This window comes from Pezoporus wallicus, unplaced genomic scaffold, assembly GCF_028554395.1.
Source record: "Pezoporus wallicus isolate ANWC-B61680 ecotype Strahan unplaced genomic scaffold, APGP_CSIRO_Pwel_v1 contig_11047, whole genome shotgun sequence".
Classification (NCBI taxonomy): Eukaryota; Metazoa; Chordata; class Aves; order Psittaciformes; family Psittacidae; genus Pezoporus; species Pezoporus wallicus.
Genome location: NW_026639456.1, coordinates 186,493 through 474,850, shown reverse-complemented (window position 1 = coordinate 474,850; position 288,358 = coordinate 186,493). Strand labels below are relative to the sequence as shown.

Genomic DNA, 288,358 nt, shown 5'->3' with positions numbered 1-288,358 from the left:
TTGTAAAGCAAGCTGTAATGCTTTTTTTTAATCTTGCCATATTTGATAGAGCTTAAGAGTGTTACTGGTTATTCAAGACTAAAATGAATAAACATGCTGTGCAGAATGTTGGAAGTGATATGGATACTTTCCTCAAAATGTGATTAACTTTCTGTGTTGAAACTGAATCATAATCTTATTTTCTTCATATACAATAGCGGAAAGTGACAAATCTGATAAGACAGAAACTCCTTCTGCTAAAAGGAAGGTGAGTTTAGTGATGATGTTTGTTTCATTTTTAACTTCTTCAGGTGAAATTGTTGCATTTCTAGCTCCTGATGCTTGTAAGAATTTTACAGGCTTAGGTATGAGGGTTGTTTATATCCAAATATATGGGGATATATCATGTTAATGCAGATAATATCTTAAGGAAATCTCATTTTCGAGTGAAAGTGGTTTTCCAGTTATTAAAAATATTTTTGGTTATGGTCTAATGCTTAAATTTATTATTGAATTTTCCAGGAACTTTCTTAAATAGTCTGACGATATTTAGAAGATTTATGCATAGACGATCATTCATAAGATTAGGGTCTTCACTCATGGGAATCTAAGAACTCAAAATCACAGAAAATTGAGGAGAACGGAAACAAAGTTTTCTGTCAGATTTTTCCGTGTGGTTGAATTTCTTTGAGTCACAGGAACATGAGATAGAGGCTGATAAAGTCAAGGTGATTGTGCAGCCTGTGATGACTTCAGGTATTGATGAAAATGTGGTTCCCAGACGAGTGCTGAAGGTCTTCATTCCTGTTACCCTGGCTGTTAGCCATAAGGCAGACACAGTATCAGATGGGCATCTCTTATAGCTGAACATTTTCGATTTTCTCATTAGAATCTCCTCTTTGTACAAACAGGGCTGTATTGTACTGTGTGAGAAGACTAGCTCTATAAAGCTTTAATTTCCACTTGTCAGTGTCTAGCTCTTACAGCATCATCTGTGAAATAACAAGACTATCACAATGTGATTCTTGTGACATATGAACCATGTTTTAAAAATAAGCACAACACACATGCACCCAACAGCTTCAAATTCATGTTCTTCAACAGTGTAGCACCATTTCAGAGGAGACCGATTTCAGCATCTCAAAAACCACAAGTAATCAGAATGCTAAGGATACTCAAAATCCAGGAAAGAACAAGGTTCAAAGACAAAGGAACATAACCACGTCTGCTGCCAAAAAGACACAAGTAAGTGTCGGCCAGTTGCAGCTGGTGATTCTGCCTTTATCTTTGAATTTGGACACTCAATGCAAGTGTCTCTTCTTGTGTGTTCTAGTGATTAATTTGATTTAATAAAGGTTTTCTAAAGAGTGCTGTTTCCTGTTGCTGCCAATATTCTCTTGTGCAGGAACGTTACAATTACACTGTGTTTTATTCAGCCTTCTCCATCTTTTCAGAAAATAAAACATACAGGCTATGGGAAAAGAAGAAGGAAAAAAGTAAACAAGTCTTTATATGGGGAGAGAGAGATGGCTTCTAAGAAACCTCTTCTCAGCCCTATCCCTGAAATTCCAGAGCTTTTCTCTGCCTCATCTTCAAACTCAACAAAGGCAATTGCATTTTTTTCAGGTAATATGGTTTTGAGTTTTGTTTTGCTTTACTCCTCCTGGTGCTTCTAATTTTTTATTTCAACAGTTACATAGAAAAACTTTTGAGTGTTGAGTTCTGTGCATAGGCAAAAGGCCCAGGATACATTTTTTACTTTTAATTGCTTTTGTAATAGGAGAGTCCAGAGGATCTAACAGATTGCTAATCTCCAACTGGGTAAATTTAACTCCTATTGGACTCCAGTGGAAAGTTGACTTTGCCTTGATGCTGGTATTTTCAGTCTTTAAAAGCAATAAGTTGGGCATGAATAGTGAAGTGTTTCTACAGTGCTTTTGTGGGATGGTTGTTTAGAAGATTACTTGTATAAATAAAATACTATAAGACTTTTGTTGTAATATTTAACAAAAGGCTTTGTCCATTCACCATTAGAGTCAAGTAACCACATGCTTATTCCAATCCAGAGGATGTACTTTTAGAGAATACCAAATCTGGAAATTCTGACAAGGATGTTCAACAGAAGCTGGTGGCTGAAGAAATAGGAGGGAAAAACACCTGTGCGGTTCATACATCCTCAGGCTCTGAGGACCTGGATGCAGGAGAAGCCAGCAGCCTCAGTGACACAGTGTTCCAGGTGCCGAAGGGTGATCTGGAGCCTGTGTCTGGCAATGAACAGGAGGTAACTGATAAGCTTAGGAATACTGCTAGAAAATCAGAATTGTGCTTGATGTTGTTGGATAAAACAAATAATGTTTTGGGGAATTAAAAACCTGAGTGATTCGGTATTGGAACAGGCTGCCTGGAGAGGCTGTGGAACCCCCAGCCTTTGAAGGAGGTATTCAGAACTTTAACAATGCTTCACTCAGCAGAAGTTTAGTTGCACATTTCAACCTTCAAGATTCAGTGTGTCGGTTGGGGTGTTTTGTGAATGATGAGACTTAGCAGGAAAACAGTTGCATGTGTTTAGTTGTCAGCTCTTTGGAACCAGGTTTTTGTGGGTTACAGTTGCCTATATTTACAAAAACAATTTCTTTCCCCAGTTTTCAAACGTTGTGCCAGATGCAAAGTGTGCTTTTGATACATCTGACCATCTTCAACAAGGTGAAGAGACTGCCTATGTAAAAAAGGCAAAAGAAAGTGGTTTCTTGATAGAAAATTGGAAATTACAAGAAAATCTCCTCAATGAAGCAGAGCAGCTGACAGGGCTGGAGCTTCTGCACCAACAGGACATGACTGGACATGCAGATGCCCAAAGAACTCAGTGTCCACAAAAGGATTCTGCAAGAAGTGGTCCACCAAGAGGAAGAAGAAGAAGCAGCAGCGCCTTGCGTTTTCTTCCCATTGGAAACTGTCTTCCATTTTGTTCTTGCAATGTGGAAGAAATCTTCACTGCTCCTCATCTAGAAAATAAGAGTGCTAACAGTGGTGGAAAGAGAGTGAGGCGCAGCATGAGACTACATAAAGGTGCAGAAATTGAAGGACTTGCATGGATTCAAGTACCCAGTGAGATCCAGAAGAACCCTCCCCTGGTAGCTTCTGCTTGCAAAACCAGGAGAAGGACGATAAGCACATCCACCTTTACAGAATCTGAGAACCTTCACCATAAAGGACAAAATCTTCTCCAGTTTTCAGCACCAGGGAAGAACAATGACTCTGTTAATCTTGCTGATGGGCCTTCCAAAAGATGGAGGAGGAAGAGCATGTGTGAACTCACAGCTCAAGAAACAAGAACTTACTCTCCAACCAGGAGAAGGAGCAGAAGACATTCTGTATACAGGAAGGACAGAAGTAACCAGAATCATTATGATGAAATAGAAATACCTCTTGAAAATAACTCTAACATTTAGTGAGGTTTCATCTGATTGTCTAAAGTGAAGGTCAGTATTAGACTCATGTTCTCTCTCTTAAATGCTGTTTTCTTCTCTCTCCCACTTATGTTTCCTTACTTACTATTTCTTTCTTAATTTTTCTGAACAACTTAGAAGTGATTTTCCTTGTCTTGATGCCTGCAATGCTTGAAGATCATAACTGTGTGGAAGACCTAGTTTGGCTGAGAGCATTGCTCTGGTAGACAGTCATGGCACATAATCGGGAGGATAAACTTCTATCATGAACTGAATTTGATGTCACCTCTTTCCTACAGTCTCCATCCTTGCTTACATGTTCTCAGACTTTGTGCTCTCTACAGGTCAATAGCAATGAAGCACTGCTAATATTAGAAGAAAACTCAAGTAGGACAATATACAGAATTTAAATAACATTGATGTGCATTTGCACACTTGTTATTGTAGTCTGGGATTTTCTTGCTAAATCTTTACACTTGTGGTACCTGCAAAGCAGGCTGGGATTTTAGCCCTTGGAATCTGGTTGTGATGATTCAACTGGATGCGTTTAGCACACCACCTTGCTCCATTTGCTCCATTCAAACGCACAGTAAGTGTAGGAAGCTGCTAAACTGGACATGTGTCAGCAAATGTGTGACTCTCAATAAAGAGGAATGAACTTGATAGTTCAAAAAGACAGTCTGTGGTGACAAGTTAGTTTCTAGACAGAGCTCTTTCTTTTGAAAGAACAGGATTCAAGCTGAAGCCTTTGTTATATTTTTGAAGTTGAAGTAGATAAAATGTCACTTTGTCTTTAGTAGTTATACTGGTGTAAATTGTGCCCGTCCAGCTAGAATTGCTTGAAGTGTCGATGTTTCCCATGTGCTTGAGCATTCCTTATAAATTGCTTTTGAAATCTGCATGAATTTTTTTCCAGATTTCAAAATTATCCTAAAAAGACCCCTTGAGATGCTCTGCAAATAAGAAAGAAATCACTTCTGGCTTGAAGGAGAGGAGTAGAAGGCGGGGAAGCTGTTACCATCTTCTGAAAAGACTTTGCTTTACCTTCTGGGCATGAGCAAGAGGCCCTATAAGTAAGGCTGAGGTTTGTGTTAGAATTAATGAATTCTGTTTCTGCTGTGAAGGTTGGACATTAGGAAAAAAAAAATCTTTGCTGTATTTAAAACTAATTTAAAAAATAAATTGGTTAAGGAGAGTGAAACATTCATCATACGGTAAAGCTGTGCTCCATCTCTGGCCATGTCCAAGCTTTGGTGTGTTACTGAACCGTGCGTATCCTCCAGAAGTTGACCTGTTGTCTTGCTGTTTTCATTTTTCTAGTCTGAACAGTGTAATAAAAAGTGATGACTGTAGGTGGTCTCCTTACACATTTGCTGTTGCTTTCATTTGTCATCCTGTTGTGTTTCAGCCGTAGTGAAATACCTGTGCCAGCTTGAAGGAAATAGCTTTCCATTGCAAATGATCTCTGCTGTGACCTTGGTTTTAACATTCTTGATATGGAATAAAATACTTTATGTGCTTGGCTGCTTTTACAATGGTTAAAAGCAAACGGAGCAGTTTAATTTTTTTATGCGTGTTTTACTTTTCTCTGCAGCCATCATCAGTTTGTCCCAACACAAGAACTCCTAAAGGCAACTTGAAAGAAACTTCACTACTTAAATGCTGTTTATCTTATGCCGCTTTAGAAATGTTACTGAAGTTGCTGCAGAATCATTTTGGTTGGAAAAGACTTGTAAGATCAAACCTGTTAACTGGCGCTGCCAAGTTACGACTAAACGTGTCCCTCAGTGTCACATCTAAACATCTAAACCCCCAAACCCAGTTTTCTTGATGTTTTATTTTGGGGTTTTCTCTTGTGTCTCAGTGACTGGTTTAGACTGGGAGACAGAAGAGTGGTAGTTCCTTGGGTTGAACCGGTTGCAGTGCAGTCTGTTGCTTTACCAGGAGAGGGCAGTCTGACATGAGCTTTTATGGTTTAATATAACATACACATAACATACTAGCTAAGGTTCAACTTTTAAAGCTCCTGGAGATAAAAGCTAATAATAGCTGCTCCTTGAAATGAAACCTAATAATAGCTGCTACTTCTAACATTTAAAAAATCAAGCCAACAACTGTGCTGCACATTGAAATGAGTTTGGAAAAGTGAAACTGCTGTACTGTATTCAGGTATGACTTTCCATACAGAAATCATGCTGGGTTCTTAAACGTGGTAGAGCACTGCAGCTGTGTGTGATGCTTGAGGGCTTAACCTGAAGTGCTGCCTGGAACATGCTTTTCCTGATATTGCTGTCCTATGCATCAGTTGCTGCAGCCCTAGAAGAGAATTCTCTCTTGAGGTTTCTTGAGTGGGAAGGCTAAGTGCACTGCAGATGTGAAGTCAAGTCAGAAAGAGAAGAGCAAGGATAAGGAGAAGAAAACAAAGCTTGGCTTTTCTTCCTGGCAGAACTTGCCAGGTTGGAAAGGGCTGTTAGGAACTAAATGTAGATGCTTGATGGCAGTTTGCATGGCTTGCATGAGGATGAAGCTGGATCCTACAGAGAAATAAAGAGGTTGCAGTGAATGGGACTTAACCTGGAGAGAACTTGAGAGGAGAGGAGTCTTGAGTTATGCAGAAGATTGTTGTAAGGGGGAGGTAATAATCTGTTCTCCATATCTGTACTGAATGGGACAAGAAATAATGTGTTTAAATTAGAAGAAAAAATGTCTCTGTTAAACATTAAGAAAAAGTTCCAGCAGCAGAGATGGTTGATCATGGGAATACATTGCCTTGGGAAGTTGTGGAATCTCCATCACTGGAGGCTTTTAAGAACAGATTAAACAAATATCTGTCAGGAATGACATATGATCCTTCCTAGGGGTAGGGATAGGGCCTGGATGGCCTCTTGAGGTCTCTTCTGGCTGTGTTTTCTGATTGCTGGAGATTAGGGTTGCAAGAGGTGATTTGGGACTTGCCTAATAGCTAAGACCTGAGGTAGAATCTATCATGGAATAGGGACCTGGAGGACTGCTAACACTGGGGGCTGTTTAGCATGGGAAGGAACTGGGGCACTTGGGAGAGAGCTCTTCATGCAAGGCTAGCAAAATGCTCTTAGTATGTGAAACATTCAGATCTCGAGTGACTCACTGCTCTTCCTCAGAAGAGTATAGACTGCTGAAGTGGTGTAACCTACAACTTGGTGTCTTTGCTGTTATACAGGAAGTGTAGCAGCAGATTAAACAAAGCTGTTCCACTTACAGGTTTGCTTTTCTACAAGTGAGTTAACATTAACCTTTGAGCGACCAGCAACTTCACTATCCCCATTCAGTCAACAGAAGAGCTTTCTGAAGACACCTCTTGGCTGCATTGCCATATTGGGGTGTAGGAATTAAATTCAAGGTATATTGTGTGCCAGTGCAGACATGTGTTGAGATATTCCAAGTTTGGAGTCCTGCTTTTCAGCTGTCGATGTGGTTTCCACTGCTAGTCTTTGCCGCCTTTGACTTGGGTCACTGTTTTGCCTTTGTGCAGTATTGAGCTCCATGTCAGTCTGTGTGTTACAGTGGCATCTAAAAACCTGTGGTGTTGGCCAGTCTCACCTCTCTCCCTGCTCTTCTAAAGGGAGTATTTTTCCTCTCTTTAGAAGGTTGTTACAAAGCTTACTTTGTGTTTAAAAGTACTTAACTAATGTTGAGTGCTGTATTGTATAGGCTTTAAATGGCTTCAAGTAGGATAATAGCACTAAGTGTATATTGCCCAATAATTGCATTTACCAGATTGCTGTGTAATTATCATGCTCTAACTGACAGAAAGGACAAGTGTAGCTCCTAGAAAGACTGATTATTTTGCTGCTCTGTAATTATGATGTTGTTAATAGGGAAGAGTAATTACACATCACTTGTGCTATCCTGTGAAGTGCAGGCTTCATACATTCTCAGCTGAGTTCTGAGTGTAAAGAGTATTTCACAGCTGGCATGGTCTTTGCTTAAATTTGCTTAATGTAAGTGAGGTGGAGATACAAAGAACAACAATACACACACCTGAATTCTTCAGGAAATTTTAAAAGGAAAGTGTTAGTGTGTTCCAGGAATTGTCTTATGCCAGTACTTTGTCATAATGAAGATTCACAGAAGTGGAGAGGATATGACCAAGTTTTCTCACATGGGAGTTAATGGAAGTAGTTTCCCCAACCTGACATTCATGGTAAGTGGGGGAAAGAAAATAACAAGAATTGTATGTTTTTTTCTGCTTTTTTTCTTAAACGTCAGTTGTATCTAAAGCTTTACCCGGTCTTCAGCTTATTGTTTTCTTCTTCCTTCTAATTGGGCCATAGAAGGGCATACTGAACCACCTAGGTGTAGCATATAAAATTCACTATTATATGTTCATTTATTCTAGCTGCTGTTTAGAAATGCACTAAAAAAATTGTGTTTTACTTTTCCACTTCTCACTCTGAATCTTTTAGCACTCTGATACTTCACTTAAACCTGAAAGGATCTTAGTGATGAACTGATTTGTGCCCAAGGAAGCAAACAGAAAAGCATTGTTATATCCATGTACAGGGAAATGGAGAGAGGAAGGAAAAAACACCACTGAAGTATGTCGAGTGTAGCTTAAGCACACAGAGCAGGAGTGGGCAGTGAAAGAATCCTGTTTTCAAGATGCTAACAGGTAGGTGAGCAATGGAAATCAGTCTAAACCAGTAAAGCGTACTTGGGTATTCCTTCAAACTGCACGTTTTTAAGAGGAGGAGGTAAACAGTGCAAATCAAAATGCTTTCACTTGAAACAAGGTAAGGTCTAATTTCACTGTGTCCCAGGAGGAAAGATGAAGTTGTGCCTGTGACTTACAGACAAGAAGGCTAATGTATTAGTTTTGTAATTAAGTCCTGTAAATTGTGCATAACAGAGCAATGAACTACTTTAGCCAGGCTTTGGAGAGGGAAGAAGAAAAACCTGTGCGCGCTGGGAATGAGGGCATGGAACATATTCCCTAACTCAAACCTGAAAAACCTGGTGTTAGTCTTGGGTTATTTCCAGTGACCCCTTGACTCCCATCTTCCTGCCCCCTGCACAGATTTGGAACTGGTCAGCCAGTTCTGTTTTTGGAAGGGAGAGGAGACAGATATAATGAATGGCTTTTATTGTGCAATATTTCAAAACCTTTTTGACTGCATTCGGATGGGATGGAAAATGTTCTACCCTGCACTGCAGCCAAAATAAATAAAACATATTCCCTAAACCTGGATGTGTGTTTCACTCAAACTGGCAGTAGTTAGAGCTCTACTCTGAAACAAGAATTCAGTTTGACAATTTTTAGGCCTTGTTCAGCTGAATGTAACAGCCAAAGAAAATACTTGGAAAAAATTAAATAATACACATATTTACAGCTTGCAGGTGGCATTAATTTTTTTGTGGCTCATAGTATTTAGTTTTAAGAATCCCTCTTAGTTGGGCTAGATTGGAGAGTTCAAAAAATATATATTGTCTCTTTTTTAAATTAGTTTTTTCTTTAATGAGAATAATCTCTCTGAAGGAAAATACATTTTATGGAGCTCCCTGATGGGTGATAAATAGTTGTGATTCAAGGCTTTAAAAGTTTAGGGTCTACCAAGAAACTGAAAAATGTACAAACACAAGACCCAGCAAACCAGCAGTAAAACCTCCTGACAGGAGCATGCTATGCACTGGCTTCCAGCTCCACTAAAGCTTAGTTTAAATACCCTGTTATGGCGCAGGCTTACTGCTGGTTTTAGCATTGCCAAGCAGTTGAGTGAAGTCCTTGCACTGTGTTACTGGGATACTTCACGTTGTGAAACATGTTTTATAGCCCGAAGAGCCATATTAATAATAACAATTTTTAATTTAGGCTGTGAAGGAGTAAAGCTAAATGATCAGAAGAGCCACCATGCCCAGACAGCCTTCACCCTGCAACCAAAGCTGTTATTTCTCACAATCCTAACTTGCAAGCAAAAATCCCTTTGAACAAATAATATGCAAAACTCTTAATGATTTTAAGTACATAAATGAGCCTCATTTTTTACATCATTGTGATCAAATCATTAAAGATTACAAACAGGGTCTCAAAGTCCAAAGAGAAGTTGCAGGAGTGGATAGACATCATTCCTTCAAAACCCTAATGATGTAGTGAATAAACAAGGTAGGAATCAGAAAACTGGGCTTTTTGTCCCCTCTATGATCTGGGTTGGGTTTTGTTCTGTTCTTGAATTAAATTACTCAGTTTCCTTGCTCTTTGTCTTCTATTTATTTGCCAGCATTTGTAACATCAGGGTGAAAAATACGGATCTAATATCACCATCCATTAAATCAACTGAGTTATACTGAAGACACTTTTGAAGCCCTGTTTCACTCTGTCATAAATAACCTGCCTGTGTCACACAAATGTTTGGACAAACAAATGCACTTAGCTCCATGTTCAGAAGGTCAGTAATGCTGAGTTCTGGTAGTAAATAATATTCACTAATGCAAATCTATTAGGGTTGTAAGGGAATTCACATTTGAACTGTGACTTGGATATGTTGAGTATCCTCGTGTGTGCTGTTGAGGAAAAAGTAATCGTGTGGGTACAAATACGAATGATGAATAAAAAGCTCATTTTGTTCTCCCCTCAAGAAAAAAAAAATCTTAAGTACCCGTGGTGTGTTTTGCCAGGAAAGCTCTGTAAGGTTTATATAAGAAGTAGGTAATGTACATGTGGCTTATCTTAATTCCAAGCATTACATAATATAAGCTATGGAATATAAGCCCAAATGTTCACTTTATAATTCTCTTTTGCATCTCCTGCTGCTTGCTTCTCACAGGAGAAGAGGTCTTGTACCTCGTGGAGTTTCCCAGTGCAGAAGCACTGTGTTCCACTGCCTCGGCTTTGGAGTGTTCTGCCCTCTGCTCTGCCTCGCTTACCTTGCTTCTCTCATCCCAATGCTTCCTCCTCTTGCTCAATACCCCAGTGTCCAGCTCTTGCCAGTCACAGAAATGAAAGCTGCCTCACAGAGTGAGGATCCAAAGAGGGAAGCAGAGCAGTTGGTAGCACAGAGAATGGCTGCATATGCAAGATACTGCCAGCTAAGCAAATGAGAGCATTGCTGCCAGGAGCTTTCTCTAATGTTTGGCATAGTGCCTCTTAATAGAGCCACAAAGAGCCCCAGTCACAGCCAGATCTGTGGCGTTAAGTGCCTTGGAATTGCACCTTTGTATAAGAGTTAAAGCAAATGATAAGGCTTTAGGCAGAATTAAATATGTGGTTTCACACTGACACACAGAATAGCCAATGTCTTAAATTGGTCTTCTTTTATTAGCAAAGAAAATCTCTGCTTCTGAACATTTCTTTTTTCTCATTCCACTAAGGATCAGCAAGGGCTTGGGGCTTGGGGTGGTAGTTGAGGAAAAGCCTTAAACCAAATCCTGAACCTTTCTTTTTCCATATTTTTAGCCTGCCTTTCTTCTGCTTTCAGTATTGAATGCAGCACAACTACTATGACCGTGCCAAAAGCTGTTTAAACAATATTAAGATGTTTTCTTCAAACTTCTCCCTAGGAAGATGCTCTTTTTCAAGAGGAATGTTTTCCCTGGAGCATTACATCATGAATTGGTTCAGTTCTTGGAGTAAGAAATTGGACCAAATGGTGGAGAAGGTCTCCAGGGGAAACATACTTAGGCTGTTAAGTATTCCCACCAGAAAGCTTAGAAACCGCTTACATATTACCATTCTGTCCACATTTAGCCTTTCACCTTACTGCAGCTGAACAGAGGGGAGGGGGGACTTCGACTTTTTTTAAGGAAATTTGAACCTCCTTTGTTTTTGTCATTACATTTCTCCCCACTCTTGTTGTATCTTGTGAACTGAGCTCTAGGAGTGGAATGTCTCATTTTTGACAGTAAAGATGAATTTGTTTTCTATGCAAACTGCTAATGAAATCTTAATTATGAAAGCTTCCTTGGAAACTCTGAATTTAGGGGATTTTTGAGGATTAAAAGGAGAAAAAACTCGGGAAGACCAGAGGATGGAGGGATTTGGGTGGATCAATGGGACAGCAGCCATATGAACAATGTCTGAGCTCTAACAGTATTGTGTTTCCTCTTGTGTGTGGACTGGTTCCCAATCAATGAAGGAGGCACTTGATAAGTTTTCTTATATCAAATGAAAATCTCGGAACAAGGAGAAGTATACTCCTTAAATTTAGTAGTGCAGATCGACAGATTGAGTTTTTTCCTTGCTCTGGTAAAAGCTGATGAGCTTGCAGTTTCACAAAGGTCCACAGTTTGTTTTGCAGGCAGACAGTTAAGGAGCTAAAAGCAAGTTGGATTTGGAAAGTTTTGAACTGTTCATCTTTAATTCACACAATTACCTTACAGGATATAAAATAAAACCAATAAAACCTAGAAGAATAACAATAAAACAATAAAACCTAGAAGAATAACTTCCTGGGCAGACATGCCCCAGGCGGGACACTTGGTGGTTCATGAGTGGCTTGAATTGGACCATGGAGCTGAATTAGAAAGGAGCCTCCTGTGCTACTTCTGAGTCATGTTCCCATTGTTTTTTTGGGCAAACCACATTCTACTGCCCCAGATTTGTTTGATGGGCAAAGAGAGACTTTTTGTATCTCAAATCTTTTGTTTGGCACCTTCAATCGCTCCTTAACAAAACAAAACCAAGCAAAAGCTTAACTGAGTTTGGTTTTCTAACTCAAAGGCTATGGTACTCTGTAACCATAAAAGAAGGTCGAGCCCTACACATGCTTCCTCTATTCCTATTTGATATCTAATCTTTCTAAGAAGTGTTTTGTCCCAGGCAGACTGTTCTTAACAAGAAGGATCATGAAGCTGGTCCAGTTGCTGAGGGACTGGCACTGAAACTGGTGACTGGAAATTGGCACAGGGTTTTAAAAGACTTTTGCCAAAACCCATTAAAATTATGTAATCATATTAAACACACACTAAATACACTGTGCATATTGCTGCTACATTCAGGTTATGAAATCATTTAATAACAAAGTATGTAGTAGATATATAAGATAGTAAGAAAAGAGGACTGTTCTGAAGCATACTGAAATCAGAGGAAATCCTGTTGGCTGCAGTGGGTTCTAGATGGGAACATCCAAGTGGTACTGTATTATTTCAGTAGGGGAAAAGTGTGATTGTAAGTTCAGCACTTGGACCTGTTGTCCAGAACCAGGATGCAACCACCTCTTCAGATGTTTCATTTCTGCCACAGAACAAATGTAGCAAACTCAGTAATAGTGCAGACTTCTGACACTGGCAATTCCCAGAGCGTCTGAAGCTTCTAAGGCAGCAGACGGGCTGCTTGATCTGCAATACTTCTGCTCTCTCCAGAGTGACTGACAACTCGTGTTAGTGTTCTTCTCTGGAAACAAAGCTCAGCATAACAGCGATGAGCCTGGACCAGAACTTCTACTGGAGTTCCCTGTATACTCCATGGAAAACAGTAGTCCTGTAAAGGTTTCTACTTGGAAATTACTTGGGGGTGGAGAACTGGTGTTCTTAGGAGTTTGAGAGATTATCACCAGCAGTGAAGTTTCGATTCTACTGATGCTTCCATTTGAATTCACAAACTCACTCCAATTCAATTCTTTTGCAGCAGGCCCTTTTTTTGTCTTCACATCTCCCACATTCTGTGGCTCAGAATATACTTCTACTTAAAACCTCTTACACATCTCTAGTAGAATGGCCACTTCATCTTCCTGCTGCTGCTAACAAAATGTAGAAAGATAGATTTACTTTTGCTTCCCTCCTCAGCCAGTTTTTCACTGCAGAACAAACTTCGAGAACCTGATTGCGCCAGATGATTTAGCTCTATGGCCAAATAGGCCCTGCTTGATTAAGATGGATTGTAGCTGTATTTGAAGCAATAGTAATTAAGACTCCCATGGCAAGCAAGGAAAAATAACAAATTAATCTAATAGGAGCTTATGGGGAACTCTTAAATTGAAAAGAAATCCAAAATTCCGGAACACTGGTAAAATCAGTTTATTAAAGCTCATAGAATTATTACAATCCTTTATTTTTCTTTTTTGTATTTGTGTTGAAATTTGTAGCTTTTAATTTTAAAAATACTTAAAATTGGAGCAGAAACTGAAAGCCTGATTTTTTTTTGGCACAGAATAGACACTTTCAGTTAACTCCCAAGATCTCTTTAAAATGAGATGTACTACGTTAAGAGTCTATTTCTAATAGTTTTTTTACACAATACATGCAGCTGGTAATGCCTTTCTATCACAAGAATCTATCTAGATTGCATCATCTTTAGTAGTAAATAACTTCTTAAAATACACTGAAAATAAAGACTGTGAGGTCTAATAAGCAGTATGAGGTCTCTTGGTCCTGAGCTTGTGTTGCTCATGATGCTCCAGAGCTCTCTCGATATCGCACAAGTCTTTTCATAGTTTGGTGCCTCACTTTCTACGTGTGTTCAAATGAAATGAGCACCTCTTGAAGGCAGTGGAACGTACATTTACAGTGTGCAAAAGCCTTGACATGATCACTGAACTATTAGTGCTTTTAACTATTTCTATACCAATTCTAGCTCGTTGTGCAGAGGTGAAGCATTTAATGTCTGGTGGTCAACTGCACTAATGATCCTGCTCTTCAGGTGCAGCTGACAGAAAAAAACCAAATGATTTAAGGGTGATACTACTTTGAGAAGAGAGGTGGCTTGTTCAGCTTTTTAAAGTCCTTCAGATAATGTCTTTTATATCTATGATTGATTTATTTGATATTTATGCAGTTGGCAGTGGGATTTGAAATATAACATAAGCACTTCCTGAGATGTCAGTACTCCGATGTTAGTGGTCTGAACAAGGATGTAATTCATATCTGCAGGTGCTTACTCTGGTATCAAACACTTCAATAACATCATGCTTGTGGAATCCGGCACTCCCCAGTGTCCCATTTGTATCCTGATATGCCCACGTCTTTCCTATGTGTGTTTTTCTTTCTTAAGGAGCTCTCATTTCCTTCAATAGGATATGTTTTATTTCATCCTTTTTCCTGCATTTACTCATATTAATGTCACCGCATGCACTGGTAATAGCTCGGCTTGGAAATAACCCGTATATCCCTGAAAACACTGGGCCTGAAATTCAATGCCTGGGATACTTTATTAAGAAAGAATGGATGTTTAAGTGTAGGGAGGTAATCATTCCTTTTTTGGACTCTGTTCTAGCGCGTTCAGAGGTGCATCAAGCACGCTCAGCCGCAGCCTGATGCCCTCTGCATTGTTCTGGTAGGCAGTGGTTGAGAGACCGGGCTGGTAAGTTTTCTGGGTCTTTTCTGCAGAGGGGCCATACAGTTTGAAAGTGGATGTTGCCAGATAGACGATAAAGAGACTGTAGATACCTGCAGGCTTCTCTTAAAAGAATGCCTCCAGAATGAAAAGAAGTCAGCTCATAGAATCATAGAATGGTTTGGGTTGGAAAGGACCTTAAGGTCACCAGTACCAGCCTCCTGCCGTGGGCAGGAACACCTCACACTAGACTGTTTCTCCCAAGGCTCTGTCCAGCCTGGCCTTGACCACTGCCAGGGATGGAGCCAGATGATAGTCTCTTGCAACTCCTTTCCTTTGTGCCTTCTTCCCATTTCACTCCATCTATGAAAAACGTGAGGTTAGTTTCCAACCTCTTTAAGTGATGGTGATCTCTTCATTTGCTTGCAAAGTACATTTGCGTGTTTTGTGGGGTCTGACTATAAGGTGTTGTGAGAAGTGCTAGTTAGCACTTCTCTGGAATGGCATTGTCCCTCTTCCAGTTGCTTTGGAGACACAAGTCTTAATAAGCCTCCTCTGGACAAGGCAAAAGGATCTGACATGGAAGGACTTGAGGCTTACAAAGGTTATAGAGTTGATTACCAAACACAACAGTATCAGGAGGAATCCCATTTCAGAAGCTCCAAAATGCCACAGCAAGTTCTTAGTTAGGAGGCCCCTTTGGAGCAGCTCTTTGATTAAATATACTGGAGTGTTCAGTGCATGAAATCTTTTTATTTCCTGTCATTATCTTGGTACAATCACAAGTGCCTTTTTTATTATTTTGATGGATGTGCTCATCAGCTGTAGCTTTTCCCATCCCTGGGGGAATTTGCCTGCCCTGAAAAGCTGAACTACACAATATCTAGTAGAAACTAAATTCTTTTCCCAGCTGGTAAGTAGTGCAGCACCGGTGTCTCTACTTAACGGTGCTCTACTTGGGGAAATGTGACAAGCCATAATCTGTTTGAACAACTCACTTGGGTAAGTTAGTGCTTCATTGTAAACCCTCGTAGGTGACTCAGCTGGGAGATTGCAATGAACAGGAATGCTACAGATTAAAGGGTCTTGCTTGCAACTCCAGCTACCCCTTTACAAGGCATAGGATCTGTATGAATACATCTTACTATAAAGCCAGCCTAGGTTTCATGTTTGTTTGCAGCAAGAAGTGATTTTTGGTACTAAACTTCAGCTGGTGGAGTAAGCCCACATTTGCAGTGGAAGCAGACCCAATCTTTTGTGTTGCCACAACATCTATATTGCAGTGGCAGGTAGATTTTCTTTTTTCCTGAGACATCTTTGCATTAGGCTGCATAGAAACTGGGTTGATTTAGAGAGAGAAACCTTGCTGTGTTAGGCTGACTTTGCCTGAGATTGGATGTTTTGTTCTTATGTTGTGGTTTTGATACACATTAAAGTACAAGGTGTGAATAAATGTGGGAGAAAATAAGCCCTGTAACCTCTGTTAGGATTTTGTGACTGTCATTCAATGAGCCATGTGGTGACAGAGTCAATGCAGATAAACCAGCTCTGGCTCCTACTACTTGGAATAAAGAGGACTGCTTCAGTTTGAGCTGTACAGGAGCTATGACCCAAAAGGGAATTTATATATATATAATGAAAGACAATGGTCCAATTATGCTGAAGCATATTACGGGTTGGTATGATGAGAATGCCCTTATAAGATCTGAGAAGTACAATCTAGTGTGGCTTATAAGATACTTAAAACCCCACAGATGGGGTTGGGAGAGGCATACAGTATTCATGTTCTTTCACTCTCACAGTTTATAAATAGCAAAAATGCAATTTCCTGCTTTCATTCAGGGCAGCTGCAAGTCACACTGGCCTGTGGCAAATGGCCAGTTTGACTCAGGATTAAGCCCAAGTGCCACATGCATCTTACCTGCTTCAGCCAAAGCTGTACTTGAGCAATGCTCTCTGTCTTTCTCAAATTTCCCCCTTCTTCCCATCATCACACAACTTCGGTTTTCATTTTAAACATGTTCTTCTATGATCCAGCCTAGAAAATAGGTAATTCTCTGCTACCAGCAGGTGGGGATGGGGAATACAGGGCATTAACTCTAATGGGGGAAGAAACAAAACAAAGAGGAATAAATTTCATTTCCTCTCTTCAGCAGGTGGAACAAGTCTGCCTGCCTGAGTGAAGTGTATGCTCCTGTCTTCCCCTCCACACAGCCTCTTCTTAATCGTTAGGGTTATTTCTCCTTTTAGCTGGCAGGACTTAAGTGCATCTCTCCAGAGAAGTAAGCAAATGTGATTGGTTTTGCTGTTTTGTCTTTATAGTGTTTCAAATATCCTAGAGCTTCTAATTCTGGGAGAGGGCAAGTTTTCCCTTCACAATTACTCACTGAATGTGCTGAAGGGAAGCAAAGAAATAAACAAGTCTAGAAATCAAACTGCCATGGTTGCCAAGGGTGTGCACTTCCTCAGTGATGTGCTGCAGGAAAGCCACACCTCAAAACACTGAATCTCTGCAGACAAGAGCTTCTTAAAGGTTTAGCAGTTCTATGCATAGAGAAAAAGAACGTTGGGGCATGCTGGCCTGTCCCTTTCAGGGAGATTGAACACAGAGAAACGTGTAGACATGCATAGAAAACAGTAATGTAATGATTAAATTACTGTGATAAATCCAAAATATCATAAGATTAATGTTTTTTGTTCTCCCTTTCACAAAAAATAAGGTGGTTCTAACTCCAGCTATGCTAAAATTCAGAAAACAAACTACTTCTCTTTTTTTTCCTTTCTTGTTGAATGTTGTGGCTATCCAGCCTTATGGCTGCCTTTCACAGCAGAAAAGGAATAGGCAAGCCAGAGGGAACAAGAGAGGGCAGGGGTGTGGTGACCTAATGGGTCACCTGTGGAGCAGCCTGGGCTCAGGTGCTTTTAGTTACCCTGATTGCAGCCTCCTCCTCAGTACCAGCTCAGTGGTGCTGGGCTTTGCAGGGAGCAGGTAAGTTCTTTGAGGGGTTTTTCCCCTCAAATTTCTTTTTATATTTACTTTTTCCCCATTTTTGTGATGTAATGAATGTAGTTTTGGAACTGTGACTTCAGAACTACCTTAGAGTAAATCCTGCTTTGTGTTTGGGGAACGGGACAGGGTGTTGCTTTGTGTTTGAAGAAAGCTATGTTTTGGGGTGATAATAGTTCTGCTCAGTGGGTGCTGAAAGCTCTCTATATGAGGGGGGCTCTTTGGCTTTTCATGGAATCTGTTCCTTGAAGTGATTCTCCTGAATAAATAATGCCTGAAATGAAACAACACCCCAGCCCTAATAGCAAGATTGCCCTTATCCTGCTTTGAGTCTCATTTGGCTTCACTTTGCTGCCTAGGCTTATTTCCTTCCTGGAAGGTTCTAGAGCAGCTATGAAGCTTTGCTGGCTATGTAGTGGAAAGGAAAAATTGTGGTCCAAAATGCTCTCAGATGCTGTCTGCAGACATGATAAGATGTTTCTCAAGTAGTACCTTAAGTAGTCTCTGGTGGCTTTGCTCATTGTACTCCTTGTTTAACTCCCCTTGGGTTCACAGCCTTGAGGTCCTCCCTAGATTTCAATCCAAGGTCTCATTTCACTCTGCTTGCAATTAGGACAATGGGGTATTGGGGTGTTTGGTCAGCAAAGGTCTAAGCTAAATGTGACATTGGGCTTTGAATGAATTTCAAACAGTAATTTGAGCTTTGAAGGCCTTAGAGGGCATGTTTTTGCTTCTGTGGTGTGTGTAAAACAGCAAAAGGAGAGGGCTGGGCTTTGATTTTACTATGAAAACTTGGAGAATTGGGTAAGGTTGCTTTCTTTGGATGCTGCTGGGTTTGAGTAAGCTGAACTGGGGCAACCATCTTGTCTGTCCATCCCCTCATCCCCATTTTGTGCTGCACATCACCAGCTGTAAGGGGTTTGTTAATGCAGATTGGAGGCACCTGAGTGGTGTTTTCAGGGGGAGGGCAGCGAGCAGAGACACACCTTATGGAGAACAGCTTCCACAAAAGAAGGGCCATAATTAAGCAATTGGATGTATCTGGGAAGTGGAAGGTTAAGCATTAAGCAGATCCAAAGTTACACAATTGTTACCTCTCAATACAGCCTATAAATGGTGGGTAGCATGCTCTAAAAGCTGTGGAGCTGTGTTGGCGTTTGCTCTGCCCGGGCTAATTCACCCTTCTGCCTAGTAGGTAGATTAGGCTAAGCAGAGTGGCTTGCTAGTGGGACTAAACCACTTCCTGCAACAGCAAGAACTAGAACTAGTTCAAGTGTCTCTGGGCAGTTGTTGCCTTGCGCCCTGTGGATGTGACTGCCATGACGGTGCACGTTACTTCCCCTTTCTGTTCAGCTATTTTCCCTTTCACCCTTCACATGTTTCGTTCCCGGTCTCATAATGATTTAAACACGTGCTTAACGTTATGCACTGTGCGTAACCCTTGATTTAAACACGTGCTTAACGTTATGCACTGTGCGTAACCCTATTGATGTGCATAAATCTTGTGAGAATAGGGTTTACACGTGTGCTGCAGTGAATTTAGTCAGAGTATAAACTCGAGCACATGGGTACACTTTCACAGGATCAGGGCCTCGGGTGCAGGGCAGGATGGTCTTTTACTGTGTGCCTGGACAATGCGATTTATCATAGCAGGGAGCAAAACACATCCATAAATGAGTGCAAGGTGTCTGCCAGCACAAATCCAGTTGCCTTAAAATTGCAAAGGTGGAAGTAATCTTTGAGGATGGGGAGGGGTGGAGGGGAATGAAAAGTTATTAAAAGCAGAAGAGATCTCAGGGAACCCAACTTCGTTTCATTCTGATGAAGAAGCTTTGAATACAATAGGGAAAAAGCATTGGGAGTAATTATCCAAAATGGGTGGCATAAATCCGAGCAGAAAGTAATACATCAGTTTTAAAGCTACTCATTTCAAACTGTGAGTTAGATTTATTTGACCTGCATTTGGGAGCAAATATTAATGAAAGGGCGAAGGCAGCTTATGGCTCTTTCAGTTCTTTCATTTCCCACTAGATGTCTCCGGTGTAAAAACTAATTATGAATGTTCTTGATTTAATTTGGAAAAAAAAATTGGATGAAGCTTTTTTTTTTCTTATTTCTTTTCAAGTATTGTGCTGTTGTGCAGCTTAACCCTTGATCTTTCTGCAGTAACTACTTCAGCCTCAAGTATGACAAGAGGCTGCTTAGAAACGATGCAGTTAATGGAATACTCTTTAATAAAGAGTTGTTCAAGTATTATGAGAATCAAATCTTTATTCCTAACCAATTCTTTGGCTCCCATCTTTAACATGTAACTTAGCTCCCAGCTCTGATGACACATGTTCCATAGCCTATGAAACTTCCCTGGTTTTTCACTTAGCACAGTATTGTGCTCTGTTTGAACTTGGACCTCCTTTACGAGGAAAACTTCTGGGTGAATCTCCAAAAGTGGTTTCGTTTGTCTCGCTTCCTGTTTGCTAAAATTGATGGGACTCTAAATAGATACAAGGATGCACTTATGTGGATTACACTGCAGAGTTGGGGCTTAATCCTAGAAAAAAGCAGGATATCTGTTGCGTGCTGATGAGAAGCCATTAGAAATGCTTCTAACGCACAAAGAAGTTGTGCACAGATGCACAAAGTGGGGTAGTGCTTTAGGTAGCAGTGGTTTGGGATTGACCTGCTCATATTTCATTTAAAACAAGTTTGGTTGATTTGTCTTTCTTTATTCTTTTTAAAAGCCTGGAGCTTGCTGCTGTCTGCATGATGGTTTCACCCTGCTGCTGTCTGATGAATATCCAGCTACAGAGGACTGGGCAGTTTATGCGTGGAACAAGCCAAAAACCCATCTCTACACTTGGCCTTTTTGAGGTAAGGACCAAAATCAAAATGTCAGGCTTGGAATAAAGCATAGTTAGTTCCACTCCTGCAGATCTGCAGTTAGTTGTGTATTTGCTTTACCATTGTGCATCTGTTTTCCTAGTCCAAGTTGACAGGTTGTCAAAATCTGCGATCAGGTGTGAAATTTGTCCATTGACTTTCGCCTGTACTAATGGTTTAGATTTCTAGGAAAGGTTTTCAATGAGTGTTTTGGAAATTCACTGTTGAAACATTTCTGTTAGCTCTGATGGTGCTTTTAGTGCTGGAGTTTCATTGTCTTCGTGGCCATTATTATCTTCAGCAGCAGAAAAATTAGGTCAGTACAAGACACTTGTGGAAAACATCCTGGTTTGTATCTTCCCTGCACCATTTCGGTGTGCAGGGTATGAGCTGCTTTGATGGTGACAGCTTTGAGCAAGACCACCACAACCAACAGTTTGTTAGTGTCAGAACCAGGCTGCAGACCAGGTACTACCATGGCCCTTGCGCAGCCCAAGCAGATTGGTGACAACTCCTCAAGTGGAATTTAGGGATGTACAAATTCAACAGCTGGTTTATTGTCCTTTCCAGTCCCCTCTTACACTCGGCTGTGCTCTCCCAAGATAGACATGCCATTAAACCCAGTGTAATCACTGGCACAGCAGGTGTATTGAGAAACAGACATTGAGCAGTGTTTTAAATAAAAGGCCTGAGTAATAATAATAATAATATTAAAAAGCAAACAAAAATCCCCACTGCCAGTCACCACAAGAAAAGGTATCCACTGGGAAATGAATAATTGCCCTCTGTGGACTGCACAGCATATGCTGGCTGCATCCTGCTGCCATTTGCATTTCAAACTGTTGAAGTTAAATTATAGCATTATAAAGAAACCCACTTCAAAACCTAAAGCTTAAAGGTACAAAGGCAACAACGATCCAACCTGAAATGTCTTTATAGCTATTACATAGATGTAAGACTTGTGATGGATGGCAGAAAACAAGCGCACAAAGAGTTCTTTTACAACTCTTTTTCCCACTTAATGACAATGAAGCGTAAACAAACATTGCCAAAGAGTTGCTGACATTATTCTGATCGCTTTATTTCACTCTGCTGCTCATATTACTGGGTGCTGGGGTGCAGTTTGTTGAGAGTGAATGTTCTCTGGTCAGTTCTGTGTTCAACATCTCAAATATCACTTCCCAGAGTGGTCAGGGAAAAGCTGCTTTTCCTGTCTAATTTCATACTCCTAAACCGAATCTCTCTGAATTTAAGCTCTATGGTATTTGTGAGCAGTTGACTTTGAATATACTGGACAAAAGATTTCAAACTTGGTATGCGTTTTTCTACTTGTGTTTGCTTGGGTTTTAAAATCTGGCTGCTTTAATGGGAATGAGGTTCCTGAAAAGTCTCTCCCTTTCATGGTTTCACTGCTGGTTAGTTATGCAAATAGGTAATGAGAAAAGGTGATTCCTTCCAATCCACCTCCAGCTTCACTCCCAAAATCAAAGGCTTCATAATTCAGTGAAGCACCTCGGCCTGTAGTAACATTCACGTGGTGTTAAGACCAATCTGATGTATCCTGCCTCTTGGCAGTGCTTAGCTTGAACTCGCATGAGCAGTGCTGGCGATAAAGCCTGTCTGAAGCACAGGCTGAGGAAGCCTGTATCTGCTTGTGAAAGGCGTAATCTCAGCTGTGTGAAGTGTGGGGAGCACAGGTTACACCATGCAAGTATGTTGGAAGCAATGGTAGCTGTGATTTCTGGGACACTCCTGTACTTTGTTAAATGTATAAATGTGTGCTTAGCAGCTTTGTTTTCAAGTGCTGTGGGGTGGTACTGATGAAATAGCACGCAGCCTGAAACACCACCAGCAGGGACCTGCCCTTCTTTTGCTTGCTTTCTTAAACTTGCACTTTCTTTCTTGCACTTTTCTTTCTTATACTAATCTTACTGGATTATATCTCAAATTGAACCCTGTTCTTCAGTCTGGCCTTTCAGAAGTAGTTGCAGGTCTCAACACTTGCACAGTGTGCTGCTGTGTGTGCATCTCACAGAATCCCTAAGCTTGACAGGAGTCTGTGGGCACTATTATAATTAGATAATAGAATAATTTCATATGCAATTGAAAGTGCTGCAGGGAAAGAAGAGGGATGTTTGGGAAAGTGGATTGTAATTACTTGAGCTGGAATTTGGCCAGGATACAGAGGTTAGTCTTGTGAAAAGTACCGAGGGACCTTCAGTGAACACAACTAGTTAGGATCTCAGTTAGACTCCTGATTTAAAAGGTGCAGCCCTCACAGCCTGGTGCCCCCATGGTGTACTCAGGCAGGACTGAACAGAGCTACCAGAAAAAGCCACAAGCAATTTTCCCTGACAAAGGTAAAAAGGAAATGGAGGTGACTGGGAATGACTTTTATTCTGCCCTAAATTGTCCTTGACATTTTCTCCAACACTTCCCACATGAAACAAACAATTGGATTCAACATGAAATTCTGTGTGTGTGGGGAAGCACCTCCCTGCTGAAGGGAGCTGGGATTTCAAGGCTAGTGGCTAATGTGATTGTATGGTCATGTAAAAGACCTCAAAAAATGGGAATTTGGCACCATTTTCAGTGGAAGATAAGCACAAACCCCGTGTCACCTACTAGAAAATCCCAGCATAAAGTTTGAGCCTTAATCAGACCGAGCAGTCCAGTAATGGTTCAGTTTTCAGTCCTGGAGAAGATGCTGGTGTCATTAAGGAAGACTCTGACTTCTCTCTGAAAAGGACCCTTCTTATTTTCATCTTTACTGCTCGTCAGAAAGATATATACTCTCCAAATAATAGCAGTTTCCTTGTGCTGGAGTTATAGTGGCTTTGTGATACAATAAACAGCACCCTGTCATAAGTCTTGTGTAAAAAATGGCCTGACATTTCTTTAAGAGTAAAGAGAAACACTACAGCAGCGATGACCTCTGCGCAAGGTCACAGATGTTTTGCATGGTGGTTCCATACTTCTACGCTAGGATATATTGCTTACTTTTCACAAAGAGTTTTCCTGAGGAATTACAGTACGTTCCAAAACGTCGGCTGAGCTCCACTCAGCCTTTCAGGGCTCATTTTTTAACTGATACTAACCAGAGTAAATATGGCAGGGTGGTGGGTCACTAACTTTTTGTTCCCCTTCCTTTCACTTGGTTTGTACTTTAAAATGAACTAGTCTGAAATGCCTAAATGTCCAAATTGGATGGAATTCTACAGAATAAAATGGAGCAGGTCTTGAGGAGGTTTGTGATTCAGCACGAGTTTGGAGAGCTGCCGAAGTGTTTGGAGATTTATCAGGACATCTGTGGCAATTGAACTGAAGATCTTGCCACAGTAGTTTACTCATTACATTTCTTATACTTCCCAGCATGTGTGAAGTCAGCTGGTGGAACTTTCTGCCACCAGCCACTGCTGAAGGGCTCGGTGGTGTGTGCAAACCCTGGGGAGAAGGTTTGAGGTTTATATCTTTATTTTTTAATGCCAGGTTGGATGGGGCTTGGAGCAAGCTGCTCTAGGGGAAGATATCCCTGCCTATGGCGGGGGATTGGAACTGGGTGAGCTCTAAGGTCCCTTTGACCCAAACCAGTCTGGGATTCTATGATCCCACGGTGGTATCAATAGAGCTGCCTGGTTTGAGAGGACTATGCCATTTGCTGCTGATAGATCCAGTTGTGCATTTGACCCCTGTGTATATATGTATTGAATGCATCATCAACGAGGAACTCGCTAGGGTCACCAAAAACCGTTTCCCTTAGGACGTTTCACATTAGTGGTCCATTCCCTTGGGATGCTGTGCAGCTGGGTTCCTACTCCTGCGTCAGCTCAGACTGAGGGTAACAGAACTTCCTGAGCTCGGGGGTAATAATGAAAACCTTGCTGATGTATCAGCTGAAAATGTTCCTGGGCACTTCAATCACATGGACAGAAGCATGCCAGGAAGCCAGTCCATCCTGGCAAAGTAGGGATTCAGCCTAATGAATGTAAGTTGAAATAGCTGTGATAATTTGCTTTTCAAACTGTCTAATCTTAGATATTAGGGTAACCCAGAATCAGTTCTGGTGTATCTTCATATGGTAAGCAGGAGCGAGCTGGCTGCTCTGTGAATATTGTGAGCTCTCTGCAGTAACACCAAGAAGTAGATCTGAGGCCAGGAGCCATTTTCAGCAGGTAGAGCCTAGGCTGCCACACAGGCAGTACCAGCTGAAAGACAAATAAGTACGGGTGAAGATTTTGATCTTATCCAGGTTACCACAGCAAGTTCATCTGAGCCATTAGCCCAGGTTTCTCCATAGAACACATTCAGCCATAGCACAGCAAGGCTATTTTCTGTCTCCAGTTCTGCAGATGGCTTCTTTAGGGTAGTTCACTTCTTCATAATGAGTCTGCATTTTAAGAGGAAAAGTGTTGGTTTGTACATACAGTAAGAAGTTCATACCCCAAACAGTTTAGCACCTCAAGAAATGTAATGAAGGGAACAGGAAGCACAAGGGATGTTGCATGATCCTAGGAAAAAAGAAATAAAGCCCAGAAAAGAACACAGTTCCATAGACTTCTGCTCTGGTGTTTCATCTGTGGGACCAGGCTTTTTCAGATGGTTTCAGCTAGTTGAAAGGCCAGGTAGCAACGGAAGGTGAATAAAACCCCAATTCTGCTGAGTAGCATGTTCTTTGGTGAATGCTGTCATTGAACCTGGTGGTATATCTGCAGAGTAAGGGCACTAAGGCAAGCAAGGATGTTCCTGTGTAAGCCATTTTGAGGCTTGATTCTGGTTCAGCAAGGAGCAATCTCTGTTCTCCGAGTCTGCCCCACTGTATGCTCAGAACTGTTTCTGATGTGCTTTGCAATCAAATAACGTAGAAGTTTTAGTTACCACGTGGGACGAGTAAAACACATAACCCAAAACTAATTTGTCACAATTTAATGGTGTGATGCCCTTCCTAGTAGGGTAGAAAATGATCATCTCCATTGCCTGGGGGCACGATATCATGCAGAAACACTTTCCCTGCTCCTTAAGTACTGTCCATTGGACATTAATTCACTTAACTGACATTCTGTTTAAAGGACAAACAGTGTTAAAACATCAATGCCCTTGTTTCTCAGAGATCTGTGGGTGTTTGGTGTTTGGCTGATAGATAGTGGTGGTGATCTGGTCATTTCAAATGAAAATTTAACTGTGTGCTCCGAGTATGGCAGTGGAGGGTAGTGATGCCCTTAGGAATTGCTTTCCCAGTTTTTCTGCCATAAATGCTTTAGAAGTACCAAATAAACCGTATAAATAAGCTCTGGTTAGTACTGTTAGGTAAGATTTAGTTCTGAGCTTTTCTGTTCTGAGTATGTTTGTGTGGGACAGATAGTCCCAGCCAGTAAAGGTCACACAGTATATTATATTTAGTATATTATTTTATCTATATGGTGATGTTCCAGAACCATGTTACAGAATCATAGACTGCTGGAATGGTTTGGGTTGGAAGGGACCTTAAAGCTCATCCTGCCCCATGGGCAGGGACAACTTCCACTAGAGCAGCTTGCTCCAAGCCCCTGTGTCCAACCTGGCCCTGAATGCTGCCAGGGATGGGACATGTGTTACCCTTCCTGGTTTTGATAAGGAGATTTCTGCTGAGAACTGTGCTCTGTATTTGACTTAAACATGGGCAATCTTCTTGTTCTCCCTTGCATGCACTTGAAAACGTATCCAAGTGCACTTGAAACCACCCAAGTGATTGGAAGTGACCTGGGGCTTTGGGGTGGTCCCTTCTTTGCCTAAATATAAATGAGTCTCTCTGCTGGATTTGTATCAGCGCCTGACTTGTGGCATCTTCCATATCTTCCTCATTCCTTAGTTTTCTGATGTGCATATTATCATTGATATTATCGTCTTGACATTGTGTTGGCACCAAAGTTTAGACCTTTACAGAAGATAGCATGTTGATAATAGTCCATTTTAGTAGGGCTTTGCACTTAGGAAGTTCAAAGGGTTTAATAAATGAAGGTCAAGGTATCGGCTGCAGTTTCTTCTATGGGGAAACTGAGGCAGGGAGACATTTTCTGGATTATGTGGCAAGTGATGTAAATGGATGAGCTGGTTTTGTTGGCAGACTGCTGAGCTGCTCTGATCGTGTGATCTAAACCAATAGTGCATAAATCTTGAAGGGTAGGATGAGGAATAACAACTCCTCCAGGCAGAGTTCCTGCTTCCCCCTCTCGCTGTTTGCTCTTGTGAACTGGTGACTTGAGAAGGACTACCAGGCATGAAAACCTCCTACTTTACACAATTAGTCAACATAGTCCCCTGGCTTGGCATTGCATAAATTACACTGAACACCTCTGTCCCTGGGTAAACTGTAACTGGAGAAGAAGAGCCAGGAGGTAGCTGGAATCACAACTGTTAATGACAAAAGAAAACTTCTAGCTGGCTTTCCAATGTCTGTTAATGCGGTGCCATTTAAAAGGTTCCAGTTAGGGCTTTCACCCCTTGACCACTGCTTGATCCATGAAATTGCAAAGCAAACCCTTCGTTAGCCGTTTGGTGCAGCAGTTTCATCTGCTTTCCCGTTCTTCTTCAGCCCTCCCCTTCCTCCTCTCAGCCAGTCTTTCCAGCTAGGTAAAGGAACTCTGGATTTGATCCTGGCTGTTCTTTCACTGGGGTTTTCAAACAGCAAAAAAGTCCCTTTATCTTAAAAGCAAACAAAAAGAGGCTGATAACAGAGTGGAAAAGGAGTTCAGAGGTAATCCAAAAGGAAAGATACTGGATTTTCTTGAGAAGGGGATCTGGACCCTTCCTTACTGCTCTGATTTTGGCATGTATTGTTTTATCCACAAGATGGCAACAGACAGCTACCTACAGAGCCCGCCCTTATCACAACTGGCAGCCTCTAGCTGAGGTTTCTCCGCTTTATCTTGGTTACTTTATTTAAAGGTATAGCATACAGTGACCTTTGCTGCCTTGAACTCTATGGAGAAATGTCTGAGACATGTACAATGTGCTTCCTTTGTTTAAATAGACACTGTCAAGGTGTTGTTCACTCTGTCATTCAAACCCCCCAGGGAAGCTCGGCACTAGAACAAATTTTCTTATAGGTATTTTATCCCCTTTGCACGTGTAGGATGGTTTGGAAAGGACTGTCATTTCAGGTGGGAAGGGAAAGGATGCGCTTCCAGCTCGGCAATTTCAGAGATGACCTTGGGGGATGTCTCTTTGCTCGCCTATCTCTTTGTTCAGCCTCAATTTCCCACCTATAAAATAACTCGTTTTTGTGGAAAATCCATAGGAAACCTGGACCATCATGTTGCTGTATGAGTGAGATGAGCACATGCTGGGGGTTGGTTGGGTGGTTGGTTGATTGCTTGAGTTTTTAGAAAGTATGTGTGAAGGGAATTTGAAAGCACGGCTTGTTGAAAGATGCTGTGGAGTGGCAGAATACCATAGTGTATATTTGGGAATCAAAAGCAAGAACAATGTGAGCAATACCTTTCCTGCAACTCCCCTGGAAGGAACATCTCTGCTGAGGCACGTATCTCTTCCAAGCTGTTCTGTCACAAGAGCCAACAGGGTATTCCCAGTTTTGGCCTCAGGTGGACTTGAGCAGTGTCCGCTAGAGAGCAAAAGCTGTCTGTGTGATACATCTTCTGTGTAGGCCTGAGGCCATTATCTCTTATCCCCTCATCTACAGAAGTGCAGGCTAGAAATGGAAAATTCTCCTGATTTCTGCAATTATTTGCAACTGAGATCCTCTTGTGATTGTTCCTTATTTAGATTGAGCTGTTTGCTATCACTTTAAAAACAATAGGCTCTTAGGTGGGGAGGGGGGTTGTATAGCCTTCAATAATTAGACTCGAAAGTGCCAAGGGACATGACAAATGAATCTTCACTGAAAGATGGGCTGAATATTTAAACTGAATGCACACAGCTGGTGATCTTGTTCTTCACCATGTGGCCAAAACCTGCTCACCTTATTCAGAAAAGTCCTACTGACTGGAACACAAGCAAGCTGTAGAGGGTTTGGCGCCCAGTGTGGCATTAAGGGTATATCTATTTACATAGGAATTGTCCTGTTATCAGAATGGCGCTTACTTGATTGGCCAGTTTGGAGGACTGTAGCAGTCAGTTTTTATGAGGTGCTTAAGTCATTGAGTAGCAATAGTTATACTCTAACCAGACCATAAGCTAAGATTTTCAACTTCCATTATAGGTACTGAATCTGAGACCCTTGAGGAAGACTTAATATCCAAATCAAAGAAAGCAGGCAGCCTTAAAATCGGGCAAATCTGTCAGGCAACTGCTGTCTGAATGAGGCACTGAGAATCTTTAGCCACAGTGTGCAGAGGTTGCTGTGCTGATGTAGGAGATACTTTGGTAGGTCTCAGCCAGACCCAAGGGGGTGGCATGTTTGGTTCAGTGTTAACTCTTGCTGGAGCTCTGGGAGTGGAAGGACATGGTTTCGTTGGCTTTTCTGGTTTAGATAGAATGCTTTCAGGAGCAGAGTTCTGTTCACTAGGTGGGTAAGAGAAACCACCTCCTCTATGCCTAGAGAAGAACTCTGTGCCTGCAGGGCTCTTAACAGATGGTTTCCACCCTTACAGTTCTGCTGTGCACACAGTGTTTGTTCACCCAGTCAACTGACTGGAGGTTCATGATGATTATGTGCTCTGAAACTGTACAGTTACATTAACTTTATGAGCTTAACGGGGACATAACTATACATGTCCTTGTGTTGGAGTTCTAGCAACGTGTGTTAGGTATGAGATCAAGGTTTAATAGTATCTTGTTTTCTAATGTTTACCTCCCAGTTAGATGAGCTAGTGATCATTGTCGAATAACAACCTAGCTGCCATGTAATTACACAGGTTTTCATTGTGATGCTATTCACTATTAACTATTATACCTCAATGTGTTCTCTGAAATCAATAAGATTTCTATCTTGTTTGAAGCCATTTAGATTCCTGTACTATGTAAGCATTGACAGTGTGCTCCTGAGCAAATAGGAAATTTACTTGTCAAAGTTTGAGGGTTGCTTTTTGTTTGGTTGCTCTTTAAGAACAGATTTTGGTTCTCGGGTGGTTCTTGCTGCTTTCTTCAGTGCATGTCTGTGATCTGCCCTCTGTAAGTAGCACAGGGGTAATGCTCCAAGAGAGGAGCCACTATTTCATGGTTGATAAATGCACTGATAGTACCAGTGCAATACAAATGATGCAATATTTGACTCCATCATGGAAGTGTTTTATTTCACTATTATGATGAAACTGCCCGGAGTTAAATCCCATTTCAGACAGTGGACTATACAGAAAAGGTTGTTGGTTTGTTTTCTGTAAAGTATCTTTAATATCTAGTGAGCTGACTATGAGGCATAAGAATTTGTGAAAGAAAAATGTGAATATCATAAAAAATACATCAATATTTGGCTAAGCTTTAGTTATGTTTTGTTTCTTTTGCTCCAAATGCATATAATTCCATTGAAAAAAGGAAAAGAAAACAGAACAGTTCCTCAGCAGGGCCTGATTTTTCCTTCCTATTAATATGAGAAGAAATTCTTGGTATTTTTGCAGCTTTTGGCTTTTGAGTCAAAAATGCTTTGATTTAACTTTCTGGTTGCATTCTGTTCTGTTGCCCTCTGCTTCAATTGCCATTGCACTGCTGCTGAGAGTAAGTCAGGGTGAATGAGCACAGCCACATGCTCTGCTTTAGTGCACTTCCAGGTGGTGTTGGTGTTTAAAACAACTGTTGGAGAGGCAGTTGCAGAACTGCAAACAGGGCTTGGCAGAGGGGCTGTGTTCAGATTACTCTTAAATAATGAAAGAGTACAAAGCAAGTGAGCAAAGGTATCGGAAGCAAAGCCCTTCAGTGTAGCGCTTGGTGTGAATGTGAGAGCCTTCCCTTGGACCCCTGCACTGCCACACATATGGTCTCGCGCTTAATAATGTGACATGCTGCACACTGAGAAACTGTTTTGTTGAAAATATGAGGAAAGCAGCATCTTTGCTTTTTGTGGAAAATTAGTGCTGGGCTACGGAGATGATTTGCTTTTCTTGGAAAGGTTTTGCATACAAACTTCTTCTGTTTAATGTGGCGAATACAAATGTAACCTGGTCACTTGATTAAAGCTCTCATTTGCTTTATGTTTTCCATGTGAGAACCACCTTCTCTGGGGCACAGATTGGCTGCTTCTGGTTACTGACTAGTAGTTGTCCTTTATATTCACCACTAGGCTTTGTATCACCACTTGGCATCAGCAAGCTTGCTAATGGCAATGCCTTTTCCTAGGAAAAGAAAAAGAATGACCTAATCAAAACTAAGAAATATGCACTTGAATTCTATGGTCTTTTCTTACGTTTAACATCATGGTTTTTTTCCTTTGTGCCTCATCTTGAACAACTAGGTTTTTTGTCTTTTCCCTCCCCCTGTAAGAGTTCCCTGGGATTTTCAGGTGAAGTGATATAAGTTTATCTCTGATGATCTCAGATCTGAATGTTCCTTTTGAGGAGGAGGAAGAAGAAATGGCCATCTGGCCTGAATACCTATTGCACTGTAAACATGTTTGTACTCTGACTTTAACAATGTGAGGCTCATGGAAATGTGTGTTAGAACCTGGATTTTGCAGCTGGAGTTGGGGGGGGCGGGGGGGGGGGGGAGTTGTTTGGAATCATGGGAAAGGTCTGGATTGAATATTTGGTCTTGGTCTTTAACTGGTAGAGGTTAAGGATGGTGTTTTATGGTTCAGTAGTTCGGGGAGTGCTTTAGTTGCTCAGTAATGCAGCAGTGCAGTGTTCTGACAGCATTTTCATTTGAATATCTTCTGATGCCAAAACGTGGCCATGACTTGAGGCCTGAAACAGTGTTTTGGGGTTTTGAGCAGGAGCAAAACTTACAGGGGATAAGGTGTCTTCACCTCTGCAGAGCACCTTAAGATATGGCAAGTAAACTCTGCAAATTGGGTCCAGATTTATCACCCACATGCTGTATTGTCTACATGCACAGAAGGGGATTTGTTAGCATTATCATTTACCTAGGTAGCGCTGAGAAGTGTGATATTGTGGAACATATGGGCTGCAATATCATGGCAGAGTAGCCTGTGTGAAGGATGCAGCAGCTCAGAAAATACTCTCGGTTTTGTCAGTTTAAACGCATGCTGTTTAAAACGAATTGAAGCAAAACATTTGGATTACTATGGCTTGAAAAAAATGCTTTACAATGCCTGTCTTCCTACCTCTTGTTCCAGTTCAGTGACTACAATTAACAAAAAAAAACCCGAGACAAACCCAGCAAAGTTTGTTACTCTAAAATAGAAAATAACACCTTAGCCACGTGAAGTCAGTGAGTCTTCATTGCCTGACATGACTGAACTCCAAAGAAGAAATGGTCTGGTTCTGAAAGATGATGAGCCCTTTCTCTACTGTCAGTGACACTTAAGTGAGTGCAAGAGTATCTTGCAGCTAAGGGTAAATGTGCTTTGCATGTCCTGTGGTATTCATAGAATCATAGAACAGTTAGGGTTGGAAAGGGCCTTTAAGATCATCTAATTCCAGTGTCCCCGCCATGGGCACAGACACTTCACACAAGACCATGATCATGTGTAGGTCCTGATTCAAAACCCAGTGATCTAGAGGATATTCCACCTGTGTCACTTAGGGTTATTAAGAAATGCTCTGATTTTAGCAGGAGATGTATTTTCAGCTATTTAAGAGGCTGATCCTATCAGTGAAATCGGGGGGCAGCACACAGTTCCAGTCCTATTCTATCACTTGTTCTCCGTGCGTTAGCAAAGCCACGATGCCGCTGAACCCAACTCCAGCTTTTGTCACTTCTTTGGAGGATTTGTCTTCACATGCCTTTTGCATTATTGCAACCGACAAGTCTAAGACACTGTCTAATGTTAATTCTGCTCATTGCTGCCAATTATAATCAGAGCTAGTCAAAATAAACAAATTAAACAAATAAACATGTCAAAACATCTCAGCCCCAGAGAAAATACGCCAAGTCTGAACTCTCAGTGCTGCAGCAGCACCGATGTGCTGCGTGTTGTAAAACGTTCCATCACATTTTTCACCTTTTGTCGAGGAAAGGAAAGAAAAGGTGGGTCAGTTTAGAATTACAGTTTAGTTCTACCCTGCTAAAGAGCCTGCAACTGAAACCAAATGAAACCCAAATGTGCCTTCAGCTCCTTCACCCAACCTAATGATCATCTGCTGTATGTTTTAAATGCTTTCTTAGGGCTTGGGGTTTTTTCCTCCCTGAGTGATTCTTTGCTGTCAGAGTGCCAAGATGCTAAATCATTGTAGGATTTGGACAAGATGCAGGTGAAAATATACCAAATGCGGATATACACTTCAATATAAAACATGCTGCTGCTGTGACATAACACCATCCAAAATGGTAAAATACTGTGCAATTTAACTTCGAAAGTACCCCAGGTTTAAAAGAGACCTACATAAAACATGTCTTTGCTACACGGAGGGGACGTTGCAGCCTGGATTTGCTAAAAATCAGTGGTAATGGGAGGAGGGGGCAAAACTTTTTTAGTGGTATGTTAACCTTAAAAATATGTTGTGAGGTTCAAGGGAAAAGCTGTCGCTTTAGACAGGTGGTTCTTGTAAAGAGGTGATCTTTTAAAGTGCACTCTTATGACAGCAAAACCAGCGTCTCGGCAGAGATAAAGCTACAGTGCAGGTGACTGCTGGGACTCTTCTCTTGTCCATCAGAGCTTTCAAATCTGCTCTCAAAGTTTGCGTTTGGAAGGGGACTTGCTTTTTTAATATAAGCCACATGCACCAAATACCTGTTTCAAGTAGTTGGTGAGTTAGAAATAGATCCTTGAAATGCAACGCATAGGCACTGTGCCCTTGCCTTTACAAATCTGAGCCTATCCCTTGTTGTGTGTGTAATTAGAAGACTCGCTCCATGTGGGTAACCAGTAGCGAGGCTGTGCCTGAATTTCTTGGGAAGAAACAATTGTCTGTTGTAGGTTGCTGTGACCCATCCCTAGCAAGTTGGACAGGGCTTGGAGCAAGCTGCTTTAGTGGAAGGTGTCCCTGCCCGTGGCAGGGGGTGGAACTGCATGAGCTTTAAGGTCCCTTCCAGCCCAAACCAGGCTGTGATTCTGTGATTCCACTGAGATCGTTTATGCCAAGTTCTCGAAGGCTGTGGAGGCATGGGATGGAGAGAGGGACGGCCTTAAGGTAAAATGAAGGGGAATGCCTCAGCAAATGACTGCAGGGATTGACTGAGCTGTGTAACAAATACTTACTCAGCCTGAAATAACATTGGGAAGACACAGCAGTATTTTGCTCAGCCCTGGAGGAAAATCCAAGGCAACTTCCTCGAGGTGTGTTGGATTTTGCAAGGCAGTTTGAAGAGAGTGTGAATTCCCCACAAAAATATACAGGACTCTTAACTGCCGAGGTTCTTCCTTCTCTCCTTCCCTTCCTTTTCTTCTCCCCACAATGTTTTTAATGTACACAGGGTCTGGGGAGAAAAGGAACACTGTGCCTTTGAAATGTTGTTTGCTGAAGACAGTATATAGAATCTTGGTTATTAACAGCCTCTCACAAGACAGTTATTTTTGGAGTGGCCTCTGAGGAGGCAACCTCTTGGAATCGAACTCATTTATTCTGCGTTTCACTGTCCTGCCATTTCCTGCAGAGAGAGGGGAAAAGTGAAACCACATGTTTTGAGGAGCGAGCGTAGGAAACCCCACTGAAGACAAATGACTGCTCCTCTCCCCTGGCAATTAGTCCGGCCGGGCTGTTTGCCAGCCCAGGTGTTCCCGACTGGGTATAAATTTGCCAAAGAACAATGAAAATAGCAGCTGATTGTGCTGACAGATTCTTCTGGTAATTTCCTGTTGTTTGGCATCTTCAGGTTACTTTCCCACAATTACGGATCCTGATGAAGTCCTGGGCCTTCAAATCCACTTTTTAACTGCAAACAAAGTAATTACGTGTGTGTGTGCACGTGTGTAGCCCTGTCCTCCTCTCTAGCCCCCAGCCTTTCCCCCTCGTTCCCAGATGGTTTAATTTAATTCGTTTTGCAAAATACATATTTTAATGAGTCTGAATTTAAAAAAAATATTTGCACCTGCATCATATAGAATTTCTTGGCAGTCCCACCATGGCTTTTGCCAGGATTCATGCTTATTCTATCACTTAAACCTACCTCTTGGAAGGCTTTCCTCTTGTGCCTTCCATTATCTTCTACATCAGGGCTGCTCAAGAAACACTCGCTAATGGAACAGAGCCTTGAGCTGGCCACAGGAGGGGGGGAGAGTGATTTGACAGCTTGAGATGCTGACAACAAGGTTGTGTTAAAAGTGAGGGGTGTCTTCAGATACCAGGGATTGATTCTGGAGCTGGGGGAGAAACGGCTCTCCCTGAAGAGTTACAAGTTTTATCGTCTAGAAGGAGAGAGGGAGAGAACAGAGGGAAGGCAGACTTTACAGTCAGCCTAAAGCTTCGTGCAATCCAGTCTGTCAGGAAGTTATAAATACTCGTTTGGGTTTCTTGAGCAACTCAAATTCTCTTTTTTTTGAGTTGGAACAGAGCTGGATGGGCACCAGGGGACATTGGCCCCAGGTCCATTGTCTCGTTCCTTCTCAGTGTGCATTCCAGAGAGATGGAGAACAGAGCACATGGGAGGGGGGTGTTGCTGCACTGTGTGTAAAAGGGAGCGGGAGAATTCTGTCCAGGCTTTCCTCTGTGCATTTCCTGCTTGTTTCGTATTCCTAGAAGATCAGTTTGAAAAGTAACCCTGAGTTTGGAAATACTTTGCAAACCATCACTGATTTGTTTCCAGGGTTTGAATGTGCATTCCAGAGAACTCGGACTTCTGTGACTTAATAGGAATAAATGTCCTGCTTTGTCTAGAGAATTTTCTACCTTTTTGTTGTCCGTGGAGGGAGGAAATGTCAACTTATTTGTGGGGCAGGTGAATTAGAGCTTAGGCTGATGAAAACCACCCTGAGGTTTAACCTTTCCTCACAAAAGTGCAGTTTGGGCTAATTAAACATTCTGGCCAACGATCTGCCTTGCCTTCAAAACCCAAACCAAACCCCAGCCAGAAATCTCGGGTAGATGCTCTCAGCCTGGCTCCTCTGGAGGAGGGGAAGGACACCTATTTCAGTGGGTTGAGGACCTTTGCTCTCAGCTGCTCTCTGCTGGCTGCTCACAAATAGGATGGGAATTGTTGGGGTGCTAAGGCTGTGTCCTCTATCCCAAAGCATCCCCTTCTTTGAGGCCACTGTTTTGATCCACTTATGGAAACAACTCGCAAAATATCTTCTACCTCATGGGACCGACTTAGCCCTTGAGGTTCCTTTTAACCTCCTCAGCAGAGATCTCTATCCCTTCCAGGTCGTCTCTGGTTCAGATCCTGCTGACAGCCTTTGCAGGGCCTATCTCAGTTCCCTCAGTGATAATGGCTGTTACCAATGAGGGTCCCATGTGTATTTCACCAAGCAGGTTAGGAAAAGGAGGGAAATTGTGTTGTGAAACTCCCCCCTCGCCCTCTGGTTTTCATCAAAACATTCTTTTCGGTGGAAATCTTCTCCCAGCTGGAGTGTCGCCTTCTGTTCAAATCCCTAAAATTAGACTGAGAATCTTCTCTCGCTTAAACAAATCCATGCTGTCTGCTTTACAGTAATTATCCTTCTGTAGCAGCGGCAAAGACACGCAGGTCTGCAGCGTTCTTGGAAGATGAAAAGCCCCGAGTGGCTCGTCTTGGTCCTCACGCACATCGGGAAAGAGGTAGAACACATGGGACATGCAGGAGGGGTTGAAATGCTTCTCCCCGTAAGCAGAAATATGCTACCCGTGCTGTGAATCCACCTTCCAGTGACTATTTCAGGTTTGTGACTCTGGGGAGCCACCAGCTATCTACCCAGTCTGCAGGATTCAAAGCCTACTGAAGGCAATTAGAACCCTGTTGCTAATTATCAGTGAGATCTAGTGTCTGGTGTTACCAAGTCCTCCTGTCTATAGGTCCCATCTCGGTGCGTGTCCCCTTCCATGTGTCCCATCCCCCTGTTAAGGAATTCTGGTGACTCCATTGGCTTCTTGTCTCTGGGAAAGCTGATCCCAGTTAGTGGTCTCCCTGCATGCTTGTGTGAGATCAGGCAATAAATACTGCATGAATGTGACATGTCTCTAGTAGGACCTCGCTGTCTCCTCATCGATTTACAGTGAGTGAGCAACACAGCATCGTGCAGCCTTCATAAATCAGGGCTTGTGTTCTCATTTCATACTGTTAACGGTGTGTCAGGGGCTCACTCCTGTTGGGCTGAGCACTGCTGGTGGTGTGATCTGCCTTATGGTGCTCTGCACTGTGTCAGGTGCAATAGGTCCATGCTGCTGCTGGGGCAGCTGTGCTGCTCGCACTGTCATTGGGGGGGCTTTTGAATTGTCTGCTGTTTCACACAGTTTTGTGGGGTTTTCTTATTTCTTTTCTGGCTCATCATTAGTGAGTCAGATGGGTCTGAAATGGGATTGCTTCCATTCTAATGAAATAGTGGATAGAGGAGGTCCATTTCTGCTCCATATCTCTCATTGATCCATTCTTCCTCTCCTCATTTTATCTGCCTCTCTTTCCCCCTTTCCTCTCTGTTGGGAGCCTTGTTTTTCCAGGGCAAGGACATCCTCTCCCAGCACTTGTTCAGCTCCTGATGTGGTGTGACCATCATTTCATGATATTTATGATATTCCCAAGACTTTAAACACTTGGATTCTGCCTCAGCTGGTGGAGAGAAACGGAATGTGGATCTGTCAGGATGTACCTCTGCTTCTTTTACAAGCTTCCTGCATGACTTAAGGCAGGTCATTGTGCAGCTCTGCCTCCCTTTCCCTGTCTATGACATAGAGACAGTACCACTGTCCTACACACTGCTTTAAGATCTACAGAAGGAGATGTTTGCCAGAGTTGAGTGTTGTTTCATTTAAATTAAAACATCAGTGTTTAGAACCTGGTCCTAGTCTGCCTCGTGGTTCAGTTCTTTGCTGTTCACTTTAACCTTCACGAATTACACTGGAGGAAGGCCCTGGCTCATAAATCTGCCCCCAGACAAAGTGAACGAGAGAGGAAAGAAAACTGTTCCAGCAGGTGGTTGGCAGGACTTGAACCATAGACTCGAGCACCGGCACAGACCTCTGCAGGTCGGGTGCTGAAGGTGTCGCTTTGCTAACTGCCCGAGGAAGTGAGCTCTTAAAGTGCGTTTCCACCAACCGCTGCAGCTGAGGAGGTGACATGTTCTTTACAAGGATTTTACTTGCACCAAATGGGATTTTTAGTCTCGTTATAATCACTGAAAATGCTGCTTTCGGAATGTCCCACGCTGCCCAAGGAATTTGATCACCCAGGTCCTCATAAAATGAATGCAAGTGGAAGTCTAAACCCTGGTGGTTGCAGTAAAAATGAGTATTGGTGTTTTGTTCTTTTTAGATAACAACCCTGCTGAACTGCGAGACAGGGCTAAAGGAGCAAAGGGGGGCCCTTTGTCCAAAACCCCTTGCTGTTTGCTGACTTTCCTGGTTTTAAACCATGCTTACCATGTAGCTCTGAGCACAGAGGACTTTCTCACCAAACAGCAGGCTGCGTCACTAAAGAGCCAGCTCCTCTTCAGCAAAAGTATCTTAAAATAGCCTTCATATTAAAAAAAACCTAACCCTTTTTATTAGACTTTGTCTGAATGCAGCATTCTGGCAGGTAGTTATTCTGTTTCCAGACAGAAAAAGAGAGAATGCACAGTGTCTGTTAGATCGAAGCAGGACAATACAGCAGATTCTAAAGCATAGGTCCTGTCTATGAGTATGAAAAAAAGATGGGATGATGCCTACTCTTTCTTTTCCATGTACTATTATCTTTGGATCAAGCAAAGAATGTTGGAATACCTAAAAGCATTATCCTGGCAAAAGCAGGGTTGGCATAGGCAGGGGAAGGAAGATCAGTGAGGCACTGTGTAATGCCAGAGGTAAAATGATACTCCATAGGTTTATCATTCCATCTGGCTGTTGAAGGTTGTGGAAATGTGTCTGGCCATTTTGCATCACTACATTAGGCTCTCCCAGCCATTGGCCTCACTTAAATATCTGCCTTCCCTTGAATTACTGTCTTTGCACTCAGAACACATTGATGATATTTGAGTTTTGTTGCTGAGCTTTCTCACTGTGGATTTTGTGGGTGGGAAAAGTGGGGATGGAAGAACTAACTGGGAAGTTATTGTTACTGAAGTTACAGTCAGAAATGCTGACTGTGATAAAATGCAAAAGCTCAAATGGTGTCCACTGCCACCTTTTTGTAGGCATTTGCAAATGGGCTGCTGGACTCCTTGTAGTCTAATCCGCATCAGTGGACGTGCCAGGCTTATGTTACAGTCTCCTTTACAAGAGGATGTGGTTGTATGTTATTGATGTACTTTCCTTGTACTTCTCTCCACGTGAGTGAATTTATACGATTTGGCTTAATTAAACATGAATCTTTCCTGTTAGAAAATTCTTACCACTACAGCTACACAGGTGCCATTTCTTTACATGTGCACTCCTAGAGGATCCAGCAAAGGACTCGTACCAGAAGAATAGATTCCATGGGGAGATTTATATTAATTATTAAGAGGTATTGTTGGCTTATGCTAGGATAGCTCTTCCAGGCTACTAATGATGAGGTTTGTAAAATTGATAGGAATGTTGTAAAGATGTGTAAGTAGTGCTGATTTTGGTGGTGGAAATTGGTGGCATTTGGGTCCTGAAGTGACCTCACTTTTGAAGCACCGTTTTTCAGCCCAAATGAACTTCTTAAGAAGAAAAGGAGCCTTGTAAAGGAAATGGAATTATTTGGTAGAAGGTGATCTCTCAGGAACAGGATGTGTGCCTCACGTGAGAAGATGCCGTGTGCTGGATGTGAGCGGCTCGGGGGTGCAGACCACGCTGTGAGGTGACTTTCAGTTGCAAACAGGTCAGGTACTAAAGACTTCAGTAAAGGAAGACTTCAATGCCAAAATGCCTGGCAAACCTCAGGTTGTACTGGATTTGGTGCTAGCATTCTGTCGCTGTAAGAACAGAATCTTTCCCTTCCTGTTTGTTAATGTTCTTCCACTACCTTTCAACCTTAGGCTTATGACCTCTGAACATAAGCTCAAAAATGAATGATTTTAGTTTTCTTTTAGCCAGTGCCTGCATTTCTTCAAGTCAGTTATCATGCGTTGCATGACAAATGAGCTTCTAGAGCACTGAAACTTCTAAGAATATTATTGTTCTTTTTACTGTGTTCTGCCTGAAAAACAACTTGCTGCCTCTTAGGCTTGGACAGAATCCTCATGTAGGATTCAGTCCTTCAGCTGAAGTGATACCTTGAACTGTGCAATAGCTTTTAGGTGTGTTCTCCAGGTCCTGCCATTTGCCACCTCTGGTGCATGTGTTTAGCTCCTGATTAAGAAAGGGAATTTTCCTGTAAACCTGTATGGAAATAAAATGCTTAGGTTTGGTTTGTTCTTCTTGCACTGCTTTCCTCAGGTATAGCCACAGTCAGCATTCCATGCCATACTGAGCTGAAGAGACAGAAGGTAAACCCTACTGGAGCCCAAACTGCAGTGCTCTACAAGGGCTACATCATGTACCATGTCAGTCCATCTCTGGGAAGAGTATCTGTTGAGCCGGTGCTGGCAATGGGTGGGAGCCTTGGAAGTGTTACTTTACTTCAGGAAAGCATGAAATATGTGGTCGTTGAAGAACTTGGGAACCCTTTCATGTGTGTGGATGCTGGACCTGTCATCCTGCTGAAACCCTATGCTAGTGAGCAGTATTCAATGCTCTCACTTGTCCCTGCACTTCCACTTGGCTGCAGTGCTCCCACTGCTCTATGGGCTCTGCCGTGCTGCTGTGTGCTGTTCAACAGCTGCTGCTTGTCACCCAAGTGGCAGCTGGGCTGCACTTGAGCACAGTGGTTCCCTTGTGCCCTGGTTCTGAAACACTGTGACTCCATCAGGGATAAAAAAGATGGATGTTATTTTAATGGAAAATCTGGGAGCTGGCGGTGAATCTGTTCCAGGCAGTCCAGTTTGACGTATCTTAAAGGGAATCGGCTATCAGTAGGCAGGTGTTCTTCGGTGCATTTCAGTCTGGGTCCCTGAAAAATCATTATTCATGACTGGAAATCTTGTACCTGCGTTTTAAATTTTCCTTTTTCCTCCCTCCACCCCTCAGTGTTTGAAGCTGAGCAGCCCAATGGTGGGAATTACCAGTCTCTTGGAGACACAGAGGATTTTCAAATGGTTTTCATGTTTTTTGGAACAGTTTAAATTTGGCTGATGGCTTTTAGTAGGAATTCCTGGATTTTTTTCCTCCCCCCCCCCCTTCTCTTTGCAGTTATGAAAACCAGGTTTGCTGCCTTGGGGGAAGGGAGCGGGATGAGGGAAGCAAGGCTGGGAAGCAGAAGATGAATTTATTCTGACTTTATCTTTATTTCATTCTCCCAAGTTAAATTCTGCCCTCTTTCACTGAGGCCAGCTGGTTTTAATCATTTTGAGAGAACACTATTTATTAAGTGTCTGTTTCAGGCAGTGTCAAATCCTTCAGCTCCTTCTCTATTCTCCATTGTAAGCAAGAACATCAGTAGCCCAGGTGGGCTTTGAATAGCTTCAGAAAGTAGGTAGGTGAGAATCTATTTATTACTTACTGTAGATCTCAGTAGACAGAGACTCCAATTAAGGCAGGAGCTGACATACTTAGCCAAGGCTTTCCAAGCAGAGGATGCAAAATGAGTGAATAAAAAATGAAATAAACCACCCCAAACTTCTGCATTTTCTCACCCAGTCTGGAACCATAATTCCTCGGTGCTTTTGCTTTCATTCCTTCTTTTCTGCGCATATGAATGCAGAAAGCAGTGAGGGAGCTTGTTTTGTTGAGCTTCACCAAAGCCCAGGTGATACTAAGAAATGCAGAAGTCCACGATCCTGTGGATAACTTTCACATTCATTTGCTATAGGACTTTATCCCCCTTTGTCCTTGTGCCTGAATTAAATTAATTTATACCACTGAAACTGCTGCGATTGACACCATTGTAACTCCAGATCAAAATCAGATTTCCAGTATCTCAATTTTGGAATCTTGGATAACACTTTGTATTGTTATGTGCTAAATATCTGAGTTCAAATGCACAAAAAAAGCTTCAAATGGTGAAAGAGAGATCATTTATTGTAGTAACGAATGTGCAGGTTGTAAATAGCATGGGGGGAGTAAAAAGAGCAACAGAATTTACTGCAGCTCTGGTAACTCCTGCTGTCAGTCTGAAGTACTCGAATTCAGTAATAGGATTATCAGCCTGAGGTAGTTACTACAACCTCATTTAAACAACTTGATTAGCAGAAGGACTGGTTAAATATAGGAGAATTTTTTTTCCTGCTCTTTTCTATTGAAACTTTGATTTTTCTATAGCACTTCAACCTCTATTAAATTGCTTTGCAAACAAAGTGGGGAAAAAAGCAGAGGAAAAAGTCCACCCGTCATCACAATTTCCAACTCTGGATGCTTTCCAGCAAACTGTTCTTGAATAAAAACAGTGTTCTGTCTTCAGGGTAACATTGGCTCTGATGCAGAGAAATCACTGCATTCAGTTGCACTGCAGATAGCTGTAACTGTAAGGGATGGGGGACACAGAGCAGAGAATCATCAGAACCATTAGCATTGGTGTAGTGACTCAGTTGGAATTTGTGGTAGTTAAAGCACAAAATGCAGCCACTGGTACTTGAGGACATGAACTCTAAATGTACTTTTTGATTCCCTTTTCCCAGGCCTACATTTTGGTTTCTGCATATGTTGTTCAAACATAATTCTCTCTTTTGAATAGATGTGCTTGGCTCAGGACTTGAAATGCTTAAAATTCAGCTCCAAATTTTGTGCCATTAGCACTCGGCTTCAGTGTGTGAAAAAAAAATACATAAAAATAGGGAAAGCTGTAGGAAGAGCAGCATCAAATAAAGGAACAATTGTCAAAAAACCTCACAGAAAGACTATTTCAAGGAAAACCTGCTGGGTTTTTTTGAAGGCATTTAAGTAACTTTTGGTACTTCAAATTGGTGTTGACAATCCTGGAGATAACTGTCTTTAAAAACCCAAGAGTGTCAATGTTTTGATGGTATGGAGCTTAACTGAATTGAAGCCATTGGAGCTACAACCGCTGGATTGCTTTCCAGAATCAGGTGTAATCTGATTTTCAGGCATTTAAAGTACTTGTAACTGCCATCATCTTCTGTAAGAGTTAAAAAGGAGCCCAACAGCTGGACCTGGAAAGTCTTCCACTGACAGGTCCCCAGCTGGTGTCTCTGTGAGCATCATCTACAAGCTGAGAAACTCCTGCAGCCCCTCTTTGAGTGCTTGCTGGTTTTAGACAACCTACCCCTGTTTGTTAAGGGAGAGCTGGTGTGGTCCAGCAACACAATACATAAATTATTGATCACTCCAGCACGTTAAGAGGACTTCATTGTTCACACTCATCTCTTCCACTTGACATTTCTGCAACCTTGTGTCATTCTGTAGCATATCCTCTTCATATTAATGGCAATTTATCATTAATCCATTTGAATAATACTTTATTTTTTTTTCCAATGGAAAGAGACAGAAAACATCTGCATATTGAGTAATATTAGCTACAGTTTGTGTCTCAAGTGAGACTAACTGACAACCCTCATTTATTATGACTGTGTAGGCTTAATTGGGTTGACGTAGGATTTGGACTTTGTGAAAGGAGAAGCAGTTTGAAGAGCTTCTCAGGAAAAACCCACCACTTTTAGAGAAGGAAAGAGGAGGGAGAAGAGTGGGAGAGGAGGGAATAAAGAATAAATACGTGAAATAATGATGCTGTGATATTCTGTTAGGGCTCAAACGTTTAGGAGGTGTTTTAATAATGATGCTTAAATGAGAGATTAGTTATTAAGCCATATGGTTGGTATTACAGCTCTCATCTTTTGTTTCCTGCTTATGCTGTCAAGCATTAATGTGATTGTTTTGATTCTTAATGTCTTAATGCATCATTCCTCCCGATGCATTAGGCTAATAACTTTGGTCCTCTTAAGGGCAATGCCACCATTCATTACTCTCCCTGTTTCAGCTGACCAGAAAAGTCAAAATGAGGGACTTGGAAAATACCTGCATGTTCAAACATTTATATAGCCAGCATGTGGAGATCGCTGACAAACCTGAGGTGCATTAAAGCTGCTGACTTCCCCCTGTGCTGGTGACATGTGTGCAATGCCTAAGTCAGCTTCCCCAAGGCAGTTAATGATCTCTGTTACAAGTGAATGTGATGGGGAGTTTGTTGTCTTAACTCTGGACCAGGCTTCAGGTAGTTCTTTGTAGGTCTTTAGGAAAACAATGTGTTAAATGCATTGTAGTTTATCACTGTTTGGGCAAGTGACTGCATCTGTTTATGTGCAGTGCATGGTTTTATATTAAAGGATGTCTTTTATACACTGATACAAGTCACCTTTTGGGTGAAGTATAGTAGTAACAACCCAAGAGTACAAGATGATTCTAGTCTGCTTTTCCAGTGCTGGCATTGTTGAGAACTTTGGAGTTAAGGTGCTTGATTAAGCTCGTTTTTATAGAGCATTTACAAAGCTTTGCTTTTAAGCATTTTCCCAGATGAGAGCTGGTGTTTCCAGTGCAATGGTCATCCCTGAGGCTGGTTATGGTCCATAGGGGTTACCCTTCACAGCATCACAATTTCAGTGTAGGCAAGCAGAGTAAACTGGGGGCTTTGGTGGAGCTGACTTCTTGAGGAAGAGTTTAGTTTTTCATATGATCTTATGAATTAGAATAGCAGTGAAACCAGTGGCTTTAATTTGCAGGGTCTGCTGTGAAGGCTTGACCTTGCAATGATAAAGTTTTGGTAAATGATAAAAGTGATTAAATAATGTGGTTTGAATGCCTGTAGGTATGTATATAGAGACAGAACATATAGACAAAACAGGTACACACAACATATTTTGGCTATTTGTGTATGCATTTCATTATCTGCCTTTACCTCTTGACAGCTCAAATGCTTTGTCCTCCTTGCCTGATGCCCAGAGCATGATTTGCTTGAGCATGAATCAGAAACTGTTCCTAGCAGCTGGGATTATAAAAATCCAATGCATTTTCTATGGGGGCATTTTGACTGTCATATTTTTCTAATGGGGTTATTCACATTCTCCCTTTCTGAACCCTTTCCTGCAATTTCAGATGGTGAGAGCTTCATGTGACATGAGCATTGGCTCAGCCTATGTTCTGTTGTGGAAATGATGCAGGGAATTGTATGTGAAATCTGTAAATCACTTAGGAATCCAGTGGGATGAAAATCAATGTGAGATTATTGTCATTCTGTGGTCACCCCAATTTATACAGTAGAAATAGCAAATGCAGCAAGGTGGAAGGAGGATGAAAGGTGTGACGAGCTGTTCACAACATTAAAATGACCAGCATCCGCTAGGGAGTCTGTTATATATTCAGCATGTCACTGAAACACTTGTGTGATGGGATTGCATTTGAGAAAGTGTCAATATGAAAGACAAGGAAATGATTTAAGTACAGGATATACCCAGTAGTATTGTCACACAGACTGAAATGTAAATGCACAGCAGTTCATATGAGAGGAAGAGCCAGGTTAGAAGCTTTAGGGAGGTACAGCAAGTATATGGGAGATATGTTTTGCCAGGGAGCTTACTGAGGTGATTGGTAGTTGGGGTTTTGGGGCTGGAGGAGGTATGGAGGGTTTTTTGCTTTTCTTTTTAATCCCTACTGAACATTTCTAGTGTTTCCATAGACAAATGGGGTGTGTTAGGTGCAGGAATGCAACAGACTGACAGAAACTTTAAGGAACTGAAACTGAAGTATTTAACCTGTTGAACAGAAGATGAACCTGAGGCAGATGATACAACATGTTGTTGGGCCCAGCAATTGTATGTGCTCAGTACAAAGGAAAGTGGATCCCTGTGTTTTGTTGTATCAGTGTTGATGTTTCCTGTTGCTTGGCAGAACAATATCCTCCTGTACAGAGGCAGTGGAGGTGAAAATGCTCATAACATGCAGAGCTATAGAACTCAGTACAATCAGCACTGCCTCTCTCATCTACAGCCTGACATAAACACAGCATTCCTTCCCAGGGAAGGTTGTTTCTGTTGATCAAGTCCTAGGTGCAATTAACCAAAACCTGTAATGTATGTGTGTGTAATAATTGTTTCACCATAAGTGAAAAAGTCCTTTCTATTCTCATCCCTCCCCCTGCCAATGGAAATAATACTGCAAATTCTAATGCAGTATAGAATGTTGATTGATCCCTGTTACCTCCCAGGCAGAGAGAGGTAGAAAGGAAGGTGTCCATCTGACACAATTCACTTGAAATCTCTTCAAGTTGCTCAGTCTTGCACGAGGAAGAGGGGAAAATCAAAGTTGAGAGAGGAGAGGGTTAAGACAGTCCCAGAAGCATGAGCTGAAGTGAGAGTTTTCCAGTTGGGGATAAGGGCTTGATCTTCTCACCAGCCATCTTCACACAGTTCATCAGTTCTGCAGAGCGTGTCATTTCCCTAAAGCTCTGCACTCCTTTTCACCCACTAAATTGAATCTTGCACAGGTGTGGGCAGCATGGATGGGATTAAAGGCTTATTTCCCCTAAAATCTAGACCTGTCTGTTTAAATGAGTGCCCTCATCCTGTGAGTTCCTTGCTCTGTGTGAGTGTTTGAGATCCTTTGCTCAAGACAATAGCATTAAGTCATCTCCCACACTGACTCTACGTGGCTGAGACCCTGGAGAGAAATGCTTCAGACTCTAGTGGCTGCTGAATTAAACAATGAGAAATATATGCCAGCTCTTTCCATTTGCTTATTAATAGGTTCTGTGTCTCGTGCTCCAAGGGGATTGTCCTTTCTTTTGAATTGCTAGCGGGGAAGCATTCAAGCATTCAGTCACTGTAAATGGAGAAAAATGGAGAAGGAAAGAAGAATGTTTCAGGAAAGATTGGAGCATGTCTTCAGAAATGTAAGACCAGGGACCTGACTTGCAGAAATACCCATACTCTTGTTTCCAGTAACTTGGTTTTGGTACTTAAGGGGTCTTTGAAAATCAAACGCTGCCCATGTGTACAATCTGTAATCTCCTGATACCCCAGCACCTCAGCAGTTGCTCGAGCTAGAAGATGATTCCAAATCTGTGCATTTGTGGGACACTACACTGTGAAATCCCTGCAGTGCAGGGGTGCTTGCTTAGGTGAGCAAGTTCACTATGACATTGGATGAAGGCAGGACTGTGGAGCTCCCAGGTATTTTATCCTCTTCCTGAATTTTCAGTGATTTGTGAGTATGATTAATGCTCATCCTGGCTGATACCTGTGAATACGTGCATGAATTCTGAGCTCCTCTTTCACTTTTCAGTCAATCCTTTAGGTAGTTTTGAAAAGCTTAGCATTGTGGTGGTTGTTTCTCGCAAATCCCTGGTGGTTTAATAAACAATTGTATCTTGTTGTTAAGATCACTACAATTTCAGTGTTTAAAAGGCTTATTTCTGCCTATGTGAGACCTTTTCTAATAGAATACAGGATTCTACGTTTTTTAATTCTAATCCAATTCCAGGATAATTTCAATTGGAAAAGATGTCTGAAGGTCATCTCCAATCCCCCACTCAAAGCAGGGCCACTTTAAAGTTAGATCATGTTGTTCACAGCTTATAAATGGGGTTATAGCGAATGAAAATAAAGAAGGCGCAATCCTAAATAAAACACAGGGTGGTTTAAAAGTGTTATTTTCTATGGACAATGGAACACAGGCTGCCAGTCTGCACAGACACTTGAGCTCTGTGTTAATGTGGTCATTTCCGTAAGTTAAGTTGAAGTTCTTCACATGAGCATGGCCACTAGTCTCAATGGCTGTTCCAAGTTGGATAAATGGGGAAACTTCCAGGTGATGTTAGTTATAGGCGCTAAATAAACAGTGGTTTTAAATCTTGGATGGAGGATGGTGAGAGGTGAAGTGGCAAGTGCAGGGCTGGCACCACAGTTTTCCAGTGTGTTCTTGCATGATATTTTCTTGACAAAGTATATAGCAGTAATTTAATTTCCTCTGGTCTTGTGTAAATGACAGCAGGGTCACGCATGGAATTAAGCTCAGAATATTTGAAGAGAAGATTCTATGAATGGGTGATGTGATTTGCACTGGACCATCAGTGTGGCTTTACTGCACTCCCATGTGTCTGTGTACCTCTTGGTACCAGGCAACTATTCGCATCTACTTTTATTTGCTGTGTTGGGCATCTGTGGGCTAATTGAATACGAACTGGCTGAACCCTGCATATTGCTCTGGATATTCCACTGGCAAAACAGTGACATTTAACAAACCAAGAAATGCAATGAGTTAATTAAGGAAGAATTGTCTATGATTTCATCTTACCTTTTATTTCCACCCCCACCTCCTGCAAGTCTATGCAGTGGAGCTGCCTCTTGCCCCTTGTGCCAGAATGATGAATGGGGGGACCACAATGAGGTCAATTAGCTAGGGTCGGCTTGAAGCTGAAAGGTGGAGTGTGTTTCTTTATTGAACGCTGCGTTCACACTCCAAACCGTGACCTGGACTCCAGTGATTTATTACAGGGGCAGTGTTTTGATCACTTACCTTCAGTACCTTACCTTGGCTTCAGAAAGCAGGTTTTCACTGTCAATTAAAATCCAGGAGAAGAAATCCATTCAAAATCCAAAATGTGAACCCCAAGAAAAGGATGGGGAGCCTGGTGATGGTTTTCAGAACTGTCTTTATTGAGTAACAAAGAAACTGGGTTACATTCTGTCTCCGAGAGGGGGAAAACATTCATCCAGAGCTGAACTTTTACAGCCTTTTTCCTGGCTGATTTGAAACAGAGGAACCAAATCTGTCCTAACGAGTTTAGAAGTGGTACTGGGGGAAAAAACTCTGCACCTACTATCTCTATGGATGCGTGGTGGAAGAGGCAGGAAAACAACCTCCTGTTGGTTTTCTAAAGGTTAAAAATCTCATGTGTATATAGAAGGTCTTTATTAATGAATAGCGCTTAGCAGTTATGAGGCATCTTTCAACAGAGGATGCTGAACTGTGCTGCATGCACTAATGAAGCCTCTTGATGATGTAGTGGTAAAACAAATTGCTGCTTGTCCTTGGTCTAGACAGAAACCTGCTTTATAAAGATCATGGAAAGTCCTGTGTGCTAGTGTACAAAAACGTTTTGATAATACCTTCCACAATGGTTTTGGTTTGTTGCTGTGCTCCTCTCATCTCCTGCCCAAGCCTAATGATGGGGGATAGAAAATCCCTATTAGCTGATCGGATCCATCCCTCCCACTGATGCAGCATCACTCCCAGAAGATTATTTTTTCTGTGCATCAACCAGAGAGTTTTTAAATGACTCCTGCTACATACAGCTAGCTCTCAGGGGGTGGCTATTCCATCTAATCCTGCTGTCCATTTGCATGGCATGGCAGCTTTCTCACAATAGACTATCAGGGCTTTAAACTAGAAAAGGATGTGGGCATCTATTGCAGTGCATTAGTTTTATTTTATTGCCAATATCTGTGTTACCCTTATGGGGAAAGAATACCTTGAGTGAAAACAAAGAAGTTCTCATCAGTAGGTAGTGTCTTATGGTACCCAGGCATACATTTGATCTACATGTGTTCTGATACTCAGCATCCTTTCAGGCAGTTGTCGCACCTTGTCTGCTTTATGTTAGGACCAGGCTCACATGAGCCAGGCTGCGTAGCTGTGCAGTCTGTCTCATGGAGAGGGGGGTGCTTTACCCAAATCTCTTTGCTGTTTGAGAAATTATGGCAAGCATCTGATGTGCCACAGTGGGCAGGCTGGTCCAGAGGAAGATGACCTACTCACAGTGTACCTGGAGAGCTCTGGAACAGCAAAGTGTTGTTACACGAGGCTGGACTTGGTGTTCAGAGCTTTTAATGTATCAACAGAAACCTGGTGATGTTATTGACAAAGCAGTGTACGTGCACATGGTGCTGCACAGGGTATGAAAGCAGCATAGCAGTGCTTGCGTCTTCAAATGGCCCGGGCCTTGGTTCAGTAGGCCTGGGGATAGCTGCAATACTGGTTGTCAGATCAAGTCCTAAGTGTCATCAGGTTGTGCCCTGCAATTGAAGGTTTAACTTTATTTTAGCTTAAAGAGGTTTGCTTGCTTGTGAATCAGTTTGCTTCATGCAGCTGCTTCTGGCTTTTTGCAGATCTTAAATGACTCCTGGTCTTTGCTGTGTTGATCTTCACACCACCTCTGTAATGCAGTGGTGTGGCCATGAAGCAAAGCTTCCCATCATCTCGGCTAGCATCTTGGCCATTTGCTTCCCAGTCTCATTTCCTAAGCTATGAAGCGTTGGCTTTTGCTTGAGCTTTTTTCTGAGGTACCTATTGTTCAGTGTGCACAGAACCTCTCAAAAAGTCACAGAACAAAATAGACAAGATAACACTCACAGATTAAAGATGCTATTCAAGTGAATTTCCTCTAGGATTTATCAAGAAGAGTAGAATACCATTCTAGTTCATCTGAGATGTAACTCAGGAGTAAAATTCTACTAGCTATGGGCAAGTAACTTTCTTTTCAAGGCAGGTACAATAGCATTTTTTTCCCCCTGTATCTTCATGACATTTGTCAGTTGTTTCCTCCTCTGCACTTCTCTTAGCCTTTGGTTTCTTTGGCAGAATTTAAAATATGAGAGTTTCAAAAAAGAAAACAGACTTCAAACTTCACCTTTCCTTGTAGATTTTGGAGGCATTTCTATGGCACCCTGTTTTATTCCTGCAGACTGCTGTTGACCTGGTGCCTATTAATTTTTATAACTTTCTCCATGAGGTTTTGTAAGGGAGAGACACGTATATTTAGTCCCTGGCCTGGTAAATTTTTATGACAATTTTGCATGCTTGACTTAATTCCTATTTTTCAGGTCCCAGTTGTGTCTGTCCCTCACCTGGTTCTTTTAAGGCTTGATTCTTGTCTTTTGAGTCTGATCCTGTAACACACATAAGCACCTAACTAGTCCCACAGATGTTAACAGAGAGGATTTTTCCAAGGCAAGTTAGTCCCCAGATCTCACTGACTTCCAGTGGGAGCTGATTCCAAGCTGTTCTCTTTGCCTTCCATGTCAGTAGTACACTGCCATAATGACTAAAAGAGCTGTAAAACTGAGGATGAGAAAGAGATCTCTTAGTGCTAGTGGAAACCTTCTGGAGTACTGTATTAAGTCGTACAAGATGGATGTGAAATAGTGTAAGAGGTGCTAATGTTCCATTACTTTCTGTACAGACAAAAATAGGGTGAAAAGGTACTATTTTATCACCTGAAATCAGCCCTGCCTCACCGAGGTTACTGATGCTTAAACACAAGTTGCTCTTCTGGAATGGGGCCACCGTGCTCAGCATCTTTCAAGATCTCACTGTCAGTGGCAGTTTGATTGCCAAGGAGATGCAGCAGCTCATACATACCAAAACCTTTGCAGTGTGAGTATGTTTGAACTGGAGGGAAACCTTCCCATCTAGAGGTATTAGAATGGAATCACTGCTAAGCCAAGCACAGCCATGTATTTTAGCAGCATATTTATTTCTTCTTCTGTCTGTGAGACGTTGCCTTTGTCTTAAAGAACATGTGAAGAATGGGTTTTCATGAGCTGCAATTTGCTGCTTTATTAGGCAGAAACTTCTCATCTGGGGAGAATAAGTTGTGAAGGAAGCTAGTTATGCCGTAACTGGTATTTGGCTCTTCCCATTTTCAGACCAGTAGACCTGTGATCTGCAATGTCTAGTCCTCAATATGTAGTTAAGTAAAGTTAAGTATGCCTCAGCAATGCCTTAGAGCAATATGATTCAGTTTTTGTGTTGATAATATGCTGATTTTAGAACTTGGAGACATTGGATCGAATCACAAGTTGATTCAAAAGATAAAGAGTGGGCCACTTGTGTTAAAGTTACTATTTTTCCTCAGAGGTGACATGGAACAGCTATAAAAACTACATCTACTTTCTAGCAACCAAATGCCTTTGGCTGTACCAGTTTCCAGGCAGGATTGTCCTCCCACTGGGAGCTGGAAAACCAGTCTCTTGTAATTGTTCTGCAAAGGATACTCATTCCTGTAGTTTGCAAGCCAAAATGTCAGGTTATTAACTTTCTTCCTAACCCTTGCTTTCTATAGTAGCAGAGCTTGACAGAATGCTACTGCAATACCTGTATGCTCATGGGACATGCCCCTACATGTTTCCCTCATGTGAATATTTACTTGGAAATGGTACTGTAAATAGCAACAGTTCAAATGTCATTACTTGTTGGGATAGTGGGAATTAAACCAGCATCCTCCTGTTGGAAATAAACAAAAAGAAGCCCAAATAGTAACTAATACCCAAATGAATTTTCCATTTTGTCCTACAGAATTTCATTTAGGGTTGTATCCAAACCACTGAATTGCATAGGATAGCCTGTAAGCCCCCTGCTTGAAAAATCCCATGGAAATGATCTAATTCAAACCCTGAAGGTTTTAGAGGTGTATTTATATAGGTCCCTTTTGGGTTTCTCCCCAGTAATCACTATAAAACTTTCCCTAAAGGGCACATGAATATATGTAAACCTTGGTCGGAGCAGAAAAATAAAACCAGAGTTATGAACCAAATTTTCAGCAAATACAAACTGTTGTAATTCTCTTGAAAGCAAATACACCAGACACTGAGAAGATCTGCTCAGTTCAGGGGAAAAAAAGCTTTCTCCCTCTGGCACAGAGAAATGTTGCTTTTGCATTGCTGCAGATGCATTTTTGGGTTTATTCCTTGCTTTTTGAACAGGCTCAGGGTGCCAGTGAATGTGTCTTCTGCCTTTGTGTGGGCATAGAAGCACTTCTGAGAGCTTCCAGCAATCTCTGCACATAGCTCGTGGTCTTGTTTTAATATTTAATCACTAATTGGTGTGATGAGCAAGGGACAAACGAGGGAGCACTCTGACATCTGATCTCTTGAACCGATTACACGCACTTTGCACTACATGTTGTTTATCATGGTCAGGCTAATTTCCTTCCCTGAGCGCTGCTTTCATTCTGCACTCAAAGAAATCTCGATCTGGGGCTCGTGAAGAGGTACCTTCCACTTTTGGGAAAGGATTCCAGAGTGCATTGGGCTCCTGCTATTGACCAGACTTCCCAATAAAAGCAGGGCAAATTCTGTTGGGTGAATGGAATCAAATATTATTCTATGCCTTTGCTCTCTCTCTGTGTTAAGGCTTCATCTGTATTCACTCTCTGTCCTTTTATTCATTCCCTTTCTCCTCTATTATCTTTATTCTTCTATTTTTCAGCCAAAATTTGAAATTTCAAAGCTCCTTTCTATCTTAAAGGCAAAAAGAATTCCAGAACCAAATGGAAACTGCTAATTCTAACCTGAGAAGCAGCTTTTGTTTCTTTCATTACGACGCTGATGCTGATGATTATTATTATTTGGAAGAAGGTGGTGAAAAAGAGAGAATTTGTCATTACTGTATAATTTAAAATTGCACAGCCTACAGCCCACAAAACAGAGCATGTAATTACACACTTACTAGAGGTAACAGCAGTGCTGATAATTATTCTTTACACAGGAGAATCTCGCTGATATCCCAGAGTCGGAAAGTGGGAACTACAATATCTTTAATACCATCCTTAGAGACCCTCATAAGCAGAGGAGAAGTATGAGGAGGCACACAGGGTCCAGAGCAATATCTTCATCGCGCCAGAATGTCAGGGGCTTTAGTACAGCAGAAATCAATAGATTCAAGTACATTTTTTTTTAAGGTACAATATTTTTTTTATGATCCTACCTTGAGAAAGTGCAGCAAAGCCTCCAAAGAGGAGCAGCCGGGGCTGAAACAAGCCTTTTGAATGGAAGCCATGGTGGTTTAGGAGAATAGTGAGCAAAGATTTATTCATTTATTTATTTCTTTGGAAGGCACGTTCTGCTGCGAGGATGTGTTAACCATTGCTGGGCTGTAACCCTGAAACTCCTTTGGCATTCAATTGCCCATTATTTCTCTACCCTATTTTTTTTGTTGTTGTTTCTCTTGCTTCTCTCTACCTGTTCTCAGCCTTTTATTGTAGCCTTTCTGTCCCCTTGATTTGAATAATTAGTCACTCGGATTCCATCTCACCTTTGGCATTTCTCTTGGTGATGCTTAGTCTGAGCTAAAAAACAATCTGAGGGAGGATTTTCCCCATTCCTCTTTTTCTTTAGCAGTTCATTTAAATCAGAGTATGATTTATGCACCAAATATTGTTCCCTTTATTTATGCTAAGTGGTATTTTATTTTGCAGGTAATTAATTTGGGGTTTAAGGAATAAAATGCTATTTACTATGGAAGCAAACAGAGCAAAACTTCCGATTTTACCATTTTACTTTACCCAGTTGGCATTGAAGTGATGGGACTTCGCCAATGGCAATTATTTGCGGAGGGAGGGTCTACATTAATGTGTTCTTATAGAGGTGCACATGATAAGGTAGACAGAAAATCTGATGGCACCTAATTTTCATGTGCTGCTGAGTCCAATCAGGCTGATTCTCACTCTATGTGTAGGAGTGTCCTCTGGGTTGCTCTAACTTAAGCCATCAAGTTAGGTCCGGTGTGACTGCCCGCTGTGGATCAGGGAGTCCTGTCTTGCTTCTTGATGGGCTCAGTTCTGCCTCAGATCAAACCTCTGTGTTAGTGAGAATGTGGGTCATGGTCACAGGGAGTCACCGGGAACAATAATGTACATGGAGCAGTTGCGGAGGAGTCTTGGGACATAAAGTTAATTAAAAACCCCTGTTCTTACCATCCCTAATAACAAACTTAAGGTGGAGAAGAGAAGGCTGTGTGGACACCTCAGAGCAGCCTTTCAGTATCTGAAGGGGGGCTATAGGGATGCTGGGGAGGGACTCTTCATTAGGGACTGTAGTGACAGGACAAGGGGTAACGGGTTCAAACTTAAACAGGGGAAGTTTAGATTGGATCTAAGGAGGAAATTCTTTCCTGTTAGGGTGGTGAGGCACTGGAATGGGTTGCCCAGGGAGGTTGTGAATGCTCCATCCCTGGTGGTGTTCAAGGCCAGGTTGGACAAAGCCTTGGTTTAGTGTGAGGTGTCCCTGCCCATGGCAGGGGGTTGGAACTGGATGATCTTGCGGTCCTTTCCAGCCCTAACTATTCTGTGATTCTATAAAGATCTCAGAAGTTGGGTTGAAAAGGAAGTCAAAGTGTTTGCTCTCCACCTTTAGCACAGACTGGCAGCTCTTGTCACCTGATTGTGTGAGGGCAGGGCTGGGTTTGATAAAGAACTTTCTATTACCCTAGGTATTTCTCTCATAGTGCCTCTGTATGGAGGGGAGATGGAATTCAGGTGAAAACCCATGCATGTTCCTTTGCTTTCGGAGGAGGTAGTGGAAAGATCTCAATTGCAGGCAGGTATTTCCAGTCCTAGCTGTGGCTTGGGATGCTCTTGTGCCAGTGCTAAGTTACCCAACTGCTCAGCGTCTTGCTTTCTCCTGTGTGAAGGTCACTAATTTAGGCCATGTTCAGCATGAACGGCTTAGGTTTTGCCTTTAAGGCAAGAAAAATAGATAGGATGCAAAGTGTCTTGAACCAGATAGTTAATGAGTGATGTAACAACAGAGAAAGCCCAGCCTTGTAGCAATCAAAACAGAAATGACATTGATCTTTATTTGCTCCCAACCCTTGATGTGGCTAAAAACAAAGTAGGATAAATGGTCCTCTGGCAATTGTAGAAGAGCAACTAGTATCTTGCAAGTTTTTAGGACTCTTCTTGAGGTTTATTAATAGTGATGGACCTGAAATGAATCAGTCTTGCCATCTGGAGCAATATATATATATATTCTATGTATGAGTTAAAAACCCACTGGAGTCACTCAGAAATCATGTTTACTTGGTAGTTGCTTATATTCCTTCAGTTTCTGCTTTGCAGGATAGGTCATAGATGAACAGGTATTGAATAGGAGGGGTCTGGATTCAGCCTTTGCTCAAGATTCCCAGGGTGACCTTGAGTAAATCACGAAACCTCTTTGTGCCTCAGTTCTCCGTTTTCAGGCCTTAGTAATTTGCTCTGATTTGTAATGTAATGTTATCTCCTGGTGGCACAGGAGAAGGTTGACGTCCAGTTGTTTGATGGTGGGCACGTGCCTGTGAGTAGGTGATGCGCAGGCTATATTCAGTTGTAAGATGGGAAGCACCATTCTCATTACTACAGTGTGGAGCTACCTTTGCATCTCCTGGTGCTGGAGCAAGAGATAAAGGCCAAAAGAGTAAGTATTGTGCTGAGGGCAGGAGCTGTGACAGGTCTTTTGTCTTCCCTGACTTCTTTGCATTTCAGAGTCAGATAAGCAGTTCCACTTTTGGTCTGTCCCCTGATATTTATCCCCTCATCATCGTGGACTATGTGAAACCCCCCTGCAGTTGCATGGCTAAAGCTGATCCTTTTTTCTGAGACTTCCATTGAAGTCTGGTGCCAAAACTAAGGTGCTATTAACATATTAATGCCTGCATACATCAATTGTGATAGTGGATCTGATATCTCTCTTTGCTTTTTCAGCTGGATTATATCTTTGTGTTTTGTGATTCCCATGTTATATGCCTAATTATTATTATTTCACACTTCATAACATTTTGGTAACTAAAATGCTCTAGGGTTCAGAACTTGTCTATTACATTTTAGCCCAGAGGAAACTTTGCAGCCAGTTCCAACTTCTCTCCCCAAATATGAATTTATATTGGAAATTGTGATGGATCCTGCCTGGGATTGGTGCAGCTCTGATAGAATATTGTAAAACACTGACTTTGTTACACATTGAGCTGGGGTATTTTCTCCCCCTCCCTTCCTTTCTTTTGTGTAAATCTGTTTTCACCACAGGAGCACATGCTGTCTCTTCTGGCTACAACACTACTTACTAATTCATCGATTCATCTTTAATGAGGCCCCCTGCCAATGTTTAAATAGCATTCGGAACAAAGAAAAAGGCAACATTTCCAAACCAGCTGCTTCTCTCCAATCTGGACATAGCAGCCATTCGGAATCTCAAGTAAATTTGTTTCCTCCGTAAAGTTGGGAGTTTATAATTTAGGTGTAGCTTTCTAATGAATTGTTTGCAGGATGGAGGAAAAAGAGGGCGAGAGGGGAGTGAAATAAGAAAAGGGTTTCCCTCAGGCTATTATGCTACATGAAACCAACACGGTGTCTGTGGAGTGCACTAGCATTGCAGATGTAACAGTGGGAGAATTCTCCTTTGCAGCCAAAATCGTTTGTTGTACATTGGAAGTTGGTACAAGGACATGACAGAGAAAAGTTTCTCTGCCCCTCTTACAGACAGCTTCACTAGGTTGAGTAGCTTAACCCTTGTCGTATTTGAGTTGGCTTCAGACACTGCTCTTACCAGGAATGTGTGTTACTGGGGTCACTGCTGTTCATACACTGGTTTCTATTTTCTCTGAAGACTGGATGAAAAAGCTGTGCAATTGGTTCAGATCAGCATCCTGCTGTCGTGTTCACTTGTGTCACACTGAATTTTGCAATTTGGCTGAATTCATGTGCTAAGGCCTGTTGTTAGGGTTAACTTGGAATTCCTGGGTGATGTCCATGACTGAAGCACTTCTCTATGTTCAGGAGGATTACATTCAGTGTGTACTCCACAGAGTTACCTTTACATAGATTGAAAGGTGAACAACAGAAGATAGGAGAGGTTTATTATCATATCATCATGAGATTTACGGAGGGCGAGTGTCCCAGCCCTCACTAAGAGTCCCTTGCAGTTATCCCGATGCCAGTGCCTTGAGTTACTTATGTAATTGCCACCATGATACTGCCTTGCTCTACAGTGGCCCCTTTTTAAAGGCTTCTTATGGTTCCCATTTACTAAAGACTTGGGCTTGTGGTCTTTAAAGGAAAATCATCCTCTTAGCAGCTCAATAAAAGGTGTTTCATGCAGATGAAGCCCAAAAGCTGCAGCAGAAGTGAAGTTCTCACTCTGAACATCAAGAGTGCAAGAACCTTCCAAGTTCCCAATTACACAGAACAAAACATCTCTCCCCTTCTCACACAGAAAGGAAATACCTGTAACAAATAGGAACCAGTGTCTTGGTGCTCTCAGTCACCCCAAGCAGATGTCATCTACCAGCAGACAGAGGACCAGTAAAGGACTAAAGCACAAGGCACATACAGCTCTAAACAGACACCTTAAAACTCATCCAGTTCGAACCCCCTGCCATGGGCAGGGGCACCTTCCATAGAGCAGCTTGCTCCAAGCCCCTGTGTCCAACCTGGCCTTGAACACTGCCAGGGATGGGGCAGCCACAGCTTTTCTGGGCACCCTGTGCCAGCGCCTCAGCACCCTCACAGGGAAGAGCTTCTGCCTAAGAGCTCATTTCAACCTCCCCTCTGGCAGGTTAAAGCCATTTAAGCTGACAAGGGGTGTTCTGTTTGTCTGGCAATGAACTGAGGATCGGAGTTCAGGACTTCCATAGTCCTCTATTCTCTCTGAGAATGCTGTCCTGTAAGCATGGGGGGTAAAGCAGGGCTCAGAGCTGGCAGCTTTGCTTGTTGGTATTGATGGAGAGAAACCTGTGTCGGGTGGGTGAAGCTGATCGTTGTCTCTGTGACTTGATGTGCTCTGCAGTCTTTTCTATGGACTGCTCTCCCCTTTAATTTCTCCTCGGGTATAAGGGGACCTGCTTGGCTGTAAATCACTGTCCATGTGAATTACATTTCCTTGTCGGGCCTTGATTCAGTATGTGATACTGATCTTGCCCAACTTCTGGCTTGGCCGCCCAGGCTGTAGAGTGTCAAGTCTTCTGTTATACTCCAACCCCCAGTATTGCCCAAGGTGGTGGAAAGCATGAGCCATGTTAGTGCAAGCATTTAGAGTGAGCTGCATCCTTGTAACCAGACCTGCTGTGGTAGAGATTCCCCTTCTCTTTCACTGCAACACAACTGTCTGTCCTTGACCATGACAGATGCAAATAGGTGGGTGAACATTTTAATAGCCATGTGCCATCTAAATGGCAGGACCAGTGTTGGCAAAGAAACCCCAGGCAGAAGAGGGGAAATCCTTTGGAAAAAAAAGAATATTTTACAATGCCATTGATGTTGCACCCAATTTGGTTTCCAAAAGGTTGTTTCTACATTAAATAGCAGCACAAGTCCTCCAGCCTCAGCATGCACATGTGCACACAGACTTGCCTAGAAACAACAGCAAAACAAAATGAAGGCAGTTTGGAGGCATTTCCTGGGAAAAGGATTCATGAATCTGTTTCCATGGAAGCGACAGCACATCCCAAGTGGCAGTGAGAGCTGACAGAGCGCAGCTAGGAGAGTTAAAGTGCCATCCACTTCTTCTTAGCAGAGCAGGGGGGCAGAGGTGGGGGAAGTTGCTTCTACAGAGAATACAGAGAAATGTAAAAGGACAGCAGGACATATGGTTAAATGGAAAGTCTGGAGAGCTGGGTTGGTTCTCAGCTCTGCCACAAACTTCCTGTGTCCCTTTGGGCAATTCCCATCAGACATCCTCCAACTCCTGCTGAAATCAATAATTGATTTCATTGGGCACTAAATCAGAACCTGAAGCATTCTGGCTGGTGTTCAGACTGCCTCTGTTGGCACCCAAGCAGTCTGTGATGTTTCAAGTTCAAGTCCAGCTTAGTTTGCCTGTTGATCTTTTACTTTCTCCTTAGGAATCAAATGCTCTCCTCATTTTATAGGGTTTCTGAGCTGCTCAAGACCAGGGCTTTTAATAGACATCCGTTCAGATCTTTGTACAAAGCAATGCTTGGTAAACCCAGTACTAGCAACTCAACAGAACTGAAGACACTGCTGCACCAGGGAAGGCTTTCTTTGTCTTTGGATCAGATACTTAATTTGTCACGGGGTGTTTCTTTTGGTGAAACTCTCTGGCCTGTGCTATTCAGGACATTGGGCTAAATGACCCGATGGTACTTGTTGACCTTAAAACCCAAGAAATCATTCTACAGGCTCCTGGGGCCATGCAAGGACTTCTGCAGGTCCCCACTAATGACAGTGGCTTGCAGAAGGGCTGGCTCCAAGGGTTTCCTCATGTAATAAGGCTCAAACTCAGTTTGTTTGCAGTGCACATATTTGCTATTCAATGCATTCATTAATACAGCTGCTAAATTTCAGTCCTCTTTCAAAGAGCTTTAACTACTACTCCGTAGATACACTGGAGTGCAGGGCCATACACAGCAGGCAGGGTGAATAGCTGGAGTGCTCTGGGTTGCTGGTTGTTGGGTTTTGCTTTTTAAATGGTTTCTGGCAGTGCATTACACTGAGGTAAGTGCTTTGTTTCTCCCTCAAGTGGCACTCAGCTCCCCAGGGTTTCCTTGAGGAGCATGTCCACTCAGGTTTGTTTCTGTTGGGTATGTGCTATATACAAGCTTTTGGCTGTCTTTGCCAAAGGAAAAGACAGGTTACTGCTACTTAAAAGAAATATTTTTAATTGCATAGTATTGATTTTCTTTTTTTTTTTCTTGGTGGAGTGTATGGGCTGTTGTCGATGGATGTAGTGGAATATGGGGCTAGTTTACGTGGATAGATCAGCACTGAAATATCAGTACAATGAATGGGTTTTAAACCCATGCACTTAGTTTGGTGCAAGGCTGTATGTCAGCTACCCAGAATCTGGCTTTTCTTTTGATCCAGTGAAATCCATAGAAGTGAGTATTTTCTGTTGTACTTTCAGCATCAGTGTAACACCATAGCAATGTAACACAGCCATCAGCATCTGCAAGCTGATACAGGGGCTGTATTGGAGGCTGCTGAAGATTCCTCTGCTGTGCTCTGTGGCTTTGGAAGGCAGCAGGGCCAGGGGTGATGTTCCTAGATTTTTACATTGCTACTCCTTGCACAATGCAAGAAGCTGTAGAGCCCTCAGCATCCCTAGATACACCTCAAGGTAATTTTGCAAATGCTTGGGTATAAACAGGTTAACATAGAACTGTGGAGTATAACCTTCTCCTTTATCATTGCTCTTATGTGTGATGATAATAGGCAGTTCAGAGCTGGTAAAAGACGTATGCATGTTGATACAGGACCAGGGAGTTCTAAAATTGTTTTCACATTTATATGTAAAGCAATTACTGATATATAGATACTTTTTTCTCTGCCTCATAACCTGAGCAGCAGAGCAGACATACAGGAAGTCTTACTTTTTATTTCACTCTGGTAGACTTGTAAAGCATGCAGCTCTGGTGTACAGTGCAACAAGAGTCAAATGAAACTTGAAATGCTTTTTTATTGCATTACTTGTAGCCCCATAATGCAGCAGATACCTTTAGATGAGGGAAGGGGGGAAGTGAAAGAACAGCGTGTGCTGACAGCTGACTGCAGTTGTTTCATAAAGATGCATTTGTGGTGATCAGTGTGTCCTCCTAACACACGGATATTTCCTTCTACCTTGGTGGCTCTAATCTGTCACATTTAGGGCACTTGGGAATGCAGTTTAACTTTTGTCACCAGTTGTTACTTTGGAAGCTGCTGGGAAGGATGCTTCTCCAAGCCTGCATGTTCTTTCCTGAGATCTGATGAATTCCTTTGCAGAGTGTGTGTTCCTCACTGTGCTCATCCACAAAGGTGCAAAGTCTTGTGATCAGGGAGAAAACCTCAACAGATTTGTTTTCACATTCTGCATTTCAAAGAATTGATCGAATCAGACCCAGCAGCTCTGTGCTGGAAAAAGAGAGGTGATGTTGTAGTCTAACAGCTGAGCTTAGGTCAGGAGCATCGAGAGTCAAGTCCTCCTCATACCCCGCTTTTCCTCCCAGCCCTTGGAACACGTACTCTATACTGACAAGCAAAATCTGGACCTATTTGTGCTCAGCTTTGGCTTTAGCAAAATGCTACAGCAAAAGCCACTTGGTTTGCTCAAGGAAAGTGGCTAGTTTTCCACCCAGAGCTGGAAACCATGGGAGAGCCATGGAGTACATCTGTCACCAGTAGTTCATAATCCATTGCCTCATATCAGTCTGTGGCTCATACTCATACACAGGTTTTTGACACACAAATGTGGTCGTTTATAGCCTCCATAAAGGGAAAGAAGAGATGAAGGTGAGCAGGGATGTCTGGCTGCATCTCCCATCTATCTTGGGGCTTTATACCTGAGGTTCTACAGCCTGTCATGGTGATTGTGCCTAAAAAAATCCCAAACAAACAAAACCAAAAAGGGGGAATGGGAATCCTAGATGGCTCTGTGGAGTCTCTGGAGTATCTGCTTTTATTGCATCTGAACTCTATTTCTCTAAGGGTGGCTGCCAAAGACTTCAGGAAGGGATGGGACTTGCACTGAGGAGGGATTGCTCTTGTTTGACCATCATTTTTAAGGGCCAGGAAGACTTTATGAAGATTACGTCTTCTGAAAGATACTGGTTTGCCCTGGTATCCCTGAGATGTAGTCTCACACTCGGATCCATATCCTTTAGCATTCCTTCATTTGGGAGCAGCAGTTACTTTTAAGATTTTCAAGTCATAACCACTGCTATGCTGAAGACATAAAGCTGCTGGTGTGGGGTTTATTGCAGGGTCAAGGCCTAGGATGTTTGTTTTCTGCGGAAGCTGGGTGTGCTGTACCCTGAAGCACTCTGTTGCGTGGCATCCTAAATAAATAGATTTACATGTGCTGAAAGGCAACTAATCAAACAAATGAGATGGCAAAATACCTCTGAGTATTTCAGCTTCCAGGCACCTTCTGACAAATGGACAAGTTCCAGTTTGACTGTATATGCCTGTATTGCTCTAATACATATAAAGGCATGGTTACAAAAGTATGGAATCTGGGGTACCTTGCTGGGGAAGGAGAATGCAGAGAGAGGAAACAGCAGGGAAGTGTGAGGCTCTAGAAAGTGAGTCCACATTGTGAGGGTGATTGGTTTTAGAGATCTTCCTGAACAGGCAATTCTTAAAGCTAAAGGCTTTTAAAAGAAGTAGGGGAAAATGCTTATTGAAAAGGTTTGTTGTGGAAAAAACATTTACGCAGGTAAAAACATTTCAATTGGTGTGGTAGGAACAGGAAAAACCCATCTCTTGTCCTGTAGTGCTCATATATTATTCATGCTTGCTCTTTGGCTCTTTTCATGTCAAGATCTCAAAGCATTTTGTAAATAAAGATGTAAATTGTTATCCTTATTTTATAGAAGAATGGCTTAGACAGAGAAATGACTGCAGCATAGGAGCACCAGAGAGCTGAACTAAAGCCTGGGTCTCTGCTGTCTATCAGCTGGATTCTGTAGGCGCCAGTTTTGGTGAGGGTGGAATGCATGATGGGGTTAGTTAGCTCAGAGGAAAAAGCAAGGTGGAGTGGTTCCTGGAAGGGAAAGAAGAGGGAAACACAATACCAAACAGTGAGGGGATTTAGAAGAGATGGAGAAAGCAGATGTTGGGTAAGGAGCAGGTGAGGAGATTTTTCACTATGGGTGGAGTGGACTAAAATGATAGAAGCTGACAGCAATGGGAATCTAAGATGTGTGTGCTTGATTCTCAGTACTGTCATGTAACAGAACTTCCTGGAGCAACTTTGACGAGCAGCTCCAAAGCACCGTAGGCATTTAACCTGCAGCCCTTTAACATGCCAAGAGGCAGCAGCCCCTGACTCGTTTTTGTACTTTTGTAATTGCCAACAAACACCTAACGCAGGGAGAACTCGCACTTCAATGAGTCTGCTGTTAAAATCTGACCCCTCGTCCTTGTGCTCATGCACAAATCTGCCACACACCCCATGCACAAATGCTTGTAATGGTTCTGCTTTTCAGTACCCACAATCTGCCCATCCAGGTGACAACCGATCTGAAGTTTCTGAGACTCCAAATGTCACTCCGGGCCTGGAAGAATGTTTGATTTTGTTCCAGGCATAAAGGAACAAATCGCCTGTAATGGCAGCATCACCACAAATTCCCTCGCTTTTCCATGTCACTTTCAAGTGCCTCGTTGATATTTTTATGGATTTTTATTATACAGCTTGTTATGCAGCAACTACAACCATGCCAGGTTCTTGGGGATCAGCATGCGGGGGGGGCTGAGCTATAATAGGAACTTGTACACTCGTGGTTTTAATATCTTTTACTTCAAAGCAAGGAGTTGATGTGATCTTTCATCATCTCAGCTGTTGTTTACCAGCTTCCTACAGATGCTGTTTGAACTAACAAACCCCACATTTCCTGGTTGGAGTGAGTAATTCCCTCGGTAGTTGCAATCCCTTCACTTGGAGGCTTAGTAGTCGTGATTGAGTGATGCCACTAACAAGAAGGGTATAAACCTTTAACGTTTAAACGTTCCCTATCTCCTTTCAGTCAAATAATAACTGGCCAAATTAGCTTGGCTTAGCTTCCCAGCCCTGCTCCTTATTTACTGCTTCGAGGGAAAACGACCAACAAGTCCAGGGCTGTATTTGGAGTCAATTTACTCCCTGTATCAGAAACAGACAGACGTGTTCCTGATACAAGGGCTTCTCTTTGGCACTGATCTATGAACAGCGTTTTGTTTCCTCGCAGTCTTTTAAATCAGCTGAAATCTAGAAATTACAGGTGAGGAAAGAGCTGCGAGGTCATCTGTTCTGAGCAGATCAGAGCAAGTTCTTTAGCGCCTGTGATTACAGTGTGTGAGTATCTGTAATGGAGAAACTGGCAGCACTCACAGGCAGGTTTCCTCCCCCCCCACCTCCTCTTCTTTTTTCCCTCTTTTCCTTCTACAGAAGTTGATGAAACTTTCAGATATAGTGAAATAAATCCATTGGAATAAAAATGGGCTGAGGTGTTCGTGTGCCAGAGCGGCTCTTCAAACAGATGCTGACTTCCCTTTCAGTGAACGGGATTTTTTCCCTCTTACCTGAAAGCTTATTCCAATGTGTGCTAGTATGGATGTTTATGGTAACAATATATAGCTCCAAGCGTTAAACCTGTGTACCTCTCACACACGGTGTCCCTGTCCCAAGGAGCTGAAGGTCTGAACAAGGAAGCATTGGGAAGAAAAGTGGATTTGGGAAGTGACTTGCTCAAGGTTATTTAGCAAGTAGGTGGCAGCGATGGGAAGCAGAACATGATTCCACGGCTCACTTCTTGTTCTCTAATGCATGCCCTTTTGAAGGAGTTGTGTTGGTGAAGAACTGATCTTTGAAGCTGAGGTTTGTGGTAGACCCAGACTGGAAGCAGAGTGCATTGAACATTGCCTTCTTCTATAAAGGATCATCTTGCTGCAATGAGTTTCACAGTGCTAGAGAGTAGGTAGTGGTGGCCAGTAATTGTCCTTTTAGAATTAGACACTTATATATATGTACATGTACACATATCTGAATGTAGATATTATGAATCTCATGAAGATGTGAGTCAGAAGCTGTGTGATAGTCTATGGAATGTAACTGTGCTGAAGGGCCATAATTCCCTTTGGTTGTTCTGAGCATACCTTGGGCTTCTGCAGGCTCCCCTCCTCCTTTCCTGAGCATTTATGTGGAAAATTGGAGGCTCAGAAACCTCCCAGGCACAGGCAGCTGAAAATGCCCCTTTCTGGGTGCTAGCAGGTTACAATCAATACCTCATGTCCGTAGACTCTTGTCTCCAGTGCAATTTTGCTGCACATAAGTTTAATTGACCTAACTTCCCTGAGTTTTGAAGCCATGGGTGCACCGAGCAAAATAAACCTTCTGTAGGGCGCTTCCATGCTATTTCTATGTTGACTTTGTTTTTTTCCCTCGCCAAACAGCCACCTCTTGGAGCAAAAGGCAAAGCCCTCTCTCCTCTTAATATTTCCTTATAAAACAGCATTCTGAAATGAAAAGGAATTTTTCTAAGAAGCATATGTGAGAAAGTGATGGAGAATCTTCTTTCATACATGTCCAAGAATAATTTTTCCACTGTTCAGGATGCTTGGCTATTTAGTCTGCATCAGAGGCCTGGGACCTTTATCAATCAAAGAGCCGCTTTGTCATTAAATGGAATCTGTAAGTCGCACTGAGATTAAACTCCATGTAGAATCTGGGAAATAAGGGTCTGATTCTCAGTTACACCAAGGCTCCTTTGTGCACCTACAGTGGCATAAGGCCCCCAAGACTTTATTTTGTATCAGATCTTTCATAAAATCTATTCACCCAAAGTGCTTTAGGGTTAAAATTAATTCAGTTAATGAGTTAAATAACTGCCAAGGGAGAGAGAAATTAAGAGTCATGGGCAAAGGGGAAAAGAGATGCTTCCAGCTGAGTTTAGAAGAGAGTGTGAATGAGGTGAAGGGGAAAAGAGATGCTAAGAAGATGCACTGATGGGCAGGAGCTGCAGAGGAGAAAGCTCTTATGCCCTGGGGGTCAAATTATATGAAGGAAGGAGGAAGGGCCCTTTTTTCTACAGGAGAATTGCTCCAATGGAAGTTAAAGTGATTTAACATATCACAGAAGTAGCAATATAAGCTAAAGGTTCCCATTTACTGTACTGTTGCTATAAAGTCTGCACAGGCTGCACAAACACTCATCTTTTATTGTTTGTTTATAATGCAACAGAAATGACTCCTGGAGTGGATTCCTATTGCATCAGGCATTCTAGGAAAGAAAAGGCTGACTTTTGAGTCCCAGGATCATTTGGGCCAGACAGGACTGGAGCTGTTCCAGCCCCCGTACAGAGAGCAGCCTATCATTAAATTCTCCCCTGGTCTCATCAAAGCAGGAGCTGTTGTAGGGCTCTGTGGATAATCTGCCCCTGGCCCTCTATTGCAAGCAGTAAAGGGGGGGCTCTTTCCTGAACCCATGGATTACTTACCTACCACCCTCAGGGTTGAAGGCTCTCTCCAGGTATTCCTTCGTTTTCAGCTGCATCTGCAGATGGGGGTGAGGACCAGTGTGCTAGAAGATGCTTCCCTTTATCAGTAGCAAATGTACAGCTCAGGACTAAGAGAGGTTTTGTAGCAAAGCTAGAGCAAATGGTAACTGGTGGTTGTGTTCTGTCCATGTGTGGAAGATCCCAGGGTACTGCACTCTCAGAGCTTACCACTACTTTACTTAAGTGCAGATATGTATTTTCTTCTATTTATTTTATATATATTACATATATAAATATTCTAATATCAAATATTAACACTATTTAGGTGTTCCCCCCTTTAATCTTCTGACAGTGATTTCTGTAGATAAAACACTTCGTGTGAACTAAACCAAATCAACTCGCGCACGTGTAAATTTTCTATTCCTCTTAATTTTTAGAAAGAAAATTTCACAATCCCCACAGTAGCAATAATTTTATGTATAGTTCTTAGTAACCAGAACCAGAAGAACGAAGCTTAGTTGGGCACAGAGCTATGTGGACAGGTACCTAGAAGAAGTGGTAGTCATGCTGAGCACCACATCTTGACACTACTGGAGGCAGTGGAGTTCATGTGTCTCTCTTAGGATACTTGTCACTGAAACCTTGGAAGCAACTAGTGGGCAGTGTGGCACAGGAGTCGCTGTGGAACACAGTGGTACCACTGGCAATCCAGAGCTTGGAATGCACTTGTTAATCTTGTTTTCAGCAAGGTGGGTTAATTACCTTCTCCTGCATCTCCATTCCTCTGTGGCTTTAGCAAGGCCTTCATTAATATTTGTTGGACATCTCTGGATCTGACTCTGTCAGTGGTCTAGACAACAAGGAGTATTTGAACAGATGTTTTTCAAGCGAGCTATTCTTAATAGAATGTGGCTCTGAACCTAAAAGAAACTGTGCTAAACCAAGCTTTAACCAACTCGTAGCTCCTGCCATGCTTAGGCTGATGACGTTCCTTGCCCTTTAAGGAGCCTCTGAGGCTCACAAACAGAAGTTTTGCATTCAACAGTTTGGATACTAACAGCCTTGATTCGTTTCCCCAGGTTTATATCACTGCGCTCTCATGGTGCAGTTATAGTACAAGAAGGTGCCTTGGAAGCTTGGAGAATAGTAAATGCAGACCTGGCTTTGCTCAGCAGAACTTGTTCAGGGCTTTACAAGAAAGTTTCAGACAAACCCATCTGACAAAAGCTGGTTTAAAAAAACCCAACCCACAAAAGGCCAAAGCCCAAGTGCCTCATTTGAGGAATGTGAGAAAACACGTCCTGGAGATTCTCTTAACTGGGATATAGGCAGCCTTTGGGTGATGTAAGAGGGGATTTGCCCTCGCTTAATGTTCGCTCTGTGTAAAGTTTGCTGTTATGTCCCAGGTTATTGGGAGCTCTTTAAATCAAGGCAGTGAGAGAGGGAGCTGTGAGCTTTGTATCTACACAGCAGGGGGCCAAAAAATACCCCCTTTACACGTGGGTGGGTTCTGTGTAAAACACAAGGAGGATTCCCCTGAGACACGTCTCTTCCAAAGTCCCTCTTAGAAAGTTGGGGGAAGGATTCCCAGGACATTGTGTGCTGCAGGTTTTGCTTGAGAAGGTCCTGTAAAACAGCTCTGGGTAAGAGAGCCATCCACAAGGGGTTTCCTGCAGGCCCTAGAGCTTGAAAAGTCTCATATTTTCATAAGCCTTTTGTGAACCCAGAGGCAAGATTTGGATTTAATAGGCTGAGTTTGTGCCGGTTTGCCAGGTCTAAATCTAGAACTGGGTGCCTGTTCTGAGATAATTTTTCTAGGCTATATAAATTCAGTTTCTAGACTATATATATTCAGTGCACTCATCTTTCCCATATAGTCCTGTTTCTTCTCATGCATGCAAGTCTGGTCTCTGTGGCACAGGGATGAACACGCAAAGCTAAGGGTCTGCCTCTAGTCTGTTGGTTTTGGATTCTTGTGCATCCCTCTGTTTGATTTGGACATACCTGGAGTCATGGAGTGTAAGTCTCCATGAGTTTCTCTGCAAGCCTCATTTTCTTCTCATCTGTAAAACTGGAGAGATAATTTCTGCCTTACAGGCATGTAAATGTTAATAATTTAGTCCCCAGTTCAGCAAAGCACTTGAGCACATTCTGTTGGAGTAAATGGGATTTTAATCCTGTGATTACATTGTTTGGTGAGCTACAGCCACAAGAAAATACTTGGAGATCATTGGAATTAGAAGTGTTCAAGAACTCCAAGATGTCATTATCAGTATTTTGCAGTAAATAAACTGTGGTGATAGTTTTCCCCTACCTCCAGTGAGTAATAGATGGGGTTTGGGTCATCTTAAGCATATACAGCCTGAGGTGTTGGGCAATAATGGTCTGGCTGACTGGTTTTGGTTGGTTTGGTCGTTTTTAATGCAGTAACTCGGTGGCCTAATGCACTTTCCTGGATTTTGGAAATGCGATTTCAGTTCTTTTCTTAGATCTGTGTGTCTGCCAGAGAATGGATGTTAGTTTAGGTTAGAGTTCTTAAGCTGTCCTGTTACAGATTCTGTATGTTGCATAAATAATGCTATAACATAAATAATAGCTGTAAATGGCCAAGCACTGAGCTTGGAGAATTACACTGGTCAAGCTCTTTGTCTCAATGGCTGAAGTACTCTGTTCTGCAACTGTAATGTCCACAGCTGCCTTGTTTCTGGCAGCAGAGCTGTCAGATGCAGAGGAGGAGAGTTGTAGGGAAGAGCACACACAGAGGAAGAACACAAGAGATCCCCAGAAAAAGAAGGAGGAGGCTGCAAAGGAAACCGTGGTGCCTCGGCAGCTTGTTTCTATCACCTCCGAGAGCTGATTGCATGCGTATCACACACAGCACAGAGCTCACTTGTCTAGACAATCGTCTAATTGTCTCTCCTCAGTAAGTAGCAGCCCTGGTGACATTCCAGACCTTGACCTCTGCCCTGTCCAGCGCCAAAAAAGTGCCGTTAGGAATCATGTAACACTGGGTATTAAAGATTGTTGGAAAAGGCCATGGGGTCAGCCTACTGTGGAGTTTTAGCAACAATGCTGAATATAGCTGACTCAATCCTTCCTCCCTTCCTCTGGAGACCTGGGCTTATTGCAGCAGAGTGTTAGTATGATTCCTGTGCTTAAACTAAAAGATGAGGCTGTGCTATAGAACCACTTGGGGCTGTGCTGGGAAGGAAGAATGCATAAAGTCTGAGATTGGCGATGCATACTTATCCTTCTCTTTATAAGGAGCTTTCTTCGTTGGCCAAGAAATAGGCTTCTGAATATTCTAGTTGGACACTGTGGTTTGGGATGTCAGAGAATAAGTCTGCAAAGAGACTGCAAGCTGGAGCAACAGGGTTGTATGTATTGTACAACTATAAATAACAACAGTGGCTGTGGTTGAGGGGTTTAAGGGATGGGAATCTGAGTGCCAGTGCTGCTGAAAACCTGTACAAACCTGCTGAGGACGGGGAGAGGGAAAAGGTTCAAAAAGGTTGTGACTGCACTAGAAATGATTGGGCTTTCAGCAAATCTTCTGTGTTCAACTCCCTTCTCTTCAGAAGGGTCCCTGTGTGTAACCTGTCCCGTATGAGACTGTTGCTGCAAACCCCTGCCTTCTGCCCACCCTGCTCCACACAGCTGCCATTGCAAATGTGGTTTCTTGGCACCTTGGAAGATGAGGCACTGAGCTTATAAACTGAGGGTCCAGTTCGGGGAGATAATGAAGCATATTGATAGTTTCAACTAGTCCTCACATCAGAGATGTCCTGAAATACATTCTCAAGTTAGACTGACAATCTGTTGTTTAGTAACAGCTGTTCTTATTGCATGAGTTTGATTTTCCATGTAGCATTCGGGTTAAGCCTTGTAAAGAGTGAGAAATGCGTGAATTTGGGTTTTTAAACGAAGTTAAATGCATAGAAATTCTCTCCAACTGGTGAAAACGGGGGGAACTCTTAAAATCAGTGGAGCTATGCTGGTCTCCATCAGTTAAAGATCTGCCTTTCTATTCCCAGGCATGTTAAAGGTGTTACAGCGCAAATGACTGCAAAAACTCTTGCTGACAGTTTCAGGCTCCAAGGCAGATCACGTATCTGGTCCAGGGAGGGCACATCCATTGCTGCAGAAGGAAATAAGGGAGAGAATATTGTAAAGTGTTAACTGATATTTTTAGAAGCTTTATAATGACAGGTCACATTCCCAAGGACTATAAAGTGGCAAATCTAACAGCGATTATTCAAGCGGGGCAAAAAGATCCAGCAGCAATTACAGTTTAACACTGGGTGTGGGGAAATATCAGAAAGCATTTTATGGGGTTTGGGGAGTGAACAGCTTGAAGAGTGTAATTTGGTTAGAGATGGCCAACATGGGGTTTTGATGTGGGTTTTAACTAACTTAGGATTCTTGGAAGGTATTGCTGCCATGGGAGGTATGGATCTTGACTGGATGGCGTGCACTCGCGCTCTGGTTTTGAAGTGGCAAGTTGGGATGCAACTACAGAGCTCCTCTTCGTTTCATTGAACTGTGCTGCTGAACCTATCTGAAATGTGTTTAAATGAGGGGAATGATGAACTCTCTTAGGCAGGGGTTGAAAGCCAGATTTTGTGTGAAGAAGTGAAATGAAGTGTGTTTTTTCCTCCTAAAAACCTTAAAAACCATCACATGGGTGGGGGAAGAATGGAAATTGGGCAAGCTGGACTCCAGTGCCAAGCTCTGTCAGCTTGGGAAAGCTACTTCAAGGGAGGCTCTCTTAAATGAGCTTTTCTATGTGTCTAACTGCAATTCAGCTGCGTTCTCGAGGTCAGACATAGACCAGAGCAGTTCAGGTATAGCAGCGGGTCTTTGCCTGGGCACAGGAATCCTGTTTGCATGAATAAGTCTGAAAATAAAACGCTGATGTTCTTCGTGATGCCTTTTAGAATTGCAGGCTGCAGCTCAGGGCATGGCTCTCCTGGGTTTCCCCCTTGCCTTGGCCACTGAGCCTGTGAATCTGACCGCTTCCTTCTGCACTCCTCTTGCTTCTCAGACCTTCTCTGTAATCCACACAGGGCTGGGACAGCCTCCTGCCACATCACATCCAGCAGATAGCACGGGTATCCCTGGGCTCAAAGTGCCCCTTGATGTTACTGGATAAAAAAGGCTAATATTAATGATACTATATATAGCTTCAAACAAAGAAACAGAGATAGGATTATACCCCTGAACTACCAAAAAGCAGCTTAGGATCTGGTACAAGATTTGTCTTTTAAAAGAACATATTTCAGAAGAGATTTACTGATGATTTCCAGGGTAAGGCCAGGAGTCAAGGTACCAAACTGTGTCTTAGGCTAAATGATTAACTGGAATTTTGTTTCTTTTCCCAAAGTATCAAACATCATCCCTACTATTGATTTAGCACTTCTATATCCAGGCTTTTTTGAGCATGATGCTTCAAATGTACTTGCCTGATTTAGGATTTTAAGTTATGGAGGTGTTCTTGAGAACTTCTCTTTCCAGTATTGTCTTGTGTATGTATGGGAAATACATGTTTTAGCTTACTTTATCTGAAAGCAGAGGATGGAGGTAGAAGTGCCAGCCCCTTTAGAAGGGCTTGAGTTTGTCTAAGGCCAGCAAATGAAGCATATACAATTAATGCAGTCAAATATAAAAGGCTAAATATTGAGGGCAATGCACACAAGTGTGAGTACACTTTCCTAGGGAGGAAAGCATCTGCTGTTTGGGCAACTCGACACACAACAGAGTGCTGATTCCTTGGCTTTTCCTGGTGTTTGTAACCAAGGACAGTCTGGTCCAGACAAAATTGTTTCCCCTCAGGAAACAGAGGCCAGAGGCCTGCTGTAGTCAAATAGAAGTATTCAGAATGACTAAAGGGCCTGAAATGGTGAAGGTAATAAGAAAAGTGGAACTGAAATGCTCGAGGGTCTGGTCTCAGCTGGAGACAGCCACATGGTGCCCCCAAGGGCCAGGGTCTGAACCCCACTATCAGAAATGGCCTCTGGTCTTTTGCTCGCATCCCTCGTATCACACTAACACTTCAGTGCAAGAACAGCTTTCCACTGCTGCTGAATGGGTTATGGACACAGTAATACAGCCCCTGTGTCTACTAGCCAGTAATTAACATCCTATTAATACCTCTAACATGCAACTCTGCAATTCCAGATTTCCCATTGCAATGTAATGAACGTGTTCCCTGCAATGCCAGGGAGCATCCTGCCTATTGTGTGTGGTAAACAGCAGCTACGTGTCCTGGGGAAGGGTGGGCAATGAGAGCCTGTAGGACTTGTCCCACTTAACCAGGTTGGTCCAAGATCAAGGTCCTGAAATTTCAAGTGATGAAACATGAATCCTAATTCCTGAAAACAAAAGAGCTGGCAAAATGGAGGGAGAGCTGGAGGAGGCAGTGGGGGATCGATACAGCTGCCGTGGACCGATCGCTCCGGTGGGTCAAGTCAGTTAACCTCGTTTTTATCCTGTGATCTGTTCACAAGGAATAACAAGCAGTCATCTTCTCACCAGAATGCCTTGTGGTGCTTCAGTGCTAGGTGCCACGTTGGGTGTAGGACTATTAAAGAACAAATAGGGAAACTGAACTAAGCCTTGCCTCTATGTCTGTGCGTGCAAACTGCTGTTTGCTGATCCGCAGCTCATCAGCCTGCCCTTGGGTACCTCCAGTGAGAGATGTTCCTTGTGATTTAAAAGATCGAATTCTAATGTTTGAAATGTGTTTATGACCTTTAAAACATGTTAATGTTGCCTGGGTAGATTCTAGTGTAAGAGTTGTTGCTTGTGTATATTCTACTCGCCTTGAGGTGAGGTCTTTGCCTGGACATGATGTAGTCAATCCCTACCCCAATGGATTTAATACAAACAGTTAGAAGGGGACAAAAGGAAACTGAGGTACATGGGGCAGGGAACATTGTTAGCCTGTCACGTGCAACAGGTCTCTTGGCAGGGGTCAGCAAACAGCCTGGATCCTCCACTGACAGTGAGCTATCCACTGGATCAAAAATGTCATTCTTTGTTATGCAGAGATCCCTGTCTTGGAGGGAATAATTGGAATATTGCAACCAGAGTCCACAGATTCCACCTCCTAACTCAAAACGTGTCTTCAGCTCAGTGGGAAACTCTTTGGGGCCAGTGATTGCCTTCTGGGTTTTGTGATTATAAACACCTTAACACAATGGAGTCATAGTCCATGACTGGCTTCCCTGGGTGCCGCTTCAGTGCCAGTAACAACCACGCTCAATTGCCATGTCCTGCAAGGAAACGGTTGGGAAACACTGAGCAACCGTGTGCTTGTGTTATTGTAAACCCAGAAATGTTTACTCATTATATTTCAATAGGTTTGGATCATTGTGGATGAAAGTGAAACAAGATATAAGCCTGCAACGACATGCATAAATACATAATTAAGTATATTTCCTTTCCATATGGAGAGGATTAGCTTCCTTGCCTCAGCGGGGAGTTGCTTTATTTGGTGTCTGCTTCGGTGTCCCGTTCTTTCTGACAGCTTACAGAGGTACTGAAAGGGAATTTCACTGGCTGGCTAATGAATGCTGGAGTAAGGGCATGTGGAAAAGAATAAGTGATTACCTCAGAAAACAGAAGTTTAGGCACCTTAAGGGCTGTCCTATTATCCTGACTTCTCTTTTTGACCCTAAGTGGGCCCTATGGGATGATACTGCCCACCTGACCAAGCCTTATTGCTTAGTCATAAATCGAGACAGAGGGAGATGGGTCTAGTAAATGCTGAAGTGTCAGCAAGAGCTCCTGAACTCGGGTTTCATAACCTGAGAAATATTTTATCACCCTTGTGAGCCAAACCTCTGAAAAATCAATGGAACTTGAGAGTTGCCTGTATCGATCTGAAAGGCTGGGCTGTATTGAAATATTCATGGCAGAATGTGTGTGTCTGTGGATGTGTGGTTCAGGGACTACGATGTAGGCAGCTTTCAGGCAGTGAAACATCCCCATTGTTCATTTAAAGTAGATGAAGGCTATTAGGTGACTTGCACAACATGCACTTAAAAGGGAAGGAGTCTGTGTTACAGCGACGTTCTGCTGGTTCCAGAAATGCATGCTCATTACTATGATTTTCCTTAAATGACAAAGTGTTGGGAGGGAGAAGTCAAGGAGATCTGATAAAATTAGCACCACATCCTCTTGGGGATCCCTGGGCTTGCTTTGTTTGCAAAGCCAATTTGGACACTGCGTCTTTGATCTTCACTTTCAGTATTTGAGCAGGCATGTTTAGTATCACTCATTTCACAGGAGATTTGGGATTCAAGTTTCTTCAACAATCTCAAAAGCAGTACATTAGAAGAAGAATTGTCTGCCAGTCGTCTTAGAATCTCAATACCCTTGATACTAATTTGAGGTGATGCATTTCACCAGATGTGTCTACCTGAACGCTGCTTTAAGCCCAGGAGGTTTGTGCTACTGTAGAGTATTAAAGTTGGCTCTTCCCCCCCTTTTCCTCTCCTCCTTTCTTCTTCCAAGAGCAATTGAATGAAAAGCATCCATAATCTGCATGTAGGTGTGACACGTTACCAATAGCTGGAAGGAAGAGCGTGTGTCAGGCAGGATTTGTTCAAAGCCTGAATAGAACCATGAAGAAAACCACTGTCAATAAGGCTTCAAGAAACTGATGCTTATGTATAGGCTGATGGATGAATATATTTACCCAAGCTCCAATCTGCCTTCGTGCTTCCTCCCTGCAGTGACTTGGTCACTTCTAGGGTGCAGGTTCAAACCTCTGCTGATCCCATGGGTTCCACTGGGCTTCAGGCAAATCCCATGGGGTTGGACACCTCAAGGCATTCAGGAGTTTAGGTGTCATCGGTGTTCAGGGGGATTGCAGTGCATCAGAGCAGTTTCTGTGAAACCACAGCAAGAAACGGCACAGCCCTGCCCTGCCTTGCTGGGGGGATCCAACTGGGATGCTCAGTGGCTCTGGGCAGGGAAGTTCTTCAGTCGGCTCTGTGTTTATGGATGTACAGGGAAAGGCTGAGCAGAGAAATGGGAAATGGAGAACAGGCAAGACAACAATTATTCTTGAAGAAACACTATTGGCCATGTAGGCTGCTGGTGGGCTGGGAATGCTGTTCTGGGAACAGGCACCTCCATCATCTTTACAGCAAGACATGGAATGCAGGGTATGGGGTCCGGATCTCGACCAGAAGGGAAAATAAGGGCAATTAGAACTGATTTAATTCTTAACTCTCCATCATGTATAAATTCACCCATGGTTAAAAATAGCCCTATGAAATAAACCCAAGCACCCTCGAGAGGCATTACTTCAATCAGTGGCTCAAACTAAGCAGAAAACCAGGCTTTGTGTGTCTGAGGTTTGCTGGTATTGCTGAAGAGAAAGGAAGCACCTCATTCCCTCAGTCCCTGGCCCAGGGAATGGACTGTGAATGGTGCTGGTTTAGGATTGGTATTATCAGAAGCTCAGTTCTATCCATGCCACTGTTAGAGCTTCCCTGCAGTAAGTAAAATGAAAGGAGGAATAAACCCGTTCATGCCATGCTTGCTTTATTTCCATTCCTCAGTGGCAAAGTAAAAGGAAAGTTTAAGCAACTAACATCAAAGATTGGAGTTCTCTGAAGCTAAAAAGCCCATTAATCACGATTTTAGAGCGTCCTTTAATTACCCTGGAATAAAGTGACACGCACAGAGCAGGAGGGAAAACTTACTGCGAGTTGCTCACGCTTGTTTGTGCTTCTGAGCTCACCAGAAACCCTTGTTGATCCCTCTTGCTTCTGCTGCCCCATTCATTCTACCCCAGCTATGGTGTGCCGTTAGCTGTGCTGAGTGTGCACCGAGGCAGGGAGAACAGGCCTGGCTCCTGAAGGAAATCATGGCAATGGAAACCTCATCTTGTGCGAGGACGAGGTGGCTGTGGGACACGCAACTCATCTGGGGTCCAAGGCAGTGCTGGTGCTGAAGGCCTTTGATTAGCATGGTGTTTAGGCTACAGGGAGCATTCCGTGCTGCAACTTTGATGGGCACCATGGTGCTTCAGGACGTGGGTCAGTGTTGCGTCCTGGGAGAGGAGAGCCTTAAATCCCTCTATCAAAGTGGGAGAAGAACCAGTAGATGGGGCCCAAGGTTACTGGTAGGACCAGTGCAGCTCTTCCCATCTCCTTGCGTCTCCCTTCCACCCTGGAAAACGGCCTCTTGATACAAGAGAGAAACAAGAGACCCCAGAGTGGTTTTGGTTGACACTTTAAGGGATGGGGGCTGTCAAAACAAGACAGCTATAAGGAGCCACCCCTCTCCTCCTCTGACACCATGAGATGGGAGTTCAGGGTTCTGGTGCTCAGGAACACCTGGAAATACAAAGCAAAGCCAAAGGACAACAAAATCCTGGCCCTTCCCATAGTGTTTTAGAAACCTTTCCATGTCCTTCAAACCCTCTGCAAGTGTTTAACGCTGGAGGTTATCCATAAAGCAGGGAACACCGACTGCCTGTGCAGAGGGGGACTCCACAGCTGCCAGCCCTGTCCCTTTGAGCACTGCGAATGCCCCCTCCTCCTGCAGGAGGGGAATGTGTGGGGATGGCACAGTGCATCCCCTGCATGCCGCTGCTCTGGGCTGGAATGTTTTGGGATTGAATTCGCTGCCATTGCGAAGCTCAGCCAAGTGGGTAACGTTGTGAGTTGATCTGTTTTCAAACCCAGACAGTTGTTAATGAAACAGTTGCTGTTTTGTTGACAGAACATTAATTACTTGATCTTAGGACTTTGTAATTGCACAGGCCCCCTCTGTATACAGCACTAATTACATTAGCAATTATATGGCATTTTAAAGACAAAGAAATGACTACAGCAATTGCAGTGTCATAGGGACCCTGCTGGGAAACTTCAAACCGGTTCCTGCAGTGTCAGGGAAGTGCTGAGGAAGTCCTGACCCACCCAAACCAGCGGCACCAGGCTTGAGAAGAGCAGGGGAGCCCGAATTTCCCACTCAAAACTGATCTGAAGTGTTCCTAAAAGCCTCTTTGCCTTATGCATAGGGAGGCTCCTTGCTGCTGAGGCTGTAAGCCCCTCAAGTGAAACAAGCAGCACCCTCGCAGCAGGATGTACAGGACACACTTTGGTTACTGCTGCCATGGCTGTGCCCCATTCCCCCTCCCCGTGCTTTCTGCCTTCTGGCACAACTGGAGCGTGTTAACCTGAAACATGGCTGTAAGGTCTTTGGGTCAGGAAGTGTTCCCATCGCTTGTTTAGGTGTTGCCCTCCATGCTGGGTGCAGATTGTGAAGCCTCCACAGTGTGAGTAGAGTGATCTGTGCGTGCTTGGGTGCTGTGCTAGGAGGAATGTGAACATAAGAGACATCCAGTGCTTGTATTATTTTCTTTACCACTTATTTTGTAGCTGTGCTCCTGGTTTTCAGGCCGGAGGGAAAAGTAATTATGTGGCCAGGTCTACAGCTGGCATAAATTGGTGCACCTCAACTGAGTGGGGCTGACAATAGCTGAGGATCCGGCCCGTGTCTTGTCAGGTTCTGAGCTTGTAAACAGGGTGAGATGGTATTATTACCAACAGACAATCTCTGCCTGCGTGAGCTATTTATTCCCCCTCCCTTTTCACTGCTCCTCAAGTGCTGTTGCTATCAGCATTTCTGACCAGCTCTGCCCATTCACACTCACTAAAACCTTGTGTTGTGTGAGGTGGGTTTGAAGCTGTTGCTGATTTTAATGGTGGCAAGATCAGAGCTTTCACCTCCTCATCACAGACCTGGTTACTGACTTATATTCAGAGCTACGTGGCCACAGCCTGTGTCTGTGCTGGACTGAGTTTGAGAATACAGACAGGAATTGATGGAGATGAGTTTCCCCAAGTGCACTATAGGTCTGTATGCTGTAGACCTCACAGAGGACCAACAAGAAAATCGGAGAGCTCACCCATGTCCCCCTGGAGAAGGAGCTGGCAGTGGCCAGGTTTGTGTTCTGTCACTCCCATGTCTTTTCCTGTTATTGCTGTAAATTTGCCCTAATGCCAGGGAAGCAGGACAGCAGAGCATAGAATCCCAGCCTGGTTTGGGTTGGAAGGGACCTTAAAGCTCACCCAGTTCCAACCCCTGCCATGGGCAGGGACCCCTTCCACTGGAGCAGCTTGCTCCAAGCCCCTGTGTCCAACCTGGCCTTGAACACTGCCAGGGATGGGGCAGCCACAGCTCCTCTGGGCACCCTGTGCCAGCGCCTCAGCACCCTCACAGGGAAGAGCTTCTGCCTCAGAGCTCATCTCCTTTCCCCCTGCTCCTCACAGTGGCTCGTGGGACAGGGTTATGGCACCCTCTGCAGTGGGGGGGGAAGTGTTGTGTTTCCCATTCCCCTTCCCCACACTGTGTTTGCTCCGCAGGGTCTGCAGCCACCAGCAGCTAATCCAGTCCTGCGAGTGGAGTTAATGAGACATCACCACCGGAACCCCCCGGCGTGATTAAAGCTTCGGATCTTTGCACCTCAGCAGCTGCTGTTGTCACCAAGAGAAAGACTTCCACTGCTCTGGAAGTGCCTCGCTGCCCGGTGAGTGGCTGTTGTGTCACCAGTTACTGGAGTGAAATTCAAGTACTCACAAAACAGCCATCCAGGGGAGACCTGCGAAGGCAGAAAGCAGGCTGGGAGGGCCACCAGCTGTAGGATACTAACAGAAAAGGGAGGCTTCCCAACAGGACACTGCAGTTACCCACTATTGACTCCCTGCCACCCCTAAACTCTCACAGAGGTGTTGTCACTTCACTGATCAGGTGTAGGAAAGGCCCGGTCAGAAGAGACTGTTACTGACCTGTCCTTGTGCTGGCTCTACCCAGCTGGGGGGGAACGCTTCCACATGGAGGTTAGGTTAGAAGAACAGTCATGTAGTGCATGGAATCACAGAAACAACGGGGTTGGAAAAGACCTTTAAGGTCAAGTCCAACCCTTAAGACTGAAGTCCTGCCAAGTCCACCACTTAAACCATGTCACTAAAGCAACCCTTTTGTAAAGTGTTACTGCTGCACCACGACACAAAGATGATCAAGGATAAAGCCCCTGCAATGCTCTGAAAGGAAGAGAATTCCCCCCTTGTTTACAGTACAAAAATTTTATTTCTTGTCGGGATAATTTCAAGTTTCCAGCAGAACATTTTAATTTTACAAACAAGAGGCTTCCAGAAGTAGGACCATTAGAAACAGTAAACCAAAAAAGCTATCTTTACAAAAGCTCTGTGCATAGCAACTTCAGACCGTGGGTAACTGACAAAGCAAAACCCCAACAGAACGCCCAGCCAACCCCAAAACTATACAGGAGGGGGAAAATGAGGCCTTAATTTACAGAAGGGCAAAAATGGTCTTTCAAAACCATGCATATTGGAGGTGTGCAAAGGAAGAGGGAGAGTGAGATGTGATACCAAGATAAATGATGAAACAAAACATACTCTTCAAAGGTAAGATGTAATTTGTAGTTACCTATCGCAACACTTTCGTTTCTCTAGTGGCAAAAAGGAAAGTTGTTAGGAAATAGTGAACAGCAATAACTAAGAGAGGACGGATTTGCTTATTACACTTGAAGAAAACCCTTACACATTGTTTTTTTACATTACTTTTTGTTGGGTGCTTTGCCACTGCTAAAGTCCTTCTTCCATGGCCAAGGATTTCTGATTGGAGTTATTTACACACAGTTTTCCTTGTAAAGCTACCAGGAAGTTCTACACTCAGCTCAGGTGTGGTGATTTCCATGCATGAGCCAAATCCGTGTTCTAAATCATTGCTGTGTTGAATGGTTTTCATTTGGCTTGGGTCAAACCAAAGCTCTTTCCCACACTTACACAGGCAGACACAGTGGTTTCTCCTCCTGTACTCGACGTAGCTTTCTGGGGAGGTTTCCTCTTGTGTTTGGGTGCACGATTCCCCCACCTGAGCAACTGGATGGAGCCAAAAGAAGCAACTCCAGTGTGAAGGGGATGCTGAGTGGTTCAGAACTGTCCTTTTCCTGTTGGGTTTACCCTGGTTCTCCCCAAGGCACCAGTGCGCTTTGCTAAGGGCCTGTGCTCACCAAGCAGTGGGAAAAAAGAAGGTGGGAATTATCAGAATGGCTTTTTCCAGGAAATGTTCCATTTTTTTACATTTAAAACCTTCCTGTCTGAGATCCTGAAATGCAAATCTTGCTAAAAGCTGTGGGAGGACTGAAGGGAGCTCCTGCTGCCCCCCCGATGCTTTGGAGCTGTTTGGGGTTTTCTGGTAGGTCAGAATGGGAGGGAGGGAGCTGAGACATCAGAAATGAGCCTGGTCCATGAAGAGGCTGTTTGGAAATCTGGGACTCAGAGTGGTATTGACTGACGTTATTTCACTCCTAACTAATAATCCTCAACCTGGTTTTTTTACCTGTGTGTGTGCAGAACTCCAAACATGACTCTGGACATCCCACTCGGCCTGGCTGGGACATCAGCACCTAGGAATGCATGGAAACCTTTTCTTGGTGTTCTTTTATGTCTTGCTCTGAATGGCAATGCCCAGGTTAGCATGATGTGACCTTGCAGCCACAGTTAACGGTGAGTTACTTTATTTCACCTTCTCTGGAATGCAGATGCTTTCGGTAGCCTGACTGTAAGGCCCTGACACTATATTCATGCTTCTTAAAAACACATTATTCCTACCACATCTCTATTTGAAGTTGCTTCTAATTGGGTTTTTGCTGATAGGACAGATTGGGCCTTGAGTTCTAGAAGACAGAAACTCCCTCCACCTTTTAGAAAATAAATTCAGTAGCATTGAAGAGGCACTTAATGAAGCCCTGGCCAGGACCTCACAGTGGGGTCAGGATGACAAGGAGGGACCCAGTTCCACTGCCTCCCCAGTCTGTGCCAAGTTCCAGGTAAGAAGCACCCTGTACATCTTCACGTATGTTAAACACCTCTCTCCCATGAGCTGAACCTTCCCTCCATGGTGAAAATGGAGATGCTCTACTCAAGGGGCTGATGTTACACATTGGCACAACACACCCCTGCACCCAAGCCCTGTCCATGCCATGTGGGTGTGTGGGTCCCATCCCACCCCCCCAGCATCTTGTCACTTATCTCTGTGGCCAGATGTGAACCACAGGTCTAGAGAGGAGCTTCCCACTCTACTGCTACTTCAAGCAGGCTTCAGGCTCTCAGCCTTGTCCCTGCTCTTCACCATCCCAGGTCCATTACTCCCCACACATCAGGATCACCAGGAATACTATTTTACTTACCCATCGATAAAACTACCGGGCACATGGACAAGGACAGTTTCAGGGGCCGTATATGAAGGGTTTATTTATTAACATAAAGGTGTTACTATAGGAACAACTATTCATGCAGGTAGGAACTGGGTGTCTTTTGGTGGGGTGTAAATTGAGTGCCTGATTTTTTTTTCCTTTAAAAACATCTTTCCAACAATCAATGGTCTCTGGTTTGGTCAGGTAACAAGTGATGGGTATTCAGCAGCCTTGTTCTCGCCTTCCAATTTCAGAAGAGAAGGAGAACAAAACTGTTTCTTTTTACTCTAAAACGCATAAAAATTCTAAGCAATCGATTACTTCTATGAACTTCAATATATAAATGGAAAATACTTACCATTTGTAATGACTCGGGATAAAAGTGCATAAATTATTCCAATACATATTTATCCTTATAAATGCACCCTTAATATGGAGTATAACTGAACTTAAGGTGTTCTAACTACATGGAAGAACAGGAGGTTGCAGAACCCTCTCCCTCATACATTGAATCTATAAAACACACTCAGTACCTCATGACAAATCTGATCCATTCAGATCCCTCTGGGCCATTCCTTTGCCAGGAGGGTCTTTGAGACTTAGCAGTTAATCTTAGTACCTGAATCTTTGAATTGAAACCAAAACTGGAAGGGGGGAAGAAACAAGAAGGATGCAAATTCATACATGAACCAGCAACCTGGAGACCACAAGGGATGTAAAAGTTCCTGATGGTTTTGTTAATCAGAAGGAATTCTGTACATCCTTGCACATGGAGTCAGTAGGAGGGACCAGGGAGGAGCAATCGCAGCGGTAATAATATATCTCAAACTTATCACTACATTTTTGCATCATTTTTCTTCATTGTACAACTGGAGGAAAAAAAAAATCCAAAAAAGGGTTTAATTTCTACCTCTACATACAATAAGTTACAAGTTTATTTATTTAAATAATTGTAAAACATCTTACATTTTTTAAAGAGGTTAAACTATGAGCAAATACACACATACACCAAAGTTCCATCATTCACGGCGGTTTGTTCGTCCTAGAAATCCTTTCATGCTGGTACCCTGTTTTGTTGAATTGTTTTTTTTCTGCATAAACTAAATCGATATCTGAAAGGCTCCGTAGAAAATAGAAACTTCAACTTTTTTCCCCTACAAAGTAAAACAAATTGTATCCAAAATATCACGCTTGAATCATTTTTTGCCAATTTCTTTCTCCTTTTCATAGTTTACAAATCTCAGGAAGGTTTCACGGCTGTCAGGAAAGACTTTGCATTTCGGGTTCCATGCGGGCAACTGCTGCTCATCCCGGCTCGTGGCTGATGCTTCCTTCGCAATGGGTTAGGAGTCGACGTGGCTGTGTCACAAATATGAAACGGGTGAAAGATGCAACTTCTGTCTTGTCCAGTCCATAAAAAATGTTCCTTTTTTTTTCTCTCCTGGGCCTGGCTTTCCCCCAAAAAAGAGCTTGTAGTGCTATTATTTTCTTTTAGTGGTCCATCACAATAAGTAGTTTTGTGCTGTAAAAGAAACATGAAAACAAAAAAGAGGAAAAAAGGGAAGAGGGAGAGGAGCAAAACTGCCTCTTCCTTACATCGGGGGAACGACAAGGCCAGTCATGGCTGAAAGAGAAAAGTGACAAAGATGAAAGTCTGGCAAACTGGTAAGGAACAAAACGCATTCGAGCCCTTCAGTGGACGAATGGATAAATCAATTCAGCCCTCAGCAGGTCAGTTTCTGGAAATGCAAGCCCAGTTTTGGGTGCTCATCTCCTGAGGGATCCTTGGGGATGGACATTGCTCAGAACCACCCTCAGAACTTCAGACTTCCCACTCCAAACCCTTCCTCAGGACCCTGCTCGGTTTGGGTTTCACTTCCCACAAAGCCTGGGTGCAGAAGGGTTATGTTGGGAGGGAGGGAAGATGGGGAAGCAAGTGGGAATTGGCTCACATGCTGCTTATGGGGCCTCACCAGGGAATTGCAGGTCCCCATTCCTGGGACCACGACCAGAGCTGGGTTTGTTAATCCCCTTGCAGTGGAACTATCAGAGCAGCCTGTTTCTCGCTCTCTTCACCCCATGCCTGACCCACTGCAGTTCTTCCCTGGCACATTCCCAGAACACTGGGCTTATGGAAATTATTTATTAGTCACTCTCCCTGCCTCTTGTTGCAGCTGGATCCTTCATAACTGACACCAGCAGCATTGGAACCTGCCTGGAACTGGTGCTGTTCCCAGAGGTCCTGAGGGGTAAGTGAAGTTTGTATGTATTTATATAACAAATGAGTGAGTCATGTTTTCAAAGGGGCCTCGACGCAGTGCAAGGGCCTAATCCTGCACAGATTGATGTTCACTGAAATTTGTGGGATTATTCATGTGTTTAAAGCCCTGTCCTGTGGGAACTGATTTCACCCTTGTGTTTGCAGTGGTTAACAAGTGCTTGGGGCAAGCTCCTCTGCTACCACGACTCTTACTGGAGCTGTGTTTTTAAACACCCAGGCCACGGGCTGGGATTTAACACAATGGGAACAGAAATCTTTCCAGAGTTTGTAAGTGAGGAGGGCTGGAGTCCCGGCCAGTTCTGGCGGATCCCTGAAAGAGAAAGGGAAACCAAAGCACCTTCAGTCAAACACTGACTTCCGCTTGCTTAGGAATCTCCTGTTGATTTTCAGATGTATTTCCAAGCAGGTCACTTACCTAACCCTAACTACAGCAGGTAGAGATCTGAATGCCTGCCTTAGGGGGTGCATTAGAAGGAGAGAGCTTTTCTGCTAACACCAAGGAGCAAGCTCCTCCTCCCCAAACTAAACCATGACCCTAAGGGTAGTGTTTGGCCTCCGTCCTCTAGGAAAGAAAACTCGGCTTAAGTCTTGGATTGATGTCCTCGTCTGGATTCCACTGGGCTGGAAGCAGAGTAAGTGTCCCCCCACACGCAGGTATCCAGTGTGTATCTGTGTGAGCTCTGCCTCGGCTGTGTCGGGCAAAATCACCCAGGTGAGCTCAAGGATTGAACCCGTGTCTCTGGGGGACCCTGGCTGGTCCTCTGCCTACAGCAAACACAGGAGCAGCTCCAGAGGTGGTGGAACAGCCGGAGTCTGGCTGGCTGTGGGCAAACAGACTGTCCCTGGTACGGGGAACATGGATTAATCCCAGCCAGGCAGGGGCTGTTCCTGAGGGGAACATGCACTGGCACAAATGCTTTTTCTGCTACTCTGGTTAACAGCATGATTTTAATTTCTTTTACGCAAGGCAAACCTCTTCCAGCAGATCAGAGCAGAGATCAAGTCTGAGTTTGTGCCGTGTCGCTTCAAAAGTATCTGAGGAGCGCTCGTAGAGGCATCATTTTGGGAAGTTCCTTACAAGTAATGCAAGTCCATTTTTACTGTGTAACTGGAATATTCTGTTCTGCAGCAGTCCTGGCCTCAAGCTAGTGATAGCAACAGCAGCACTGCCTCTGCAAGCAGGAGAGTGTGTTACTACCCCTATAGGGGGTTCTGGTGATCCCTCTTGTGCCTCCCTTCCTCCTCCTGAGCAAACAGCAGGTCCCTACTTTCCACTCCTTGCTTCCCTCTCCTTATTTTAGCTCTCCCAGCCCCAAGTCTGTTTTCTCCCTGCAGGCTGTAAGTGCTCCGGAGCAGAGACACTGCTCAGAAGTTGTAGGGATGGAACCTGCCACTGGGCAAATTCAGGTAAAACTCTACCCTGATACACAAAGGACAAGCAAAGGGGTAATTGTTTCACTGCCATTTCATCCTAAGGTTGCAACTCCACCTCCTTCTGCAACAAAGAGCAAGGAGGGTGAGGAATATTGGCTGGAATTCTCACCTGGTTTTACCCAGCTCATCTTAGCGCCTTTGCTCTGTGGTTCTCTCTCTTTTTACATACCCTCATCTGCCCATTTCCACCCCACCTCCACTCCCCTTTGGGGCTGCACTGTCAAAAGCCTATTCCCAGCCTGTATCGCTTTTTATTGAATGTTTGTGAGGTTTGGATTAAGGTCTTACACTGCTAGCAAAGCTGTAATTATTTTTGCCTGTATTACTATATATTGAATCGATGTAACTTTTCAATAAAGGTGGTTCAATGCAGGACACTCCCTGATGAGTTGGGAATATAGAAACCACAGTCATTATCCCAGAGGGTCTTTTTTTTCTCTTGGAGGGAAATGGAAAAAGAATTAGAGATGAGCCTTATTGTATTAACCTTGACAGCTTGCAATTATCAACTGAAACACTTCATTAAAATTGTCACAGGGTTGGAGAATTTTTTTATAAATAAATAATCCAACGTGGATAGCACCCAGATGCTCTGGTGATGGGCACCTTTAATGGCTGTAATTAATAACCATCACAGGCCTGGTGTTTACAAGTAGCCCCTAAAACTGCTGCCTTGCTCTGTAGTGGAAAAGAACTCTCCAATTCAAAGAGCTGCTCGGTAAGCACTGGACACATGTACACACATACACGTGTGTGCACACGCTGATCTAGTTCTTCAGTGCTTTGTTGGGGCCTAAACACTGACCTGGTTTAAAACTCTGCTTTCTAGAGGAGGAAGATGGGTGCTGAGCATTTACAGTCACTGCCACATCAAAAGCACTGCCTTCTCATTTGGTTTTCCTCTGTTGGCACTAGGTTTGCAGCAAAGTCCAGTCTTGCAGTTCTACAGCTCTTTGGTGAACAACGGGCTCCAGTGGTGCTACTCTGAGCATCTTAACTGAATGTTCCTACCCTGCAACACCAGAAACATCTCCACGCCTGAGCTGGCTGTAGGTAAGGGGAGGGTTGCGCTTTGCAAGCCACCAAGCTGTTGGTCTGATAGAAGCTGCAGCCTCTGCCCACAGACTTCACCATCCTGCTGAATCCCAGCACCGTGACCACTAGAAAACGTGCAGACCTCCTGTCAATATTAAGACCATGCACCCATTTATTATCATCATTTATTATTAACTAAGGCAGGGGGTTGGAATTAGATGATCTTAAGGTCCTTTCCAACCCTAACGATTCTATGGTTCTATGAAAATGATAAAGGATTTCCAGAGGAAAACCCAGCTGGCCTCCATGGAGCAGACAACCAGCAGTGGGCTCTGCTGAAGGGCACCATCATCCTTTATACTGGAATGCAAGTGAACTGAATTCCAGCTCCTGTGCAGGATGGTTCCCACTGAGACACTAAAATGTAGCCAAAAGCTTTGGGTTTTTACTGAAGAATCTGTTTTTTTCCTCCAGGAAGTTAACACTTTTTTTGGAGCAATGCTTCTGTATCCGGATGGAAGATTGAAGACAGGCATTCACCCTCTCACCGTGTCCAACCACAAGCAGGTAAGCTATTTATGAACAGTGGGTTTGTCTCTCCTAGGTAACAAGCAGGTTAATCCATATTTTATGCAAGATGTTTTTAAACAATCTACATAAAACCACTGACAGATCAGAGGTGGAGAAGTCAACCTGGTCTCACCTGTGGAGTTGTGTGGATGGAGTTAGTGCCTCACCATGGTGCTAAACTGTAGGCACTAAAGGCTGCCTCAGCAACCACTGTGATTTAGTTCAAGCTAATTAGGAACACCCTTAAAATCAAAATACTTGTTTGCAGTGTCACACGTGCATTAGTTTAATTACCAAAGCACACAGGAATGTAAAGCCACTCTGCAATTAGCTGTTCCTCCAATTAGACTAGAAAGCAGCTAAGTATTGACCTCCAAGGTGTCAATAGTGAATCCAGCCCAATAGCCTCCTTTTTTGGGGGTACATCCAGCAGTCCTGAATATTTTCTTCCATTAAAAAAGGCAGATTTTTGTTTTTTTTTCTATTAAAAATGGAGCTCTTGTCTAGCCCAAACAGCTCTGTGACATATGAAGAGCTACTAAAATTAACATCCCATCAAATGGAAGATAAGTAATTAATAGTAACAGGAGATATTTTTGTTAAGTGTTAGCAAGAAGATTTAAATAGTTCTTAAGGGTTTTATTTTGGAGCCGGCTCTGCTACTTACATCTCTGCCAATAAACTGGGGAGGAAACGGTACTTGATCTTCCACTATACTGGATTTAATCAGATGGCAGATACATATTTCTTGTATCTATTGCCATCATGTACACAGCATTTGCTGCCTTTGGCATAATTAAATCACTGTCTTGGCTCTGGAATCTGATTCAGGCAGAAGCATTCTGCTTGCACATTCCTAGCGTGGAAGTGGCCCTGTTAGTTTTAGAATCTCTGGTAAGAGTTATTTTAAGAGTATATTTATTTGTTGAGTGAGTGGAGCAGCAGATATCAGGCTCTGCACTGGAACCACTCAGGAACCATTGTGTTGTGTGAGCAAGCCAGGTCCTGGGAATCCCACCCCTTCCAAACTTTTCAGAGCAACTCTTTCTCTCTTTACCTGTTTGCACAGCCTTTTAATGCAAGGAGAGTGGAACCCCCTGTGTTGTTGACACCCCTAATGGGGCCAGGACAAGGCACTCGTAATTAATTAGGGTCTTTAATATAAATACCTGGATCTCTTTAGGAAACAGTCCAGGTGTCTCCTTTGCTAAACCGTTTCTGAGAGTATCAGGCATCAATACCTTTGGATTGGCCAGGATCCTGACAGTTAATGGAACATCTGACCTTCTGGGGCTTGCCTGCTAGTCCTTGTAACTGAGCTTGCATTTTTACGTGGAGATGTGCTGAGCTGGCCAAAGGGAATCTGGGCACGCAGCAGTCCATGCTGTTCCAGCAGTTTCCAATTTGCTTGCTTTTCCCATCAGCTGCCTTCCTTCCATCTGAGATGAGTTGATTGGGCATTTGTGTACCTAGCATGCCGTGTTGCATCACGTCACATCCTATCCAGTGCCTTTTCTAAACTGCCTTGACATATGACATGAACAGAGCATGCAAGTGTTGTGATCAGGATCACCTGTGCTCAATTTGGAGAGCATATAGAAGTGAGTGGTGTCCAGTACGCATTGCTGCTTGTTCTCTACCTATAATGTCCTGTTACACTGTAGGAACGGATAGCAGATGGCAGGTGAGAGAGGTAAGCAGGAACACGTGGCACAGGGGGTTATCTGAGGGTATCCCACAGGTCTCAGCTGCGTTGTGCAGTCCAAAGCCAAGTAGATAGGCAGGTTTCATGCTTAGCCAATACTTTTGAGTTACAGGATATTCCCTAGCAGCTGTCCTACTGTCTCCAGCAGCTCTGAAGCATCACCAGGACCTTCCCCCCAAAATACGTTTTCAGAAGAAAAATTTCCATCAGTAAACTGCCTGGACTAACGGGAATGCCAGTCTGAGGATGAAGCCTGTACAGGTACAGCTACTTCTGTTTAGACCAGTTTTAACTCGGGCTTGAACACCTTGGTTAATGTATGTGGAAGTTAGATTCTAGGTTTTCACTGCTGCTTGTGAGTGGCATGCCCTGAGGTGTGGGTAGCAGTTCTATTGATTTCATTGAAACAGGATGTTGTAAGTAGGATGGAGACTCTATCACCAGGAAGCTTTTGCCTTCGAACAAAAGACATAGCTAAATTACGTTGCAAACATTACACTGGGGTGTAAAGAAATCCCCGTTGCAGAGATTTTGCCCTAAATTATGGAGGGTGGGGAAACGGAGGTAATATCAAATCACTTGCGCCTGGAATGCTTTGGGAGGGAGCCTGCATCTACTTACTGCTTGCTCTGCACTTTTGCTATTCCATCTTCATCAGTATTTACTGATGCTGAAATCTGAGATATAAGTAAATAAATTACATTACCAGCTCATCTATTCTTAGCTTACAGTACCGGGCAATGGCATAGCCGAGGGGATTAACAACCTCCCCTTGCTGCAGCCCAGTAAGTCCACTCAAGCAGCCTCTTTGGGACCCTCCTGTTGACTTTCTGGCCACATCTGTCTGTCAGCACTGTGGGAACGTTAATTTGGATATCAGGCTCTGTGTATCTGGATCCTTTCCAAAGCATGTGCTCCCCAGCTTGCATCAATTTAAATATTTCAGTTGGAAAGGAGAATTTGCATCTATGGCTGGAACCGTTCAATAGTTACAAAGAGCTGGCATGGCAAACGTGGGCAGACGGGATCTATTCTGCAAAGCAACTGCTACCTTTGCTGGAAGTCATCTGTTGTTGCTCGTGGCTGCAGTCTGACAGGTCCTGGTGTGCTGCGTGTGCTGAAAACTTACTTAAATAAGAGCGTATTATCGTATTTATGTATCAGGCTGTTGATGTACAGGAAGTATCCCACAAAGAAAGGGATACGGTTAATAACTTTGTATGGGTTTATCCATGCCCAAGTCTCTGCATCTGTGTATGCCTAAGCTATTCCAGTGAATGCTTATAACCTTAACTGATCCATTAGTCTTGAACCCCTCACAAGTGGAGTTTTTGTCAGCAGAGATGCACGGATGCGAGGACAGGATTTTGAGGTTTGAAGTTTGACATAAAAGCTCAAAGTTCTATTTTTAAAATCATTTATTGATTACTAACATAGATTGGAGGAGGTATGATGTAAACACTAAGCATTCTAATGCTTTACCTGTTCACAAAAGGATTAAAAAGGAGATAAACTCTTGCTAAGTGGACTCTGGAGCAGCCAGGACAGACGTGGTAAGTTAAGGAAAAAAAAGTATTAACTTAAAAGCCAGTGGGGTTTTTAATCTGTATTTCTGACTCCCTGAAACAGTAAGAGTGATTTTCTCACTGAACTGATTTGGGGTTGGCACTGCCTTAGGTAACCTCATAACAATGAGGCCTTCCCAGCATAGCAGTCAGGCAAGCCTAACATTAAAGCAGACTTAAATCTGTTCCAAACAGACTGTCCAACTGGCTTAAGCTGAACAAGCAAACTGTTGTCAAGCTGATCCCTGTCCTAGGTAAATGTTTCACTAAATCAGACCAGGCACTGATGATGACTCTTCAGGCACCAAAATAATTTACCAAAACTAAACCTATACCTGAACAGTTTAAATGAACAGCTACAACTGCTGGGCCAACAAAACTTCCTATATGTAGAGTGAACAAAGTTACTTCAAATCCTTCTTCTCACCTTCTTTAAACAGTGGAAAAGAAATCCCATTTCCCATCCCCATCTTTCACAAAGAGGAAGAAGATCTCAGAAGCAGCTCCCTGCCACTGGGGCAGGGGAAGAAGCTGCTTCACACTTCTGTCAGTTTGCTTTTAAAAGGGTAATTGGTTTTGTTCACCACACTTAGAATTTCCTTATTGTATCAATAATCACACTCACTCTGTGCATCCCTGGGGCCCAGCTAAGGATTTATAAGGCACCCACATCAACAGGTGCAGTTTGTGGGGCTCGTTCTGGAATTACCACTGGCTCTTGGCATGGCTGAATTCCCAGAGTTGGGTTTTCTGGGCTATCTCTAGTGAAGTCTGAAGGAGCCAGATGACTTCCCAGGCCCTATAAAGGCTGTTTTTATGGAGACTTGGAGCATATTTAAGTGTCGCACACCCCCCCACAGCCTGTTAAAAGAAATAATTTAGCACAGGTTTCCATTCTTATCTTGATACTCACATTTGTTTTGCAGATCACCTTTAAAAAGGCTGTAAATGCACTATAGGGCTCAATTCCCGGTATGTGCCTAAACCTTGCAGCAGGTTTCGAGCCATGGGCTGTTGCATACAGGGCTGTGTGGTAACTCTGCAGGGCAGACACTCGTTTTACAAGTCCCTGAAGCCTAAGGAGGAGAAGCTGTTCCTCACCAAAGATCTGGTACTGGAAAGCAGCGTGGGGCAAATCCTTCTTGGTCTAAATGAGTGTCTGTCCCCTGTTGTTTTAAAACCAAACAGACAAAGCTCAGACATTGCTTTAATCCAGTTAGATTGGGTCAGATTTCTACTACTCAGTCCTGTAATAGCCATGTAATGGTATTCAGATGATTCCTGTGTTTACCCAGACTAACACTGTGTGCTTTACATGTGCAGGCTGAATATTAATTGTACATTTCTTACCTCTAAACCCATTTCCATTGCCACTAGAGCAGGCAGGAGAAGGAGACCCTTGGGGTCTGATGACAGGAGCAAAGGCACTCTTCTGTTTGACAGCAGGGAAGACGGAGGAGGAGAATGGAAGGATGGAAGAAGTGCTGGAGGAGCCAACTGTTGGACTTGAAGACATTACTGCAACAGAGAAAGGTGAATCCTTATCAGAAACACAGGCACAGAAGTTTGGTAAAACTGGTTGAGATGTCTCCCTTCTTTTTATTCATTCTACTTCTACAAGAAGATCTCAGTCTCACTCTGAGCTACAGTGTAGGTAAATACATAACAACTCAGTAAAAAGCTGGTTAACTGTGCATTAGTTTATATGCGTGTGTGTGTGTGTGTGTGTGTGTGTATATATATATATAAAATACACATTCTTGTCAGAGAAAAACCAAAGCAGGAAAGGAACAGTCACTTGCTAATGGTAAAACTAGCAACAATACTAAATTCCAGAGCTGAATCCAATCGTTGTTGTATTTCTGGTTATGACAGTAACACAGTTTCACAAGAAATTTAATCCACAGTTCAGCTCTGGGATTGATAATGCAGTTCCTACACATACAAATTATTTTAGAGGAGTAGGACTCAGAGTAGCCTGTGCTAGAAGTGATGGCTACTTGCTCAGTCTGAAGTTGTCAACTATACCTTTTTTTCATTGTGGCCTCTGCCACTTTGGAATCTGTATAGGGATAAAAAATGAAGGAAACACAAGCAGGACTGGTTCAGTATTCCTCTATTCTTGAAAAATGGGAACCCTTTCTAGTTCATCCCAAAACCCACCAGAACCCAAATCAGAACCTTTCACAAAGGTTTCACTAAATCTTGAGCACTTCTCTTGAAAGACACCACTTGCTGCATTTCCCGATGTGGTAAATGAAGTTAAGCAGGAGCAAGAATCAAATGCAAGAGGAGCAAAGCACGCACAGCCATAGGGGGATCCTGTGGGAGAGCCGTTGATGAAGCCGGGCGAGCCGGGGACGCCCAGGTTGGACATGGGGACGTTGCTGTAGCCGTTCATGCTGTTGCTGGAAGTGCTGTAATTGGACTGTTGAGGTGTGGAACTGGAGGAGTAGCCTCGGGGTGAGATGCTGCTCGTATTGCGAATGTAACCTGGAAGAGAACACATTGCAGAACTTTCTCCTGTGTCTTTCCTTAATGACTGACTTAAATCCAGACTCATTAAAACATTTAAGGAAATACCATTAAATTCAGGGGCGTTTCTGCACGTGCTCTCAAGTTAAGCAATACTAAGTGTTAAAACAAGGTGGGAACCAACTTTCCACAGTGAACTGATGTGTATTTTTCTAATCACAGCTGATGTGAATAAAATCTGTCCTCAGCCCTGGATCGCAGCGTGTGTGCCTCTCTTTCTGAGGTAGAATCCATCAGGGATGGGGATTTTCTATTGTTTTAGGGGGGAGATTATACTTCTCAAGTTATTAATGAATCACAAATAAAGCAAGTACATTAGTAAGGGGAAATTACAACCCAGATCTAGTTTGCAGCTTGACTCTGTATTTTATATATATTATATACAGTATCCATAGATACTCGGGGGAAAAATAAACTGGATAAATAAAACAATGTTTTGTCTGTAAAACAAAATCACAGATATTTGAGAATCAAAATTTAGCCTCTTTTTTCTCCAAAAGGGGCCCTGACCAACACCACAGCCATCAGCATCAAAGTACAGGGCTATTATTACAGCTGCAAATGGCCTATTTTAATGGAAAAGCTTTCACTAGAAAGATGGAATCCAATACCTACTTTAAATGTGGTTACCATGTAGATATGAAGCCAGGTACCTACCCATTTATATTACAAAGTTCTAATTCAGGGCTGGTAAGACCTTATTAAGAGAAGCAGCAGAATTATCTACGTGATGACTTTTAACACGACATATGTAATATGAACTTCCTCTGTCCTGGGTTGACTGCTGTGGAGTGTTAAACACTGCCCTGCTCCTGCAGTCAGCCACAGACTGGGTGTAACTGGAATCAAGGGCTAAATGTCCAAATAATCAGGAGTCAGAAAACACCCAAGTTTGCACTGGTCCCATGACGTGTTACTGCTAATTTAATTTAATTACTTTAGGACACGTTTTCCTAACTATCCATGATATTTATCACACAACCTCTACAAGTTAACATTAAGGTAACACCACCAAAGCAGCCTTAAAAAGAAAAAAAGGGAATTTCCCACCTATTTAACAGTTTTGCTGTCCTTGTCTTCTACAAACCAGCAATACAACAACAAAGCTGTTGTGGGGAGCAAGGGGGTAGGATTGGGGTGAAGCTGGTAGCAAAAACGCCTCAAAACTTATTTCACACATAGCTGATGTGGTGCCTGGGAGCTGCGGCAGACAGAGCACCATCCAGAATGGGAGCGCACCTCCTTTTCTAATGCAAACAGTTCAAAGCCACCTTCGTGTCCATCAGCTGAGCAGGTCCAGAAGCTAAGGAAGTCCTGTGGCAGCAGCTGGGGTTCGGTTTGTACTGTTTAAATTAACGCTGCACCACTTGCAGCGCTTACCTTGGTTGTTCCCTTGTGCTGACTCTGAAATGCTGACTCCTAACTGGCTGCCGTAGGAGTTAATGCCCATCATACTGCTGTGAGCGGGAGAGCTGGACAGCGCGGGGATCTGGGCAGGATTCCGTGGCACGCTGTAGAGAGCCTCTGCAATGTCTGCAGCTCGTTTCAGGATGATGTCCTGCAGGACGAGTTCAGAAACATGCATGGAGAAGAGCTCTACTGTGACCGTGGACCACTCCCCTGCCAAGGGCTCATCCTCACCTGGTTGTTGTGGGGCGTTCCATACAGTGCTTCAACTAGGTCAGCAGCTCGTTTCAACAGCATTTCCTGGAGGATGAGAAGATGCAGAACATTGATAGTTGAACAGAAAAGGGTTTCAGTGCAAATAAAACCTTGGGATTGTATTTTCTGAAGTGACTGCTGTTTGTGTGTGTTCATCCTGAAAAACGGGTCCCTTAAAGACCATTATTTGCCACTCATCTGACAAACGAACCCTTTGCAGTGTCTCAAACCTGATACCAACATCGCGGCGCATGAGATGCGCCGGCCCCGTGCTCCTGCTCATCGGGAGCTCTCCGTAGTCCTGAACCTGCCCTCGGCTCCAGAAAGTGAAAAGAACTTCCCGACCTATCCAAGTGAAATAGGAACTGTTCCCTTCTCAATTTCAATGGATATCCTTTTGCACAGACACATAAAAGCTGATTAATCCCCACATCCATTTCTAAGTACCAATAACCAAACAAAGCACTTTAGCTAGAAGGTATCTTATGTTACCTCTGGTTCTAGGGAAAAAACAACACAGTATAACATCTGAATACAACAGTCTTTCATCACACAATTGCATCATGAATTGGTACTTTTGGTACTGCACTAAAATCAAGGAATACAGCCGTTAATGCCTTACACTCTGCTGGGTGCTCCATCAACACAGTGCTATGGATAACTGCAAAGGACAATGGGCATGACCTGGGAAGATACCTGCATTGGATGCTCATTTTATCTGCACGGTGTTTGAGCTCTAACAGATAAAACTTACTGGCAGCTGTGGGTTCCACACGATCATATCCTTGCTTGGACCTGGTGAACGTAACTTACGTGCAGATGTAACAGTCATTTAAGACACAATTTTTTCTCTTTTATAAGAGTTAAAGAACATATTTAGTGGGCTCAGCGAAAAGCTTAAAACTCTTTTACCTTAGCTAGTCTTTCGGGGTCCCCAGGATGTCTTGGGATGACCTTCTGCAGTCTTTGGAAACCATAATCTATGGTAGGTTCATTTAAAGCTGAAAACAGGAAAAAACCACCATATGAGTGTGTGTATATCTGTATCATCTATATCTAATCAGTATCTATCTGTATCTGTCTTTGACTAAGTTTCATTGCCTAAGACAGACAAGTTTCACAGCCTCTCTACAGAAAACCTCTCCTTGCCTGGGTCCCTGGGAGGTGTCATTGCCTCCTGCTCAGGTGAGCCCTGAGCACTGTGTGTAAAATGGGCTGAACAATAAGCTACTCACTCACTAATCCCTTTTCAAAGACAATCCTTACACTCGTGACTTTGGCTTACTTGCTAGGAGAACACAGAAATCACCGCTTCTGCACTTAAAACATCAGTTTCTGATGCTGATTTCTCATCTGTCAAAGGCTGAGTGAATAATCTGAAAGGTACAGCAGGGAGGCACTGCCACAGAAATACCCCTTCAAGGATGAATGCATTTACTTTGGGCAAAACACACTGTGTCAAGCAAGCTATGGTACAAATACAAATTACAACAGGTCAGAAATGAAGAGTACCACATTTGCTCATGTAATAAACACGCCCCCAACATTTTGCCATCACAAACTAGGGCACAGCTATTCATTAGACACATTAACATCGTCAGTGGTGTGTGGCTATGATGCACACAGAGCCACTTCACTGTGGTGATGTTAATCTCCAGTGGATAAACTGAGCTATTTTGACCCAGATCAGTAATAGCTGGCAGAGCCCTGCTACCATTGCTGATGATTTCATAACACTTCAGACACTTTAAATACTCTACTATGAAATCATGGCAATAAGAATCTCATTTCTGAGAAGTCCAAATTAAACTCCACATTAATACAGAAACCAAAAGTCAAGTGCTCTGCATGCTCCAAAGCTTCGACTGCCTCTAATCCATTAGGATTACAAGCATTTACTAACACAGTTACAGGTATGGATTTTAGGATTTCCTTATACTTCAGAATGCATTAGAATGCAAACAACACATTGCTGCCGAGACGCTAATACCATGGCATATTGAGTGAGTACCACCTGTAAGTCCATCAGCACCGTTCTTGCTCAGCGGCTTCCACCCTCCTGCATCATTTGCCCTCCTTCTGGAGGCAAAATGAGACTGATTTTTTTACCTAAGCAGTGACACCAGCACAGGAAACCCCAACTGCAGGAGATGCCGATGGCATCTCCCAAAACATCCCCGGCACCTCGCAGGGAAGCCGCCTCGGACACCAGGAGGATGGAACTACCCAGCGAGACAGCAACGACACGGGTCCGGGTTCTCTGTTTATCTGTGCCCGTCTCTGGTATAACAACACGAAGGTAAAAGGTCACATTCCCCGCTGAGAGACATCTTCTATTTACTTTCTATTAAATAATTATGGCATGGCATGAAGTTTAAATATTACAGGAGATAATCAAGTGGGAATTGAGCAGAGAAAATCCAGACCTGAGAATTTAGTCTTGGCTATACTTAGAATGTCTTTGCTCTCCACTGGGAGCCATTCTGGTTTGCTTAAGGAGTTTAATAATACACATTTCAACTGCCACAGAATCTACAGAAGGGGCTTTTTTGGGGAGGTGGGTTTTTTTTTGCCAATAATCCTGAGCGTTACAGGCCAATTCTCTCAGGAGCCTATATATCATCTTGTGCCATCTCTCTTCTTGATTACAAGTCTAACCAGTGAAGTTATAGATCTTAAGCTAAGCAAAAGCAATGTAAAATCTATAGGAATTCAAACATAGATACACATAGTTTGCTAAAAATAGCTAATGGGAATATACAAAATGCTAATTCAGGAAGAAGAAATTGGCTATTATTCAAGAAGCATTTTTCCAATGGATTGATGTGGACATTTTCATTCTGATAAACAGCAGCAAATCACTTCTCAACAATGATGAATTGTCCTAAGAAGGACTCAACCATTTTGAACCAATGTCTACTTTATGTCTTTCAGCACAAAAGGTTTTCTGTGCAGCTTGCAACAAAATGGCCCACTCCTAATTTTACTCATTATTAAAACAAAAAATATCTCAATCATTGAATCCTCTTAAAAAACAGCATCCAGCATTTGTGGAAGTAAATGGCACCTTTTCAACTGAAGGGCAAGATAATCCACCAGCAAGTTCAAGCAGCTTTCCCCCAACAACACTTCCACTGACAAAAGAGCTGCTGGATCAGTGGTGATTTATCGAAGTGTTACACAGAAATAGACCAAAATTATACCCAAATGCTTTTGGGTTCATGGATTCAGGACCATAAAAGGGTCTGACACAGCAGCAGGCTGCTCATTATTGCTTACAGATCAGAAAGTGGATTCAGGCACAGGAAAATCCCTTCAGCAGCTCTCAGATCTGGTGTTCTGGGGTCTCCTGAACGTCCCAGAGCAGAGTTTAAAACACTGTGCATGAAATCAGGTATGCAAAAGAAGAGCAACCACCTGGTGAATAAACTCAATTGTCAGTTAGAACCTAAACCCTGCTCTAGTATAACTGCTTTAGCAACAGAACTGTTGCAGTCAGCAGAAAGGAGAGGTTTAAATGCCCCCCAGTCTACCAGGTTTTATCTGGCTCACACTATGGCACAGTGCTTCCTCTCTGCTATTGCTCCTTACCCTCCAGACCCCGTGCTTTCAGCCTAAATACAAGTCTCCAGCTATTCTGACTCACTGGAATAGGAGAAGAAACAATTTCTCACACTTGAGCAACCGATGCCACGACATCTGTCTGCATTTGCAGAACCTGAAAAAGCAGCTCAGCCCCATTCATCTCAATGGGGACCAACTCAGACACCCAATGATAACAGTGCTGACATTTAAGTATTAATTATTTCACCACACATCAAAGCACATCAGACTGTGGAAGGAAGATGATGTTATGAAGATCTGCACAATTCATCATGAGTGACAGCTCAGCCTCGTATTGCCAGTGAGCACCCTGGGAGAGGAGCGCTCCCCCTCTTTGCCAGTCAAGAAGGGAACCTAGCAAAGTTCTGCAGCTCCCCTCTGCTTTACTCCATGGAGCAGACTGGGGAGCAGCACATCCTCTGTCTGCAAAGTCTGAATGAGAAGAAACAAAGCAGGCAGAGCTCTAGAAGCATCCTGAACCCAGACGACTGAGCCAGGGGGAGCAATTTATGCAGTGTGATGTCTGACAGCCTTAAAGAGGTGAGGGAAAGGCATCAGTGGCCTTAAAGCCTGAATTCCACCTTTCCCTGGTGAGCACCTTCACTGAAGCCAACAGTAAAGAGATGCTTGGTATTCACCTGACAGAATAAAACCTTCCCATGCTGCCAGCTCCAACTGGACTCATTGTGGGTTTGGGAGGTACCTACACGCAGGTCAGTCTACCCTGAAGGGTACGTTGTGGTCTAGGGTGGGAGGGATGCTGCTAGGAGCACCCTGTCCTATCCCGTGTTCTGTCTGCTGTGCTAACAGCTTTCCAAACACCCCGCTACCTCCCAGTGCGACATTGTCTCCCATTGTGTGTGTGCCTTTCCTAGGCTAAAGCAGTGGCAGAGCAAATGCCTCCTGTCACCTCAGCTGTGTTCTGCCCACACGAACTCGCTCTTCCAATTTGTAGAGCTCCCTGCACCCTTGTAAGTGTTGTTCCCCACAAGCAGGTAACAAGACCTTCTCAGATCTACTTACAAGCTTTAGCAAGCCAGTACCCTCCTACCCGTGGTGCATGGCACAGAGGCTGACAGAGTACAACCGGGAGTCCAACATATCCTACAGATTATTTTATATTGCACTGCTCTGACAAGGTAACCCCTGGAGGATTTCTGCTCAGCAAGGAAAATTATGTTCAAAATCTCCCCGATATACACGTTTCCAGGTTAGCATCTCTGTGACAGAGTAAATGCCGAGCTGCGATCAGACTTAAGATAGGAAAGCCTATGAGACATATCCTCAGCTGGCGTAAGCTGATGTAAGCGTTATTAAGTCAGGGGGACCATAATGGAACTACTTACAGCAGCAGAGCACTGAGGTTGTGTAGTATTAAAGGCAGAATATGAGGCTACTGCTGGATTAGCAGCAGAGAGAAAAATGCCTTCTTATTTTAGGAACAGCTGATGAAAGCAAAGCAATTGAGAACATGGGGGTGTTTGTGTAACCTCTGCGTTCACCTGATGAAGGTGCACACAGGGACTACATGTTTAGTTGGGGTGATTTAAAAATAGATCTTTTATCTCTCGCTTTAAGTACAGACTGAACTTAAAGCACGTCAGTTGGTTCAGCAACTGCCATTAACATCTAACAAGGCACCTCTCTAGCTTTTTGCTGTGCTCCCTAGCACACGCTTAGATGTCCACAGAATCCCGTTGGCTTCACTCTTGTGAAAGTTTTCCATCTGGGAACCTTACAGAAAAGCCCACACATCACATTTGGGTGATGAGAGGAATCTGATGGTTAATGATAGTACTCAGGAGTGGGAACGCTGACAGCCCCGTGCTAGCACAGCACCCCATGCAAGGAGCCGAGTAGAAGCACACATCACAGGACACGTACAAGCTCCCGGAGCAGCTCCACTGAGGTGCACCTTGAATTTATAGCTCATTCTTAGAGTCATCTTTTCAGCAGTTTAGTGTTTTCTTCTTCCAACAACCTGTGCTATTGTGACTCTTTAACAAAGGAGGAGTCAGAAACATTAACAGCTGACTGTATATTAAATATGAAGGGTGTAGGCAGATGCACACAGTACTAAGATCATTGGTCTTCTGTTTCCGTATTTTAGAGCAGTATTTCGGTTCTGCTTATTAAAGGATATGACCAGAACCCAAGAGATCTATCTCCCTAACTTTCAGCTCTCCTGTATGACCACAGGCCTCACTGCCCTGTGGCAATGGAAGCACGTGTCTGTAACTGATTGCCCATGTCTGATGCAATGGGACCCTCTGAGGTTTGGCCTTCTATGAATAATTATTCCTGTTATACCTGGGAACTATCCATATGCAGCTACTTAGAAGCTGCTCCTGACTTGACCCTTTGTGCTTTCCATCTGAGGCTGTATCTTGGCCATTGACAATTATGAAGGACTTAATACAACATGATCCCGATAGCACCAGGGCTCCGGTTGCTGCTGCTGATCCTAGTTGTGACAGAACCCCTACATCTTCCCGTGCTCTTAGTTTGCAGGATTCCACACTTTTTTGTTATTAAATTAATAAGTTCCCCTTATTACCAATCAGGTAACCCATATCACCAATAGTTATAAATCTGTTAAACCTTCCTTTTTGGTATTTATGTGCTATGTGTCTGCTACATTCTACCCAGCACATGCATTCTGAGGGCAGTGGCATTTCATAGAATCATAGAATAGTTTGGGTTGGAAAGGACCTTAAGATCATCTAGTTCCAACCCCCCTGCCATGGGCAGGGACACCTTAACGCTAAATCATATCACCCAAAGCCTCGTTTCCTGACGCTGTCTTCCAGTAGCTTCTCTGCTGTCTAATAACATGGTTGAGCTCTTCAGTGGAGGATTAATTCAGCGCTCTGTTACCATTCTCCACTTTCACAAAAGAGAACCTTTGATGCTCCTGTCTGATAAAACCTGACAGAAACTGGCTAGGAAGTTCTAAAGCTGTTGTGGAAGCTCTGAGGAAGGCACCCAGGCAGAAGGGCCCTGACCGCCTGAGCATGGCTCGCCTGGGTTAAAACCAACGCATTTGCTCCCAGCAGGTTTCTGATCGCACAGCCACAGCAAGGAAAAGAAGAGTCACCGTGTTATCTTCATAGCTCAGGAGCTGGTTTTACTGCCATCAGCAGCAACAACCTGGGGAACTGCTGACAGGTGAGGCTGTACCCAACAGCTGTGCTTACCATTTCCCCTGCCATGGCAGGAGAACCGCAGGCTCCTCAGCAGACAGACTGAGAAGTTGCCTGTTCCACCCTCACACTGGGCATCTTCTGTGACTGCTGTTTTGGAACATGTGGCAGTAAGCACCCACTCACTCCTCAGAGGATGCCAACAGATCTATATCCCCATGCAGTAAAGCAGGGGTAGTATATTTAACTCTGTTCCCTTCTGACAGCACCTACATGCATCTTTATGTCCTTTCTGGAGGAAGCACTCTAACTCAGCCTTAAAGCACTGCCCTGCAGTCTGACTTTAGTCCCCCCTACATGGTACAAGCAAGTCTTGCACTTACAACAGCTTTACATTAATAAGGTGACTTTTCTTCACAGAGAAATGCACATTCCTATTACACATCTCTCTATCACTCCAGCCCTAACCCCTTTCAGCACAGGTACCAAGAGCACAAAGTACTGTTTGTGCTGAAGACACTGTGAGAGCAAGGCCTCCAGAAGCAGAAAACAGCACAGAAGAACTTTACATTTCAATCTGTAATAATGACTAGAGAACGTCTACTAATAAAGGGGACAGAAAGCAGCATAAGGCAGAAACAGGATCCTCACAAATCGTTGGTTCTTTCTCAGGTCCTGAAGTATCAGATTTTCATTCACATTTTTCCACTTTTGGAAAAAATCCCATTCACCCAACAAGTGGTGAAGTTTTTAATAACAAAAATCTTGGATCTTCACGATTGAGTTAAATCATGATTTCAATTTTGACAAAGATTACAGAAAAAGGATTGTTTGGCTTCAAAAAAACCCCAAACCAATCCTTCCATTTTGAGAAATCTGATCACGATTTGGTGGGAGCAAGTCATTCAACTGAAATATAAATCCATCCTTTAGAGCTCAGCACATCATTATTCTCCAGCCATGTTTAACAGGCTCCAGAAACCACTGTATGCCATGACTGGTACTACTGGTATTGACAGCTCAATGAGATGGTCATCTGGGCACATCTGATTTCTTCTTTTCAGATCTATAGGTAGTGTTCCTCTGCCAGCAGAGGTGAATACAGGGCACTAGAGATGTTGATCATCCATTTAAGAATAAAACCACCCCTAACAGATTTATTTTCCACTCAGCTCATTGGCTTCACTTGATACAAGAGGCTTTCCTTGCCCTTTGGGATCATCTCGAAAATTAAAGGTTACCCTAAGCAAGAGGGCAATGTAAAATAAATCCTGTTATAAATAAAACATCATCCAGTACATAGACCAATACTCCCATGTTCCTGTACACTCAATATACCTACAGGCAGGCCCATATAGCAACAGCATGGCTCTAATCTGGAAAAAATATCAACATGTGTAGTAAGAGTGCCTCAGCAGCCCTGCACGACAACGAAGCTATCTCCTTACATGTCCAAACGACACAGCCAGCAGAGTGGCCTTCAACCAGCAAGGGGCTAAATAAATCAAGCAAGCAAGCAGAGAGTTGTCAATACCGATTACCGAAGGAAAGAGCCCCGAGCTCCTCCAGTGTAAAGCACAGCCACCTACCTGTGTAAATAAACCTGCCCGGTGCACCCTTGCAAAACTGCTTGGATTTGTATGATAATGTCACTTCAACCACTCCGGGGATGTGACGTGGAGGCGTCTGAACTCGGATGGCATGGGGCGTGATCAGCTGGGAAGTAACAAAAGGACAGGCACCTTTACAACACGTTGGTGTTAATCCCTTGCTTTCACTTTTCACCCTCCAACCATGAGTAAATGCATTGCTTATTGCTGTAATGGAGACACCACAGATCAGGCAAAAGTGTTACATCTGCTCAGGTTTCTCACCTTCAACAGAGGAAGACTTGTTTTAGGATAAACTGTCACCAGGAAAAGTGCACTGCTTATGCTGACTGGTTAACTGCTGGCTTATTTCTGGACCCAGAGGGAATCCTTCCTCCTTCTCAAACTCTAACCCTTTCTTTTTTACTTTCATTACCTTTACTGTCTCCGGACACCTAGAACTGTTCAGTTCTGTCCTGGATATTACTGAGCAGCTGGCCTCAATAGCATCACACAGCAAGGAGTTCCACAGAGGAAATACGTCCCATAAATTTCCTTCACACAGGCTTATACATCCTACCTTACACACCATAATTTTTATACCATTATCAGAACAGGAATTAATTAATTCCTATTAACACTGTTGAGCAATAGGGAGGCACCCCTACCTACCTCACTCCATACAAGCATGGTCCCAAACACAACTTGCAGCCCATCAAAGAAGTTGTCTCCGATGATGATGACCATTGCTCCACCGGTAGTCCAGCCTTCACTGGGACTGATTGCTTTGATGCACGGTGTGGCTGAACAGAACCAAAAGGACATCAGAGTATCAAGTTATAGGGCTGTTTTCCCACTCAGATTTGAGACTGTTTGCAACAGGGGGTGTAAACCCTTGCAGGAAGGCCTAGGACAAGTCCCCTCCAGCCATTCACCCATAAAGACTGCTTTACCATTCCATGAAGCCCAACAAATCAATACACAAACAAATACATGAATAAATGAAACCACGTTTTCTGCCTTGGTGGTGTTAATGACTCACCTGTTCATTACTGGCACTTAACTTTGTGTCATTAAAGCCTAACAGGCCAACTGTAGTAGGTGGAAAAGCGAAACACTTAACTGATTGTGCAGAGGCTGTTTAAAAATCACCCCATTCATTAGCATATGATCACGCAAAAACCCACAGGAAGGAGAGAGAGATCGGATTTATGAAGTTTATCAATGGGTAAAAAAAGATATGGGAATATCAAATGTTTCCTCCAATTCAGGAGACAGTTTCTTGATTTTATAGAGTAGATTTCCCCCCCCCTCTCTCTTCCATATGTTCAAGGCCTCTGGACTATGCATCCCATCAGGAACCCAATATGGTTTCCAGGCCATAACCAAAGTCAATCCATCACTCCATTCCCAATGTTGACAGGGTCAGAGGTGGAGGGGAACTTTGGCAGTGCTCCAAAAACATGAGACTCCTTTGAACAGCCAGTCAATCACATCCAATCAGTCAAGGAAAAACTGGATGGCTTCCTAGGCTAGGAATCCTGGGATTTTCCTTCTACCATTTCACTGCCCGCTGGGGGAGAATTAACACCACTCTGAATTCTTTACTGATTCAATCATTTTCTTCCAGTTCATTAATTCTTCTTTTAGGTTGATACAGGGCACAGTTAAGAAGTGGGGCAGCAAAACATTATAATGAAATAATATCCTTTCTTGTCTTTTCTACTAACATCACTTGCTCTTCTCACTTTCACTAGCTGCAGGGGAGGGAAAAGGGGACACAGATAGCAGTTTCTAGCTAGTGTCTGCGTGAGAGAGGTGGAATGCACTGGGAATGAATGTATGGGGAGGGGGAAAGGAGGGGCCAACCGGTTTGAAGCTTAACAGATACAAGTATTTGTAATTGCTTTAATGTAGTCCAAAACCCATCCTGCAGCCGGCCATGAGCCTTGCTTGGCCAAACAAACTAAAATCAATTAGTGTCAGTCTCCTTCTGTGCATTGTTATGCTTTGCACATAGTTTGTTTAAGGGAACCGGTGACACTTTTTCATACACATCTTGTGCTGTAACAGTTCTGTTTAACTAAGATGTCATGTTGCCTAATTTGCCTGAAATCAAATCTATCCCAGCTGAACGAGAAGCCTGAAATTCAGATAATACTTCATGTTTCTGTGTTTTTCAGCTCTGCAGTACACACTAATTAATAAACTGGGGGGAGGGGAGTCTCTGAGATGTAAAGAGGATCAGATTTTGCATGCAGCAGACACCGTTTTCCTGCCTCTTCCTTCTCTAACCCCCCTGAGGTTCTGTAGTTCCCCCTTAGCCTCCCCAAAACAAACAGAAATGGAAGAATGGGTAACATGCTTTCCCATCTGTGGCCTGCTCTTCATACAAACGTCCTACCTTCTGAAGGGTCAAGTCTCCTTGCTCTCCGGCCATGCTTGGAGTTGTTGTGAACAAACATGTTGTCAGACACTGCCAGCACGTGCCCATCGACATTCACAGTTGTTGATAGCACAACCTACACGTTTAGAAAGGGAGGAGAAGGCAGGCAGGTAAACAATGTGCTTTGGAATGCCACTTGTGAAACGTGAATTTTTCAGCTGAGTTAAAGCCCTATTCTGTCTATAAAATGGCACCAGGTCCTGCAGGGTTTATTGCCCAACAAGAAGGGGAGAAAGTATTTCCAGTCTTCATTCTAGGCATTAATTCCATTTAATACAGCGTCCTAAGGGCCGTATAAAGTCCTAACTGTATAATGAACCATCTACTGCAGATGGCCTTAAATTTAGTTCCCTATGATGCACTGTAGCATAGCTGATGGCAAAGAGGGCTGAGTGTACCAACCAGGGGGGCAGGCTGCAGAGCACCACAGCAATTTGCCCTCTGATACACACAGGCAGATTCTGAGCCATCTGCTGTACTATGCTCACATGCAAATGGACCTGCATCTGCTTGAAAAATACAGGTCTCCATTGACTGAACAAAATGGAAACTCCTACTCCGTGAAAGCAGCACCTCGGATCACGTCTGGGCTTTGACATTCATGTGCTTAGAGCCTCCTGAAAGTCACCTGAGCCCAAGGACTTAGCATCAAGATGCAGTTTCTAAACCTTGACGTCCACGTTGCTGGGCTCCAGTTGGGTATCAGTTCTTAGAGGAAGTTTATGTTCATTAATCCCACTTAGTTTTCCCTTTACAATAGAACATCCAAAGGTGCAAGTCTTATAAATCCAGAAATATACGTGCCTTTAAACCATGAACTTTTAGGAAAGCCCAAACAAACTGCGTTTTAACTACTGCAAGAAGCAGCATCTCGGGGAAACTTTCAGGTTTCAACCACTAGTGCAAAACAGCTGAACTCCATTCAGCTGCCACACAGCCACAGTAATTCACAGCTATTGAGAATCCAACCCTGGGTGTGTTCATCAGTTTTCACAGATGTAGCTGTCATAGTCCAGGTAAGAGAATGTCAAGCTCTAATTGTTGATCAAACTCCATTCAGAATATAGCAGGAGAAGCCTTGCCCTCTACGGGGTTCTGCTAGCTTAAACAACACTTACTTCCTCGAGACAGATTTAATTCATTCCAAAAGGCTCTTGTCATACTGTACTCTTACACTTCTCAAGCATTCTTGTCACAAAATGCGTTGCTTTTGTGTGCCAACGGATTTCATCATTGCACATTTGGGTGGAGTGAGACTCGCATCCAAAGGGAACATTTCCCGCATGACATAGCTGAACCCACTCAGATGCACTTCATTATTTTCCCTTAAACAATGGAAATAAATTTTCATCCCTCCCTGGCCAGCCCAGAGCACGCTGTGGCAACAGGGGAATAGACCTGAATTATTCCAGTGTCTGAAATATTTACGACAAGTGTTTAAATTGTAACCAAATGTAAATAAAAAGTATATCATGTATATACAGTTACACTATATAACATACACACAGCTCAGCTCACATACACAAGCACAGTGAACACACACCCACATGCTCTCGGTATGAGATCTTCATAAGAGATGCAGACTTCAAGTATGCACGTTCCCTGCCTGAGAAACCATTTGGGTGTAGAAGTTGTGCACAACACATGAGCCACACTGCGGTACGGGTTACAGAGATCCCTGCAGCATGAGTAACAGCTCTGCTCTGAAGGGAAGTCCCGAGCATCCTCCATCCCCTGAGCCAACAGGGCTGGACGAAGCACTCTTAGACCTCTCCGCAGGAGCAGTTCCATTTTTATTCACCTCTCCATCACAGGAGGGTCAAAGCCAGTTGGCAATCCACAGGCTGGGCCCTGGGGTAAATAATGACAGCATTCTCATGGACAGGACAAAATGCAAAGTTCAGACCTGGACCTGAAGTTTTGGACCTTGTGTGCAGTAATCTCGAAGGTACTGCTCCAGTTCAGCAGAGACCTTTGTGTCTTTGCTACAACACTGCTAGCCATCATCATCAATGATGCGGAGTAAGGACATCATGGGATTATGGATGTAAAAACAACTGAACTTCTTCACTTTGCTCCAGTCATTCCCTCCTGCCCGATGAACACGACAATCCCATTGTTTTATACTTGAAGATTAAAAAACAATGTTTTATGGATAAAAGGAAGAGGAATGCGCATTCCACTATGGTCTCTAACTCCCAGGCCCTTCCCTTTCACAAGCCAACTGCTTTCCCCCAGTGAGTATTTCCTGGGTCATGAAGGGTGACCCTTTCCATCTGGAATCAATCAGTCAACTCCTGACAACTTCCTGAAACACCTCACTCCATTTCCTGTTCTCTCCCCCTTCTCTCTTTCCCCCTGGTTTGCTTCACTCTTCAAAACTGCAGGCCACAGCAGCTTAATGTTAGAGGGTCAGACACAGTTAGACTCCAAAACACTACACAAGAACACCTTTGACCTTCAAAAATCTTTACATCTTAGCTAAACAAATCAAGGTCAACATTTCTTACCATTACCTTGTTAACCATTTCTAGGCATTTTTGCCAATACCCTTCTGAACATGTATTTACCAGTAACACTTGTTCTCCTAACACCATAAAACACTCCAGGCCTTTTGTTTAAAAGAACCTGTATTTAGTGCGGATGAAAGGTGAGGTGAAAACTTCCACGGAGACTGAAAGTCTCAGATTTGTCCACAGCACTGACAAATTACTGGCAAATCTTTTTGGTGCTTTCTCTTATCCTGATCTGATGGCACTACTTCTTGGCTATGATAATTTGGCTTCTAAGCCTGTTTACTTGATGGTCTTTTACCTAAAATCAATAGTTAATGCAAACCAGAATCCTCAGGGAATGATCTGAGAACATCAAAATCTGACAGAGAGGCCGTGGATTCCAGTAATTGTTGGTGAAGGCCAAATGTGACACAGGCAGCATAAGGACCAAAGATTTTGTGCTGCCCAGCAGCTGCATCAACCCACCACCTCCACTGGAGCTTCAGAGGACACCCAATCAAGCAGGGAATCAACAGGGCAATGTGTTATTTCTCCATCCATCCAATGGAGGGTCCATCTCTAGGAACAGTGAGGGAGTTCCAGGCTTTTAAGCAGTGCTTTCAGCAGTTGTTAAGATTCTCTCTGCAAATCTGCAGGAATCTTCTTGTTAGCTGGGAAGCCAGAGACACAAAATGATTCCCCAGCAGCACTGGAGGAACGCGTGTGCTCTATCTCCACATTATCTTTGTTTCCCAAGTGGATTTCTGTAATGAAATTCCTGCTCAAAAACCACAATGAGGGTTCACCTACAATGACATTCAAACACATTAATCAGGTTCTCTGAGCTGTGCTGCCCCTCTCCCACTTCCCTGCACAGGGTTGTATTTCTTCACAGACCTTCACCTGGGTACAGCAATTTTGCCTTCCCCATCAATCCATCGCCCCAGTATTTCCATATTCTAAAGTATGTTCCTCTTCAAATCATGTATATGCAAGTAAATACACATCATCACATGCACATAAAAGCTGCATCACTCACAGACACCTTTTTAGACATATGGTACAAACATTCCAGGCATACAGGCATTTACTTACATGTAACGTATCTCATCCCTGTGTAAATGATCTCTCTCAAAAAATTCCTGTTACCATTCCAAGTGTGGAAAAAATTCTTTATGACACTGTACATCTGGAAACAATATTGCATTCCTGATGCACTTTCCCTTGTAACTCTCTGGTCACAGCACCCTGTTATTTTAACTTTTCAAAAGAAGAACTACTATGAGGACCTAAAAAATTATCATTATTAGCATTTTCCAGCTGGATGGAAGGAAAGATGTCAGGCCTCATCCTGCTGTCTTCACTTGGACAGGGCTCCCATTGATGTCAATAGGCATTTTGGTTGAGGGAGTAATACAGGAGTAGAGGCTGGAATATTACGTGTTTGCTCCATAGCCAGATTAGGAATAGCATAAACAATGTGAAAAATGGCAACAGACTCTCTCTGCTCAAAACTTCCACTGAATTCTTTGGGATATCCTCCCTGAGACCCTGAGCCTGCTGCAGACCCCAGGCTAAGAGAAAAACCTATGCATAGCCTTCACGTAGGCTGGATGTGGTTCTGGGCAACCTGATCTTGCTGAAGGTGTCCCTGCTCACTGCAGGGCTAGATGACCTTTGAAGGTCCCTTCCAACCCAAACTAATCTGTAAGTCTATGATTCATCTCAGGAACAGAGGCTCCAAAGACTTTAGGGGCACAGGGATAGGAGAGCAACCTCATCCATGGTTTGTTTTCAATAGACAATACATAACTCCCACAACTCCCTGTCATGATGGCTATTTGGTCTCCAGATCTAAGCACATTAAGCTCCATGACTGCTTTTTCCTCTGCACTTGCAGTCAGTCCTTCCCTTACTCATGTAGAACCTAAAATAACATCACCCTTTTTTGTGTCAGTCGCTACCTGATGAGGAAATGTGCCACCCATTAATAGCTTTAGACTGTGCTGATACTCGTTGCACTTGTTTTGCAGTCTACACCTGGGAAATTAGTCTCCAATAACACTAGTCCATGTAGCATTCACCTCTCTAACAACAGTTCAGCAATTCCTACCCATATCCAAGAGACCGTGGGGGTCTCTGGCACATTCTTTCACCATTGGCATGAAAAGGATTTTGAAGTAGGCCCGCTGTGTTTCATTCTTGCTCTCCCTTTTTGTCTTCCCAGCCTGCGTGGCTAACTCACAGTATTGCCCCACCACTCTTACCCAGTTTTCCTTTTCCTGAATGACACAGATCCTTCAGTGCTTCGTATCAGAAGCCAGCTGGGTGAATTCTCAAGCACAGCCAGCTTTGCTCACGTGCCTGATGATGAACTGATCCAACTACTCTGAGGTCAGGCAGGAAATCTCCCCAGGGAAACACCTTGTTATTTTTCCTTTCTCTTTCTCCCCTAGAGCATCTAGAGGGGGATACCTGCCAGGAAACATTCCATATCATGATGTCTGCTGAAAACAGAGGGCAACTGCTGACCTTTCTCTTTGTGTTTCTAAAAAGCATGTTGGTTCAAAGCTGACCATTGTTAGTATTGATGTTCCGTTGCCTTGTACCATTCTCTCTGTAGGATCTGTTTAATCAGCGCGTTACTGGATGAAGCAGAATTCCCAACCAACAGGAGTCTAATGCGTTAGCGCCAGGTCTCAGCTGAAGCATTTTAGCTGAAGTGCCTCATCTTAATTCCACAGAATTATTGTCCCCCATTACACACCGGTCGTTACCATTAAGCACCACTGGGCTTCAATCAAGTTCTCCAGGAGAAGTCCTCATTAAACGGAGGGCATCATATTTGTTTTATTCTGTTCCTGAGAGAATCGCTCACTGAGACTACAGCAGTGACAGCAATGCCAGTACCTGTGTAAAGTCAGCTTTGCAGCTCAGCTGAACTCAGTCAGCATGAACAGGTGATTTTAACCTGCTTTTTGTTTCAGTTTTCCACTGATAATCTCTGGTCAGAAGTATTTTAATTGATAAATAATCAGTATTTGCTTCAGTTAAATTCACAAGGATTTGTTACTCCATCTGCATACTTTTACCTGGGCAGCCAGCAAGTAACCATGAACACATCCATTAGTTCTAGAAAGATTCCCTCTCCCTGCTTTAGCCACTGTAGTAGTGAGCAATTCACAGTAAAATCATGTTAGTTGTGGGGAAAAATCCCACCAAATAATGATCACTCATCCTTTAACTTCTGAGGTTTAGCATTTTTTCAACAGTAGAAAACCTCTGTATTTGATTTGAAAAAATGAAACTTAAAGAGATTTTCATTGCATCTTTGAAGCTCTACTCAATATCAAAGCAAGTTTCAGCTGGTGAATGTGATCACAAAGCAGCTGGTGTTGCTCTCCAAACTGAAGAATTATACTAAAACAACACCTCTTTAGGCTTCTGGAGCTGTATTAATTTTACAATGCGGTGTTAATGTAACCTTTCCATCCCTCCTTCTCCTCACCCTCCTTGTTTTAAATGAATGGGATATAAGTGAAATTTAACATTTAATTTAGTCTAATACATCATAGCTCTGCTATAAAATATCTAAACCTTATAACCTATCTAGAAGCAAGGCTGAGGCCAGGGTCAGAGACTGGAGCCCACTGCCCTGGAACGCTGGTGATTAGCCAAGGCAAGCCCAAACTGTGTCACTTCACACCCATCTCTAATCAGAAGCATTAACTTGACACTTTTCCAGACATGAGTAACCATTCTTCCGTGCTGGAAGAGCTCAATAAGATGCATTGTACGGCACTGATTCCATGTCTCTTATTTGTACTTGTGTCTCAACAACAAAGCCTGAGTTTTGGGCTTTCATTCAATCTCCACTGAAGAGCAAAAGTGGCTTTTGATGGGACCCTTTTAGTTCCAGATTTCAGTAGCAATTTAAATGAGAACTCTTGAGATAAGGATTCTCTCTTCTGCTTTTTAAGCATAAAAGAGTATCTTAATGTCTCATGGAGATCTGACAAGTTGAAAATGAACATATTTCTGCAGGAAAACATAGGTACAAGTGAAAAGATTCTCAACAGCATTGCTGCGCAAGTCTGTTTGCGTAAGGAAAGTTAAACGTGTGCAAATGTTTCAAAAAGGAGGGCCCTAATAACAACAGCTGTACAAATAATTTATGGGGGAAAAAACAGTAAGGGTTTTAGATGTAGTTCAAGAATAAAACGTAGTGAATTAAATCAGAAAATGCATAAAGTACCCTACAGCACTGAGCCTTTTGACCCTGCTTTTACTGTGCTCACACATGCTCCTGCGCTGGGAGGACGAACAACTGTCTGTCCTTTCAACCCCAATAAACAATTCTGCACATTAATTACTTTGCCTAGTGTAAACCTTAACAGCTAAAATGAAAATGAACATGCTCACAGTGTGCAAGCACATCACTAATGCTCGAAGTAATCCAGGCTTTTTCTCCCCACTTCTGACTTTAGGGGGACCATACTCAGTGAGCAGCAGGCAAAAAAGCTTTGACCCCAAAGAAACAAACCCACAAACCACCCTAAAAAATCCACCAGAAAAAGAAGATCCAGAGGACAGAGAGAGCGGAGCATTCAAGAGTGCTCTTAACTTCCATTACATCCCGGGAAGTCGTGCTTCTATCCTTATAAACAAGGAGGCAGGCAGAAAACAAGCTCTTTGCCGATTGTCGTTCTGGCTCATCACAGCTAATTTCCCTTGGAACACAGAGCTTTTTTACTCCCAATGTGTAAAATTTTAGCAGCTGAAGCACGTTTTGTATCCTTTTTTCTCCATCCTGACCTCTGTAGGCCAGAACAAAGCTCATCAACCGACGTGTCCCGTTTGGAACAAGCCCGAAGGAAGATCCCTGCACTCGCAACCTCCAGTGTTTGTCTCAAAGGGTTCATTTCATTTTTGTAATGCTGAGAAAAGTCGTGTCGACATTTCTGGGTTTGAGAAAAAGGAAGCTGAACCTAGTGGGTTTGCCTGATCCTGATTAATTTGGAGGTTTGAACTTAAAGCTCATAATGAACCTCAAAGGGGATGAACTCGCATGGACTGAAAGTGCAGGAGGAGTTTAAGCAAGCCCTGCAAAACACAAGCAGAGTTTCACTTGGCTCTGTTTTCCTGGCTTGGCAAGTTGCAAGGCAGAAACCCCAGCTGAAGAGTCTATCCCAGCTCTTGTTCCACTCCAACACACCGCTGCTTTTGGTACAGAGATCACAAGCAAAGCCATACTGTTCCACACAGAGCCAGGTGGACTGGCTGCAGGCACTCTATCACAGACCATGGACCCACTTCAGTTTCCCTGGTCAGTGTTTCACTGGCAATGTGAAGGTATTTAGGCTCTGTAACGTCACCGTTCAGGGTGGGGAGATAAAGAGGTGAAACAATGAATAAGGCTGATAGCAGAGACAGATTTCAGCCAAAAACCTTAGTTCTAAAATCCTCCTGCAGTTCAGCACCTGACTGAAATCTCAGGTTTTAGTTCAGTCACCGCAGCTAGCACAAGACTGAAACCAGATCTGAACTGCTGCTGCGTTCAGGTGTGTCTGCATCCAGAAGTTCTACTTTGGCTCTTACAAGGAGTATTCTTTGTAATAGGGCAGTGCCTGGAATCCCCGGGTGCTAATCAGGATACCCTTGTGCCAGATTCTTTACCAGCTCCTAACAAAACAAAGCAGGAGGCTCTGTATTTATGTTTCATCGCATTCCACAATCAGCTCTTGGAGCTGCTCTCCGAGCTAACAAGATCTGTTTACATGCTATAAACCCAGTTTTCCTTTGTGCTCAGGTTTTTGGGCACTCTTGGCAGATGATAACTAATTGCTGGGGTTTTCTTTATGGAAATTGCCACTTGAAAAAACAATAAAATCAGGATAAATTCCCTAACAACGAGCACCTCCTTCTTCTTGTGTCTTACCTCTAAAAACACAGAATGGACAAGTCACTGTGGTTTCAGGTATTTTTCTTATTTATTTCTGCTCAACCAAAATAATCAATAACTTTTCTATTCTTTGCCTATATTTCTTAACCATTTTTGGAGCTTTCAGAAGCTTCCATTTGCAGTTGCTCCTAAAACTTGAACTCTTTATTTGGGTTTTTTATTAATACCTCCTGTGAATTTTTCATTGCTAGTAAAAGTAAAACCAACTGAAAGCACTTGTCTATGAAAACATGTTTTGGTGGAAAGTTTTAAACAGCTCCTGTGGAGTTTTAATTTCATTTATAACTGAGGAAACTGATGCAAGTGCCCAAGCAATGAAACATGAACTGCCACACCTAACGATGGCACCTTCCCACTGCAAGTCTTGTGGGTCACCAGGGAAACCACACATCCCTCAAGAAGCTAAAATCCTCTTTGTACCAGGGATGCTGCACAAAGAAGGTACAATAATGAGGAGAAGCAGTAAAAGCATTTACAAGGATAGTCCTGATATCACCAGTAGGTTACAGAGGGACTGGCTGGCCAAGCATCCCTGCACTCCCTCAAGCATTCTCCTGAATCAAGACCACAATGCTTTACCAAGGTGAGCATCCCCATATGGAGAGGTAGAAATAAACACTGGATCAATGGTGCAGCCCAACCCTGACCTGCAACCCCACGTCCCTTCACCAGACCAAGCTGCCTCACACTCAACTGCAGGAGAGCCAGTTCCAGCACCACTTTCCTACCACATTCTCTGCTGTGCCACCTTTCCCACTGCATGGAGACACAACAGTGCATCCCTGAGGTAAAACCCTGAGCACTCCGGTCAGTTACAGTTAAAACATTAATTGTAAGTAGCTGCTTAAAAGGCTGGGAATGAAAGATGGGAGACTGTGCCTGCCTTTCTCCTCACCACTGACACACTTCGCCTCCTTCTGTGTTTTTATTAGCTGGTGTTCACAATACATCAGCGACAGCTATGATGAAACCAGTGGCAGATTTTGCTGCAAAGCAGCTGGGTCATCCTCCCATGGGCCTTGTTGCTTTGCTGCGTGAGATCTTAAAGTGACCATTGCTATTTTGGCTCCTTGTTTTAAAAAAGAAGCTAAAAGGGAGGCCATGAGAGTGTTAAAAGGCAAAAAAGATGGAAAGAGAGAGGGAGTGGAGGGAAATGAGGAGCCTGCTTGTGTACCACGTACAGAGCTACTTGGAAAATTCTGAGGCATCTAAGTATCACAAACATGATCCCTGCTGTGGGCAGCTGTATGTGCGAGTGCTTTGCCCGAGGGTGTCAAATCAAATATCCACTGCTGGTTGGTGCAGTACATCACTTCCCCTTGGGGATTCAGAGTGGAAAAAGAGGAAAAAAGAGGAAAAAAAAGGTTTAAACACAACAAATGGAGAAAAACTTTAACAATATCTGCTATGGCTTATCCTATACTGTCATCATATTTATGTATGGAGGGGAGAGGAGAGGGAAGAGAAAACAAGCAGACAGGTTAATGCTGAGCCTCATAAGACTTACCTGGAACCGTCTCATGTCTCTTGGGTTTCCTGCTGTTTTCAAGCAATTCTGATTGCACTTGAGAAAAAATTTTAGGAAGAACCTGGAAAGATAAAGAACCACGTCACTGCTGTTAACCCTCACAACCACCTCCTGTGGGATCTTGTTTTAAAATACACACGGCAGTGATTTACAGGGGGGGTATCTGCAGACCAGGGACTTAGCAAAACAGAATTAAACCAAACACGAGCAAACCCTGACAAAGAGAAGTTAAAACAAATCAGGTGAAGTACGACCAATGTGAGTGTAATCCACCCTGAGCTGGGCTGCTAGCCACTCCGATTTCTGCCCGTTGCCTCACTGCATGTTTGACCACACGGTTTCAGTCTCTTTCTTTATCTCTCCCTTGCATATAAGCTCTTTCTTCTGCTGTCTGAAGGGATTTTCCATGAGACAATACAGAAGGATAATGTCATTGTAAAAATTACAAAAAGCAACAGGGCAACCCCGAAGCAGATAAGCCTTGAAACTCCCGAGAATGTGCTCAAAACCAGAGACAAACACAGCTCCCAGAAGCAGCCGATGAGATTTCGTCACGACGGTGGTTTTTACTTATTAAGATTTCACAAACTAAAGCAGAGAAGCAGCACTGCCAAGAGTCCAGATTATAATCTCACACAGATTTGGAGAGAGGATAACGCAAGCACAACCTGAAGGAATACGTGACAGCTCATGCTGTTCAAGCAGATAAACCCATTAACATCGTACAAAGTTCTCATGCCAATTATTTTTGCCCTGTCACATATGCCTATCTTTATGTGTTATTATCAGTCGAGTTTAGCTTGTCATGTACCCAGGCTGAAACTTCAGACTGCTGGGTTGGTTTCCCCAACACCTTGCCTAGATCTTAAAGCTTAGAAATATTAGGCAGGCATTTTTCTATACCATTTCCATGAAATCGTGTGTCAGATGCAGGGAGGAGAGGAGTTATCCCTTTGTTATCTGGTTCATCCCATTACATTTAGGAAATTCAGAAGTAAAGAAATTACATGAAAAATCAGAGTTGTTGCCTTAAAAATGGAACAAGCATGTCTTGAAAATTCAGACCTAGCAGGCAAGGATTTTTTTTGGCATCCTCTATCACAAGTGGAAAGATTTTGCTGTGATTTTCGGTTCCATTTGTTGGACAAAACCAGATTTAACTGCAATAATTAAGGAAATCAAAAAATCAAAGACTTTGAGATAGATTCCAAAGGAAAAAAGACTTGGCTGGAAATTAAAATAAGGAGTTGAAGGATTGATTTGGAATACAAAGAGCCATTTATTTATTTATTTCGCTTTGCTGAGTGCTTTCCTTACAAAAAAAAGCCGCTTTTGCAGTAAGTTAAAGTCCCAGGTGAGCCAGGCCTATTTCCCTTTCTGTTACTATGACAACGATTTTTTACCGCAGTCCCTAAGTCCCTTCAGAACTCACACATTCATGCCTTGAATTAGAACTTTAAAGGAGAAAGATGTATATTTCCTGGCTTTACCACCACCACCCACCCAAAGAGTCCTTGCACAAGACAATAAAGCAGGAATCCGCTCGCCCTTGTTACTGCTGCTTGCTCTGCACCACTTCCATCGCGGCCTTTCTCTTCCATCTGCCCCAAACATACAAAGAAATATCGAAGGATCTGATCCGTTTATATGTTGCTTGAACAAACAAAACCCTTCAGAAACCTCATGACAATTGAACCCACAAAAAAGAGCCAGATAACGTCATGTAAAATGACTGTCACAAAATGAAGCCTTCCAGTGAGCTTTGTAAATTAAAAGCACAGAATCCCACACTGGTTTGGGTTGGAAGGGACCTTAAAGCTCATCCAGTTCCAACCCCCTCCCATGCCCAGGGACACCTTCCATTAGACCAGGTTGCTCAAATGTCCCTTTCGGCCTGAAATCTCTCACTGATATTTTTTAAATAGCTAAAATATTTCTTTTTCTCTGTGCATTTTGGAGACTGGATTTTATTTTCCTCATTCCTTCTCATTTACGACTTAGAGAGCTCCTGGTCCTTCCTTTCGCACAGATGACATCCTGCCATGGCCCCTCACCACACTGAGGTTCATCAGCAGAGACCTGCTCATGCTCAACTGTCAGGGGGCAACTTCTCCCAACAGAGCCCTGGTCACCGCTGCGTCTTCTCAACTGAAAACCCTACAGAGCTTCATGCCCGAGGAGCAGCACTGAGTGAATATATTCTATCAAATACAATTTACTGGTTCCTCGTGCTAAGATCTGTGACCTCTTTTATTTGGGTGATTTGGAAGCAAGATTTTAACTGCAAGGATGTTTGTAGAAGGAAAAATACGGCGCGCCGGCGCGAAGGTTCACAGGAGAATTCGAGTCAGAACTTACTCACAAACACTCCTTTTTATCCTGCCCTCTTCTTACAGATATAAAATCATTATTTGCAGATATACAAAGAGCTGCTGTTACTGAGAGCTACCTATGGAAGGAAAAACTGCAGAACGGAACCAAACTAGATAATGAAACCAAGGCAAGTAACTACATGAAAATCAATGTGCTGCTGGGTAACTGATTATACTGGAGGGTAACTGAAACCTAAAATCCACAACAAGTTGTTACTTTCAAGGCAAAATAAATCGAACATAATCAAATTAACCAGGAAAACGTGCAGTTTCCTTTTTACATGTTTTAAATGTTCGCATCCCTATTCATCTAGAGGAGAAAACTGATCAACATGAACCAAAGGACAAAGAAAATCAGAGCAACGAATAGTGCCTGTAAGAGAACTCGCTGCATCAGCTGGGCTGGCTTTGGGAAGAGCTATAGGATACTGCAGCACCCGGGTCACACCAACCCCTAAAATGCAGATACAGAAAGGTAAAGATTCCAAATGACCCACTGGAGACAGTTTGAAGAGCCTGACCTTTTGGAACTGCTGAGCACCTCATTGCTGAAAATGGTGCACCTTTAAGATAGCACAAGATGGGTATCAGTAATTCCTCACCTCACTTTTGGAAGTGCTGGCTTTGGTTTTAGTGCTTGAGCAGTATTCCCATATACTGCCAGTGCCAAGAGGTCTGCAGTTTCTTTGAAGCTCACTGGATACACTGCACTAAGACAGTTTCCCCTCCCATCAGCTGAGATTTACATTCAGTTCTATTTAGATGCATACACAAGAAACCACATCTCTTTTTCTTCTCTTTCAGACTTTTTCTAGTCAAATTTTATCCACAACTGGGCATCCGCATGAAGTCTCTGGTAGGTCGATATATATACATATATATATATTAAGTGGCTGCATCTGGGAAAGGCATTAATATTTATTGCAGCATTAGAATAAAAATGACTTGGGGGGAGCAAAGAGTAGGGAAGCTTTAGCGCTAAATGAAGCTGGTTTAGGGGTAACAGGAGAATTGCAGAAAAGCTTTATTAATTTTTTTAAATGAGAACCTTTAAGTTTTGGCTTTAACCTCCACATGCATTGGAAAATAAAAAGCAATTTAAAGAATTAGCCCCCTTTCATGTCTCTTTAGCTGGCCTTTGTTTCCCGCTAAGGAACATCAGCTATGAGTTTAGCAGGTAACTCTGAGTCCAGCCAAGCAGAGCCACTGTGGCCCACTCACCTCAGAGCTCGCCATCTAAGGGCACTGGGGGAAAAACTAAACACTTCTAAATCACTACCACTAAAAATCCTGGCATTACTGCAGAAAACCTGATTAACTTAATGCACAGACATAAATTAATGACGACATAACTATAGACTTCTCCGTTTTTGCCTACTGTCTCTCTTACAGTCAAGCTTTCTACCTACAGCCTCATACACTTGCAGAGGTCTCCTAAAAGCCACCTTAAATATAACTCCCTCTTTTAGGATTTAGAAGGAGCTATGGTAAAAGTTGCTGCACCTCCTACTGGGAGTCACTGAGGAGCGAGGTTGATGAATCATTTAAGTGCCCCTTTTTCACTTCAGTACAAAGACAGCTGTGTTATCTCAACTGTTTTGCAGCAATACTATGAGCAATGGGATCTGACTTGGTGGGAAACCAGACAGGGAGTGCTCATACAGCCCATAATACAGCTGAGAGAGGCAGAACAGATTCCCCTGTCAATGGGCTCTCAATGGGCACAGAGAAAGGGGAAGGGCAACATTCTTGCATCTCTCAAGGTCCTTCCAAAGAAACTGCTGACCCACACTCCCACGTCATCGACGTATACTCATATATTATATACAGATATATATATTATTAGGTTCTATACATTTTAGGTAGGTAGGTAGATTAGATAGATAGATAATTAGGATGTATACTTATATATTATATACAGATATATATTATTAGGTTCTATATATTTTAGGGAGGTAGGCAGACAGGTAGGTAGATTAGATAGATAGATAAGGTTCTGTACCCACCTGAAGCAACTTTAAAATGCAGCTAGAACTGGAAAGCAAGTTCCACACCTCTGAGAATGTTTCTCCTTCATCTCGGATGATTGAGAAGAACCTTAATCAAATCCTACTGGAGTCAGGAGAAAAACCTTTTGACTTCAACAGGACAAGACAGAAGCCCTAAAGAGCAGTCCCACAGGCAGCAGAAGGTGGAGGTTTAAAAGAAAAATGCATTAATGCCTTTTTAAAACCCTGCCACAGGACCTGGGACTGATTAGGCTCACCACATGGAACCACAGAAACAGATAATATGCTTTGCGCTTTTATAGCACCATTCTGTGGGACTTAAACTTCAATTAATTCTGGCTCGCAAAACCCCTCTGCAGCAGGTGGTGGAACTCACCATTCCAAAGATGCCAGGGCCTGGGAACGTGGAGGGAATTGATCCCCATCACACTGCAGGTCTGCCGCAGAGCTGGGACTAGGACTCGGCTCTCCTGACTCCAGGTTCTACACCTTAACTAACCTTTATCCACCTTTTGTGGTTCCTTAAAATACAGGTACAGAATCAAGGCTCAGAACGCTGGTTTTATCTTATGAGCAGCCTCTGGACACGCTTCCAAAACATCCCTTGAAAAGCAAATACTGAGCTAATCCTCTCTTGTTTGGGTTACTGTAGAATTTGGATTCGTGGCCTCGGGCTTTTTTTGGCACAATCCCACCTCATCTGATCATGTTTATCAGCAAACTCAAGGATGCTTCAACCTAATGAAAACATAGAGATCTGGTGGCATTCTGCTTAAACAATTAAAGTGCTTCCAGAAAGTCACAAAGTGAACCAAGAGAAAACTAGAAGCTGTTACTAAGGATAGCTTTGCTCCAGTTAAACAATACAAAGATTAAATCTTCTATGAACTGCAAAATAATCATTACAGTGAGGGCCTGGCTCCAACCCCATCAAAGCTCCTGTCCTCCTCTTGACTCACCCCTGTGTGTCTTTGCATTGCAGACTCTGAGATAAGCGTGACCGGTAACCCTACCCCATGGCACAACACGGCAAAGGAGGTGGCTGGACTCACGTCTTCCTTTCAAAGGGACTAGGTCAGATTCTGCACACCTATTTGAAGGTCACTCCTTAAAATCAATTAATCACATTTATTCCATATCATCACCTTGATTTTAATGACTATCACAGCAGAAGATTTCTTTATAATCTGAGTATTTATCTCTGGAGTAATTTCATTCTATTACATGGGTGTGTATTATTAGGGAGCTGATGAGAAAATTTCCTGCTCTTTTCCAGCAGTTACAGCCAATGTGGGATCAGGCTTTGCACACAGGCATTCTAATGAACATACACCTTATAGTGTGTGAGGAATGAGTGAGGTTATTACAATAATCCAGAGCATTTATATGATACTCTACGAACAGCAGCTAATTCATCTTCACAAAACTCCTGTGCACAACAAATGTGAAACCCACCATACGTAGGTCAAAAGACTTTGGAGTTTGTCAGAGATTTACAATGAGAGAAGGGGGCAGGAGTCAGATGATGTGAGGTCCTAAGCCTTGGCCACAAGAGGAGGTGGCTGCTCATCTGTCACTTGTTTTTTGATAGATAGAATCCAGCTGCACCAAAACTGCACATGAACATGAAGCCAGTCCCCAACAACATCCTCATTTCCTGATGGGAAAAACAAGGAACACTTCTCTATCCTCTTACCTTAATTCAAAATACTTCCTTCAGTGATGGGACCACCAATTTGGTAAGGCCTTTCTCCAGCTGCTGCATGCAGAGGACAACCAGACTACGCAAGTTAACTCCGCAGCCTTGTGTAGAGATGAGTTAAGGTGTTTGCAGACCTAAGGGAGATGAAGCCTTCGAGGTCCCTTCCTCACAAATTCCTGATTCCTATTTTCACGCTTCCACCTATCCTTCCTGCCACATAAAACCTTTCCACTGCCATTGCATTCTCATCTTACCTCTCTGATGTCTCAGCTTCTAGGCACTGATCTGACCCCTTTCCACAGGCTCTTTTTCCTGTGCTCCACATTTCTTTCCCAGTTTCAAAGTAGATGCTTGCCAAAGTGAAATCTGCTTCTGCAGAGTGTAAAGAGTACGGTGCAGGAGTAACTTGTATTATTAAATCAGGGTGGTTTGGACTAAAATCTTCAGGACACAAAGATCCTTTGCACTGAGGAAAGCCTAGATCAGAAGTTTCCTGTATAGGCCCATCTTTATTATTACATTAATACTCAATCAATCCATAAGAAGATGATCTTTCAGGTTCCTTCCAACCCAAACCATTCTATGAAGAACAGTGTGCTCATTCCAAGATGAAATTCAAAGCACATGAAGAGATACAGATCAGATAAGTGTAATAGGGAACAGGTGGAATTAGCACTTTTAGCTTTAATAAAGCAGAAAAACTCAAAAAGGCCTTTAAAATTCCACAAGATATTGTGTCCCTCAAATTAATTGGAAACATTACATAACCTTAACTATCAAAACACTTCTATTTTCCAAGGCTAACAGCCCAGTGTCATTTACCAACATCCACTGTTTAACACCCTGCTTTCCTTCTCCTACACTGAGGCAATCACTTCAATTTAGGTTTTGAGTTCTGATGTGGAACCAGGGTGAAAGTACTGACATCCTGTACTTTAGATGGGTCGAGAAAGAACATTGCACCTTGAGTCCACAGCAACAGCTGGGCTTGAATTCATGTCCAGCTCCCAGCCTCATGTCTTCACCACAGAACAATTCCTCCTCAAATCTCCCATCTCTCTGCAGCCTAGAACATCATATTTCTCTCTGCCCTGTATCTAGTGGCTTTCTTTTAAAGCTTAGTTTCCAAATTAATAGGAACTGAATGTAAACCCGCAGTGTCATCCAACCCCAAACCCCATCGTAAACTTGATGTTTCTATTCTGTACATTTTCCACCTCCTGCACAATTCTCATCTCTAAAGCAGCTTCTGTTCCACTCCTTCTGAGCAACTGCAATCCTCACTCATTTGGTAAATGCTTATTCTGTCTTGCAAAGCGATTCCATTTTCAAGAAACAAGGGCTGCGGGGAGCGCGCTGCCGGTTACACACAGTCATTTCTCGGTGCTCAATGGAGTTATTTGGCATGGCCACATTTGCTAGGGGAAAAAAAAGATCTCCAAGGAAAACCTCCTTGTTTGTGCACTCTGATGAAAACCTGACACCATTAATGAAAATAATAATTGAACTCTATGGGTTCGAATTGAAAATGAAACACAACACTAACAGCGTGTTTGTAATTGCAACTGGTCTCCAAAAAGTCTTTGGAGGGCTCTCTGCAATCTGAGCAGTTTCCCTTTCCCTTTGGGTTTTCCCCCTTCCTCCCACCCCAAAACTTTCCAGTAACTTACAAGACAATGGCTAAAAGCTTATTTATACTGTAAGATCCATATTATTCATGCCATTTGGCACCAGACCAAATGCCATAGCATAATCAAAAGTCAATAGGCAGGGAGGTAATAGAGGAGAGGATTGGGCTGATGGGCTGTTGAAAGGGATGTTCAGATAATATTCCCTGGCTTATTAAAGTATCTAAGGGCTCCTACTGTGCTAAGCATCACACAGTCACATTGTGAAATTAGTACTGGAGAAAAGATACACAAAGGACAGGAGGAAAGAATGGCTTTTATACACACTTCACTGATGGGGAAGTCAAGGCACCTAGAAATAAAGGGACTTGCCCACAGCACAGATGAAGCCAAGAACCACCCACCATTCCTGCAAGCCCATGTTTGTGATTTTACTGGTTCTTTCTAACAGTGATAAAAATTTCACAGAGCACACTGCCCCAGCACATAACACCCAGCCAAAATCCTCTTCACTCCACTTGGGTCTGCCTCAGCAGAACCCAATGGTTTGGTGCTGGACTGCATCACGGAAACATAGCTCTGCAGTCCTGGTGACATCTACTTATTCTTTGGTATCCCTTTGTCCTTATAGCTCTACATAGGTGCAAATTTAACTCAAGTTCGACTTTCTAAACACTATGGCTCATTTTTTAATGGCAAATAGGCCCTTATGATTCCTCCACCTTCTGACTCTTCCATGCTCTTCGCCACCCCTCTCAAGAACGATCTGCCTATTGAGCCATGCTAGACTGAACAGTGAGCACCAATTACACCAACAGCCTTTTTGCTGCTGCTGGTTTTTACTCCTTCTGCCATATGGCAGCGGCCAGAACATAAAAACCCTTCACCCTGCAGTTAATGCCCAACTTGGGAATAACTTCCTGGTGACTCCAAGAGATCAGGAAGTTGCACTGATGCGAATGTTAGAGATGGAACCAAGGTTAGGCACCTGTTTTACACCTGCCAGAGTGGATATCACTCAGCTGTAGGTTCTCACTCATTTAAGAAGACAAGAACATTGCCTGGCCCTAAACTGTATTCATCTAAACATGCAGTCATCTGCTAAAGAGACAAATTTACAGCCCAGCACCTCGGGTCCGTGCGCATTTCGCCTCCTCCCTTTCCTGAGGTCTATTCAGTTGGTAGATCTGCACCTATTGTACTTCTGGGTCTAGTCACAGATGACCTTGAATCTGAGCATTGGTGTAACATTATATTCCTATGACAGATTTATAGATTGGCAGATCGGGGTGCATTCAGCACATTCCTTCCCTAAGACAGGACAGCATCCAATGTTTGTTAGCATCATTAAACTAAAACTGACTTTTCACCTGCTCCCATACCATATGCAGCTGCAAATTTTTAAATTAAACTATGAAGCCATGCATAAATTTACATATATTACAGACTAGCCTCTCCATTTAACATGCAAATGTACTCCAATGTTTCAGAACACCTTCTGTCGCTAATTAATTTGCTGAATTATAATTAGACTAATCCTGCATAATTAATAAGCACAGATTTTTTTTTAATTTCTAAGCAGCTTGATGAGATCATTCACTTCCTTCTATAAACTGCTAAGTAACTGTTAAAAAAAATCTGGAAAGAACATATGTGAAAAGGTATGTTTGATGTCGCATACAAATTTAAACTAGCGGGCAAGCTTCAAGAAAGTCAAGATTAATATAGGTGTATGGTTGAGGCACAGCCGTGTGATTTCCAGGGGCACGGAGCAAGGTTTTCTGTGTCTATTTTATTCCTTTTGCCTTTACCCATCGGACCTTTCAAGATCATAGACTGAGACAGAAAAGGATTACAGAGCCGTCTGTAGAATTAGGAGATGTTAGGATATTCACCCACCGTTGTGTATCAAACCCCTCTCCCTGTACATGCTGTGTGTGGATAAGCTCCTTTGATGGTATTTGGAATTGTTTTCATTTCGGCTGCCAAAACCAACGGAGATCATTCTAGTGAAACAATTAAGTGCTATTAGCACTGGATTCATTCTCTAATGATTAAAATGAAGGGTCCTGCTTTAATGTTGAAGAGCCTGGACTCACAGAAACGTGCATGCCAATGCGTCCTGTAAAACGTGCAGTGCTACAGGCTGTAGACCAGGGACTCTGCTTTGTGCATCAAACAGCCACAGCCTGAGATTTCACCCAGCAACTGGGTGCAGAGAAAGAGGGAAAGAGCACCCAAAACGGCATTGGCCATTTTGCAAACAAGCATGCATACAAGCACCACCTTGTATTTCTGAGGAATATGAACATTTCTAGTGTGCATTAAACAAATTAATACATCTAAAGTGGTTCCACCTTTCCCTGCAAACATTTATCTCTGCTTACTAGTCTCCAAATTTCATTAACCTTTTCAGTACTTTTGATGTGGCACGTATGTGCCAGAGGCCAAAAAGAAGCTTCATTTTGGGGTATGAACTCTGTTAACTGGCAATTGGTGAGCCTCAAATGAGATCCCCCAGCTGATTTTGCCTTTCCAGGACATTAATATGGGACTGGAGTGGAAGGGTTGGGGTGGTGGTGGGCAGAAGACAGGCACATGGACTTCACTTCAGTACCCTGCTGGGGTTGACACCCAAGGGGACTTGACTTTGCACGGTTTGACTCTTCTGCTATTTCAGGGCAACTGTCCTAAGAAGTGATGATGATTATGAAGATACACAGCAAGGTAAGATATGTTTTTAGTGGGCTTATTAAGAGGTTCTTCAGGAAAAACACTGCTAAGTCATGCTGTACTACAACTGCTGGACTAAGATGCACATCTCCAGAATCCAGTGGGTCCAAACACCAGCACTTCTCTGAGCTCCTGATTCAAAACCATGACTAGACATCAAGCTCAAAGCCCAGGTTTCATGCAAGAAGAAACACTTGGGGCAACTGCACACAACATCGAAAAGCGGCCTGGATTCTCATGGAACACATTGTGAAAGCCATGCTCCTTCAAAGCACCTTAGATTGGACACCCAGAAATCAAGATGAGGTAAAACTCAAACACTTGAGCACTCAGTTTGCTATGAACTCCTGGCTGCAGAAGTCATTTTGCTTCTGGCAAATAGTACAGGAGAAATTGCATCCCTTCATTCCAGCCCTCCCTCGCTCACGTTCACACACACGCGCGCACCCCAAGTTGACTGTGCACTGATGTTAACAGGAGAGGAAAATTGCTTCCTGACCTTTCCAGTGATCAATTTACACCCTGAAGCATGAGACTGGTTTCATTTTACTGTGTATATGTAATACCTATTCCCACATCACTTCAGACAATGCAAAATCTGCCGTTCACCTATTCAAGTGCACACGTTCAGATCTGGTTTTAGTGGTGGCTCCTTCAAGATCCCCACCTGGTGAGTGAGCTGCTCCTTTTACACAGCAACGGGGACCCATTCGTGTGGTGAAGGCCATAGTTTGGATCTCCCCCTTCATCACTACAGCATATCTATGTGTATATTCACAATGTTGTTATAGAGCTTTGTGTTCAGCTACAGAGCTTTACCCTCTGGCTAGAGCAAAACACATTCCCAGGGCGTCTAGGAGAGATCCTGAGTTAACACTTTGTAATTCCAGCTCCTGACCTTCCACCTACTGAAAACGAGCAAGGCCTGTGAAACGTACCAAAACCCAAAAGGAAATACCTGATTCCTGGGCCTCTTTACACAGCAGACACCGACCTGGCTTTGGACCTTGAGGGGAACTGCAGGAGGCTGCACAACAGTGAAACCAAGTCTCAATGGACCAAACTTTCTATCCCCCCTTCCCCCCAGCTGCTGATCACCCCACTCAAGCCCATGATTAATAAAGCCCCAGTGCAACCAGCAGCTTCCTCTGCCTGAGCAGTGGTCATTCACCCACCGGCTTGTTTGTGCTTACATTTAATCTCATTAAGGTAAGACTTCTGCACTGCTCTGCTTTGTAACGAGACTAATGAGCTTGTGTGAGGGCTCCAGCTGTTTCCAAACACAGCAACTATGATCTGTATTCTTCATTCCCTTCAAATTCTAATACTCTTCCCTGATTTGGACAGATCACAGGGACAGATTAAACTCGATGCTTAAGGAGGTATTACAGAAGCCAGAGATGAGGCTATTTCAAGAGTTCAGCAGTGTTACAGCTAGACACAAACCCCACACTGAACTGACTTTAAAAGACTTCTCAGGGAGAAAATCCAATCCCCTTTATCTCTTGGAGATGTACAACATATTTCTATGCGCACATATTCCATGGGTTATACATCCAATTGCAGGCACACATACATGCATGCAGAGCACAGATTTTAAGATAACAGTTGGCTTATTGATTGGAAAATAGTCATGTTTTGACGGTGTAAATAACAGGGTATCCTTCCAGATGCTGCATCATAATGTGCTCTCTACTGAAAAAGGTCTTTCGGCAGTTCCCAACTTCAGAACTTCGCTGTCCCTGGTGCAATGTGAGGTTGGTGCATGTGGTTAAGGTTGATTCTTTTCCCTTCTCAAGTTCTGCTGCAGTCCTAATTTCTGGACCAAAGTTTGTGAGCGCCTGTAACATTTCTGCACTCCTTTAATCCAGCTGTTTACATGTTAAATAATTGAAAAGCTGCTATGGCAAACAGACATCAAGGGAGGCTAATGGGAGTAGCACTGTCATTCCAAACACGTCGTGTGATGAGGCGTCAGACTACGGAGTCAGTGCCTACAGTGTCAGGACAGGTTGTAGGAGTGAAGGCATGGAGCTTGTTGGAAAACATCACACATCAACACAAGCCTATCCAGGACACTTAAAGAGACTGCTGAGCAAGGCTGGATCCAAACTGCACAGAACTTGTAGTGAAAAGAATATTGGGAACTTTTCCATTATAAAAGCTAACACCTTTCTTCATCAGTTTGATTCAGCTGCAGACGCAAATCGAGTCAGCTGAAATGGAAGGAAGATTCTATGCAGGTTTGCAGTAGCTTTGTTCAATTCAGTTTTCAAAATCACTTCTTAGGCTGTTATAATGATCTGAACCAGGTAAAGACTCGCTCCCTGGAAGTCAGCTACTGTATATTCCCTCCTTGCTCCATGGCACAACTGTATTTTCCCCCAATATGCAAAAAGATCTTAAAGGCTCCATATCATGACATAATCCCTTGTAAAGGCTCCCCTGGAGCTGTTAAAAAGTATCTACTGAAATACCTACAGAACAGAGATTTCACAGGAGTTACAGTCCATTGGGCCCCAAATCTATCTTTTATAAGAAGCCAGCAGGAGAGAAGAAAAGACCAGATTTCCACAGATATTTTTCCCTACCAAGAAAATTAACTTTGCAAAGTTCCTTCATGCATAAATGTATAATTACATCTCTGATGAATGCTGTGGAGTTGAATAGCATCCGATAAACAGTTCTGACTTGGGGAATGGTTTTAAACTGAAAGAGGTGAGAATGAGATTAGGCATTGGGCAGAAGCTCTCCCCTGTGAGGGTGCTGAGGCGCTGGCACAGGGTGCCCAGAGAAGCTGTGGCTGCCCCATCCCTGGCAGTGCTCAAGGCCAGGTTGGACACAGGGGCTTGGAGCAAGCTGCTCTATGGAAGGTGCCCCTGCCTGTGGCAGGGGTTGGAGCTGGAGGAGCTTTAAGGGTCCCTTCCAACCCAAACCAGTCTGGGATTCTGGGATTCCACTGTGACTTGTCAGCATACAATTCCTAAAGGGCCTGTATATGAAACTGTGCACCACTGTTTCAATAAAACAATTATAGAAACATTTGCTCTCTGAATTTACAGACAAAAATCAAGTTTAAGGCAGAAATTTAAGGTTCAGAGGCTTCACTCATTCCAGCAAAATGTGTTTTCCTGGGGAACCAGCAGGAAAACGGTGCACTGCTTTTTAGAAGATCAGCATTTACTACGGAGACCAGCTAGATGACCTGCACATCTTAATATACATGCTAAAAAGATGTGCCATAGCTTTGAAGCTCTTGGGGTTTAAATCTACTAATCACACTCATAAGGAATCATCAAATCAATGAATGTCAAGGCAGAAACTTTGATCTCTGCCAGGACACTTTAGCTTTTTAGAAGATGAATCATTTGTTCTAATAACAGATCCCTCCCATCTCTATTCCCCCTTTCCCTCTCCACCTTCCAAAAAGAAACGGTCAACAGTTTCAGTTTAAATTCAGTAGATTCCAACATCATTTTCTGTTGCTGAATTAAACTACCAATGTGGAGGGCAGCTTAGGAAAACGTTCACTATAATGCTTGAAGTGAGGCATTAGAATCCATTTAACGTGTTCTACGTCATTACTTTGTACTTACCTATTAACAAGTCACATATTAGGGGGAATATGTCTTTTACACAAAACAGAGGGTTTCTTTCTAATAAAATGGAAAGCCTGCTCATTTTTCTCCTTGTTGAGTAAGCTTCATACTCCTGAGCACCTGAGCAGGACTAACAGTGCCGTTATTATGTTTGGCAATGGCTTTACTTCAGCTTAGAAAATGACAAAACTTGGAGAAAAGAGAAATTGTTTTTCTAAAGGGCTTTGCCCCACCATTCACTGCCCCGGTTGGCTTTGGCTGACCATGAGTGTGAGAGGCCAGGGCTGGCAAGCTGAGCAGGCTGACACCTGGGGACTTGTGAGCATCTTTGCCTCTTAACGACAAATTATCTTTACTAAGAGACTATGGAAAGCTTTTAAAGAGGGATCAAGGCCTCAGCAGTTATAAAAGAGCAGGAGACACAACAGTCCCTTTCCGGAGCCTCCGAGGATCTACCAACAGGAGGAAATCGGTTCTCATCTGTTGCTTAGATCCAGTAAAAGGTTTTGTCTTACCAAGAAATGTTCCCATGTCCAAGCATTTGCAGCTCAGTCACTACAGCTGAAACCAGACCTGGACTGGCTCTAAGTTGTTATTTAAAATCAGAACTGTTGAACAAACTCCAGTGGTTTCTTAGAACCAGTCCTCTCACCACCAGCAGCTTGCTCCTTTTTTTGGGTGGGTTTCATTTTCCTACAGCATCTTATGGGGAACTGCCTGTTTGCTCTAAAATTTGCGTTAAAACGTTACAAACCGCCTGTTGCAGCTTTAATGTGACTCTACCCATTAAGCAGCATCCCCAGTTGTTAACACTGTTCTGGTAATAGCTGCTTACAAACACCACCGCTCCACCTTCATCTCAAGCACGCTTGCTTAAAGTCAGCAGGAATTCTGTGATGAAAGCCTTACTTTAAGTCCTATTTTAAGAATCCATGTTCTACTATAGCCAGGGTTGTGTGAGTTCTGGCATCTGCCCTGCAAATGCAATGACCACCCCAAACTTTGCTCTGCATTATGTTATCCCCTATTAATGACAAGAAATTAATAAAGCTGAGCACCAAACAGTAGTACAGGAGAAAACAGAACGGCTTTTACGATTCAGAGATTTTGGAATAGGAATCTGGTTGATAATGCTGGAGATGAAGGATTTGTTACATCCGAAAAATGATCACAGCACAGTTCAACGCTGCACACACCCCAGACTTACGTGGTCCAGCAATCCTCAGTACATCCTGCTACTGTCGTTCCATATGCATTCTCATGGTCAGATAGACACTACCTTACACTAAATGTGCACCAAGCCTTGCCCTCCTAGGCCTCATTGAACTTCTCAACAGACAGACAGTGATCATACAATGGGTGAAGTCTCAGACAACTCAGGGTACAGGTACTTGAAAAGAGACAGGTAACAACAGTCGCATTCCCTAGAGACTGAGAGCTGTTACCTGAAGAATGAAATGCTCCAGTCTGCAGAATACTCTAGATTCTATGTTAAGAATTCCATCATTCTGTATGACACCGGTGTATTCATGTGAGAGTGTATTTTTTCAGGTCATATGACAGAAGACTATATACATACGTGCATGAGAAATCAGTGATTGCTCACAGAAGCACTGAGCCATGCTCCGCTTGTAACTGTTTATCGTGACTGCAATGAACTCGGAACCTCCCTTGCATTTACAGCTCAAGCTCAAGACCTGAAAGCTGAGCTTCCAGAGGAGCTCAACATACCTGAAATCACAAAACTAAGCAACGCAAGGACTGCTTCCAACAAGTACTTCCACTGCCATTAGCACACACGCACATAAAGAAATGAAAGGAGCTGCTGATGTTCTCAGCCGCCACCAACATTCCCCATGTACTGCGCAGGGTAACCAAGGTTTGTGAAGTGCCCAGTTTGAAGCATCTCCATGAGCCTCATTTTTTCCAAGTGCTCTTAACATTTCAGATGCAACACTTCCAGACACTTTCACTCCGTATTTTTTGTGGCTGTTACCAGAAAGGTTCATTTTATTACTCAAGTCAGCTCAAATTCATGTATGCACCTCTGTGAGAGTGTGCGTGTAAAGAGAAAGGCTTAGAGGGGTAAGAGACATAAATCACTTCAAATTGCTACTGTAATAAATGTGGACAAAAGAATAAAATTTGTCACCAAGCTAATATTACCATCAATGTTTTGTCTAGCTACATTCCTTCCAATTTGAAAACGGTTCAATACCCCTTTTACCTTCAAGTAGCAGCACTTAATAAACAGTGATGGATGCTTTTTATTCCCTTTCCCCCCCTTCCTCCTGTTCCAGGCTTTCCTAGGTCTTTTACAAGGGGATTGTTTAGCTTGGGGGAAATGTAGATCCTCCATCCTTCTTGCATTGACATGCATCCCTCAAGGAACGACGACCATATTTAATTCATAACCCCCGTTGGCTACACAAACATACAACTTCCCATCAATTAGGCAACACAGAGATGCTGTTAAAAATCAATGAGCTTATTATTAAATATATTTTCTTTTCATGTAACAATAATAGTTATTGCTGCTCCATTGTTATAGCTGTAATATCAGCCGGATAAGCAGCCCTTAGAAAAGGGGCTGATTGCTTTTTGATCAGCCAGTGTAACATCAGAGTATCAGAACCACCTTGTCCTCGCTGTACTGCTTGACACAGACGCTGAAGGATAGAGGAAAACTGACCAAACAGATGCTTCTTGAATAAAATCATCTAATGCGAGTGGAACGCAGCAGTTCCTCAATCTTCACCTGCTTTTCACAGCCAGACACAGAGATGCAAGGGAAGTACCATGCACTGAACATCCACCGCACACCAGCGCATCCAACCAGGCTCCTATTTGTGTTTGCACTGTGGTGTGTTTATTAGAAATTACTTGGATATTTTGACACATGCCACTACTGAGGGAGCTCCCTGCCTCCAGCAGCGATGGGGAGCCTGTGCCAGCTCGTGCAAAGGTTAACAAAAATTCCACACACACACACAGACCCACAGTGCACAGATTTTGGCAAGTACATCACATGCTGTCTGGCCACAGCTGATCTGAAGCGAGGCCCCTGTAATTATGGGAGAAGGTGGAACAGGTTTCCTGCTAATTGGAAAATTCTGCAAATGGCACCGCTGAAGTGAATTGACAGTCGTTGGAATATTAGCAAAATGAGGGAACTGATTAGGAAAAAGCTCAGATGTGGACTTCTCTTTTTTATATATTAAATAGTGCCCGAATCTACCAACAAATTGGTAATAAAAGCTGAACTTCATAATAACAGCTGTTATTTGACCTGTATCTGCGCACATATGCACGCACGGATACTACAGCCATATACCCACACGTGCATCTGAACGTACTGAGTGCATAAACACATCCATGCCCGTATTATTCCTGTCACTCTTCTCACATTAAGACAAACACACAGAATGTTGGCTTAACTTTTTAGAAAATATGTATTTTCCCCAAAATATTTACACACAGCAGCGGAGCAAAGCTGCCTTTGAGAACGGCATCAAGAGGCAGGTTCTAATGAAACTGTACTCGTGCTGTGCTTCAAACACAGCTTGGAAGATATTTATTTACATCCCGAGATCTCCAAGTGGTTTGTTCCTAAGGGAAGCTGTATTTCTATTGAAATTTGCTTCTTGATTGACTGCTGTTGAGAATTCTAGTAGCAACTTCTCTTTGTGTTTTAGTTTAAACTGCACAGGAAGCACAAAGTGGGATTTGGCCACGACTTTGGCCATCCATCAGCGCTTGGTGTTTGTGTTCGTTATTTTTCAGCTACTAGGAGCAAGGGAAAAGCAGACGTGAGGGGAAAAAGAAGACATGTTAATTAGAGACACTCCTACAAGCACCATGAAATCCACCTCTCCATAACTTCATTACAAATCATTGCTTTTTCTACAATCTTCTGTTTAGTCTCAAAATAATCTCCAAGGGCCTGATCCTACCGCATAGACTGCATCAGGAGCTCTTACACTTACAGTAGTAACAACTTCCTTTGACACAGTGATCTCTGCGGTCGCTGAGGCCTCTCATTTCCCATCAGCTTCACTAGTACAAAAAGATGCTCAGCTAGCCATTGGCTTTGAGGGGGGGAGGATGTTGCTTGATTTTATCTTTGCTTCTAAAAAAGCTTAGATATTGACTCTCCTTCTCAGGAAGAAGTCCTAAAGGTGCTAATATAATTTAGCCAGAGAGTCCTACAAGATATTCCTCCAAAATCCTTAAAAAAGAGATGCTATCAAAAGAAAAGTGATATTTCTTACACAACCCAATGGAATTATAGAATAAATATACAACTGAGTGCGAAACCCTAGAGACAGCCCAGTACAACTTCAAGTTATCATTTCAATGAGAACCTTCCTCATACCAATGATATTTGTATTACATCTAACCCAATGAGGACTCTGCCTGTTCGCTATGGATTTGAAATCACTTCGTTCACCTCAGTGATACCATAAACCTAATAAAGACTCTGGGATGATTACCTATCACATTAAGAACTAAAATAACTATATGGTGTTCTCCATGCCCAGCACAGGCTAAGCTTGAATTGATTTTAAGTATAACATTTTCAGACTGAAGAGATTTCTCTGTAATGTAGCACTTGTTCCTCTTATTTGTGTATTTATAGCATTTTATTTCCTTCTCTGAAATTTTTATTGTAGGTTTGGTGAATCTTTTATCATACTTTACACTGGGGGGATGTTCATATACCTACATCTTATCCAGTACAGAAATAATTGTACCTAACATATTATTTTACTTACAAGAATAAAGAACACGGACAGAACTTTAACAAAGAATGAGGGTTTCTAAGCTGGATCTCTAGTTCATTTAAATAAGTATGTGTTTGTGAGGAGAACCTCAGCTATACCTCCAGCATCAGACACGATGGCTTTATAGAGAAATTCCAACAGCATAATATTAGCTTATATCCTAATCAGATGCTACAGGACTTCCGTACATGATTTTCTCAGTGTATTTCTGGTTGATCTGACGAGCAGACAACCTACTGTTTGCATTTCAGCATCCACGTTTATTTTCACATACTTATTTAAACAAATCAGGGAGTCAAAATAATGCCAGCTCCAGTCTCTTCACAGTGGTCCCCAGATGACAAGAATACACAGCAATTCCCAGTCCTCCTGCTATTTTGGCCTCTTCAGCATCTGATATCCCACCCCAAGGCCAATTCAAATCAATGGACTGATTCTCATCAGCTGCTATGGATTTTGGATCAGGCCTTTTGGTGCCAAAAATTCAGCTAAAGATTTTCTACAGGAGCAGATCTGGGTGCTCACAGAGGGAGCCTGAAAACCCACAAGCAGCAGCATGTAAAATGGAAGCAGACAGGATTCCTTTTTAGAGGATACTAAGAGAGGAAGGGCAGGAATAAAAGCATCTTATGGTTCAGTATGTTGCTTTCCTTCCTATGTTGAACGTATTGTCCCAGTTTTCATACCCTCAGAAGGAATTCTCCCTAGGTTCAAAAGATACAAGGATCTTCAGGACATCTGCTGTCAGGCCTAAGAGTAGCTGGGCTTTGAGAACAGGAATAACTGGACTCCACTCCACACAAAGCAGGGGTTTCTTTTCCACCTTTCCTTCCTCAAGTTTTTGCTTCATTTTCCATTTTTGGTGTGCTCTATTTCCTAGTTTTCCTTCATCCTGACAATTCCACTTCATGAAAACAAAAGGGAGGAGGGAGAGAAAGGAAGGGGAGTAGGAGAAATCCTACCCAAAATAAAAAATAACACCACTAAAATAAAAGTCCGTCCCAGCCAGTTTGTGCCAAATACAGTTAAGGGTGGTTGGGAAGAAGGGAAGGAAAAAAAAAAAAAAATCAAGTCACTTTCAATCAAGTGTCACACCTTTAAATAGTGGTTAAATCTTTGCATTATGCAGCTCATCCCTTTTACAACATGGGGTTCCCATAGAGAATTCCCTGTTTACACTGGGAATTCCTCCAGGAGAGCATCAATAAAGCTGAACAGATGTCAGGGTGGAATGCCAGCGGCAGTGGCTGTTGTCAGGGGTGGTGGGGAGAGAGTCAGGAAACAATAAGAGGCGGCATCTGCTGCACAAAGCCCTTGCGTGTGGGTCAGGGTTTGCCAGTGTGTTGAGATTCCACCCTCTCCTTTGTCTGGGCACATTGCCTCTCTTGTTCCTGGATGACAGGGGTTGACACATGTCACCCAACCCTATCAGAAAGGCTATTTGTTTGGCTCTTGCATATGCACCAGTGTTTTTGACCTCCTCTGCTTGGAATACATTGAACAACCCTGGAAGGGGGAGGTGAGGGAACCTGGAGGGGGGGAATAAAACCCCCAACAAAACCCCCTATCTCCTCAGTCCTCCCTGACACTCTTATTTCATCACACACCCTGTGTCCAAAGTGAGGATGGAGATGCCCTATTTCATTAAAAGCCTGATGGATGAAATGCAGCTAACAGGAGAACACAGGATGTGAAATACTCCTGACAGACAAAGTCCATACAAATACATGAATCAGATTTTGTGTTATGTGGAATGTATCAAAAAGGGAAGTTATCAGCCTATAAAGAAAACAAAAATCACGCTAAACTTCAGGAGTAAATGATAATACTCAGCTGAGCTCCAGCTTGACTGCAAATCTCATCACAACCTCAAAGCAAAGGCTTGCAATAATGCTCCATGCCAAAGCTTATGAGGGATTTGAACCTCAGCATGACTTTGTATCCTGATCTTCTGATGGTTGCTATAATAAAGAGAATTAAACCATAGTGTAATAGCAAAAAATATGATGTAAATACAGAGAGCTCTTACTAGCGTTAAATAAGGAACGAGGAGGTGGTTGTATGGTAGATAAGCAGTTTGAATACTGGGGTCTCTTCCCACAAAACTGGTTAACTGAGTACATTTAAAGATCCATAATGGAATCCTGACAGACATTATTACTTACTCTTCAGAAATGACACCAAGAAAATAAAGACAATTTGTTTCACTTTCCCCTGTTACAAGGAGCTTCTCACTACTGTATTATCCTTCCCTTCACTTAATGCTTTTAAATTCTTTTCAATATTCTTTACTAATAATCAAAAGCTGCCCAAAACCATCCTTTGAGAACTGCAATTTTCCTCAGTAAAATGCAATTCAGAAGTAAAAATCATCAGTTTGAAGACCTGCAGTAAGTGCACACCGAAAAGTAACCTCCAACCAAGTAACACTTGGGTTTAATTCTGATCATCAGGTTAGGAGCTGCAAACAAAGCCCCAAGGCCACAGCTTCTCATCCGGCAGAACCCACCCCATTGCTGCTCTGAAGATCTGCCACTTACGATCCGACCGGGAACACCAGGAACACCATGGGCCGTGATCCCAGTTGCAACAGTGGATGTCAGATGGCCAGGAGGGGGATTGCTAAAATGAAATGGTTGGAGCTGAGATTTTCACCTCATCTTTTGTCTCCTACTCATATCCTAGCTGCGGAAGGGAGGTCCTTTCACAAAACACACTGCTGGGTTGCAGGGAAGGAGAGCCCGGCCTTTCATCCTATGGGATTGAGCGCCACATTCCAGGCCAGCACTCCGCACAGCCCAACCTCTGAACTCGCTTCTCTCCAAGTTTCTCCCTTACTTTCACAAGTTCAAACCACACACACAAAGCTGAGAATCTCCCTCTGATCTTTTACCTCTATCTACTGCAGAGGGTCCGGTGTTTGGGACGGGAGTTCCTTTCCCTATGTGACAATTAGACATTGTTTTTGGCTGCTCCATAGCCAGCAAAGGTTAATTACTCTTGCTGCTGTAAAATCCTGAATTCTGATCACTTGATTAATGAGGTGTCAGAAGCCACAAGTAACCACCACTGGTTTTGAAGGAAAAACACTGAAATCAAATGTACTTCTAAAGATTTCATGTTTCTCCCACTTCTCTTCCCATCCTTGAGCTGCTTCAGCGGCGGGTTCCATTTTCAGCGTGGTCAGGAAATAATAAAGAAACCACTGTCCCAAATCAAGCTGAGAGAGAGAACCCACAGCATTTTGTTGTGGGGTGTAACTGCTTTGATCTCTTGAGAACCTGAAATGGGAAATCCTCAGAGCCAGGTCCCTGCCTGGCACAAGGGGCAGAGCAGCACAGTCCTATGGGCTGGGAGTCAGCCCGGCCAAGCATGCAGTGCCCACTTCCCAAATTCCCTACCTGCTGCTTTCACTTCTCTTCCTATCATCAATAACAGCACAGAATACGTAGATTTGGATGAATCCTCAGCTAAAATAAATCTTTCATTGGGGGATTTAAATACATCCATGCAATTTAAAGCAACATAAGTTTCATGTGTCTTATGTCTGCAGTGAAAAATAAAAGGTGGTAAAGAGGATTACGCTCCCATTTGACTCCACTCAGGAGCAAGCTGATCTTTCTCTATTTGCGGTGTAGATGCACTTTGTCACAATAAACCACCGTATATTATGTTTATATATGTCCTTCAGGCATGTCACAACAGTTTGGCATTCTGAGTTGCTCTACCACTGTGTACATTAAATAGTCATGTAGTTACATTAAACAGTGGGGAGTTCACACTTCACAACCACTCAGTGGTTTAAAACAGATGTGGGCTGTCTGCTGTCAGGCTGGAATAGTAAGACTTTGGAGGATCTTGGTGGGGATTTAACCTCCAGACGATTGAATGCTCCCCAGCCTCTTCCCACCAGAGCTCCCCCCGCCTGGACCCCACTTTTGGAGGAGGAGGATGTAAATAAATAAATACCTGGGACCTACAACTTTGGTGCGAGGGAGCAGGGGGGAGCGGGGCCATTTATGATTCGGAGGACTCTCCAGCTTGGAATATTTTTGAGTGGGGTGGGCTAGCAAAAGCACCCAGGGATTTACTGACAGGAGAATTTCTGACAGTTGATGGACAGATGAATTCCGTCATGGAAGCGTTAGTCGAAAGCGGCAAGGCCAGATGGAAACTCACAGCTTGTCTTTAATATTAATTTTCTCCTCCCCCCACCCCCCCTTCTCCTTTTTTTTCTTTTGCAGGAGATCAGAATTCCCTAATTCCCTAAAATGTTTCAATGCATCTCAAGGTATTATTTTTCCAATGCCTTTACCCACCTACTCTTAATAAGAAGTGCTCCTTTGTGTTAATGTGATTTTTTTCTCTTTCCTCTCTGCTTATTCCCCTGCCCCCGCAAGAGTCAAAAGAAATCAAGGAGAAAGGAAAAAAATAAATCAGTGTAGCTACACAGCTGTTAGAGTCTGCCTGGGTTACAACACACAGAGAGAAGCACCTTCAAGTGCACAGTGTTTTAAAGACACAGAGGAATCCGGTCTTTATTTCGCAAGGTTTAGGTGAAGAAACCCAAATAAACACCTGAAAAATGGACAATGAGGAAGGAAGCTCTAAGGAGATCAGCTACAAAGATGGAAGAGCAGCTCTGTGTTGTTCTCCAAAGAAGGTTTTTCAGCAGTTGCGGAGAAAAAAAGTCTCTTTTGATTAAAAAGATTTGTTGTGACAGAGAATCAAGGATCAGCCAACGAAAGTCACCCTGTTCTAGATTTTTCTTCCATATTTGTTCAGCAGCTTGAGTGTCAGGAGCATCTCCCACAATCAAAAATCGACTCCCAACATCCCACAGTGGCCCTTCGAAAGAAAAAGGAATCCTGAACAGCTTCATTTCCCTAATATATACTTGCGAAACTGATGTAAATAGACAACGATGCTTACAGTGAACAAATTTATGAGACCATCCCCCTTTTCAAAAGCCCTATATTCAGTTGGGAATAAACCATATGGTTCCATCATAATTTAGCATGTAGGATTCACTCTGTAGAATGCCAAGAGAGAAGCAATAAATAGTTTTTGCAGCTACTACAGCGAATTAAATCCCACGGATGCAAATGTAAAAGACATGGGCACAGAAGTGTCAAAGACTTGTAGAAAGGATCTCCTCCAGACAACTCACTAGACCAAGCTTAAATGTTCCTACCAAAAGGGTGCTCAGCCTAGTTGTGCAATCTCAACAATGTGAGGTTTGAGAACACCCTCACTAAGCTTGTAGGCAACACCAAGCTGAGTGGGAGCACTGATGTGCTGGAGGGTAGGCGGCTCTACAGAGGGAAGGGATCATCCCCCTGCACTGGGCACTGGTGAGGCTGCACCTCAGGTCCTGTGTTCAACTCCAGGCCCCTCACTACGAGAGACACTGAGGTGCTGGAGCGGGGCCAGAGAAGGGAACGGAGCTGGTGCAGGGCCTGGAGCACAAGGGTGGTGGGGAACGGCTGAGGGACCTGGGGGTTCAGATGGAGAGGAGAAGGCTCAGAGGGACCTTACTGCTCCCTACAACTGCCTGACAGGAGGCTGTAGTGAGGTGGGGGTCAGTCTCCCAAGTAACAAGCATTAGAACAAGAGGAAACAGCCTCAAGCTGCGCCAGGGGAGGTTTAGGCTGGATATGAGGGAAAACTTCTTCACCACAAGGGCTTTCAAGCATTGGAACAGGCTGCCCAGGGCAGCGGTGGAGTCACCAACCCTGGAGCTGTTTAAAGGATTTGTAGATGTGGTGCTTGGGGACACGGTTTAGTGGTGGACTTGACACTGCTGGGTTAACAACGGACTCAATCTTAAAGGTCCTTTCCTACCTAAAGGATTCCATGATCTCAGTGAGCAAGTTCAGAGATACTCTCTGGTGATGGCGTTGCTCCAATCTAGCTGCATATTTACAGGCTTCAAGTGATTATTTCACATTGAAAGTAGAACATATGCACATCTTGTGTATTTGTTTTCTTCTCAGTCTTGGTTATGTGCAAACATTTGCAGTGTAAGACGACTGATGTGCAGAATGATGCCCTTTTGTACTGCAGGAACTAAACAGTTGGCCAAACTGCTAAAATCAGGGGTATAGGATGGAACTGGAGTTTGGGGGAAGAACAAAACACTGCTTTACTGGGGCAGGCACACTCCCATCCAGAGAGCTGTTTGAAGCACTTACTCGACAGAAGTAATTGTTTGCACAGAACTCCCAACTTCAGCAGAGATTCCCTGTAACCGGAATTGCAATTTGCCCATCATAATCCAAAATGTGGGAAATGTGCAAGGATCATACATAGATGATGCAAGAAACAACCGATTCCATGAGTCACATTTAATGTAAGCACCATGCTTAGTTAAAAGTATTTTTGCACATCTGACCTATGATTGTTTCATCGTGCACGCAGTGTCTTCTTGTGACCCCTCCTCATACGAGCAGTCACATTTACTCACTGCTTCACTCCAGTGTGATCCTGCCCTCCCTGACAACAGACTCGGAATCCAAGAGTTTCAAACCTTCAGGAACTGCGGATTTGGGTTTAAGGGAACAAAACAAGCTAGGAGAGCAAACACAACAATCTCCACTGGATCTGCACCAAGGAGTAGCTCAGACTGTAATATCGCATCCCAACGCCCATGACTGCGAATCTGGAAATGAATCCAAACCTTGTGGCTCAGACACATCCTTATTCACAGCTGCAGTTTTCACATAGTTGAGCCACAAAAACAGCACCATTAGCCACCCACACAGGTCAGGAAGTCCTCTCAACCTTATTAGCAAATCTGGTCCTAGTTTTGAGTCTGGAAATGTACCACCTTCCTTCTGCAGCCAGTATCCCATCAATATCCCCAACTTACACTCACTTTCAGATGTAAAGAGGTTTTGCATGTACCTTAACATGAAGGTTGTGAATTTTGACCTTCCTCCATCATAAATAGGACACAGTTACCAAGAACCTTAATCAGAGATGAGTCACACTGTGTTACATTTATCCTGTGGGCAACAATCTCCCAGATATATTTAAATAAGCAAACTGGGATATCCCCTGAAACAAGGCACTCAGGTACCTCTCAAACCATGGAATGATCCACAGTTAAATGGGAATCACATCACATACTGTCCTTCAACAAGAGACCCCTCAGACTGACAACTGTCCAGACTGCATCAGTTCACTTTAAGCCTGCATGCAAAGATCTGCAGTTTTAAACCTGAGACCAATTTTGTCACAGTCACAATTGCACATGCCTTGGATAACGGAGCAAGGATCTCAGCTGTGGAAACATTTCTGATTCCAGTCAATGACATAACCTTTCAGTAGCTGATCTAGATACCATTCAGCATGAACAGATGATCCTAAATGAACAGACTGCTTCGTGACAAACCACTCCTGCTTTGTCAGCAAAGGCGTTTTTAATCATAAAATGGGTGATTAAGAAAAGGTGTCTGACCCAGCTTCAGCAAGGGATACAGTCTGTGGAAAAGAGAATGAATCAGGAATGATTCCCCTAGAGCATGGCTATTAGACAGGTAACATCACCAAACCTTCATCACCCTTGGTGCAGTGGGCATAATGAGGCAGAACAGCATCGTCAAGTGCAGGGGGTGGCTGAGGGGGGATTCCCAGAAGAGGTGCAGCAAAGAGTCTCCCCCTAAATAGGCCATCTGATCACAGAAGGATCAGCAACCAAGTCAGCACTTTGTTCAGGTTTCAGCTTAAGCCGCGGGGTAAGCCACAGACCCAGACAGCTTCAGGGAGCTGCACACAGGGAAACCTCTCGTGAATCACAGCAGGAACTCTTTGCACAGCAAAGGCAAATTAAGCCAAGCACAGTCGGTGTACACAGGGCTGGGAGGTAAAACCCTCACAGCTGCACAGGTTTTCATGGCCACTATGCACAAACCAGGTTTATTTTAGGGGAAGGGACTGAGTCCTGTTGTGCTGCCATTTCCATGGGTGCAGAGCACGGTGCATCAAACTGCTGTGCTTCAGCCCAGAGATGGCTGCACTTCAGTACTGCTATACATGCAGGAACTGAAAGATGACTTTCAGTCAGGTGTTGTATCAGCAACAAACATCATTAACGTGCACCTCCTCCCTTGAAGCATCTCAATTTGTTTTTAAACACCAACGATTTGATGTTTAAATCAACCCTCCTCATAAAAAGGTACCAAAATAATTTATTTGCAGAGAAGAGAAAGAAAAATCAGAAAGCAGAAATCCAGAGTACAATAAACCAGATGTCTGGGTGTGCAGTAAGTGGTAGGGAACTACCATTACCCCCAGTTATGGCCAACCACCTGTAGTTCCTGGGTACATAAGGATGCTTACTGTTAAATATCAACAGGTTACACTTCCCAGCCTGTGACAGAAGATTTCTCATGCAAACCTCTGCTCTGTCAGAAACTCCCCATTCCTACCTCCTGTTGTAGTTCTCTCTGCTTCCAGTGAGGACAGGGCAACAAAATGTGCTAGAGAAGCACATCTGATTTGTCTGCATGTGAACAGTTCATGGATAAGACACAACAGAAGGATCTCCAAAACCACCCAGCACGATGCCTGCTTTTTGCAGTACCTGTTGCTGCCCATCCTGCAGGTCCCACAGAGCAGCTGTGCTGCAGTGAGGCATTCCCAGCCCTGCCATCAGGCTGACAACCTCCAAGATACACCATGCCAGCAGAAGTCCCAGGGTAAGAGGCTGCTCACTGAGGACCCTGGGCTCCGAGAAGCACCTTTTCAAAGAGGGGAGGCAGATTTACGCTGCTGCCACTTCCCTCAGTGATCATCTATGTAAGGCAAGCAATGACGGAGAAAGGCGAGTTAAGGAGCTGGTGAAAGGACTGTGAAAGCCCTGGGCTTGTGAAACCAAGTCTGCATCCCCAGTGCAGGGTGACAGATAAGAGTTGGAAGGAGCACCAGAATATGATGTTGTCATCTTGCACATAAGTCTACGATCCTCTTTTAGAGAGCCCAAACTCAGAATAAAGACCACTGTAACTCCCTTCCCAAGGTACCTAGTCAAAAGCTTCAGCATTACCTTTCCTATCTAGCAAAAGGAGCTGAGCATGGGTGCAGAGTTCTCCCTTTATTACCCTCACAGTGAGGGAGGAAGGTGAGTGCAGCCACCGGCACGGGGCTGGTGCTGTCCATACACATATCACACCACCGTGCATCTGGGCGGCATTTACAGGGGGTTTGCACTGGTAGTTGTACAGCTGTTCAGGCTTGTAAGTAGCATCTATACTTAAAAGACTCCATGAAGGGAACGGTGGGGGAAAGGGGAAGAGAGAGGAAACAGAAATGGAGAAATCAGAAAAGGAAGGTGGCCAGATGCTGCTTTAAGAGCAGGGATAACAACCCCTTTAACAGCCAGCATTTGGGTCCCTTAAAAAGGCATTTCATTTTGCAGGTTTATTTCCTTATTTATTAGCATCATCCAGGAACTGACACAGTAAAAGGCAAATGTTCTCAGCTAGTATTTAGGCCACTTAGCAATGATTTCACAAAGGAGTTTAACAGCTCAGCTGTGAAATCCTTAGCACTGACATCCACTTTTGCTTGTATTTGCTTGCCTCAGCTGGCAGGTTTGATGACTCCTGCTCTTCAGAGATGCTCAAGTACCAGTGATGGGTATTCAGCTCCCAAAGGAACCAGGCATGACCTGTGTGTCTCATTCTCTTAGGAAACCCTTTAAAATCTGGGAGTATGGGCACAGAATACACAGTATTTCACAGCATATGCAAAGGAATCTACTTCACATAACTTCTCATTCTAAATTCGGGGAATTTACAGTGTAGGATTTCTCAGGATACAGCCTTTAGTTAAAATTGTTACATAGAAGAACCTGTAGAAGACAGTTTTGGATGTGCTAACACTAAGCAGTTCATTTTAGATGATCAGAGGCTAATCCTGCAAGCTGCAGCCAGGCAGTGCTTCCAAGGAGGGCAGTCAGAGTAACAGCAGAAACTGTTAGATCCGTGCATCTAGCTCCTGGAGATATGCCAAGGGCCGTGGAATTTGCACGGGAATTAAGCATACAAAAGTCACTGATTTACCCCCATGCTAAATCCCATAACTTCCATTAATTGAGTATCAAACTATCTGAATGGTAAGGCTTGAGAAGGAGCTGTTACTGCAGGATGGAGAAGCCTTCCCCACCCACCAGTTCTTTGAGTTCTCAAGGGTTGGAGAATCATGGTTCTGGCAGAGCTGAGAAGCAAAATTCATAACAGATAATAATATAAGAGTTGGATTAATTTTTTAACAATACCCTGAAATATAAAGGAAATGTTGTGCAACAGCCACTCCGTTAAAAGCAAAACAACAGCTGTGAAAAGGCACTACAAATTCCTTCTAGAGCTCAAAGGACAATGAAGACTTTCTGGAGACAAGACATTTTATACTTGAGGACAATATTAAGTGATGCTTAGACACCAAAATATCCCTTATTTTATATCTTAATGGAAAGGAAAGAAATCCACAGTCAGATGTCCAAGTCCTAAACTTCAGCAATTAGAAATAAAATAGCAAACCAACCTACAGTGATTTAGTTAATAGCTTATAATTCACTTCTTATAATATGAAGGTTTATTATTATTGCTTTAGATTGACTAAGGTCTTACTTCCTCTAAAAACAGCCTCCTTCGTTGCCATGATTCCATGAGATCTAGCCCCTCCTCAAGCCTCAGCTTGAAAGATCTATTAGAACAGTTTGCACAAACTGATACCACAAAGCATAAAGGTCTAGTAAAGAGTTCAACCAAAGTGTCCACCCTTTGGCTTCACTTCACCTCATCCAAGCTTTTGAGGCTAACATCAGTGTCATTAGTACAACCTAGGCACAGATATTCCACTGGAAAACTCTAGGAATGCTGGACTGATTTCACTGAATACCAACCAAATAGCAGAGTTGTTCAACCTCTCCGTGTCTTGTTTTCCTCATTCGTGTTGCAAGTGTCACAGTAATACATGAAATTCTGTATCAAACTGAACTTCAAGGTCAAATAAGTCCTTTGTAGGTGAAAAGGGTTCACTCTACCTGCACACCTTCCCAACACGTCAGTGAGCAGCCTTGCAAGACTCTTGGGTTAGGTCCCAGTGCAGTGAGACCTTTTTCCTGGACAGGCTCTTTAAAAAGTCAACAGGGCACAGCACAGATTAAGTTACAAGATGAGGGTCTAACACCACGAAACCATAAACCACAGTATAATTTGGTCAAACATAACTCAAAGACTGCCATTCATTGTTGCTGCTCTCAGAAAGCTGTGGTCTTCTGCAGCACTGCACTTCATTTCTTAATATCCACTGCAGAGTAGACACAAAATGCTCACTTTCCTATTCAGTAAATGACAAACAAAACAGGGGTCAATAGAGAATCAGGCCCTTCAGAAACCTACCATGACATTTATGACAGAGATGTTTAAATACCCAAGTTAGACACAAGATGCCAATTAAAAGTAATTATGTTGTAGGATCTCTGGGGTGAAGGCAGTTACCAGGAGACCTGCTTCATCCCTGGCCTGTTTATTCCCTACGCTACAGCTCTGCACACAATGTGGTCCCACGCCTGAAGTCCCAGCCCAGGTTTAGAAGACCCAGATACTACCCTGAGCTCTGCTACAGGCTACACGATTACCTGTCAAGTCACTGAGACCCTATTTCCTACTTCATGTGCTCAAGTCAATAGGAGACAAGTGGCTAAGTGCCTTCAAAGCTCACAGCACGCGGGTCTACCTAGTGTACAACAGGAGTGACAGGACTTCCCTCTGTCACTGGGGCAATCCGAAGCAGATATATAGACAAGTACGCAGCAGCAACTGTATTATGGGCTATAAAATGACTTTGGGGAAAGAATACACCAGCATTACTCATCAGATGAACTGCAGAAATGGAAACAAAACTGTAATTAGCCTGCCCAACTGCAGGGGAAAATGGGTTCATAGTCACAACAGTTGAAGCAAATAAGCCTGCTTTGTAATTAGGAAGAACATACCCACTGTCAGTTGCCACAATGTGGGCTTATTTAAATAATACATGATAAATCCTGATTGTGCAACCATATGCCTTGGGTTAGGCACAAATACCCTGCTGCAGAGAAGAAGGAAGGAACAAAAGCTATTGGGAAAATGATAAGGAAAACCTGTAAACAAGACTTTTGCATCCAAGTCTCTTTAGGAGGAGTCCAGAAGCACAAACCCTGCCTGACCTGTCAGGAAGGGCTCAGAGACAAACTGTTTCAAGAAGCCATTCAACATGAATGCACCTACTTTCTGCATTATTTCCCCTCTGTTTTTTCCCTCTCTCCCCTGTCAGCCCCCCCCCCCCCCCCCCCCCCCCGCTTCCACTCTCTACATCTGTACTTTATTCAATGAACACATCTGCATTCTTTCTTTCTGTTTTTGGCCAGAAACTCTATCCAACCTTTATCACTGACACCTCTCTGCAGTTTCAAATTCCAGCCTTGTGCCAAATCCCCATTTCCTGCTGCTTAATTTCCATTCATTTACTCTTGTTTTTGCTTCTTCTGCCATTCCCAGCATGGACCAGCTCCAACCCAGCTTCTTCTAATTTTTTAAGGAAGGCTCCCTATTGAGTGCTATTGGAACTTGATCCTCTGCTCCAAGCCAATGGCTGGCTATTGTTTATACTACCTAACAACAGTTGCCAATATTACTGCTTTTTTCCCTTTCTTTATTTCACTTTTTAAGTGTATATCCTAAGACCCAAGAGAACTCCTCTCCACATATGGTGACCCATTAGGTCTGGTTTTATTATTACTTCTGCAGAATCTGAAGTAGCCTCTTTATAGATACATACATACATATATATATATATATAAGTTTTAAAACAAAAACACCAAGAAGAAAGTCTTATCTTGGTGTCTTGTTTACACAGGTCTATTGTTCTGGCTCTGCTCATACCTGTGGAATAAACTGGGATTGAGCTTGTGGTCTTTAAAGGAAAATCATCCTCTTAGCGGCTCAATAAAAGATGTTTCATGCAGATGAAGCCCAAAAGCTGCAGCAGAAGTGAAGTTCTCACTCTGAACATCAAGAGTGCAAGAACCTTCCAAGTTCCCAATTACACAGAACAAAACATCTCTCCCCTTCTCACACAGAAAGGAAATACCTGTAACAAATAGGAATCAGTGCCTTGGTGCTCTCAGTCACCCCAAGCAGATGTCATCTACCAGCAGACAGAGGACCAGTAAAGGACTAAAGCACAAGGCAAATACAGCTCTAAACAGACACCTTAAAGCTCATCCAGTTCCAACCCCCTGCCATTCCACTAGAGCCGGTTGCTCCGAGCCCCATCCAACCTGGCCCTGGACACTGCCAGGGATAGGGCGGCCACAGCTTCTCTGGGCACCCTGTACCATGGCCTTACCACCCTCACTATCCTGTAATCTTCCCCCTTTCTATTCCAGGTCCGCAGGTGGCTCTGTCTCTATACAGACATCCTTACTGGTGTGTCAAAGACACTACAACAAGTGCTTCAAACTCTGCATTCCAGACAAACTCAGCCAAGATGAGTGCAAGGCTTCCCCTGAAATCACAGGCCCTTGGACTGCATCTTCCCAAGCAGATGTTACGTGCCATACTTCAGAATCAGATTCTACATGGTCCCAGCGAACCAATGCTCAGCATCCTGATGTGGAGCACACGGACTCTGTTGAGATCTGGGGTGAAAATACTCCTTTTTTGCCTTCTTCCACTGGTTAACAATGTTTCAATGGCACAGAAAGCAGGTAGAGCTCATGACTGCCACTGAACTATCACAGCAGGAGGACAGCAATAGCAAAGTGTGCACACATCCACATGACTGAAGCTAAGTGATGGAGACCATCTGTAAACTCCACTAGAACAACCAGCAACCTTAACAATAACCCCTCTGAGTCTGAACCAGGGCATTACACCAGTTTTTCCTCACCAGAGAATTCTGCCTGAGCCAGAAGCAGGGATCACAAAGGTGATACCCATTCATTCGCAAGGATTTTGTACTTCTAACCTTTGTTATGGTCCAAATGGCTCAGAAAAAAACCTGAACTGTCATCAGAATGATTAATAGCATTTCATCAAATGCAGAAACAAATGGGAAGCTTTAACGTGCGTAACACAAGAAAAAGGAAAAAGATCTTGTTGCATTTTTCACAGTGAGCAGAGGTATCAAAAGCAAACAGAAATACTTTACTGTCCCTTTTTTAAGGAAGGGCTTTGATTTTAAACCAAAATTCTGGTTTTAAACTCAAAATCACACTAAAAACTCCAGTTTAAGAATTGAAATTTCTTATTTTTAGTATTCTATTTTGTTGAGGATTTTTCATTTGGGACCTCTCAACTCCTTAACTGATATAAAGTGAAAAGTCACTTAAGAACACAGCTCTGTTCCAAACACCTTGTGAGCTCTGCTTAATGCAAGAGCCAGTCACCACCATCAGCAAACTGCTGTCAGACAGGGAACAGGCTGAGGGGGACGAGCCTCGCACAGAGAATCTGCAGCACATTTCAGAAGTGACTCAGATCTTCCCCACCCTTTCACTGAGATCCGCTCCCCAAACGCAGCCATCCCCTGTTATCCCTGGGCAGGATGACATATGAAGACCAAACCAGCAGGTATCAAGATTCTGGCAAAGGCTGTGCAAGTTTAATGCTAGCCAGTGCTAGGAACAGTCATTGTTGGCTATGGAGCTCTGTAATTACAAACCTAAGATTATTCACTTGGAGACAGATAGCTGATACATCCTGAAGTGAACGCTGAACCCAAGTACAAGCTGAGGGACTGGTTTTTGTCCTGCACACAGAGCAGCATCGGGAAAGCCAGCTGATTACTTCAGACCTCAGTTTCCCCACTAACAAACTAAAGAAAATAGGATAAAAAATCTCCGTGCTATCATAACTGAGGCTGGGATTTAGGGACTGTGCTCTAATCCTAGCACTGCCACTACCCCGCTGTGAAATCCTAAGGAAGCTGTTTCACATGCCCATGTGGTTCCTGTGCTCAGCACCCTGTGTTTACACAATCTGTTTTGAATGCAAGTTCTCCTTGGCAGGAGCTGTCTTCTGGTGATGGTGAACAGCACCTAACCCAGGCAGGCCTGAGCCCTGCTTCCCCTCTGAGCACTACTGCAACACAAACAAGTGCTGTAAATTGGGATGGAAAATGTAGGCATCCGTATGGATCACAAGGGGGGAGGTTAACAATCCAAACACCAAGTGTAACAGCACGAACAAACCCAGACAACTCCATGTCACATATTTTGCTGGTGACTTGTGTGTCGGTACAAATCCCATTTTGTAAGAACCCTCTAACTTATGACATCATTCCAAAGGTATTTGTGTGTCTCTTCCCCCTCCCAAGCCCTGTGGCAGGCCTGCTACTGCTCTCCTGGTAGCTCTGCACCCCCGGCGGCCTGTAAATCTTGCTCAGGATAAAAAATAGGGGTATCAGCACAAGGCACATATTCCCCCCTGTGCATTTAAACCCTTCTGAAAGCTCTGAAAGGAAACAGCTTTCAGCTCACTACAGCGCACGACTGCAACACAGGATATTTTTCCAGCTCACTGATATTTCATAAATACCATTTGTTGTCATGTGGTTAAATTAAAAATTCGGGATATCAAACATCAAACAGTATGTTAATGTCAAGTATGCTTGAATAAATACTAAAGAGTTCAACTGACTGAAATCTGGGGCCTAGCAGCTAATTAAGAAAGAAGCAGGTGTGAAAAAAAACCTAATTTAAGCAATCTTTTTTTTATATAATTAATAATGTTTACTTGTAGTTCCCCTCATAATAAGGCTCCAGTTTAACCTCCAGAGAATTGAGAGCTGTAATCCAGCGTTTTAAATATAATAATTGAACACGGCACTTTTAAAAGGAGATCAGTTTTCAACCCCGGCTAATCTGCCTGGCACCCAGTCAGAGAGAGTTTTTAGTGGGAATCATGATAAAGCTTTCTATCAATTGGATCAGCTCCCACATGACCCCAGCAAATCCAAACCCAACCCAGTGTCCATCATACTGGTACCTGTTGGGATTAGAGAAGTAACGAGGAATGAAATGTCAGGGGTGAGGGCTGCAAGAGCCATCCACAAAGCAAACAACCCAAGCCAGGAGTTTGGAGTTTGCTGGTGGCTCTGACATTACGGGGTAGTTTTACATAGGCAGAAAAATAAAAAACAACATTAAGCTTTTTATTTGACCAGTTTTGGCAGCAGCCACCCAGCCAATCAGCTAATCCAAGGCTGTATTTAATGTACAATTTCTTTCCAAGAAGGCAAATGGAAGTATGGGAGGAGAAAATGGCTACAGATGTAAAAACAGACCTGGAATATTTCATTGACATGACATATCTACTGCATTTAATTAAAAGAAGAATGTATGGGAACAATGCATCCTACTCAATCCGGGTCGGGGGAACAAAATAGGACTGGATTAGATAGGACAACTCCAATCCCCAGAGAGACTCCCATATTTAATGGGAGCGCCACATGTTTGATATGTAGGGAAGCAAGTGGGTGTTCCTGGACTTGATCCACTATTCATCATAATACCACAGCCTTGTTCATTCCCAGTGAGGAGGCTTAAAACCATGAAACCATATGTAGAATATTAAAAACCAGTTAAAGTTAAAACGAGCATTATGAAAGGGAACGCTGCAGCCAAGAGCCCGCCGAGCGCTCGCTGCTCCTGCTGGTAGCGGCTCAGCGAGCGAACACCATCGCACGCACGCACACACGTGTGCACACATGCACACACACACACACTCCCCTTTACACGGCAAAGTCCCAGTGCAAATGATGGTCCCTCACCAACCCTGCAGTGAGCTCATTATCAATAATGCATGTGACTTTAATACTGGCTTTAATACAGCATCAGTGCTTTAATTTATAATTAAAGATTAGAAACTCCTGGTCTGTTCCTCCACTCATACTATCTGGTGGTTCCACTTTTTTCCTGACATTGAATTGTTTCTCAGACACAGTCAATAACTTCACTATATTCTCACTGCCGTTGAATTAATCATTGCTCTACCCTAACCACATGGAATTTAATTTCCCATAAGAGAAATGTTTACTTTGGTTTACTTTGTTGGAACTCAGCGTACTTATACAGTCTATAAAGATTTACTGTAACATATTTTGTTAAGCAACATTAAAGCCTGTGCTGACAGATCTTGTCTTGCATTACTTCACTTATATTCAGATCCTTAATGCTTTTGCTATTCACCATCGCACTGAGGAGGCATCCGGACTAGCCCAGATATGCATGTTTCAGAACTACATGAAATGCATGAATCTCATGGTCATAGTCTGCCTCGACTTTATTCATGGCCAACTGCTCCTTACTTTGCTGAGTGTTTATTACAGCCATTCAAGCCATCAGGATGAATGAACAGAACAACTTTGCTATTTAATTCCTCGTTATGAGTCAATTTGATCTGAATTGATTGCATCTGAGGAGCTAAAGGAAGTTTAAGCTAAAGAGAACATCAGACAAAACAGCCCAGGGACAGAACTTCGAAGACCTGAGGACTGTAGCCTAAGGGTGCAGTGAGGTCAGTTCATTCCTCAAGCCCTATTCCTCCTTTTATCAACCCGGCCCATTTATACTAAAGCATCCCAATGTGCAGTTCTTGCACTCAGCATGTGTGGATGGTGTGAGCAGGGGTTGTAACATGAGTGACAACACTGGCACCAGCACCAGGACATATGGGCACTGCAAGGTGGAAGGGCAGTGTTGTGGCTCCCACCAGCACAGCCCAGCACTGAGCATCAGTCCATGTATCCTCAAGTATTCACAGCTGCACAAGTCCATGGGAATCATGATAGATCAGCACCAATGAAAACTGAATTTGAGGTCTTGGGAGCAGAAAACTCCCATAATATCCAAGCACTAAAAAGCAGAGCGACACATCCACATCAGGCAGTCCCTCTGCACAGACCACATTCAGACATCACACTTCTGAACATTAAGCAACAAGAACTGAAGTATTTACTGTAGCACTGAGCACGTTTGGGTAGGGACTCCTGCACCAGAAGCTTCAGCATTGAGATGGATGGTGACTGGGACCTGGTCATTCTGCTCTTGCCTTTCTCAGCTGATGCACTGTCTCCACAGCATATACTTAGTTCACATTCTCACTGTGAGATGGACTTTCATCACAGGGTCCAAAAAGCAGTGGGAGAAGGGGGAAAAGTGGAAAATTAGTAAAAAGAAAGTCCTGGGTGTGTGAAGCTGTGGTGAAATCAGACCTATCACTGCCTGTGGGTGTGAATCCAGTTCACATCCATCTGCATGTGCACATTCTGGGGGTGGGAGCTGGCAGCTGGGTGGGGGAGAAAGGAAAAAGTGATTTTTATATATATTTATTAAATCACTGCTGAGAACAGAGGGGGGAAGAAGAGCCTGGGAATCTGCAGCTAAGGCTCAGCTGGTGAGGAGACAAAGAGGAACAGAGTCTGCAATGCAGGAAAGTCATTTTGAAAGAGAAAAAGAAAGAAATCCCTCCCCAAATTTTCACACCCCCAAAGAAACATTTGCCTTAAAGAGGCAGTGCAGGAATCAGTGCAGTGCACAATTTAATGTTAGGATCCTGTCTTGCGAATACTTTGCACAAAGCCAGCAACTGGGACATCCCCACCAGTTTTAAATGGAACTACTCACGTTGATAAGCTTTACAGTGATTAACTGTTGACTGTAGGGCAGGTTAATGAAACCTCTGCCTGCAGATGACGGGACTTAAAAGTCCACGCAGCTGCTCCCTGGGTATGGCAGATGACCAATGGGCTGTGCTAGTGTGAATCACAGAACGGTTTGTGTTGGAAAGGACCTTAAATCTCACCTAGCCCCAGCCCCCTGCCATGGGCAGGGACACCTTCCACTAGAGCAGCTTGCTCCAAGCCCCGTCCAACCTGGCCCTGAACACTGCCAGGGATGGGGCAGCCACAAAATGGTAACAAGAATGGGAAGAGCAAATCCACATCAGCCTTCCCCTGAGCCCTCACATAGTGCTTCAGTTAAAAACCAGGACGGTCGCTGGATGCTATCGCTTGGGATCACATCGGTGCAATACCTCAGCATCGCACCAGGTGGCTTCAACAATCCGCTCCAAATCCTCCCAAGCCGCGATCAAACCCTGGTTTGTGCCTTCTCTCAGCGTTAGCTTCTGTCTGAGAGAGTGCAAAGGCCCGTAACCCGGAGGAGCCGTGCTCCGCCTGCCTGCTGAGACGCGCACAGCGAAGGGAAGCGGAGCGTTAATCCCTCTGCTCCGCAGCTGCCTTGTACGTAAAGTAAAACAGAAACAAGAACCCTGCAGAAAACCCTGTTTAATCAAAACTGCTCCATGGACAGCCATTCATTTTAAGGGCAATATTTCAACATTCCAATATTCTCATTTCATTTCATGACCAATGGGTCATCACACTAATTTTATTACAGGTGGAATGTAAACATATCATCATGTATAATATACAGTTTACTTCTTCTGTGCTTATTATGTTGCAACGTGACACTGAAATTCAGCCAGAAGATTGGGCTGACTGGGGAATAATTCCCTGTAAAATCAGAGCTGGGGAAAGATGAGTTTGGTTTAGAACTACTTGCTTAAATACAGCATAGCCCTGAATGAAGCTTTTCATTAAGGCTGCTAGTGGTTTGTTCCTTTTCCTATCTTCTTCCCTAACCTCAATTTCCTATACAAAAATTCCAGAGTAGGAGAAAGAGGAAGGGAAAACAACTGGCTAAGGACTATTTTAAAAAGCTGGGAATAGCTGAATTATAAACACCATTATTTTGAAAATATCTGAAGGTTTTTTGATTTGAAAAACACGGGGTTTAAACCCACGCAGAATTTGCCCCTACTTGTAAGCTTTCCCCACAAAAACCACCTACATTCCACTTTTTTCTCCCCATCCATTTCAATCCCAACATACAAGCCCAAGACACATAAGGCTCGATGAAAAACACAACTTGCAATCTGACTCTCCTCTCGTCTCCCCCGGCCTTCTGGGAACAGGAGCCTCTCAAAGCACCACAGAAGCAGGTGTAGGCGTATTTTAAGCAACAGAAAATCAGTTTAATTAAGCTCTCCTCAGACTCACGAACTGGGAGCGTTGCTTTTCTTCCCCTAATAAAACAGCCCACAACAAACAGACCCACTCATGGGTCAGTTCTCGCACAGCTTCACACCTCCGGTGGGAAGGACGCAGCGCTTAAAGGCTGCAGGAGCACTGCTATGCTTGGTAAAGGCCGGGAGAGGTGGATTTCTGGGGCCCATCTCAGTTTGCGGCTTGAAAAATCCCAGGATCCCTCATCACAAGCCAGGGTCCCCATGTGCCAAACCCAGGAGGAAGCACAATCCCCACTGGGGGCTGGACAAGATGATCTCCAGAGATCCCTTCCCACCCTAACAGCTCTGTGACACAACCCTTCCAACCAGAGCTGTACACTGTTGGGGCTGCAACGGAAAGAATACCATGAATTCTCCAAAAAGACAATCATTTGTCCATTTCTCTTCAGTATTAAACTGCAGCAATGTTTGAATTTCTCCACTGTAAGCAGAGAAATGCTGTTACCCTTATCCATATGTGGGAAACAGCGGCGCAGCAAAGCAAATGCTCAGCTTTTCTAACCAAGCTTAGTTGTTTCTAAAATCCTTTCTAGACTCCACACACATTCTTAGCTATCACAGGTCTCCAGTCACAAAAACAGCCTATGACAAAACAGGAGTCAACCCAGAACCTTTCCCTTATTTCATGTTCTAATGGCTGGCCTTCCCTGCCTTTACTCAGAGAGCTGCTCACAGTCGCAGTACCTGTGTAATCAGATGTTCGGTTCCACCAACCGGTACCAGCCCTCACCAGCAAGAGCAATCTCAACTGCTGCTAAAGTTACTCCATGCCCACAACTTTGCCCAACTTACAGTATCTCCAAGCATTCCTATAGCTTCATGGATGCTTGTTGAAAGCTGACAGGATGTTCTCCTCAAATACTTCAGCTAAACTGGACTCAGAATTCTGATCTCTAAAGGTCTGATGATCTACAAAGGTTTAGAACCCATGACTTACAGTTGCATCCACTTGGGTGGCTGTAAGGCAGGAAGGGGGGATCTCACATACACACAACAAAAGGATTCCCAACAGAAAAGATGTAGGAACATCCAGGAGCAAGATGTAACACACTGCTTGTTCTGGCTATTGATTTATGAACCCTGAATGATATTGTAGCTAAATCCAGAAGGAGGAGTTTACAAGAGAATTATTGCAGGCAAATGGTAGCTGGCATTTTAAATCACTCCCTGAAATGGGTAAGTTCATGTATGTCACACTTGAACCCAAAACCCCTCATCTTCCATTGCTTACCACCTCCAGGCCAGCAGAAAGACCCCCTTCATGCTGGGGAAGTCACCTGCGATGTTTACACTTTTCTGACTCACTGACTTCAATTACACATCTGGATTTGAGAATGAGCTTTGCAAAGCCGTAAGCACAGAGCAGCCATTTCCCTGCCCCAAGCCCCTTGTCCTCTGGGGCAGTAGTGGTAAAGACAAAAAGAATTAAAATAAATCAGCATTTTTCACCTTCTCTTTGTTTCCAGGAAGTGAAAAATAACTTTGGACTTCGACACGCTGTGGCCCCATCTTTTTCTCCATTTTTCATGTCATTTCAGCCCCAACAGAACCAAGAGGCAAGTTAAACAAACAGAAATGGTTTTGACTAAGGTTAAGTGTCTGGCTTAAGCTGACAAAGCCCAGGAAATTGAAAGCTAAGGCTGATACTAACAAATCCTGGCTCTTCTGAAAACTATAAGGCAAAGACAAAATGGTGTGAGCCATAAATAATGCCTGCCACAACTGTTCATCCTGAGGATCAAGCCCACAGATGGAGGCACAAGCACACATACAGCCCCACTTACCTTATTTAAATGTGGGGCTGTGTACTTAATTCTTCCCAGCTTCATAAAGCCCATCATTTCCGCCAGGGACCAGCGCTGTGGCTGGGGTGAGCATGTTAACTAAGCAGCTCTGCAAAGGGCTCATTATTTACCTAGAAGGCCAGGAAACCACCGGTGGAGATGTTTGGTCTCTCAGGTAAATAAGGGTTTAGTCTGCAGGAATGAAGAACTCAAAACCCTTTTATAAGACTCCTTTAATAAAATACTGAATATATATGAGGATATTTTTATAATGGAGCATGTTAAGGCTGATTTTTCTTTATGTTAGGGCCTCATTGCATTGCTTTGACAATACTGACAGGGCTGAAAACCAGAAGCAGTTGTGATTTACACTGTCAGAACAGCATGAAATGACCACAGTCATCCAAATTAAAGAACTAACGTAACTTCTATCTGAGATGCTCTGAGACCTGCTAAGGAAATCGCATCAAGAACTTGGGAATGTTAATAACACTTTAGCAAATGCGGTACAATGACCAGACTCTGCTGCTATTTCAGCATCGATGCCGAGATCGGGTTCTCCTTTGCCACAGCAAATCATTCTGACTCCTACAAAATCCAGTCTCAGTTCCTCTTAAAAGTCTGGGTATTTTCCTTCAAGATACAGAAACCAAAGCACATGCAGTGAAAAAAATGATGTATGCAAGCCAGCCTAAGATGAACTTTTACTCTCAACTTCTAAATCCATACACAGCATTAAAATCCCATTTGGAAATGGGAGAAAACACTCCTGCAGCGCACAGAGAAAGGGAAGGTGTGTTGAGAGTGTGAATGGCTGTCAGAAAAATCCATATTAAACCCCAAACCCAAAGAGGGGCACGGTAGAAACTTTAAATCAAATACACCCTTCTGTCCTCAAATGGGGAGGGGAAGGAAGGAAAAAATCTTGGCTCACCAAGTGAAATGTTAAACTGTTGACTAAACTTGCTCGAGCTCTGTGCTCACCATACACATGCTGGATACTGGCACCAGAAATCTGGAAATGCTTATAAATCTACATTGCAACATCAGTCACCAACAGCTAGGCTGCAATCAGGTTTGTTATTATGCAGGCTCGGCTGTGCTCTACTACACGGAGCAATACTTGGGAATTCAGAGAAGCAAGTGGATGATCCATAACCTTCTATGTGTCCAAATGAAAAAAGTGTTGCCAAGGAAACACCCAAATATCAAAATTGAAATATAGCTCAGCCCTTAATGAGTCCAAAAGGAGCTGTAGGAAGTTTACTCAAGTTCAGCAGAGATTTTGGCTCAATGTGGGGAAGACATTATTAAAAGAGCTCCCAGCTCCGTGGTGGAGGCAGGAGGAGGAACAATACAATTTTGCAATGTAACTGTGTTTAAAACCCTCTATTACATTTGCCTTCTCTTGGGACAATCGCAAACACCCCAAACGCAATAAAAATGTGAATGTTACTGAAGGGAGGCGAGAAAAGGAAAACTCTCATTTGGGGACAAAACCAAACAAAAAAGAAGGGAACGGTAATGTTAGCACAGCGATGCAACCTTAAAAAAAGGTACAGTTTTCCAAGAACTGCATTTTTCTGACATCTTGCGCATACTGAGGTCCATGGAGACTTCCCATTTTCCACACTCAGCACTTTGAGGGTCAGAGAGGTCAAGGTACCAGTATTCCCAATGGATCGCTGATAGTTCATCCAGAACAATCAAGCTACTGCCTGTGCCTCCCCCCTCGTTACCAGCCTGACACCAGGGTAGAGAAATCACCACTGCCATGAGGAATGAGAAATCCAGAGGCAAAAGATTAATTTGAGACAGGCTGGGTCTTTTCTTTCTTTGCAGTCCTGACCCCAAACCACAAAGAAAAGTTTCTCTCTATCACCCACCATACGTAACTCCATCCCAAACTGCTCCTTGGCACTTACAAGAGCTGAGTATGGGAAGAATTTCTACATTTCTCATAGCTTTATATCATGGAAAATCAGAACTCTTGGGAGAACTTCGGGACAAGAACTGCTTTTTGGGGGGACCTTTCAGAAATCACTAGGACAAAGGAAATGCAGCAATAGGTAAATGAGTTCGATTCAATGAAAAACATCCACCACCAAACCCAATTACTGTTCTTGTCAAGATGCTTCTTTCCAGCTACAGAAATAACAGTATTTGCTTGAGAAATTAGGCAGGAAAATTATTTACTCAAAAAAAAATAATGACTTCAGCAAATAGGCAGAAGAGCAATCTTCCTGCTTTTTGCACAAGGAATTGTTTGCATACTTTAACTAGGAATCCATAACGGAATCACTGTTTCCATTCACTAACACATGTGTTTGTGTGTTCATTACTAACTACATCATTCATGTGAAACATTCCTCTGCCTGAAAAGAGCTTGAAACTTCTCATGCAAAATAAGTGGGAAGCACCCAGTGCACACACAGGATTTTCTACTTACCTGAAGAGTCGTTTTCAGAATCTGTTGCTAATTCTATGCTAAAATAACTTCCAAAAGAATTCAAAAGAACCCCAAGCAGTTGCTAAACCCCCTTCCATCAATGTTCCTTTTCAAATGGAATAATCAGGCCCCATACAAAAACAATGTCTACTTTAACATGCATTTCTATTTAAACAATCACGGTTTCTCATTAATGTTTTGCAGAGTTTACACAGCCACCAATGATAAGGAAAAAATCTAAATCCAAAAAAAACAATGAATTGATGCTTCTGGCTTAAATCTTTATAAGATTCTTACATATTATTTAAACCAATAGCCAATTAAAAATAGCCATGCACACATATATAAATAATATGAATTATGAGTCAGTTCTGACTTGTTCTTTCTGATTCTAGCGAATAAGCTGCTCATCAGATAAATCACATTGCATCATGCGTTTCATAAAAATAAATCCATATTTTTAACTAGGATGTGGTTAAAATTGTTAAATCATTATTGAATATAGTTCTGAAAAACTACATGCAGTTTTTCCATGTTATTTCCCCACTTCAGAATGAAAATCAGGAGAAGTTGGCCAATTTGGCAGTCTCCCACCATAGGCTGCTATTAAACACTATGCAAGTGCTAAGCTTTCTGACTTCCATAAAGGTTTGTAGGCCCCAATAGATACTGAGGGGCTATTTGACATCTTTAGAAGCACTCATAATATTCTGGGCAAGAAACTTAGGAAAATGACCAAAGTGGAAGTTAGCTGCACAAATACACAGTCTCCTTCAGCTGAACACGGCTGTGATTTGGGTATGATCCCCCCACACACACACATTTCTTGCATTTATTAGTTATTCTTATAGAGTTTCCAGTGCTTGAAATTTCCAGGCTTTATATATTATTAAAATAAAAGGAAAAGAGACACAGAAGTTTACAGGGGGGAAAAGAATCACTTTGGAAGTGCCTTTGCTCAAAATGTGAAGCCTGATTGTTATTCTCCCCATTCTGTGCTGTAGGAATCATGGCTCTAAAAAGAGAGGAGGGGGGAAAAAAGAAAGCAAGCGAAAACAAACCACAGTTGTTGCATTCTCTGCAGTGACTGTAAATATTTTATGACTGGATACCTCAGAGCAAAGTATCAAGATAAAAATTCTCTATAATTATTTGTCTAACATACTGAGAGAGGGTTTGGACTTTGCTGTAAGTCCTTAATGCAAAGAACTTGTCAACATCAGCTTGTTGAGACATTAAGAGGATTTCTTTAGGTGCCACCTTTTAAACTCCAGTATTAAGCCACAGCTTCCAGTAAATTTACCCTGTGGTAAGCAATTCCAGATGAGTTCTAGTGACAGGCTTCAGTCTCAAGGTACTTATTCATCGCACATTAAAATCTCATGTTCCCAAGACTGGGTTGTTTTCTGACTGATATCCAATTAGGGAATAGAGAAAAGAGGCATTTCCAAAGCTGGAGTTGAACAAAATAACCCAGAGCAGTAACTCACTGATAACCACCAGCAGCAGTTGGTACTTTCTATTTATCTAACAACAAGTTAAGGTGAGCTGGAAAGAGACGAGATCAAAACCAGACTTAGCTCCTCAGAAATAACTTCCCATAGAGCCCATCAGCATTTCAGCCATATAACCGCCTTCAAAACAGCTATGGAAAATAAGTGTACATACTGAATAACCAGCTTGTAGTCCATATAGGATCTTTCTTGCCAAGCCATACACTAATAGGACTGAGTAGCAACAGCCCAAACATTTACTGGTTGTAAGAAAAGTACTGTAGGAACCATTCCATAGATAGTAAAAACAAGGCTTATGGAAGTGAACTGAGTAACCCCAAGTCACTGAGGAAGCTTACGACAAAGTCCAGCATTGAAAGCAGGCCACTTCAGCATTACATTTCAACCTCAGATGATCACTCTTCTTTTCCTCTTCCACACCAGATAAAACTATCAGTCCCACTAGAACAACTACAGGCCTCTGACAACCATTAGATCCCAATGCCTTTCCACAAGGAGTTAATACAACACGCGGATCCTGGTGTGACAACATGTGGGGATATGTTCCTGTCTTCCCACCAGCTTTTTTAACAAAGAGCTTATCAACTTGAGCAGATACAGTAGGTTATTACTCCTACAGAACAGAAGGCTGTAGATGCTACACAATCCTAGAGGAATGCCTGGGGAATCGGGAGCAGGCGTCTGGCTTTGCTGCAGTAACACACATCGTGCCTTGTCGCTACTAAATCAAACGGGAGCCATAGTGGGCAGCAAGGATCAGAGCTGGCTTCAAAACTGTACAGGTTAACTGTCTTGCTGCTGCATTTGATGAGTACTTTGCTATCAGCTTTGCTAAGAAGGGTTTCCCAAGGGCCAGGATCGGAATGGGAAATTTTAGTTCACATCTTGCTTTGGAAATTGAAGGCCAGATCCAATTGGGATCTGACAAGGACCTAACCTCAGTGAGCATCTCTGCTGGAGGAAGTAATGGACTTCACCCCCATGAGCTCCATGGTAGGTTAAGGAGAAAGCAATGAAGGCACCATGACTAGAAGAACCATGAGTTAATATGTCCCTCTCTTCTTGTCCACATTTACCTGTCCTTTTCCTAGTCACCTCAGAATGACTTTGACCCTCTGTCACTTTGAAGCAGTCAGTAAAGCACCAAGAACCCCATCCAGCAGCAAAGTAGATCATCACAGGCTAATGGGCAGGTCAGCTTCAGCCCTGGCATCATCAGCAGTGTCTGTCACTGACCCCTCATCACACTGTGGAAGCCAGACTGAGTAGTTACGCATGCACGAACCTTACCTGTCCCTGTGAGGGGAGCATTTGATAGAGAGACAGATGTGCCAGAGAAACTGAGACACATTTGCCTGAAGCTGCAGCAGCAAGGTCTGCAGGCCTGCTGCACGAGCAGGGAATAAAGCACAGAGAGCAGGAATCCTTTCAGGCAGCAGCAGGCAGCCTCTCTTTTACGACCACTAAATGCCTGGCTTTCTCCCTAAGCAATTTACAGTGCAGCCGCGTGTCAAGATGGCTGGTGGGAACCAAGATGCTCCAAGTTACCCAAAATAGATCAGGGATCCTACTGACAGATGCCTGTGGTATTTGCCTGGCTAATTTGCTTTTATTACGGTGAACAAGGCTTGTGTTAAATGTTTGCTTTCTACTTCGGGTTTATGATGATGGGGAGGTTTATATAGGTGTCTGTAGAACTGGTTCTGCTTTTGTAACGGTGTGGGTTTATCAATGTTTGTATTACCCTACTTTCAGCATGATGGGAATGTATGTTTGTAATAGCCTACTTCAATTACATTGGATGCTTTATTTAAGAGATCCTAACAGCCTCCTTTTAACACATTTGTGTGAAGACTTTTATATTCACCTGGTTTTATTAGGTAGAAAAGTTGTTGACCCTATCTCTGCTCACACAAAAGGTTTCTACACCCGTTGACTGTTACCCACAAAGATCCCAGTACAAAGCAACCCTTAGCAAATATTTACAAAGCACTGGCAGAAATTTCAGCATGCTTGGCAATGTACTGCACACACACCAGCTGTCCATAGGGTTTAGTATGAAAACTCATAAGCCAATAGACTAAAGAAGAAAGACGAAGTCAACCAATCCTGTATCAAGATGACAAGGTGGCTCATCGCTAAAGTTAAAGGTTACTTTGATAGAGAAGACTGGGAGATCTTAAGTTCCCAAAGGTGTTGGAAACGGAAAACAAGAAAAACAACCTCAGGAAGGCCCTGGTGCAGCAAAAGGGTGTGATGGAATGGAAGAGGAACTGCATGAGGGTTATATGAAACCAGGAAGAGTTGTCAGATCCAGAGGGATGCAAAGTAAAGCTCTAACAATGGGAATGGTTTTCAGTTGCTTGGGAAGAACAGGAAGTTGTAGTCACCCATGTATGAAATGATCGAGTCTCAGAGCAGAAAGAGATCTGCTTTAAAGGGGGATCTACAAAGACAGCAAGACAGTAGCAGAAGGCAAAACAAAAGTGAAATGAAACAGGAGAAAAGCTGAAGCTGGTATCAAGGACATGGGAACAACTCGCCAGTTATCTGTGGGCAGCTTCGTACACACATCAAGAAACAAGAAATTAAGACTGACCTTGAACCTATGATTCTTTAAGGTAATGGAGGACTAAAACTTCTTGGAAGTAAATCTGACATCAGCCTCAGAATAAAAGTCTTATTTGACTGACCTGACAAAAAGCAACGAGGATAAAGGTCCCACAGAAAGGAGCTGCTGGAGAACACAGCATCAAACACGCTTGATAATACAGCACCTAACAGGTGGAATCAAAAAGCAGCCAATCTAATCCATTAAGTTTTGCACCCTGATGGGAGGTAGAGAAAGTATCTTAATCCTTATTGAACAGATGGGAAAATCTCAGGCACAGATCCAGACCTCTTTCTTTCCCCCCCTCCCAAGGCACAAACAGAGCAGACCTCATCTATTCCCTGATGTCCTTTTCTTTATCTCCCTACTAAACAATATACACCCTGCAGAGCAATGCAGAATAGCCAGAGTTCTGATTTCCAGTCTCCTGATCTAACAGTTCAGCAACAGGACCCCAAAACTACAGGCACTGGCTTATGACCCAGGACTACTCAGGAGAGCAAAGTTACGTGTGTGCTTTAAGCATCTCCTGGATCAAGGCTATGTCGGTAATTGCATCTGTTTTCACAAATATTGTTTTATGAGTCAATCAACAGGAAAAGCACAACACATTACAGATGTGAGATTTATTACCTCCCCCATCCAAAGTAAAAAGCCCTTAATAGCCTCAAACTCACAATCCCCTGCTGGCATTTGGAGTTACCTGCAATGCCTGCACCACCTTGCACCAAAAAGGAGATGCATCGTACCATACAAAGCTTTTGAGAGAGGGCTTTACATCATTTTACGTCATCTTAAAGGCTTCACAACTCATTGAGAACAAGTCTTATTCTCTCAAAATCAGATTTACTTATGCAAAGTTTTGTTTAAATTACTTACTAAAAAACCACACGCACACATAAAAGACATCCTATGTGATTAAAACTGTTGCTAAAGTCACATTGGTGAACATTTCACCTGCAAAAAGAAGGCAGGGGTGTACATTTGTTTGTGTGTATGATGGGAAGATGAAGAATTACAACTGAGTTATGTGTACTCATACATGCTAAGTAAAAGCAAACCCCTCGTTTCCTCCTCTGCACTGAAACACAGTCGGACACTCCCAGTCCCAGGAGTGCCACCCCCATGGACCACCAAAATGAACAAAGGAGGCTCAATTAGATTAGAGTCAAGGAAAATATCCTGTTTACTGATCACCCTCATCTTTGGAGGAGGAGAGCAGCTGAAAAAACCAAGTTGTGGAGTGGGAGATGCTCGTCTCTTGTTTTCTTGCTTTGCAAACAAGAATGGAGCAAGGGAAGAGAAGGAAAATCCAGGCAACTTTTGGCTGGCAAATGCCATCAGAGGGGCTGTTCACAACCCTGCTAAAGAGAAAAAACCATTTCACAAGTTCCCCTTGTGGCCTCCCTTGCTCCTCCTCCCCCATCAAAAATTCATAAAGGGAATCAGCATTCTTTACCGAATGGGTCCCTCAGGTGCCATAGACCTTGTTGGAGAGAAAAGCTATAAATATCGAATTATACACCTCATGGGAAGAAAGGGCTGAAGATTCAGCTTCAAACCCACTACGCTGTCCCCAGGGGAACTCGCTCCAGACTCCAGGTCCAGCGTGGCAAGGAAATGGGTCAAGTGTGTCCACTCTGAGATCAGCAATCTCCGACACCTCTAATGATGCCCGAGTCCCTTCCTTGACAACCGCTGCCCCCCGCGCACCACAGACTTGCCAAAGTCCCTTCAAGTGGAAACATAAATACCCAAGTCAAGCAGCAGTGAGAAGCTGTGCTAAAGGCTACTTCAGAAGTGTTTCTGGCCCATTAAAGCAAGTGCAGCGCTCAGATTATCTCTATACCACTGCAATACAGTGGAATTGAGGGCAAGTGCACTTGAACCGGCCAGTCCTCTGTGTAGGTTTTGTTCTAGGTACAGTGTAAACTCCACATTATGAGACTGTACAAGGCTCCATGATCTTTTTGCTTTCTCTCAGTATTTTCAATTCAAGTTGCAATAAAAGATAAAGTGTGAAACAGTTAAAAAGCCAAACAAACAAAAAACATTCAGTACAACTGCTGTCCATAGGCACAACCCAGCACACGTTCACTACTGAGGTGCAGGAGGTCAGAAGAGCTGCCTACAGCTCAGCAGTAAGCATCTCCAGGATCTGGCCTCTCCCCACATTTTTCTCATCTTTGGCTTAAGCTGCTGGTAGCAAAAGTCACCCAACAGCAGAGAACAGTAAGAAAAACACACACTCCTCTATAAAAGCCAACCTCAGTGCATAACTTGCAGCACCACAGTGTGGTTCACCTTCACAGATCTTTGACAAAACATGGATGAAGGAATATCCTCAAGTGGTGCAAGCAGGAGTTACCTCCTATACAAGGGGAATGTATTTACACCCAGCTAGGTTAACCCTCTTGCTCCCAACGCTGGCAAAGTGAATGAAATGCTGAGGAAAATCAGTGATCATCATTCTTTGTTTATTCCCAAGCCAGGTACAAGAGAGGCCGCAGCCAGACAAATACAGTGTCTCACATCAAGACTACCTCTACTGACCTCTTGTCACTCTGAGACTAGCAGCAATATGTTACTTGGTTCTCATGCCACCGTTGTGCATACCAATTAATGTTTCCTACACAGTTCCTGTGGTCTCCTACAGCTATTTTTTTTTTTGCAGGGAAGAGGAAAAGGGGAATGTGTGTGGCTGCAAGCATCAAATTGCTAGCACAGCTGAGAGGGAATTGTTCTCTCAACACCAGAGGGGAAGTGCCCTCCAAACTCATCACCACCACTGCTCCTGCCACCTTCCAGTCCGAGAGCACTGACATTTTTGGTGCACATCCAGCATTTACAACCAAGTCCTGAGTAACACTACACCTCTACACACCACCTTCCACCCAAACAGTGAAGAGGCCTTGATCACATCTGTCAACATCCCCAGATCCCATGCATTCATCTGAGTGACTCCTACTACACACACAGACGTGATGCAGATCAGATGTGTCCCACGTGCATCAGCTTGCACGTCGCGCACACAGGGAGTAATGATCCTTGAGCCACTCTGCACTCCAACATGAAGCCATACAAAAGCATCACCCTTGGAAAACAGAAGCTGGCTACATCAAACCAAGGGTGCAGGTAGCTGAGGGGAATAACATTCTTACTAGAGACCAACATTTCGGATCTCTCAGGTCAATGCTGCTTCACTCATGCCAGTGTTACTTGCAGAAATTTCTACTACATGCCTTCAATTCTGCTGAGTCAAAGCAATTTAGAGCATTGGAACCATGCTATTTGCCTGCAGTCTGAAAACAAAAGCTCTCCACTTTGAGCAGAGGCACATTTTAAGACCACTATCATTTATGTAAACTCATCTTTCCATGGACAATTCATAACCACCCTGTTTTCTTCTCTTTTGCTTATAACACTTCCCACGTTGTGTTTCGGTGTCATTAAATGCCCTTTTATTGCTCCCTCGTTGTAGGTGCCTGAGTATTAACCAGAGCTTCAAGATTTACAACCTATTTTAAACTCAGATAATGATGTTTAATTTGTTATTGGCTGTGTAAAGGTTAACAAAGAAATAACTCAAACTATTAGCAAAGGAATAACGCATTACAACAGGGCAATTAAGAGCTATATCTGGCACTGCATGAAAAGATTGATCTCAGTTCAAAATGAGCTCGATGATCTGCATTCACAGCCTATGGAGCACAAGGGTAGCACCCAAGTTCATCCTCTCCATGCTTTGGGTAACGTTCAGTTGGTTTTCATCAAGGAACTTGCATGAGTAGGATGCTGATGGGAGCACCAATCTACCTGTGAGGTTTGAAAGACATTTGTGCCCCTGGTATCTCACACTGCTCCTTTTGGGGGCTTACCTCTCTCTGAGCAGAGTTGGCAGAATGCAGTAAGCAGCATTTACCTGCCCATAAAACACAGCTAAGCTTGGCTTAAGCACACCTCCAGCTGCACATTGAGCTATGTCTTTGTCCATAACTTGAGTGAGACGCAGGCTCACTTCCCTCCACCAGCTCTGCAGTGAAAGAGAGGCACCATCTGAAACTAATGTACTGGAAATAAACACAAATCAATGTCCTAAACGAGAAGATTTCAAACTGATTTTATAGTCCTGCTGCAACTGCACCCCAAGGCCTCACTGCTGAACTGCAGTGCTGTGGATTCCACCGATCACACGTTTTGCTGAGGGGGAGGAAGGTTTATTATGTCAAATTCACTGCACTGTTACAGTTGTTCTCATGCAGATAAGTCCCTTTCTTTCCCCTCATCCATACTGAGGCTGTTGGGCAATTGCCGGAAACGCTATTTGGAAGAGTTGGGGAGAGGTTATTGGATGTAGGCCCAGCAGCTTTTGGAAAAACAGAGTAGAAACTATGCAGAATTCATGGAAGAAAGACAAGCAGATGCTGCTTGACAAGATGGTTATATTCTTATGTCAACAAATTAGTACATGAGCAGCCAAAAAGCCCACACAGAGGTAGCACAAGCAAAAGTGTCCTTAAGACATGCAAGGGAAAACACAAATTCTCCCTGTAGGATCTACATCAGCAAGCAAACTACGAGGACCCTCCTCAGTAATGCACTTGAGACCAATTCCCATAAACTTTGGATCAAGGCACGGGAAAGGCTGGGTACAAAGTAAACCCAGGCCTGAAACTTCTGCAGCTGAGCTGTGTTTTTGAACAAATCCTTGCGTTTGGGAACAATTCCAAACCATCTTCCATGGGGCTGAAAAACATGGATGGGAATGAACAAACATGGATTCTGCAACTTTGGCGTGAACAGCATCCACTTTATTTCTTTAAACTCTTACCCAACACTGCAGCCAAGTGCAAGTTCAATCACAATTCCCAGCCACTGCCTGGGAGAGGAACATGCCTCCAGCTGGTATAAAATGGAATGTGACTTCAACAGCTTTAAAACTATTTCTACCAAGCCCAAGACCTAACTTCATAGTCTCTTAAACATCCTCTTCTTTAGATCTTTCTCCTACCTGCAGGCTCTACCTCCATCTTCGCTGACACCTCCACCCCAATTGGACATATCTTGGCTCTAAACTTGCAGAAGTATCAAGGGGGCAGGGTGGACATCAGCGCACCTTCCCTGTAGGATTTCTGCACAAATTCTAAGCAGTCTTATGAAATTCTGTGGAACCTTCCCATTCTACCCTTCCCCCACCTTTTTCTGCCTCGTTTCCCCCCTCCTAACTCTTACCACATGTTGTAAGAGCCAGACATGAGTCAGACCAAGCTACTTCAGCAGGAGGGAGGAGGAGGTGGGCAGAGTGGGGGGTTCCTTTAAGAGAGGGGCTATTTCCCAGCCTTCCCATTCCACGCTCCAGCGCTACCTCACACAGCACCAGGGACTGGCCATTAAAACCAGTCCTGCCAAGGAGCTGAGAACAGAGATCCAACAAGGAATTCAGGAAAGTGAGATGAAAATTAGGGAATTCATTCTTTTCCTGGCCAGTAAATTTCTAGTGGGTGAACATGTCCTGAAAGCCAGCAGCTGTGGGTACACAGGCTCCTGCTGCCCTCTGATCAGTAACAGAGACTGAGGAGGACATAAACCTTGTGAATTGTCACTTCCATATTGAAACACAGTGATATGTAAGGCTCACAGCTATGGGCTGGCTCTCCCATTGCAGTTGTGGTTTATCTGCTCAACTTGGTTTTGCAATCTGCTCCTAAGAGCGCTTTTTCAGTAGCTCTGCTGAACACACAGGGTTTGATAGCGGATGTTGCCACCAGACCCAACATTTGACCTTTCAAATACTATGATGAGCAATGCATGAGTACAGTTATTGTCAGAACTCACCAAGTAGTTAGCTATGCCCTTCCTAAAATACAGTTCTCTATTCTCAGTAGCACATCCATACAGAACGTCTGTAAACTTTGATAATTGTGAGGTTTGTCACAGGGACTGGAAATGAATGCCAGAGGCCAGCTCTACCTCAAAGTAATACTAGTTCTTGCTTCTATTCTTTCCATGTTATTGAATACTCTCCTTGCTCATGCCCCTGTTCAAGGCATTTCCACTTTTGCAGTGTTCCTCTAAGACGAAACACACAGCTCACTGTGCCATGAGGCTCAGCAGAAGTTTCAGACTAGATGGTCTGTATCCAACACTTTTATTTCTCCTTACGTTAAGCTGTTCCAGCTTCCAAAAATGTTTTCAATTACATTTGATTTGTGTTGTTGTTGTTAACTTAAACAAATTTCTACTCCATTCCCATCAGTGCCCCTGAGGCAAATGGGCAGCTTAAAGGTCTGTGGAAAAGTGTAAGTGATGAGTTTGGGATTATAAAGTGCAATTCAGTTGGCATTAGGTATTGCAGAGATAGGAAAATCCCCAGGAAATAGAATCATCCAGATGGATTTCCTGCAGAGCCAGCTCAAATATTTCTGCATCATATTTGCAAGTGCTTCTGGATCCAGGAAGACTTATTTACACAGAGCAGAATTAGGCCTGAAAGCTGGACTGTCGTGTTCAGAGCCCTGCATCCAAGGCACCATGTCCTTCCAAAGCTAGAAGTGCTGGAAAATATGATGCAGCAGCACAAGTGGCTCTGCCTGGAACCTGTGTAGGCATACATGTAACACATTTAACACTGCTTCCAGATGAACATCATCTTTGGCCAGCAGGATTTCTGAGCTCTATGCTAATGAAACAGCACACCCACAACCCAGACCAGCTCCCTCAGATAAAAGAAGGAACAACAAACAGCAATGTATTGAAAGACAAACTGCCGGTGCCTGGAATAAAGGAGAAGAGGGTTTCAGTATACAGCAGCAGCTCTATTACCTGCTGCATTTCTCCCTAAGGCTCTGGGCAAGCAGGCTGCATGGGAACAGCACACAGCATTGCTACTGCTTCTAGGATATTGGTGTTAAAAAACAATATTGATGAACTACTTTGTCATTGTTAACAGCACTGCTGACAAACTCACAGCAGGCCCACTGAGAGGAAGACAGCAGCGTGTCTACCGAGTGCCTGTTGTAGCTGAGACATGTGCTCTGAATTAGGCAAGGTGTGTAAATTCTGACAGCCAGAGCTCTTTAGAGAACGCCCAGGTCTGAAGGATTCTGGTGCACTTTTGTTGTTGCTGCTGCATTTCCCTGTAGCTCTTCTCTCAAAAGAAGCCTTGCTCCTTGGAGAGAGCGTTAACAGGCTCCAGCTCCTCAAGTGTCATTTGACAGAGAGAAAATTGAAATGCTAAAAAGAAACTCCCGTTTCCTTCCCTTCTTGCATTCATTATTTTATTCTCTCTAACTGGAGCTTAACCTCAGAGGAGAAACAAGCACCACACAGGCTGGGGGAGGAGAATGGGCGAGACAGACAACCAAAAAACCATGGTCTCCTTCACAGAAAGCCATGAGTGAAACTAGCACCCTGGTAACGTCTAGGAAGACCCTGTCTGCAGCACAGGCTGCCAGCCCCATCCCAGAAAGCTTCATTTCCAACCCTAACTGTTCTATGGTTTCCAGGCATGCCCCAACCAGGGCAGGAACACTCAAGTAACAATCATGACAATGCCATGTTGAAGGAAAATCAGGCTACAATGCACCTGGTCACTACAATAACAAGACAGAGACACCTTGAAAGGACATCCATCAGTTGATGGTAAGCTGGTAATAAAATAATTAACTGAAAAGTATTTTTACTACTACAAAAGCTATTAAATCCACTGAGCAATACTGCTAAACCATCAGACTTCATGTCCTGCAATTTCATCTTTGGTTTTGCCTCCAGATCCCCAAACCCTTTCACATTCTCTACCAAGAAACCATCTGAAACAGTTATCTCCATTACTTTTATGCTCCTTCCAGGAAATGTTTTGACCTTCAGAAGTGCAACTGTTCATCTTCTAGGCATTTATTGGCAGGAAAAAAGCTGTTTCTTTCCTTCCAATTATTGAAAATACACTTCCAAGTTTCAAGAGCTGCTTGCTAAGAGAAGAAAACTTTGCATAAAAAGTCTAAATATTAATAGTTACAACCACAAAGCACCAACCAACTTCCAACCATTTCTAATTCCCACCATTATCACACATTTGAGTGGAAGTTTCCTTGTTATCAGTCTAAGTATAGAGACACTGTTTTAATTTCAATGATTCAGTGAAAGATTTAACCATCAAACCCACCATGTCCTCTTTCTGTTGAGTCTGACTTCATACCTTGGCTCTGAAATTATTGTGCTAGGAGGTGGGGGAAAAGGGTGGTTTTACACTCAGTACAATCACGGTCATTTTGATCCCATTCTGCTGCAATGCTCAGAAATGTTCTCATTTTGATATAATTAGTGCTTTATTGCAGGGAAAATTAACCAAATGAAACTTTATCAGCTGTTTAATTAATACTCAGTTTGCCAGTGCTTTTTGCCAGCTAGCACTGTGCTGGAATGGTCCTTTCAGCTGCCGTTATCGGAAACACTTGCCACTGGTGCCTCCGGTGAAGCACACATTGACTCACATCTTTGCCAGTCAGCCAAGATGCCCCTCATGGAAGAGCAAAGGGGGACACACAACCAAGGAGCTGCTGTGATGTGAATGATTCCTGGTATCAGTTCTACAGGGTTCCAAGACTCGCAGCTACAACAGGGTATAAAACCCACCTTGTCTTAGGAAGGGCCTCTGCAGATGGACAGCAAGAGAACTGTACCTTCTGTTTGGTAAGGAATAGTCACCACCACATTACTTCCCTGCCCAACCTGACGCTGGTTTTAAAGAGTTTTTAAACCTTATTTACAGTTACGTTACTCTGTTAAAAGAAATTTAGGCATCAGTTGCCTTCGAGTCCTCTTTGGAATATTTCCCATACACAGATATAAGAGCTGGACAAATCTCAGGCTGAGATCCAGAACTGGGAGAGTATTTTGATCAAGAAAAATTGAAGACTTGTATTAGCTCAGTTCAGGAGTTTTCTCTGGAAAAGAGTGTCCCAGTGGAGACAGGCTTCAGGGGGAAGTGATGCAGCAGCATGAACTGACTCACGCATAGTACGAGTCTTATCTCCAAGAGTCAGCCTTTTCAATGCCATCTTACAACAGGGACCTGAATGATGTCTCCCAGGTTCCAGACTTGTGACTCACTCACAGGACACTCCTTCCAATATGGGATCTTGTTATTTCCGACTTTCCTCTCTCTGTTCTAGGCCTAAACACATCAGGTGTCACTGGCTGGGAACAATGGCTGGATTGAGTCATTTCTCCCTTGGAATGGAACTACAGAGCACCAAGGTCTGACAGCAGACACTGCTGGAGTGCTGGTCTGAACCAGTCCCAGTTACATCTCCTGCTTCCCAGTCACAGCCAGCACTGGGTGATGACATTTTAAAGTGGGAGGTCACAGTGCATTCACATCCTTCCTTCTACAATCATATCCTGCCTTCCCTGTCACAACAGATGGGCTACAACATTCCTGCCTGCTCCCAAAGTAGCTGGGAACAAGCAAAGAGAAAGGTTCAGAAAGAGAAACATGCATGAGATGACCCATTCAACAACCAGTTACTGGCTCAAAGGGGAAGAAGGAGGAAAGACAAGTATCAGACAGGACTTCCTGTGAGTGTCCAAAACAGAAAGACTCTGATTGTGAGCAGAGACAAAGGCTTTGGCATCGTACAAACGCTCCTTCGAAGATAGAGAGTGCCATGGGGAGAAGGGGGCACAGCACGCAGGAGTAGTAACCAAATGGGATAGCTACTCTCTCTGACAAAGCACATGCCATCCAAGTCACCAGGCCATTACAACAGGTACAGGAGATGTAATATTATCATTGTCTAGCCATAACTCTATAAATACATTCCAACTTGACAAATTCTTGGAGAAAAGCAGCAGTGAGTGTCTGCTGTTATGGGTCTAATGAGCTGCCTCTGAAATCCGAGCTAAAGACAGCTCCCTAGTGGCTGCCGAGCCCAGAGGAAACCTCCTTCAGAGTCCATCAGTGCAAAGCAGTGCTGACAGCTTGGGACTACACAACACACATTTATTTCACAGACAGCCACAGACAGGAATTTAGCACCCCAAGCTGGCCTCCTGCTTAGCAGAGAAGGTGTTAAAACGCAACCACGCAGAGCCTGGCTCCCCCTCCCCACACACGTTTTCTTCCCTGACCCTCCTTGAACAAATCACAGTAGCAACTCATCAATTTGGTCACCTGCATCAGGCAGAACACTCACCAGGTTCCCCCTTTCCCACCTCAGTCTCCCCTAATAACCCCCAGCAACTTTTAAAATATAAGCCTTATTATTATTGTTTTCCCCCAAAACTGCTTTTGAAGATTAAAAAAGGATTTGCGGAGTTTCACATCATTTTGGTTTAAGAACATGTTGATAACCTCGGGATTGAAAACCCAGCTCAAAGTGATGAGTGCAGGTTCTCACACACCCCAGCATTCAGACAGACAGACAAGCTTCATTTCCATTAACACAACAGCAAAAGCTCTGAGAGATCCCCCAAACAAGAGGGAATTTGATACAGTTGGCACTGTGGCCAGTGCTGATGATACACAAATCTCTCCTGCTTGCACATCATGCTCCTATTTTTAGACTTTTAGGAAACAAAGAGCCCTTCTTGCTGGCTATCTGCTTGTTTGGGAAAAAGGGAGGAGAGGCCTTTTCTGCCTATTGCTCCATCAGCTTCAGAGCAAGTTTGTATTTGCTGATTGAGTCTGCAACCAGCAACAGGAAGATCCAGCCTTTCACAATGCTCTCACACAAGTACCTTCCTGATGGCACTATGATCACTTTTAGATGACTTCCTCGCAGTTCAGAGAGAAGCCATCAGCCCTACAGCACCCTTCAGTGCTTCCTGATGCACAAGAAGCAGCTCATCCTGGCCCAGAGTAGCCAAGCACTGTATTAACCAGATTGCTCAGCAGTGACAGACTGTATTTGCATTCCAAGGTGAAATCTATCAAGGGGAAAAGATGAAGTGTGAGATTTCAGAGCAGACAAGGTGATCAGATAATGACATTGCCCTACACAATACAGGATATGGTTACCATTTTCAACTGAGCTATTTGTTTACGCTCTCCTCCACCCAACTAAGCAAGTACAGGAGACTCCAGATTTTAACATCAGATACAGAGGTGAACATCAGGGGTAAAGCTTCATATTGCTCAGGGTTTAGCTTAGATAAGCATCCAGCTGAAGCCTATGAGGATGAAAAATCAGATAGGAAGTCTCCTCAATATGGACTCTATAAATAGATATGTATAGATGCATAAATATATGTGTGTATATATATATATATCTCAAAAGCACTTCCACAGAATTTTGGGGGGTTTTGCAGCCCTACAGAAACTCTTAGAGACTTAGGAATTTAATTTCTTACCAACACATCACGGAAACTCACTCTTAAGGATTTTACCTCATGGAAAGCAACAAGGGATAGAACTTTAAAAACTAGTTGGAGGTGACACACACAAATGAGATTTATGTTCAAACTCCTGCTTGTCTGAGGGCTGGTCTTGTTTTCTTATTCCTATTTCTTATTCCCATTAATCAAGCTCATCTCCACAGGTTTCTTTGTCATCCCCAGCCTCCTTTCCCATTCCACTTCTTCCCTGTTGTCCCGATTTCCCAAGACATTTCCACCCTATATTTTTCTAAGCCTGTTCATCTACCCATATAAAGCAACTGGAGATTAAAAAAGAAGACAACACAATGGGGAGAGATGAAGCTCATTACAATATAGAATTTCAAACTAAGCAAGGCAAAGTCTATTCCATACTTAGAAGCATTAGAACTGCTTGTAGCTGTGGCTGTACTGATGCAGAACACGAGATCTATGCTTCTTCTCCAGCCTTTCCAGGCTGGGGAATTCAAGTGGGCTGATTCCTCCTTTGGGCTTCCAGAATCCCTCCCCACCAAAGCCTAGAGAGCATCATTAGGATATATTGCAGAAAGGCTCAGAATAACAAGGTTCAGGGCAATACACCAGACATGAAGTGAGGTGGGTTGGTTTTTTTTTACCCACCTATTCACACCAACACTGATCTTCCTACAATCATCTTTTTCCTCACTGCAACCTCACCAAGGGCAATATTGCCTCCTGATAATACAACCTTTGTATGCACCTTCAGAATCGAGAGAGATCTAGGGGAATTTGAGGGTTAGAGGAAGGGAATTTCAAACCAAACTTAAAGAAGCACCGCACAGAGCTAGGTGATGCGAGATCAGAAAATAACACCTCCTCTCTGCCCCATGCTATAGATCTCACCTCCTAGTGTCCCACTTTCCCTACATACACATAAGTCTCCCTTATATCAGCACTGTATATTGATTGGGGTGGGATCAACATTAGCAGCAAGGAGCCATCTCTTTTACTACTGGACAGTTTAGTATTAGGAAGATCCACACTGCTGGATGCTCTGCATACACTGGCAAGACAATTTTTGACTCGGGGAGCCTACAACCCAAACCAGGCACAGCTGAACAGCAAGACCTTCCCTCTGTGAAACTGGAATTAAAGGGTGTTAGGAATAGTCATTTCACTCCCATAGTCTTTCCCAATTAACCTCAGGGTTCAACACAGCCAGGTCCCCTCTAGTTCCGATTTATCCCCCCACCCACACAGTAACTCCAAAAACTGATGTGAAAAATTAAACTCATTGTTGCAATTTGCTTAGCTTAATCTAAAGCAAGAGCGTTATGTCCCCTCGTGAATGCTGCTGCAAGTGGCTTCGCAGCCTGACCCTTACTTATAATCCCCTGTAAATTCACCCAAAAAGTCATGAACTACATAATATTAGTTCTTACAGACTGACATATTTCCCTGATCTTTCATGAGCCACATGGGGAAACAGTTTTCGCCTGATCTGAATGCAGAAGAAAAACAGTGATCCTAATCAACCGTTTACCCTTAGTGGCTTCCCTAAACAAATCTGGGAAAGAGCTTAAAGGCTTGGGAATATCCTCGACCCTGCTTGATGCACTGTAATAACCCTACCTAATTATACTGATATAAAAACTAATTGGAGAGATAGCAAATGTCAGGGTAAGATGCAAATTGTAGGGTGTTAATTGCTGAACAGGTGCTGGAATAGAATTAAATGAGCATCTTGATTAGGAGAGTGGAAAAAACAAATGTGGACCCCGAAATCAAGTTGGCCATGTGAATTATTTAGCAGCCTCCTTGTACCAGCCAAAGGTCATGTTGATGTGACCTCTGCTTTGTGATGGGTGGGCTGCCAAAACAATAGTGAACTCTAGGAGAAAACAGGGCTTAAGAGGGAGAGGAGACTACCCAACGTATGGAACTTCCAATGGGATAAGGAAGGAGCTTTTCTTCCTTAGGGGACTTCTGGGTGGATAACATATAGCAAGTCTTCCATAGGGATCATTGTGGTGATACGCACTAGTCCTGGAGCCAGGGGAGTCTCTGTGCAGGTACAATACCACCTTGTCCTCTGCTGCCCTTGCAAGCACAGAAACAAGCTTACTGCCATTTACAGCAAGTTATCTGGGGATACAAATGTTGGTCCTAACAAAAATGAACTAAAAGCCAGGTTTTTAGTCCAAAAATGGACTCAGAGCAGGATTTTCAGTCACAGCCGGCTCTTCAGTGACACTACTATGGTAGTAAATCTTTTTCTCATAGGCCCCCAAGAAAGCCGTCTCATGTTCCAGTTGCCATTGAATGACCAGTAAACAGATGAGATCAAGTAACATCAGCAAGTGACAGAACCTACTGAAATGTTGTGCTAATTATGGAGAATTCTGGAAACCAATTCTTTAGAAATTACTGGAAAGATTTAAATGGTTATTCACTTCTGTTAATTATTTCATATCACACTGGTTCAAACAACTGGGGCATGAGACTAAAGGAGGCCTTTCCCACTGAGCTCGCTTAATAAGCAAGCAGGTCTCAGTGATGGGAGCAGTTGATATGAAGTGGTAGCGGAAATGACTGCATTACTTCCCAGAGCAGCTGAGATTCCATCTAGAGCAGGATCTGACCATTAGGCACTGTCCAAAGTCACAGTACAAACGTGCAGTGCAGAGCTTCACTCTGAATAGAAAGGATAGAGAAGGAACAACCAAAACACTAAGAAACAGGCCAGCTGCCCTGGACAGGCTTAAAACATCAGGAGCCTAAAAGATATCTTAAAATGAATATAAGCAAGAGCTCAATTTAAAGCTTTTAATATTGCCAATGAAGTGCAGGATAAGAGCTGGATCTTATTTTTTTGCTGCATACTAACAGGCTACAGCCTCTCTCCTTTTAAGTCTTGTATTCCCAAACATTCACGCAACACAGCACACTGCAGTTGTCTCCAGACTAATTCCCCATTAAATACATTCCTACATATCAGCCCCCTTTTTGCAGAAGGCAGAACTAAGCACAGAGTTCATTCTGGCACCAGGAATGGATGGTGTTAAGGCAGTGGCAAGAATATGACCACCAGTGCTACTGTCAGCTCCTCAAGTTGAAAACCATCTTGCACAAGACAACAGCCTAAGCCCATGACAGAGACACTGAGCATAAGAGTGCCAGTGCCCTTTTCCCCACCCAAATGCCGGAAGATTCCATACGGATCTGTGCAACAGTGCCAAGTCATAGGAAAGCCATGTTTCTGTCCCAAGAAGTGCAAGAGAGGGACAGCGCTTACAGCGTCTACACACAGATAACACACTGCAGGCACACAGGAGCAGGCACCAGTTCAGAGGATGATGAAACACTTCCCACAGCTCTTAGAGGGCAAGAGGAGAAGCACACTTAAGACTTTAAGCTTAGATTTATGACAGTAAAGACCCGAAGTTCCCTTTGTGTCTAGGGGATATGATACACCATGGGTGACAGGAGAATAGAGTGGGTACTGCATTGCAATGCTCAGTCTCCTGGGATGAAGACACCAATTCATTATCTGCACACCATCCTTCTTGGGGCCTCCACTGCTAGAGGAGGCAGCTGCCAATCACGTTCCATTCTGCAGACTTGTTCAGTGCTTGCAGTGTGGGCTGGAAGCAGCTGCAGGGACAAACAGACTCAGTTCATTTTTCAAGTTCAGATCTATGTCTTAGAGGGGAAGGGCTGCAACTCCAATCAAGTTGCCTCTCCAATGACTTCAGCTTTAACTCTGCTCTTCAGGGCTGCTACAGATATGCAGGGTGTACCTGAAATGGCATAATGGGGTGTGGGGGGGGAAGATGATGACAGTAGAGACTCAATTTGTGTAGGGTTCAATTGAGCAAAGTCTTGGTAGTCTGTTAAAATCCTGTACCTGCATATGATCACAGCTGTGCTGCAGGCTGTTATACACAGCTCTGTAGAGCCATTATGTTAACAACCACCCTGTACTTTGCCAATGCTGACAGTGTCCCAAAACAGCTCAGGGAACAGCTCTAGATTTCTTATTTGGGAAAAGTAACGTGCATGAAAGATACAGGGGATTTTATTATCAAACACTCATATTAAAGCTTGCAGGAAGATAAAACTTCACCCACACCTGCAGCTTACAGCAATGTTAATAGCAAGTCTTTCACATGCCAACAATCTTAAATACAGAAACATTACAGAGCTCTTAAAAACTCATTCAGAAACTAGAAAATGTTACAATTAAAATAAACTAATTAACTGAAATCCTTTTTGATGTATATGGTACCATCCTATTATGACGTAATTCTTCCTCAATACGTCACAGCATGTACCATGCCCCATTCCCATTTTTACCTGCTTGTTCTAGCTGCTCCTTGCCTCTTCCTCAGCCCCCAGCTGGGCCCAACCTACCATCAGGTCCTAATCCTCCAGTCAAGACTCGCAGTCCATACAAAATTCCTCACCAAACCTTAAAGCCCAATTCTCTTGCCCAGAAGCACCATTTCCCCACACTGCAAGCAAGCCATCAAGAAGAGGCTGCTCCCAAACTATGTGCAGTACACATCCACAAGAGTTACAGACAAGCCTGAGCCGATAGAAACTCTCCCAGCTATATGACAACTCACATGACCCAAGCAATCAGAATCCACTGCTCTAAAATCACCTTTGATCTGTGCAAATACAGAGCATTTATCTGCTGGCTGCTGTTCTCTTGCTAAAGCAGAGCTCTCAAGTGGAGGAAAACAGCCATCCAATGTATGAGTGCACAAAGAGACAGAACTTCACGTGCCTTCGTGGGTAACATAAACAGAAATCTTCCCTATTAAAAAAAAATACAAACCTGAAGCTACAGAAGAAAACGAAAGGAAAGGGGACACAGTCCCACTGCCCATCACAGAAATGGTTCAGGTCACTGCTTCTGAAGGGCAGCTCTATGTTAGGCGAGTTATCAGGCAGGGCTCCTCTCCTGCTCGTGTTGCCTGGCTAAACAGAAAGCAACTGACAGTGACACTTTCTGAAGGCACCGAAGTCAAACTGGAAAATGAGAGAACCAGATGTCCCTGCAGGAATGCTGGGAAATGCTTGAGATAAAGGGGAAGGGGAAAATAAAACCCCAAACCTTTAACCAAAACGTCCCAGAGGATTTTTTTTTTTGAGGTCTATGTCAACAAGTGACACTGACACAACCCTGGATACTTTTCCCCCCTCTTTAGCCGAGGAATTCTGACTGACCAAATCTTTTGTCAACATCAAGGAAAATGATTTATTCTGGCGTGGAGTCAGCCTTCAAAGTCCTCGTTATTTTTCTTCGAGGTACTGAGCACCCACGTTCCTAATGAGAGGAGAGATCTGGAAAAACATCACTGTTCAAGTATTTGCTCCTGCTCCAAATTAGTATCCAGCACAATGTAGCGTGGAGACCCAGTGACACGGCGAGCAGCATTAATTCAAGGAGCATTTAAAACTGTCCAGAATAAAACCCTCAGATAGATGCATAAGATGAAGAGCATGTCTGAAGGAGGCAGAACCTCCCCAGCTTTACCTCTCCTCCCAAACAGCACTTTTTAGTTTAGATTCATGTGAAAATCCCAAGTTTTACCTTTGCAAAAAAGGAAACTTCAGGAACTGTAGTTCCTGATGGGAAGCTGACAACAACAACAAAGCCCAGCTGGGAGTTCTAGCAGTTTCACGATCTTTTCAGGACTTAACTTCAACAAAATATTTACATACATGCTTCTTGATGTTGATGCTAAATAAAAGTGCCAAGTGTTTTGCCGAATTGGGATCCATTTGCTGAAATAGCTTTTTATCAAAGCTGCAGAAGAGAACATAACCACATCTCTTCAAAAACCATTCAATATTTGGATTGACATCCCCACTCTTGGCTTTAAGTCTCATTTCTTTATGCCGTTAGGTAATTTGATCTGTTCACTGTGTTCTGGCTTTCAAACACTTTAAACACCTGTGTAATTACCCATCCTACACCCTCTCTTTTCAAACACTTGCTCATCCTCCTCTAAGGTAAAGCACAATGTGTGTGTGTGTGTGTCTGGCTAATGCAAACATACCTCATGCAGTCCTGCTTCTGCAACGTAGCTCCTGGGTACAGAGCCTAAGAGCAAGGCAATTATTTCTTTCCTTTCTCATACAAGCCTCTTGCACAGAGCTGCAAAGATCAAGACAAGGACCCAGCGGGAAAACGTGGTAGTGGAAAACTCTTCCCCTGAAGCAAAGGAACAGACCTAACTAGAGCAAGTGAACACCTACAATAATCAGGCTAACAAACCCGCTTGGTGGTGCAGTCAGCAGCAACAATGGAAAGCATAAGGCGCATGCAGAATGGATGGCACATCCTGTGGAGAAAGTTGACTAGGACTTTGAGAGAAGCACTGCGAATACAAGGGAAAGGCTGTCAGAGGAGCCACTTCCTATCATGCTACAGAGCCTGTACCTTGAAAGGATTCACAGTAATTGACAACACCATTTTCCTTTGCTTGGGATTCACATTTCCAAGGAGAATAGTTACTCCACTCTTTTCTCTTTAAAGGGATAAAAAAAAAAATCCACGTAGCAGAATTTTCTGCCTTCATGCCAAGAACTGAGCAGAGGGAAGAGGGCTCAATGGGCTGCAGAGCTGGACTTGCCCCGCTCACCCATGGCCCCAGGCCACACGGGTATGAAGTTGTGACACTGCAAAGCTCCTACAGCCCAGACTCTGCCAGTTTCCTTTCCCAAATTGCAATTCCTTCCTGGAAAAGTGAATTGGGTTTCACTCCTTGTTTTTTGGTTGGTTTTTGCTTGGTGGTTTTGTTGATTAAAACATACACACCCACTTCCAGAATACTGGAATAACAGCCTTGCTCCCGCTTCCACTGAAAGGAAAGGAAGTTTTGGTGTGGATTCACCCAAGATAAATCCTTAGCTCCATTTAACATGCCATACAAACAGGAGCCCTGGTGGTTGTTCTCTGCTGGAACAAACAGAACAATCCCTTCAGCGTGAGAAATGCCATTGTCTGGTGGAATCAGCTTCATGCCATCTCTTGTCAGGTGTGACAGCACTTGAGTTCATGAGAGGGGCAAGTGATTAAGAGCCACCACAGGGCAATCAGTTGCTGCCTCATTTTACTTTCTTGAAATAGCCTTTGTAGGCCAGATACAAACCCAGGTAGGGCAGAGCAGCTCCTTTTGCCTAATGGGTTCAGAGGCACTCAAATAAGCCGAGTGCTTAAAAACAACTCAGGAGCCACAGTAAAAGAGAGAAAATTATTGCTTCCTGCCATGACCAAATATTAAACACAGCACGCACCTAATGGCTCTATCACTCCCCAGGGAAGAAGCTTTATGAACAATAAAATCCCAGCAGACTTGCACTGTTTGGACTTAGGAGCCTCATTATAGGCTCACTGATCCAATATGATTTACAAGCTCAATGGACTCCACCTGAAGGAAAAGCCACCAAACATGGAGTTATAAATGGAATGCCCATGGAGAAATAAGCATTTGTTTGTGAAGGAAATGAGCAGAGGAGATGGGGAGGAAAGAAAAAAAAAAGAAGAAGAAAGAAGATGGGCTGGATGAGAGCAGCACATTAAAGGTCCCAGTCAGAGAAAGATGGGAATATGACTTGCAGTTGCAGAAAGGAAATGCTGTTCCAGGACATGCTTACATGATCTAGTCTGGAACACACAAGACTTGGATTCCACTCCACACTGTCTCCTACATGATCCTGGGCAAGTCATGTCAGCTCTTACTGTGATTAAAATGGTGAGCCCATTGCTATCTGAGTTAGCAAGTTTCAGATATACATTATATACTTTCAGTCTCAACCCTGTCTTCATTTTGCAAGGACGCTGGGAGATGTTCCAAGTGGGACAAGTTATTTCATCCCCTATCTGAAAAGGGCAAGCACTATACATTAACTGGCAGCCTTTCTTCAGATGTGAAGCATTCACTTCAGAGCAGCTGAAGTTAACAGCATGGAAAATACACAAGATCTTACCAGAAACAGATGGTGAAAGAAACACAAGGAAGGGATGGACAGAAATAAAAGGTTCAAAAGGAAAGCAAGAGGCAGTAACAAGAAAGGCTAGGGCAGATGAAGTGACAAGTCCATAAAACCAGGTCTAGACAGAGGCCTAGAGGAGGGCAAAAGTGATAAGGAACAGTATTTCAGGTCATAAATACACAGAGGATGCTTTCATCAAGATGCAAATACTCTGAAATACTGGCAAAGATGCGCTCAGATGGATCCAGACAAACGCAGGCCATTTTCAAACAGCTAAGTTTTAGAGATCACATGTCACACACCAATGCTCTGTGTGCCCAGAATTTCTTTTGCCCTGTTTGCATAGCAAATTCACCCTCAGCGACTGGTCCCAGAGGTGCTTTAGCTCATGGGAAACTTTGATTCCATTCCCCACTCTTCTGTTACCAAACTCCTTGACTCCACTGGCTCCTCACACTGCTATCACATCTGTAATTCTGAGAGCCCTCAGCATCAGCTGGCTGTTCATAAGAACAGGACATAAACTGCATCAAATTCTCTTTACTGCAAGGACAAAGCCTCCATTTAAGAGGAGACTAGGATTTTTCCACTCTGTTTGAACTCTGATCAAAACTCTGCCTTGCCCAGTCAGGATTCACCCAGCCAGCACCAGCAATGGTTTTTGTCTCCACTAAAGGAGAAGTCATCTAACAAGATTAGAATTTGTCCATGCTTGCTGTCCAAACTGCACTAAAGCATCAGGGAACCTCTCTGGCAGGTTAAAGCCATTCCCATTGTCTTGTCCCTATAGGCCCTTGTCCAAAGCCCCTCTCCAGGTTTCCTGCAGTCCCTTTAGGCACTGGAGCTGCTCTAAGGTCTCCCCTTAAGGAGCCTTCTCTTCTCCAGGCTGAACCAGCGCTGCTCTCTCAGCTTGCTCAGAGACTTAACCATGCTCCACTTGCAGTCCTGAAACCAGAACACGAGCTGACTACTTCAGTCACACTTAGTGGAACTAAACCAACCAATTTTAGTTAACACTCCAACCTGTTATGTTTTTCCCTCAAACTTATCCCAAAAGGCAAGTGTTCTATTCAGAGGGCTCAGGGCAAAACGCTGCACAGTCACACAGTTACAGCACAAGGCCTGCAGCACTCCTGTACAAAGAGCTAGTGGAAGTGAGGTCCCAGTTCTGTTGCTTCCTAATAGATCCGTGATTGAAGTCAGCAGTGATTCAAAATCATTTCTTTTTGCTTAGTTTCAGGAGCAGTAACACCTTCAGTCCAGGCAGCAGCAACTAAGGCCTGGGGACGGAATAACTTTTAAATCACTCCAGAACAATTGCCACCTAATGGCAACAGCTTTCCCCATCACCATAGTATTTGCACACATCAGTTTTCAGCATGTGCCTCTGTGTTACCAGTGAAAGGTAGAAATGCCTATGGGAACGGCTGGAAAAATACAGGGAGTCTGCAATGGAGAACCTGGGGCTTCCACAGCTCAAACAAGCTCCTTAACCACAAGTCCATCCTTCAGCTTTCAGGCACACTCAGAAAGATCTTTAAGCTCCTCCCGATTCACCAGCTTGCTGGAAAACCTGTTGTCTGTCGACACTAAAAGGAAGATTATGTGACACCATCCTCGAGCTTACTCCATCTACAAGCTTGAAGTGATTGCACGTAGCAAGATTACAAGATGTTTTGTACAACAAACTAGTAAAGAAATGTTCTTTTTGCCTGAAAGGGGAAGAAGAGGGAAGAACCAAACATGCACATTAGGCACTAAGAGAACCACGTGTCAAACGGCTCCGATAGTGCACTGTAAGTTACTGACTCCCCACAAACATCCAGTCTACTAAAAAATTCATAAAGAGACAGATGGCACAACAGCAGCTCTTTGCAGGAGAGCAGGGTTTAGCAGTGAACAAAGGACTTTGACTCCCTAGGACAACAGGAGAGATCATTGTGGGGTTTGGAGGCTTGGAAGGGGGGACTGTAGCACAGGGAGCTGAGGAAGGCAGTGTCTCTCTGGGGCTCCTCGTTTCACCCCACAGCAGCAACAGATCTGAGGTGTTTATTCTACCTTGGCAGGCATACAAGGAGCATGGAGCACAGCAGAACAAGAGCAATGCAACTCTGCCATGGAGGTGAAATCCTCACAGTAGAAATACAAAAAATAAACTCAAAATTCCTACTGAAGGATCTGAAACCACTTTCCACAGGGGGAAACGGAGGACTTATGTGACTGGCTTGAAGTCTCAGGGCAACCTGTATCAGTGGGAATTTGATCCAGGCCTCTCCATTCATGCTGTTCTGCCCCTAAGCATTAGGAAATATCCTTATGTTACCCCATGGTTTTAGGGATCAGCCCAAAACGGTGATGGAAAGGATAAAGTCCTTTTCAGACGGCTGAGATTAAGCAAAAAAGAAAAAATGGAAAAAAAAACCCAAAGAAATATATAAATGAAAACCATCCCAACATTCCCACTTGATGAATGGGGAATTTATATCCCAACTCTCCTAAAATGAGGAATTAAATTCATTTGCAGCATCTCTGACCTTTTAATCCCAAGACCAAGTTTCTTTTCATGTGCATCACTGCAGTGGGAAAGGAGGAAAACTAATTGGAATATAAGCAAAATACACTTTTCATTTGGGAAGTATCATCTTTAAAAGAACAAGCGTCCACCCTTCTATCTGGAAGCCACCCCAACCCCTCCACTTCACATCCCTGCCTATGATTTCAACAAAAGAAGGGAATGTTAGTACTCAAAGTTCACAGATTTCCAGGAATTACAAGGAACATCGAGAGCCACCACTTCAGCCACGAAGGGAGGGGGAGAATAAAATCCATTACACTGCTGAAGTCTCACAAACCCACCAATTCCACAGGTACTAGCTCCAAAAACTAAGATGGAAAACAGGATGAAGAGACATTAAGATCCCTGGAAACCCACCCGTGCTATGATCCACCACGGAAACACACTAGAACTAACTTAGCCCTGATGAATTTTGATCTCATACGCTAAATTAAAGCTTGCTCTGATATTCTGAGAGCTGACTGGGATTTGTGCTGTCTAAAAAGCTTTGAGTGTCTATTCTGGAAATGCTTCTGGACTAAACATCTATCAAGAAACCTCCTGCCCATGCTCACAAAGCCCTTTCAGTGCTGTGCTCCACTGGGGTTCCATCTTTCCTGCTTTTTGACCTCTGCAATAGCGGCGTTGCAGGATTTGAGCTGTATCATATCGCTGCTGTTAAAACAGAGGCAGCGTTCTGAAGTCAGATTCTGATCAGACTTACCCTGGAATTCTGACTCAAAACACTGAAGGAACCTAAATACTCCAACACTTCCTACAGACCTTTGTCGGTGGGAGAGGGTCACAGTGAATTTCAGTGAAGAAGTTCCCTTTCATATAGAAAAGGGCTAGTTTTCAAGACTGAATGGAAAAATAACTGCAAGGTCCTTAGGATCTAAATCTAGTCCCCAGAGCAAAGGTCACAGCAGAAATGTTTTATTCAGCATAAGAACTTTTGGAATTCATTCAAGGAGAAGGAAAAACCCAACAGCAACAACACGACTGACATTTTTTTCCCACTGAGCCATTTCTTCCTTTTAAAAGAAGGATACAAGTTTCCATGATCTGGCAAACACCGACAAACTGTGCCTCCCTATAGCAACAAACAGGTAAACCAACACAAGTGTCTAAGCATCAGTCCCCCGGAGCATAAAAAGCAAGGAGAGAAACAGAGGAAGGGGGAAACACTGCACTGCTGTGCACTGCTCATGAAGTTATGGTCATATGCAGCAGCTTGTAACATGGTCCCTGAACTGAGCTAAATCTGGTGCATGGTTAGCTCAGTGCAACAGTGGATGGTTATAACCTCAACTAAGTCAAAGGCTTCGGCAGTCTCCTGAGGTCTGTAGGATGTGTCTATGGTGTGGGCCGATGCAGAGCACAGACACACAGCCCACATGCAGCCCCTCTCTGCACCCACTCCAATTATTATTTATTGCTAAAAATAACCTGTAGTTCTTTTTGAACTAAGAAGAAACCCACCATGAAGGCAACACTGAACTGAAAGTCTTACCTTTCCTGGCCTGCATGATGGCAAGCTGCATTTCAGAGACTATATTCTACCTGCTACTAAGCTCTTAACCATAGATGTCTTCTTCTAAAGCAGACATATAAAGACCACCTGGATAAATAAGAACACTGCTGCCCAGATTCCCAAGCTAGCTCTGAACACATACAGTTCTCAGCACCATTTTCTGCTTGTTTGAAAGACAGGAAGATCAGTCCCATTGAAAGTAGCTTGGGAGAGTGTTTAAACTCTTTGGTAGTTACTGCTGTGGACATGCCCGAGGGTGACAGTCTAGACAACAAACTCCTCTGTGCACAGGCACATACAGCATAAACTTTGTTATAGTATTTGCATTACATGTGTTAAGACGCAGGATGCAGGATTATCTCTTACTCCTCAAACCTTGTGTAACTGGGCAAAGTGGTGGAATAGGAGCAACTGTGCGGAAGAGGGAGTGATCTGCTAGATGCTGCCCTATGATCAGTGGTAGAACAAGGTTTAGCTTTGAGTTTAGCTTCTATTCACCACGCTGTTCACTAAACCATGCCACCAGGTATGATTTGTCATCATGCCTTTCCTCTGCGGCCTAAATCTGATCTAGTGGTAGGCACTACCCCCTTCATGGACTTAATTCCTGGGCTAATACAGCACTCATGTCATGCTGCTTCTCTAGCAGCAAGACCAATTTCAGAACATTCAGATTGGAAAGTTCCCAAAAGCAGATTCATACCAAACATCAACACAGCCAAAAATAAGCTTGAAATTTCACAGAAAAGGTCAAGATGGCATATCTGGGACTTCTGCTTCCAGTCAGGAAACTGCCCCCACACAAACAGCCCAGTTTTCTGCCACTGCCAACCCTGGCCCCAACCACAGCTTGTAAATATAACATTAAAAAGAAAATCATGGGGTAAAAGGAGTGAAGAACCATCACATCAAAGCTCCAAAATACTTAGGTTAACTCTGTCATGAAGAAAAAGAAAGACTTGCAAATCTTTATTCAAACCAGCTTGACCATTCTGAATGCCAAAACAAATTCACAAGACATACTATGACAAATAATGCTTATTAGAATGTAGACAAAGCATGCCAGACACATAACAGACATAAAAGCTGAATCCACAATCATTCCACTTCAGCAGCAACTCGCCACTGGCCCCTTGTACCAGCTGCTTCAGGAAAAAGCAGCTCTTTAAACAGTTACTATAGATTAAAGGGGGGGGAGAAGGTTTCTTCCTGACTTTCCCTTGTTTCCTGTTCTCCTTCTGGAGACCTCAGTTGTGCACTTTTTGAAAGCTCTGTCTACTCTTATTTATCCTTCTGGAATCTTGATCTCCAGATAGCAAACAACACTTCAAGTCAGTAGTTCACAGGTGACTTCTCGGCCTCCACAAGTACTCACAGTCTTTAATGTGCCAGCTCATGATTTAACAAACCCCTGCTCTCCCCTATTTATGTTATTCACCTACAAACTGGCAAGCAGAACCTAGACTTGGATCTGGAACTGAGTAACATATGAAGGTGCTGTTCTACATCAAATTGCTCGCAACACCCAAACCATCAGTTTTAATCCTACCCAACATGTTGCACTTCTGCCTTTACCCCTTCCTTCCTCCCCACATTCCTACAAAAATGGTATTTTGTTAAAGAATATTACTGAATCTGCCAGGTTGCTCAAAGCTTTATCTGTCTCAGTAACCCAGCTGGATCAGATCCCTGGTGAAGAGAAAACATTCCAGATGTATATATGGAATATTTGCTCACAATTAAAGTGATACATAGAGAACTTAGTTTAAAAGATGAACATCAATCATTATGCCAAGGTAAGCCTAGATGGACTAAAGCCAACCCGCTCGTAGGCTGGCAGCTCTGTCAGGAATCACGAAGCACAGATATCTCCAATGGCAGACGCTGACAGATATCCATCATCACAAACCCTCAGCCACCTCAAAGCACAACCAACAATTTGGGGTGGCTTTTGTAGGAAAATGAGGATTTGTCTCCTACCTATCGATGATCACGGGGTCAGACGGAGTCTCATTTCTGTTGCCACAACTTTTCTTCTCACAGCACCGACTAAAGAGAGAGAAAACCAAAGTTAAAGAATTACTGGGTCTATTGACAGCAAAGCAACCAGCTGAAAGTCTTGTCTGCAAAGCTTCAGAACTCAGCATGTGCCTAGAAGAGTGACAGAAAATTCTGGCTAGGCTTTCCAGAAGGGAATTCAGTGCCCAAGTCCTGGTTGTTTCCAGCCGGATTTTGGTACTTGGCTCCTCATAGTCTTTTCTGCAATTCCCAGCCAAAACTGAAAAGCAACATGGTCATGCTTTAGACTAAGGTGCTATTCATAAAGCTTAACAAATGATTAACAGATGTCACAATGACATGACAGGCACAAGTATCCTGTTATGTATGGTTAAAAGTCCATCTAAAGAAACCACTGCATTTCCTTTTCCCATTTTTAAAAGGAATAATAAAAAAAAACAAGAGAAAAAAATAAATCAGGAGATGGGTCACCGATTTCCACTGACAGACCCACGGACACGAGTGATGCTCCTTGCAGATACAGCAGCCAAGTACCAGAAATTCAACAGACTTTAAAAACAGTCCTTAGCTGTAGGAGTCCACTAGAAGAAATTTCAGCTGTCCTGATGCTCAGATAGCTTGTTCCAACCAGAGCTAATATGGGAGGGGGAAGATGGAGTCATCCAAAACTAAGGAGTCTGCATCCCAAGTCCCATTTGCCTCAAAATTCACCAGATGACATTCTGCCCTGACACAAAAGCCTTCCCAAATTCTGCTTTCCAGAGTCTGCTGTGGTTTTTCAAATTGACACCTATGGGATCAAGCAATTGCTGAGGGTTTTGTACAGTGCTGTAATTGGTGCTGAGTACATTTGAAAAACTGCAAATTCCACAGTTTTCCAACTGGAGAGCAATTCCAAGCAGAGGAATTAAAAAAATCCAAATTCAATAAAATGCTTGAATTCACTGAAGGCAGACAAAGCATCAAAGAGGGGCTTCCCCGCCCCCCAAATGCCTAATATTCAATTATAAATACCTAAAAAGCATTTGGACAAAACCCCTCATTCAGATATGGAAAGGAGAAAACACAGGTATTTGGAATTGAAGTTACAGCGTGTGCCAGAACCTTCCCGTTCACAAGTTGCAATTGCCCGGTGAGATGAGCTCCAACCAGCAGATCTATTTGAATAGCAGCTCTAACTGTTCCAGCATTTCTACATTCCCTTTGCCTCAAACCTGCACTTATTCATCGATGCTAGTCCTTTTAAAATAAAAGGAGACACTAAATATTTAAAAATCCCTGGGGCAGAGCCTCGAGCTGCTGTAAATTGTCATAGCTCCATCGACTTCAGTGAAGCTATGGTAATTCACACTAGCTAAGAATATCCTATTCCCTCCGTCGCCCAACTTTAAGTGCATCTTTTATGCATTTCATTGCCTAATGATTGTTTAAAGAGAATTGCATATTTTTGTTCTAAAATCCTGAGACGAGATAGTTTCTAAAGAAAAAAAATAAACCCCCCCAAAAGCAGAAACCCCTCACATAGACGAATATAGATTTGGCATCTGCTTCCTACATATCCAATGTAACACTGGGAATAAACGCTTGTGCTGGTTTACATGCTGCTCTAATAAAACAACAAAACCCCCAATTTTCAAGATACTTTTGTAGTGTTTGGGTTTTTTTACAGCTAGCAGAAACAGCACTTGTTTCCTCTCTGCAGTAATACTAAATGAGATACCCTTTAGTGATGTAACTTATGCAGATGATCATAAGCACGTATCTGATTGCATACTGATAATATCCAAGCAGAACACACCAGCGGCTCCTCCATCACATCTCATCAGCTCATACACCCTTCCCAGGGCTGCCATTCCTTGGCATAGGAAGTGGCTTAGGATGAGTTATGCGAGACTGGAGTTCAGTGTGGCTGCGGTCTGAAATGAACACATTTTGGGTGATGGGAGTTTGCACAACTGTCACAGTTTAGAGCTTTACATTTGGAATACATAGAAACTTTCTTTCTAAAACCATGGCTTACAGCTAAACTTCTCCGAATACTTCAAAATGCTTTTGAGATCTCCACATCCTGATCACACAGAATTGACTTGGTCCAATTTAAGTCAATGGCAAAACTCCCAAGCTCTGGTGGTCAGAGATCAAGCCTACGATATTCTCTTAAAGCAAACTATTGGCATGACTTCACCAATACCTACACTTCTGTTACAACATTGTGCCAGGAACATACCTTTAGCTTAAAACAAGAATATTGAGGCCTGTAGTTTCTACACCTTTTCTTATTATTCTTTGCCCTTTAACTAGATCCAATGAGGAAAAATAATGGTTTACATTAAAATAACACCAAAATCAAACACAGAAACCAAAAAGCTCCTATGGCCAACACCAAATCCCCAAACTGAATGCCCCAGAAGGCTCAAATCAGGGGCAAACTTGCACCCTTTCCCTCCCCACACTTGACTAAAATGGTTTTAAAATTCAGCCCTCAACTTGCCTCCCCTCCCCATAAAATAAAAAAATCTGTCTCTAATTTCAAACTCAAATAAGCTCCCAGCATGGTGGCCTTTGTTTTGTTTTCTTCTCCCCAACTCCTCCCTGCAATTGCATAACAAAAGTGTCTAAATTCACACCATCTGGCCGATAAAGACACGGGCCCCAGCGGCCGCCTGGCCCAGCTGATTAGAGCTCCCGTCTAGTCTGAGCCTTGTGGCGAAAGTCACAGCTGTGGGGCTCGCCTGTGCTCAATACAACTCTGTTATTAGCCAGCTGTAGGCCCTGAGACTACTTCTGTTCACATTATAATACCTTTTAACCCTCTGAGCATTGAGGGCATAGGGGGTTGCTGGCAGCAGCATAACAACTAGTTTCCTCTTAGTCGGTAATTGGAAGAAAAAGAAGAGGAGAAAAAAGTTATTCCAGGAGAGGAGAGTGTTTACCTTGATTTCCAGCCATTGGGGGGAAGCCTGTGTGTCTGAGAGAGACCCACCTAACAGGAACAGATCCCATTAGGGCAGGATAACCCAAATGAAGAATTTCAGATGTGCAAATAAATAAATAGGAGGCTCTCAGTGAAAGCACTAATTATTGAGAGTTGAGAGTTTAACTTTCAATGGGTATGACAGATTGGTGCAGCCGTATCAATATTTAGACAACTTTCCTGCTAAGCATGCATCTGTCATCGTCTGAGGGAAAGAGACGGGGTTTCACATGCACTTGTCTCCATGCAGCAGGAAAAGCTGCGTGTGTGATTACATACAAAAAGAAAGCCTACCTTCAACTAGTGAGGACTGGAAGCAGAGGAGCAGAAAGACTGGCAGACCCTTCTTTTAAAAACACCAGGCATCAATTTGGACAGCAGAGTGGGTAGTGCATTAAATTTTTATATACTGTTACTAATGCAAACTAAACTAGAGGCTTTAAAAATTGATGCTGCCACTTAAGCAGCACACAATGAGGAAGATTTGATTATTGTACTTAAAAGAAATAAAATAAAATGTCAAGTTTAACTAGAGCTGGATCCATTCCCTGGGCATTATTCAAAGTGATATGTGTAATGCCTCTTCAGAACATGCAGCATCCTGTTCAGAGCTACTTTAGGAAAACACGACATTTAAAACCAAATGTCTTGATTAGGTTACAAAGTGCTTTGATTTCCTTCACTAATCTGTTTTTTACATAGAAAGGACATCCCCGAGTTGTAATTCTTCCTTGGCTAATCTATCAAGCAGGAAAGTTCTGTGTAATCAGAATAGTGGCTTACATTTGTAGAACACTACCTCAAATCAAGCACAGAATATGGTTGCAGGCATCAGTGGAGGCCAGGCATATAAAAGCTGAACAGTGACTAGAGGCATGAAGAAGCAGCAGAGCAAAAAGCCAAATTAATTTTATTTTGAAGTATATTTGGATGGGAAGGTGCTGGTGTTTGCTGAAATACTTCAGCTTCTAAAACTGCAAGAGTGCAGACAGATGTAGAGATACAGGAAGAGAGGAGAAAGATGAAGTGTGCTGTTATGTTGTTATCACAGCCGCATGGAAAATCCAAGAATTTTCCTTCTCCGATATTCACCCAGTTACAGCAAAGACTTTCCACACTATCGATAGCATATATATTTAAATTATGTATTTAAATACATATGCAAGTTCCAGATGTGACAGAAAGTAACAAAGGTACCTCTGCTCTTTGGTCCTACAGCTACGGTCCCCGTACAGCGCACCATACGGGTGTCTCGCCTGATACACTCCGTGTTTGTGCACCCGGATGCGAAGTTGGACAGAAGTGACAATGCTCATTTTTTAATTAACAAGAGCAAAGCCCAACAGAAACACTACACATTGACTCGATTCTTACCGTGTTTAAAAAGTAATGAAATAGTTGATATAATATCTAAGTACCGAAACTGATACCTTCCCTTGACAAGGAGTCTGAGCAAAAAGGCTGCTCTTACTACTACATTAAAAGGTTACTTTAAAAAAAAAATCATTAAAAAAAAAACCAAACAAAATAAAAATCAAGCAGCAAACTGCAAACATTAGAAGAAGCAATCATCAGTGCAACAGCTTAACCCCCTCCCACTGATACAATAAATCATAAACTGTGGTTAATAAAGGCCAAGACTGGGTTTGCCTTGCCTTTCTTTCCTTTCATAAAATACATTCTATGCACAATTTAACCCATCTTAATATGAGAACAGTGACTGTTTGCATTGTTGTATGTACTGGAAAGAATATCAGGACTTTTCCCGTTCTCGTGTAATAACTTCTCATGGAAGCATGATGTACATACATGAGGTACATGCAACTTCAGACTTAGATAAATATTACTATATCATCCTCAACTCATTTTACCCTCTAATTTATAACTTTACATGTTAAAAATAGTGTCTTTCTGAATTAAAAGGTAGAAGTCCCCTATATATTGCATACACGGTATAAAAAAGGATTTGTGTTTTGGGTTGAGGAGTTTCTTTTTGGGCTGGCGTAAAACTAAGCAAAATTAAGGAACATGAATGATGAGAATTAAAAAAATTAAACTATTTCACCAGATAAAATTAGATGAAGAATGCCTTCTAATTGCCAGGGAAAAATCTGTACATTCAACTGCTCATTCTCAAGAGGTGAACAGGAATTGGGTAAGAAATAGGCAGATGAAAAGTCTTGATTTAAACAGTGTATACAGAGGCCCAGCTTAAACCAAAGCAGCTCAGGTCAGACTGCAAATATGGGGCTGCTCAGCCTCTTGTGGTAAACAACAAGAAAAGCCAAAGCAAAATAAGATAAAAAAATAAGACCTCAAATATATGTATGGGACCCAAATCAAGCATTATCCACATGTAAAAGGAAAATCTTCCTACATAAATAACCCCTGTGACTCAATGACAAAACTACCAAACTCTTCCTACCCGTAACTTCATCAGAAAGGCCATTTTGGCATCTATGGAAACAAACTTGACACATGCCATGCCATTAATCAAGTCATCTTACCTGCACATGACCTCGTGGGTAAGCAACACTCTGCACATTTCAGGGTTCTTGTTCTGTCCTTCGTAAGTTATGGGCTACAAGAATTAAAGGCAGGGGTAAGCCAGGAGCATTGGGGTTACTCACATCATAATATTCAGATCTAAGGTGAAGGCTTTTTACCACTATTCACACATAAAAACCTTCCCCCAAAGCCTTTATGAGCAGGGGAAGCAGCTTATACATAAATATTGATTTTAAAGAGGATAAAAACCTACAAACCATAAAGAAAAAAAAATTAAATAGACTTTAGAGCATTACTTTTCAATTGCCCTCAAAAATAAGGTCTTTAAGATGAACCAGAAGCAAAAATTAACCGGAAGGAAAAAAAACATGCAGGGCAGTGTTTGGGAAAAAGGCAGGCTGCAGCAAAGCGGGACAGCACGGCACACATTAGCTATGCTCACCTGCTTAGTGACTGAGTCGATGAGTCTAACGTACAGATCCTGTTCAGTCCTGACACCTACAGCGAGACAGACGAGCAATAAACAACGCTGCCACACGCATCCTTCCCTCAGCATCAGAACAAACCTGTTTAGTTTCATCTAGTGCCTTACTAAACCTCCTCAGAAAGACCACTTGAGTTTTGTTCCTTCTAGTGTGTTTCCCAAGGCCATCCACACCAGGGAAACTTTAGAACCCATCCGTACACTGAAGGGGCATCAGGCAAGGGAATTTCAGTGTGTTTCAGAAATCAAAGTGACAGCACCTACAAACCTTCCCTCCCTTTACAGCGCAAGGAAGGTGACTGGAAGGGGCACTCACCATTGCTATAGAGGAGCTGGAGTTTGTAATGTGTGCCGTTGTTTGTCTTTTCATTGCCTTGCTCCTGAAAGAGAGAATTAAAAATCTTCCAGAACTTACACTTGGCACATTTAAAATGCAGAAGCTGATAATCATGATGAAGTGACAACAAAGTTCATTAAAATTCTGCGAGGTGAATCCACTGATTGGGATGTATTAACCTTCCGAATGACCCAAGGCAAACTACAAAATACTGCTGACATCTTTTCCTATAGGAGTTCAAGAACTTCTTTTCCTCCTATTTGCTGCTATGCTCTCCACTTTTTCAAGGCAATACACCAAGATAAAGTAGTCCATTTCAAGTCAGTTAATATGAAGCAGATTGACGGTGGGAAAAATCAGTGGATTTGGGGTTTAGCATGCTCATTCCTTTGCAGTAGTGTTATTTTGAATCATTACTGATATTTATTTCCTGTTACAGGGAGGCTTCTTGCATGCATTTTTATTTTTACTGTAATTTCCTAGAAAATAATTAATGACCGTTCTTCATAATTAAAAAATGTCCATGACTAACAAAACAATTGTAAAACCAATGTGAAGTGGTCAGCACATGGGTTTTAAAATCCAAAAGCAAATGCTTTTTAAATCCTGGCATTGACTTTGGAGCCTTCAAAAATACATATAATCAAGCTCAGCAATAATATGCCCTATTACAGGTCAGATTCCACTTCTGTGAGGGTGCTTATAAAACTTGGCAGATCTGGTAGGTACCAAAAAAAGGTACATTTGACCCGCATTATTTTTTTTTATTCTATTTTTAGTGGGTCTATGAAATTCCCATTGTATTCCCAATACAGCAGAGGCTTGCAAACCTTTTTAACTACAGCAGCACACAGAGGGCAACAGCTCTGTCAAAGCACCTGAACCCTTAACCAAGAGCTGGTTGTATGTTGTTCGGGACAACAGGTATTAGAAGTTAACAGCTCAACGGGGAGAAGAAAAGACCAGATTTGGAGAGGGAAACAGGAAGAAGAAAGATAACAAGCCTTACTTTATCATTTTCTACAAAGTCCACAAAAGCTGTCCTCTCTATTTCCACGGGCTGCCCCTGTCTGTCGTAGAGAGCCAGAACAAAGTGAAAGAAATTGGATTTCCTCAAGTTGGAAGGTGGCTGCTTTTCAAAGTGAGCTCTGGACAAAGCTACTCCGCTGTGAAGGAAACATACGGGATGGGGTGTGGGGGAGAGACAAAGACATTACCAGGTTGTGCAGCAGTCACAGCAAAACAACAACAGAAAAGGCAGCACACATTCCGAGAAGAGCCGGCAATCGCCCCCCCGCGCCAGCGGCACACAGCGCTGGAGCAGTCGCTTGTCACACCGACCCCGGCGCTTCCCCGCCCGGGCGCCGCGGCTCCGCTATGGAGAAGCGCGGCCGAGGGCTGCGACCGGGCCGGGCTGTCGCTGTAACGCTGGTGTCTGCAGTTTGCTCCAAGGATAAGAATAATTTACAGGCGCCGAAAGATAAGAAAGAGATCGGTCACTGCTAAATGCAGGAAGTGTTTTATTCCTTCCTCTACCTATTTTCCTCTCTGTCACACTCATCTCTGGAATGCAACACGCACGGTGGGAAGATGGTGTAACATATTAGCGGGTCTGGAAGTGCTATCTATGCATCCCAACATCGCTCACTTCTCCTGTAGGAGACAAGGACCTTACAACAGATCCTACAAGCAGACTGTCAACTTGAGGACACCTACATTTTAGGTGAAAGGTAACTAGTTTCAAGCAGAGCATCCACTTCCCTCAGCGGCACAGTTTGTCAGTGTAGCACTTAGTCCTATTTGAACCGATGTCTGGGTCTTCAATTTCGGATTTAAATTGAAAGAATTTAGGTTCAAGTTAATTCGCCTTTGCTCAAATCTTGTCCCCGACTGCAAGACTGAAATGCTTTTGTGTATTTACAATATCCCAAACTGCAGGTATATTTCTTAATGAAACTAGCTGTAGCTCCTTCTCCCTAATGCCGATTTCTACCCACTGCAGAGAACAAGGGCGCGCATTAGCACCTCCAGATTATTTACTAGACAGATCAAGTCTACCTACCAGACAAGTTCGGAGTCAGAACTGCTTCGCCTTTTCAGTCCCCAAAATAGCTGCACCACACTGGCAAAAGTGTTTGACTCTTTCGGAGAACTACAGATGTTTCCCTGTGTTTTCCCTTGCCAAATAGGTGCAGTGTGAACTCACCACATCCGCCACAACTGCCCCTAGTTCGGATTTCCTCTCATTTTCTGCATTTCTTGGTTTGTTACAGGTCTCTCAAAGAGCCCTGGTGATGCCACCACGAGCACAGCGCAACTACTGCCCCACTGCTCCAAGACTTACAGGCTTCTTTAGGAGCTGTTTCCTTTTGCTTTCGGTTTCCCCGGGAATAAACCTCTTCCTCCCCTCATTGTATTTATTAAACCATCTATCGACATTCATAAAACTCTTGATAACTCCTCCCATAGCCCTCAGAAAACCTCGCTCACAGATCAGGCCGGAGGAGGGGGAGGGCATGGCAGTACTATTTAAAACGTCCATGGTTCATTTGAAGTCCCATCTGGTGTCACATGCCCTTCACTTTGTTTCTATGTTAAAAAAACTCCAACTTATTCCTGGGACTAATTTTACCTTTATCTTTTGCTACTTAATAAAAAATAATAAGAAGAAAAAAATGTATCCAGAGAGCGAGGAAGAAAAAAAAATACCTAGAAGTGGGTTTAATCGTCTTACCCCTAATGGGAAGACTGGAATAACGGTCCTGAGCCGACTTGGCTGGGAAGAGAGAATAAAAGGGGGTGGGAGGAGTGGTGTAACCCTCCCAAACAAGTTGAAACACCCGGCCCCAGCGCCGTGGGCTCCGCAGCCCCTCGGCGCAGAGCCCCGCGGGCAGGTGCTCCCCGCCGGCTCCGCGCAGCACCCACGCGGCTCCCGTTCTGCAGACTCCCCTTGGTCCAGAGAACCGCGCTCCAGCCGCTGCTCGCCTGCTTTAGGCAGCTCGCGGCCTTGAAGCCGCGGGGGAAGGTTTGGCCGGTGCCTGCGGTAGCTGCAGAGCCACTTGTATTAAATGAAACAAGATGGGCCGGGGAGGGCGGAGGGAAAGACCTACATTTAAGTTAATTCTAACTTTATCCACTCCTATTCGGCTGTCCGACCCACAAAGAGGGAAGGAGCAGTCTGTATTACTGTTATAATCCACCACACACACACCTCCCTTCCGCAGGAAAAGAAGTAATGAGCCGATGTCGCTGTCATCCGATCCCCGCACTGGATTTTAGGACGCTTGATGCTCTCCGTGTTTGGAGCGCTTCTCCCTAGCTCTAGCTGCACTAACTTGGATTTTCACTGACTAGAGGAGACTGGGAAGGGGACAGAAAGGGAGAGGATAAATTTAATATCAAATGCGAACAACAACAGAGAGTAAAGGCTTGCTTAAAAAGGTAAAATAATAAAGGCAGGGGGGAAACGGGGAGAAATAGTCACGGTTACCTTTGTGCTGCTACGTTTGCATCCACAACCCCAACGTTTCTGACCCAGGACCTGACGGAATCCATTTCAGAACCTAGAGATTTATCTTTCAGAATTGGTCCTCTTCCTAAAGTATCTTGAATCCCAAACATTTAAAAAGTCTATTCCAACTATCAACAGTTTCCTTTTGGGAGATAAGGGAGGAGAAAAGAAGAAAATAAAAAGACACAGCCTTTGGAATTGGCACACACAAATCCCAGGAAAGTGGAGAAGTTCAGCTTTAAAACCAACTTCTTCTGCTTTTTTAAGTGCTACGTGTTTTTAATGCCTTCAAATAGAGAAAATGAAAAGTTTTTCCTCTTGCAAAGTAAAAGTTACGCTGATTCAGTCTTGCCGGGTATCATCATCCTTCAAACGCAGGAGAGGAAACTGCATCCAGAAAGCGATGGCTGTTAACCAGGATCACCTGTTTCTCCACAGACACGGGGAGAAGGAATGATTGCTGCCTAATCCGGGGGAGGGGAGGGGGGGGGAACAGGGAAAAAAAAGCGGGATAAACTGTACAAGAAAGGAAGAAGCGGAGTTAAGGAGGGTCTTGTACAGCTCCACCGGGAAGAGCCGGTCCTCCCGCAGCCGGTCACCATGAATGGGTTACCGCGGACGTACCGGGAAGGGGGCGGAGCCTGCTCCCAAATAAGGGATTACATTAGCATACCGTCCGCGGATTGGTGGGAAGCGGGCGGTCCCGGGGCCGGACCCGCGGGCGGGGAGCGGGCAGCGGGGCCGCGGCACCGGGAGCGCGGCGGGCGGGCAAGCTCCGAACTTCACGGCACGGCCCTACCCCATGCTAACGGCCACGTAACGATCCAACCGTGCTGCAGGGACAAGGCAGCCGCACAGGCAGTTGGATGGTTCGCTCTCGGGCGCGGGGTTTAAAAACCGAGCGCCCGGAGGAGCGAACCGAGCGGCAGCGCTGCCCGCGGGGTCTGCGCTCCCACTGTGCGAGAGCTGCCGGGTCCAGCCTTAAAACTTGTTATCATGGGCAAAATTCCCCGTTCAAAGCGAGCGGAGCTCCCCCAGCCCGGCCCGCTGCGCACGGGGACCGCATGGATTCTGGTTTTTGTAACGCACTCTGCCTCGGTGATCATTTTCCTCCTGCCCCCTTTGTATTCCGATCCGCGTATAGATCTGCCTCTGAAATCTATATAGCACCAACGCGAAAACAGATTTCAAGACAATGAATGCAAATCTGTGCTCAGAGACCATCTGCCAGATGAGGGAATCAGATGTTCGGTAGTTAAAGGGACAGCGCAAGGATTTCCTCACTCATTATGTGCAGCTTCTCTCTTTAACCTGCTTTATTATTTATTTTTAACGAGATAGGACTATAATATCCATTTCGAAATAAATCCCAACTCCTTCCATCCACGTTCAGCTGCATTCCAAAAAGCCACTTTTCTACTAAATGCGAAATTATTTTCATGGAGTTTCATACAGTTCTCGCCAAAATAATCGCAAATTAAAATCTTCCCATAAAACTTTGATTAAAACGTATCCTTAATTCAGGCCGGGCTGAGGGCGAAGCCGACGTTGCGAACTGTTGTGTCCGCAGGAGTGACACACATGGTACTGAATGAACTAATGCACCGCGCACGATCTTTGTTCCAGGACATTTACCATGCTACCCGCCTCCCAAAATTGATAAATATGCAGGAAGCGATTTTGCCAGGTTAGCAAAAGGCGAGGCTGGCGTTATATTAACGGGAAAGAAAAGCAGAGGCAGTTTGATAGTGTTCTGGAGCCGAGGCCAGCCCCTCAAGATACGATCTTAGCATCTTTGAGATGCGGTTTCTCAGTATAAAAAAAACCACCCCAATTCACCCAAACAGGGTAACATATTTGAAAAACTAGTAAGAAATGAGAGAACAAGGACCTACGAGGTAAACATGCGGGCAGTGGTAAGGCAGATTAGGGTGGGATTTTTCTTGTGACCATTTCGCAATAGGCGTGGGTACATTTCCTCAGATAAAAGCCCCCTCTCCGCACTAAGCGCATTTTTTGGCAATGCCACTCCGACCGTTTCTGCGTTTAGTCTGAGACCCGGGCAGAGACGGAAGGGGAGGGGGCGGAATTCCCAATCCATCTAACCTTGGCCGATGTATTCAGAAGGAGAAAACGTTTCCTAATACCCGGAGTCCCTCGCTCCTGGGTGATGAAGCCGGCTCTGTCCCTACAAGTCCGCTCGGGTCCTGCCCGACTTCGATACAAGGGGGGGGGTCGTGCTCCGCGGCCCTGGAGCCGTGCTCGGGGGACTCGGGGCGGGTCAGGGGGCAGAGGCGCGGGTCACGGAAATGCCCTCTCCTCGCCCCAAGCAGCTGCCACCAGAATTCTGCCCTTCAGGGACAAGCGAAGGGACCGTCCCCTCCGCGGGGGGGGGCTCGGCGGGCGCTGGGGAAGCGGCACAGCCCCGCGCTGGGTCCCTCAACGGCCCTGGCAGAAGAAGCGCTTTCGGGGAGAATCTGCTCCCCCGCCCTCAGCTAAGTTTCCCTCCTTTGTGGCTTATTTTAACAGGATTTAGTACCTCTGAAATTACAACCTCCTGATCTAAATTGCTCATCTGAAGCACTCGGTTTAACGCAGTTTGGGAAAAGCCAATTTCTGAGACTCTTCTGAAGTAAAATCACCGAGTAAAAGCAGCAGTTACACTAGTGCAACCGCCGCCGAGTTTGGCTTTGCACTTCAGATGTTCCTGCTGAGGAAGCCGGCTCCGCCGGCAGGTAAATGGCACCGTCTAACTCCGGGATGGACAAACCCTGCAAGACCTGCCGGGGACACCCCGGTAAGAGAAGGGAGCCTCCAACCAGCAGCGGATCTTCCGCACCGGACTTGCACCCGGTTCTCCAAACATTTGGAGACACAAATCAGAGCGCGCCAAGCGCTCGGGGAAAGGGCTTCTCGGCGCCGAGAGTGGAAGCGACGCCCGAGAAGCGGCTACGAGAAGGCGCGGGGCCGGAGCTCCCCCCGCGGCTTCCACCCTCGCAAACCGCTCCAAGCTAAAAAGAAGGGGAAAAAGCTGCGGGTTGGGAGCGGTGCTCGCTGCCTTCTGGAGGTGCTCGCTGCTCCCCTCCGGGCTGCCGCGCTCCGCCGCATGCCGGGGTCAAAGTGACAGGTGAGGCGGGTCTGGCGTGAAGCGAGATGCGCCTTTGTTAGCAGGGTTTTAACATCGTCATTTCAGATAGCATAGCCAAATTTAGCCACCCGACACGTTTTAGCAACTCCCAGCAGAAAGAAACATATATACTGAAGATAATACTTCAACCCTCTAAAAGCGTAACCTTAAACAATTATTATTTCCTCCCAACTTTAAGGAGAAAATGCCAATGAGAAAGTTAAAATACACCTAAAGACGACACTTGGAAGGAACCATATCCCCCCTGTCCTATTCATTTGGGAGAATTCACCATCCTTCAGGTGTCTCAAGGGAAAGAATCGTAGGTTAAAATTATCAGACAGAGAAGGATAACAAATCTTTTCCTCTTTATCCAGTATTCTCAATAGAAGGTTCATTTTTCTGATACAGGTGTACCAGAAAAAAGAAATGTGCCGGTTCCAAATGTTCCTTCAAAGCTGTCAACAGCTTCAAGTTTTAAGTCATTAATGTTCAAGCACACACCAAACGCATTTTTGGCCATATAACGATATTTGCCAAACAAACAAGTGCTCCAAAATAATTTTCAGGAGCCTGACACGAGCATAACCACCACATTCACTTGAAGGGGATGCCCTGCACAGAACCGGGGCTACACGCACCAGCACAGGCTGTGCTCTGAACACGGGTACCGGGAGGAGCGCGGAGCGTGGTCAGGGCACCATATACAAAACTAGATGAGCCTGCTCCGAGTCATGCAAGACTGCTCTGGATTTACAAAAGCCTCGATTTAACCGAAGTAAGAACGTACACGGCTTCGGGGGGGGAAACGCTGCTTAAAACGTTTTTAATCCGAGAGGTTTAAAGCAGTTCAGGTGCAAGCAACTAAGTCGTGAAAGCAAATCAAGCTCTTAACTGTGAATGGAAAATGCAAACCAAGTACTTCAGCACTGAAGAGCTTTTGGTTATATTAATTAGAAGCCTGGGTTTATATCCTCGAAATACAGGTTCTCGCAGAAAGGAACTCCCCCAGCTGATTGCCGGACAAAGTTTAACCCCCAAGTCTAAAATAATCAATCCTCTCCACAGACACACGGTCTTCCCCCCCCCTCCCCCCGCCAGTAGCAAACACCCAAACCCGCGGGGTTTAGCTGTAAAACCATGGGCTGTACCGTCTCTCCCTCTTTCACTATTTACTGGAGTCAGCTCTCCACACTGATCAGTGCTTACGAAATGTGCAAGTTCCAGACATTGTCCTGCTCAAGGTTAGAAGCAGTGAACAAACTTACAGCAGCTTTCAAACTTACAAATGCATAAACAAACATTTAATAATTTCTTCTCCACCTGATCTTTCCCAAAAGGGAGAAAATATTGTATCCAGCACATCTTCTTCATAGTCTTCCGTTCGCTCCAATAAGTAGGTGCTTTTTTCACTAGAGCAGGAAAATACATCTGCTGGGGTTTTATCCAACTTTTTTTAAGATACTGCCTTTTGCCTCAAATGGGTTTTGGAACACGTTAGCAAATAATATTTTACCATCGGGAGTGTATGTTCCATTTTATTTTATAATGCAGATTTGAGAAGCCTTAGTGCTGAAGTTTGTTTTTCTAACCACATGGAGGTTTGAAGCAACAAGCACATTCAGGAAAAATACTTCAAGTGGGCGGATATTTGTGCTGGGATCCTCTCTCTCATTTTGCAGTTTATGGAAAGCAGTCAGGGTCAGCTTTTCAGTACGTCTTTGTACATAAACTATCTAAAATATTCACCAGGAAGTTTAGGTTATCAGAGCCTTTCTAGTTCCAGGTACTTACGACCCAACTCCAGCTGTCAAAGAGCATCTCCACAAGCAACTGGATAAATAATAAACATACCAGAGAGCAGAACTGAATTCATTAACATATGAACCAAATAAAAAATGGTCCCCAGTATTATAAACATTCTCATACTGGCACTTAACCCATATTAGTCACTGGTCTTACATAAAATTACTTGACAATATACACATGCTGAACCTCATGCTTAAACATCTGTACAGCAAGGGCCTGATTCTATTTCTTGACTCAGCTCAATGCAGCTCTGTCTTAAACAGGTGTCTAACTTTAATTACAGGAACAGTCACTCTCAAGTGATGCCACAGGGACACTGAAGAGTCAGCACACCTTAAGCAACTTGCAAGATAAAAACTTGATTTTTCAAGTGTTTAAAATACAAGAATTGCAGACACTTGGAAAATTGGTTTAGTTCCTTCCTATAGCACAGCCTGACATGAAATTTAGCACTCTCTAGTCACCACAATGCAAAACTACTTGGATGCAAACTGATATTGTATCAGGAATATGTGAATTGTGTGCAATTCCAAGTCTGTCACTTTTGTCTCTGGTTGATAAAGGGGGGGACACATATCTAATGTGTATCTTGCTGCACTGTTTTGGCTGGCTGAAAGAACAGCCTCCAGCTAGGGCTAGCTACCTAGAGAAGCCAGCTTCCAAAGTTCTGTCATTTTCCAGGCATATACATACATATATATGCATATATGTATAAACACCCCCCACAGCCTTCTCAAAGAAACATTCGTTTTCAAAAAAAGAAAGTATACTGATTTCCATCCTCACATAACTCAGACCAGCAGATCCACCTCAGGCTTTCCACTAACCTTTCACTGTAAGGATAAATCCAGAACTTTACCATCCACAAAAAGGAAGTTAGAGGGTTTCATTCAAGCCTAGGACATTGTTGGAAACATTTTGACTTCAACAGGGTTTGAATCAGACCAATTTTATGTTGTAGAGGGGCTATTTTAAGATTGATTATAGCATTTGATTTTCCTATTTTCAGTGTTCATGAAGCTTTCAAGGTTCTTGAAGAAAAACTCACCTAATCTCTGCAGTATTACTGTTCAATAAGCTGAGAAGTTGAGGCACCAAAAAGGCACACAAGAATAAAGGTCCACCATGCTCACCACCTACAAAGACAAAGACATCTCATTGAGCCATCTTCCAAATACACAGGAGTCCATAACAACTAGACGAATACCCAGGTCACATCACATGTGCAGCAAGCACCTTGGCTAGCATGGGCTCCAGGAAGACTACAGAGGCAGCCTACTTTAGGCTGCTCAAGGACATGCATATATTATTGATGCAGGCTACTACCAACCTGGAGCTCCATAAATTAGTGCAAACCAATTCTGAAAGTGGCATTGAGCTCTGGAACTTAAAAATAAACCCAGGTTATTTGAGACTGCAATCACAGGCTTCAAGGAAGAGCTAGCTTTAACCATTCTGTATAACACAGAAGCTCACTTCTATCAGAGTCTGAATCCTGGCGTTTATAGGTACAACTATAATACAAATTATTAGGATTAGGAGAATCTCTCTTGGGGATGGTTAATAATCAAAACATCTGCCTCCCACAAAGTTTCTTTTAAAGCATCTGGTAGCGGAAGCTAAGATATAATACACAAGCAGCCTAATCTAATCTGACTATTCCAACATTCTTTCCGTAAGGCAAGAAAGAGGTAGTTAAAAGCTCAATAAATCCTAATTAGAGCTTTACAACCTTGGAGGGACAGATCAGTTCTTCTCTGAAGTGTATTAAATAACCTGAAGAATTTTTTGTATTTTTTTTTTAATTTGGTGAAACAAAACTATTAACACACCTGACTTCTCAAAGCCAACTGGACTCCTACCTCAGCACATGGCACTTCAAAAGCCACCAAATTATACTACCAGATTCTGATCCTGCAAACCTCTGCACTGGTATTACCCACAGTGAAGCCTGATGGCATCTACCAAGCGCTCTCAACAGCTCTTTCCAAGGGTAGGGTCCCATAACTAATACAACTCTGAGCTCTTGTTACTGAGCGTTTAAGTCGCTAGGATCCAGTTTAGTCTAAACATTATCTTCTAGGAGATAAGAAATCTATCCAGAGTTTTGTGCCTTAATTATAGCTTACCATTTGAACTGTTTCTTTCATCACTGAGTTTAAGTATTCATAGGCAGGCTAAACACAAATGCTTTGAAACTTACATACACCTAAATGGTTCTGATACTTAAAAGGATTTGATCAGCCTGTTTGGCTAGCATCACATTTCCGTCAGCAGTATCAGTTAGGTAAGGAAAAGTAATAGATTTCACTAAACCAAATACTATTAAAACATTTAGAGAGCATTGCTACTTTCTTTTCTTTTTTGCTAGCTTTGTGGCTCTGACAGACACAGTGTAAGTTCATGTATTTAGTAGGTTTTACAGTAAACCTGTATAAAACAATCTTAGATATGGCTCCTCAAGTACATTTTTGACAAATAGAAACTAGGAGGAGCAAAGCTGGAACCTGAATTTGGAGAAAGAACCTCATCTTGTACACACCTGTACAAGACGATGGGCCCAAAACTGATGGGCAGTAGTATGCCTGGGGAAGCATTTAAGTCTCTTCTAATGGTGTGCAGGAGAAAAATCCAAGCACCAGTAATACATAGCATGTGAAGCAGATATCTTTTTACAAGTTTGAAGATTCAAATCAGCTTAAATTTAAGGAATCAGCTTAAGGGCATCAGATGAGAATTAGCTGCTAACAGATAAGTACAGAAGCTAGGCTAAACCCACACTGGTGAAGAACTGTTAACGTAACACAAAAAGGCACCTTTATGGTGCCCAGCCAAAGCCAGGCTGGGCAGTGGGTAGCATCACCCAGTGTAAACTTCATTACAAACAAGATATTTTAAATCTTAGCAAGAGCTACAGTAAATCATTAGATCAGCTGAGATGTTACTCAGCATTTCTCCTGTAGATGGAAGAACTGCCACATTAGCTGCGATTCATCAGAAAATGTCTCTGTTCAGGACTGTTCTTTCATGACAAGCAGCACCAGCTTTTTAGATTCATTGTGTACCAGTTCACTAGTACAGGACAAGGGGTGAAGGGGAGTGGAAGGAAACCAGCTCTCTGTGTGCACTCTTCCCTTCAGCTACTTGCTAAAGACAAAAAATAAGCCTTTGCCGATACCAAGTCTGTAGGGTATCAATGACAACGAAACAGATGAGCAGGTTCAGGGGGTTTCAGAACACCACCCTGAGCAGACACAGCTTTGTGGTCCACATGCATTCTTTGGCTTTAGGGAAGGAAAACACCCTCTGTTGTTTTCAAAAGCATGTGTTCAGAGCATCTGAAGACTAGAATATGTTGAAGCATATGGCATATAATTTCATTTCTTCCATTCATAATCTGCAGCAAGATCAGTTTTAGTAAGAATGAGCTCCAGCAATATTTCCATAGTTGTGCCCTCCCAGCAAGCCTATTTAGGCATACTGATGAGGTGAATATTAGAAAAGCAATTAAGTTAGCATTGCTATGATGGGCTAAGCCTACATCTTTAAGACCTGGCCTGTTTGTTACCTCCACTGATATCTCATGATATGATGGTACTATCAACTTACTGCGCTTGTATACCATCCTAGTAACTAAGGTGAGTTACAGATGAGTTAAAACTTCTTCACTTCACTGTTAACATCAGAAGCAGCAATGAGGGGAGAGAGGATAAAGCAGAGGAACAGACAGGAAAGCCAGGAGAAGAAAATACAACTTCAGCCCAGAACACTTCAGACTACACAGCATAACCATTAACTAACTGAAGGACAGCCACTTGCTTTCAAAGACTTGCTCTTTACTTACTTTCCCCTTCAGTACTATTCCCTATTGGGTCAAAGCACTCTGCAACTACCCATAGGACAGAAGGAAAGAGAACACTAACCTGCAGCAGAGACAGCATCCTCAAACTTAGCCAAGAGCCTGGCAAGTACCTGGTGTCCTACAGGCTTGTGCCCTAACGGCTACAAGATTTGAGACTCTCTTGAACCTCTGACATACAGTTGGATAGTCTGGGCTATCACTTAAGATGAAAATCTTCCAGTGAAGGCTTAAAACTAGCTTTGCCCTGAGCTGTGTGCCGGCACCCTTACACCCAGGATTTACTATGCTAACCTTGACTTGACTGCACTGAGAGTGCGGGGCAGGGGGCCAGCAACTGGAACACACACTGCATGGAAGGCCAAACGGCAAAGCAGCACAGCGTGTACACCCTCCAGAGAGGAAAACCATTTTACAAGATGGTTTATGGCATCTTATTTTTCCCCATGTAGAATATGAATAACGTTAATGGTGACAGAGCCTACAGGCAATAAAAGGCCTTTGCAGGTATCAAACAGCTTCAAACTTTGCTTTGGCTCTCTTCCAGCTGCTGCAGTCAGGCAGCACTTCCTATTGAAGGCTAGAACCAGTGTCCATTCTGTAATTACACAGCCTTACTGGTTTCCAGTGAGAGAACAGATAGAAAACCTTTTCTTTTAATTCATGTGAAAACCAGAAAGGAAGAAATTTGTGTGTGCACCTGCCACTTTTAAATATCCATTTCTAATGGATAAGGAAATTGTTATTCCCATAATCAGCTGCCAAGGCTCAAAACAAGAGCATAGGTTGGGAAGCCAGACAATGAAAAATTTCTACTTTTATTATCATCCCTTGTTCAAACAGCATGTGAAAGCTCAAACCAGGAATCCAGAGCTCCCCTGTGCTAAGCTGTTCATAGCAATTTGGAAAGGAGTTCCAAACAGAACTTGAGTGTTGCAAGATGAAAAAGAAAGAAACAAGAAGTTTGCTTCACATTGTTAGTCTTGCACAGCATGCAGCTTAAGCCAACTTGGCCCAGTGGTAAGGACCTACTTTTCAAAGCAAAAAAAAAAACCCACATCCCACTGCTTCCACTGCTACTTTTTTTTTTAATCAGGCATACAAGTCTACCAGTTAGGCAATTTACTTTGTATAAACCAGCAAGTCATCTAATAAACACTCCTAATTTCACATTTCCAAATCATAAAAGACAGACTCAAGTCTTCCTCAGTGATCAGTCCAGTTTGGAAGAGTGCTTTTTGAATGACTGACCCAGTCAGTTTCTTTTACCTTACAATACTTACCTAATATATATTAGGTAACTTAACTAATTAGGTAACTTACCTAATAATATATAACTTAATTATTTCTTTTACCTTATAATGTTTTCCCTTAAGCTTTTAATTCCCCCCTCGTTTTTGTTGATCACTGTGAGCTAGTTTCCATAAAAGTACAATTCAACAATAGTCAAATGGGTTATTTCTTCATTGTTCATACACAAGTAGACAAAATCCTTTTCAGTGAATACCCAAGTATAACACACAGTTATCCAACAGCCCCAAAACTTTTCCTTAGGGTCACATTAGTACCTATATCAAATACTTTCAGTCAGAGTCTCAAGCCATACAAAGTGGGCTGTTTGACATGCTTTCTGTTGTTTCTTTTTCCCTTTTCAAACATGGGCACCAGGGCAAGTCTCTTAACACCTGCATTAGGTAAATGCTATTGTGTCATTCCTGATCACCACCAGAGGAAGTGGGAACACACAGAAGTCAAAGTTGCAGCACGTCAGCTGCAGAGATGGGGCTGGATCTCAGGAGCTCCAGGGTTCTGGGACAATGCTATCCATGAATATGCGAAAATATTTCCCCAAGGCTCAATTATTGGCACATTTGCCACATACCCTGCAAAACAACAACATTCAAGAAGTAAGCCATCAACAGCCAAGACAAAAACATCTGTTTTAAGGAACATGCTGTGGGCTGGGAACAAGACAACCTTTGCCTTTCCACCAAGTATTGGTTAAATGAGCCAAGTACATTCACTTGTATTTACAGTATTGTCTAAAAACCCTTGAATCACTGCACTTCCATACCCTAACATGCATGCAGTACACATAAACACGTATACACTTAGATATAAAATCCGATACGTTCAGCTTGCCAGCAGAGGTAAAATTTGAGATAAAATGTTAAGAGTTCTCCTCAACAGTTGGAAAGTTTCCACTTCCACACTTTCTGTAAAATGAGTAATATCGTTTACAAGCCCTAATAGTTAACAGAACCATTGTTTTACACCTGGTCTTATTATTTTGTAAGATAGGAACTAAATATTTGATCATCTGACATGTTTTAACACCTGCACTGATTTCCTGTCCCCCAAGGATCTGAGGTACATTTGTTGCTCATAAGTACAAGAGAGAGAATTAGGGAACCGGACAAGCTGTGAAAGTTTTGCCATTAGTTTCAGCTGAAGTGAACCTGCACTTGGACACATCTGATCACTGACTTCATAACAGACACCAGTCTTATACTTTGTCATGGTAGAAGCCCAAACATAAGACCAAATTTCGCCTGCGCTATGCAGTAAGGTCCAGAAAGAAATTCTAAGTATCTAGGACTACAAAATCTGTGTGCAAATCAAGAAATACAGGCTAGAGGAAATAAAAAGTCATGTACCTGTAGGTTAAACATAAAAGCAGCAGACAGTAGAAAAGAAGTCTTTAATGGCCCTTCAGTTGATGCCAAACCTAAGATTTAAAAATCACAATTCTGTGATTTAATCTGTATTACATGGTTTAAAGCTCTTCAAAACAAAGCAGATGAATTCTGACCTGCATTTCCTCCCCACCCTCCCATGAAGTCCATCTTCCAATAAAGAGAATTCCTAGGAAAAGGAAAAGATTGCCAACCTTGTTTTAAGCTTTCCAAAAAGTCTCAACAGTTTGGCAGGCAACTTTCTCCACAGACACTGACAGATGATCCAGAAGGAAGGGTGTGTGCAGGGAAGGGGATAGGTGATCTAAGCCTACGCCATTGTAGGGGTCAAGGCGAAGGTAAACAGGCTGATAAGACAGCAGCTCTGATAGCACTGGAGAAAGGCCCTTAAAAAGAGGCCTTAGAAAAGGAAGACTGATGAAGGAACAGAAGAAGGAGGCAGCATAGTTGAACTCATGACCTAAATTGATCGCACTTTCAGGAAGCTGGGAGCAGCTGTCAGCATGCCCACTGAGGCAGGAGATGCCCGTTCTAGAACAGGAGCCTTGGCAGCTCAGGTAGAAAGACAAAAGCCAGACCTTTAAAATACTATTAAGTTGTGATTATGGAGGTTCATCCATTCAAGTCTACAGGTCAAGGAACAGAGCTCAGCACCATGTTAATACAGGCTGCCCACTGGTGCACATCTCCACTAAGCCCCTCTCACTCAACCCGTGTACAAGTTTATTAACAAGGTAATTAAGTACATGGTGTCCCTCTTAGCCTGGCAAAGGTTACAAGAGTAATTTAAATACTCAAGAAGAGACAGGATGCTAGTGAGTTCAGTATTTATGGGTACAAGCCATGCCTGAAGAGGCTGCACAGTAAACAAGAGGAGAACAGAAGGTGGAATGGTATATTCCCAATTTATATATCAGAAACAGAGGTCCACAAAATTTATGTCACTTGCCTGATACGACATAGGAAGCCAGGAACTCAACCCTACTCTCCAAATTCCCAGAGCACAACCACATTCATTCCCCTTATAGGCCAGTTAAATGCTATTCAGATTGCTTAATAACCAGGCTTGAGGAAGCGTTCTAAAAGGGAAAAGTCCCTTGTATCAAGAAGCGTACTTTAAATTGCTAATTACGCACCATATTAAAATATTAAACACGTTATTTCCTTTCCAGAGGACAAAATTGGCAGAAAAGACGAACCTGCAGCTCAAACCAAAATAAAAAACAACTAAAATCACGGTCTTGTGGGTTCCGTTTACCTGGGCAATGCCACCACCTTGTGGTCTGTACAGTGAAACCACCACCAGAATCCTACTGTCTTCAACAGTAAATAAACCTAATGCTGTCTTGCTGTTCTCTTTTGAGAGCACATTGCTTGGACTTCACTCATGAACGACCTGACTGCATTTAATGATATACGAGTTTGCAGTCATCGTTATTTCAAAGTTGATACCAGTTCTCAACATAGAGAATGAGCATAGCGCTTCCTACCCTTGTAAAACTGACTGAACACTCACTGAATTTTGGAGTTGCTCATGTAATCTCATCAATAACAACCTGGAGCAAATAATGGGGGATCCACACTCCCAGGCTTTGCTAATGAAGCATTCCACAACCTGAAAGCTTGTCCCTCTCCTTTGCCCTATCTTTTAAATCAGCGTACCATGTCTTTGCAGTGTGACTAAAGATCCTCAGGTGACAAAAATATCAAAGTTCTGTGTGGCCACATGGCTATTTATTGCACAATTCAATTCTACTCTAACTAGGAAAAAGCATATCTGAAACTGTCTTGAAGACAAATACTTTGGATATCTGCCACCAATATAATCAAGACACCCCCCTGTGATGTAAACCTAGGCTGCTTTCCAGGATACTAGTGCACACAAGCAGCAGAAGCAATTTTTCCTGCACAACAGTGACCAACACATAACTGGTTCAGGGTAATACTGGAGCCAAGAATACACCTTCCTGAAACAGACATTGACAGCCTGCAATATCCTCCTCAGAAGCAGATTTAGATCCTCTATTTGGAAAGTTTTAGCCTGTAAAGTGTTTCCCCAATTCCCACCAGCCTTTGCCACTTATACACTATATTTAAATCTCAATTACAAACACTATAGCCTCTTTACAGCTTTCACGGTACACTTAATACAATAGGATCCTCTTTACCAACACACATTTGTGCAATTATCAACACAAAAACATTTATGGGCAAAACAATTAGCCTTGAATTTCATCTGCAAATATGGGATAGGATCCTCGTTACCAACACACATCTGCACGATTATCAACACAAAAACATTTATGGGCAAAACAATACAGGCCTTGAATTTCATCTGCAAATATTGTGAATACCTGACAGAACAAGTAGTCACAAGGAAATGTTTTATTGGATGCAACACAGGTAGCAGTATGTCTGGCTTTTGCTATATATTTACATTTTTCATGTTTCTAAGCATCCGCAAAACTCTAATAAAAGGCCAAGCAAACCAACTCGTTACACTCCTATTTAAGAAGGAAAGATGAGTTATTGTAACATTTCCGTGTAACACATTGGATTTTCAGATACTTGTCTCAATAAACAACTTGCTTAAAATATTTCAACATGCAAAAGTGTTACATATGGAACAACCACCCTCCTTGAAACACACTTAAGGGTCAGATATAATTAGGTCAGAGCCATACTGCAGCATATTGAATTAAGTACAGCCTCTATACCTTTTATCCTGCATTTTTGAAGTGCCTACAAAGGTTAGAAGTATCTAAGGCTTTGTTCCGTTTTCCAAAGGATGAAGAAAGATAAAGAAGGTTGAAATGAGCTGTGCAAGTCACCTAATAAGAGCAAGGATGTAAACCAGACTGCTGCAAGCCCAATCTTGCATGAATCAGCAGAGTACCAGATTTTAGGCTGACACAAAAGCCCATGATGGCAATTGCTGAACCTTATCTTACAAGCACTACATGAGCATTTGAACCCTTGCTCCTTACTACGAGTCAGTGCAATAGCCATGCCCTCATTTACACCAGATTGGACTTCCCTGTGTTCCTCCTCACCTTGCCACCTGTGCTTAAGGTGCCTGTCCTCCAGAGATGAGATGAACTGATGCCAAAGCACAAGCTGTTGAGCTGTACAGGAAACACGACGCTGCTTACAGGATTAAGGCCCCAATAAACACTCCTCCTCCATTCTCATTACATATGAGAAGCAGGAATTTCTGCATCTCCATTTTCTTCTTGCCCCCCATCACCTGTGCATGCTCAGATGGGAAGGCAAGAACTGGAGTGTTGAGACTGTTCGCAAAAAAAAAAAAACAAACCAGTAAAAACAATCTAAAAATCCCTACAGAGGTAGACCAGATTTGTTTGAGAAAGTGAGAATTAGAACAAAATGCAGTATTCCACATTCTGCAGCCTGCTTGTCTATTAGATCTCCACAGAGCAGCTGAAACCTTGTATCCAGCATCAGAGAAAACTAGTACTGTGACACCTTTATGCCTTAATTCCCTGTGCAATGGCACCCTTCCTTCTGCTGGCACACGGCAAGAGACACGACACATCCATGCTGCTTGAAGTCTCAAAGCCACTCCAACACAACACCCTCTCTCCTAGCACTATCCCATTAGCTGGAAATGGGGGAGAAAAAGCAAACAAGAGCACACCAAAAAACACCAGAAACCTTTTGCAGAAGTGACGATTTATGCACAACAGAATATTAGCAATCAGAACACAAAGTGCAGTGGCTACAACCCCGCATGCAGACACTTCCACATGCAATAAAAACCAAACAAAATCATACATTTGACATATTTATTGAGAAAAAGATCAAGCTAAACCAGAACACTTGTGAACTGTGATGAACTCTCCTTTCTGCAGGCCTTGGTACCTCACACAAGGCACCTACACCAATACTCTGGAGAAGCTTTCACCATTACACCAGCTACAGCAAACACAACTGAACTTGCAAGCAGGCTATGGAGAACACCACAAAAAAAAGGCAAAAGAAGTATTATTACAACAAAGAAAAGGCAGCCCAGCCCGTAACACAGCCTTCAACACACCGTTACAAAAGCCTAGCAGAAAACACTGCGCAAAGGCAGACAGCCTGCAAACCACGCGCTAACAGAAAACAACAATTTTAAACACCACAAAAACCAAATCCCTTCCCACCTCCCCGCTACAAGCAACCAAATCACCTCTTACCTGGAAAACAGCCTCAAAGGGTTGAGTTTTGATCGAGAAAAACGCCCTAAAAGCGCAGAACCCGCATTTTTGGCACGGAGGAGAACGCTTTACCTCAGCATCCGGGGCTGCCCCGCCCAGGTCTGGAAGGTTCCGCGGCCCCTCAGCGCTGCCCTCAGCAATCAGCAGCTCAATGGAGGCACGTGAGGCAGCTCGCACCTGAGGGAAGTTTTCTCCCTTTCAGACCTTTCAGGCTACTTTTTGTCCCCCTGCACAGCACGGGATGAGTAATGGGAACACATTGCTCACTTCCCCCCCCCCCAAAATCCGCCGTTCCAGGGCTATCCGCAAGGCCGGCAGCGGGGGGAGCTGTGCGCTCCTCTGAGGGAAGGGCGCTCGCAGGCACAGCATTACCTCAAGACTTTGGTTTTCACTGCGTGCTTCTTGCGCGTTTTTATCCTCCCTGTGGGTCCCAGGGTGGGACTTAAAGGTAAAACCAAAACGTGCCATGGAGCCTGCAGTGCCAGCCTTGCACAGCACTCCTGTAGCCTCTTCTCTCATCTAACGCACAACACCCATGTCAGGTCTCTACTGTGAGATACACAATGGCACCGGGTTACAGGTACACGGCCTGCAGTGCCATCCGAACTGCCTCACGGTGCACATACAAAGCAAACATAGAATCATAGAATAGTTCGGGTTGGAAAGGACCTTAAGATCATCCAGTTCCATCCCCCTGCCATGGGCAGGGACACCTCACACTAAACCATCTCACCCAAGGCTTCATCTAACCTGGCCTTGAACACTGCCAGGGATGGAGCATTCACAACCTCCCCGGGCAACCCATTCCAGTGCCTCAGCACCCTCACAGGAAAGAATTTCCTCCTTAGATCCAATCTAAACTTCCCCTCTTTCAGTTTGAACCCGTTACCCCTTGTCCTGTCACTACAGTCTAATGAAGAGTCCCTCCCCAGCATCCCTATAGGCCCCCTTCAGACACTGGAAGCTGCTCTGAGGTCTCCACACAACCTTCTCTTCTCCAGGCTGAACAGCCCCAACTTTCTCAGCCTGTCTCCATACGGGAGGTGCTCCAGCCCCTGATCATCCTCGTGGCCTCCTCTGGACTTCTTCCAACAGTTCCATGTCCTTTTTATGTTGAGGACACCAGAACTGCACACAATGCTCCAGGTGAGGTCTCACAAGAGCAGAGCAGAGGGGCAGGATCACCTCCTTCCACCTGCTGGTTACACTCCTTTTGATGCAGCCCAGGATATGGTTGGTTTCTGGGCTGTGAGCGCACACTGAAGCCGGCTCATGTTCATTTTCTCATCAACCAACACCCCTAAGTCCTTCTCCTCAGGGCTGCTCTGAATCTTTTCTCTGCCCAACCTGTAGCTGTGCCTGGGATTGCTCCAACCCAGGTGTAGGACCTTGCACTTGGCATGGTTAAACTTCATGAGGCTGGCATCAGCCCACCTCACAAGCGTGTCGAGGTCCCTCTGGATGGCATTCCTTCCCTCCAGGGTATCAACCGAACCACACAGTTGGTGTCATCAGCAAACTTGCTGAGGGCGCACTCAATCCCACTGTCCATGTCAGCGACGAAGATGTTAAACAAGACCGGTCCCAACACCGATCCCTGAGGGACACCACTCGTTACTGGTCTCTAGCTGGACATTGAGCCATTGACCACAACATTGAGCCATTGACCACATGCCACATATGTGCAGCAAGTGAGGTATTCCCTGGAGAGCCAACTCTCCATGACAGCTTCCTCAGCAGTATCAAGGAAGTGGGGGGCTGGAAGCGGTTCCCAGCTCTTTCTGATGTTTTCACAGTGCTCAGCATAATGGGGCAGTGATATCTGACACACGAGGGCCTGGAGGTGCCACTGTCAAGCACAAATATTGTCTTAAGGACCAATTTCCGGAAGTGATTTCAATTTCAAACCTGATTTATTTGAACGGAAGAGAATTCGAGCCACCTCGGGTTGACATTCACTGAGATCCAGTGGCAAATCTGGAGTTCCAGCAGCAGCTCAGAGGGGCACGTTCAAACCCTGTTTTCACAGCTGCAAATGCATCAGCCAGTCTGCAAAGGTCAGGTTTGTGAAGTCTTCCGTAGGTGGCAGCATTACTGCAGAGTTCCAATGAGCAACAGAGCCCAGCGCATCCCTTCAGCATCCATAGAAACCTCCTTTATGGGGAAAACCCTCTAGGAAGTCATTGCTTCCCCCCAGTGCTGTCACCCAGCCCAGGCAGCCACACGACCCTGGAGGATGAACTAAAGAGAAGTCCAGTAGTAAGGCTGTAATTGCATCCAAATAAGGCTTAATGATGAGCTGGATATGTGTATTGCTAACTTACAGCTTTTATAGGCCTGTTATTACCAGCAAAGTCAGCCTTTACTTTCAGAGCTTTATTATGAGAGTCAAAGGGCATATTTTTGCTGTGTCATCTTTGGGTGTCTTTGGAAGGATTCAGTTCTTTCAAAGGACAGCTGTGTTACAAGAAACGTGCTGCATGAAATAGCTCTCAGGTTGGACAGAATGTGGTAATTCTCACGTCCCTCCATTATATGCCTGTATTTTATCCTATGGACTGTTTAACAGTTGGTGTAATCCCTCTGAGAAGCTATTAGCAGCCACCATCAAATTAGGGTTCATGTAAAGCACTGGCTTAACCACAGCCTGAAGCTCCCAGCTTATATTCATAGTGCAAGTGGCAACAGAGCAAGCTGCCTCCGACTGCACTGCTAGCACATCCCATACCATGCTCTGAGGAAAATATAGTATCTTCTGTGTGCTTGGGAATCACTTATTTGCTGATGTTGGGGGAAAGGAAGAGATCAACACAGTCACTCTTCTTTTTTTTAGAGCTGTTTCACATATCAGTAAGCCTTCCCTGAACCAGAAAGTTTGACACTTCACAACAGTACACCAATACTCTGAAAATATTGCCCCAACAACCAGTGTATATTCCTAGAGCCAAATAAACCTGTACATAGCGGGTTGGATTTGAGTTATGAGCAGCCCTTTCTGGGGTTCATCACCCAGCAAAGATTTCCAGGGCTCATTCTTTACCTTTTCTGCTGTCCTGGTGAATAAAGGGATGTATACAGGGCAGACAGAGGTGATGAGGACGGGAAGGAGTATGTAATTTCAATCATCACCTTTCAGATGCTTGGAAGATAAACAACCAGTGGATATATTTCATTGCATGTCTACTCTGAGAGTAAAATGTAGCTTTATCATTTACATGGATCAGAAGCTCTCTTGGGATAATGGAGCAGCAAAGCAATGTGTCTTTTCTCAGTTGAAAACATGACACAGTAGAGCTGTGTAAAACATCTCGCACCCAGAACTGAAGGGGTAGCAATGAACCAGCAGCGACTCCTGAGTCTAGCTCTGATTTAGAAGTTAAACCAGCACTGTTATGGAAGACCTCTGTAAAGGCAAGTGAAAAATGATAAAATGCTTTTTCTACTCTTCAGCTCACCTCTTGCAGCCAATTTATTTCCCATTGCATGTATTAACACATAAGGATTTCTGAAGTCACTCTTTTCACAGCACTGGAGAAGAGTCCTGGACTGTGAAAACCTCACTGGAATTAGGACCACTACTTGCAGTATTCTAAAGCAATTAAATATTCATTTTGAGTTTCAGCCTTGCAAACAGCAGTTATGTGCCCCCAGCATCCATACAACAGGCATTGGAGTGCTCTGAAGCTTATAATCACTGCCAGTGCAATCACACAGCAGTTGAAGACTCTAGAAACTGATTTTCCTCAGCTACCCAGGCCTCTGCTTAATCAGCTTCATAGGTGTATGTGATTCAGAATCCCTGCTCACCCTTTTGCATTGTGTTTTTGGATATGGGTATAAAAATGTCCCAAAGGAAGCTGCCTGTTACCTTTCTGCTGCTGCTCCAGATCTGCCTCCTCTGGTTATGCCTTTGCTTCCCTCTCTTGGCTGATGTTATCATTAGAAATGAGAAAAATGCAAAGTGTAAAAGTAAAATACTTTTAGAGAAGGCTGTGGAAAAGACACTCCCTGTTCTACAAGCTCTGTTGACTCATCATTTGATAACTGAGATTTAGAATAGAAATTACCCAGAACTTGTGAACTCCCGTCTCAAACCTCCTTGCCATCCTGCTACAGCCAACACTGTCCACACACCAAATGTTAACCTCAGGTACATCAAGGACGAATAGCCTGAGTTGCTCTGAAGAGCTTGGAAGCATTCCTGGGGGTCAGTATTAACTGAAATGCCACATACCTTTTGGAACATATGAATGGGAGAGACCTGACCAAGCCTGGTTTATCTGTATTTATTGGGGGAGGACCGAAAACAGATTTCAAAGGTGAAAGAATGGAAATTTTTCCACTTGGATTCTCCTTTGAAGCATTGAGAAATTTGTCAGGCCCTATCTCAGAAAATCCCAGCTCAACATCAACAGGAAACCTCCCACAGATTCCCATTTTGACAATGACTGGTTTACGGTTTTACTATACAGGTCTGAAAGTTTGTTATAACTTCTCTAGGCTTCTCTCCTGTTTCACAGCATTTGAACAAACAGCCCACATTCCCACTATAAATAAGGGGATGTTTGCATTTTTCCTTTCAATTTCCCTAAAAATTAGGGGAAAAGAAAAAAGATTGTTTTGCTTTCATGACTCTCCAACATATAATCATAGAATCATAGCATGGTTTGGGCTGGAAAGGACCTTACAATCATCCAGTTCCACTCCCTGCCATCGGCAGGGACACCTCACACCAGACCATGTCATCTTCTTTCCAGTCTTCTTCTCCCCAGTCTCCTCCCTGCTTTACTGATTACACTGAAATCCTCTCTTTTAAAAACTGACCTGAAACAAATCGCCTTTCCTATTTTAGCACATTTTCCCAGTCTTTTCTAAAGCCCAGGACTCTCTTCTCCCATGACCCATTAATACTCCAAAGGGCAGCTCGTATCTGTCACATCGATTAGATCAGGGCTCTGAGGTAAGCAAAACTCAGGGAATGATGACAAATTGATTTTTGTTTCCTTAACACAAACTGCAAAACGCAGGGAGGCCCCACTTCATTGTTCTCTGCACCCACACACTGAACTTCATTAACTATTTAATTAAACAGTGAATTCATGCTGCTAGCAAAACGTGCTCTGGGGCATGCCATCCATTCCTCCTCTTCCCTTCCCCTCCCCTCCTCCATGCAACCACTCAAGTTTTATCTCCACAACAACACAGAAGCCTCTCTTTGTTACAGCTGCAACACTGGCGTCATTGACTGGAGTGCTCATGCGTCCAAAAATAACCAAGCAAGTGTCCACTCTCTTGGAGCCATCCAGCAGCATGGCCTCAGGCTTGGCACATCTCTGGAAATTCTACACCTTCTCAGATGGGAATTAAAACCCAAGACCCTGACTCCTTGCACACATTTAAAGGGACATTTCCTTCACACATTGACTATTTCTAAAGAGCTTTTTGTACCTGGATTTCTTAGCAAAAATTGTTCAGAGAGTTCTTTTCTTTGTTCTTGCCCAAATTCCACAAAGGCTAGTTACTCCCTACCTTGAATGGGCCAGTTTTAGATGATGGTTTCATTTGGTTTCCTTTCACAGTCTAATAGCACATAAAATCCTACCCAGCACACATTTTTATATGGAGATCCAAAGGAACTTCAGGTTTTATTTAGTAAATAGCAATTATAGAGTCATTCACAGAGCAAAGAGAAGTCAGACTTAAGGTTAAGTGCAGTGAGATAACCCAACTGCATGAACCTCGCTGAAGAAGCCATTATTGTTCCTGCTTTTAGAAAAAAGGAAGGAAGAAACGGGAGGATTTGCTGAGTTCATGCAAGAAATGGGAAACAGAACAGAGACAAAAGCCCAGATCCCTGAAGTTCCTTGTCAGTCTTCTAGTGAAGAACTTACCCTTGCTTCTTATAAAGAAAGACTATGGGGCCAATCTCTTTTTGATCAGTGCTGTAATCTTTTTCACTAAAGGATTTCAAAACCTCTTGACGCGCATCAGGACCCAGTGAAGAACACCACTGTTTACCTATGCACACAGCTGAACCCTCTGTGGGAGTCCCAGAAACATTAGACACTGGGAAAAAACAAAGGTCGGATGGTTTATTACTGCTGTCAACAGACGTCCTAGGCATGTTGGAATGCTCCTCATGGAGATCTTGGTTTGAATTGTCTCATGGCCAAGCTCACATTTCTAAATGCAGGGAGTAACACTGGATAAACATCCTTCTGGTTCAGCAAAGTTACAGCGGTCAGGTTGGGCCCTGGGGATGGCATTTTCCAACCCACTCTTTATTGCTTCCCCAGCCTCCCCTTCCAGACCAGTGGCACACCAGTTGCAGAGGAATTAGGTGGTGCATCCAGAATGGATACATTCCTGAATTCCCTCACAACAACAGGGCTTTCCTGGTAAATAAACCATCACAGTCACAGCAGAAGCAAGGCACTTATTCCATGGGAGCCCCATTTGATTTGGAGCACTGTCCATCACATCATCACTGCTGTGTGGACGGCAAACATCACTCTGGAGTCAGCAGCTTCCTATGACTTGGGAGGGAAGGAGTGGCCAGGCTCTGTGGAACTGCAGATTTGGCAACCCTGGATGAAGCCAGTGCTACACCCAGGCTGCTTCCAACAGTTGTGCTGATGCTGGCACTACACAGGGGAATCAGAAGAAACGGCAAGCAGAGAAGGAATCTATTTCAAGCTGCTGCAGGAAACACCTCTGCAAATCAGCTCTGCAGCCCCATCGCCTGTCATGGCTGCTGTTAATTTCTTGTGGCAGATCCAAAGTCCAGTTGTCTCATTGTCATTATTGTTCTAAAAGGACAATAGAGAGATGGTGCTTTAAGCAAACAATTGCCTCCTTGTGCAATGTTCCATCTAACACAAGGAGGGGAACACTGAGCAGAGACGTGGCCAAGAAATGAGAAAACAGGGAAATGAAAGTGGGTACAGAGGTGACATAGAAAGTAAAAGGATCTTTTTGCACAGATCTGATAACAGCTTTGTTGTGTCATCATTCTGCTGAGGATCCCTAAGGAATCCACCTGCCTCCAAAGTGTTGGGTGAGAGCTGGCAGAAAAGATTTGAGTTTCACATTTTGCTCTTGTATTCTGTGGAAAGCAAAGCTTTCCAAGCTTTGAAATGCACTTTTTTACAGTGTAGTGAAAAACTAAGGCTTTTCAAAACGCTTTTGTTCTTGTTTGGCGAAGTACAGAGAAAGAAAGACTGAGTCTTTGCTGATGGTGGCCAGCAACAACTTTAATTAGGGCACTGGTCTGTAATGTGACAGACCAAGTTCAAGATCTTGGAGAGAATCAAGCAGAACAAGAACTTAAATTGAGTCTCTTGGGAGAAACATTTATGAGGGAAAAAAATCAACTCAAAACATTGCACTTTGCCTTCTTATCTGAGGTAATTTCATGGAAATCACATCCTTTAAGTAAAATGCTATCATTAATTTTGTCTCCGGGTATGGTACCACATAACTGCCATAAAGTATTTGAATAAGCTCACTGTCATGTTCACACTATTGATAAGAGCTGCTCAAGCATGCTCTGAGAAACCAAGCACTGCTTTGCTGAGGCCCAAATGTTCCATTAGAGTCACTGCAGGCTGCAGCTCCATAACCTTTCACCCTTTGCCTGTCCTGGGTGTATTGTTCTGCCCCTTTCCTTCTTGTGAGTCCATGTAACTGCAGCACTGTTTAGTGAACCAGAGCACTGAACTGTGTGACTGTGAGAAGCATTGATGCAATCACAGCCCCCCTTCTGCTGCATCTGGACTGATCAGAACAACCAGAGTGTTGTTTCTGCAGGGGCTGCGGAGGAAGAAGTGTCTGATTCCTTTGGCATGGAAGCCAGTACCTTGCTTAGCATGATACAGAGATGTGGATTATAAAGGCTTTAGCAGCAAGAGAGTTATCCTGACAGTTTTGTGGGAAGTCAGATATCCTGGGAACCCCCTGTAGTTGCTCAGTGAATGGATGTTCTTGGTAATTTCCTGCCTCCTATTGGAAACACGACTGATAAGCTTGTTGATTTTGCAGAGCCCCTGTAGAGTCCAGGGAGCTTCCACTTTGTGGGAAAGATTTCTCGTTGATGTCCAGTTTGGACTGGACAAAGTTTTGGGAAGATGAAATTTCTCTCAAACCAGGAGACTTTCTTCACTATTTTTTTACTATTTTTTTTTTCCACTTTTTACTTTAGTGACCGTAAAGGAAAAATAATGGAACTGCAGAAACAGTTTTACCCAGTGGTAATGCCAGGAATAACACACCTAGCTCCATGCAAGCTCTCAATGCACTCTTAAGCAAAGTAAAAGGAGTCAACCTGAACCCCGTTTGAATAGTTAAGCCCTGCACTAGTGGCTCAGATGAACTCATTTCACTTTGCATGCAACACACCAGGCAACTGGTATGTAACGAATCATTGCAGCTCAGTGCAGTGACTTGTCAGACGTATCAACTGGATCCTGTGTCCTTGTGTGACCATGCTCGAAATTCCTCACAGTTTACACGGGTGGCTCTTTATGAAGATATCTGGATGCCTTTTGGATCCATCTGTCCCTGTTTACTGTGCATTGCATCATTGCGTAGACACGCCATGTGAGTATTGAAACCTCTGCAGTTCTTACTCAAAGACAAATGCTGATACTTACACCTGTGTACAAATCACAACCAAGATTTCCCTCTTTGTACTTCAGCAACACATCCTGCTCACCTGTCAACACCCCATTCTAAAGCTGTTGGCAGGGTCTGTATGGAGAGCCTGATCTAAATGTCACTGCAACTAATGAAGATCTGATCTGTCTGTCCCGACTTCTGTGAGAGCAGGCAGAACGCACAACATACTCAAACCTAATTCATCTTTGTGCTAGGCCAGTGATAACATTTCTAGTCCTGAAATGAACTTTATTGCATATCCCCATCAAAAGGAACACTGCACCAGTGCTTACAGCAAGGACAATTCAGGTTTGCGTGCCCAGTCTTTGCCTGTGTCAGAGAAGGCACCAGCTCCCCCCTCCAGGACTCTGAAATACAGTGTTTGATGATAGAACGATGAGAAGGTGAGAGTGTAATTATAGATCCTAAGTGGCTGAGGTGCTCCAATGCCAAAACAGGGCTGTGAATGTTCCCTCTCGGAGACTTGACCTCCAGGAGGGAATGGAGCACAGTATCTCCCGTGTTTGTGCAGCTGGGGTAACCAACACAAAGAAGAGATTTTGATGAAACTAGAAAAAACAGCAGTGCCTCATGGGAGGGGGAGTGGAAACCCACTTTTCCACTTTTGCACTTTTTTTCCCTGCTTACCATTTAAGCTGCTTAAAGGAGGTTTGGTAACAGGCAACTGTTTCATGAGTTTTCGTTTTGTAATTACATGGTGGAAGAAAACTGAGCTCTAGAAACATTTCCATGGATCCTCTGGACGAGCAGCAGTCGCGTGTGCTCAGTAACCCTCAGACTCTATCTGTAAGCTCTAGGTAAAGGAGAGGGTGAGAAACCTGAGGTGAAGTCATACTTCTCAGGAGCCTGGCCTTTCACCTTTCCGTGCTGCTGTTAGCAGGCCGTGTACTGCATGTTCTCCCTGATTAAAGTAGGATGGTGAGATTGCAAATCGGATTCATCACCTACACGGTCATTTACATCGATACAGAGAATGTGCCCTAAAAACCTCAGGCTCTTTGCCATGACTGCAGGCAGGGCTGTCACACCTCCAGTCTCTGTGCTGCTTCAGTATTCCCAGCCCAGCACCATCACCTGCAGGTTCCAGGACTCTTCACATCAGACATGACTTTGCCAGGCATCTGCATCTGGTATGTGGGGTCTCAGGGCACAAGAGGCTGCCATACTGCTCAACAGTGGCTTCTACTGAGGGCCCAGCACACAGAGGAGTCCTCCTAAGGAACACATCCTCCTCAGCCATAATCTTCTCACACTCTTCACTTGCAGGTGTGCTCCCTGCATCCCAAGGGGAAAAAAAGAACTAAGAAACCTGTTTACAACCGGGCTAAATGCAGCCACAGTGTGTGTGAAGGGTGGCAGAGCAGACGGCCTGGCCACAAATCACACCAGACAATGGCTACTGCATGTGAGGCTACATTTCCTTCTATCCCTGCTAAAGCATCTGCTTTGCATTGTTACAATGAGGAAAACAAAGGCTCTGCATGTGCGCTGCTGCCTTGGGCCCCCAAAGGTCCCTGGTCCTCAAAGCAGGGTGAGGAAATAGCCTCAGACAAGTAGCCAAGTTGATTCCAAGCCTGTGTGCCGTGAGCTGTTTTTAAAGCATGTTATAAATGTTTTAACTGCAAGACTGCTGCTATGAACTAGTTCAGTGCTATCATCCCCACTTTATTTCCAATTAAAAAAGTAGGAACAGAAAGCATTTGCTCAAGGTCTCCAAGGGAATCAACAATACAGCAAGGATTAGAACTAAGGATTTCCTGTCCGATCTGCAAACCACACCTCTCTCCTGTTTACAATGTGAACTTATTCCCTAGCAGAAAAGCCATGTGAATGGAACAATTCATTCTGCTATTTCGGCCTCCCTTCCTTCCCTTCTCAGTTCATTCCTGGCCTTGCCTTCCAAGCCCGTTAGCAGCAGAACTGTGTGACAAAGCAAGCAAAGAAAGTTTGAGAACAGTTTCAGGTGCGAATACTCGAATCATGTTTGTTAAATGAGAGAGAGTTTGAAACACATCAAAAATAGCTGAGAAATACGTGCTTTTGTTAATGAAAAATGAAGCCAAAAGATAAATGAGCTTGAACATGAAGGAGTGAGTTAATGAATTACTAAAGCAAATCATGCCAGTTACCTGCACACGTCATGTTTTGCACAGGAGATACCTGTGCAATACCAGCAAGGGATAGTGTTACTACTCAGAGTAAGTTACTACTAATACTTCCACTTATAGTTTACCTTAAGTGCATTTTAAAGAGAGAATATTTCTAGGCTCCTTGCATTTGCTTTCCTTTTCTGTATTTGTTTCGGTTTAGAAGTCACATTTTCACATTGCCCTCTGGGATCAAAAGCTAAAAACTCCTTGGAAAAATAAGCTGAATTTCTTATGTCTTTTTCTGATTCCAGGCCTTAGGACATCACCCTGCTCGCACCCTTTATGTACCAGGAGAAGCCAGCAACCCCAAGCTGACTGAAAGAACAAGACTCCCCTAGAGCTGAGGATCAGCAGGAAGAATGCTTGAGTTCAAAGCCTACAGTGGCATTTTATTCCACATTATGTATTTAATCATCGCTTCCCACAATCCATGTTTTTTAAGGAACATTTCTCCTGGCAAAGTCGGATCACTGATGTGCTAAGTTTCTACATGCTGTTAGCACCACACAGAGCTGGCAATTAACTTCTTAGTGCAAAAGGCTAGTAAAATTACAGGCTTCTTCAAAGTACAAAACCATGATTCCAAGGAGCTGATGGTAATCTCTTTGGATCAGTTGGCTTTTTTCTCTGTGTCAGTAACAATGGCTTCAGTGATACATACAAGATAACTACAGGGCTTGAGCTAAGCCTTATACTTACATATCCCTTTTGACATAAACCTGTGCAGGTATAATTGTCCCAGCTCATAGTGACAGATAATAGTTCATTCGTTTCATTAAGGCATAGAAGTACTTTGTCTTAGCAAATCTAAACCAGAAGATGCTAATCCCCCATGTGAAAAATAACAGGGAAATCCTATAGAAGGCAGTGTTCTTAACACACTTGCTTTCAACTTCCTGCTTTTCTGAAGCAAAATTGTATCACAGAAGACTGAGGCTTCTCTTTCACTTACTTAGATCACCTATAGAGGTTTGTTAGGAAGGGAAAATGAAGCCTTCTGTTCCCTCAATGACACTACAACCCTTCCCCAGACAGAAATGTTTGTGTATAGAGGTCATTAAGAGTTTGGAGGTTTCAAAATACCCCAAACCAAACCCATTCAAGGCCCTTTGCAGTTCTGTATCTTGGCTCCTCCCCTTCCTTCAGTGTACCCATAAAGGTGGTGAGGACCAAAGCTCTTCTCACCTGTGAGTTCCTCTGTGCTTCTCAGAGATGCAGCATATATCAGTTAAGTCAGTGCATGAAGTGCTTTCCTCACCCCCAAGATAGCTTTTTATCGTAATTGTTGCTGCTATTGCTGTTCCTTTCATTGAGCTCAATTTATTCAAAGAGACTGAAGGTTATTAATTATTCCCTTTCTAAAGGCTAATAGGAGAAGGGAATCTTAATACTTGTTAAAGTGTTCTCTGGGCATGGAATTACTGGTTTTGCTCTATCTTGCTGTTGTCACTGCTACAAAGAACCTGTTTTTTTCTCTTTAGAATGGTGAAAAGTGGGGCTGGAAAGGACTAAGGCATCTCTTACCCTTAGGCAGGGAGCAGCTCTACTTAGACTATTCCCAGTAGGAGGTTATCTAATCTGCTCTTAAAAGTGCCTGTTAGTGGATGTGCTGCTGAGTTTTTTGGCAATGTAGTTCAGTGTTTAATCTTTCTTGTTGGAAGAAAAAAGACTTTGTGAGTGCCCTGTGTTCATGGTGCTTAGTTCAGGATGACTGTTCTCATTTTGTTTCATTTTTGGTTTATTTCCTGCTGCTGGCGGGTTCCAGAGTTCCAAATTATGCTGAGGTGGAAGACTCACAGTGCCAGGTTATCCTGAAGGATGTGTTTTGTTAACTGCAGCTCCTATGTTACAGGAAGAGCTAAATCTAAGTCTCGTGAATCCCCTGGCTTATGGCTGCAGCTTTAATGTCAGTGGGATTGGTGGCTTCTCTTGGGTTTTCTTTGGCCTCACCCTCAAATAGAACTAACCAGAGTTTGTAAAAAACATAGTTAAGAAGTTTAAGAAGAATGTAATTTTTCTATATACCTCAAGTTATCCCTTTTTCTTAGTTTTTAACCCCTAAATAAGGGGATATCTTCTAGATGAAAAATACTTGTTTTCCTCCCTCCAAAGAGGTGGCTCCTTTCTACCTCTAAGGCCTTTTTCCTTCTTTTCCACAGGTCTTGTTTTCCCTGTATCCTTGCATGGATTTTTGCTCTTGCTTTAAAATAATCCTGCCAAGATTCAGGTCCATGAATCCTGTACAAATTGTGCTTAAACAATCCATTAGACTAATATTTTGCAAACTGCAGTTTCAATCATCATAATTTAGACGTGCTCTAACCAAATCAGCTTCAGAGCTGGTTTCAAACCTGTCTTGCAAACTACTTCCATAACGACCATACGGAATTCTTCCCAAGTCTAACTGGCTCTTCTGTGTGCTTGCACCAGGCTAAAGTTAAGAAAAAAGCCTTAGTAATGTCTATGAGAAGATTCTGAGGCTTCCCCTTGTAATAACAGAGCTTTAACCCAGTGAACTTCACGTTTCTGAGATGACACGAGTGACTTCTTTACCAGAATCAGTGAGGTTTTGTGTCACAGGTTTGCTCAGTGGTTACAGCACTATTGCACAGGCCTGTGACGTTGTTGGCTTTGGGAAATGGTTCTTTAGAAAATCACTGTTGCAAAGCGAACTGAAAGTCATGGACCATCCTCTTCTGCTTTTGACCACTGCTCATACTTGACTGATGAGGAGAGGATGATGTGCTGTGCAGTAATACACAGATGCTCACCACTGCCAGAAACGTTCTCCCCTTTCCAGAAATGAAGACCAGTGACTTTGGTGGAACTGCTCTAGTGACATAGGGTGCAGTGTATGTCTTTGCAGTGCTCAGGTTTAGGATAGCAAGGCAGGAACTGGAACTGCTTAAGCCTTTGTTTAAACCTTGGTTTTAGCTGAACATCTCTGGCCACTTGGGCTTACAGGTGGGTTAAAATGAATGCAGGTTGAGTAAATACTGTCAGAAAACTCAAATGAGAGCTGTGCATGGCCACAGAGTGCTCCTGGCCCTGCAGCAAGTGTGAAGGACCCGCCTGAGCCAGGCTGGTGTGGATGTGACCTTGGGAGGTCAGAGGGGCTCACCCTGGGAGCCTGCTGGAAGCTCATTGCAGAGGCAGGGGCTGCCTGACCTTGTGTTCAGCATGAACTCAATGTGGCAGCATTAAGGTGTGAGTCAGCACTGTTTTGATAGTGGTGGTTAATGAAGAGACAATTACCTGGACTGAGGAATGGGGAAACACAGGGTGAAGATGAGCAAACATTTTCTAGGAGCAAAGGCTGTGAAACGCTCTGCCAAAAAGCAGTGGAAAACTGTCAGTGAGGCTCTTCAAGCCAGCCAGAGCGAAGCACAGAGGAGAAGGCTGCAAGGAATTGTGTTGCCCTGAATTAACCTGGAGGTGACCCCAGATTGCTCAGCTACTACTAAATACCAGTGATAATTTTGGTGATAATTACTCCCCTTATTTCTAAACTGAATTGTAATTCATTGTAGTCTTGTCTAACGGGTCAAATCACTGGGAAACTAAAGCAGGCACAAAGTGAGCTGCTGACAGGGTTCTTTGAGGCATTGGTTGTTTGATCAGTGCTTTGACATTAATAGATGTTTTATTGGCTGCCAATCACGTTTTCCATGTTGATGTTTAAGTTGCTCTAACTGAGCTCCTGATTGATGCTGCTGTGAACTGGCCACTGTGTGTTCTCCACTGCCCTTTAACAAATACAACCTGAGAGGCTTTTCTGTGGAGGACTTGTGTTGTGTGAATTAACAAGTGAACACCCACACGGTGATTGTGATTCCCCAGATGTCTTACTAATTACCCAGGCTGTGATTTAATGTTATTTATTATACTTCATTATACTCTATAGCTCAGTTAGTTCAAAATAAAACCCTGAAATGCTGGAATTAGGATCCATCCTTCTGGCACCATGATATTAAATCTTTTCTAAGAGGGATTTTGTTTTAATTATAAGGTATATACTAAAGCTTCATTAATTTCTATTACGGAGCTAATTGCAGGTCTGATTGCCTTTTGTTTTTTTAAGCAACAAGTTCTTGAAATGATGCTCATCCTACTCTGAAGGCCAAATTCTGCAGTAATTGTACAGAGGCAATGGATGAATTGGACTTGACTTTCCGTGGTGGCAGGCCAATTCTGTTGGGGTTGAAAAGGATGTTTTTAAGGGATCCTGACAAATGAGGAATGCAGCTTTCCTTCCCAGTCCGGTGTTGCCTAAACATGGCCACAAACGTGTAGAACTGGGTGAATTTGCTCTTGACCTCTGGGAACCGTGGACCTGGGTGTTAGGGCTGGCGTGATCCCAGAAGATCCCGTCTCGGTTGTGACTGCTTCCCAACTTGTGCTGTGCCTGGTTTCAGATCTTTGGACTGCTCGCAAAATGGACTAAGCAAACCACTTGGTTCCAGGGATTCCCAAACTTCGGTGAGTTGCCCCGGAATGCCCTCTCTATGCCAAGTCCTTTTTCAACCACTGCTGTTGTTTCTGAGGTTGGTTTTATTTGCAGGCGTAGAGGTAAACCTGCGTTTGTCCACAGCAGTTTTCAACCTGGGGGTTGCTGGTGCCTGTTTGTGTGTGTGTGTGGAGGTGTTCAACTCCTGCAGTTCCGTGCTTTGGGCTGCACTTGACTAGAACTCGGTGCTCCTTCGCCTCTTTGGTGTGTTGAACTGGAAATGCACTTGGTGCAGGTGGTAACTTGGGAGACTTGTTCCAGGGCACATGGTGAGGTTGTGGCAGCGCTGGGTTTGCAGGATGAGCTCATGAGTGTCCCAGTGAAATCTGGATTAACAAGCTCTACCCAGCCTGAGGAGAAAGAAGACGTTTGCACAAACATCTGTGCAGGGAAACTGATGACTTTCACAAGATCCTAAATAGATCGTACTGAATCAATTACCCGAGTCCTGTGTGTGAGCCACAGCTGAGGCTTCGACTGGGACCCAGCGAGCTAAAAAGAAGCCTTCATCCCTTCCGAGCCAGCGGGAGCTGAGCCAAGCTGGGCTCTGCTGGAAGCCTTCCTTTGTAGATCTCGCTGGCTGTCAACGTGAGAGGTGGCGGAGGCTAAAAATGGCTCAGAGCACGGCCGGGTGTATGCAGGGAATAGCAATGAGAGCGGCAAAGCCGCGCTTGGGCTCCCCAGTGAAACCAGAGACGGAGCCTGCAGACGTTATGGAAAGCGTCCAAGAGGGCGGAAAATGTGCATCGAGCAGGTTCTGCGGCCGCGGCGAGGACCTGCCGCGGGAGGAGATGGCAGAGAGGGAAGTGAGGGAGTGGAGGAACGGGGAGAACCAACCCCGAACCCCGGCGACAAGGCGGGGATGCAGTGAGGGGGTGAAGCGCAGGGGGGGCACCCCGGGGGCGATGGGGACCCTGCAGGAAGGTTCGCCCCCCCCCCTCCCCCGGGATGAGCCCCCGGCGCTGCGGCTGCCGCCCAGCCCGAACGCGTGGACACTGCGAGGCGCGGAGCGGGGGCAGCCCCGGAGCGGAGCCGGCCGCACCCCCGCCGCCATCCGCCGCCATCCGCCCCCCGCCGCCGCCCCCCGCTCGGCACCGGCGGCTCCGCCGCGCAGCGCCGAGCCCGCCCGACCCGCCGCGGCCGCTATCGCGAGCCCAACATGGCAGGTAAGGGGAGGCTGCCCCCGCCGTGCACCGGCCCCTGCCGCCGCCGGGCGGGGAGGGGAGGGGGGGGGCTCAGGTGAGGCTGCGGCAGCGGCCTGCGGCCGGGTAGGCGGGAGATGGGCACCGGGCACCTCCGGCCCGGCCCGGCCCGCCGGGGCTGTGCCCCCCGCTCCGGAGCGCCTCGCAGCCTGCCCCTGCCTCCGCCGAGCCGAGCGGCCGGCGCCTGTGCTGGCTCCCGGCCCCGCTTCCCCCATTCCGCCTGCGCCTCCCTGGGCTTTATTCCTTGATTTTTTTCCCCGTTCTGGGAAATGGAGCTTGCCTCCCACCCACCGCTTCCTCCTTCCCTGCTTCAGCGGGGGGGGGGACAGGCATGGAAGCAGCAAGGTGGAGGGGCTGGGCTGGGGGAAGCGGGTGTGTGGAAGTTGGGGGTTCAGGCGGGGGGGTCTCTGCCTGTTTCGGTTCGCATTGTGCTTGTTCGCTGCATTTATTCTCAGGTGGAGTTAGGAGAGAGCGTGCAGAGGTGCTGCTGGGCACGGCGAGGTGCCGGGGGTGCAGACGTGCCTGTGTCCAGAGCGGGGCTGCACCCTTCCGTAGGGAGCAGCTGCTGAGCGCCTGCAAACGAGACTAGAATTGGGCGCAGGATGTAATTAAATAACACAGGTCTTGCTGTGTTCTGTCTCATTCCTTCCTGTGCCTGCTCCCCATTTTGCGTCCTGGAGTGCTCTGCTCGCGAGGCTGGAAGTGTGTCTGCATAAGGCATCTCTTCCCTCTTACTTCTCCTTGCAATTTCTTCTGTTGGAGATGTATTCATCCCCCTCCTCTGCAAATGAATTGTCTTTTCAGCGCTTTGCGCTTGGAGGAGCGAGCAGGGGGAGGCTTGGGTAGGTTTGTGCCTTGCCTTTTCCCCCTACACCATATGCCCATGCTCCACCCTCCTCCTCTTTTTGTTTCGGGAGGGGGGGAAGTGCCAACTTGGTTCAAGTAAATGGGATGAAAAAGAGAATTTTTGCCTTGCGTAGAAAGAGCAGTGATTTTCCTTAAAGCTGCCCCCTTCAAATGCTTCTGTGGTGCCAGCTGCTGTCTGACAAACGAAGAGGTTGGAGAGAGGCTTAGAGGAAAATAGCTTGCATGGGATTTGGGGGAGAGGTGTGCGTGGTAAACCTTCCACTGCAGCTGCAAAAGGCAGCTTGACATCTCTCGCGTAGATACGTGCACTCGCCTTCACCTTCTCAGGTGGTGCAGCTTGAATGTCTGTAATCCTCGAGAGAAGAAGCCAAGGGAAGTAAAAAATGCAGATTGGGCTCTGATGTATTCCAGCACTTCCCGACCCCTTTAGACCTGGTCCATGCTGGAAAGATTATTTAGGGCCTTCCAATTTCCTTGTTTTTTGACTTCCCCCCCCCCCTTAACTTAGTGTGAAAGAGGGAGGAAGCCCCTTCTGTTTTCTTTGTGATCCCCAAAGCCATACAGAGCTCTGGATTAATGTGTAGGTGCCATCTGTTGCTCAGCCTGGTTGAATTGTGTGGAGGAAAAGTTCCATTTTGACAGTGGCTTTAGGGGGAAAAAAAAAAGCAAAGCAGAGAGCGGCAAAGCCCATTTCAGTCCCTTCCTGTACGGCCTCAGCCCGGCAGTGATTTGCTCAGAATGAAATGCAAAAGAACTGGGTGGTGATTTTGGTGTGTGTTTTGGTGGCAGGGTTCAAATGAATCACTGCCTTCCGCCCAGGCAGTAATGTTCCTCAAGTTTTCTCTTCGCTCCGTGTTCTATGGTAGTAGAACTTGTTCACATCTGGTTGCTTTGCTTTGCTGCTCGGATTTGCTGCTTTTTGTTTGCAGGCTGGTAGTTGCTTTCGTTACTTCTAGGAAGACACTCTAAAAGCGTGGTAAAATCTGTTTCTTTAGCCTTTAGTATGGAGGTCGAGTTCGGTGCTTTCGGAGAAGAAGGATTCGAATGGATGCTTGGTTACTAGCGAGGGGAAGGTTGGAATGTGCCAAAACGCACAGCTTTTCGGTGGAGTTTTGACTTCTGAAGTAGGAAGAAGCTGGTGGGAAGCAGGATTTTCCTGCACGCTCATTTTAAATGCGCAGTTAAAGTTGGCACTGGCAACGCTACCGAGTCCAGCGAGCTTTTGGCGACGGAGGAGGCTCTTCTCGCTGCTGCTGCTGCTGCTGCTTACAGGGGCTTTGCTAAAGCCGTGCTGGACGCTGGCAAAGGGCTCCTGACAAAAACAGTATCTGTAAAGGAAAAGGTGGGGAGGGGCAGCTGGGGATTGTGCTGCTGCGGAAGTAGGCGGCGTGCACAGCGCTGCCTCGAACTGTCAGCCTGGAACTGCTGAGAGCTCTTTGTGCTGCTGGGGGGTCTCATGTCTGTGATTGTGTTTTTTAGGAGCTGGAGGAGGCAATGACATTCAGTGGTGTTTTTCTCAGGTGAAAGGCGCTGTAGATGATGATGTAGCAGAAGGTAAGAGCAATATTTCTTTTACTGCTTATTCTTGATTTTTTTTTTTTCTACCGCTCAGGGAGGGAGATGCGAATGCAACCTTCCTGAAATACCTTGGTGTTCCTGCATGCAGTCGAGCAAAGCAGAGAGACATTTAATGTGCGTTGAGATACCTCGATTCAGGATCAAACAGCACACTTCTTACAAGGGCTGAATTCAGGCTCCTGAAATATTTTGCTGGAGTTGTTCTCCAAGGTTAAGCTTTTCCTGTCACTCAGCTTTTGAGCTGTGCTTTTTCCTAATCTGCAGAATGGGGAATGTGGTACTTGCATTCCACAGGGAGGTGTTGGGAGAATTAATTAATGCTTGTGCTCTTTGAAGATCTAACTGCTAGATAAAGATCAAGTAATTTTCCCAATCTTCCCAGCTTCTGTTAGCCAGGAGAAGAAGAAAGCTGCATATTTGTGTGTGCTTATTGTACATTGTGTGTTTGAAATAATACTGGGAATTGCCTAAAACTTTTCCAAGCTGGCAGTGACAAATGCCACCTTACACTAAGATGGCTGCCTCTGATCGTGACAGCAAGAACTGTGCTTGTTTTCTTTTCCTTGGACTGGGGATCATGAGGGGGATTGTACCATCTCTGTGCTGCTCCAGCACTGTGCTGAAGAACATTTCCTCTGTGATCCTTTTTGAGGGAAGAGGATCATTTCCTTGCCATGAAGTTCTGTTTGCAGCACGCAGCCCGTGGATCATGAGTTAGATTTGTTCTTTTGCAAGCAGTTGGCCTTGGCACTTACAGAATTTCCATAAAAAAGTGGGTTTTATGTATTTTAGATGCTCTGAGTTACAAGTGAGATTAATGCTGTATTTAGAAAAGCAGTAACTCCGGTTTCCATTATTTCTCCATTAGACATGTGCTCAAATTAAACTTCCAAAGGCCAGAACAATCCGTATAAACACAAGTGACTTGGTTTTATTTAGTAGCTGCAGCATGTGGCAAATGATGCACTTTCACAGACTCCTGTTGTATATAAGCTGCCTTTTGGAAACAGGAAAGCTGTAGCAATTCTTTAAGTTGAATTTGCAGTTCTTCAGGAAGTCTCTTTTAAAGCTTGAGCTCAAAACTACTCTGAAGTGCAGTATAATTTTTATATCCATGGCAGACTTTAACTTCTGTGACCTTTCATTGCGTACCAAACCAAATCCCTAATTAGAACAAATACTGAGGAAGTCGTGGTCATCTGGCTGGTGTGTGCAAATAATTCTTCATTAAAATAGACACACTGACAAGTATGTAATAGCTATGAGCTTCTCTATGGAGAGTAAAAGTAGCTTTTACAGGGATCTGGAAATGCAGGAGTCAGGAAATACTCGGTCCTTAACTTCCTTAGTATTGTACTTGGTGCGGCAGGAGATGACTTGCCAGCCTCATGCTTCCTGACAGGTTAGCACTGTCCTGTGCAGTGCTGGAGTTCAGGGGAGCTTTCACTGCCAGTGAGCTGACCAGCCTCTGTTCAGGCAGTCAGGATGCTTCCAGAATTCTTAAGAATGTCCAATTTCGGTTTTATGGAGGAAGCACCTTCTGATTTTTGTGGCCCAGCGAGCAAAGAGGAGTTTAATTCCATTGTCAGCTATAGCAGACTTGGGATGAGTCTTAACATGCGGACCCTTTGATGTAATGCAACGCACAGTGAAATTTTGGTGCCTGGATCCTGGAGAGAGGTCCCGAGGCTGGTGTTACACGTGGTTGTAATGAATTTGTTGAGCTGCAATTCTCTTCCTGTGTATTCAGCTCTCACAATCCATGCTGGAAACGGTTGAAAGCCAACTGTCTAATCAGAGTGCAAGTGCAGCTTCCATGCAATCCTTTGAGTTCTTGTTATGCTTTGTAGTGCCTCCCTGTGATACTCTTGGACAGGTTAATAGTATATCAAGCTGGTTGCATTTTTCCTTTTTATTAGCTGTATTTCTAGCTTCAAGCTTCACTTGAATGAAACAGCCTTGTGTGATTCCTGCAAAAACTGGAGCAGCAGCTCTGTGTGCTTCTGGTCCTCCTTCAGAACACCTGAGGATGAGTGGAGGTGGCTCTCAGTGGAGTCTGAGGACCTTTTTGCCTCCCTGCCCTTGTGTCTTCTTTCTTGTGGCAGGCACCATGGTGAAAGCTAAAGAAAATCTGGCTGTCTGAAACTTTAATTAACCGCTGTGGTCTGCAGCTAATGAGTACAGACCCGCATCACGTCTGAGACTGAGGACAGTGCCACGTGTGTGCTGTAGCACCCAGGCTGTGGATCACTGGGGTTTTTAATGGCATTAGAGCTCAAACTTAAAGTAACTTTTGTTGTGGAAAGCTGAAACTTCACTAGTAACAAAGGGAACAAAACAAACCTGAAAGAAACAGGAGGTTTTGCCTTCTGTTTTCTTCCTGCTCTTAATGTGGTGTTGACACTGGAAAGCTGGCCTCAACTAACCTAATAAAGTGTTAACCAAGAAAACTATCTGTTTCATTGTATTACTCCATAGAATGCAAACCCAGTGGCCTCTCCAGTTGCCTATAAACCAGACCAATGGAGGGTAGTGTTTTTAATACAGTGATAGTGGCAGCAACACTAAAAAGCCTGCTACAAACATCAGTACACAGCTCCCAGAGCACCTGAGGTCAGATGGGATGGTGGAACCTGCACATATGTGTAACCTGTAGTTCTTTAGATCCTTAGGCTAGAATGATTGTCTATTGCAAAGTCAATACTTGGTGGCTTTGATGGCTGAAACATGAACTCTGATATATACGGTTCTTAATTTTCTGGCTTTGTAAGTACTCTGTAATAGATGTGATGCTTTCTGTTAGATCTAGTGAGGGTGAAAGCAAAAGAAGGGGGAAAGCTGTAACTAAAGCTTGAGGAAAGGTGATGGCAGAGGGTTTGTACTGGGGACCTGCCTGTGTGGTTCTGCTGTGGCAAAGCTCCTCTAACTTGAGGAATATGGATGTGTGAGGGGCAGAGAACTAGCCTCTCTTCTCCTGGTATGTATGGAATTTATCCTTGGTTGTAAACTGTGGCCTGGCCCTATTGGATCACAAAGTTAAGTATGGAAATGCTGTTAGGGTTAGCTTAGGGTCCTTCATTTGAACTGATGGCCAGAGTTTGCCTTTTTGTGATTTAATGGCCCAGTGCATAAGGGAAAGGGTATTTTTCTCCCTTAATTTTATATTTACCTTGCTGGAGCCTATTCCTACAATGTAGTTGTTGGTTTGGGACTTGTTTTTTTCCTCTTCTGCTCTTGTGTTCTCCAAGATGTGGCATAATGGCAGCTCCAGTCAGAAACAGCTAAGACTTGTGAGTTTAAACTGTCTCTGAAAACTAGACACTTGCTTAGTGGAATGAGGTTGTACTTCAGAACAAATAAAGTCAAATTTGTTTAATTACTTGGCAAAAGGAAAAGAGTCAAGCTTCTGTCTAAACGTTCTTTCAAGTATAATCCAAAGATATGTAAAAGTCTGATAGTCTGGGTCTGAGGAGGGGTGCTAGGAACTTGAGTCCTAAGCTTTAACCCTGAGTTTGACTAGTTGTTTAACCATTTCATGTCCAAATGGTCTCTGAATTAATAACCTATGAGTTGTTTCATACTCAAAACATTGCTGTAGTCTGGTTCTTTTTGTGTGCATGATGAAGAGATGAAGTCTCTTGTTTTTTTTCCCCAGCCCCCTCTTTTGTGTGTGGTCAGAAACACAAACAAGATCTGACTTCTCCCTCACTCAGGAATGCTTTCTCTATTTGATTCTGGGTATGTTATATCTTCTGAGTGTAGTTTTGTGTTTATTTTTGGCAGACTCCAGAGCTGCAGAGCAGCTATGGGAACTGTTGTTGCTTCAGTGATGGGAGTTTGTCTTCAGTGCACAAAAATAGTTATCTCAGAGTAAGGAAAACTGAAGCCAGGAATGGGGACTGCTGTAAAAAGCAGCTTACCATGATCTGGAGATCGCCATCTCTTGCCTTACCAGAAAGCTTTCTCTTTGTCAAGTAACACCTATCTGTAGTAGGGGATTCGAGCTGCTGAGTCTGCTTCAGAAGGCTGCTTAGCTCTGTCCTACCAGTCTGTTGTTCCTAGAGGCACATCTGGTTCTGTAGGCTTACAGCAACTGACGAGTAGGGGCCTGTGCCTTGTAGTTGGAGGGATGTTACTGGCATCATTTGGGAAGAAGGGCTTCTACCAAGCTGTGTTTGTGGGCAAGAGTCACAGAAGAGAAATGGTGGTGGTATGGAAGTCACTGATGGGTGGTTTTTTAATGGGAATTGATGGAGTAGGAGGGCAGCAAAAATTAACAGAGAAATGTAGCAAAGGTGTGAGAGGTTGCAGTCATAATGCTGAAGAAAGTCTGAGGTATAGTTGTGGGAGGGAGCTTAATTTGGGGTTTGGAAGGCTGTGGTTATGTTCTCATAAGGTAACATCAGTTAGAAGGAGCAAGGACTAGTAATGGGTTTGGTTATAAGGAGTAGTTTAAAATATGCTGTAGGTAAGTAAAAAGCCAGAAGGTTGTGGCCCTATTCTGTATTCCTAAGTCTGCTTCTGTATTTCAGCTCTTCTGTCTTCAGCTGTTTGCAGAATGACTGACTGTATCAAGAGAGAGAGAAATAGGCTGCTGTGTTGCAGGAACTGCTGCTGTGGATTGACTAAAGTGTTCAGCTAAAGTGCAGAGTCCCCCACAACAAAGAGCATTTAGCAAACAGCTAAATAGTAAGTGGCTGTTGAGCTCCCTGAAGTTATTCAGTGCTCACTCTTGACATGGGTTTGCTAGCTGGGGCACTTCAGCTTGTCAGTCATGCTGACCGGTGTTGTTCTCTTACTTCTCTAATGCTTTGCTGTTCTTGGAATCTTTCTGGCTTAAATTAAAAATGAGTTGGAAAAAGGAGTGAGTGTTCTGTGTTGTCAATACGGTGGCTCCAGTGATCAAACCATCAGACTCCAGCAGTACAAAGGAGTGCAGCTTGGCTCGCAGTGCCAGTGCTGGTGATCACAGCTCTCTGTCAGCATTGTGAAACTTCATAGCTTTTAATTTTAAAGGTGCTAACTAAACCATTCAGGTTTGGGCCTACCTACCCTACAGATGGGCTTCTTGGGTAGCTGTAGCTTCATAGGATGCTTTGGAAGAACTAAAATGAAGAATAAAACTCCTAGTGGAGGCAGTGCTGAAGTAAGAGTTAAGAGCTGGGTGTTGCTAGCTGTACTGTCTGCCTTCCCCCCCCCTTTCTGTTCTCTTCTGACTCGCCTATTTAGGCCATGGCTACATGTTTGGCAGCATTTCTGCTTAAAGAGGCACTCCTTCGCACTTTGCTGGCACAAGTGCTCATGTAGCTGCACAATCAAGTTGTTGAGGAAGCTGATCCAGCTGAAAAATACTGAAAATTGTGGTTGTGACAGGATTAGTTTTCATCTGAATTGAACCCTGATCTGGTTCTCAGTGCTCTGGGTGCGCTTGTGCCAGCATTGTGGGGAGGTGATCAGGCAGCTCAGAGGAACACTAGGAACTCTGAAGGGTGGCTGGTCTCCTTATAGGACTTTACATACAGTCAACACAAGACCCTGCTATTACAAATGGTGAAAAGGACTTCAAACCTTTGCTCTTCAAGGTATATACTTGGAACATGTGCACTCTGGAGCCCAGCAACAGAATATATCCAGTACTGGTACTGTAACCTTAAGAGACTGAATTACAGTACTGGCCAAATAAAATAGTGGAAGCTTTGGCATGGTGCACAGAGGTCCTGCATCACTGGTCATCATCTTTTAGATGTAAAGACTGAAGCTGGTCCAAGTTTATGCTGCTGCTGAAAGCAGATGGACCTGGAGATTTCTGCTGGGTTATGTTGTGGTCAAATCAGATCCCTGAACTTCATTCAGGCTGTGTGGATGTGTAAAGAAGGGGTGATGAAAACATGGGCCTGGGGGCAGGTGGGGGATGCAGAACTCCCTCATCTGGTAGCATGAGTTTAGGTAGGTCTAAGGCAGTTGTCAAAATGCTGTACAGTGTGGCAGTTCCAGATGCTTCTGAAATGGGATGGCGTGTACACGTGTGCAGGAGCGCATCCTATGGCATTTAGCACTGGTGTAAATAATCCTACCGACGTGTGTTTTGCAGCAAAACTAATACTCAGAATAGGTTTTCTTTCTTCGGTGTCTACATGGGAACTATGCGGAAATGACGTTTGTTTAGCATTGCTGCTAGCTCTGTTAGTGAGAGCTGTGCTACTACCAGCAGAGTTTAGTTTCTTGGGAGCAGTTGTAGAAAAGTATACCGCTTAAATGGGAGCTGGATTACTGACTGATTGCTTTACTGTAAAGCACTTAAAAGAGAATCTGACAAATGGTAATCTGCTCTTACTGTGTTTTATCACTCTTAATATGATTTGAAAAACGGATCCCTTGTTTGGGGTTTTGTCTTCACCTAAACTAATGTATTGTCTTGCATTTAAATGCTGTAGAATCATGCCTGCCTTGCTGTAGAGCTGTTTAATTGTACAGCTGGTTAAATCTGCAATGTACTATACCTCTTGTATATACCTCAATCACTGATGGTACCAAGTTAAGGCTACTATTTGTTCTTTCCTCTTTAGGACACACCATGTTCCCAAAGCCACTGCATTAGTATGAGATGCTTTTCTAACTGCCTGAAGGGTATTTTCCATATTTTCAGTGCTTTATAACATGCAGTACCATAACTATGTCTATAATACCTTTAGCATGGAGCATTGTGGAGTAAGTCAGAGTTCAGGGTTCATGTGGAACTGAAGTTTACCTTCTCAAATGATTGAAATGAGAATAACTGAAATAAATGCAAAGTCTTGGTATAGGTTGGCACTTGTGAATGTGAATAGAGACGACAGTTACTGTGTTCCTATGAGGATAAAAGGAGAGAAATACAGGAAGCATGCTACTTGATCCAAACCAATTCAGAATAATCTCTTTCAAGATGCAGCAGTAGTTCTTATAGTCAAAATAACTACAGCTGGTCAGTCCTCTAGGTTTTAAACTTGAGTGGAATAGATGGAATTACAGCTTTGTTATATTGCTTTATGGCTCAGTTATGCTCTTACAGCATGTACTAGCTAAATGCTGCTTTTGTAAGGTTAGTATGTAAGCGAGCTGGAAATAGAAAGGATGTTGTCATTCTTTAATGCTGTTACATGAGCCTTTGTGAAAATGAGGGAAGCCTAAAAAGGTGTCTTGTGTTCAGAGGCAAAGTATTGATGCTTTGTGTGTGTGTGCACTTGGTAATGATTTTATTATATAGCAGGACTTCCTTTACACTCCTGCTCGCTTTCTGGCTCCCCAGTGTCCTGCTTGAGGACACTGCTCTGGGCAGCAGGTAGTGTTACACAATGGGTGGTCTTCTTTTCTGCGAGTGGAAGGTTTTGGGGTGTTACATTTGCCCTACATTAAGATGCTGGCCAACGAGGCATCGTGTACTACTAGTGCAAATTGATAAAAAAACAAGTGCAAGAAACCTGGAGAGGGGCTTTGGACGAGGGCCTGTAGGGACAGGGCAAGGGGAATGGCTTTAACCTGCCAGAGGGGAGACTGAGATGAGCTCAGGCAGAAGCTCTTCCCTGTGAGGGTGCTGAGGCGCTGGCACAGGGTGCCCAGAGAAGCTGTGGCTGCCCCATCCCTGGCAGTGCTCAAGGCCAGGTTGGACACAGGGGCTTGGAGCAAGCTGCTCCAGTGGAGGGGGTCCCTGCCTGTGGCAGGGGTTGGAGCTGGAGAAGCTTTAAGGTCCCTTCCAACCCAAACTGGTTTGGGATTCTATGATTCTGTAATACTACTGAAAATAATTGAGGCCTCTGTGCATGCCTGTGAGTTACAGAACGAGGAGGGGCTGTGAGCTTCTGCATCCTAACTTATTGTGCTTTTGTTGGGCACTGGAGGAGAAAATATTAATTTGGTCAGCCAGTCTTTATAAAAATGTATTTTCCTCTGAGCAACCCACAAGTGGCAGCACCATTAAAACCAGCCTGTGCAGGCCCCATGTTAAACCCCTTGGGCAGTTACGCTTGAGTCTAATTTTGGAAGAATTACAATTTTAGGGTCAGGAAAAGAGGGTTTTAAACGAGTTGTGTTATAAGAGAGATTGATTTCCTGGGTCTATAGAATGCATTTTGTGTGGAAATGTTTCTCTTTGCATTTTCAATTGTAGTTCTTACATTAATGCTCTGAGAATAATGCAGTCTCCAAGCACACACATTTGGCACTCGGGGTTTGAGACCTTGAGAACAGATAATTGCATATATTCAGGAGCAGTTGAGGTAACTGAGACTTCAAACTATAGCTGCTTATTTAAACTTTAGAGTAATTTCTAATACATTCTTGTCTGTCAAACGCTAGGAGCTGTTTTCTTTTACCGTAATGAATAGAAAAAGTATTCCAGGGACCATTGTTTGATTCTTTTGATTCCAGGGACCATTGTTTGATTCAGTCATGTCAGCTGATCTTTCTCCTGTTGGAAGATGATGCACGGAAATTCTGCCCTGTGTGTGTGTGTGGTGCTCATAAATGGAGTGTGAAGGACGTGTTTCATATAACTTCAAATTTCAAAGTCAATTTGGCCAGCAGACAGACCAACACACTGAACTGAAACTTGAGCTTCAACGCTCATAAATATATAATGGTTCTTCAACACACTTGTGTAAGAGTTACTGGACTTTTTTCCAATGGAATTACAGAACAAAGTAACTTGTTAGGTCATGTTCTTGGTGCATTGTGTAAGGATTAATTCATACAAATGGTGGAGATCATTAAAAAATAAAGCCTTGGATTGTGTTTTAATAATCCTCCTGTTCAGCTTGTTCTGGAGTGGGGCCTTGGTATGGAAAGAGGAAGTAAAATTCACATTGCCTCCTGTCTTGCCTGTAGGTTCATTGTCACTTCAGGTAACTGCTGCTGCTTCTGCAAGAGATATGGTCCTTCCCTGAGCCTTGGCTTTGAGCTGACCCAGATTCCCTTAGCTTAGTGATCACTTTGGGAGACTGTCCTGGATGAAAAATGTCTTGGATTATTTGCTTTCAGTTTAATTGTGTCCCGAGTTAGCTTCCCCATTGTGATCAGTCAAACTGTAACATGCTTGTGCAGTAGGTAGTGGTGCTGCAGGGATGGGACAAGGGATGTGAGGGGTGAATGGATGGTTGCTTCTCTTGGAGATACAGTGATGGTTTTAAGGCAACATGTGAAACTGGTGCTGCGGAAAACTTGGCTCAGCCTATTCCTTAGTCTTTTTGTGCCTATAGCAGATAGATCCTTGTGCAGGGTTTCATATGGAAAACTGCACTTTGAGCGAAATGAGATTCGTGTTTGAGGACATCTCTTCTAAAAGATCAATATGAACAAACAGCGATTGAAGTTGAAGCCCACAGCCGTTTTCATTCCATTGTCTGGCAGCGTGAGAATGGCACTGCTTTAGAGAGGTAATAGTGAAACATTCATAAGCTATTTTGCAGGATGTGGAACTGGCAATAGTGGCTTTTTGACAAACCTGTTAGACCTTTCTGTGTATGCTTCTGCCTTTCCTCAGTCTGTTCGTATCACAGCTCCAGTTTTACCTTCTGATTCTGTATTTCTTTTTTTTTTTCAAGAACTGCCCAGGATCTTTCCTCTTGCTCCAGACTCTTCTGGAAGTGATAACCCACTACTGAAAGTGGTGGGGGCTGGTAATGTACCAGTTGTGTTACTGGAGCAGAACATATGCTGTGCTTAACCCAGCAGTTTTGTCTGTGACAATATTTGGATGCCTCTGAGGGAAGTGCAGCAGGAAGAACATTTAAACAAAACAGAACACTCAGAGATTCTGCACATCAGGTTGTTGGCTCCCTGGAGCCTGTGGATTTTTCTCCTTGATTTGACCTGAACAAGCTTGTACCAGAACCTTAGGAATAACAGACATCCACTTGTTTCTGCAGCATTCTCATCTTTCTGCTGTTTCTGAAAACCAAGGAAGTATGTTCTAAGTTGTCATCTACAACTGTGCCACTAGGTCACCTCTGTGTTCTGGGGCTCTGTGCCTGCACAAGGGTTACTAAGCATGTGTGGTGTTAGGAAAGCTGCCATGACCCAAGTGATTGCATCCTATGAAGGAGCGTTTCTGGCTCAGTCTTTGCTTCTTACTGTTTGCTGTCCTTTGGAAGAAGTCAAGAGAAGGTGGTGGAGCAGCCACAGAGCCTCTTTGGTCTTGTGAGCTTGTTTATGTCTATGTTGAGTTCTTTTTCCAGAAGTTCTATAATTATGCAGTGTTCAACTGGAAGTTGTTTGGCACCTTCCCATTTGTGTGCTTTCTAACCAGGCTTTTGACTGAGGCTCAAGTTTCTCAGAGAGCTGTTATTGGTCTTGAACTTGTTACCAAGTTTTAAGTTTAGATTTAAACTTCATTATCTGTGTGGACAAAAAGGAAGAGTAGAAATGGAGATAATGCAAAGTAATCACCCTGCGTTGTTCCATCTGGAAGGTCAGTGGTCATTTTAATCCCCCCATGCTTTGTTTTCCCTGTCTGGACACAAACGTGATTTTTCTGCAAAACAGAGTTCTGAAACTTCTAAAAGTTACTGCAAGGACCTTTAAGATCCTTGCAGGACACTAATACAAAACAGTCTCCATTTTGTTTGCTTCTGTTTTTGTTGTACAACTCTTCCAAAATCCAAAGAAAAGTTCCTAATCTATAAGTAGAAAAAGTAACTAACTTAAAAATCAGGGTAGGTGTTTTGCTCATATTAGTAGACTCTCTCTGTATATATATACTTCTAAGATGTGTTATAAAGAGTCTGCCTTAAAGTTGTCAAGATCTGTAGATTGCATATTTTGTGTCTAGAAACGAGTGTTAAGGATCTCTGAAAGTCCAGGCCAGAAACTAGTATTGGCCTCTGCTTAATAAAAGTGTGTTTTAAGAAGCTGAGGCCTGCATGCTTGGGCCAAAACAGAAACGCAGGGAAGTACTTGCCAAGTGAGTTAACAAAAAAGAAGACTCTTTTTTCAGGTTCCAAGTGCCAGTGAGAAGCACATTAAGTATTAAAATGAATTGCTAAAGGAGTGAATACCCATGGAGAGTGAAGAGATCAGAAATTTCTATTCAGCAGTCACTTAGGACTGTGCATTCATCTCTGCTGGAAACTTCAGTTGTACTTGTGACCTTCACAGGCACCGTGCTTTCCAGCAGGCTGCCTGAAGCCCATGGGGTGAATGTGCCTGCCTCCCTCCTTCCTTGCCTCCCCCTTCTCTTAGTGTAGGTAAGAATGATTTTTGCTTTCATTTCCCTTAGAAGGAGGCACTTTACCTGTTGTCTGAGCTACAATGGTCTCTTGCATTCTACACATGAAGTTTAAAAGCCTTGGAAATCTTTGGCCTTAGCTTTCGCACCTGAAATAAAAGCTTTGGTCAAAGACTGCGTAAGAAGTCTGAAGCAGCCATATGGCTTCTAGGAGCTGTTTTTATATCACCAAGTCACAGAATTCCAGTAGCTGCTTCTGAAAGGCATTGCCAAGCAGTGATACTCTGCTAAAATACTGCTGTTAATTTTCCACCTGCAGTGCATGTATTAGAATGGCTTCAGCAAAAGAGAAAATCAAGATATTCCAGTGCTCTGAGACTGCAGCATTCTCAGTGACAAGAAAGGCACTGCCTGAAGGCTTCTGTTATGTACATGCAAAACAATGGCACAGTATGTTATTTCCAAATATATTGTTATTTGCAAACAGAAAACCAACCGCTGGCTTTTCTGTGCTCTGCAGCCTATTGAAATCCTGGCTGTGATTCCAGCAGAGATTTTTCCATAAATAGCTCTGTACTACTTGGGAACACAAACAAGCCTCTGAAAACATCTAAAGTAAGGTCTGCTGAGGGGACTGTTGAGCTGGTATTGTTAGTGTGTGCTGGGGGGTAGATACTGTGGTGGATGTGGACTGTTTCGGGGGGGGGGGGGGGGGGGGGGCCTGTCAGCAGCATTTGAGAAGTAGCTGCTGATTGGAATTGGTTTCAAGGACTCATATATTACCTGGCTTGAGCATAGGGAAAGCACTAATACAAACAAACGGATACAAGCAGCAGCAGGTGTTTTCCTTTTAGTATTGAAGTGTGTGTTTTTTAAATAACAGCCATTAGTTAATGACTTTAGGTAGTAGTTCAGGTAAATACAACCAGAAATGATTGAACAGACATCCAAATTAAAGCATCCTTTTAAAGTTTTTGCCAACTGGATGTTTGCTTATGTGAATGGAGAGCTAATTTGGTAGTGCAGGTTTTTCAGGTGCTATGTAGGTGAAACACCCTCTTGAATAAGTAACACAAGGTCAACTTCAGTGTAGATCTGTGCAGCTATAATTGGTGTAAACTATCTTGAGTAAGGTAATTTGTTGTCTTGAGGAGAAGCTTGCAAACGTCCTGTGCATTAGGAGAGATGAGTGAATCCATCCATGTTCTGCCTGGGTCACAGGGCTGATTTCTGCTAGGCCTGCTGCTTGGAAGCGTTTTTTAACAAAGCCCCTTTTACAGGGACTCAAAGTGCATGAGAATAACTCTGGTACTTATGGAACCCGTGCTGAGTGGCAGAGACACTTCTGTGTCCTGCTCAGCCCCTGCTTATCGAGCAAATGTGCTTCTCATCTGTCACAGTGGAATGGGGATGGCATCACAGAGGACGGGCTGACAGGACCTTGGGAGCTTTTTAGTATAGTCTCTCAATGCACATCTTTCAATTACAACTATTAGTCCTGTTGGATGTGTGCTACAAAACCTTCATCTGTGGAGATTCTAGAGTCTCAGAAGCATATACCTGAGATCTGAGCTACCCACAGCCTTGAATGACTTCTTTCATGATGTCTAAAGTCACTTTTGAAGGAGCACCTAAAATTCCTGTGTGGGGATTGCGCTCTGGTCTTGAATGGAAATTACTCCTGATACCCATACGAGGCAGTGACTTCATGCTATTAACTGGATACAACTTAGTGGAAGAACAGCGTAACTGCTGACACTTCCTTTTTTTAAGGTCTGGATGGTATTTCTGAGCTTCGTGAGATTCTTTCCCCCCTCCCTGAACATTCTTTGTCATTGCTCCTGGCCATATTGAGAACAGCTCCTGAGGAAAATGGAAGTATGAATAAAAGAGGCAATACAGCAAAACACTCCTGCTACCAAGGGTAATGAGCCTGGTTTCTGGAAAATAGATAACATTGCTGCCGTGTTCCTCACAGTGAGAAGGAATAAAGCTTGAATCGACCTCAGTCCGGTTCTTCTGGCGCATTTTGGGAAGCCTCATGCTGTGTATAACTTGTCATAGCATGTCTTGGGAGTGTTTTGAGCACTTCTGTAAGCATTGTATGTAAGTCCTGAAGGAGCCTGCTGAGTGTGTAGAGCTGTGACTGAACCCTAAGAATACAGGTTTTCCAGGCTTGAGACAGTTGTGGTCTCCTCAGTCTTCCCTCTGCATACGGTTAGTGGGATGTCCTTCACGTGCAGGTCAGCAGGAACGTTCTCAGAGAGGTGGAGAACAGTGGCACTCTTCTCCTCTGAATGGAGGAGGTTTCATTCCTCTGGTCCAGCATAAAGTTAATTCTGGAAAGTCAGTAAACCTGGGTTTTTTGCCTCGGCAGTGCTAAAATTGAGATGTTAGTTTCTTGGAAATTGGCTACGCAGGAACAGTTTGTTGTAACTTCATTAATGCTATGTTGTAAAGTAAAGCTCTGCAGGCAGAAAATACGTTGGAACAAGTTGTGTACCAGAGGACTAAAGCCAGACAAATGCTGTGTTAGAGCAGAAATAATCAGATCTGTTATTTATAAACCTTTTTGTCTTGACTCTTACGTTGCTCAGCAAGTCCCTCAGTTTTGAGAGTGATAGAACATTCAGGCACCTAAAGGGATCTTATATGAAGTAATTGTAGGCATGAAGTTAGTTCCTGCTATAGTTAGTTTTGCTCCCTATAATGAGATACGTAGGACCTGTATGTGATTTTACAGACAGAAGGACAGAAATGGCGAGTAACTCCATGACTAAATTCTCCACCATACAAACGTAACTGAACCTTTTTGTCATCTTTGTCCTGGAAGTTCTGTCATAAATGAGTGTAGGGTTTGCAGGCTGAACAGTGCTGCAGTAATGAGAGTACAGCTTGTGTGGCTCATGTTAGAAACTGCCTTGGCTGCCAGAGTTCTGTGGCATGCGATTGAAGCCAAAGGTTTGGGGCTTCTTTGCTTGCATCTGAACAGGGACAGTTAATTCTTCCAGGTTAAGTGTAACTGATGAGTGCTGTGACAAGAGCAGGGCACAAGCATACCTAGGCCAGGTATCTAAGCGTCAGATGGATTTTATTTAGTAGATGATGCTTTCAGAATGAGTAAGTTAATAGTTAAAATGCATTTAGGTTCTTAAACATTGGTGTTGCTTAGGTACTTTGTTTACTTGATACTGCTGCTGTTCTTGTTTATATTTCAGATCAAAAACATCCTTTCTGATGGAGTGTTAGATAGCAGTTAAATTCAGGGGTGCAGAGTCCTTGACAGTTCTGTTATCCAGGGGGTGGAAACAACTGTTCCCAGTCTGGGGTTCTAATATTATAATCCTAACCTTGAGTGAGGAGGAGTGCACACTGATTGAAGGGGGATTGTTGCAAACCCGTGTGACACCTTCTCAGTAGGAAGGCTGCTCTTCTCCTTTCCTCACCTGAAAACAGACTGAAGCTTTACAGGTTGGAGCTCTCAGCAGCTGCGTTTTGTGATGTTCAGAAAACTGAGCCCCAGTAGCTTCCCTATTGTACAGCTGGCTGGTATTGGAAAATGCGCAAGTGTTGGATTTGCTGATGATTCCATTTTGTTCAAGAGCCAAAGCAGTTCTGATGGTTGGAGGGAGGAAATGTTGTGGACAGATTTTAACATGATGATTATATATTATTTTAGACGGTATTTTTGTGTTTGATTTTTGCAGTGGCTGCAAAGAACAGGCTCAAGGAGAAGCTGTGACCTCTAACTGCTTGTTCCTCCTTGTGAATAAGTGTTGTAGTTCTACAACCTGTGAGATTATTCACCCGCCTTTCTAAGGTTATTTAGGACAGGTACCAGGAGTGGGTCTGGATTTCTGCCACTTCTGCCTCTTATGTTTATGATATTAATAAACTGGTGTCAAATGTCCTGGGAACGGGTGATGCAGGTTGAAAGACCTTTGTTTCAGCCAACAATAGACCTGAATTAGTGTGAATAGGAAAAGCAAATAGGCACTTCCTGTCATATTTTAAGGAACACTTGAGTTTGGGGCAGTATGTGTATTAAGAGATTGAAACTAAATGCTCATCATTTGCTTTTTCTCCCTAGTAAAACATTCCCTGTGTGTGTACACACATGCATTCCTCGTTCTAAACAGGATTGCAGTACTAATACAATAGTAACATCATAATATGTTTGACTCTTTTTAGGGTATTCTTCAGAGGAAGAACTGTAAACTTGTGTGAAGAGCTAAGGAGGGCAATTGTCTTAGTTGTTGCTTTCTTAATTGGGTTTGCTTCCATACTAGAACTTGGGGGCCTCTTGGAAAGACTGTAAACTATTTGAATAAAGACTATCCGGGTGGTGCTTCAGACCACCTTGAGGTTCAGTTGCTTTTCACAGGGTATTGTAAAAGCCAGAACAATGCTGTTTGCGGTTTCAAGGCAGAGGATGCTTGTAGAGACTCAAGGGAATTCTTATTAGGTATTAAATAATGCTTTGTTATTGAGTTTGAAGAATTTTCAGGCTGATGTAGCTTGTGTTGAGTTGAAAAATTGCTCTGTCTTGAACAAATGATGTTTGCACTTTGCAGTAATATGCAAAGTATTATTTGGATAGTAGTAGTCTAACAGAGCTGTGGAGGGCTATAAGAAGCTTCATACACATGCCCCTCTCAATTCCAGGGTGAGAAGGATCATAGGATACACGAGCTTAGGTCTGTGTGTAAAATACACCCTCAGAGGTTCTAGTAATGCGTAGGTGAGGGCAGCTCCCAGGGGACTGCAGCCATAAGGGCTCCGGCTAATGTCCTGCTATTCTCAGTGTGTGATGTTCCTTACATCACTAATGCTGGTGCCGAGTTAGCCTTCCCAGTTACACACACACTGCCTCGGTGTTGGCAGCCAGGTCAGCAGGAGCTTTTGTATTTACATCAGTCCAGATGCAACATTTAATGTCCTTCTTCTCTGAATATGGTTAGACTCCCTGCCCTGTTCTCCCACTAGACGGTGTCCAGCTTAGGGGCAGGACAAAGTACTGGGAATGGTGTTGGTTTGCAGCTTGTCATGAACTAAAGATACTGCTGTGGTCGATTTGTTCTCTGTCATACAGTGGAAGAAGGGAATGGGCCTGTTGGTTTCCCATGCCTGTGTTCTGGAAGGAGCTGCAGGAATGTCTGCAGGTTTAAAAATAGCAAGTAATTAATCAGGGTGATGAGGGTTAATGATTTCTATCCAGAAAGCAAACAGCTTTGCTTTTGTTTATATAGCGAGAACATTCTTCTACCTGCTGCTGGTATGAGATTAATATGAGAGGATTTTTCACTGTAATTCTTGAAGCACTTCATTCATAACTAATTTGGGGTTAAAAACCTGAATCTGTTTAATTCTCTTCTCAGATGGAATGGTTTCAAGGCAGCTGTTCAGGATTGTTTTCAGCTCTACAGGTTGGTTTCTTCTGTAGCTTTACAATAAAGTTTGCATAAAAGGAGTTTTAGGATGTGGCGCCAGGTTTGGCGAGGAGAAATAAAACCTCTACAGAGAGGTATAGTAATTTAGTGGTTATAGTAATTGTGGTACAGGTATTGTCTCACCAGTCCCATGATGGAGCACAGTTTTAAGTCAATTTAAGGTATAAAAGTTCTTTCCCAAAGCTCACACTAATTTTTAATGCGACCGCTTTAACTCCTGTCACAAAGATGAAACTTTAAAGCAATCTAATGTCACTTTAAGTGGTAGGAAGTTGGGACCAATCAGTTCAGGTTAGTGCAGGTCACATCTGTTTTCAAAGTGCTTTGACCTGCTCCTGTTTTGTTGTCTCTGCTTTTCTCTATGCCACCACAGGTGTCTTTGAGTCTGTGTGCTGAAGACTTTGAATTTCCTACTATAGATGGAGGCAGGAAGCCAGCGGTCTGAGGTTTAATTCAGTTTCCTTTCTGTTCTAGCAATGCCAAATGCTGACCTTGTTTAGGGAGCTGCTGTAAGTGTAAGCTTGTGGAGACTGCACATAGAGACAGAGGTGACTGCACATGGAGACAGAGATGCAGTTAACTGGCATTTCAGTTGTGGGCTCTGTAGCCTTCTGCAAGTACAGCTCTGCTGTCTGGAGATGGGGTTGCTCCTCAGCATGTTGCTTGTATTGCCCCCACAGCAGACTGCTTTTATAATACCCTCAGTTCAGTCTTAATAAACTCTGTTAGCTTAGGAAAAAAACAAACTGCTCCATATAAGTGAAGTGTTTTAGGGATCATTCAGTAGAGTTTGAGGTGCTGGTCGAAGGTGGTGAGTACAGTGTTCCCTGTAGTAACTTCTGCTGCTTCTGAAAGTGGCTGTTGTTTTAGCACACTTGTTCGTTGGCCTCTTGCCTTGGTCCAAAAATGGACCATGGGGGCAGCTAGGGATATGAATTTGCTGGTGGAAACTTGACCTGAATGGGGATGTTGAAGCTTACAACAAACAGCAGTTGCCCAGAGAGGCACAGTGATTGTTTACCAAACACAAGAATTAAACTGTTTAGTATGCTGCTACCTGTACAACCTAAAAAGTGCACTTTGTGTTCAATATTCCAGTCTGTGAGTTGTGTTTAAATGAGGAAGTTGCTTTAATATCACAGTCAGGATCACTTCTGACTGTGTAAGGAGCTGCTTTTCCAGGCAGGAGGTACTGTATTGTGGTAGATGGTGATCCTGTTCCCTGCTTTACTATTAGACTTCATCTGCATTTGTTACTATTACAACTTGTAAAGAGTTTTGGGAGTCAGTTCTGTTTCAGTTCTGTTCTCTGCAGTTCTAATGCCATCTTCTCACTGCTGCTTTTCAGCCAGGAGCAGCTTCTGTTGCATAGGGCAGATGGATTTGGAGTTGTATTCTTTGAGCATTGAGCCTAGTAAAGCTCTTTAGGAGAATTACTAGCCTTACCTAAAGCCAATGGCAACAAGATTAAGGTATCACTGTATTATTTCAGTGGGAGGGAATGGAAGTTTGCTGTTTTGTTTTTTTTTTTTTTTTTACTAAGTCCTGAGGTTTAACAAAAATGGTTGGTTGTATAAATTCACAAAACCACAGAACCACATTATTTTGACCGTATGACTTAAGTTGCATTATCTCTAGGCTATCTAAGAACATGTTATAAATGCATCTGTAAATTCTAAGCCATCTTAAGATGCATACAGCCTGTGACACAGTTCTTGCAGTGCTGCTTCCTTCCCTTAGCTTTTATTGTTCCTGCTTCCATTAAAAATGTGACTTAATTCAAGCTCCTACTTCTCAAGGCTGGTGATAAGGGTTCTTGCTGCCATTGCCTGTATGTAGATTTGGCAGCATGAAGAGTAATATCAGGAGGATGTGGTAAACTTAAGGATACTGCCTGAGCCACACTCTGCTGTGGAAGAAGGGCAGAGAGCCCTGCTTACCTCTCAGCACGCAGCAAACTGATGCAAAACTTCAAGGTAGGCACTGGTCATGTGAATGTGACTTGGGAAGCTACAGGGTAAAGCTTGGTCAAGAGATGGGTCCAACCTTTATTTTAGGGAGCTGAATAGAAAGTTAAAAATAAGATGTGTAACAATAATAGCAATGAGTAAATCACTCAGGCTGTCAAACCCAAAGTTTAACTCCCAGTTGTACCTAGGGCTTGCCTGCTCGGAACATGACTTTTTTCCTCTAGGACTGGCAAAGTTGGAGAGAGAAGGGGAGAACAAAGAGGCAAAAAAAGAGAAAATGGAAATATAGGAACATCCAAGAAATAGATGGGAAATATGGGGGGTGGGGGTGGGTTAGGACTGCTTGAGAAGGCGTATATTTGGTTAATTTACTTAGGGTGAGTAACTTGTGCAGGGAATATAAGATGTGAAGTGCTACATGTATTCACTGTTTGGAGACTGGTATCTTGCCTGTGTATGTTACACATAGATACATATGTAAATAAGACTGGGAGAGTCCCAACACTTAAATACACCTTTACCAAACAGGACCAGAGTGCTCCCAGAACCCGTGGGGAAGGTGCTGAGTTCACGACCATAGCATGCTTCTTCCAGCATCACAAGGCTGCAGCGCTCGGAACGAACATGGATGCTCGCGAACTCTCTGGAAATCCTTCTCCCTGAGTGCAGGTTTCCCAGACTTGCCCAGGCCAACGAAACCAGCTGAATTACTGTCTGCTGCTTGAACCACGGCTTGGGCTCCGGCGTGTTTGTGCTCTCCCCCTGGCAGGGCCAGTGGCAGTGTGAAGCTTAGCTGGCCCTCATACAAATTCCACTCCCCTCCCTGGTGAGCAGGGAGCTTTGTGCGCTCTTTGTGTGCAGCAGGATTGCAGGACTGGTACTTGGGAAGGGAACAAGTAACCAGCTGGCTCCTGCAGTGCTGCAGGGCACAGGACTGGGGATTTTTGCCACAAGGTAACCCCTTTCCTTACTGCTGTTACATAGTTTTCATCCTGTCTCCATACTTCTGAGGGATTAATAAATTTTTTAATGGCCTCTCCTAGTAGAGATGTATTTAAAGGACTCCTGGAATGACTCTTGAGAAGTAAATTGAACAGTAGGAATGCTTTATCCCAGCTGCCTTTAGTTTTGTTGCCTGGTCACTTCTGAGAAGCGGAATGAATGCAAAGAATCACTCTTGAAAGTGAATGAAGGGAAATGAAGTCAATAGTAAAACCGGTCATGGTAACTTGAAAGTATCTTTGCGTTCCCTTCCCCCTCTCTACATACATAAATTAGGGATGAGGCTGGAATGCAGAGGGTGTTTCCTTTTATACCACCAGTACTAAATAGCTCTTGTCATTTTCCTCACTCTCTCTTGTGCTTAGAGTTGCGGTATCCGCTGTTGGGAGCTCTCCTCTCTGCAGCAGACATGTATTTAACCAGCCTTTCCGATCACGCTGAGGCTAACACTCCTTTCTTTAGCTTCACAGCCTTAATACACAATGTATTGGGAATCTTGGTAAGTGTGGTGTGATGCTGGGATGGCTCAAACAATGAGTGCATTGTGTAGCTTAAAAATACTTGAAGCCTTGGAAGAGCTTTTGTTTTGTCTCTAGTGTTTTTCGTTGTTTCTTCCCCCCCCCTCACAATGAAGTACATGACTACAAACCAGAATCAGTACTGGAAATAAAAAAGGCCATAAAAAGTCCTATATTGTTGTGATTAGCTGCGACTGGAGTTTGAGTTTTTGGAAGTTGCATCTCTTCAGTACTCTGAAGAGGAAGGCTTTGCCTCATGGTGGATTAGAAAGGACCAAAGACATTCACAAGTGATTTGCACGTACTTATGGTCCCCAGGTTCTCCTGGACAGGTACTTCTGCTCAGCTTTGAGAGTGTTGACTTGATCTTCAGAGATAATGTGGGAAGAATGGCTCAGGTATGCACAGTAATTGTGTGTTGAACTCGCTTCACTGTCTTTATCCTTCTTGAGGTTCATCCAGTCCTGCTGCTACCTCAATCTGAGGCTTTTTGAGCCTCATGGGATTTTTAAAATAATCCTAAAAATTGTTTTTTGTTGCAAAGTTTCCAAAGTATCCTTGGAATGATCACGTAATACTTAGTTTGATCAAAAGGGTTTCTTCTGTGCTTAAGGATGGCAAGCTGAGGTAGTGGGCTTTATGTGTGGTCAGTGAATTGTCTTTTTACTCCTTAGGACACAATACCAGGCTAGAAGTAATCTGCTCTACATTATAGACAAGATTGGTTTCAGCTGGTGCTTTGGAAAATTCCAGAAATGGTATTTTGAGCCACCGGGAAGGTGCAGAAACAAGGACTAAGGATCAGAATGGTTTTTAAAATACTGCAATTCTTTGTTAGTCCTTGGGAACATCAGGAGATTGCTCCACTTGTACAAACAGACCGATTGAGTTGCTCTCTGCTTAGGCAGCAGATCAACGTGAGTCCAACAACTTGCCCAGAAACCTTTTGGGTCTGGTGAAATAAAGACGCTCTTTGTTCACTGCCGTGATTGACTTGCTGCTGTGGAGTAGGTGACATGTTTTGCCTACCAAGCATGTTTTATAAGCAGAGTTTATATAAAGTTCATGGTACACTAAAATAGATAGCCTCTTCTGTACTAATAGAATAGCTTTTATTCTATTATTGGGAACAAATTTAATACAGAATTGCTTTTCAGGCTCACAGTGGGCCTCTTGGAACTAAGTAATTGGGTTGCATTATTTTCTTTTGCTTGTTTGGATGCCTAAAGCTCTTTTGTTCTTTTATTCCATCGACCTGTAACAGTGCTCAAACTTCAGCACAACTTTTTCTCTTAGCATTTCAGCAAAGCTGTTTGTGATAGTTCATGTGTGGTTCTTGTTCAGCATTCACTGAAGGCCCCCAGAGTATGAAAGCGTTTTTTTTAGCCTCTGTCGTGGAATTTTCCTTATTTCAAACACTGCTTTCCTTTAAAGGGGGAAAAAGCATTGTCGTTGGAGAGATGTGTTGGATTCCTTTATTCATCTGTCTTTGAACAATGCATTTTCACTTGAACTGGTCATTTTTCATATGTGCACTGGCCCAGTGCCTCAGATTTTCAGGCCAGCTGTATCCTGCCTGACAGACCAGGTGAATTACAGCAGCAACAGTTGGTGTAATAAATATTGACTATGAATTCTGAAATTGGGATTGTTCTCTTTGGAAGCCCACTGGGAAGCGGTTCAGGTTTGTGGTGAGTGACTGTTCTCTTACTAGATGATATATCAGAAGTGTGTGGCTGTCACTGGTTAAGAATTGCTTGGGAGCTTCTGGTACCTTTTCACATGGTGAACTGCAAATGCCTCAAGCATTTCTTAAAGGATTATCAGGGGCTTGAGATAAATGTGGCCCTGTCATTCCCCCTTCCTAGTTCTAGAAACCTTGTTTTGATTCCTTTGCTTTGTCAGGTTCCTGTCTCCTTGTCTACCTAAGAAGGCACTACCTTCACTATTTGAAGGTAGTGAAGGTAAGTGTCCAGACCTTGCTGATGGCAGCACTTAAAAGTGAAGGTGTGTCATTGAAGCAATACATAAAAACCTTAGAGAAGGTTGAGAAAGTAAAAGGTCACTGCAAAGGAGAAGCAACCTTGATGCAGTTGCCAGGAGCTCACCTGTAGCTGTTGTACCTGGGAGAGCTGTGAGGAGGCTTTGAGGACTTCTAGGAGCACAGGCTCTGCGCCCTTTGCAGGTGCCAATGGGTCCCTGACCCATCAGTTCAGTGGGAGTTTTGGGATCACTGCCTTGGTTTGGCTTTAGTGTGTTTTGCCCCTTTGAGGTAGGGTTACAACTGTACTGTAGTTTTGTTTAATTCATAGCATCCCTCGGTGATGTACATGTGTAAAGAGATTTTAGGCTGTGTAGGGGATGCCCTCCCCCGATCCTCCCTTACTTTCAGATCACTGAAACCCGTTATTTGGAAGTATTTAGTCTCTGAAGTGTTTCTGATATTGACCAGAAATGTTTATGAAGGTATATTTAGATGAAACTAAGTACATCTTTGCAAATAAGTACTTCTAAACACTCTAGTAACCCCTGAGCTGTCTATCCCAAGTTATACAAGAGGGAGGAGCTTAGTACAGGTATTGCAGGTATGCTACAGGAATGTAGATCTACATTTCTGTCCTGGTTTTGCTTTTGTCAGAATGATGTATTCACCTTCTGTGTCTGGTGTTGCCCTGTAGTGTTTTAAAACAATCTCAGCGTTTGAAATGTCTTCAGCATTTAAGTGCTTCATCTTGGTGTCAAAGGTGCCTCAAGATGTTTGGGGAGAGGAGAGAGACAAGGCTGATCTCCAAGTCACAGTTAGCTTGGTGGAAGCTGTTAACAGATAATGCTATCTAACTGTATCCTGTGAGGGGTATGGTTATCAGATAAGGTTCTGGTGGTTATTTGTCTCTGATACTGGTACTTGAAGAAGAGGGCATTGAAATGAATTCAGCAGTAAACAACAGAATGCAGCAGTTCCCAAAGGCCAGTGATGCTGGTGACAACTGAGGGCTGTACATATGCTTCTCCCTTAAATATTCTTCCCTGGTGCTCTTTGCACAGAAGGGATCATTTACAAGCTTCTGGGCAGTGAGAGCAGCCCTCGGTGTTTGCAAGACTCCCACCTAGAGACTGTAGCAAAAATAGCATGCACAAAAGGGAGGAGGCAGAGGGAAGGCAGCGCGTTCTATAGATGCTCTTTTGCCCGTTGCGGTGCGGAAGGACTAAAATAACTCTCCATGTAACTGTCATGGCAATTGTAGTTACCATTTGAAAAGGAAAGGATAACGTTGGTGCTTTTTATTTTGGCAACGAGGGTGTTAATACAGATGAAAATACCCAAGTGAATCAGTGCACTGCGGAAGATGAAATGCTTCCCCTGTCAATTCTCAAACACTATTAAATCCACCCAGTTCAACACCAGTGCCTTGATGTCTGTCTCTTTCTTTGACCAAGGTATGGGAATACAGTATCCTTAACGGTGAGTTACTGGATTTAAAATGTGTGGCTGGTTGCTTTGCTCTCCAGTACTGGTTGTTTGGTATGAAATATGTATCTCAGCCCTGGTTTGGGGCTGCTTAAGAAGAAATCTATTTTCTGCCTACTTTTTTTAGCACATTTTTGTCCTTGGAAAGGGGACAGTTTGGGATCACAGCGTAAAAGGCATGTTGGATTCTAGAGATGTATCTTGAGTTTAGAAACTATTTAATTTGTCATTGTGATTGCTGCTAAAGAATGTATTCTGTTTCTAATGTAAAATTGATCCAAGTACTTGAAAAGGTCTTTTGCATAGGGTTAGTCTGCACCAGGGAGTTTTCAGACCCTTGTCACCACTGGCTGAGCCTGCTGGACTTTTTGGAGGTGTGGGGATGTTAGTACTTGAAATTCATTCATGCGTTTGAGTATCAAGACGAAGCAGGACTTGGATCACCTTGGAGATCACTGACGTTGGGAGTAGATAATAGTGAAAGTTAAAGTAAATGCAGAAAGAATGAATGCCTAGGATGGTTCCAGACAAGTGGTTAACTTTCTGCTATATTTGAGATTTGTAGAATTATTAATTCTAGGTATCTACATAATTAAATATATATTACATCAGAAAATGGAGGTTTTATCCCTTTAAATTAAGATTTTTCTAGCTGTTGTTGTTGCCTGATCTAATCCTAAGTCTTTTGACCTTGTAAAACTTTACAGTGACTTCACCAAGTAAGCACTAGGATGAAATTGCCCATCTATACTTAGATGGATATATAAGATTTTTAAGGCAATTTTTTGTTTGCTGTTCTCCTTCCACATACATGTGCACTTCTAGATCTGCTGATAACTTGTGTATTGTCTTCTCTAAGACCGACATAGCTTGCAGTGGTTTTCAGAACAGTAATTATTCTGTATAGTTCTTACTATCGATACATGAATTATCTTAGTTTTCTTCAGTGCATTGATAACTTCCTTAAGGTCTTACCCTATCAGAGGATTACAACAGTGTGATTTGCATTGTAAGGAGTAGTCGGAATCAGATTGCTCAGTTTGCTCTTGGCTCTTTTTTTGGATTTGATTGTGTGTTATCTTTATGCCCCGTTCACCTGTGATAGGTACATACTGAATGCTGTATCTTCATCTGAATAGTATGTGGTCTTAGGTCTTACAGATGTGAGAGGTATCGCTTAATCTTGTTCACAAACACATGAATGAATGGCTAAAGTAACCATAAACCTCCAGGAAAAAAAATGATGTGCTCTCAAATCAAGGTTTTCCTTTGTGTGATGTGGATCCTGGTTTAACTACGCACAGGTTTACATCACATTTATGTCCTTAACACAGTGTTCTTGAGAAATAGCAGCCAGTTTGTGTTTCAGCAGTGTCAGGTTATTGTGGCGAGGGAGGTCCATGGAGATAATCTTGCGTTTAGCTATAGTTAGGTGGCAGTTTGTGCTGGGTATGTGGAAAATACAACTGAGCTGTATGGACCCATTCATGCCAAGAATCTGACTCTGCATCTTTTAGCCGGTGTGTCTGGGCTGTCTTTGCATTGTGCTGTGCTCAGACACACAGACTGCATGCTCCTGGCTGCTGTGTAATGCAGTTATGGAAGAACAGCTTGCTCATGTCCTTGGAGGCCACCGCCCATGTGTTTGGGACAGCCCAAGGATGATGTAAGTTTCTTTTTGGTATTAAGATGAATAAGAGGAAAGTCCTGTGCATTTCACTGCTTCACAATGAAATACCCCTGTTGCTGTTCATGATAAGATAGCGTCTGTGCTATGCTGCATGATAGTTCTGGTTTAAATCCAGCAGTAGCTTTTGGTCTGTAGAGCAGGTACCAGCCCTTTCATAACTCTAAAACATGTAGAACCCATCCAATAGAAAATGTGGATACACTGTTTATCTCCATTAGACTGACATGAGAGCAAACTAGCCCGAAGACCTGCATGTGTCAAAACTTGCAGGTATTTTCTTCTGCAGAAAACTAGATTTATATGTTTGTTTTGCAGCTTGAAGTAAGTGCTTGAAGAATGATTTGGCTCCTGCTTCTGCTGTTTGAAAGTATGAGGGGCGTGTGTGCATTTGAGAACATGAATCAGTGTGTGTGAGCTTAAGTCATAATTTGTCCTTTTGGTCTACAAGCAGATCAGTTTGATACTAGGTCATTGTCAATGTATATTCCCCATTTCATTTTAGCACTCCATATAAAAGTGTGCATGGTAATGGAAACTGTCCTCATCCAGAAGAGATACTCAAGTTTTTTAGGGAGTCTGTTGAATTGATTTCCTAATTTTCTGTAGCTGTTTTTGTTCCACTTCCTTGCATTCCTTAGACACTGATGTCTGAACATCTCCACCCCAAGATGTTTTGCCCTTGAGTTACTACATGCGTTCATAGTCCTTACAAAATAAAAAAGCTTTGAAATGGTATGGGTAATGATTGTATCTAAATCTCTTACCGGAAAGAATGGAGAAAATAAAGGTAGGAGTATGTATATACATAATCCCTCTGCTCTTACAGTACACACAAAATCCATTTCTATACTATACTGGAGTCGCAACAGAGAAACACCTCTAAGAGGTGATGATGTAAAACCTTTAAAACCAATTGAGTGCACAACACTGAACTTGGAACTCTGGCACGGTGAACTGTGTATACTAGTATGAAATGTGTAGCTTGAAAAAATTACTTCTGTATTTTTTAAGAACTCCCTACTTGCACTTTACTTCAACATAAAGATACTTAAACGGAATCAAAGTGTGCATTTTCTTTTTTACTTATAATTGTATCTTTCTTGAACACTTAATATTTAGGAGAATTATGAACTTAATGGGTTTATTTCTGTTCCCATGCAGCGGATATAATTTCTACAGTAGAATTTAACCATTCTGGAGAGTTGTTAGCAACAGGAGACAAAGGAGGTAGAGTTGTCATCTTTCAACAGGAGCAGGAGGTGAGTGCTAACTATGTGAGGTATATTTAATACTCTGCTCTGTTCCCATTCATTCTCTTCTTAAAGAGCATGGTGTGTAATAAGTGATTAAAATAATGAAACCTAAGAGTGAAGAAATTACTGAGAACTTTAGTGATGCTGTTGGAAATTAATTTGTCTTCAAACACTCTTTGGCTGTGGTCTAAAGAGCACTTAAGGTGAAAACAAAAAAGGGGGCTAGGACACAAAAAGACCTTGGGGAAGCTGAAGCTAGTTGGTTTGTAATGACTCTACTTGGCTGTGATGATTATTTCAGATTTCACTGTAGTGGGGGAAATCAAAGTTGTCCCTAAGTGAGTTTGTAACTGACCTAAGATGTCCTTGTCCATTCTGGTATCAATCAGGTAAAATCCTAGAGTAATAGTAGCAATGGTATCTCTTCATTTTATACTTGTTCTTTTGGTCTTTGCAGAATTCTACAGACAAATCTTCTGATGCTAGGAAAGGGCCTCAACCTTAGTGTTGAGAGGAGACGTGAGATGGAGTGCTTGGTTTTTTAATTAAAGCTGTAGTTAGAAGTTGACTAGGTTAGCACTTATTTCAAGGAGAGGATGAAAGGCACTTCTGTCACTGCCTAGAAAGGTCATGCTGGTATTAGTGTTTCATTCAATTTCAACTCTAAAAGTCCTCAACTTTAAGAATCCCACAGTTCCCCAGAGCAAGCTCCTTTCTGCTGGTAAGAGCCAACTCCAGGACAGGGCCTTCTCTTGACAAGTCACCGTGGTATGGGGGAGCCATCTAGTGGGGTGTTCCCAACTGGCCTGCCTCTGCCTGGGTTGCTTTGGCCAGAGTCTGGGGTGGACATAGTCCCACGTGTAATCTGCCTGTAGTTGTGGGGGGCACAAACCCTGGTGTTTTGTCACTCTGAGCTTTAGCTTGCATCCTTTAGGGATCCTTTAATGAAGCTTAAATAGCTATTTGCTTGCTTGCAAATGAGTTGTCTTTAAATGCCTACATTTGGTTTTGATGTGTAACCTATGGCTCATATCCTTACGATCTATGAAGCTGGGTACAGTGGGAACCACCTGGGTTATCAGATTGAGTTGCATAGTGTTGTTTTTGGCATAATTTGACTTCTCAGTGTTTAGGGAATGAGCAATGGGGACTTCATTCCCTAGTGCATTAGTAGTGAGTTATGCTACAGGCACAACTGTCTAGAGCAAGTTTTATGTGTTAGGAGTATCTAAAAGACAATGAACTATTCGAGTTGGATTTATGTACCACTTCCTATCACACAGCATTTGAGTGCTTTTCAGACTATACGTACAGGAAAAAAACCACTAACCCGTAAGCACAATAAGCTTAATATACAAGCTTGTACAACTTCACCCACTACCAAAAGGCTGCCACCTCTGGGCTGGAACGTGATGGCCCTTCTGCAAGGCGAAGCAAGTGACATTACACAAGGAGCAGGCAGGAAATGAATACTGTATCTAATTGAAACTGAAGGAGGAATTTGCGTAGGCAGCCTGTAATTACCTGAATTGGAATTTAACATGAGGCACTTGGGCCAACACCTCTTCTTGGGTGGATTTTTTTTGAGTGCCATGAGATACTCTGATGGTTTAAATTTTGCCTTTATCCCAAGGGTGGATTTCATCTCTTTATATATTACTCTAGTCCTTTACTACTCTACTACTCTAATAGAGCTTTGCTAGACTCCACAAGAAGTATATTTAAGACTCAGTCGCTATGGTAAGTATGGAATTGAAGGAAAGTTCCCTGAATCATGACCAGCATTTCCTAAAGCACAGTAGATTTCCTTTCGAAGTTGCCTGTTCTGGGCAGTGACCCCGCTTTAACTTGCTATGTCTAACTGAAACTTGGAACAAAGGTTCTTCCATTCTCTAGGGTGGGAAAGCCAGTGCAATTGGTAGGTGTGGTACAACATCCTAGTGCCAAATTGTATTTCTAAGCATTTTGTCCACATTTCCCTCCCCCACAGCTTATTGCAAAGTGTAAGAAATCCTGCCAGCTATTAATGTAAGGGTATGAAGCAAGAGAAAATGATGTGAGGAATGTAATACATGTGGGCTTGCAAGGATCATATCAAGAAGTATGTTCTAGTGAGGCACTAAGGGATGAAATGAATATAGATGGCATGAGACACACAAGGGAAGGAAGGAGCAAAGTCCCTAGTCAAGAACATATCCCAGGAAAGGCAACCTCATGAAGGGGGTGGGACAGGAATATGTTGCAAAATTAAGCTTAAATTAATGTCAGGTATTTCTAGTAAGTGCTGCTTCCAAAATGGGAATTTAAGGTTCAGTTCACCCAGTGCAGTATTGGTGTTAGGAAGCCACTGCCTAAAACATAGCTTGTAGGAAGAGGAATTGTGCAGGTTTGGAGGTTTTTCAGTTTTCCAGACGGTTCCATCCTGCACAGGCTGACTGCAGGTGTGACTTTTCATGTCAGAGGTGTATTATAGCAGAGGTGGGGTTTTTTTCCTTTCCACCCCCATCTCCAAATGAGGAAGAAAAAGCTGCTTAAGCAGTTTAGAAGGTCTTGGGGAATGTGGAGCTGCTTGTATAAATTTAGAGGTGACGTGTGGGATTTCGATAGTGTGCCTAGCAAGCTGAACTTGCCCACAGAGTAGATCTGACATATGTGTGGCTGTGTCATTCTCGTGGGGAATGTTCTTCTTAAAAGACAAAGGTAGAAATACTAAAGATGAGAGAATGATGAAGATTTTTGAGGGTTTCTTAGTTGTCTTTTTTTAAGAAAAGAAACCTTACCATGCCTACAGTGTTTAGGTAAAATGTTAGTTTGTAAGCTGAGCTGCTTGGAATTAACATGAGAACTTACTGGAGATGATATGCATGTGGCTGAGGGGAGTTTCTGGAAGTTCTGGGAATCCAAAGTTGCTGCTGTAACTGTCTCCGACGTTTTCTTAGCCAAAATGGTAGGAACTGTAATCAAAACCGTGCAAAAGAGATGATCCTCATTTTTGTCTGTTCCATGGGCTTGTTGCAGTAAGGCAAGTTGTACATCAAAGGGTACTCAAGGCAGGTCTGGCATAGGCAGCCAGAGAGTGTAGTCTTAACCTATTTTTGTGCTATTTTTTTATGCTAACTAGCAGTCTGCCTGTGTATCTTGCTGCATAAATATCTAGTTCTGGCTTCTGCCTGCAGCCTTGAAAAGCATTCTGCACATTGCATACATACCTTGATCATTTAATTCTCTTTTTAGAACAAAACCCAGTCTCACAGTAGAGGAGAATACAATGTTTACAGTACCTTTCAAAGCCATGAACCAGAGTTTGACTACTTGAAAAGTTTAGAAATTGAAGAGAAGATCAACAAAATTAGGTGGTTACCCCAGAAAAATGCTGCTCAGTTTTTATTGTCTACAAATGGTAAGTTATGACTTCACAGTTAATTTTGCGTGGTAACCTCGTTGCATACCTTTGCTATTAGGATTTTTGTCTGATTCTCTCCACTTCCAAAAGGCCAGAAGCCAGTTGGTTTTTAGTCCACGTGTCTAGGGATGTGGCTGTGCAGGAGTTACACTGTTTGAACTGTCCTGTTCTTCTGGCTCACCTGGATGCAGGAGTTCCATAGCGTGGGGTGGTGTATTCATCTTTTCTGATATGGTTGTTTTAGAGCAAAGGGGCTTGGTGAAGGTGTCATTGAGTACCTTCACCTGTGTCTCACTAACTGTGAGCGAGCTGACATTAATCATTCATAACAGTCCTCATTCTAATTGAAACTTGCTGTAACTTTATAAAGAACAAACCGCGGAGGAGGTCTTTCAAATGCTTTTTATCTTGTTTTCTCCAAGCGGTATTTTTGTCTCTTTTGGTACACGTAGGTGGTCTTGCTTGAAGGCTTCGTGTTAAAGTGCATCAACTGTGAAGATGAGTATCTTTCCTACAGCTTTGATCTTTTTTAAAACTGTGGCTGCTTTATTTCAGATAAAACCATAAAGTTATGGAAAATCAGTGAAAGGGACAAAAGACCAGAGGGTTATAATTTAAAGGAGGAAGATGGACGGTATAGGGATCCTACTACAGTTACAACACTACGGGTGAGTAGTTCACTTGGTGGATTAGCTACACTCAAGTGATTTCTCCTCTCCCTCCCCTGGCACCACAGATTAGCCTGTGGCTTAGTGAGTAACTGTCCCATCACATTATTAAGGTTACATTTTCTGTGATGTTAGCTGGCAGACATTTACTTCTGAGGTGATACTGAGATATTTTAATTGACTTGATGTATGCGAGCAGTGTGTTTGAGTGCTACTGTGTTTGTAGTACATTTGCATCTCAAACTTCCATTGCTTTGTATTTTGCAGGTGCCAGTATTCAGGCCCATGGACCTCATGGTTGAAGCTAGTCCACGAAGAATATTTGCCAATGCTCACACGTATCACATCAATTCCATCTCCATTAATAGTGATTATGAAACGTACTTATCTGCAGATGACTTGCGGATTAACCTGTGGCACCTAGAAATTACAGACAGAAGTTTTAGTATCTTTTTTTGGTTACAACAAAGCTGTTGGATTTTCTTTCCTTTCATGAAAAGCTTTTCGTATAGTGTGTCTCTCTACATCCTGGTTATTTATCCCTGTTCCTGCTGAAGAGGTGGCTCAGCATGAGCAGTATAAGGAGTGGTTGTCATTAGCGTGGTGCAAAACACTCTTAGAAGAGGAAAAAAAGCTAAAGGTTTCAAATGAGATGAGCAGTTCTGGAAGGCAGGATCACAGTAAACTATCTTGTGAACATATTCTTGACTTGCAGTAAGAAGCAAGTCAGAAATAACATCCTTCTCTCAACAGTGCTTATGCCTTTTTGCCTTCTTAGCCTAACCATCAGCCCCTCTCATGTGTGCCCCTGCAGATGTTATAGGCAGTAGGATCACAGGAATATGTTTGCAGATGCATTCTTTATAATGTAGTAATTAGAACTGAAACAAAGTTCTATGTGAAAAATCTTTGACATATATTAAGCAGTCTTTCACTGTTACAAGCATTAACTTCAAACTGCTGTAGAATGCAGTGTTACAGTTTTGTTTTCTAGACAAACCGTGAGACTTGATTCTCACTTTTATCCCGTTTCTGACTGGGTCCCACAGTCCTGAAAAAGCATTGCTGGATGCTTTTAAAGCTGAAAGATGGGTTATGAAAACTGGAGACCGTTTCTTAACAAAATGCTGTAGATATTGTAGATATTAAGCCTGCCAACATGGAGGAGCTCACAGAGGTGATAACAGCGGCAGAGTTCCACCCGAACAGCTGTAACACATTTGTGTACAGCAGCAGTAAAGGAACGATTCGTCTCTGTGATATGAGAGCATCAGCACTCTGTGACCGACATTCAAAATGTAAGTTCTGTTGTGCAGTGTTTGTTGTCATTTTCTGGAATATGATTATCTTGCTGCTAGATGAAATGAGGCACTGATTAGGAATAGATTAAGCATTGAATTGTGTGTATTTGTATTGGATTTCTGAAGTGTATTGACTAGATAGATCTAAAGCCTATATTCTAAATAATCTTAAAGTTAGGTTCATGTTTTGCCAAAGTAATGAATAAAGTTATTAGCAGCTTAAGCTGGAGAGTCTGCTTAGACAATGGGCTAGGAATGGCCTTCAGGAGGCCAAATACTAGGTGCTTGGTGTGTACTTGATGCTAGAAATCTTACATGTATGAATGAAGACTCCAAGTATTAGTGAGTAGTTCACTCAGAAGTGGATTGTGGCAAGGTTACTGAGAGGTTGTTAACCTAATGTGGGTGTATTGTATTGGACGAGACACAAGCTTACTTCTTGAAATGCCTGTCTTACTTTCCTACAGTGTTTGAAGAACCAGAAGATCCTAGCAACAGATCATTTTTCTCTGAAATCATCTCTTCCATATCTGATGTCAAATTTAGCCATAGTGGTCGATACATGATGACTAGAGATTATCTGTCAGTGAAGATCTGGGATTTAAATATGGAAAACAGACCTGTGGAAACATACCAGGTATTTGGTAAAGATGATGTAGGCTAGAAATTATAAACCTTGAAGGATACTGAGTCTTACTGATAGTCTTGATGTAGCAGTTACACTTTTGTCTACAGATGACTATATCCAGGGAAAGCAATGGTGGGATTTGTGTGTTTCACACATGTGCTTGAGGATCTTGCTAGTTGCAGGCTGACTGCAGAACCCAAACCCATGTTTGGGTATGAAAAAGCCTCCCTCTTACCCAGTAAAGGTTATCTTCAGCAGTAAGATAGTATAAGTCTTCAGATGACTTTATATTCTTGTGTTCCTTCCTGGACAAAGTGGGAGGAGGTAAAACATTTCCTTTGCAGAAGATGTTTTTAGCCAGCACTGAAAATTGCTGTGGTGTTTCCTGTATAAGGAAATTTGGGAAGTGATCTTCTCATCTGACTAGGAAAATCACACCATCAGACATCAGTCACCAAAGCATGATTTTTAGAAATAAGCAAAGTCTTTCAGGTATCTGAAAGGGTAGTGAAGGTATGAGAGCTGCTTGGAGAGGGAAAGCCTTCTGAAGGGCTGCCCGGTTCTGGGAGACAGCTCTTTCCCTCCCCAAATGATTTGCTACTCTTTGAGTTCATGTGAAGTCTTTGTAAAGCAGAACATGTTAATTCAGGCCTCTGCTCATTCTGCTCCTCATCCATCCAGAGGAGGGAGCTGTGTGTGCTCCGGTGGAGGGGGTGCGAGCAGTCACGTACTTCATTCCGTTTGGAACAGAGTCTGTGCAGGTTGTTTTACAGGTGTGCAGGTTCAATATTCCTTCAGTTTATCTACCTCAGTTTTTTTCTTTTTGCAGGTGCATGAATACCTCAGAAGTAAACTTTGCTCACTCTATGAGAACGATTGCATTTTTGACAAATTTGAATGCTGTTGGAATGGATCAGACAGGCAAGTTTAATTTTTCTCTCTATGCACTTAAGTTATTAAAATAGGCAACTTGAAGCATGACCTCGTACCTGTCTGGTTTTATTCAAGGACTGGCTTGGATAATATTTTAGTACTTCAGTAAACTTAAATGGATGTATATTAGCTCTTAATCCTTGATGTAGCAAAGCATGTTCTGATTAAGATGCCTTGTCAGCAAGTAGGGCACTTAGGAAAAACCTTCCAGGGGTTCTCTTTGTTACAACAAGTTGTTAAGTTTGCCTTGCTTGGGCATGGCTGACGAGCCAATAATAGCATTTGAGACAGTTGCTTTTGTGTTAATCGTGTAATTAACTGCTTATTTGCTAGATCTAAATCAGTTCACTGTAGCCCTACCAGTATTGTCAGATAGAGGTTGTTGGGTTTTTAACTTTAAGTATTCTTTGAGACAAAGGAAGGGCAGGGAAACTTGTAAGTGTATATGTCTTATAAGGATCTCCTGTAAGGTATTATCACAAACTCAGTATGTTTGTTAGTACCTGAATTCATGCAGCTTTCATGTAACTAAAATTATGTGGCTAAAAATACGATGTATTTTGCTTTTGTTAGCTCGCTTCCTCATGTGTGCGTGAGAAGCAAACTGAGTGATGACAAATTAAAATGCTTAGATAACTGGACCTTTTAAGGTACACACTTTAAGGAGAAAGATACTATTTTTTTAAATCTATAAAACATTCCAATGCCTTAGTTTCACTTTAGCATGTGACTCAGTAAGGCATGATATTCATCGGGACCTTCAGGCTTCGTGAAAGGAGAGGTTATTTTCAACTGAATTGTTCCTTTCTTCTTTTTGCCTCTCTGCAGCATTGTCATGACAGGATCTTACAACAACTTCTTCAGAATGTTTGACAGGAACACAAAGCGAGACATCACCTTAGAGGCATCCCGGGAAAACAACAAGCCCCGTACCGTGTTGAAGCCCCGTAAAGTATGCGCAAGTGGTAAGCGAAAGAAGGATGAAATCAGTGTTGACAGCCTAGACTTCAACAAGAAGATTCTACACACAGCCTGGCATCCTAAGGAAAACATCATTGCCGTAGCTACTACAAACAACTTGTATATATTTCAAGACAAAATGAATTAGGGTTGGCATTCCTACCTGAAGAGTCCACTTCCTGCATAGTTGAAATAGTTGAATCTAGCATTTGTACCTGTAAACGAAAGAGAATGAGAGGTCCATTATGGCACCCCCTTTCCAGTGTTTAAAAATGTGCCATATGACAACACACTTTTATAGCTACATGGAGAAAGCTCTGTTGATGTGTCACTGCGTTCTTCTCCATGTCTGCTAGCCATTTAGGTGAGGATAGGGCACTTTTTAATTTAAATGACTACTTGCACCATCTTGCCTAATGGACTAGATTGGACTGTATCAACATCGGTTTACTCCACTTTTTATGCCTTCCATTGTGATGACGTCCAACACAGGGAAAGCCTTCAGTCATGCTATGGGATTTAATTGTGTAACCTCATTACTGTATCATTCGTGGCCCCCTTTTTTTATTAAATACAGCTCATTCTTGCTGTGGCTTGTAGCATTCCTCCTCCTTCTGGCCTCCTGGACTCCCCCTTTCCCTTTCACCCCCCTCCACCTCGCCTTGGTGGTGGTGTAGAAAAAACCCAACAAAATAAAGCACATGAAATGGGTCCGTTTGGGGTCAGTGGTAAAGGGGGTCTGTGTTGCAACCAATGTTTTAATAAACAGTTGACTGTAATCACTCCTTGCCATGTCTGGCACCAAAAAAAAAAAAAAAAAAAAAGGAGAAAATAAGGAAAAAAACAAACTACTGAATAAAAGTGACAAAGAATGGAGAATCTGGGTTTTTTTTTTTTTGGTTGTTTTTTTTTTAATCTACCTCTTTATACAAATACTCTGTGTTTTACCTTAGATGCATGAAAATAAAATGATGTTTTTTGTAATGATTTTAACCAGTATTAATTATTTTTCATGGGAACGAAGAGAGGGAGGGATTTCACAAGTAGCTGCATTCGTTCATGAATAACCAGAACACCACTTCCATTTCAAGTCCATGAACTGCTGTCAGATTTTGCCACAATCTGAACACGTCAGATACTGTTCCAGTATCCTTGAAGGCTCTTTTTTAAAAACCCTATTGCTTAAATTGGAAGAGGAATAGAATTTTCAGGTTTTAAAATCTGTTTTACGGGACTAACGTCTTAATGTTTGGTTTTGTCCTGGTTTCTTCAATGCCTTGTTTTAGGATACAATACCTTTAATGCCTTGTTTAGAGTACAAAGTCCCCTGTGGCTTTTTAAACTGTTGTCTGAACTCTTGTCTGGCAGTATGATGTTCTGTAGTGCACAATACCACGTGATTACATAGATAATGACTACACTGCATTCTGAGATGCTCTATTTTCTGTATTTTATTGCTATCAGTAACTGAGTGGAAATGTAGTTTTACCATGCAAGTGTTGCTTTTGGCTTTGCAAAGTTACTGCACATACAGAAATGTTAAATGGTGCAACGATCAGAAAATACGTGGAGTACAGAAGCTGCATGAAATAAGTGTTCATAGTTATTTGAGATGAGAGATTTAAACTCTTCAGCAAATAAGGCTTATCCAAAGATGAACTAGATATCGATGCTTTATAAGGCTCATGAGTTTTTACCTCCAGATATTTTTGCTAATTGTGCTTTTAGGTTTCCTCCTCCTTCAAAGAAATGTTCAGAATGAAGTTTGAAAGTCGTAGTGAACTCGCCTTGACTGGGAGAATTTTCACTTTTCAGTTACCTATATTTAAATTATTTCTGTGGCTTAGTTATAGGTAGTTATTATAATGCCTTTATTATTTGATCAACTAAGATACTGTTTCTGCTGTAAAATTATGGCTGGGTTAGAGGCTAACAAGACTACTATTGCAGTCATACTTTAATTTAACTCCTTGTGCAGTGGTTTGAAAATGTAAAAATTCTAATATTTATTAGATCTGGTTCTCTTAAATACAGTATTTGTCTTGTAACATGCATGCCTGACCATGAGCCTTTGTAAGGGGTTTACCTTTTTTTTTTTTCACCTGTTAGCCTTGTAAAGAATTGAACTGCCCCAGAGACAGCACCTGTTCTCCAATGGGTGAATAAACTAATAGGCCCTATTCCTGCTTGCATAGCATGTGACTAAATTTACTCGTGACTATACTTGCTAATAGTTAAGGAAACAACTTGTTGGGTAACATTAATCATGTGTATAGGTGTTTACAGGATCAGGGCCAAGGTTTATTCTTTTCTCATCACAAGGGCGAAGAGGTAATTAGATGCTTGTTTTGCATCATAGCTGGTAAAATTCATCTCCGTTTTGCGAAGAAGGGGGTAGGTTTAATGACTGCTATTTTGGGAAGTTGGAGGGTCATGGTATTAAGACTGCCACACTTGTATCTATCCCGAATGATGCACTGAATACCTGAGAAGTCGCTTAGCGCAGAGACAGAAGGAAGTGAGGATGTGAAGATGACACAGAAGGGAACAGGTAGACTTCCCAGAGGACAAAGTGCAGCCTCCGAGCAATACTACAGTCAAGCGAAACCACCTCAGACCTCAGCTGTGCGTGTCGGGATGGAATCAGGGGTTCTAACGCTAGGCTTGGGCAGGAGTTTTGCTTTTGGCAATAGCAGCGATCCCTGGCATGTCATCTGAGGTTTAATTTATCCTCACCAAAACCAGCTACTGACTTCGGTGTCATACTATCCAACTAGAGAATTCTCTAAGCACACTGTCCATTGACATATGCTGTAAAACTTATATTTTATTAATAAAAGTATGCATAGAATACATCTTGTCAGGTTGCTTTTTATCCTCTGTCCTGGCCCTCTCCTTTTTCTCTTACTTGCAGGTGGTTTTGAAATTACTGATCTCTTCCCTCCAGCACATTGCCTGGTGCCCCATTACACTATTCCCGGATTGTGATTTCTGGGTGTCTCCTGGAGCACTTCCCAGCACAGCAGCTGCTCTGCTCTAGAGGTCTTCTCTAGTGCCCCATGAAATAGTATGAATTCTCAGTTCTCTATCCTTTAATACCAGATGAAGTACAGACAAGTTCTGTTCCCTACTATCTTATCTGGAAGCAGAATGCCAAGAACGGCTACTTAAGCAGCTAGTATCTGTAAAATTACGGGCATACTCTGAACCTCAGTGATCCTGCTGTCAACAGTTAACATTCAGTGTAAGCTGATTATCCAACTGGTAAAATGCTGGGGCGTCAGAGTTCTGTGACTGTTGTGTCTTCACTGTTTTCCTGCTGAGAAGTGCCTGATGCCTTGAAAACAGTTGAATATGCAGTAACACCCTGCTTTCCCTTCCTGTTCTGTTGAGGCAGGATTAACTCCTACTCCAGCATTTATTATTTAACTACATATTCTTTTACTCTCAGCCAAACTGGAAAAGCCACAGTTGGTGCTGATAAGTAGAAACCTGTACTTCCCCCTCTTAGGGAGGAGCTGCTGGATGATGGAATGCTAATACTTCTGTAATTGTTTTATTGTTGGCTCTGGAATTAGTTGTTCATAGGCACAACATAATCTCCTTCGCACTGGTCTTCAGCTTTTCACCTCTGGCTGCAGGGAAGGTATACAGCCTCCCAGTTCACAGGATACACTTCTGACATAAATTGAACAGAAGCTGTTTCCTTTTGCCCTTTGCCATGTCATTAATAAATCCAAGGATGGATGTACTGGATTGAGATGGGAGAGGTGTGCTGGAAGTGAGGTTGCTGTTTAATGACTAGCGGTGTCTTAGGTGACTTGTCTTGTGTTTGCTTTTAGCAAACATTTATTTAACCTGATACAGGAAGGTTTGAGCTTGTAAAAATGAGTGGTGGAAGAAAGCGATAGTGGCTGGAATAGAAAGAGTGAACATTTCTTTCCACACTGATAATACTGAGACACTAAGAAACTATGAGTTCCGTTTCTATACCAAATCTACTTTTGAATTTTAATAATCTCAACCTTTTGCAAACAATCCATCTATTGTTTCTCCTCCACAAGAGCCCTTGCAATTCTGTCGGTGCTCTCCACTAGGAGGCAAAATGTTACCAAAGAGAGGTGGATGCTTCAGAAATGCAAGGGATCACAGTAAGATACTGTGACTGTCCGTCGAAGCCATCTTCAGAATTGCCAGTCATCTGCAAGGACTATATGTCTGATCAGTTGTTGTTAGAGATAAAAAACAAGCAAGGCATTTCCAGGATGCATCATCACTGCCTCTGGCATGAAGATACCAACCAAGGTGTGGAGAGAAAAGACTGTTTGCTGGCTGGTGGATGCTGGCATCCATTTTAGCAACAGCTTAGCATTTTTTTTTCAGATTTGGGGCATAGAAGTACAACATGAAGAAAATAAAAGTAATTGCAGCATGTTTAAGACTAAATTGTTCCTTACTTAAATTGCTTCAAATGTTTACAACACCTTGGAACTGTGGGAATAGAGGGGTGGGATTAGGTTGGCTCTGCTCAAGATAAATGATGTGGCTTAATATTTGTTTTTGTTCAACTTAAAGGCTTTTTCTAACTTTCCAGAAGAAAAACCTGACTGCACTTCAGCGCACATGGCCTTTCCCAGGAGTTTATGGCCATTGTTTCTCTTCTATTAACGTGGTTTTCTGTCCCTCCAACCTTGCTATTGTCATAGCATTTTCCATCCAAGGATTCAAATTACGTTACAAACATTAATTACATCACCCAGCTGCCTTCAGGAACCTGTGTAGTGGTGAGAGCACAGGGCTGAAAGTCAGGACTTGTGAATGCTATTTCTGGCTCTGCATTGACTCACTCTATAATCTTGATCAATTTATTTCTGACTCAGAAATTTTAATAGTCCCACTTTACTGATAAATATTCATGCCACAGGTATTACAGCAAATGCTTCCTGAATGATGGAGGTGACAAATAGTCATGATGCTGGCCTGTGATTGTCAGGGTTGCAAAGTAGGATAGGGTTACCTGGGCAGGTTTTCTATTCAAAATTGTAAGCACCTTATTGTTCTGATTCCAATCTGGAAGTTATCTGTGGCCTTCCTGATTTATGAAATTGTTTAAATTACTGCTTCGGTTTTACTACGCACTGCCAATTCCCTACCAGTGATATCCCAGAGACACACAGATTTTCCACAAGGTCACACATTCAGTACAGTCACACAGTCCATTTGGTAAGAACTGTGCAGTAAAAACCTACAATTTGTATTTTCATGGCTGCTGATGGGAGGGGTTTATGATATAAAAGGCTCCTTTACTGCTGCTGGGAAGCAAAACAGTTATGTATATGTGTGTGAGATGGGACTGAAGGTACACTACCAAAAACACTATAGGCCTCAAAATAAACCTTGAAGTTTAAGTGATGTCAAACGGAATGAAGTTACTAAACATGACTTCTCAAGCTGTGAAGGTGAATTAAATAATCATCTGTGAGAAAGTTAGTCTTGCTGTTCTTTTTGTTAAGAGGATGTGTGTGGAAAAGGAGGTTGGAAACACAATCCCAGTAAAGTTTGCGCTAACTGCCATACCAAGTATCTACAAGAAATTGCTTGAGGAACTGACTCACTGAAATCAATAATTTAGAAGAACCTTGTTTTCTATATATGATCATTTCACGAAAGCGACTTAGAATAGGTAATTGGTACAGAAGTTACTCATGCTACGACTGAAGAAACCTCAGCAGGGTAAGGTGCATGATGAGAGATGTTTGCATCTCTCTCACCGCATCTGAAAGTCTCTTCTGTGGAAATACGGCATTATTCCCAGCCTCAGTACAACAGTATGTGTGTAAATACCCTGAGGTTACTCTTCATTTTCATGCTGAAACTATGGCACACACTAATAATTTCACTTTTGTAGCTACTTTTGCATCCCGGAACAAGTCCCGTTTAGTTACAGATGCCATCTTATCTTAACTGTCTGCCAAGAATTAAAAAACCTGCCATGCAAAAGGGTGGGTTGTCTGCTAAACCTATCATTTCAGATGGGTGTTAAAGACCATTAGTTCTTTCAGAGCATCTTAACTGTATTTCATATGTATGTCATAGAATCAACCAGGTTGGAAAAGACCTTTACGATCATGAAGTCCAACCTTTATCCCAGCACTGCCAAGGCCACCACTAACCCATGGCAGTGAGGGCCTCATGTATACGGTGTGTGAACTCTGGAAGGGACCAGCCCTGCCCTGGGCAGCCTGTTCCAATGCCTGAGCACCCTCTGGGGAAGGAATTGTTCCTCAGCTCCATCTAAACCTGCCCTGGTGCAGCTTGAGGCCGTTTCCTCTTGTCTCATCCCTTGTTCCTTGGGAGCAGAGCCCAGCCCCATCCTGCCTCCATCCTCCTGTCAGGCAGTTGTAGAGACTGGTAAGGACCCTCTGAGCCTTCTCTTCTACAAACAACTGCAGTTCCTGGACCTACTAGTTGGCTTAAAACTCCCCTGAAGCAAAAGCAAGACGGATAAGAGAGGCAAGTAGCGTTTGGAGACTCGTACCATTGTGCCATGCAGGTCTGACAGGTTACCTCGCACCCCCTGTGCTGAGGGAGGGGGATTCGCTGCAGTCTTTTGTGTGGAAGCATGTCTGAGCTGGAGGCTCGATGGGTACCGCAATAGAGGTTTGGCAGTGCAGAGTTGTGCGAACGGATCTCGTCCTCTTTGGAAATGGAACAGGAGCCACGCTCCGCGAAAGGCCTGGAGCCCTGGGGTGCTCTCCAGCTTACAGCTGAGGGAACGCGGCCGTCTCTCCTGAGAGGACAGCGCTGTTTGACAGTTCTATAAAGCTCTGTGTGGGGAGGGCTGGCGCCTCCAGCCCCCGTACCCCGGGGATCTCGGGTGTGTGAGGCGGTGACACCCGGTACCTCACGGCCCCAGCAGCGCTCCCGCCTTTCCCCTCATGGCCTGACCGGCGCATGCGCGGCGGCGGCGGCGAGACGTGCGCAAGTACGGCGCGCGCCATGGTGGGCCGCGCGTGCGCAGAGGGCGGAAGGCGGGAGCGGTGCCTTTCGCGCGTGCGTGTTGTCCCAGCCCCAGCGGCTCCTCAGTCACCTCAGCCGCCGCTCCTGCGCCGCCATGTCCAGCCCTCAGGAGCCACCGCAGCACAACAACAACAACAACCCGCCGGCTGAGGGCACGCACACCGAGCCGGGCCTCAACAGTGAGTGCCGCCGCCGCTCGCCTGAGGGGTGTGGTGGGGGAGCCGTGGCCGTGAGGGGCAGCTCGCGGGCCGCGACCCCTTCTTCCCTTGCCCCCTTTCCGGGGCCGCGATTGGCGGAGGACGGGGCCTGGAGAGCCGCCGGGGCCAATCGGCGGCCGCGGGACGGGTGTAACTGGTTCGGCTGCCCCCGCCCGGGGGGCTGTGAGGAAAAGGCGGGCTGCGCGGCCTGAGGGGGCCCGGGGCGGGCGGCATTGCCTGAGGTGGCCCGGCGGGAAGCGGGGCTGGGAGCGGGGTGTCCGCGGAGCTCCGAGCGCTGAGGCAGCGGGAGCCGCTGGGTGCGGGCCTGGGAAAGTGGAGGGGGTTCGGTGGAGGGGCTGCGCGCCGCAGATGAGGTGAGGACCGCGGCTCTCGGATCCCGTGGCCGCGCCGCTCCTCACAGGAGCGCTGGCGACTGAGGCGGCAGCCGGTGTGGCTGAGGTGGAATGGCCACGGCAGCGCAGCCTTAGGAAGGAGCTAGCGCTGTAAGTCGGTGCGAGCCGAGGGGAGCAGGAGCAGGTTTGTTTCGTGGTTAAACTGAGTTTATTCGGTGGCTGGTGTTAACAGCTAAGATGGGGATACAGCAGGGTAGGGGGAGGAGCGTGACTGTGGGAATGAGTTTATTCAGTGGCTGAGTCAATACCACTGACGTGAGCTATTTTCCTCTATATCCGGCATCTATGTCAGCTGCTCTGCTGCATCCTTTTGTTCCTAGGATAACACTGGTAGGGCTGGTTTTTATGGAGGCTCTCGTACTTACTTGGCAGATGCTTTTCCCTCGTTTTAAACAGCTACTTCAGTGTGTCCTTTCATTTGTTTGTAATTATTAAGGATACTGCAGTTGGAGAGGTGAATAAATTGCATTAATGATTAACTGTTACCTTCGTGGTTTACAGTGCAGTTTAACTGACCACGAAATATATTGGCTGGTTGATCTCCTGTAACTCAATGGGAATTGTATTGAAGAAGAATAAAGTGTGCCGATTTCGTAACACTGCTTTTGTGTTATGGTAATGCTACACCTTGTGATAAGGACAGCAGCTTACAACAATGTTAGCCTGAGTCAAATAGGTATTTTAGCAAATTATTCAGGGCTGTTAGCATACTTAAACACCGATTACGCTTAAAGTTGCGACATGTCCAGTTCCTAACTCAATACTTTAGAAATCGTGAGCTTTGATGCTTCTATGTTTTAGTATTTCCTTTTTGTTTTCTGATAACTTACTCAGTGAGGTGTATTAGTCTGCTGTAAGACAGGAGCAACAAGAGATGAGTGTACTCTAAGCCTGTGCTGGACCTGCTCACATAGGTCTTATTCCTGGGTCGGCACGTAGAGGCTTAGCTAAATCAATGTGATTACTGAAGGTGATGAGTGCAAGGTATGAGAGGAAATACTCGATAGTTATGCTCTGAGAACAAAACAAATGCAACCTGTCAGCTCCACATAGGCTTAGTGCTGCTTTCAGATGCTTAGCTGCTCCCCAATGCTTTGGTGTTACAGGTATATTTTCTGCCATTACAAAAACTTTTCAGTGAACTTTTTTCAAGCTAATGAGCTTAGACACTCATTCAGTTCTACATGTCATTTGTGTGTGTTTAGGGCCTTTCATTAAAGATTCGAAGTACTTGAATCAAAGGTCAGGAGACCTGGGAATAAAACTGGTAACTGAACCTGTGCCTGGTTGGGTCCTTGAAAAAAGAAGGCTTGTTTGCTCTGGGAATTCTACACGCTTCCTGTATTGTAATTATTACAAAGCTATGTTATATATTGACAAAAAGAAGAAATCCCACCTTAGGTAGGAACCCATCTAGCTCTGTCATGAAAAATGTGTTTAACAATTACTGTTACGGGAATCCGAACAGCTTTCTGTTCTTTCTCTTTTATTATTTTTTAATGGTGTACTTCATTGTCAAAATGATATTTCTTAGTTTATTCAAGTTGACCATGGCTTAGACTTTGTGTGAGCTACTAGTTTGAAGTATTTTTTATATATATATATAAAAAATATGTATATAGAATGTATGTATTGTCCTTGATATCTTCACCCCAACCACCCAAGTGAAATCACAAAGTGAATAAACAAAATGAGACTACTCTTATTCCACCCTGCCTTCACCCCCCCCCCCCCCCCCCATTTAGCTACTGTTGTTTAAACAGTCTGTCAGTTATGGAAAAACATGTAATTAAAGTAATTATGTATCAGTTCATAGTGAAATAATTAGCCTTGGAGGATGGCCAAAATTGAAACAATTTTGGAGAAAAATACCATTCATATAAACAGTTGTGGGGTTGGTTTGTTTGTTCTTCCAAAGTGTGTGTGATGTCGTTTGTGAAGGGAGGAAAACGCCACCACATCTCTAAATTTCCCACTCTTAATTCTACTATATTTCCCATTTTACTGTCAAGTAGAAATATAATTATATTTAATATAACCAAGATTTCTCATGTGGGTGGTTAATGTAACTTCCTTAGTTCTAGAAAAACCTTGGGGCAAAAAACACTCTATTACTTGGGCAGTTTATTCTCACATGTATTCCTGTGCATCTTATATTCCTGTGCATCTTTTCAAAGAAGCAGAGGTTTCTGTCCCTCTAATCAGTCTTTGAAACTGCATGGGCTCTCTGGCTCCTTCTTCCAAACCGGTTGTGACTGCCTGTGGGAGTATATAGCATGTTTTAGCTTGATGTCAGATTACACTTCATTGGATGTATTTTGACTCATTAAAAGTGAGGTCAGATGGAGAACGTGCCTCTTGCCATGTAAACTGCTGCTCAACTTGTTGAGACTCTTTACTCACAGTTTGAGTGTGCTTCCTAGTGGCCACAACACGTTTTAGATAAACGTTAAGTTTTGTCAGACCAGATAAACATTAATAAAGATTTTATTTGTGCATAATCTTAGGTGCTGTGGAGGTGTCTTTAGTAGCTGCATACTAGAGCAACCAGTTTTGATCATCTTGTGCTGGGTTTCCATTGTGATGTTAGAGGAGGACATTCTCCAGCAACTTTGCCCTCTGTTCTTTTCACATTGTTTGTCACTCACTGCTGATTTTTATTTTTTTTATTTTTTGTAATAGATGTCTTTGCAGATCCTGAGCATTTTAATTCTCCCAGGAGATGCTTGCTACTCCAAAGTGGAAGCATTCTGGTCTGTCTTCTAACTGCGTTTGCCACATGCTTTTCTGCAGATGTGGCCTCTTGATGTGAAGGTGTTAACCACAAGACAGATCTGCCTTCCTGATGTAGTTCTTGCAGCATAGTCTTTTTATTTAGAAATTAGACACCAGCACTTCTCATAAATCTGAAATAATACAGTCTGTGACTCGTGCTGACTGGTCCAAGCAAAGGCTGCCTTCTCCCGGTTAACACTTGATTATCTGAGAAGATACGTAGTACAGAGTTTGTGTACATCGTGTGATTGTGCACACCCTAAATACCTTGTTTGTGAATGTAGCTTGGGAAAACCAGACTTGAAAACCACCTGTACTCTTTAAGAGTATGATGCTTCCGTGGTCATCAGTATAATGGTGTAGTTAATAATTGGTACTAACTCTATTTCTGTTTCAGCTTCACAAAATCAAGTTGAAAGTAGGTGAACTTGTTGTGACATACATCCCTTCCTGTGTCTCTGTGTTCCCAGAGACAAGACTTTGCTATCAAAAATAAAAAAAAATAAAAATAAGTGCAGGCACTCTAAAGTACATGTCAGAAGTCAAGAAATCAGGGTTACAATTTAGAACCTGTGCAAATAATGTTTATAAAGTAGTTTCAACATTTGTTTTTGTGTCTTTAGGCTTTCTTTTCTCTGTTGAATATTTTTACCTCTCTGGTGAAGATGTCAGAACACCAGAAAATAAACCAGTCAACCCAACACAAAAAACCTGAAAGCTTCATGGGGCATAAATTAAATGACACAGGAATTGTGATGACAATACATCTCACTGATAGTGGGAAATCATGTTGCATTGAAAACAGTATGCTTTTGAGAAGTTGGAGATCTTTCCTTCCATAATCATGGCTAGTAGAGTGGCTGTATGGCCAAATGATTCTTGATAAATGTCTTGATGAGAAGATTGGAATTGTAGTTGGATATGGAGTGCATTTAAGTATTTGAAACAGATAGAGCAGTAGAAGTCTATTCTATCTTTACCTCATGATATTAAATAACATGTTTATGAATTAATGTTTTCGAAACCTCTTTGTTTCCAATTGAAATGTGTCACTACTGAGCATACTGGTAAATGCTGTTTTGCATTTAGTTAATGTGCACATAAAATGCAAGCAAAGACATTTAAAACCAAAAGTCAAAATCCTCAGCCTAACCACAGAGTATATGAACATCTTGGCAGCCACTTTTACCATTCAGGATATACTCTTGCTCTTCTGTCAAATCTCAGTGCACACATGGAAATCCCATGGCCGTAGCTACAAAAAAGAAAGGGGGGAGGGACGCGCCAGTAAATCTCAACTTGTAGGCTATAGAGCTGTCCCTAAGGAAATTAAAATAAGGGAGGTGGGAACAGGCTGAAGTAATGGCATTGAAATTATTGACTGTTATTACATGTGAGAGCTCTGCATTTCTCATATTACTCAGTTCTTCATTTTGGCTTCTTAGCAGTGAAATCTTTTAATCCAGCTGTAATGAAATGTACATCAGCATGGTACTTCAGCTCTGTAAGGAAACATAATGCCTGCTTCAGGCATCTGATGGTTTGAGTTGTGGTGGGATAGGAGAGGTGGAAGATGTTTGTTAGAGGGCCAGGGCTGAGAAAGTTGAGTGAGGGTTGAGAATGGCAGCCTGCCTGATTGTATGAAAATCAGTGTTTGATTCGGGGCCTTTGGAAGTAGAGGGAAGAAGGAGAATATGAAATGGCAGGTGAGGAGTTGGATAGTTGGGAACTAGCACTTGAAAATGTTGTTTCAAAAAGGAATGTAAAGCAGGGAAGTGGGTGACTAGTGTAATGGAGTGATACATAGGTAATTGAAGCTTCAAACTGCAAAGAGAAACATGGCCTATTGAAGCATTCATATTTGAGGAGAGAGGGGGTATATTTGACTAGCTTTGGAGTTAGGTAGCAACAAAGTATAACTTTTTAGGGGTGTTTTTGTTGATGAAAGAGGAAGAAATATGTTGCTCTTGCCTGCAGTACATGTTTATGAGTTTTCTCCCCAGTAGCAGTGTATGTTATCAGAATTCACCATGTTTGTTTCTGTGTGTAATTGATAAACTTGAGATGGGTTTTTAATGAAGTGGTGTCTGGCTGGCCCAACAGGTTCCTGGGTGGAGTTACAGATGAATGGCAATGGCAATAGCAACGATAATGGCAACGGGAAAAACGGAGGTCTGGAACATGTCCCTTCATCATCCTCCATCCACAATGGAGATATGGAAAAAATTCTCCTGGATGCCCAGCATGAATCAGGACAGAGCAGCTCAAGAGGTAGTTCCCACTGTGACAGGTAAAGAAATGTTTGCTGTCCTGCCTGCAGTTTATAGCAGGATTTTATCCTGTAGATGTTAACGGGGACGTAAAGCTTTTTCTCAGGCTTAAGTTTTTTATGCTCCAGGATTTGGAGTACTTGCTGGCTTGTGATGATTGGTTATGAAATAAAACATCTGATTTGGAAAGTTAATCGTTGCTACACAGAAAGCTGAGGAATCCAGGAGCTGGAAAGTCACCTCAACACAACAGTTAAATTTCACATTGTCATAAATCACATGTGGTGTAAAAAATACCTAATTTTACTGGCTTTATGTTTAGTCAAACGTACTAAAATGTATCACTGGATATAACGGAAAAAAGAGATCTTCAGAATTTGTACTGCTTTGATTTCAGTGTTCTGCTTTTTGTCCTGTGAAGGCAAAATATTTCTTACCTAACAATATAATTCTTCAAGGCATATGTGAGCATTATGATACTCTTCTGTGTTCATTATACCTTTTTTCTAGGAAGTTTTGGGGAGGTTTGGAAGTCCTTGGGCAGTTTTTAGGTATAATTTTAGCTGTCCTTCTGCTTGTGTCTGCCTTGGTTTTGCTGGGTGAATGCAGTTTAACTGTCATGTCTACTGGGTAGCCTACATAAGTAGTTGATAGGTACAAAAGCTATTTAAAATCAGTTAGGCCCAATTTAATGACTGAAAGTAGTACACTGTTTGAAAATAATCCATAAGAGTATTTAAAATAGAATGGTTACATTTATAGAAAACAAAATTTGCTACATCTATGTTGCTAAGAAACAAGCTGTCAGAGCTGTCGCCAGTAGACTGCTTTCCAGTTCAGTCAGGAACGTTTGCTAGATGACTGTTGTGTAGCTTCTTTTACTAGCAGAGGATTTTCAATTATTACCCCCATATTAAATGAATGAAGGCAGATTTCTTTTTTCTCTTTTAAACTTATGTTTCCACTTGTTAACTTTTGGGTAATTCTTTTCCCCTTTTGACAGTTGAAGTAACATTCAAGAAATACTTTGCATTCTGTTCACAGAGTAAATTGCTCTGAAATGTGGTGGTTTGGGTTCTCTTTTGCGTATTTCTAAAATACACCTTTTTTGTGAAAGCTTAAGTCTGGTTAAAAAGATGCCTTTAGCATTTTAATGAGGCATCTGCGCTGGTGCATCATGCTGCATTTTGTATTGTTCATTACTTGAGTTCTCTGGGGTTTGGTCAGTTGAGGTGCAATAGTTGATTAATTTCTCAAGTAGGTTACCGAATGTTTAATACTCAAAGTGAGTCTAACAAGGAATATATGTTCTTGCCAAGCATTAAAATGTTTTTTCATGTGTGATATTTCTGCTTGGAGTAATACAAAAAGAGGTATAATTCACAATGCTGGCAGCGTTGCCTAAAAGAAATAAGGGATCTGAAGATTTTGTGTGGCAGATTTTGGTCAACGCTTTCTTTGCTTTAGTGGGAGGTTGGTCGACCTGGTTGAGAAAGGTAGGATTATAAATGGGAGGAGAAAATGAAGAGATGAGAGGGCTTGGAAGACTTTCTAATACTGATACGTTTGATCTGAAGAGTGGTCTGTACCTCACAGGAATAGTGTGCAAAAGTGCATGTGGAAATGATTCAGATGAGATGCAGTTTATACTAACAGTTCTTTAGGTGACAGCGTATTATGACAAAATGACATAACAAAATCATTTCTCTTTAGCCCTTCACCTCAAGAAGATGGACAGATAACTTTTGATGTGGAAATGCACACAAGTAAAGACAGTAGTTCTCAGGTATTTTCTTTTTTTTTAATTCATGTATTTTAAAGGTTAATAAAGTGTTTTCAGTTGTGGATATTGTATACAGATCATGTGTTTGTATAAATCAGCATTGGGATTACTTGAAGGGTAGAGCAAGCTCTGTTGTGTTAAAAGTTTTAAAATGTTATGTATCTTATGTGTCAAAAAATTCATTGCACAGTTTGATAGCAAATTTTGTTTTTCATTCTGAGACACTAAACTTGGCTGTTAGCTGCAGGACAAGCAAATGAATTTTATAAGCTTTTTTTAATTAAAATTTGGAGATGTACTTTAGTCATTTGAGTAATGCTGTTTACTTGTCTTATACTTTATTCTTGCAGGTTTTAAGTCAGTCTTTTATTAGAAATTAATATAGTACCTTCTTGTAATTAATAAGTAATTTTTAGTGAATAGTAAATAATTTCTGTGCAGCCAAGCTTATGTTAGTTTAAATTATCTTTTAAGGAGTTAAATTAAATTAAAACACACTTCAGAATGATTATTTTTAGCCACAGGGCAGGGTTAGTAAACTTTATTTAGGCTTACATTTTGTATTGACTTGTAGAGATTAATAGCTTTGAAGTGAGGGGAAAAATGAGGCTCCATCTCTAAAGCTGAGAATTGCCCTGCTTAGTAGCAGTCATATTATTGTCTAGCACTGTTTGCACTGCGTGTGTCAAACCTGTTTTGAAATGTTTATATTTCTGTACAGGATTTTAGAGGGTTCAGTTTATTGCTCTACAGATAGTCAGCTCACATGATAGTGAGTAATTGCCATAATACAAACTGAGAGGAGACTAATGCTGAACTCTTAGTTTTATCATTTAATAGAATTTGCTGTCCTCAGCAGTATAAATAAAAAGCATTCCTGGAAGAATGAAGCCTTGCATTTAATTTTGTCAAAGACCTGGCTGAACAGTAGGACTATTTCAGCTCTGCCCTGTGGAGCCACAGGGATTTGGGTGAAGTTGGTGGTCTTTTGTGACTCGTATTTGATGACTTTTGGGTTTGGTATGGTTTTTGCTTTAATGTTGTCTATTTTACTAAGGGGAGATCAGGAAATTGTTTTAATGCAAAGGAGGAGTTTGTACCAAAGTCAGTGGCGTTTTCTCGTCTATTTTATTTTTTCCTATATGGTAACACTTGAATCTAATAATGTAACATTAAATCTTTGGATCAAGACAACTAGTAGTTGTGTTGTGCGTGCTTGCCTTTCCTTGTCCCATCTGGGATGCAGCTGGTAGAAGCTGCTAGTTGCAAGTAATGTAAATTTTAAACAGCTAATAACACATTTAAAGTTAAAATACTGTTTCTGAATCCTTTTATTTGGCTGTCTTTCTGTGCTTTAGCCACACTCTGTATGCTTTAAATCAGATGCCATCAGCTGCAAGTTTTTGCCATTTGTGAAAACATGGATACTTTTTACATAATGCTGGTTTAGTACATTTAAGATTTAAGAATAATTTTTTTTTTATTTTTGTTAAAACCCAAGGAACTTGCAATGATGTGGAAGTCCTGCATATAGGAATAACGTTTGTGGTATATTGACTTGTGCAGATTCTCCTGTCAGCATAATAAAATCTCTTCTAAATAATCAGTAGCCCAACAACACTTGCTTGTTTATCAGGTGCCACCATTTGGTGCTTATCATTTTAGCACTGTTGTTGTTGCTCTCGGTTTAACACCATAAGGAGGAGCTAATTGAATGTTACAAGGCTTGTCCCGTGTATATTTTCAGTCTGAAGAAGAAGCAGTAGAAGGAGAGAAAGAATTGGAAGGTTTGAAGAAAAGTGCTGACTGGGTGTCAGACTGGTCAAGTAGGCCTGAAAACATTCCTCCCAAGTAAGTTAAGCACTATTTTAATGAATATTTTTATATGAAAGAGAGAAGAATCGTAAGTTGCATGGAATTACTCTGGCTCTCCAAGTAAGATTGTATTGGAAAAAGATTTCTCTTTGGGGAGGCAACAAAATCAAAACAATGAAGTGCGGAAATCTTAGTAGCAACAGAATTATATTTTTATTAAAAGTAATATCAATCCACAGTAAGTTGAGTAAACCTTTTGTCAGGGTTTCTTGCCAAAATTATAATTACTGGAAGAGCTGGGGACTTGGAGTTGGGATTCATGGCATTTAGTTTGGCTTATTGAATGGAATAGTGTTGAGCAAGTCTCCTAAATTCTTGTACCTTTTTTTCTTTGTAAAATATGTAATGTTCATCCACGGAAGGGGAAACGTTGAGATCCTTGAATGCAAAGCATTTTTATTAAAATAGAGGATGCTCTCTAAATCTGGCAGACTTCTGTCTCTGTTTGGAACAAAAAATGAGGCTCTTGCTAACAAATCACATCCTGAAATTTTCTCTCTCGGACCTACCTCTCTCTCTTCAGCTACTGCTCCCCTTGTCTCTATACTGTCTGTGTAAGTGGTCTCTCCACAATCCCTCCTACTATTCTCTTTGGTCCCTTACTCCATGTAAGGGATCTTTAGCTCTTTGTACTTACAAATGTTCCTACAGAGATCTGTGCATTTGTGTGGGAAAAAAAAAAAAAAAATCTTACTGGATTTCTTTCCCCCTCTTTCCCTCTTCTTTCAGGGAATTTCATTTCAGACATCCCAAACGTTCAGTGTCTTTAAGTATGAGAAAAAGTGGAGCAATGAAAAAAGGTGGCATTTTCTCTGCAGAATTTCTTAAGGTTTTCATTCCATCTCTGTTCATATCTCATGTTTTGGCTTTGGGACTAGGGTAAGTATTAACCTAATTCTCACTTTAACTTTTGCATCTGGCTTTGCTTTGCCACTTGTATGCCGGGTACTTGCTGAAAAGGGCTTTACCTAGAATACTTATGTTGTTGCACCTTGCTCAAGATAGACTTAGTATGCTTTTTGAAATGCAGGAAAAACATTGCAGCAATTAAAACATTTCAACCATTAAAACATTTTATTTCAGCAATAGATCAAGTTTCTTGTATCGACAATGCATGGATTATCATGAACTTGCAAATAACCTTTGCAGTTATAACATGTGCCATTTGATTATCCACATGTTCTACTTATATGCTTCAGGTTATAATGTAGAGAGAGTAAGAACAGAGTAAATGGAAAACTGCTGTAACTTCTACTAACCATTGCAAAACCACATTGTACAAATATTGAAGCTGAAGTTCTGTGTGTATGGCACATACTCTGTTATTTTCAGTGTCTAATGCTGCAATTGCGTGATATTACTGAAAGTCAAAGTTTGGATACTTAAAGAAAGGTACATGAAATACTGCATGTGTCCTGCAAGATCAGCTATGACTGCTCAGCACTGCTTTCGTTGCCTGCATAAGCCAATGTAATCTCTCTGCTTGCTTAATTCTTGTGTTTTCATTCATTTTATGTCCTTCTATCATGGACATGTTCTCAAAATGTTTTTGTATAGCTTCATATTTGTTTTTCAGAGTGTAGTTCCAGTGTCTCTTTAAATTCCTGTAAACCTTTAAATAAATTAGGAAGGTAGAATATATTGTAAGGTATTTGTACTACAGCAAAATTGTGTATTTCCACAGTGAATTAATTTGCGCCTGAATTTATTTGTGAGAGGTCAGTGTTTGCGTAGCTCCTCAGTGCTTTAAAGCTCGCACCCTCCCTTTGTAAGCAGTAGTTTATTGTGTAGATCCTCAGTGCTCTGTGTTGTAAAGCTCACCTCCTCCCTTTATAGGCAGTACTTTATTTGTTTTATTGTAATAATCCAGGAGTGTTGCTCGGCTCCTCAGGAGTCCCTGTGTCAGGGACTCCGTAGACATGATATAAACTTTTGGACTGGGGTTTTCAAATGAGCTTGGGACTGGAAGAAACCTGCTTTTGCTGAACGTTGATAGCATCGGTGCTTCTAGGCTCATCTGAACATCTCAATCTTTAGGTAATTTTGTAGAAATGAAGTGATGTCCTTGGAAGAATCTCATCAGACTTAGTGAAAGACTAGCTGAGTGCGTGCAAACTGTTTGGAAAACAGGGAATACCTCTGTGAAATACGATATGCCTTATACTTTTTATTTCAGCATCTACATTGGAAAACGACTGACCACACCTTCAGCCAGCACTTATTGAAAGATGGAGTGCAAAACCTGGAAATCCACGTGACCTGTGAAGGTGTTACTGTCTCATTTAGTACATTTGACTTGAGACCATTTTAAGCATGACCTTGACTTCACCCTATCCTTACATATCCAGGTTTTTGCTAACTCTGGAATTCAGTATTGTGTTGGAACTCTGTTGAGGTGTTTCGCTATCTACATTCTTTCCCTCTCTCCTCCCATTCCCCTGCCTCTTGGCCTGCAAGACACGTCAGAGTTGCTGAACGGAGTTTACAACTGTCTATATGTTGCAAGGGCTTCTCTCAATGCAAAATGCCACCAGCAAGTTTAATTTTATCAGTGATGCTGTTGCCTCCTTAGTGCAACCTGACTTAAATTGCAGTTGTGCATGGTATAAATGTTGACTGTATAATGGTGATAAAATTAACAGGCTCTTTGGAAGAAAATTATTGTTTGGAGTGAGAATGAATTTTTCTTTCAGAAAAGGAACCCAAGCTGGTTGTAAAATAAACTAGAAATCACTGGCAATAAAAAACAGTTTAAATCAGCTTTTGGGGGAATTTACTTGGCCCTTTGTATTGGCTAACATCATTTGATTTGCAGGAGGCAAAGACTGCATAAATTTTAAAGTAGGATAACTAAATCCATCAGCATATTTTAATATTAGGTAATCGTTGTAATCTTGTCTTTTCTATGAAGTCAGCTCCTTGTTCCTTGTAGGAGAACCTGTCCGATGCCTAGAAAATACTAGAGAAATTGCATTGTTTGCATGTGAAGAAGCTTTTCTTTTCCTTACCTGTTTTCCTAAGGGAAAATCTGAAATGTGAAAATTTTCCTTTTAAAAGTAGTTTTAAATTAAGGAAAAACCCAACAGCTGTAGGTGTAGTTAGACTGTGACACAAAGGATATGATTCTGTTTGTTGTGGAACCATTTACAATTAGGATGATGGGGCAGTTTCAGAAAGCAAAGCATTTGACTGATCTTTAAGGGGGACAATCTTGCAAGAGTGTAAAGATTCAGAAGTTGTCAAACTCTGAAATGTCTTCTGCAAAGGAGTTTTCAATATTCCTCTCTCTCACTGTTTACTGTACAATCTCCTTTGGGGATACATGGAATCTGGAAGTCACTTGTGGTGTCTCATGTTAGATAGACTCTTCTCACTAATGTTGTTGAACTTTTATCTTAGGGAACATTAAGCCTTGTCCTCCTTCAGTGACACTTCTTTTCAAAATGTGAAGCTTTAGTACCAAATTGTTACAAAGCATTGGGACAGTCATGTCCTTAAATAGATTTTATTGGATTTCAGAACATGTAGCATGACTCTGAAGGATAGAATACTCTTTTTTTTTATATATATATGAATATATAAAAAATATGATATAGACTTTAATACTAAGTATTTAGGGAACCAATGCTAATTTTAAGACTAGCGAAAATCTCATTTAAGTAAAAACTTTAATAGCCTGACTTGTAGAAGATAAGAAAGCATAGTCAGCGAGTTTGGAGAGAACAGCTACATAGAATTATTTGCTTGCATCAGACTATAAAAAGTTGATGATTTGAACTAGCAGTGATGGCTTGAAACAGTTGATGCGTAGAAGTTAAATCCCTATTGAGATCTGGGTTTTAGTTAGCTCCCAGAAAGTAAAAAAAAGTGAAGTATAAGTCCACTGCTAAACTCTATTTATTTTTATTCTCTACTTCTGAATGCTGTTACAGAATGCTTTCAGGGTGAAAGGGGCAGCCTAACAACAAATCCTCTTGAAGACATCTGCTTTTCTTCTTCTAAGTGGCACTTGAGTTGCCTACAACTGCATATTGGTTTCAAGTGTGGGTACTGGGTTTCACCCAAAGGTGGGGGAAGGAAGGGGGAAGTGGTGAAGGGTGTTTTAGTATTGAGTACATAATTTTACAGACCTAAAACCCGAGGGGATGGGAGAAAGGCTGAAACACTTTTAGTTCTAATTATAGCACCTTGTTTTGTATGGAAATTGGAGTAACAGAAAAATAGATTTTTACAAGTAGGGACTACTCTTTAATAAGAGAAAAATTTACCCCTTTCTAAATTAAAAGGTAATTCTTCTTCAGAATATTTAGTAAATACTATTGCAAGCTAGAGTATCAACACAACTTACGCTATTTGAAGGAGCCATGAAGTCAAATTTGTGAAAACTACAGGTGAGGAATGGATACATGATCACTGTAACACTTGCTATGATACAGTGCAGTATTTATTGATACCCTACTATAAGCTTCGGCTGAAAGTCTACAATTTCTAGTTTTACAATGAACAGAAACAGATTGCTGTATAATTTGAAAAGGGGTTTCAACTATTGCTAGTTGAACTTTTGTTAAGACAAGTGTTGTTTAAAAAGCTTTATACCTGTTTACAGTTTTGGAAACACAGACGTAAGCTTCATTTTTCTTACATTTAGTGAAAACTGGCCTAGAATATTTGTAAATAGTATCAAGAAAAACAAATGCATAAACTCGCACATGAAAACCGCAGCAGGCAAACGTAACTGCAGCAAATGCATCTTTACTTACTGGTTTCAAAAGTGCAAGCTGAAGATTGTTAGAAATTCGACTTTTTTAATTGACGTTTGTTGAACTATTGGAGTTAACTGAGCCAAAGTGATTATGCATTCTTCATAAATTAGTTAGCACTTTGTAACATCATATACAGTTTACAGTACATGTATAAGTTGTAGCTTATAAACATTTTGTGCCATTAAAGCTCTCACAAAACTGGTTGTCTGAAATTACTTCATGCTGCGCCTCTCTTCTGTTTTCTTGGTTTTACAGGACTGTTCTGTGTAATACTTTATGGAACTGTTGTGTTCTGGGTTACATGAACATTGAAGCTGCTGTGTATAGGCTGGACTCATTTTTTTGCAAGATTGCTTGGGGTTGGTTTTTAGTGACTTGGGCTTATGTGCTTTTCCTGAAGCACTTCATACAAGCATTTCCATTGTCAGCGTTATC

At 43.1% G+C, this 288,358-nt stretch overlaps 4 protein-coding genes and 2 long non-coding RNA genes across 11 annotated transcripts in view; 5 read left to right on the top strand and 1 right to left on the bottom strand.

Annotated features, from left to right (window-relative positions):
- The window catches only part of CDCA2 (cell division cycle associated 2), an 11,785-nt gene extending 7,213 nt beyond the window's left edge, over nucleotides 1-4,572 (top strand). Inside the window, exons 11-16 of the mRNA XM_057414685.1 lie at nucleotides 198-247; nucleotides 1,084-1,224; nucleotides 1,434-1,605; nucleotides 2,046-2,260; nucleotides 2,622-3,458; nucleotides 4,342-4,572. Of these exons, the coding sequence (XP_057270668.1) occupies nucleotides 198-247; nucleotides 1,084-1,224; nucleotides 1,434-1,605; nucleotides 2,046-2,260; nucleotides 2,622-3,428 (1,385 nt within the window). The 3' untranslated portion in view covers nucleotides 3,429-3,458; nucleotides 4,342-4,572. The remainder of the gene's footprint in view (nucleotides 1-197; nucleotides 248-1,083; nucleotides 1,225-1,433; nucleotides 1,606-2,045; nucleotides 2,261-2,621; nucleotides 3,459-4,341) is intronic.
- A 3,203-nt stretch (nucleotides 4,573-7,775) lies between these two features.
- Nucleotides 7,776-60,673, top strand: LOC130602110 (uncharacterized). The gene is made up of 5 exons (XR_008972820.1): nucleotides 7,776-9,564; nucleotides 9,680-9,847; nucleotides 16,821-16,949; nucleotides 20,413-20,542; nucleotides 60,261-60,673. It is a non-coding gene; the product is annotated as an uncharacterized LOC130602110 (long non-coding RNA).
- Nucleotides 60,674-81,734: 21,061 nt separating this feature from the next.
- Nucleotides 81,735-86,283, top strand: LOC130602112 (uncharacterized). 2 transcript variants are annotated; one of them, XR_008972822.1, is made up of 5 exons: nucleotides 81,735-82,357; nucleotides 82,778-82,928; nucleotides 83,722-83,796; nucleotides 85,164-85,235; nucleotides 86,178-86,283. It is a non-coding gene; the product is annotated as an uncharacterized LOC130602112 (long non-coding RNA). The 2 variants fall into 2 exon arrangements; XR_008972821.1 differs by lacking the exon at nucleotides 86,178-86,283 and having other exon boundaries at nucleotides 85,164-85,432.
- On the bottom strand, nucleotides 82,429-198,175 carry EBF2 (EBF transcription factor 2). 4 transcript variants are annotated; one of them, XM_057414681.1, is made up of 16 exons: nucleotides 197,674-198,175; nucleotides 195,193-195,349; nucleotides 194,163-194,226; nucleotides 193,805-193,860; nucleotides 193,362-193,435; nucleotides 187,842-187,910; nucleotides 115,080-115,161; nucleotides 105,074-105,191; nucleotides 103,342-103,472; nucleotides 102,670-102,796; nucleotides 95,247-95,335; nucleotides 94,314-94,379; nucleotides 94,053-94,230; nucleotides 92,445-92,630; nucleotides 91,488-91,655; nucleotides 82,429-83,171 (listed from the first exon to the last, which is right to left on the bottom strand). In XM_057414681.1, the coding sequence occupies exons 1-16, from the start codon at nucleotides 197,802-197,804 to the stop codon at nucleotides 83,140-83,142; spliced, it is 1,728 nt and encodes a 575-aa protein (XP_057270664.1). In that variant the 5' UTR covers nucleotides 197,805-198,175; the 3' UTR covers nucleotides 82,429-83,139. The 4 variants fall into 4 exon arrangements, with proteins under 4 accessions (XP_057270664.1, XP_057270665.1, XP_057270667.1 ...); XM_057414682.1 differs by having other exon boundaries at nucleotides 82,429-83,069; XM_057414684.1 differs by lacking the exon at nucleotides 82,429-83,171 and having other exon boundaries at nucleotides 90,723-91,655; nucleotides 92,445-92,653; nucleotides 94,076-94,230.
- A 31,566-nt stretch (nucleotides 198,176-229,741) lies between these two features.
- On the top strand, nucleotides 229,742-269,682 carry PPP2R2A (protein phosphatase 2 regulatory subunit Balpha). Of its 2 annotated transcripts, none has more exons than XM_057414695.1 (10): nucleotides 229,742-229,904; nucleotides 232,287-232,361; nucleotides 258,843-258,940; nucleotides 262,169-262,334; nucleotides 262,893-263,005; nucleotides 263,273-263,450; nucleotides 264,139-264,303; nucleotides 264,774-264,943; nucleotides 265,764-265,855; nucleotides 266,696-269,682. In XM_057414695.1, exons 1-10 carry the CDS (start codon nucleotides 229,898-229,900, stop codon nucleotides 266,973-266,975), a joined length of 1,344 nt encoding a protein of 447 aa, XP_057270678.1. In that variant the 5' UTR covers nucleotides 229,742-229,897; the 3' UTR covers nucleotides 266,976-269,682. The 2 variants fall into 2 exon arrangements, with proteins under 2 accessions (XP_057270678.1, XP_057270677.1); XM_057414694.1 differs by lacking the exon at nucleotides 229,742-229,904 and adding an exon at nucleotides 231,412-231,669.
- Nucleotides 269,683-273,891: 4,209 nt separating this feature from the next.
- Nucleotides 273,892-288,121, top strand: BNIP3L (BCL2 interacting protein 3 like). The gene is made up of 6 exons (XM_057414679.1): nucleotides 273,892-274,026; nucleotides 279,336-279,522; nucleotides 281,216-281,288; nucleotides 283,033-283,136; nucleotides 283,890-284,039; nucleotides 285,337-288,121. Exons 1-6 carry the CDS (start codon nucleotides 273,942-273,944, stop codon nucleotides 285,383-285,385), a joined length of 648 nt encoding a protein of 215 aa, XP_057270662.1. The 5' UTR covers nucleotides 273,892-273,941; the 3' UTR covers nucleotides 285,386-288,121.
- Nucleotides 288,122-288,358: the final 237 nt, after the last annotated feature.

Excerpts from the sequence above, each read along its gene's own strand:
- EBF2 (XM_057414684.1), bottom strand. The coding sequence starts at position 197,804 with ATGTTTGGGATTCAAGATACTTTAGGAAGAGGACCAATTCTGAAAGAT. Across the intron at positions 193,861-194,162 it reads CCAGCTCCTCTATAGCAATG|GTGTCAGGACTGAACAGGAT; the intron begins GTGAGTGCCCCT and ends GTCTCGCTGTAG. Across the intron at positions 95,336-102,669 it reads GGGCAGGTTTATTTACACAG|CTTTAAATGAACCTACCATA; the intron begins GTAGGTGGCTGT and ends TCCTGTTTTCAG.
- PPP2R2A (XM_057414694.1), top strand. The coding sequence starts at position 231,633 with ATGTTCCTCAAGTTTTCTCTTCGCTCCGTGTTCTATG. Across the intron at positions 262,335-262,892 it reads GTTTTTATTGTCTACAAATG|ATAAAACCATAAAGTTATGG; the intron begins GTAAGTTATGAC and ends GCTTTATTTCAG. Across the intron at positions 264,944-265,763 it reads GACCTGTGGAAACATACCAG|GTGCATGAATACCTCAGAAG; the intron begins GTATTTGGTAAA and ends TTCTTTTTGCAG.
- BNIP3L (XM_057414679.1), top strand. The coding sequence starts at position 273,942 with ATGTCCAGCCCTCAGGAGCCACCGCAGCACAACAACAACAACAACCCG. Across the intron at positions 274,027-279,335 it reads CACCGAGCCGGGCCTCAACA|GTTCCTGGGTGGAGTTACAG; the intron begins GTGAGTGCCGCC and ends CTGGCCCAACAG. Across the intron at positions 281,289-283,032 it reads GTAAAGACAGTAGTTCTCAG|TCTGAAGAAGAAGCAGTAGA; the intron begins GTATTTTCTTTT and ends GTATATTTTCAG.